Genomic DNA, 237,781 nt, shown 5'->3' on the forward strand with positions numbered 1-237,781 from the left:
TCCAGGAGCCAGCCAGCATGGGAGCCTGTCTCCGGCAATGGAAAGGCAGAGTGAGCAGAGGGAATCCTTCCCTTTCCAGCTTCTGGCAGACAGAGGTTTCCCAGGCTTCTGCCTTTTAAATTAAACAGCCTGGGCACATGCCCAGGCCCTGGAACAAGCTTGCCTGTACCGCTAAACCCAGAGGCTGGCTCCCTGTTGACCTGCATGCTCCTACACCATTTTGGAGGCTAAAAGAATTTATTAGCTTAAATACAAGCTGTTTTGTCCCAGTGGGTCTCAGTGTCCCGACAATGTTACCGGGCACATTTTCTCTATTGTTGTAGAAGTAGTCATGATTTTTAAGACTTTGGTGAATTTTTCTTAATGGAGTGACTGGACAATTTTCCTCAATCTATAAACTGATAGAGGTTGTTACCTAAAACATCCTCTAGCAAGGAGTCCCATGGCTGAGTTGTGCTGAAATATTCTTGTTTTGTTGATTTTAAAAGTTCTGCCAAATATTTTATTTGGGCATAACTATTTCTTATCTCTGGGGGAAAAAAAAGTGAATAATGGCCATTCAGTATGACATTTGAGCAAGATTATATGAATATGACTATTCAGTAAGAAATAATCATGACTATTCTTATTCTCTTCTTCATGCCGGTCATGATTTTACAGATTTTATTGTATAACTCCTCAGCTGTTTCTTTCCTAGCATGCTCGTTGCCATTTTGAACACTCTTGAGCACTGCATGGATGTTTTCAGGGGATTACCCACAATGACTCTTAAGATCTTTTGCCGGATCAGTAACAACTAATTTGCTACCCACTGTTGTACATATGTGGTTGGGATTTTTTTTTTCTTCACACGCACACATTATTTTATATATATCAACTTTGGATGTGTCGTGGTTTAACCCCAGCTGGCAACTAAGCACCACGCAGCCACTCGCTCACTCCCCCCACACCCAGTGGGATGGGGGAGAGAACTGAAAAAAAAGCAAAACTTGTGGGTTGAGATAAAGACAGTTTAACAGGGCAGACAGGAAGAAAATAATAGTAATGATAATAAAATTACATTAATAATAATAAAATTATTGGAATACACAAAACAAGTGAAGCACAATGCAATTGCTTATTACTCACTGACTGATGCCCAGTTAGCTCCCAAGCAGTGATCCATGTCCCCCAGCCAACTCCCCCAGTTTATATACTGGGCATGACGTCACATGGTATGGGATACCCCTTTGGCCAGTTTGAGTCAGCTGTCCTGGCTGTGTCCCCTCCCAACTTCTTATGCCCAGCCAGCAAGAAGGCTGGAGGGGCACGAGAAGCTGGAAAATCCTTGACTTTTAGTCTAAACATGACTTAGCAACAACTGAAAACATCAGTGTGTTATCAACATTCTTCTCACACTGAATGCAAAACATAGTACTATACCAACTACTAGAAAGAAAATTAACTCTATCCCAGTCAAAATCAGGACAGCATGTCATCCATCATTTGATCCCCCAGTCACCCAATACCATGAGCTCTTTGTCACATCTGGCCTAGCTTTGACTATTTTAAATAACTGTGTTTTATAAACACTGTTACTTCACTGCATGCCCCTCATACATGAAACATATGACAAAATGGGACAGCAACTTTCTGGGACATCACTGGAAACCTCCTTTCCACTTACTATTTATTCCCACTGTTTCTTGCCTTTCATTTAGTTTTCAATTCATGAGGGATTTTTTTTTCCTTTATATCATTATACTTTTGTTTCTTTAAAAGCCTTTGGTGAGGTACAGAGTCCAAGAGGTTTTTAAGAATGGATGCACACTGCATCTCAGCTGGATCACTTTTTTCCACGTGCTCATCAGCTCCTCCAATGATCTCTGAGATGCTGGGTCTGTTGCTCTTCATTCTGCCATACTTGCCACCTGTCTATCCATTCTGCTCCTCCACCTACCTGGCTTACTGAAAAATCAGAATTACCTGTCAGTAGTTCCCCTTTCTTCAGGCCCTTCTTTTTTCAAAAAATATGAGGTTCCCAACTGCCATATTTTATTTTAGTTCTAAAGTCAATTTTAAAGTGCATAATACAACACAGTTAGTAGCTCAGCAATTTCATACCTGAGTTCTTTTAGAACCCTTGAGTGAATAACATCTGGCCCTCACTATTTGATCCTATTGGAAAACCTGATTTATTCTAAGCCACTTTAGTTGACACTTCATTCTGAGATGCCTCTTCAGGCTTCTCCTCTATGGAGACTGCAACACAGAAGCTCTCCTAAGTTCCCCTGTAATGAACTCTCATGTGAAGGATTGACACATCTTTTAATTTTCCACTATATCTTTTATTTTCTAGCTATTTATCGGACCCTTGGCAGCCTTCCAGTTTGTCATGCTATTTTTACTCTAGATCTGAATATCTTTTCATACTACCAACATATAACAGGAGTAGTCAAAGAAGCTAAGTCCACAGCAAAGCAGCTAACTGAGCTATGATTGCTGTCAAAGTCAGACACTGCATCATTTGGAGAAATATCACAATACCAGAGAAGTAACTTACTGTATCCAGAGATTCCTTCAAAACACCATTCCTATGATTCTGTGATTGCATAGTACTGCACACAGGGCCTCAGTGAATTTTGGGATATAGAAGAAATCAAATAAATGCTCTATATTGATGGCCTTGCTTTATGTCCATTCTGCACCCACGTTTCTCTGTGAATAGAACTGAGATGAAGGAATCCAGCAGCTGCTGAACACACCACTCTCAGCTGTTCCCAGCCTGCATAAGCCCCTGGAGAAGAGCCATTGTCCCCAAGGAGCACTTTAGCTGACATCAGGAACTAGCCTAATGACAAAAGCCAAGAGGATCCCACAGAGAGGAAAAAGCCGATGCATAATCACATCAACCCCCAAGTTCCATTTGTTTCCTAGACACCACCGAGCCAGAAAGTCAGTGAGCATCCAGACATAGTAAACCATGTGCTGGCATCAAGAAAGAATGGGGAGGTAACATGAGAGAAACCACAGTAGGTTCAGTTCTCAAAGACACATATTTGTGTAGTAGGCAGCCACGATAAGTCAGCCCCCTGGGCATGAGCTGTGGAGAATGGCCTGAACCATGATGCATTTAGGTAGCACTGACAATTCAGTTTCTCCAGCCTTCAGTCTTTCAATGATTTTGTTGCTCTGGAAGAGATGAAACCCCACTATGTGAGTTTGCATCTTCCCTGATGCACTATCTACCACCTGGATAGGAAGCAGTGATAAATTCTGTTTATGATCCAAGGGAAGCTGCACAGACACTGCATGCCTCCCCAGCAAGACATAGCTGACCTCTGGGATGTAGAGCCATTGCAGCCTCCCAAAGTCCCACCGTAAAATGACTCATCAGGTTAAGGGTTGGACATAGTGTTTTCTTTGGATGAGGATCTTTGCAGCCATTTCATACTCCTACTCTCTCTGTTAAAATTTACAGTAAGGATCAGCACAATAACTATACACACACCTGTATTCAGTTTTTAATGTAGCATCAAATTAATTCCACTGCACCAAAACCTCCTTTGGCATTAGCTGAATAAACAAAATATATTTTTTCTTTGTTGGACCATTCAGTGAAAGTTTTGGAGTGATTTGTAGTATCAGGCTAAATTCCTAAGTGCTACCTTAGTGAGGAATATAAAAATAGTATGGCTAAAGATGAAAGACTGACATTTATTGTGTATTATTCCAATTAATCACTTCTAATCCAACAGTCTTTTCTGGAGTACATAAAAATTTGAACACACCCACAGATTCACAGATTGATGTGCTGATATTAGTTGCAACAAAACACCTTGAGCTTAAAGAAAGGTGTGTTAAAGCCTGTAAAATTATTGAATGCTCTATATTGATGGCCTTGCTTCATAACACTTTTTAGATAACATTTTACTTCACTGTCCTTTTCATCATAAACTTAGAGGGAAAAAGTGATGCTTGTCTTTCCACTTTCATTGATATCTCTGCAAAAAGCCCAGCAACAGGCATCAAATACGTTAATAGAAACTATGCATCTAAAAGGACCAATGATTTCTAGAAAGGAATAAGACTGGAAAGAAAAGCATTACACAATGAACAGAAGATTACTGCTGTCTCGGGGAAGAAGCAGCAGTAGGTCCACTGAGCTTACACCAGACAGGAGGTAATATAGCAACTACAAAGCAGAGGCAGAAATGTTAAAGGGAAAGCGGTGGGGGAGTGGGAAGAGGAAACCTTAGTAGAACAGCCTGTGGAGATAACCACCTACCTGACATTTAAAACCTGCCCTGGGTTTTTTTCCAGTATAGGTAATCCTGATTTCACTGAATTTTCCTGCATAATAGATTTACTTATACTGTTCTGTTTGTTTTGTTTTTCCCACTCACTTCTAAATTGTATTTTATTGTTGATGTATGTTTATTCAGGGCCTGTGAGATTTGCTGAAAGTTTTGATGTGGTGACCTAAAATCTACTGCTACTAGTGACCTCTATTATTACATTTAAACCACAACTACTCTGAGGATCTCTTCAGATGGTGTTTTGCTCATCCCTTACAGGCAAATTCACCAATCCAGAGATTTGAAGGCCAAAACCAAATGCTATAACCTACTGTTCAGACTTTCTACAAAACCATTCTGCTAGCCTGTTACCAAGTCCAAACGATCCCACAGCATGATGTAACATGTTGTTTTAAGAAGAGTGGGAAGGGAGGGTATTCTTGATTCAATGAGTTTAAAGGACAGAAATACCATTATATACTCATGATATTTCTGTCCAAAATATGTATCTGGTACATATATTTTACACAGGGGAGTATAAAATATAAAAAATATTTTGCCTGAATTGGCCATTGCTTCACTTCCTACCTATTGCAATGCCTTTTCTGAGAGTTTAAGGACTCCCTGCTATTAGAAGCCATTTTGAGTTTGTATGAGATGCTTCTTAGAAGGATAACTTTGATCTAGTGAATTTATTCTCCCAACTTTCCCTTGAGTAAATTCAAGGCAGAGAGGCATGCTCTTCCAGGGCAGTTCAGAGCATTTATCACTGGGATACTCATCTGAACTGGGATGAGGGTCAGCCTCTTTAGGAATAAACAGACCATTGCAAACTCTTTCTACTTCTCCGAATACATTAAATGAAACTTTGCACTTCTTAATTTTCTTCCCATAAGGCAAGGTTTCCAAATTTCCATTCGTTGTGTATCACTTACTGCCAACTAGCCTGCTAATACTGGTGTCCGTGTTGGTGTGGAAATGAGAACAGTACCCATAGTTTCAGACACATGCATGACATTTCAGAAATACATTCATATACTAGCCACTGTCCTTCCTGAAAAACATATTGGGGGGGGGGGGCAGGGACAGACACATATTCATCCAGAGGTTATATTCTCCAAGGACTTTATTCACTTTATGAGCATCATACCAGTAGCTACTACTCATTTAATCGTTTGCTTTTATCTACAAATGTGTCATAGTTACTTTATTTCAGCAATTTTTTTGTTCCCAGATCCATGATTTTGTATCTGCCTGTATTAAGACATACAAGGTTCAAATGAGTCTCCCTTACCAAGCTCAATCATCAAAAGCCAAAATAATAAGGAGCAAACATAAGTTTGAACATGACACTGAAGCAAACTCTTCAATCTCCTAAAAACTAACTTGAGAAAATGAAATGGGGATAAAATAAATAAATGGTTTTTTAAAAAATTCTATTAGCTATCCACATACAAATTTAAAACTTCTAGCTGCTGAAGGGTCTGGAGCACAAGTCTATGAGGAGCGGCTGAGGGAACTGGGGTTGTTTATCCTGGAGAAAAGGAGGCTGAGGGGAGACCTTATCGCTCTCTACAACTACCTGAAAGGAGGTTGTAGTGAGGTGGGGGTCAGTCTCTTCTCCCAGGAAAGCAAGAACAAGAGGAAATGGCCTCAAGTTGCACCAGGGGAGGTTTAAATTGGATATTAGGAAAAATTTCTTCACTGAAAGGATTGTCAAGCATTAGAACAGGCTGCCCAGGGAAGTGGTTGAGTCACCTAGACGTGGCACTTAGGGACATAGTTTAGTGGTGGACTTGGCAGTGTTAGGTTTATGGTTGGACTTGATGATCTTAAAGGTCTATTCCAACTTAAATGATTCTATTATTCTATGATTCCACTTCAGCGCAGGCAATAGAAACACAGGTGGTGTGACTGTGAATGTGTAATTCTGCTGCTACTTCTGTTTTTATACAATTAACAGGGAGTTTCTCTGCCACCTCTAATGCATGGCTTTCTTAGGAGAGAAGAAAAGCTTTCTTAAAATTATCCCATGTTCGAATTCCAAATGACAGAGATAATGATGGCAATATAAAAAGGCAACACAAATGCTTTATCAAATACTTTTAAAAAATTAGTCTTGTGTTGCTCTGTTATGAACTGCATTAAGCCAGAGACCATGAGCACAGAGGGAGGTTATAGTTATTAGCAACACCAATGGGAGGCCTCCTGTTCAGAGCTCATCTAGTGATGATACTCATCTTCTTCATTACCAAGAATTAATGTCAATGCATGAAATTCTGATCCATCATAAGCTGATGCTTAGATTTGGTCTGATCCTCTCTTGAAAAAAAAAAAAAATCCCTTAAACATTTTATAATATCCTTTGTGTTAGTCAGTGTTATGATGCCACCATTCTCTGCTCTTATCTAATTGCATTTTGATACACAGAAGCAATCTTGATTTGTAAATCTTTCAGAGCAAGAGGGTTTGACTGCCCTCATCATGAGACCCCTAACACATTTGGATCCATCAGGGTGTATTTATCCCTCTGAGTTAACATGCAGGGAACTGGGAAGAATGCTTTCTTCTGATGCTGCATACTAACAGCATTACAAGAGAAAAATAAAATAGATGTTTACAGAAAGAGGCTGTGACAGTAAACGGATGTGCAGAAACACCCAAGTGATGCATCACTTACATGTGAACGGTGCATGCCTTGAGCCCTCCCATTCCCTGTTCGTCTTCTGATTCTCTGGAACATCAGATACAAGGAAATAGTCCAATGAATACAAAAAAGTAATTAAATTTGAACAGCCTGTATCATCTCTGCACTATTGATTAAACTAAGCAAACATTCAATAAAAGAGATTGAATATGTACATTCACAGACCTGTTAAGCAATAAGAGAGAATTTGGATTATCCTGAACTAAGTTGCACCTTATTCACAAATATATTGCTGTTTCCAGAAATTCAGAAGAAAACACTAGTTGTTAGAAATCTCAGGGTGGGGGGAAAGAATAAAAATACGATCCTGTGCCTGGTAACAATTCAGACAAAATTTATATGAAAGTACAAGTAATTTTGCCTTCATTTTATTTGCTAAAGTGTAATACGTGGAAGCACTAATCAGGAGAAAATTTTAAAAAGTTCAAGAGAAACATCAGATGGTCAAATTAGAAACTGTATACCAGTGGAAAGTAAAGTGTTGATCTTAACGCCTGGTTTGGCGACTTCAATATTGACAATCCTTATATGATGTATTTTCGAATCAGTTATGAGTCCGGCCACAAGAGTAATGAATTTGATCCTGTATGATGCAGATAAAAGTTTGATACAAAGCAAAAATTTAAAGGAGGCCTTTCAGTTTGTTTGTAGGAAAAGGCTTCCAAGAGAACTCAGCATAATCTTAAAAAACATAGTTCTGAGAAAATTAAATAACTCAGAAGTAAGTCACTGCAAAAATTATTGAATGGTCTTTGGAAAATCATAGCTAATCTTTTTTGGTGTTAATTTGCCAAAACACTGACCCTATATTGAAACCTTTTTTTGTCAAAAAAACCTAGTGAATAATAAGTAGCAAGAAGGACAGGGACACCCCCAAAGGACCGTGGCTGCAGGCAACCCACGCTGGGGCAGGGGCCCACCTGAGGCCACCAAAGTAGTATTTTGACCACTGCAGTTGGCACATTTTAGTTGATTTCCAGAGTTTTTCCTCAGTACCTGAAGCCTTATGAAAAGTTTGTGTTAATTGGCAAGAACTATTCAAGACTGTTTTGCTCATGACACGATCTGCCATCAGTGCCCTATTTCTTTCTGTTAATTTGGAGAGGGGAAGGGCCTGATGTGGATTTCTAAAGTAATCCCCCATTATTCAAAATGAGAGTCAGATGCCTGTAGCACAGGTAAGCCTCCTTATGCTGCCTTGACTTAAATAACGATAAAGCCAAAAAGACAGGGAGCTGAGCTGTTGAGCCCCACTCCACAGGGTGCCAGCTGAGCCCACCCCTCCCTTCATTAGCTGAGTGAACCGGCACAAGCCAGCTCAGGTGTGTATTTCTTCTGCAAAGGCATCTGCAATTGCACACAGACATATTCTGGCTTCAGGAGAGACAGTCACACAAGGAGAATTGTGCTCACAGGGTCTAACTCTGCAGTGGACAATGTCAACTCCAGGAGGCATCACCTCTTGTCAGAGGGGACACTTAAGCAGGAAATCTCTTCAACTTTCCTCTTCCCTTACGCAGAGCCTCCTGAAAGTACATAGGGAATTGGCTGACGTAGTTGCCAAGCCACTCTCCATGATATTTGAAAAGTCATGGCAGTCAGGTGAAGTCCCTGGTGACTGGAAAAAAGGGAAACATTGCACCCATTTTTAAAAAGGGTAGAAAGCAGGACCCTGGGAACTACTGACCTGTCAGCCTCACCTCTGTGCCTGGGAAGACTGTGGAACAGATCCTCCTGTAAGCTATGCTAAGGCACAGGGAGGACAGGGAGGTTATTTGAGACAGCCAGCATGGCTTCACCAAGGGCAAGTCCTGCCTGACCAACTTAGTGGCCTTCTACGATGGAGTGACTACATCAATGGACATAGGAAGAGCTATGGATGTTGTCTATCTGAACTTCTGTAAGGCCTTTGACACAGTCCCCCACAACATCCTTCTCTCTAAATTGAAGAGATATGGATTTGATGGGTGGACTGTTCAGTGGATGAGGAGTTGGTCAGATGGTTGCATCCGGAGGGTAGTGGTCAATGGCTCAATGTCCAGAGGGAGATCAGTGACAAGTGGTGTCCCTCAGGGGTCCATATTGGGACCAGTACTGTTTAAAAACTTCACCAATGACATAATGGGATTGAGTGCACTCTCAGCAAGTTTGCAGATGACACCAAGCTGAGTGGTGCAGTTGACATGCCTGACAGATGGGATACCAACCATCCAGAGGGACCTGGACAAGCTCAAGAAGTGGACCCATGTAAACCTCATGATGTTCAACAAGGCCAAGTGCAAGATTCTGCACATGGGTTGGGGCAACCCCAGGTATCAATACAGGCTGAGGGGTGAAGTGATTGAGAGCAGCCCTGCCAAGAAGGACTTGGGGTACCGGTGGATGAAAAGCTGGACATGAGCCAGCAATGTGCGCTCACAGCCCAGAAAGCCAACCATATCCTGGGCTGCATCAAAAGAAATGTGGCCAGCAGGTTGAGGGAGGTGATTCTCCACCTCTACTCCACTCTGGTGAGACCCCACCTGGAGTACTGCATCCAGCTCTGGGGCCCCCAACTTAAGAAGGACATGGACCTGTTGAAGCAAGTCCAGAGGAGGACCACAAAAATGATCAGAGGGATGGAACACCTCTCCTATGAAGAAAGGCTGGAAGAGCTGGGGTTGTTCAGTCTGGAGAAGAGAAGGCTCCAAGGAGACCTTATTGCAGCCGTTCGGTACTTAAAAGGGGCCTATGAGAAAGATGCAGACAAACTTTTTAGCAGGGCCTGTTGCGACAGGACAAGGGCTAATGGTTTTAAACTAAAAGAGGCTAGATTTAGACTAGATATAAGGAAGAAATTTTTTACAATGAGGGTGGTGAAACAGTGGACAGATTGCCCAGAAAGGTGGTAGATGTCCCATCCCTGGAAACATTCAAGGTCAGGCTGGACCAGGCTCTGAGCAACCTGATCTAGTTGAAGATGTCCCTGCTCATTGCAGGGAGGTTGGACTAGATGACCTTTAAACACCCCTTCCAACCCAAACTACTCTACAATTCTATGATTCTGTATTGCCAGCAGCAACCCACATATGAATCATCAGTCCTCAAGATCTGAAAGATTTATCATGTTACTGTTGATTGGCACAGCCTGTATTGGCAAGTCCATGTCATCCTCTATTTAATCAGTGGAGTAGCACTGCTGGATTTACAGCCCTCTGCAGTAGACACTTCTCATCACCAAGTTACAACCAGGGGACTGAGTGACTGGGTAGGAGTGACTTAATCAAAATCACATGTGTTATTTGTGACTGGAGATTGAACTTTGGTCCTTCAAATCTACATCCAACATTGCACACCTTAAATTATGTTTTCCATCCACATGCATTTCCTCTGCACAACAAAATTACAAACAGAAAATTTATTATTATTCAGAGTTTACCAGACTCATTCGTCTGGGGTGAAATCAACACATTATGTTACACTGCTACTTCTAACTTGCCTGACCACCCGCTGCCATGTCATACATCACTTCTTTTCATGCAGTGTTACCTTTGCTGCCCAAAGAAACACCCAGCATCACTTAGAGAGCAGGGCAGGAGGGCCAAACTCAGAGCATGGAATGGCTATGGAACATAAATAGCAAAAGGGCTGCACTGTTGTTTCCTTTTGTAGTTCTAAATTATCCAAATATATATATTTTTTTTTTTGCTTATTTTCCACAGCCAAATTTTTCTACAGGAGCATTCCTAACAGGAAGGTGGAAGTCCAAGGGTAGCCCTTTCATGGCAGTCCCACCTATGAACTACCTCCCAGTGGCTCCATGTGCTTGAGCATCTCCTGGGCTTCTCTGTCTCTCTGCCTGCACCAGACCCAACCCAGTCCCAGCTTCTAGCTCAGTGCATTTAAGAAAAGATCCACCAGAAACTCTAAAATTCATTCTGACAATGTGAATGTATCAAATATAGCAGTTCTCAGTACATCCACATCTACAGGTGAAGCTTTGTCCTCAGAAAGCAGTCAAAGTCCCTTTATTTAGCAGGAAGTAGCTAAGGTCACCTGAAGACACCCAAGCCAGACACCACTCTCCAAGGCTGTACAAGTTTGGTTTCACTTGAGCCAGTATCTGCGTTCTTTTTGCCAGTCCCCATGTACATTAAAAAGAACAATTACGCAACCTTTTTTCTTACACAGTCAAACTGTGACTTCCTCTGTCAGAGCTGATCCAGGATTTCTGCCCTCTGCCTCCATCTTTGCTGAGGCACAAAACTGCCCTCTAGAATAGAGATAAAAGTTTAGGGGAATGTTTATGGTCTTTGAAGCAGTGTTCAGTCTCTGTCTACTTAGGGATAACACTCATGTAATCAAGGACTGATGAGTGTGCAGTAGTGCTGGGTCTAGAAGGAGACACCAAGTTACTTAAGGATATTACAGACAAAACTGACAATTAGGGCACAGGTAGAACAGGTCTAGGGTGGGCAGAGACTAATGGCCTAACCCTAGCCCAAATGTTAGTTATCACCCTAATCTGAGAATGCCACCCAACCCCAAATCAAAATTAAAAGAAAGGCAACAGCCTTTGCTAACTCTAAAATATCCTCTGAGCTTTTTCTTCTACCTGGAAAATAATCTGTACCTTCAGATCTCACTATGCCAAACTGAATATAACTCTAGAGACAAGCTTCTGTCTACCCCTGGATCTCCTGTCTTAAATTGATCCCATTTGTTCATGAAGGACCTAGTAACAGAGATCTTAAATTACTTCTGTACCTTGTATTACCTGTACCTAAATTACTTCTGAACCCTGACACAGTCTAAGCCTAAATTCAATCATGAGCATCCCCTCAGCACACACCAGGGCAACAGGTAGAAGCAAAGCAAAGACAGGTGCATGATGTGGTCGGTGTTCACTTACCTCTGTGACCTCTCCTACACCCAATATTAACTCACACTTTCTCTGAAACAAATGCTAATCTTAACTTCAGTCTAATCTTTATCAGCAAGAGCAATTGGACCAACACTGAAATATGAACAAGAAACCCTGGCCAGCCTTAGACACAACTGCAGTCTGAGGGCTTTCACAGGAAGAGGCCAACAAACCAGGCACTTCAGCCACTGCCATCCTGCACCCTACTGCAGATGTTCTCAGGCAGAAATAAAAATGCAGAACTACACCAGGTGATCTAAGCTGGGCCCAGATCCACAAATCAGCATTATGTCACCGAACAGCTGGCATGGGTGCTAACGTCAGGAGTAAAGGCCTGGCCATGTTGTCTCTCATTCCTCTGGCCCAGCACCCGCACCTGCCTGGGGTACAGCCTGACCAGGTTGCCCTGCGATCACTCGGAGCAGCCGTGCTCCCAAACCAGCCAACACCTTCCTGCACCTGGGCTTTGTTCCCAAGGGTTACTTGGCACTCGGATTTTTGTATGAACGGTGCTGTCACACAAACTCTGCCTTCATCATTCCTCTGATTCCTCATGGGACTGGTTTCCTTCCTTTGTTTAATGAGTGAAGTTCCCACATCCCCTTTTCAAGATGTATACATCATTTGTGCCACTGTCTCCAAAGTGCTGAGCTGTTTGCTGCCTCAGTGCTGGGACTCTCACCTTGGAAGGTTGCTTCTTCCAACCAGTATCGGCACCATAATTCATCCTTTTTTGTGTTAGAAAACACAGTCCAGGAACAGCACATAAGATGCAGCCACCCAAATTGCCTCAACTTGTCATCAGCAAGATGAGCAGAATAAATTATTTCACAGAAAACAAATGATGCTCATGATGAAATATCACATGAAGCTGCAAAGGTGATGTATGTGTTTTACAGCAGTGTGAAATCTTATTTGGAGATCCTCCTGGAATTTGTAGAGTGAAATTTTCAAATTACACAGGAAAGGTCACCACCACCTGGGTCATCTTCATTGCTGCTGTAATTTATGAACTTAAGTGCTAGCCAAGGTGAACTGAATTTACTGTCTGTAATAAAAATAAGATTGAAGAAAACACACTTTAGAAACACACCTTCTACTTCAACAACAGAACCACGAGAGCAAAGATAGGCCCATAGATTACCAGGACATGGCTGCTATTGCAAGGGCTAAGGACACTGGAGATGCCTCTGAATTTTCAGCTGTTTTCCTGTGCCACACCATGACAATGGCTTTTGGGTTTTACCAGACTTGCACAGACATTTCATGAGGGACAGAAACATGCCACGGTCCTTACCGCCAGCATGAGAGAATTTTTCACAAAACAACCTCCCACCTCTCAACCCTCATCTCTTAGGGTGGTCTGCAAAACAGCTTTAACAAGTCACTGGCTGAGATTCATGGATGTTAAATAACCAGATACTAAAAATCATCACCTCTGAGACATCAGTTGCATGGCAGGTTGTGGGCTTCCACTGATCTCATGCCTCTCATTTTCCCGCAGGCAATAATTATCCCTTTCCCCCCCCTCCCCAGATTTACTACCTCTCCTTTCCTAGCACCTGCCTTGGCCCCTCAGGCGTTATCTTGCTTTTCCTCACAGAAATCTTTATCCTCAGACTGTATATGGTTTCAGTTTGCTGCTTCTGTTTCAGGTCTGGAGAGGGCCAGTGTGCCAGACAGCGTCTCCATTTTTCCACCTGCAGCAAATGCTGTCACCTCACTGTAAAACTTGCTCAGATGTAGACTGAGACCGTCGCGCCTGCAGCAGTAACGCTATTACTTCCCCTCTGACATAAACCTCCAATTTTCTCTTTCGCTTGCTATCTTCCTAACAGCCAGCAGGCTGTGCTAAGGGATCAGTTTTCTCCATCAGAAAACTTGCTGAGACCCGTTTTCAAGAAGCTGTGTTTTCCCACCGGCAATACAAGGAGAACTTCTGTGTCTGCCTGAGACCGACACCGCTCTGCCCAGACGTGGAAAGATACACGTTTCCCCATCAAAGTAACAGGGCAGTTTGTCACCACGCACAGTATCCCATGTACCAAAGCTTCTGTCAGACTATTTTAAATATCCCCTAGTGACAAGTAGGTCATTTCTTGAGCACAAGAAGAGAGTACAGGAGCTTTCCTCTTGACAGTAGGTACTCTCTCCCAGCAATAAGAAACAGCCCATGATAATGCCAGAAGAATGATGCCTGAGCCTTTCCAAAATGTGAGGTGATGAAGTAGGGTTAGATGCCAGGAATGGCACCTTTGCCCTCTGTTGCCAGTTGAACATACTGACAAGCCCAAATTCACAGGGGCTGTCTGGAAGCCCGGTGAAGCCCAGCAGTTTTTTTTAAGCAGACAAAAGATAAATGTCCAAATCATAATGCTCAACTCATTTCTATCCTTATAAAACTTCAGAACAGGTTATATTTTGTACTACCACAGGAGAGTGTAAATCAAAAGCCAGAGGAAAACAAGAGGCGGTCCAAGCCAGCAAGGTATGGTTTCATAGCTAGCATAAATGGGTGCATGTATGGTGCTCCAGCTCCAGCCACTGCCTCTCTCATGCCTGCACCAGCATCCCTGCAGCAAACATCTCAGGAAGGATCCTAAGGAAACATATAATTGTTTTTTTTGTAGAGTTTAGCTTTCAGGCCCAGAAACAAAACATTTGGCCATGCATGAGGCACGGAAAGCAAGAGTACAGGCTGAGATCACAGTAAACCCTGCATGAAAACTGTTTCCTCAGGTTGTCTTTACAATCATCTGTTGCAGGGGGGAAAAACAGAAATCATCACTTGGTGAAAGTGAAGCTGTAGCTTTGTGGGCAGCTGAGTCAAGCTAATGCTCTGTTCCTAAAAGGAAGAGGACCCCCTTTTCCCTCCTGCTTACACAGCTCTTCTTCCTTCTGCTTCTGCCTACACAATCCCGCTGCCTCCCTTGTGAGGGCTCTGGCAGGGACTGAACCTCTTCGTAAGCCAATTTTATTCACCATCACAGTAGACGACTATCCAGCTTGCCGTGTCTGTTCCTTGCTGCCTGACTCGGTTGAGCAGACAGAGGTGCCAAATGATGAGCAGACTAGCCTGAAGAAACAGTGGGAGCATATAGGAGATTAGGGGAACAGGGACATTTTTCCATCAGGGCAGCCGAGCCCTTAGACAAGCTCATTTCTTAGGAAACACACCTTCACTGTGCTGCTATCTGGCTGGCCAGTCCAGCTAAACTGAAACTCTTTTGGCAAAGATCCCAGTCCTCTTTTATTTGAAACAGCCTGCTCTGTGAGCTAAAAAAAAGATCCAGCAATGTCCCACGCCTGTCAGAAGAGACCATCCTTCCTTAAGGGTGGCTACAGCAACCGATTAAAGAGAATTAGCCAATTGAACAGCAGTTTCAAAAATTACATTGCCAACTAGTGGAAGGCATTCCTCAGCCAAACCAGTCATTGACTCTTCCTGGTTCCAGATTATTCAACTTAACAGTAATATTAGTCCCAAGGGGAAATTGCTTGTTTAAAGAACCAGCAAACCCTTATTTTATTATATAGCAGTAAGCTGAAAAATCCGCAGTGAAAAGTAAAAAAAAGGCTGAGCAAAATATTCTCTCATTTCAGTGTTTAATTGACAAGTGCAAACATAAGGCTCTCATTCTGCAAGATGTGTGCATCATTCCATTAAAATCAAGTCACGTGTGTGGGCAACAAGCAGTAAAAAGGCAGTGCTGAGTGCAAACATTGTGCTTTGAGTTTGAAACCAGTGGAAAAAAAAAAAAAATAGACTTAGCAGATAAAATACCAAACTGGGATTCCATATACCTCCATGGTGCTGCAGACCCTGTCCCTGCCTAACAGATACCCTTACAAATATTTCTTTATGCATGGCTTTCCCTGTCTACACAGAGGGTAATGGAACAGACACCCCCATTCCTCCTTTTTGGCCAGTCCTCAGCACTGAAAGCTTTGCACAAGAGCTCTGCTATTAGTATGCACATATGGCATTTCACCAGGTGAGTTATTTTGCTAAACCTTCATAGACTTACCTGAATTTTTGCTAGACTAGTGCTAGTTTCTCTTCTCATGAGAGTGGGAGACATGTTTTCATATCCTCTTTTCTTCATTTTTAGGTGGGAGAAGGTAAAACTGCCATAAGCATCTTCAAGAATCAGAATAATTTGGGTAGGTCCTAAGGCATCTAGGACACAGGGAGTGTTAGAATTCACATGGTTCCTATGCTATGGTGTGATGATGTAAACTATTTGCCCTGTAGAAATGCCATACACTTACATCCTCAAAATGGACCTCATGTGGGTCAGATGGGGTACAAAAGCCTCAGGCACTGTGGCTGCTACAATGGTTTCCCAAAGAAATGGATTTTCTGTGTTAAAGGCTGAGTCATCTAAAGTCAATCATTTCAAGGTAATACATCAAGGGTGATGAGCTATCAATGAATTACATGCCTATTTCATTTTTAACTTTCTGCCAGCTTATAAACCACTCCCTTTGGATTTTTACCAGGAGGAAATAAATCAGAAAAATATTCATTATTCCAGAGCAGACAGGTCTTGGAACTTTTCCCATAGCAAATTTCAAGGAATGTAATACTCTCCTCAACACCTGACAAACTTTTTTCAGTGTTGAAATGCCTAGCTTTTGGCAAGCTTAGCTCCCATTACCCTTACGCACAGAGACAAGAATTTCGGCCTGATCTTAGCTCAGAGCTTTTCTGTTCTGTTTCTCCTTTTCCTTTTTTCACCTCAATTTTTGTTTTAGTTAATAATAAAGACAGTTTTCAAAAATGCAAGAATGTGGCAGCAGACCAAAATGGGATAAATCTTCAAGCCATCAAGGAAATTCTGACTGACGTTTTAAATGTCTGCTGCTTCAAAATGCCCCACATAAAACAGGAAATATGTCTCTGGCTCTACTACTACAAGAAAACCACTTTGGCTTCCTGTTAACAGAAAGACACATCTCATAAATGAAGTAAGCCCAGGCCCACATTGCAATTGGTCACTTCTGCATCACCAAAAAAGCAAAACAACAAAAAAGTCCAAACCCCAAACTTCAACCACATTATATGAAGTTCCTCATATAGAAGTATGCTTACATGGACTCCCTTGCTACTTTAAGAGTTAAAAAATACAAGTTTTTATATTAAATCTGTAATAGACATGTAAGCTTACAGGCTCACACAACAGATGCAGCATGGCCATAATTTTTCCTAGTTAGAAGTAATTTAAAATTCTGAAATTCTACATAGTTTTAAATCAAATGCCACCTCTTTTCTTCCCCTTCCTCCTTGGCTGTCCCAAAGCAGCCTTTTCTCTCAATATGAAGGTTTCCTCCAAAAAGAAAAGTATTGGGGGGGGAGGAGGGGGAGGTTGTAGCACATTATTTATTCCTGTTTATTCCTGTTGCAGGTGAAACCCAGTTTTGAGTAAATCATCAGAACTAGATGCAGAAACAATTCACAGTCTCCACATGAAACCTCTCTCATCTTAGGAAAGGAAATGTGATCCCACCTCATTCTAGTAGCTCGTGACATCTACACCACCAAAGCAGAGAGATTTGGTTTCCAGAAAAGCCACCAGAGACAGACTACAGAAACAGCTGAAATTAGATATTGTCATCAGTTACTCCAAAATCTGCATAACTGGACTTACTGCACCAATACCAAAAGGCTTACTGATGAAGGAATAATTGTCCATGCACACACAGTTTCTCCTGAAAAAGTACATAAAACAAGTCCCATGAGGCAGATGGTTAAAGACTTTTGGAGATTCACTAGGGATGTGCAGTTTCCCTACGCTATGAGTCAATAGTGCAGGCCTTCCAAATTCAGACCAACAGATACCATTTACCCCAAGTATCACTGAGCAGAGAGCTGTCCAGGTTTCTCCTGCCGAGGTGGCTCCCCACTGCATCCACCAGTTGTAGCTGTCAGCTTGTGCACACTTCTTCCTCCAACTGTGGCTTCCACATTGCTGCACAGCCCATGTGATGAACTCAGCACCAGGTGAAAACTGTCACATTAATTAGCAATGCTGGAAAATGAAACCTGGTTTACTCCAATTTTTCACTTCACATTTCCCACACTTTCCATTTGTTTCGGGTCTAAATAGGAGCTGAAGAGAATGGAGATAGACTCCCAGCACTGCACTTGCATAAAACCCATACATTTGTTTTCTTGAACACACAGAAATTTGTTAAAATAATAATTGCATTAAAATAACCTCATTCAAGAATTTTCTGTTCTTTTCTAAGAGGGTGACACAGCCCATCCTCAGCAGGTTTCCAAAACCTCAATAGTTCAACAATAAGTATCTACTGACCATCTGAAAGAGTAGTTTAAAAGCTATTTTAGGCTACATAATCTGTCAAAACCAATAGTAGAGTTTAGGCAGTCCGAAGACAGTTCTCTTTCTCTATATTTGGGGAACCTGTTTTGTATATGCTTATACAAGCACAGTGTGAAAAGAGCCAACGCAGCATGTGCAGGCCACATAGTGCTTTCCTTTGTGTAGTGCAAATCTACTTCAGCAAACGGAGTTGACTAGGACTTTGCTCAAAATTGCAAGGCACTAACTCATCTGGCCCAGTTCAACAGGCCACTTAAGCGTGTGCTTGTTTTTAAGATCTAAGTGAAGATGCTTTTGAAGAAAAATGGTGTTTACATGCTGTGTTTCATGAGAAACTCTTACTTGCAAGAGAAAATATGCATGCAATTTAACCTCCATTTTTTTATCAATTATTTAGTGCCAGGTAGTTAAAATTGAGATGGACCAAGCAAATTAATCCCTCCACTCCTAATTTTCAGTGTGCTCTCAGCGGTTAATTGACATCATGTCAAATTCAGGGCCTATCCCTCTCCCATGTACACATCTGCTTTGAGGAATTTCAGTTAGGAGCAGGACACTCACAGGTGTCGCCTGTTCAAGGGTCTTCTGGGAATGGTGAAAAGTGAAAAAAAAAAAACCAAAAAAACAAAAAAACCCAAAAAAACCCAAACTTTAAATGGGCTCCATTTTTAAGACACAATTACTCTAAACCAAGTTGCACCAGCTATTGATCTTTCTTAATTTCTAGCAACTTCTACTTAGAATTAGTACTGCTCATATGATGATTTTCCTGTTTTATAGCTTACCGTCTGCTCCTCAGTTCTCACACTCAACACAGCCTTAACTGCCATTTTTGGATACATTGGGACATAATTTCATGTCTCTATTTTAAAAGGAAAGCTGCTGAGTGCTAAAAATGCAAAATCAACAGTCAGACTTATCACTACATAGGTGGAAAAGATTTCACATGTTCTTACTAACACTATTAACTTTTGTTTTCTCAGTCAAGCTATGATAAAACATATCATGTATAAAGACAGGTGAATATGGCTGCATCTGTATAGTGTATTTTGCTTTAAAAGATAAAACTGTGTTGAAAACTAATGACAAAGAATATCTTTACAAAATAGCCAACAGAAGTGTAGATTGCCACAGTTCCTGTAGTGGCATTAATTTGAGAACAATGGGCTAGTTCTTGCTTTTCAAAATTCAGCACTCTGCAAAGTTCCTTATATTTATACACATGCAGAAGATGGGAAGGCAAAAACTCCAAACCTTGTACTGAGCATAATGAAGCCAAAAAGTCACGATCCTGCAGCAAAACCTCTTAACATACTTATTTTTGTTTGCCCAAAGGGAAGTCCTGAAACTTCCCAGAAAACTTATTTTCCTGCCCTAAGTTGTATAGATTTTCTTCATCTAAAACTCAAAGCTAGAAAGACAGAATAAAAAGTTATAGCAGATGTCCCAGGGTAGTCTCTGTTGTAGAGCCATCACTGTGATTCATAATGGAACAAATAACAAAGAGGCATTTCAAGTCAACCTGTAAGCACTCTCAGCTAGGTGGGTCTGGTCCATGTGTGCCTGTCTACATTAGGAAATTCAGCATATATAAATATATAAATAAAACATATACACAGTACATAGTCACATTCATATAAGCCATAAAATGACATATATTTACAAAAATATTTGCAGCTATGTTTTACACTTTCTGGTCCACATCAGGAATTTAATTATTTAGCTTCTGCCTTGTGAACTTGATCATCTTCCTACGTAGGAATCTGGGATGAACTTGTACCTTATATATTTACAATCGTCAAAAATAAGAAGAAAATAATCTTCCAAGGAATTCTGCCAAGTCCATAAGAAAAGTTGAAACTTGTTGAAGCATTAGCTGCCTCACAGAAGAGTAAATTACATGCTAGCAAACACTGAGACCTTTGCTTCTTCATGTAGAAAGACAGTACCTTGGTCTGGCCCATAAATAAATTTGAAACTCATAAAACGTCAGGCAGAGCACAAACAGGGTGCCTGACAGCTGTCTGTAGTATAAACTCATGCATAATTACTATTCTAATTGACTCAGTTGAAACTGGTAGAGTGATGGAAGTGAATGAATGTAGAGACGAAAATGCATACATCAGGTTACCTTACAGGGTAAAAAGGTAAAGAGTAGACTACATCCTGTTGGCATTGTTTTAGCTTCCTTTAACAGTAAGTTACATGGTTAAAACAACCCCAAGGATCCCACATTTATACAGTACATATACAGTTCTGTGACTTCCAGGAGTTGGACATATTTAATTTACTTCTCCAAAGATGGAAAAACATTTCTTTGCTGCTTCATAAAATACTCTTCTTAGGTATGCAGCCCAGGTTCAGGCATGCTTTTTTAATTTGAGGGGTTTGCCTTTTTGACATGAGTTTTGCAAGAGGAATTAAAGCTTTGGAGAAGGGGTTGTTTTCCTTTCGCAGAACACTTGGAAAAAACAAACCTCAAAATGCAGCAGTTTAAAGTGCCTGTACGTGAAGACCCATGGAGAAAAATCTTGCTATGAACCATTGAACCATGGCCTCAGATAGCACTTTCAGCAATAGGCTGTGGAGTCATCTCTTGCTCCTCGCTATTCTCTGTGGACATGTCCTGGACCTCCTGCTGCTGATAAATATCTTGGACCAGCATGATGTTTGTGTTCCTCCATTCTCTGTACTTCATTGCCGTCAACTTTGGGTCATCTAGCAACTGGTTAATCGTGGCCAGGTCATGTTCCTTACACTAGGAAGAGAACAAGTGGTTATTTCCCATAGAAACTGTCAAGCTCATTGTCCGTAACAAAAACACTGTCTATGTCACAAGGAGATGGCGAATTATCCATCCTTCTGCCAACTTGTTCCTATTTTTAGAATGTAGATCATCAAAGTTAAGTCCACAGCAGAAATTCATCCCAGTTGAAGGCAAAATTATGATTTCATGTAGATTTTTTATTTTATAGGATTCATAGCAAAACTTCATGAGAGAAGATTCATGCGAAAATTAGACATTGTTATGCTGTCTCACAAGTTAGTACTTGCATTAAACTAGACACAACAGCATTTATTTCTGCAATTCACACCAGTTCCAACTTTCATCAAAAAATACTTATTCTGTGGTCACGTTATAAATGTTTCTTCTCTGGGAGCTAGACAGAAAATAATTTTGGATATAATCTGTGCACTAGCAGTAGACTTGCTAGAGCACACATGGCTGCTAATACATCTACCGCCAGCTACTAGCTACTACTACTAAATCTGATCTCTACTTTTAGACAAGAGCAGCTCAGACCGTATATTGCAGGCACCCTGGTTCAAAGGCAAGACGTGAACAGTCACTGATATAGGGACACTGAGGCCCTTTATGTCACAGAATCACATTATGGTTGAGGTTGGAAGGGACCTCTGGAGGTCATCCAGTCCAACCCCCTTTCACAAGCAGAGCCACCTAGAGCAGGCTGCCTAGGACCATGTCCAGATGGGTTTTGAATACCTCCAAGGATGGAGACTCCACAGCCTCTCTGGGCAACTCGTGCCAGTGTTTGGTCACCCCAACATTAAAAAAGTGTTTCTTGATGTTCAGAGGGAACCTCCTGTGTTTCAGTTTGTGCCCATTGCCTCTGGTCGTGACACCAGGCACCACTGAAAGGAGCATGGCTCTGTCTTCTTTACACCCTCCCTTCAGGTATTTATACTCACCGATGCCCTCACACTTTCTGACACAACAAACCATTTTGCTTTTCCAGCCCTTATTGCCTATCCATGCAGTGGACCACAAGATAGAGAAGCCCTAGTTAGCAGCTACAATTTCTTAATGGAGGCACTAACAAACCTTTACTGCTTTTACCTGTCTCCATCCCCCTTCGGTCTGTGTGTGAAAGCAGTGGAATAGTTCTAACTATCCTCTCCTGCTGCCACCAGTTTCATCAAGCCCAAGGACACTCCATGCCAGTGGCTGCCTTGAAAATACCTTGAAAATACTCCCGCACACTCATGACACTTCCTGATAGTAGCAATCAGCTGCTGGGATATCCATATCCCACTACTACTCTAATGAACTATCACCTACTCTAATTCCTGTGATGCCTGAGCCGCTTTTTAAACACAAAAGCTTGTTCAAGTGTTGGTTTACACAAGTCCTGCCCTCAAGACCTAGTGCCAGCCCTTGTAAGAAGGCTTCTGGCATTGATGCAGAGGTGTGTGCAGTTAACCTAAGAGAAGAAGAGGAGATAGGGAGGTAGAAGGGAGAGAAGAGTATTTCCAGCAGACAAATTTGGTGGCAAAAAGCCATGCCATGGAATTTTTCCTGTACCATTAAATCTATTTCCCGCATTCATTAAGCCTGTGATGCGTTTGCACACAGCTTCCCTCTCTTCCAAGCTATCCAAAGCATGATTCAAATTGCACTGAATCTTGCATAAATCACTTCTCAAACTAATAGGGTTTTAATTAAAGCAGAGTAAATATGAATCAGATGCAAAACTCTCCTGATTTTTAAATTTCCAATAGATCATTTCCAATAACCTCACATCTCATGTTATACGTTAAGAAAATTGACTTTAAAACCACATAATCCCACTGATGCAAAGAATATGCCACTTTCCTACTGCAGGCATTTGCCTTTCAGACAGGCTAACTTAAACACTGCTGTGTATAGAACTCTGTTTGTGTCTGTGAGAAAATGTCTGTGCTATATTTGTCTTGTCAATACTCCAATTTCTTAGTTTGAAGAAAGCAAAAAAAGATCAACACGTTTTATACATTATGAACACTCCAAAAATGATTTTTCCATATTAAATACAAGTGTTAGACAAGCCTAAGGTTTTAAACACCGCTCGTCACAACTTATACAATACTCTCGTGCTAAATCAATGCAAAGCTGTCCTCCTTGCTCATGTCTGGCAGTAAGGCTCCCATTCAGCTCCATACTAATGAAATTGATTGTCCCACAAGATAGAACTCCATTTTGTCCTAACTGGTTCTTAGATTTACTAGGGAGGCTTCTACCAGGGAAAACTTTGCAGTATGTTTCTATATTTAGCTTCCTGTCCCGTAAAATAGACATACTTTTTAAACAAACTTTCTGCTTTATGTTGGGCTTACTTTATTGCTGATGCAGGTGAATACTGCTATAGTCAGTACCATGTCACTGAAGACTCTGATACTGAGGAGATACTGCACCAGGTCTCATATGGAGCCAGTCAGAATGCCTATATTCCCACTTGCCTTTTCAACTGTATCTTCAGGAATTTTAACACAGGCCAGGGTGCCAAAGCCAAGCCTCCCATTGCAACTAATAGTCAAATCAATGATTGTGCTGATAGAATTTTTTACAGGCATTTCTCCAGCTTACAGTGCCTGAAGCCAAATATACACACTTGAAACAAGATACTCAATTCCTGCTTCTAATGCATATAAAAAGAAACAAGTGAAGCCCCAGGTTTGCACTTATTCTTTCTTCTCCTTACAATTTAAATTGTATGGTTAAGCTTTCTGTTTCCCTTGGTACCATTCAGAAGCAGGCTTTGAAATCCTGTGACACTTGATGCTGGCGAGTAAACAACCTCATAAATCCCCATATTCCAGACAGATTTACTGGCCCTTTCATGGAACGTCCCCTGAACCCCTCCACCCCTCCAGTTCATGGTACATTTCCAACATAAAAGCAGGATGCTTTTGTTATTAAAAATATTTTAGTTACAGGAGGTCTTTACAATAGCTTTGGCACATCCTGTACATTCTCCAATAATCACATAAGGAAAACTTTTTTTGGCTCAGGGTCATTTTCATGTCCTTTATCATCAACATACTTTGTCTGCTCTTCCTTTTTTAAGGCTCCCCTGTTTAGTGCATTCAGCTGAGCTTGCAAGTTTTCCAGCTAACGAAGAGAAGCTTTCTTTATTAAATTTTCCAAATGGGCTGGAACTTCTGCAAGAAGAGTCCCTTCTGAACTATTGCCTTTGCTTCCAGTTCAAATTGAACAACAAAACACAGATCAGTATTCAGAATGAAGTAAAAAAACAATTTCAAAAACTTAACCAAATTCTCTGGGGCTTTAAGTTAATATGTAATTAGAGTTTGGCTGAAGTCTAGGCTTCCTTCTTTTTTCAGCCAAACTGTTTCTTTCTCTCGGGCTTTTCCTTGGCTAGCTCTGCGACCTCACCTTTAACGTGCTGTTCAGCATTCGAATTTTGTGGAGTTTCTCATTAATGGAGGGGTTTTTGCTGCGTTTGATAAATGACTTCCTAAGCTCCTTCTTTGTTGACAGCCGACGATCACCAATGGGAGACAGGCTTGCTTGTTCCAATGACTTGTAAAGTCGCTCCATCTCATCATCATCACATTTTTCCTGATCTGCAAAGAAAAGAATAAATTGGGTATGAGAATGTGCAAGTGGAAGCAGATAGCAGAAATGTTAAGTTCAGCTATCAGGAAGGCTCTTAGCCAAATTAAAAAGTAATGGTATTAGCGTTAAAATCAAGGGCAATTTTTAGGGTAATTTATAGGGTAATAACACATATGAGAAAGACATACTACCAAACTCAAATGTTTTTAAGAATCAGGTCGTGATCCAAACAGATACGAGCATGTATTTCCACTGATTGAGTGGTGCTTTAATGCTCTGAATATATCACAGACTTTGAAAGTGTCAGTAATGCTACATTTGAATGAAAACAACTTTGATAGCATCTACACCCATTCACCCTTCCCTACATGCTGCACACAGTGAATTACATTTCTACCTGGCAACTCACAGGTCAAATTGTATTTGGCATACTGATTCATTGCCAGGTTTTGGTAATTATTGAAACCAGAGTTTAAAAAAACTGAGCAATAAAATGAAACATAGGAACATTTCAGGGGCCCCAAGAGAAGATCCCTAGAAAACAGATTAAAGCAGGAGCCCTTCAGGCACCTGATGCCTAACCCCTAAGTTTCATAGATTGCAGCACAGAATTTACTTGTGATGCCTCTCAACAAACCCTTGATTATCTCCACCTTAATTATTCTGATGGCTCCCAAGCTGCAGCACCATTTTCCATGATAGAAAGGAAAAGCTAGTAAACAGCTGAGAATGAAATAGCATAAAATAAGACAAAAATTGAAGCAAAAGCATTTTTCAGAATAAAACAACTTAAAAATGAGCAGTCAGAAACTAAAAATGTACCAGGCATATATAGGGGCATTTTGGCAGAAGGCCATTTTCAGCAACAGACTGCACAACTTGCTGCTTGTCCCTCAGTCCACACTGCAAGCTTTTCTACTTCAGTGGTTGCTAAAGGAAAATCTTAAGTTATTGGTGTTTTCAGGGTGCTAATAAGTCCCTCAAGATCCACTGGGATAACATTTGTTTTTATTTCACTGGGGATAGTGGTGGTGGTTTCTCTCAGCTGCAGTTCTCCATGTGCCAGTCAAACTGGCTGGACACTTCTTCAAATGAAAAGTTAAACATTGACTTTTCTAAATCATCTTCAGCCAGCAAACATTTTCTGAACAAAAGGAATAAGTCCTTTTGCTCACTCATGCCGCAAAAAGACTTCTCCAACATGTCAGCACGTTTAGGAGGCTACTCCTTATCTTTTCCATGTTTTAACAACTACAGCATCCTCCTACACCCTTGTTCTTTCTAAATATTTAGGTTACAACAAAGGTTTGTGATATGCTACAAATATTTGCCTTCACTGTGTTGCTGGCCTTTTTTTCACTACTTTGTGATTATAAAAAGCCTGTTGTAACTTGACAAGAACTAAATATAGCTTCCAACATTGGTACAGTGTTGGGGGAGGAAAAGCAGAACTGTTGTATATTTACCAAGCTGCAGGAAATAGGAAAAAAATGCAAGTGTAAGGCGAAATACACGGCAGTAGTATGCCATGAGGCTCGTAATTATAACTAGCTTCCTGCCTACTTTCTTGGGATGAAGCAGCTGTTTGTTTCATTAGCCAGCTCCTGCACAGAACTGGCTCAGCTCTACTGTAGTCATCACCCATCAGGATCGTACACAGTATCACTTTGAGAGATAAATTGACCTTTATCAGATATCCAGGAAAGAGTATATAAGAAGCAAAAAAAATTTGCATTGATCCTGTCCAGCAACTTTAAAAAATAGTCAAGCCACGGGCAACATAAGGTCCCTGCTCCAGATATTTTTTGATGCTAACTCATGATGCTCCTCAGTGTCCTAAAAGGGTTAAAAAGCAGCTAGCATGAGAAAATACCTTCACTGAACATTCCTCTTCCATGCTTCTGTGCACTTGTGGGTGAAGGTAAGGACAGTAATACTCAGCACAGAAAACGATGGAAGCAAAGTCAGAAAAGCCCAGCAAAAGGCTCCCAGAAGATGCACTTGACCAGCAGCGTGCACTCAGCTCCCGCATTCTTTCAAGACTGGAACCATAAACTCCTCTCTCATTTCTTATTCTTCCACCACTCCCATGCCCAAAAGATTGATCAGGGTCAGGTAATTCCAGGGGGAAGGGAATGTGCCAGATTCTTCAGGTCGGGTGGATAAAGGGAGTGACAGCAAAGCAGCTAAACGGGATTTCAGGAAACAGTTGGAAAACAAGGGTGAGTGAAAACTACAGGCTGTGTAGAGCCGGATATGAGTTATACAGTACTTTTGCCTCTATCTTTGTTTACATTGATGAGCAGTGAACTTCTCCCACAACAGTTAAAAAATAACAAAACAGTATCTTAATATTGTGCTTTTGTATAGAAGCAGATACTGTTGCTATTGACAAAGAGTATGCCTGCCAATAAACCTCTATAAATTGAGGCCAGACTGTCTGATACCTATCTGGACTTTCACCTTCAATGTCCTGAGTTCCCCTGAGCCAAGCTCAGAAAGCAAAAGCCCACATTTTGCGTGCAGGCTTGAAGCTGCCACTGAACACACTAGATTGATGCTGTACATCTGAAAGGGGTAGAGGTAATGGAGGAAGAGGAGAGGTATTATGTCTAGCAATAAATTAACAAGCCCAGTAAGATGATTTGAGATAAGAAAATATATCTCTCCTCACTCACACAATGGTGCATTACAGTATTTCACAAACCTTTTAGTGCCACAAAAGTAAACAAAGCAAGCACTACGCTTCCCCCACAAAACACCTGAGAGAAAATTAAGGTTGAATGATAGAGAGAAAGCAAAGTGACTCAAGGCTTAACCACAGACTGGACTTTTTCTCCAGATTCAAACATTCACAGCGCATTTTCCCAGAACTTGGTATTGCTTAATTCCCTTGCACCTGGAGTCAGATCACTGACCTGCAGATGAGCAAGTCTCTAACAGAAGCACAGGCATTTACCAGTTCTGTATTCTTAAGCTTCAGTGATTTGGATTCCTCCTATAAAACCTCAGCTGTCTAGACTATACTACTGAATTGTTACAAAATATTTGCTTTCCATCACAAAGTAAAAATTTATGCAAAACCACATAGTATGCAAGCAGAGGCCCGGGTGTAAAAATGAACAGATTGTCTGTGTCAGCCTCCTAAAGATAAATATACCACCCCTACTCTGAGCTTTGTTAACCTCTGAAGGTTTATAATCATGGATATATTCCGCTGGCAAAAATTCTTAATAACATGGACAGGTTGGGCCCCACTAGCACTGCTCTGGAGTGAGTCTTTCCAGCTGGGTCACACAGCTAACATCAGGCACATTCCAAGTCACTTCAAAATATAATATTGCAAGTTATCTCTTCCACCAGTACTCTTGAAGCTAAGCACTTTCTGTTTCAGGCATGCAAACTGAAATGCTACTACAGCACTTCTTTATCTCATCCTATTTTAAAGATAAAATACACTTATTTTTCTCTCAGGACCTACTGAGGGATTAGTAGTAAGGAACAAACAGCAACAGTGGAAGGATATTACATATTGTGTGCATTTATGAGCGCATACATGCACACAGCAGAACATGTGCATTGTGCACTTTTCCCTTCCCTTGGCAGTATAAACGATAAGGCCTTCTGTTGAGTCATGCCACTGGAAGGATCAGTCTTCCTGGGATCCTGCACCATGCCCTTCACTCACAAGCCTTACAGCCTGCTAAAGCTTTATAGTGCTCCTGGAAAAATTCTGTAGTATTGCATAGCTCTTTTAACTTTGTCAGACTCTGCAGTGGGGAAAGTGGAAGAGAGCCAGCAGTGACCTGAGAAAAAGGGAACTTCTGCCCTGAGATATTTTAACATTCAAGAGAAAGAGACCTTCTAAGTCGGGGTGAGGAAAATAAAGTAATATTTCAGGCAAGTCAGAGCTTCTGATAAATTCTGTTTCACGAGAAGTAAAACACAATTTTGTGGCTTGATGCCACTTATCTGGAATTTCCCTCTAAACAGAGATATCACAGACCAGAGCAAGCTGCCAGAGGTTCAACACGCCAGCTCTTCACCTCTTCAATTTTCAGCTTCCACCTTCCTGTTGGCCAACTTGCCACAGGTGGGAGACACTAAAGTATTGAGACCCCCCACCTTGGAGCAGCAATACAGGAGCCTGCCTCAAATCTCAACTTTAATGCTCGTTAAGCCTGCAAAAGTGAAATTATCCAGAACTTTTCAAAAAGCAGCTGTGAAAAATCAAGCTGATTGTTTCCCTGAGGTAAAGATATAGAAAATGGCAATGTTTGGCAGAAAGAGCATTTTGCATTGAAAACCACCTCCAACAGAACATACCTCACTAAATCTAAGCTGAAATGTAAATACTTGTTCTATTCTCTGAGATCTCACAGCTCTCCAACTGTGTATTAATCTCAGGAAAAAAAAAAAAATCTACATCTTCCTCCTGCCTTTCCTACTCTTACGAGCTTCTTGTAGCTGTGCCAGCACGTCTGATTCTGCCAAAACTATTGATGCCAATGGGACAACATATACAGCCAGGCTGGGGAGAACACAGGAAAAAAAAAATCATAAACCGCTTTTGTCCTTACCTACCTACCCACCCCCCCATCCATTCTCCATAGAGGTAGTAGACTTTTCAATGGGAATATGATGACACCTTGGGGAAATCCCATTTTCCACATAACTACAGAACAGAAAATACAGGAAATATTTGAATTAGGAGGGCATAGCTTAGGCAAACTCCTCACTGGCAAATGCAGAACTAAAGGTAGGAGAGAGTGGGAGAAAATAACAGGAAAATTACATTATCACCAGCGATTAGATGCTCTTGACTCTATAGTGGACTCAGCAGTAAGAGATGGCATTCTAACAAACTGTGACTGAACTGGAAACAATACAAATAAGTATCTCTTTTTCAGAGAGTGCGGAAAATCTTAACACCCTAGTTTTCTGTGATTTCTAAAGCCTTTTTGATGAGAAACAAAATAATAATTCAAACAGTTGTTTCTTTACACAGTTGTTCTCACCATAGGCATACTTCTTGGCTAGTCTCAGCCACGATCTAGCTATTTTCTGTAACTTTTGCAGAAGGAACAAAGGGGCCAGAGCACACCAGAGGATCTGTTCTGACTATTACTGGCACAGGCAGACTCCAGAGGGGAAGAGGATGTCAGTTCTGAGAAAAGAAGGAATCGAATGCATCCAGCTCCTACTTAACCAACTCCTTCCCACAAAACCAACCCTGATAAAATTCAAGTGGTATTTGAAAATCTTTCCAGGTTTTTCAAAATATCAGCATACACCAGATCTTCTACTGGCTACTGTGAGCTAAGGTAAAGTAAATAAACCAGAAGTGGTACCATAAGAATTCCTTGCCAAGACACGTTAACTTCACATGATCATAAAAGCCTCAGAAAATGTAAGGAAGAAGGATGTTATTGCTATAGTAGAAGATCCCGAAATAAATACAAAAACACATTCCTGTTCTCTCATAGTAATCTCTCAGTTTCTGTGGCTTCCTTTTATTATCATAGTTTTTGATGATGATGGTGGTGTGTCATGGTCAGATACTTTTTGTTCCAGTGGTTGCCAGAAGAAATACAAAGGATGGAGTTTGGCTGCAGAGCGTGTCTAGCCATCCCGGACAGGGCAAGGCCAGCTTCTGGATACAGAGCACGTAGCCAGATTGTTGTTTGTATTCTCAACCCTTTCTTGTTTACCTTTCAGTTTCTTTGTGTCTCAGGCAGCTTTGAATCCTTTGTCACTGTGCATGTAGCAAACTGCAACACAGAAGTATTGAATATTCCCACAAAGTAAATGGAAACATAATGCTGATCTCCTTTCAAAGAGAAAACTGTTAAACTCTCCCTTTTTGTACCTTTGTATTACTCTCTGGTATGTAACCTCTTCCCAGTAATCAGCGCTGAAAGTTAAGGCTGAGAATGGTCATAACACCACTAAGAGTGGCTGGAAAGGTCATTAAAAATACCATATGGTAGAGCTCCTTGCACCAGACACTTACAGTTGCTTAGCAGGTTTAATTACATAAATTTTCACTGAAAGAATAATCTGTGATCATTTAGTTGAATCTGTAGTTTCTCTTGCAGAGATTCATCCATTTATCTCTGAAAAACTTTTCTTTCATTGTTTAGCTCATCGCTGAGGTTTCTTCACTATTTTTGTATTTTCATGATAAGTTCCTCCCACAAAGTCACAGCTACTATTTTTTCCTTCTAGGTACCAACTTTTCTCACATTGGCCTCTATTTCTGACTTTTGCTAAGAAAAGTACCCTTCAGTTCTTCAAAATTTTCACCTCAGCTCAAGGCTGCTATCAGCTACAACCAAAAATTACTCACAGTTTTACAAAGCAGAATGTGCCATAAAGCAGAGTGTGCAACAGGTTTTTTTCTATCCTCACAAGGAGAAGAAGAAAGCATGGACACACATGAAGGCACTGGGGGGAGTGGGTTCAAAGACCACACAGTTGGTCTGATAACAACAGGGCCGGTTTTACACACATGGGACATGGACTTCCAGGACAGATGCCAATGCAAGATGGACCTGTCTCCTCCTGGACGCAGTATCATCACTCTGAAACATGAGGAGCTGTCAGAAATGCACTATTCAGAAGCATTGTAAAGCAAATAATATGGATTGTATTGAGGTATGCATTCTCGTTTCGCATCAGATAACAAGGGTGTTCTCACTCGTTATTGTAAATCATGAGGGTTTGCAGCTAGCTTTTACCCCACAATTTGAATTAATCTCACAGTATTTGTGCACATCCTTATCAACTAGTTGGAGGGGGAAATTCTTGGGGGATAAGCCACAGAATCAGAATTGCATCCTTTTTGGTAACTTCCATTTGGAACTGAATTGCTATTTTACGTTAATCCTTTTTTTCTACCTCATTCTCAAATTGAAGTAGCTTAACTAATCTCCTTGCAAATTATTTCATTTATTTTTTCAATGGCCATTGTGGGGGAGGGCCCCACATGCCAACACTCTCCATCCCCTCCCCATAATATGCAGACTGATAAAGGAAAGAAAAATGTGTGTATGGTGTACATCTTACTTGCTCAACAATGGGTTATGATGCAGACAGTAACTAGTGAGGTTATACAGTTTCCATAGTGACTGTTTCATTGAAATGATCTATTTCTGGAGTTCCATCAGAGATCATTGGTGTGGTTAGGATGGAAGTGTTCTGCAATCAGGGTTGGCCATCAGCTAAGCAGTGAGCAACGGAAGAATTAATTTCCCCGGGAATATTTTGGGGAAAATTAAACTGCCTTGCAAATAGCAGAAATATACCAAAATGTACCTTGATTTACATTTTAATCCCATTTTTATTGGCTAGTATTATTAGGCCTATTGAACTATGATTTAATGGATTATGAATGTGTCATGCTAATTCTATGACCATCCATAAAAGTACTTGTCACCCTTACAGTTATGATGGAAAGCATTAACCTATGCATTATTGCAGGATTGCTGACAATACCAGAGTAACATATTCTAAGCAAGAGTTTGGATTTCTGAAGAGCAACCACTGAATCTTGCTCAACAGGATCTATAAGACACCATGCCATATATGACCTATACTCCAACAATTCACATGGAAGTACCTAATAATGTTTCCCAAAGGCATTACTTAGTCAAATTTAACCCAGAAGGTAAAATTACAGAAAGCAATGCATTTACTACATCTTTGTGACATTCTCATTAGGGACGCCATTTCTGCCAGCCTCAGCCTTTTCATTACTTGCAGAGCCAGAGCTTATGGGAATTAGATTCCACAGTAACTCTCTCAAGACATCCACTCTTTTCCGCCACATAGAATTACTACATATGCTTGCTCTCGGTTTTAATTCTTACTAATCTTCATTGCTACAGAAGTCTCTAGCAGAGCAGCCTAGAAGATGGATAATGAAGTGGAGTGCAAAAGACGCTGAATTAATTTTCACTTTTGCTAAAATCTGGACTTCGCTCAATTTCCTTTTTTTTTTTTTTTTGTAAAATTAGAAAAACATCACAAACTAAAGGGGTGCTAACTGTTGATATTTGTAAAACAATTGGGAGACTGACAATGTAACTAATGTGCCTTATACTAGCATTTTTCCATCAGTGCCAAGTTCACCTACAGAGAAATACCCTAAGTTCCCAATGAGTCCAGTGCTGTTTCTTTCCATCTTTGCATTACCTTCAGCCTAAGCTTTTGGATGCACCTTTGTTTTGCATTGTACTGAGGCAACACTGATCTTTCAGCAACAAAGTACTCACTTCAAATCTTTATAAGGATTTGGAATCATGGGCAGAGCTGATGCACAAGAACATTGTTGCTTCCTTATGTATTAGCTCTTTAGGCAGAATGCTGAGTATCTTCTCATTTCAGTATATTCAGAGGCCAGAAATGCCTCACGCTTCTCAGCTGCTTTTGATGCAGGAAGAAGCAGCTTTGCTCAAAAGGCAAGACACATTGCCTCGCTATGGCAGGAGAGTTATTAACAGTAACAATGACCACATTCTGGAACTATGCCACCTTTTTAATTTAGCAGTACATTTCAGTAGGAGGATACCTATGCAGATTCACATTTGCTCAAACAAAATCCAGTCTTAATGGACTTTCTGATTCAGGATTGCAGTTTTCTCTTGATTACAATGAAGCTCAATGAAACAAATAGGGAATATGTACTGGAACTAAATGCAACTGCTTTTATTTTTAAAATTGGATTGACCTAACTCTACCCCATGTTAACTACTTCCTACATAAGCCATTTTGCTTAAGGTGCCAGTTCTGTGACACACTTTTTTAAAATTTGCATTCAATCCTAACTAATAAAAGACAGCTGCATTGAAATAAAGCAAGCTAATAAAAATATGTCTATATTAGGATTTTATACAGAGGCTATGATCTTAACATATAGGTAAAATTTGAGAAAAGCTGTAAAGATACTTACCAATTAGATACTAGGTTATCTATTTAATGTGCAATAAGCCAAACGTTTGTTATAAATGGTGTGCCACTGGAAAACTCTTCAGTGGAGAACATAAAGGAGGGAAGGGGAAAGGAAGTTGAGGAAAACCCCTGAAGTTCCACATTGTATGGCTCTGCAGACAAAAATCTCCTCTCATTAGCTCACCTTTGGCTAGTGATCTCTGTCCTGTTGCATCTGGCACAGCTAGACAATGTGTATCCGGACCTAAAAAAGAGTTTTGGGATCCACCACTGGGTCTGGAAAGCTGGCCCTCTTGGTTTTCTGCTGCATCTCCACAGTCTGCTTCTGGTGGCTCATCAGACTGAATCTGTACGCAGAAAGTTAAAGGCTGATCACCCTCTTCTGTGGCAGAGCTGTTAACTAGGTCAAGCCAGGACTGCCTCTCGGAATAAACCACTTTGGATGTCAAGGAAGAAGATGACTCTTGGGAGTTGAAAGTGCTTTCAGGAGAGGAGAGAGAACAAGATGCTTCACTTGACAGAGTCGAGGTGAAAGAAGATTTCTGCTGATCCTGCTTTGCAGAAAACAAATTGGGGGGGGGGGGGGGGGGAGAAAAAACATTTCCAATTTATTCCTGTTCCTAGGTTCTACATGTTATAGATATGCAGCTGAAACGCTAACTGACCAAAAATTGATGTAATCTGATTACTTATCCATCCAAACAAGCCTGAGGTATGGCAGCCAATCTCCTACAGAGCAGCAACTTCAGAAACTAAGCCACAAGGAAGCCAGAGCTAAAACATAAAAACCTGACAATGCCTAGAAATGAAAGACCAAGGAAAAATATTGTGTTGAATGTAGCCTTCCATGCTAGGTCTCACACTCATGTTCACTTTTTATTTTGTCTTCGCTTTATTGGTCTAACCAAGAGTGCAGAAGAGAAACTCTGAATTAGCCATTGAACATGAAGTTGTCTTGAAGCATTCAATAAATACACCAATGCCATAACCACGGATAGACAGAAATGGGCCCAAGCACTGATGTACCTTGACCTTAGCACACAAAAGCATTTTACCTGGTCCATTCAAGGGACTACTCATTCACCAAGGCAAGAAGGCTGATAGGTAATACGATGGCAAGTTAATGGTGGAATAAAAAAACAGTCATGGGGCAGAGGGCAGGAAAAGGGGAATGGTATAAGATTTGTGCTGCTCGTTCACCTGCTAAGATTCATCCTTCAGCCCATGAATCTAGAAAGGGACCCAAACTTCACTAGAAACACATCAGAAATCATTAAGACATCCTAGAGGCCCTCCATACTGTACTTGTCACCCTGCCTCGACAAGAGCGCATACAACCAGAGAGGTCTCAGAGACATCTAACAGTCATCATTAGGAGCTAGGAGTTGAATGAGAGAGGGTATGATAGATGCACAATTCCTTGGAAAGAAAGGTTGAGAGAAAGAACAGTTTTGAAAAGTATTTAGCTTCCCAGACAAGCAAATAGGTGCCCAGGTCTTTGTCTACAGTAGGTGTTTACATTGATTGAGTTGTACTATTATCTGGTCACCAAAAGCAACTCACACAAGAAGATTTAGCACTAGTCTGCTTCTTAACCACCAAATACCACTGAAAAAATGAGCCAAGAGAGTCAAATACACAAGTAATACATACACAAATATACATACAAATACCCAGAGGAGGATTAATTGACAGTAATAAAGTAATGGAAGACAAGGGGAGACAAAGCCTTATAGTGAAGTTCTTAGAAACTATTAGAAACTGTGATGAGATCATCATGATACGAACGCCAGATTTCTTGTATCTGCTACTGCAGAAATTTACTCCTCCTACAAATCATCTGCTATTGGCCAATGCCAGAATCAGAATACCAAACTTGATGGACCACAATTCTGGCAAGTTTTTGTTCTCAATACATATGTAGAATAGATCTGTGTAAGGATTAAAACAGATGATAAATAGACTGGAAGTATTGAAAATTGCTGAGAAAGTGTTGCTAGGGAAACCCAGACAAGCTGCAAACACAATAAAGAGACTAGCCTGGAATACTTATTTATAACCTGGTAAACTAGAAATAAGATGTATTTATATAAACCAAACCAAGAGTGACAATATTTTGGATTATGATACATGAACCTCTGCAATTCAGTGTTGCTGTAATGTATACTACTTCCTTTTTACATTTAAAAAAGCAAAGTAATTTGCCTTCCTGTGCTTCTAATCTAGCTGTATAATGTAGCTACAAATAAATTCAGAAGATGAGGAGGACCAATATCACATTGTGGGGCACCATTTGTTTGTAGCACTTTCTTCACTTTTGTAAATTTTCAAAGCCATTCCTCCAAGACTGTCCCAAACACTGTGGGACAAGACTTCATTTATATTCCTATTACACAAAGTACAACATTGTGTTTCAGGTGGATTTTTGTTTTTAAAAAGGAAACCTTCACAAATGCATCCTAAAGCAAAGGACAAGATATTGTCATAAACTACATGTACGAGTGATAAAACCACCCTTGGGAATACAGGTGACCTGAAGCATTTCACCTAAGAGTTCCTATTGCAAAGACAAATTGTTGAAGCATTTGTACAGCCAAGCAGAACAACTGAACAGTAAAAGCTCTCGCTCACATGGTGTGGATGGTCTAATTTCAGTTGTTCTAAGACAGGAAAGAAAGATGTTAGATCTCACCTCTATTTCTCTGGCACGCGTCCATGCAAAAGAAAGTGCCACTGAAATAAAAACTGTGCCTCACTGAGTGGAATATATCTTTATTTTCATTTTAATTGTGCGTTAAATAAAAAATTGTGGGTGAGAATAAAGATGACTGCCAGAATATGTTTCTTTTTCTCTACGTATGTGTTATGGTGGTTTTTTTCTTTGGCATGACAAATGTTTACCTAACTTCCTCGAGTCGTTCCTTTGGAAGTTTTGCAATCATCCATATAATTATAAGTCTCCATTTGGGGACATTTTAAAAAGCAGATGCTCGAGCCAGCAGATCATAAGGATTCCACTGGAGATCAATGAGTCTCTAGGCATTTTTTTAGAGAAAAATTATCACCATGAAACACCTCAACTGCTCTTTTGGGACTGCTGCAATGTATATTCTCAACATAGCTGCTGGTTTTTGAACTATAAATCCATTCACATGTGGAGAAATTAATGCAGATGGTCAGTTCAACTTTTGTCCTACAGATGTTAAAATTTACTTGTTCTTCACTTGCTTTTTTTCTTCCACAGTACCCAAAGCATGCATAAACATAGAAAGCTCATGATCACTACTTTTTTTTTTGTCAAGTTTCAAAATGGTTTGGGTCAGCAGAGAACAGAACAGCAAGTGAAAACTTTGTGCTAGAAGTACAGCAAAATATTTGCTGCTCTGACACGTAACAGAGCCTGCACCTGGCTGGCTATTAGTTTCCAGACTAATAGTTTTCAGTTTGGAGTTGATCTCAAGAAATTTGGAGACCTTTCTGCTTAAGACAACATTGGTTTGATTTTCCAAAATGTCCATAGCTCCTAATTCCTATTTTGCAAAATCTCTTTGGCACTCGGGAGGAAGAAGTACAACTTTAAAAAAAAGATAAAAATAATAAAAAGAAATGAACCCTAGTCAATGCCTGCGGCATTCTTAATGCTGGGCTGGGTTTCCAGGTTGAGTGTCTCTTCCAGTAGCAATCTGAAAAGATTCAAGCAGGCCTTCCAAAAGTGGTGTATCCACAGAGTATCAACCCAAATTCATCACATGTTTGGGACCTCATGGCTTGGTTCAAAAACTCCACATCAAATAAACAGGCACCAAGCAATGTTTAACGAGCCTTCCCTGAGACAACCAAGAGCTCCACTCCTAGAATTGACCTTCCAGTAGAAGCTGGCTTTCCCAATCCTTCCAGTGGTTTTCTTGCTCCAGTACTTGTCCAGAAGGGAAAAGGGCATTAAGTCAGGTGTTTAAAAGAAGGCTCTGACTTGCAGTCAATCACAGCTGCATTGGTACCTAACTGTTCCTATCTACCACATAAGCAAGCTGAGCACAGGGCAGACCCGTGGTAGCTGGAGCTTATTCCAGTGTCCAATTCTGGAGTGAAAAGATGACAAATTTGCTCAGGAGACACTAATCTTTGTCCATGGGGGAAGGGATTTTAAGCTGGGGATGAGGAGAAAGGAAATCAGCTGAGAGGTAAAGTCTGGAGGAAAGATAACCTTTAAGGGAAAGGCTGAGGAAGCAGGACACCTCGGCACCTGCACCATTGCCTGCCTCCCACGTGTCCCCTGCTAAAACGTGGAAACCAGCACTTCAAGAAGAGCATATGGGAAGGAGACAACCGGAGATCGCCTCTGCAGTAACAGATTGACAAGCAGCAGGAAGCCAGAAAAACAGAAAGCTAAAAAACAGCACCTGTTTAAAACTCATCATCTGGAAAAATGCAGGCATTCACTCAGAGGTGAGCAGACGGAAAAGACATCTACAGCTTCTTAAAGGCAAGCCACTGAGATATAAAATTCAAGATGCTTCATTATCAGCCCTCGGCCCAGAATAACTCTTGGAGATGTATTGTCAAGGTTCCTATTTTCTCTGATATTTATAGCCACTCAGCCACATTTAACTTACAGTTAATACAGGCAATAAGGACTCACATTTTACACAGCGGTGAACACCACACCCCCCCGAGTGCCAGGTGGATTGTTTTATGGTGATTAACGTTACACAACTGTTTCAGGAGAGTAAATGAAGACTGACTTATCTGACTGAAACAGAAAGGGGCAAGTGGGTGACAGTGTGGCATACGCTCCCAGCTTTATGTGAACTAATTAGAGATTGCCACACAGGCAACCCTGTGCATGACATCTCCTTTTATTATTGCCTGTGACCACACAAGCTTCTCCAGCTCATCCGTATATTTCAAATTTGTCCCTGCTTCACTGCCTCTGTGCCCACCCTAGCTACTGGATGTCATTTCGACGTGCCATACAGGAACCTGTACCACACCAAGGAGGCAGCAGACACTTCCCTTCCATGAGGTGCAATGAGATGATTTAGTACCAAGCATATTACTGCATACCCCTCGATGTTAACTTTCAGATGGGACAGGCTTGAACTCAGGATTCCTTATTTCAGCTGCATTGCCATCCCAAACCAGATTACTCATTTCTAACCACAGAATTAAGTAAACTTCATATCTTAAAGCACATGTAAGGGGAGATGAGATCACTGGGAAAAGCAACAATACAGAAACAAGATTAATAGGGAGATAAGTGGCTAATAATTAGGCGAGTCAATTTGATTAGACACATGAGGGTGCATAGTGCTTATTCTAATTTATGAAATGAAGCGAGGCAGCAAGGAATATTCTGGGCAAATATGCTACAGCAAGAGAGAAAAATAGCATAGATTTTGGGAGGATGCCTATTTTCTTTTTTTATAGTCTATTTTTCAGAGGTAGAGGAAAAGAACCAATTTTATCACCATAAGAAGAAGCCTCTTTCCCTTCACTTCACTGCCACAAAAGCCGCTTCAAATTCAGCATTCTTAAGAACAGCTCACTCAAATAAATACAAATCTGTTGGATGATGCTACGCTACCGGGGTCACAGAAAGAAAGAAGATTTGGGACTGATTAAAAAAAAAAAATAGTATGAAAAACTAGGTTATGGCAGTGTGTTAAAAACCTTGTAAAGAAAAGACACAGCGTGTGTATGAGGTAGAGTGACACCTTCCTTTCTCCAGCAAGATAAATATGCCTCCATCTGAAGGAGCTGTTCTTTTACAGTGCGGGGCTCCCAGCAGGGCAGGCTGCAATAACTGTGTGCTCTGCCACGGGGCAGGGCCAGTCAGTGCATCCTCATTTTATGGGCCATGTTTACACAGGGTAAACATTTCTAGCTGCTGTTACAGGTTAGTCCTCAAAGGTCCACCACCTCAAGAAAATTTTGTTCCAACTGGCTAGCAACAAGAAACAAGCTAATTACTGCAACACTTACCGAAGGAGGAGGTGGTGGCTGGACTGTGTAGGGGGGAGGTGGTGTGTCTGTTATTTCTGGATCATCATGTTCACTTTCGCTGTAGCATTCTGAGGCAGACATGGAAAATGAGCAAAAACAAAGTGTTAGAGCAACACTCATTTATTCCTCGCAACATTGTGGTAACGAAAGATCACCAAGCAGGTTGTTCTGTGCTGAGGACCATGCTGTAACAAGTCAGTGTCTCCTACAGTGAAAATTAACCCATTTGTAGTAATGCTACACTATTTCATAGCAACATTTTTTCTTTAATACAAGTAAAAAAATTTGCTAATTTGCTATGGCAGGAAACACCAGGTGGCGCTGCTCCAGATAGCTTCACAACTAGGTTTGGGGTGGGTTTTTTTTCCCTCCCTTTGCAGCCTTAAAAGAAAGGCTGCATCATTTGTCACCTAAGTTAGGGAGACCTGTTGCAAGTAGTAGATGCTGTCCCTTAATCTCTGTAATCAGTAAGTTTTCTTGGAGCTAGCAACAGGGATTGGTGTTTTGGCTGCAATTTTGGAGAAACCAGATTTCTTGCATGGTGCTTTGGAAACCACAAAGCAGCCTCATGGGAGTCTTCCATCACCACACAGTAACTCACATAGGCACGCCACGTGGCATGGCAGTACATGTGCAAGGCTAGTACTAAAAGTAAGCACAGTACTCTAGGACTATACACCCCACTCATCTTTTTTTTTTTTTTTTTTTTTTAAATAAAAAGCAAACTCATAGAGCCTCGGTATCTCTTGACATGTGGCAGAAAGGCAGTCCTGTTCTTATTTCTTTCAACTACATGTGTAGCTGGTGAAACCATTTTCTCAGAAGCTTTTTAAAAGTGGATTAAATGAAGTGATAATCATTGATAAAATAAAACACAGAAAAGAGGAGGCAGTAAGTTGCTGGTTCCTATTCCCAGGGCCTAGCTGTAACCACTGGGCAAGGTCACTTCCCACTGCTAAATCTCCCAGCACGCATCAGCCTTTCACATCCAACCTTTACAGGAGCAAGTGCTTGCGTCCTGCCCTGCACCCATCACGTGTGAAGGGTGACAGCACTCACCCCCACCCAACTGAGCTGGGCACAAGAAAGGTTGCAAAGACATAGTCGGAGCTTCATGAGGACAACATGAGTGAGTGCCAAGGGTCACAAGAGCAGCAGCTGCCCCTGAGGTCTCCACGGGAGCCAGCACTCTGCACTGCTTGTGCTGTCAAGAGCAGCTGGGTCTCTCCAGTGGAAGCAACCCTCCAGCTCTCTCCCCAAGTGGGCAAGGGCTGTTTATATTCAGGGAGCATTTTGTAAGAGCTGGCCTTCAAGAGTTCACACCTCTAGAAAACAGTGTGTCTCTGGGAAATCACCTGTGATTATCTCATCTTTTAACTAAATTAATACCTGCACACTGTCTTTTTGTGCATGTCATTTGGGGGTTTATAATAAACACAGTGTGACGGCAACAAAGTTTTAAGAGAAAAATTTTATACACAATAAAGAGGTTTCTAAGATGTTAACAGAGTGAAACTTAAAGACATTACTTTTTCTCCTCATACTGCTTGCAGAATTATAGGGTTTTTAATAGCATACCTGCTATTCTGTTACTGGAAATATGTGCTGGCACATCTTAGTGTAAAGGACTAAGACTGGCTGCAGTAAGTCCTACATCAAATTCTAAGGCTCTGTTAATGCATTCTTGAATAACTCTTAGTAAAGAGCTTATTGTTTCTACAGGTCCCCTTTTAGACACACAGAAGAATTGAAAAAGAATCGACAGCTGTTTCTGATACTCTAAATAGGCAAATGGGGTTGGGGGGGGGTGAGGTTAAAATGCATAGAAAGTACATCAATACACAAGAACTGCCATAACAAGAACCAAGACCCTCCTGAAGAGTTATGGTGTGTGATAGAGTGGAGAACGAGGTCAGCAGGAACAGAAGTGACTGTGGGTAATGAAAGCATTTTTCTGAAACATAGCAATGCCTCTGCAAGGCCACATCCACTCAGGCATGTCAGTGGGGTGCTGAACCCACACTCACAGCAGCTGCTGGGGCACCTGTGACAAAACACACACGGAAGGATGAGGAGGTGTTTGACACCAGAATCAGAATGCCTTTTTCTGAAGGGAAAATGGGCCACCAGTTTTAAAAGCTGAAGTAATTTTGGCAATGTTATGTTTATTGCAGGGTAATTAGATAACCTGCTGCAGAGGTTATTGAGTGGATTATTTTGTATCTTTCTGTCATTTTTTTTTAATTAAGATTAGTGGGCTGACTCATTTCAAATTGTTTTATAATTCTTGACTCAGCCAACACAACCAATATTACATTTTTTGAGGCTTTAAAAAAAAAAAACTTTTCATATATAGAATTTTGACCATCCTTATCTTCCATCAAACTCCTCCTTTGTGAAAACATGGACAACATTTGGACACTTCCTCCCCAAGTACAACTACCATGCAGTTCTTGCTACACAGCCTAATACTCAATATAACACTTTGTCCTGATTATCTCAGACTGTTTTGATGCAAAATTGGGTTCCAAAAGGACACAGGCATTTTGGAGGAATTTGGAGATATGGGAATTAACAAGTTTCCTGACAAGAAATAAAGAGGAACCATGAACTGAAAGCAAGGAAATCTATGAGACCTGCTGAATCTCCAGAATTTGGTGGTATCTATGTTTACCAGCCCCAAAGCTATTTTTAATGGCAGAGTATAAATGGAGCCAGAGTATAAACAGAGTCAGATCCAACTAATCAATAATGGAATTACATGTCCAAAGCCTGGACATAAACGACAACCTTATTCTGGGAAACAGCAGAAGGGATGCAGAGAGGAGCATTTCAATTAGATTAGACAAAACAGGCTGCGTCACCTAAGTGTTCATACTACTACAAATACCAGTTTCTTCTTCATAATAACAGCTCCTTCACAATCTGAGCAGTTCTGAAAAAGGTACTGGGTACCAATACTCTGAAAATGGAGGGTCAAAAGCCTAGAAGATACTCCTCAGAATCATAGAATCACAGAATCATTTAGGTTGGAAAAGACCTTCAAGATCATCGAGTCCAACCATCAACCATGCCCACTAAACCATGTCCTGAAATACCCTGTCCACTCGCTTTTTGAATACCTCCAGGGATGGCGACTCAACCACTTCCCTGGGCAGCCTGTTCCAATATCTGACAACCCTCGCAGTAAAGAAATTTTTCCTAATGTCTAACCTAAACCTCCCTTGCCTCAACTGGAGGCCATTTCCTCTCATCCTATCTCCAGCCACCTGACAGAAGAGACCAACACCCACCTCACTACAACCTCCTTTCAGGTAGCTGTAGAGAGCTGTAAGGTCTCCCCTCAGCCTCCTCTTCTCCAGACTAAACAGCCCCAGCTCCCTCAGCTGCTCCTCATAAGACTTGTGCTCCAGGCCCCTCACCAGCTTGGTTGCCCTTTTCTGGACACGTTCCAGCACCTCAATGTCTTTCCTGTAGTGAGGGGCCCAAAACTGAACACAGTACTCGAGGTGCGGCCTCACCAGTGCCCAGTACAGGGGAACAATCACCTCCCTGCTCCTGCTGGCCACACGATTTCTGATGCAGGCCAGGATGCCGTTGGCCTTCTTGGCTACCTGGGCACACTGCTGGCTCATATTCAGCCGGCTGTCCACCAGCACACCAGGTCAGAGTCCATCCCCTGCTTTGCTAACATAATACTACCCACAGCACTTCTCATTCTAAAACAGATCCCAGCACATGTGTCCTCACCAGCAGCTTTTCCAAGCACTCTGACAGGTGAGTTGCTTTGTCCCCTGCCCAGATTTGTGATTCAAGTGCAGGTACCCTACCACCAAAATGATCTATTAGGTCAGTGGGGAAATTAAGACAATAAAAAAATTGCTAGGGAACTTTTAAAACTCTTGGGCTTGGCTCTGAAGAAAATTGTAGGCTTCAGTACACCACTACCAAGCCTCCCAACATTGCTGCTGTTGAAATCCACAGGAACAAAAGAGGCAATAGGGATGGATCTATATTGCACAAGATGTTCCCAAGCTAGCAAGCTCCCAGGCCATAGCACAACTCCTGTAATATACCTTACCAGCTCAAAACCCAGACTAGCACAGCTGTTTCACTTGGTAGGCTTAGCAAGCCAGCAAACTGCCAGAAAATAGTTACACACCTCTCACAAGATCACTGAGTGTCTCTCAGTGGCACTGTTTCTCACCACTGTTTTTCTGTGATTACTCTGTGCTGTGTCAGTGTGGTTTCTCTGAGCTCAGTCAGTAGAAGGACCCAAGTTGACAGTTTAAAAGAAAGAAAAGAGCTGACAAAAATTTGGCCAAGCAAAACCTGTGAAGAACCTGATGTAGTTACATGCTGAAACCATCCTTAGGAGCATACCTTCCTCATTCTTCCCATTGGGTGCCTGAGGGTCTACAGCCATCCCCAGCTTACTTAGCCACCTGTGTTTGAAACAGAAGGAATATAGAGTTAGAAATATTTGCATGCTGTTCCGACAGAGTTTTGCCCCTTTCAGATATGTTCTACATTTTCATTAACCTGAAGACTAAATGTCCAAGTTTCTTTCTATTTCTTAGATCATCTTCTAGAAAGGCACCAGTTACCTGAATACTAATACTCCCTGTGGTGAGCAGGACTAGCTGCCTGGAACATCATCTTTCCCTGATCCTGAAAAAAGCGCTACTGATGACTGAGGAGTTGCGTTTGTGGAAGCTAAAGGAAAAGTATGTGTGCTATAACACAATGTCAGTAGCTTAGTCCTGCTGTTGAGGTGTCATCTTTCCCCTGAGGTGAAGCAAAAGGCATAGGAGCCATAGAAGATGATGTCAGCTGCCCTGACCAAAGCTATCGCAACACTGTCTAAGAATCTAAGCCATTTAAAACCAGACTTTCTGACCATTATATACTGCTTTCTTCAATTCCCTATGTACTTATGTTTTTAGTAAGTCTCACTTCCTGTGTTGCTTTAAGCTATTAACAGTTGGGGGGTTTTTTCATTTCTTTTCCTAGGTGGCTGCATTTTTCTAGTCCTAGAAACAATCCCTAGATATGCTTTTTGCATATTGTGTTTGCCTGTAGGTCATTCAGATCTATCCAGGTTTTAAGAAACTAACTACTAAAAAAGCTCAAGCCTTTCAGATTAAAAGTCAACACCTAAATAGGGAATGCATGAAGGGCAGGAATTAAGATTCATAACTCTGAAAAAAACATTGTGTCTGATCTTGATTCTACTGAAGCAATGGGAAATTTGCTAGTAAGATCAGTGTCAAAGTAACTGGATTTTTAGACTGCAGTTTGAACAACAGAGCCACATAATTCAAGAAAACAAAGTATCATTTCTGTAAGAGTGAATTATTGACTTTCTTCTAACAGCTAACCATAAGAGAATGATTTTTTAAATAAAAGAATCTTAACAAAAGAAAAGGTTTGCTAAAAAAAAATCCAGGACTCCATTAGCCACAAGGTCAGACGGACTGCTGGTAACTGCATGCAACTGGCCAGGTAAATGCACACAGCTAGCCAGCACACGTTTACTTTTCATGTGTGCATGACAATAGCAAACACATGCTAAATTAATGAAACAAATGACTGTATTAATAAATCCACTGTTGATTTAATAGATATATATGCATGAATTGTTACAAAAGGTCACGATCCATCAAGCATTTATGCACACCAGTAACTTGACACACGCGAATGCCCTGGTGAGTTCAGTGGAACCACTCACATGCATATGTATTTGCAGGACTGGAGCCAAGAGAGCAGATGTCTTTCAGTCTGTTTTGACATATGCGTGAGTATGCGTGTACTTTATGTATTAAATGCATGTATTTTATACTTTGCCAAGGAAAATATCATCAGTTACAACAGTGAGGAATTAGTATTAGTGCAGTGTAGTGCAAACTGCTCTAAGGCCAGGCTACCTAGCTTTAAGCCAAAATAAAATTTACTCAAGAAGTGGAGTTTGAAGAAAATCATTCTGGGTGCATAAGAGCTGGGACACCTGCATAGATTTCAATCACTTACTCACATGAGACTAAACATTTCAAAAGTGTCATTAGGACACTGAGAATTTCCAGCTGGGCTCCAAACTGGCTGCTAGCACTCACTAACATCCTCCATTAGCTCTAATTTTCCTTTTCCCCACATTCTTCCCTCTCTTCTCTCAACCAGGATTACTCTCTCTACAGAAATATTCCTGTCCAGCAGTCCCTCATTCTCAGTCATCCTCAGCCCATCTGCCTCAAGAACTTCTCACTCCATTCAGGAGCTCTGGAAGGAAACGCAGAGATAAAGGAACGGATGGTTATCTCCCCACCAGTATGCTCTGTTCTGCTCCAAGTTGCAAAGGGCAACACATTCTTTCCATCTATACTTACTTGCCTGTGTCTATACAGTACAGATTTATTAATATATATTTATGTACATACACTACTGTAGTATCATACATTTCTGTATCTATAGCCCTTTCAGAAGGTCACACACATTCTCTCAACCTCTATCTTTTTCGATAGTGGTAAATATGTATGAGGCCTCCTGTTTTTAGGGGGAAAGAACAGTCAATGCCCTGTGAAGAATCTCACAAAGATCACCAGCAGAGCCATGATTAAAATCCTGACCTGACTATCATAGGAGCTCTCTTGTCATTTAAATTGTACAGCTTTGTACCCAGTATTTTGCCATGTAATGCAATAGCATTGTGAACAGACTGCAATCTGAAGTTAAACAGACAAAGAAGATATGAGATGTATCTACATCAGCCAAAACTGGACCTATAGCAAATAATACCTATTTCTGATAGCTCAGTGGTTTCTAAACTGCCAGTATTCATGTCCATTTTTACTTCTTGCATTTAAAATTGCATGAATGAATTGTTGTTCTTATGGACATTTGTAGAAAGAAAACTTCTGATCTGTCATGAGGATCATTTAACTGCAACATATTTTGGTGCTGAAGTAATTGCTTATTTACATTAAAGAAACAGTCTTTTCTATCCCTTTAACCCTCCTTGTTAACTGACATGCTACTCTGAAAGCAGACACTCTTAAATTCTAGTCCTAGATCACTTCTGGGACAAAACTATATTAAGCTTTTCCCTCTCTTTCCTTTCTTCCCTCACTTCTCCCAAGGTGATGAACTTGCTATCAAATCTTTGCACCTCTAACGGAAAGGGATTTATACCAGCAAATGTCAGGAAGATTAGTATCAAAATCAGGCTAATAATGCGATTCTGATTTCAACTGTCATTAGTGAACAAATAGCAGTAGTTTCTTTCTATAAATTGACTAGGAAACAAAACAGACTCAGTAATACCCTGAATAACTTTGTCAACAATCGCTTGACAGTGAGAGAATGAACTTTAAAGGATGTTCTCAGGCATGAGACAGGATGAAACATGGTGTCCTGGTTTCAGCTGGGATAGAGTTAATTGTCTTCCTAGTAGCTGGTACAGTGCTGTGTTTTTGAGTTAGGTATGAGAAGAATGTTGATAACACACTGATGTTTTCAGTTGTTGCTAAGTAGTGTTTAGACTAAAGTCAAGGATTTTTCAGCTTCTCATGCCCAGCCAGCGAGAAAGCTGGAGGGGCACAAGAAGCTGGCACAGGACACAGCCAGGGCAGCTGACCCAGACTGGCCAACAGGGTATTCCATACCATGGGACGTCACATCTAGTATAGGAAATGGGGGGAGTGGGGGCGGGGGATTGCCGCTTAGGGACTAACAGGGCATCAATTGGCAGATGGTGAGCAATTGCATTGTGTGTCACTTGTATATTCCAATCCTTTTATTATTACTATTGTCATTTTATTAGTGTTATCATTATCACTATTAGTTTCTTCTTTTCTGTTCTATTAAACCATTCTTATCTCAACCCACAAGTTTTACTTCTTTTTCCTGATTTTCTCCCCCATCGCACTGGGGAGGGGGCGGGGGAAGCGAGTGAGCGGCTGTGTGGTGCTTAGTTGCCGGCTGGGGTTAAAGCACAACACATGGCCAGTCGCTCCTACTTACGTGTTCATTTCCAGAACATTTTCTGCCGCAAAATAAAATGTCTTGATCTGTGGGTGGCTGATCTTAATAGCACTTTAAGAAAAGAAAAATAGAAGAGATATGAAGAAAACTAGTTTACATAAGAAAGAAAAAATAATACCTGAATTAATTATTTTAAATATTTATTCACTCCACTATATTAATCTGGATCAGCTTATCCATCCTTAGAACTCTAGTCTATTTTTAGCTCATTTCCTAGGCCACACATTATTCAGAAGATATAAACCACAGGAACTAAAAAGGAAGGAATAAAGAATAAAAGAGAGACTTTCACTATTCCATTACATAATTCTGTTGCGTGCCCACATCTTGAATACTGTGTGCGGTTTTGCTTCTCTCAGCTCTGAAAAGCAAAGTAAACCTGAAAAAGGTTTGGAGAAAGCACCAGGGGTGACACAAGGTATGAAACAGCTTCCATGGGTGCTTAATCAGGCTAAGACCCCACAGCGTAGAAAACTGATGGTCGAGGGAAGGGACGTGTGATACCATAAAATCACAACGGCATATGCAGCGGGTGAAGAGGAACTGCCTTTTCACTGTCTTTTCCAAGACAAGTTTTAGGAAGCACCAAAGAGGCAACTAGGTGGCAGGTTTGAAACAAAAAAAAAAGGAGGTAGTCCCCTAACTACCTCCAGGAGTTAATCTGTTAGTCTCAGCCCCAGACTATGCTTTACTTGAATATCCACCAGTAAGACTTTCAGAGTCTTTTTTTCCTAAAACATAGTCTCTGGTCCCGAGACTGTGTGGCTCCCCTCTTGTTCCTCATTAGGTGACTGTCCTATGGAAGCACGCACTGTTTGACTGGGCCCCAGCAGCACTGGTCACTCCTCACAGTTCTCTTAACTCACCTGATCCTAAATAAGTGGTGAGCACATTTCCCTCCCAGTCACTGACAGCCAACGGCTGAAGAAGCGAAAGGCAACATTTTCTCATGGTCCTGTACTATGTGACTCAACCTTTCCTCTGAGAACACAAAATTGAGCTCCCCATATTCAAAATAGCTGTCTCCTTTCTTTGGAGGAGTCAAGCCCACAATTAATCACAAGAACACCTACAGCTAATCTCAGTGTGACACCCAAACAGAAGAACGAAGGCTTTCTCTTGAGGGACAGAATAAAAACCATGCTGAGCTTTATAACTTTGAATAGCAGCAACACCCATCCAAACCTTTGAAGTGTGCTCAGAAGCAGGTGGAAGGCAGTGCTGCATATCGAGTTTGGAGAGAATATTTTGAAAAGTGTATCTTGCTAAACAAAGTTTTTATTCCCTGCACAACCAGATGCTTCAAGTACAGCCCAAGCTCAGATGCACCACAGCAGCCTAAAGAATAGTCCCAACTTTGAGGGAAGAAGCATTACTTGAACCACTGTTGACCTCCCTACCTAAGAGAAGGTATCTGAGATAGACTACAACTTACTCACAATCAGTGAACAAAGAGAAAGGAGGAAAAAAAAAAAAAAAAAGCATTTGGCATACTGATCTGCTTTTTTATTTGTAGTTTTAGCAGAGCACATCTGGCAGAGAATTTTCAAAAATATTTTTGCAATATGGTTTTCTTTCAGTAGCTCAATTAATATCTCATTATTTATACAACACAGAAGAGCTCCCCACAGCTTCGTTGTCAGACAGTATGGAGATTCAATTCCTTGCAACGTTGTAAAAATCATGCAAAACAGGGAGCAAGAGATAAACTTACTGCTTTTTTTTGCATTCAATTGCTCGGTCCACACTGAAGTCTGGAAGTCTGATAAATCCTTCTGCCTTTTCAGCCTGCAATAAAAAAAAAATTAAAAATCACCACATCAACCAATTGGTAAGTTAGCAGACTCCAATGCTCAACAATATTTAACATGCAAGTGCTTGGTTTTGACAGCTTTTTATACTGTGAAAATATATGCTTATCACCATGGGGACAGATTAACACTCGATGTTTTGGCTGATATTTGGGAACAAGAAATATTCCTATACCAGTACTATTTGTGCAAGTCCTGGATGCTAGAAAGCCACCACTCCTGCCTGTGCAAGCGGCAGTGTGAGCATAGTGGTTGTTGTACACTTCCAAATATCAAAGTGCCTGAAAGAGAAAGGATCCTCAACTCCTACAACAGTGCTGAGATAGATTCTCTTTCCTCCTCACCTAGAAGTGGTTGTATCAAAGCACCCTTATCTAAGATTCATGAATAAGTCATAAGTCTAGTCCAGAGTCTCAAATTGTCAAGGGCAAAATTTAGGTTTTGACCAAACCAGGACTAAAAGCAGTGGGAAGGTGGAGGAACCCAATTCCTTTGCAGCTATCAGTGATCACGCAACTTCTTTCGACAAAGACACCAGCCATACTTTGTGCATAAACCACAGAAAATGAAACTACTGAACCTCAGCTCTAAGAACAGAAGCCTCTCAAAAGAGACAGATAACATAAGAGAGGACGAATAAGGGTTATATCATCTGCTCATATCTGGATGTTACATACAATCTCAAAGGAGCGTTTGTTCCATAATACAGCATGCATGCATGCTACACAGATGGGTAACAGCACCACATATAATGGTCTATGTATATTTGAAAAATACATGTCTATAGTGATGGGAATTCAAAAGTGACCCAAAATGATCCTAGGTAGAGATGGAGGAGTTTCTCCCCCAGGTAACTGTAACATGGACTGTTTCGTAGGGTCATCTATAGACGCCTGTATGTGTGCAAGGCAGAGGCAATACAGGCTGCTCCCATGCCAGGAGGTGAAACGGTGCAAGGGGATGGTCCCTCGCGGCTGAGCTCCATTGCTGAACACTGCAAACCAGCCTCAGATGGCTTTGGCCACCCAGGTATCACTCCCCCCAGAAATTTACAGGCATTGTACAGGAGGTAGCAAAAGCTAGGCAGACATTTACAGTACACTGTTTATATGCAGTCACCCCTTTCTGGACAGGAGAGGCTTTACTGAGCATTGGCATCTCGGTTCCAGATCAGCTGGACTCTGTGTCATGGAGTGGCTCCAGCAAAACTGAACTTACCAAGTAGCCTCAAATCCCTGTTTCAGCTGAAAATGACAAGAACATCTTCCTTTACTAAATTTATCTACGCTCACATGACCAGCCACAGTAAGACTAGGACTCCTCCTAAGAGGAGCAATGATGTAGACAAAAGTCTGCAGCACATAATGTCAGAAAAAAACGTACTTTCCAAAATACAGAAAGTGTTCATTCCAGAATTGCTTTTTTGCTGCTCCCAGCCCTTATCCCTGGGCACATTAAAATTCTGAAAATGTAGACTGAATTAAAGCAGGTAAAATATACACAACAATTACAAAGACAGAGGATAAATGAAGATGACTGACAGTATCTCAAGTCACATTATGCATTAATATGAAGAGACTATAAAAAGATGTTCATCGAGACAAGTCTTTGAGCTTTAATGCTTGGAAGAACAAATCTCCAAGAACAGAAATATGGATACAGAATGGATATTTCAGTGGGTGGCTTCCCTGCACCTCTGCATATCTGTTCTTTGGTTTTGCCATGATTTATTGTATACCATCATTCCTGCAGTTTACATGTATTAAATATTCATATGACAGCTTTATATTTTGCATCTTCACCAGTAAATGGTTTTACCTGCTCCACGACAAAAAAAAAAAAAAAAAAAAATTGCAGCAGTGGAAGGGGGGGGTTTGTTGTTCTCTTTCAGTACAGAAGAAACAATGAAGTTTATCAGCATCTGGGCTGAAAAAACTTTGATTTTGCAATGTGGCTTCATTTGTACCAAAAAGTGCTTATTGGCTATTCTGGGTTTTAACTTTCTCTGATTATATTTGTATCTATCAAACTTGTTTAGAGCCTGGCTTGTGGAGCTTTTGTTTCTGTTTCACAGGTTGGAATTTAGTGAGACTAAACTCATTGAGATAAAATAAAATTAACTAAAGAAAAAAAAAGTGACAAATTTTTTTCAAAGTCTTTTTTTTTAAAATGTGTATTTCAATTAATTAGACCTTAAACTAGTATTTCTGTCCCAGATCCATAGCACACCAAGCATATAGGGAGGAGTGAACGAGTAGGGGTGAGTAAACGAGGAGCTCTATTCATGGGCTGCATTGTACTAAAGATAAAGAATGTACTATCCTGCATTTCTGTACCAAAAAGAGCGGTCACTTACCAGACCAGGTGCAGCGAGAACACTGAAATTCCTGTTTGGTTCCCAAGACCAGTCTAAGAGCACCAGAGACCAACTTCAAAAAAGCTGTTCATGAGGTATCAAAGTCATTACTACACACATTGCTGGATGAGAAATGTATACAAAGCCAGTTGTTTCTCTGCAGTATGAATCAACAAACCCAGTTTTAAAAAAAAGAGATCCAGAAGACTCCATGTGAAGGAGTATACCCAGGTACCTTATCCACACACCAATTAATGCATGGCTTAAGCTAGGTAAGCCATCAGGTGGGTGAGTGGGTGACTAGGGTCTGAGGCCAGTTGGCTGTACATGTTACACATGCAATCACAGCTCAGCCAGTTTTATCTACTGGTGCAGTAGCCATTGGTCTAGGATGCATCCTATAAATTGCTTCGGGTGCTGCACAAGCACTCATGAAGAGACTAAGTCCACGCAATGCCATTAGATAAGTCACTGTCTCTACTGTCAATGTATACAAATATTTGAGCATCTGGATTTTGTATTGGACTAGTGAATTATCAGGACCCTGTAAGTCAGTGTGGGGACACTCATCTGAGGTGCACCCACCCATGTGGAGACGGAACTTGGAGTTGAACCACTGACACATCCAATGAGTATCTATGTTAGAGGAGTACTCTCTAAATCACTAACAAAAATAGGTCTGTAGACTTTGATTTCATCAATTTACATTTACCAATTTTACAACAGAGAAATCTCCAGGCTACTTATGCAGTATTTGACATGTTCCAGTTGATAAAAGTTTATGTTCAATGCATTCAGGTTTTATATTAATACTGTCAGTGATTTCACATTTGTTCATTTATAAGAAAAGTTTAATGTTTCATTTTATGTATGAGGAAGGAGGATAATGGTGCAAAAAAATTTATTTTTTTTTAAATGCACTATTGGTACACATTTCAGATGTGTCATCTATATAATGGAAAACAGGGGGTTAATGGGTCTGTAGTTCCATAATTATCGGAAAAAAAGGAAGGGAAAAAAAGGAAACCAAATCATAACAGTAAATCCTTATGAGCATTATTACAGTCAGCAAATATAATTCCAAATAAACACAAGGCACAGAACATGTGGAAGTCTTTTTGGTCATTCTTGGAATAAAAATGATATTTTAAAACATTAAAAGCATATAGAAGTCCTAAATGTTTTCTTTTCTCTGAAATGCTATCTTTAACATGACTTTAAGCATGCTATTATTTAACTCACACATTTCACTCAAACTTCCTTCAGATTTTATTGCAATGCTGTAAAATAGACCTAAAAAAACTCAGATTAAAAGAACCTTGACCTGTTTCCCAATTAATCAGGATGTTTAAAAGAATAAGCTGTTATCTCTTGTGGTTTTTATGCAGGATAGCCTAACGTATAAATCTGCACTTTTTTGCTATGCCCACTTGTAGGAAAATAATTTCAATAATAACAACAGTCTCTGCAAATGCTTGAGGGAAAAAGAAAGTAACCACTTTTTCACAGAAAAAGCTTTTCACTCAAAAAAAATTTCAAACATATTTATGAAACATAATGCACGAATCCAATGAAAGAGGCTAATGTCCTTTTTAGCTTGCCTCAATACATTGTCTAAATGTTGTGGCTTTAGGAGGTTTAGTAAACCATTTAACAGACCTTTTCCAATATTTAAAGTGAATGTAATGGTGCCGAAAGATTTTAAAAAATAGTGCTGTAAAGTGAAAATATCTAGTTATTGTGGAAGAGCTCCAATCTGCAATTCAGGGTACTCCTCATGGCTTCATCACAGTGTTTTAGTGCTGCCCCCAGAAGACCCTGTGGATGTTGGAGGAGCAGTTCAGTCCTCAAGCCTTTTTAGTCTTTTTTCCCTCTGCCAAGTACACCAGTGAGGCAACCTATAGAACTGTGAATAATTTGTGTAAGATATTGGACCAGAGGTCCCCAAAGCCCTCAGCACAATCAGCCGACATCAATGACTTTTTATCATTCACGTAAGCAGCTCCTATAACTCAAAGGTGAAAGGTTTCTGTTTTAAAAGACTGTAATTATACAGCTCCTGGCAAAGCTGTTGGAGTGAGGACCAATTTAAATGCAGCGAACGGGGAAAAAAACAAAGATAAATAGTGACAGTAGATCACAGCCTGCAACTCTTTGATTTTATATTTATATTTCTTTTCAGCTGAATCCCCATGACAACCATCGTTGACACATCCTGCAAAACTGTATTTCAACTTTGCTTGGAAAACCAGCCGAGCTATCCTAAAGGCCCACAAGACAGAGGTGTTTAGTCCTCTGTCCCTTTCCAGCCAACACTATCCAACACAGTCACAACAAGCACAAAGAGCCAGAAGCCTGGGATTACACGTGACAATCATCCCCTGCCACCCCTCTTCCTATGCAGGAGTGACGATTCCCTCCAGGGTTTCGGTATGAGAACTAAAACTGCTAAAGGGGCAGGCAGGATCGCACGCTGTCCTCTTTAAACACTTGTCTTCAAGGCAGCTGCCTACAGAGAGCGATACTTGAAAGAAGGAACCAAATGTTAACAAAGAGCAGTTCTCCAGGGAGCCTTGTGTTTCTGAATGCACCCAGAAAGTCTGACTGCTCAGAACTATTTTCTGACATTTTCTGTGTTTCCATTGCAAAACCAACCCTTGAGTGTTTCTTCCTAGTCCAAACAGCTTCCCCTCCCCTCCCCAGACTGAGGGCACATCCATGCTGCAAACAAAAGTTTACCTGTCTCATGTCGTATCCATGTTTTATAGGAAGAGCAAGCGTATGCAAGAAGAGGTTTCAGGGCACTCTACTCAATCCTGCTGAGACCACCGGGGCCTTAACTTCACCACTCGCAGTACCTCAGCTAGCCAGTCAAAAGCTAATTTGGATTTGGCTGTGTGCTCTGGTTTGCTTTCAGCGAAGGAAAAGCTTGACTCTTGGGGTATCTGATCTGCTATTGCTGACCCTCCTCAGCATTTCATTATGTTTTCTCTTTTGAGCTGTGGCTTTCACAATGAAATTATGTTAAATTGAAGGAAGTACCATCTGCAAATGTCACCGCAAGTGTCCTATATCACCTCCCCCAATCTGCCTCATGTGAAAGACCCAGAACCAGAGTGGCTTGAAGGCAAATTAAATCAGACCGACAGAAACATCCAGAGCTTCGGAGGTGCCTGAAGACAGACTTCACCAAGAACATGATGTGAGCTGAGGCTACCTACCCAAATCCAGGGCAAAGCACATTCCTGTACAAATTCCACCCACTCCCTATTTTCTCCATCTCCACTAGAAAAAAAGGTCCAGCACCCTGTTGCTATGCTACAGTTGCCAGTGTCTGGTTGACTGCGGTTTCCACACAACCACGAAAAAAACACGCTCGTTTCTCACAAGAACAAAACTGGTCAGGCAGAGCTACAGGCAGCCAGTGTATCCCGGTTCCTTCGACCCCAGCCCTGCTCCTCCACCACCACCTTTCACTTCAGTCTCTATAAGAGAGCCCTTCATGGGAAGACTCAGGCACGTGAGGAGTAGGACTCCTCCTGTTTCAACACAACTGTGAACTTAAGATTGTCATCATGGATGTCCCGTTGGGACCGAGGATTAACTCCACTGAAGGCAGTGGAAGAGCAGGCAGTATTAAAGCCAGGCCAGTTAGTAAAAAGAAATATCAAGCAAGCAAGTGAATGTCACTGCTACTTCTGCTTCATCAATCTAGAGCTGAAAATACCTGTGAAAATACAAGGGGTCTTATTCATCTCAGATATGACTCTGAGCATGGCTCTGGTCTCATCAATTTAAGTAAGCAGATCTTAGCAAAGGACACCTCCTCTCCTTCCCACACCCAATAGTTACTGCCACTCTGCAAACATTGCCTGAATCTACAGTTACGCAGAGGCTGCACTTTAAGTTGTCCAAAGAAACCTCGGGTTTTAACGTAAAACGGTGTGCAAGTGTCAGCACAAGTTGAAAGCAAAGAGGTGCTACCAGCTAGCATGTTTACAAGAGGAACTGCGATAGGTGAGAAGTCAGGGCTGACATAAGCCAACAGTATTTTGAAGCCTTATGAGCTCTTTAGAGTATATGGAATAAATTGGAATAAGACTGCCACCCGTTCTTCAGTCTTGTTCATTTTGGGACAGTCAGTGACAGCCAGAAAGCAGGCATGGACTAAAAGGATGAGTTCACCCAAGGGACGAATGCTGTCTAGGAGCACTGGGATCAGAATGACCATGGCTTCTCTGGATCCCGAGAGTGGAATTTAGCCAGGCCACAACAACTAAAGGAAGTAGAGGACTTTGCACCTCTCCCCACCACCTGGAAGGCAAACATTACCTAGTCTTGCCTTGTTTTATTTCCTTCCAGCTTGATTACTCCTCAGACTAATTCCTTTCTGACACTTCCCCTGTCTAAAAGGCACGTCAGTCAGCCAGCCAGCTCACCTTTCTTAACACTTTGGCCAGAAGTACAACTGCAAGCAGTGATTTAGAACAGCCAATACTAATAAGGGTTTGCAGGGTATGAGTATATGATGCTGATGAGTATATCTGCCAGGCCATACCTTTCCAGCAGAGATATTGTAAGCATTGGGAAAAAAAAGCTTCTTTTTTTTTTTCTTCTACTTTTCCTATTTCTTTTCCTTCTCTTTTCTCTTTCTCTCATGCATGTAATTTGACTGTCTTGAAAGGAAGCTAACTCAGACTACTACAACACCACAAAAAACAACAGCCCAAGACCAGCAGAGTTGTTGTCACTTTTCCACCCAAAAAGAATAGCTAATACCATCTTTAAAGGTCAGTCAAAGTTTTTATTCTGTTAAAAAAACCTGAACACTGTACCCACAACTGAAGGGAGAATGTGAAATACTCTTTCCATAAGTAAAGTTTAGGGTTTGAGGATTTTTTTTTTTTAATGGTTTAAACTATTTTATTTGTACCTTGAAACAGTTAGCAAGACTTTTAATGGGGATTACTGCAATAGAAATAAACAAGTGCAAACAATCCAGATTGCATTCAATTTCTTAGAATGTTCTAAGAATTACCAAAAGTTAATAAGGTTTTCTTTACTCTTCCATTCTTGTCTGGGCCTGGGACATGCTGATTTCCAGAGCAGCCCATGTGCATTTAGGAAACCTGATGCCCGTCCACAATTGCATACTGAAGCTGCTGAGTTTCAGCCTATGTTGTTGCTAGCATCCCCTAATCCTCTGCACGCCCCAATTCTGGGTTCTGTCAGTCCATCACTTGAACGTGATAGGAGCTTTCTTAGAGGCAGCAGTGCGAGAGCAAAGTGAAGGGAATAATTATGTCCGAATGTTCCTAGGACAGGCAAGACACCCTCTCTGCCCAATCAAGCCGAGCTGTAGCAAACAGGCTGGAGTAAAGCTAGCTGTTCCCTAGGACTCACTGCCTCTTTACACGCAGCCGTAACCTTTCATTAAAAGGGTTACTCTGGATTTCTCACTATGTCTTCTCCCCCCACCCCACTTTTTCAGTTTTTAATGCCTAGTTCTTTAGTTGATGACAGGAATTCAGGGCCTGCTGTTCTTTGTCTCAGACTATTTCCCACTCACACTGTTTTTGGGCTGGATCGGCTGGAAGAGAAACACTATCTATACTGGTTGTCCTGAGGAAAGCTCATCCTCAGAACAGAAAGCTGGACCTTGAATCCAAAACACTGTGTTCTTCTGCAGATTTGTCTGTTACTACCAACTCGTCAGAGCAGGAAGTTAAAAATCAGCAGAAAGTGAGAACCTTCAATTACAATGCTCTGGATGAGACATCAGCAAGACCAGGAGTAAAAACATCACCAACTCACAGTGCTCACACCTGCAGCCCTACTAGTGCAAACTGGGCGGGGGGGGGACGGGGGGGGCGGACCCAAACGAAAAAGCAAACAAATAAACAGATTAATCTCAGTGTGGAAGGGGATGGAGAGGGAAGCAGGAGAGAGACTTCGGAAAATTAAACTAATTAGAAGTAAAGAAGCATTCCTGTTTGGGGTCTTGATAGCAAGTGTCTGCAAACTGCCCGACCCAGGAAAACCTTTCCCAAATTCAAATGCCACCAGTACCTGTGAAGAGCAGCTCTTTAAAGGGCAGAACAGACAGCAAGTTAACATTTCACAAGTAGTTACTGAACTAGAAAACACATAGTTTTCTGCATGTTTCCCATTCACATAGACACTTCCCAGATTACAAGAAACGTTAGGGCTGGGAAACAAATCCAGTCATTTGTATGTCTCCAGGGCACATTTAAATTGTGACCCCAGCTCCCCTTCTCTCAGTCCCAGCAGATACTGTTTGCCCGACACCCAGAGCTGCATGGACGCTGTACTCACCAGCTGACTGCTGTACCAATACAGTGATGACTCCTTCAGCACACACCAGAACTTTTTCCATTTGTTGCCAATGAAAGCTCCTTTTTCCTTCTTTTTGTAGAGCCATCCTTGGCAATCGGCTTGCCCCAGCTCTTTACACGATATCCTCCGTCGACTCATTATAAAGAACCCTGTGCCATTAAAAATACAGTGTTCTGCTTGTTTAAAAGTGCATTACCAGAAAAGATGTTGCTGCCAATTAAAAGACATCAACCTTACTTAGCAATCTCAGCGAGTCACCCAAGCATATCTTAAAATATACTTAGAAGTCGGTCAGTTTTATAATGGCTGTGACAGTAACACACATTCATTTGAAAGGCATTCTGATGTGCAGAAACAAAACGGTAAGCTATAGATAATGCAGACACTAATTAATGCTAAGATAACCATACATGTGTTTTTGTAAATTAAAAATATATCCTTTGATCCTTTTAAGAGAGGCATGCATATATTTCCCTTTACACAGCTGCACTGAAAAGAATACATCTATTTAAGTCAGCTAGAGAAAACTATTACGCCAAGTACTTGAAAACCGCTAGTGTTTGTGTATGTGCAGGCAGCTGATTCTACCTCGCTGATTTCCAGGTTTGATTCAATTAACATACCACAAGGATTTAGTCCAAAGGAGCAGCCCGTTGTCATTTTTCTCAGAATCGGTGCAAGAATCAGTGGAGTTAAAAAGCAGCCTTCCTCCAGCTGAGTAGCAGTATAAAATCCTCAGCCTCCCAAGAATAAGACATACTAAGAAAATAACAAAAGAGGAACCCAGAAGAGAAAAGAAAAAAGAATCTCTCATTACCTTGACTTTTCTTTTTTGTCTTCTGACGCAAAGGAACCTGTAAGAAATGCAGGAAGGAAAGAAAAGAGGAAATTTCAGATTGTGTTGCAACATTTGTGTAGAAAGGGGAGGGGGAAGCTAGAGAAGGACGTGGTGGTGATGCTGGTGGTATATGCAGGATGGAAACATAACCCACTCACTGCTGAAGGGACATTAGTAACTGAAGCATAAAACGTGTTAATTAAAATTGATGTATATCTAGTTGAGCAAGAGCAAACCTAACTCTGTTAATGTGTCTATCTACTAGTGCTTCCTGTTTCACACCCACAGGCAGCTTCTACTTTGCTACATGTTTGCCTGAATTGTATTCTGTGTTCAGAAGTTAAAAAATAGAAGTTAGAACTCCGATATTTTAATGCTTCTTTACACTCTATGATGGGTATTTACAAACGTGGGGAGATTAAAAATACATGCCAGGTGTCTGAGAGTCCTTTAGCTTATTCTAAGAAATCCTGAAAAAGAAAAAAATTGGATTTTCCACTCCTCTTTATTTAGTGCAGAGAACGTATTTCCCTCTAGGTAAGAGTTTCATAATATTTCTTTAAAAAAAATTAAATTAAAAAAAATAATAATAAAAAAATCACACAAACCTGACAGATTATCCAAATGGTAAAACATAAATATGCCAGAAGTTTGCCATGCCATATATGAGAGTTTTAGTCACTGCAAAAATAACACAATTGAATTATACTTACTCACTTGCAGTCTATATATTTTATCCCACATAAACACATAGAAAATGAAACTAAAACAGAAGACCATGGACCAAAAAAGAGGTCATTAGAAATGTAAGGTCTGGCTTTTGGAGTAAATAAATTCTCCCCACACAGGCTGGTTAGTTGTACGATTGTGGACAAAGCACTTGCCTTCTCTTTGCCTCAACCTTTCCATCTCTAGCATGGGAACAAAAGCATTCACTTTTTTCTATTTTTAGGAAGGTTTTGAAGCCTCCGGATGACAAATGCTGGATAAGGTGACGTATGATTTAATATGCTCAGCCACAACGTTGCTATGCAAAGCTGGTAGCTACCTGATCCGCTGCAGAGCTACGCTATGAACATCCCTAATGCAGCCCCTCTGCCTAGCCAGCTGGCTTTTCAGAAAAACAAAACCCCATTTCATATTATTCTTGAAGGATTTGATGGCTCTTCTCACAGGCGAATTAAAGGTGAGTAAAGCTATACCATCTGGAAACAGCAAGAGAAGAGACCACTGCCACCACTATTTACAAGAGCTAGAACTTTCTCTAACCAGTGATATTTGCAGCATGTATCAGAGTGCAGAACTGCATATCACAGTCGTGTGCTTATCTGGTACCGATTTGAGATGACCTGAACAATACGCTTGTGGAAGGCTTTACCAGGAATGAATAATCCCAGACTCCTGCTTAATCATCACATATTCTTTTTTTCCTTTTTTCTTTTTCCCTTTTTTTTTTTTTTTTTTTAAATTCCACCACTGCCTGCCTCTCTCTCAGACTATTCTCCATGACAACAGACAAAGAAAAGCAATGAGAAAACACATTGGCTCTATTGGAGGCTCCGCTATTTCCCCATCCTATACAGGCCACCCTTCGTGTCTTCATTCCAAAGAAAGTAATGCCCTGTTTAGGACACGTGGAAATAATATATGGCCTCAGTGTATCAATGGGTCACCCAGTCACACTAATTACTTTCCTTTAGAGCTACCCAAAGTGGTATTAAGAAAAACAAGTATGAATCAGCTCTCCTTGCACAAAAACTATGTTGTGGGGCAACATCACATCTTTGCCATGATACTACAGTGGGGTCATTTCATCTTTAACCAACATAAAGTTCTACAACAAGACGAGCAATACTGAGACAGGATGTGGCTCTCTGTAAACAACAGAGGAAGAAGTAGATCTTTCCACTAACCTTACTGAAGATCTAAAGCAAAAAAACACGGTCTATGGCTTTTCTGTCAAGAAAGGGTTAATAACCATATTACATAAATCACCCATTAGGCCCCACTTTATATACAGACTGAGGAAAAAACTGATTACCTAGTAAGAGCTCGGGGTAGCAAAAAGAATTTACAAATGTACATTTATTATTCAGCAGCAATGATGGTATCCTGCTGCAAGTTGACAGGGGTGATGAAGCCCCATCTCTTCATATTTTGTGGGAGGAGTTTGGAAATTAATGGGGGAAGGAAGGACACTTTCTCCAGTCAGCACTATGTTTAGTTCGACTGGAAAAAATCAGTGATAAATCTGTAACAAAATCATTGCTGAGTGAGATTTCATGAATTAAGATGCATTTCTGGTTTTCTTTCCCAGTATTCCTGAAAGCTGAAGTAAATTTTCCACAAATTAATCCTAAACCTGGAATTCAGCCACTTTTAAATGTTTTTAGTGCTGTTTAGAAGCCCAGCATCATCTTATAAAAAATACCTGGTTTGCTCTGTGCAAGAGAAACCTCTAATCCCAGATTGCAGCAATGAAATCTAGTGTTATTCACAAAATTGTCTTCCCAAATTTTGATTTATGAATAAACAAAAGCAACCTCTTTCTCCAAAGCACCAGTATTTGGAGTCAGACAGATACTTTATGAAATAAACAAACAGTTTTCAGTAAAACTGTTTTAGTCTAAAACCAATAGAAAACCTGTATTTAAATGAATCTACCACAAAAATTCATAAAATGCCTCACCAACAGGATTTGGATTCAGTTTTCCGCAAGATTACAACATATTCACAAGTCTCCAGTGGCAAACCTTTCCTCAAGAAATAAATTAAAGTTTCCTCCTCTGAAAACTGGCTTATGAGAGTCAACAATCTCATTTCAGTGAGCCTGGGTGAAAACTGATTAAGTTTCACTCCTAATAGGAGACATTAACACCAGTGCAGAACTAACAGCAGTGCAGAACGAAGCGAAAACTGCAGAAGGCAGAGTTATTACCGGTAAAACCAATGGTACTGACCAGGGGCGTAACAGCAGTTTCAGGTGGGAATGTACTGTAACTATTAGACATGGTCACTGGAACAGTCTGAAACGGTCATGATTTTACTATGTTTCTGACAATGGTGGATGTTTCTCTATAAAGCTCTATTTCCTGATGGCAAATGATTTATTTCATTACCACAGGTTCAACTGAAAACCAAACCAAAAAAAAAAAAAAAATCAGATCTAAATGCAAAATGTTACAGTTATTTGCAACTTTAGGAGGGTTGTCATTTTTGTGCAAGGCTGAGAATACAGGGTAGGTTTTGGTTTACTCATCGGTTTACTGAGACCTGAGGTCTAAACAGGATGGGATAGGGATCCTGCAGGACAATGCAGGCTTCAAGCTTGCTATCCATTACTCCTCCATGTGGCAAATAAACCCAGGAGCCACTTGCAAAGGGAGCCGCACAACTGAGCACTGTTCACAGCCGCTTCTGTGCCAGGCACGCTCCACCAATGAGCAAAAACATACAAGAGAAGTGACAACTTCAGCGAGAGACTTCTGTCAGTTTAGAGATCCTATTTTTCCAGAGAATCACAGTATGGTTGAGCTTGGAAGGGACTTCTGGAAGTCATCCAGTCCAACCCCCCCACTCAAGGAAGGACACCTACAGCTGGTTTTCCAGCACTGTGTCCAGACAGCTCTTGAATATCTCCAACGATGGAGACTTCACAGCCTCTCTGGGCAGCCTGTGCCAGTGCTTGGTCACCCTCACAACAAAAAAGTGTTTCCTGATGTTCAGAGTGTTTCTGAGTGTTCAAAGTGTTCCTCCTGTGTTTCAGTTTGTGCCCATTGCCTCTGGTCCTGTCACTGGGCACCACTGAAAAGAGCCTGGCTCTGTCATCTTTGCACCCTCCCTTCAGGTATTTACATGCATTAATAAGATCCCCATGAGCCTGTTCTCCAAGCTAAACAGTCCCAGCTCACTCAGCCATTCCTCATATATTAGATGCTCCAGTCCCTTAATCATCCTTGTGGCCCTTCATTGGACTCTCTCCAGTATGTTCATGTCTCTCTTGTACTGGGCAGCCCAGAACTGGACACAATGCTCCAGGTGTGGCTTCACCAGCACTGAATAAAGGGGAAGGATCCCCTTCCTTGACATGCTGGCCATATTTTGTCTAATGCAGCCAAGGATACCATTTGCCTTCTTTGCAGCAAGGGCACGTTGCTGGCTCATGTTCAACTTGATGTCCACCAAGACTCCCAGGTCCTTTTCCTCAAAGCTGCTTTCCAGCTTGGCAGCCCCCAGCATATACTGGTTTCCCCCGGCACTATCATTTGTGCTCACATGGAGTAACAGTAGGGGGTAGAAGTCAGAAGGCTGGACAAGCTTTGGCAGTCCCTCCACAACATCCTGGATCTTGGCCCCTGCTAGGCAGCAAACCTCTGCAGATGGTTGGTTGAGTCTACAGATGGGTGCCTCTGTCCCTCCAGAGCAGGGACTCACCCATTGTGATGATTCACCGTTTCTTCCTGGTAGCCTTACATGGTTTACAGCTAGGTAAACCAGGTCCTTTGCTAGCAGGCACATCTGGCTCCTTTTCAGTTTTGAGGACAGTTAACCTATTTTGCAGCTGCAAGGTCTTAGGTTGGGCAGGAGCCTTCCTTTTGGTACTAGAAGTCATCAACTTCCATCCCTCCTCTTCTCCAGAGGTTTTGCTTACTTTGATAGTAGGGGTAGGCAGTGCCTGCTCCTCCATTGCAGGTGGGGACTGAGGCTTTTCAAGCTGTTGTGTCTCAGAGAAGACCCTATCTATCTCCCTTTCATCTTCTCTGATGCTGCGCAGCCTGCTTACTTCCTCCCGTATCTCCTCCAGTTGGCAGCACAGCTCCTCCAAGAGGGCACACCTCCTGCAGGGCAGAGGGCAATCTCTCCCGGCCTCAGGGAGAGGTCCCAGGCACTTTCTGCAGCCGGGCACTTGGATGGCTGCATCCGCCATCTGAAGCTCAGTCTGTGCCAAAGGTTCTGCCCTACCAGGGACAGCTGCTCCCACATCTACTGGGGAAACTGCTCTGTTACCACCATGCCTAAGACTGTTACAGCAGCTCTATTTCAGCCAAGGCCCCCTTACTTCACTCCTCCTTCACACCCTGCTGCACAAACTGCTGGGTCTGTGGGCTGCGCTCTGGGCCTGGCTCTTAGGTCCCTTCCAAGCATCAGTTAAAGGGTGCTTGACCTTCCCTAAACAGAGGGAGCTGCATCAAAGGCTCCAGGCACCCTGGGTCAAGGGCAGCTGATCATGCTCATTAGAAGCTGCTAGAGCTTCCTCGGGCCTACACCCTTGTGTCTCCCCTTACCTTGTCTTTGCCTGACAGCAAGTATTTGCAAATATATATTATGGAGGCTACATGTTTCCAGCCTCCCTTCCAAATGCATGGCCTTGAGCAGTCATCGCTGGGAACCAAACTCAGGTGGGCAGCATCCCCTTGGGGAGCTGCCAGGGGCAGTCGGGGATCGCCCCAGGGGATCCTTCTGCCTTGAGACCGAGGGGCATGCAGCCTGCAAACTCCCCAGGAGAAAACAAATGCAGCAAAATAGGTGTGTGAGCCTATTTCAAGGGAAAGAAAAAGATTGTTCTACAAGCAAAAGCAGGGGCATTGGGCTAATACTGAAGATCAGACTTCATGCCTCATGAAGTTCAACTCACAATGCAAGAGCCTGAGAAGGCACCAAAGACAGCTATGATCAATAGTTCATCTTCTACAGAGCAGTATTTTTCCTTAAGCTTATCAAGAGTTAGACAGATGTGTGGCTAAGAAAATCCTTTGCTAGGCTCCTGTGTCCTAAGTTACTGCTTTCTCATCCGTTGAGGCATAGGACTTGGAAGTGGCATCAGCCCCATACAATAGACTTCATTTCACCCTTGGAGCAGAACTGGGGCAGCCTGTGGCAGCCTCGCCACTCAGCCTGGCCCATAAGCAGCATTTTGTTTAGATATTGATGTTGTCCACGGTCTTCTATGATTACAAGGGCACAACCCCAACATACGACCTCTTCAGCTGATGAGTAACTCTGGCATAACGTCAGTTATACTTACGAGAGCATTGCTGTCAGCTTCCATGAATGGTTTCAAAGCTTAGTGGGAAGGCTGTAAAAAGAGAAAGTTTTGTTTACTTAAGTTCTGTATTATGTTTTCATATAAGAGGTCTTGATAGTAGACTAAAAAAAAATGTGTTTTATACGCTTTGACCTGCCAACTTTACCCTTCCCATCCAGCCACCCCCTCAAAAAAAGACCTTTTCCAAAGATAATACTGTGTTAAGCAACCTGATTTTACCGACTTATAAGTCAACCAGTGCTAAGGAACACTATTTCAAAGCTATCCAAGCTTTTCTATGAAATAAACAGAATAAAACTCATGGATGTGGTTGGGGGGGGTTGCTTTTTGTTTGTTTGGTTTAGAGTTTTGGAGGGGGTGGGCAGTGTTAGCAAATGAATAGAGAATAAATAAGTAAAATGGGGGGGAGGGCAGCGTTTTTTGTTTGGTTTGGGTTTTACTTCGAAAGAAATCTATAAGATTTTGATTTAAATTCGGCTGAGCTACTCCCAGTGTTTTCTGGGAATTCTAGTTAGCTAATCTGCCCACTCTCCCAAGCAGGATGGGCTTTCATACTGGACCACCCATTCTATAATGAGTTGCAGTTTTTCCTTTCAGAGAGCAAAATCTGTGCAGTCCAACAGCAGATGCTAGGGTTTATTTTCCAAAGATACACAAAGTTAGTAGTTATCCATTTAGGTCACAGTTCAGGTGATTTCATTTGGTATACACAACAAATAGTCAACTCCCTACATGATTTTCCTTTGGCTGGATGATGAAGGATTCAGTGCAGTGTACAAGATAAAAGAAAACATACCAACTTTTTAGTGCCAGCAAAGTTCCTATAAAACTCACCCCTCTACGTATGAAAGAATCATTCGGTGAAATGGGAGAGGATACAAGATTGTTGAAGTGAGCAAGAAAGGATTTCCAGAAATAGAGCCACACTTCAGAAGAATTTCTAACAAGAACTTTTTCCTGTTACTAAAACCAGTAATTTAAGATATGTGCCAATCCTTATACATAATATTTGTTTCAGTTTGAGAATAAATTCTTAAAACAGAAAATAAAAACCCACCTACTGGCTTCCAGCAATTTCAAACCAAAAATAGAAAGGCAAACAAATACATATTTTTCTGGCTCCCAACTGTTTCTCTTCAAAAATAGAAAGAAACACTTTCTATAAGCGGCTCAAATTGAAGTAATATCATGATGAGGAGAGATGTTGTGGCAAATAATTTTAAGGATGTTTAGAAATCATAGTTAGTATAAACAAGCAGAGGAAACACCTTTAGTTATACAAGCAAATTAACATCGAGCCTCAAATACCGAGCCAGAAAGCAAGGGAATAACAGACCAAATTATAGTAATTATTGTGACATGTGGCCTTTTGCCTGTCATTTCTTCATTTCATGTGTGCTTTGGGTTTGGGGAGGGTGGAGTATAATTATACAAACTGCACAGATTTGAATCAGCCATGGTACCAGGAGCAAGAGGAGAAGTCTTAGTTAACTGGCAAGGAAATGTTTCCGCCTGTGTGCTTTGTGCCAAAGGAGTTGAAATGGATTTCAGCAGAACCTTCTCAGTGACTTGAACTCAAACTTTTGTTTAGTTTCCAGACACTGGATAAGCAATTTTTGAGCCAGCATTCAATGTTCAAAAGCAGCACTGACTTCTGTCTCATTCTAGTTAAGAGTATAATTTATTATTCCCTGTATAAAGAAAGGTATTAAAAAAAAAAAAATCACACATTCACTGCAAAAATAACTCTCATCCACATAACCTGAGTTTATTTCTCCTAAGTAAACCCAACCTGAGTAAGATTAGTTACACTGTGAAATAGCATTAGGATTTTTATGTCCACTCAAGTGTACTCAACTGTTGCAAAACCAACATTTCAGAAGGGCATAACCTGTTTATCTCTGTACTACAGTAAAATAAGTGTTTCCTTTCAATTTTCTGAAGGTGCATTTTGGGAAAACCATCTATCCTTTCTAAACAGACAGGCAAATTAGGAGAAGGAGCTGGATAAATATGGCCACTCAAGTAGAGCTAGTCTATACCCACCTTACTGGATGGTCCAGCACGAATCTGCAGGGGCTGTCACCAGGAGCTATAACCCCTCCACCCCCCAGTTTTCCCATCCCAGATACTGCAGTTAGCATCCCTGGCTGAACTGTGCCCCTCACGTGCCCTCTGTGTGATGGTAGGTGGTCACATCATGGCAGCCCAGGAGCATGCCCAGGGCTGGCAGTTTTGCTGGCAGAAGAGTTTCTCAGCTCACGAAAACTACACCTGAGCTCAGGAGCTTGGCAAGCCAGCGAGAGGTTAGTAAGAAACAACACCTCGGTTCATACCACCTGGAGGACATCTCGATTCCTAACTGGAACAGCTGCAGCAGGAGGAGACTTGGCCCAAACCACCTCATTTCATACCACTCAGGGCACTGTATTACAGACTAGAGACAGTCATGTGTGTATCCTTGTCCTCATTTCGGTGGACATGGAATTTGAAGCGGGGTCTCACCCGCAAAGATGTGTCCTAAGCACCAAGGTGAGGATGTGGGATTCCAGCCCTCTTCCTGAGCCTCTCCATTTGCAATGAGGTAAGATCTGGAGAGGGAAACCCTCCAGCCTACAGATCAAGGTACCCACATGGAAAATGTGCACCACCATTGCAGTCTGCTGTGACGGATGTTCAATCCACTGAAATGGCAAAGTGGAACAAACCAAAGAGAGAAATAAAACAAGGCACAGTGAAACCTCTCCGACTTCAAATGGCTTTTTAAAGGAGAAAACAGACTTGAAACTCTCACTTCCTGGAGGATAAAACATAATGGATATACTGGTTAAAAGCAAAGGGGATGGATTTACATTATCAGTTTGTAAACCATACCTATATTCCTTTGGCTTTTCTTAGGGGTGCCTGAAACAACTCATTTAATTTCAGTCTGGATTGAATAAAATATGTCAAAAGTGGTTTCAGCTAAAAGATTTCTAATTCAAGTTTCTGAGTTTTTTAAATTTTGATTCAACAACTAAACTATAAATATCAGTTTGCATAGCTTTATTAGCCCCACATCACTCTGGCCCTTTCAAGAAGAGTAACAAACAAGTAGGTACATAAGCAATAGCTGATGCAACAAATGTGGAAACACAGCAAGTGACTTATCAGAAATATCTTGCAATCGTTTCCATTTGACTGCATCATCTCTTCTGAAATAAATAGAAATGTCTCTGTTAAAGATCAAAGGCAATGTTAAGCGTGGGGAAAAGGGGAAAAAAACTCTGAGGTTCCAATTATTCTAATTGCAAAAAGCAATCTTAATTCATTAGTAATATTCCTCTTGTGGAAGTCAAAATCCACAAGGTCTGATGCTCCTACCAGTTACAAGCTACAGTGAGGATGTCGATCTGCAATGATACTGGTGTAAGCCTGCCAGACATGCCTTCCAGGCATCCTTCAGATGACATCCAGAGTGGGCATATGCCTTCCTGCTTCTGAGCAAAATATTTGAGATATGTAACATGACTCAAACTATTTGTGTTGCAGAAGCACCCAAAATGTGCGTTGCTCAGTTCCTGTTCAGATGGCACTGACACAGACTACTGGAAAAAAAAAAATTCTACTTTACCAAGCACAAAGTCAGGGCTGTAAGACAACCTGGAAAATAAGCTTTTTGCCTTCCTTCTGTTTACATTTCTCACACTGGTCACCAGCTTTAACCTCTCTGCTTGCTTTCTGTTTATTTGGCTGCCTGCAACAACCTGCACTTCAACGGGCAATGAATTGACAGCGATATGAAACTAGTGACAGTGCTACAAAAATTTCCCCCAAAAAAATCAATGATTACTTAATCACATACCTCACTTACCAGGCATTAGGAATAGCATTGCCTCAAATTATAGCAGCGCTTGATGCACTGTCCTGTGGCAAGGGGACAGCCTTACATAATAGTCCTAAATTATTACATTACCTCTAACTGGGGTTCTTGCAACAATTCAGGGGAAAAATAATCACAGTGATTGTAAGCTCATAATTGTCCTTTGGGTTACTAGAGATCCATTTAATCTGCCAGAACCTTACCATTAACTACTAATTAATCAGATCTAGACAGTTACTTAACTGGTTAATCAGCTATCTAAATCGACTATCTTACTTGTACAAGGAGTTTCTTGATCTGCAGATTTTCTCTCATTTACTGGGTCACCAGGAAAGTTGGATATTAAGCTGGTGCTTTGCCACGGGGCAATGACAAACAGACATTAAGGCACTTTTCATGAAAGTTCATGGACCATCCCACCCTGGTTAAGTTGTGTCCCACCCACCTTGGTCCCCATGACTTTGTGTTTCCAATTGCAGATGAAACTACAGATTCACCATTAGCATCGGAAACAACCAGTCCATTTAAATATAATCATAACTCATAATTGTCAGCGTATACCTTCAGCTTTGGCCACAATGGATAAATTTAAGCTTGTTAAATAAAAATTACCCTTTGAAAAGCCAAAAGTGTTCTTATCACAGGCCTAGCAGCAGGAAACAGCATTTGTCACATTATAATACCATTGGTTATAAACTTATTTTCAAATGCATTTGAAATTATTCAATCCCCTCACCTGCAAGCAATTCAAAAAGACAACTTCTGACTCCATTTGTGAGAGGGCCAGGAAAAACTGGAACAAGGTTCATTGCTCCCGTCCTGGAGACAGAAAGGGACTGGAGACATCGCCCTGCTTGGATCACGGCCAGGTCCTGTCAGTCCAGCCAGGAAGCCCAAGAGCAGCAGGTTACAGGCGTTGACAGCTCTGAACAAGCAGTTGCAGGAGCCCACGCTCACCGCCTTTGGGAGGAGAGGGGCTGGAAAGAAAGAAGAGGTTCAACAGAAGAGAGATGCTCCAGCTGCGTCTGTGGCCTCACAGACAAAAACGAGAAATCAAAATGGCATGCTTAGTGAAGTGTGTCTGCCCCAAATGTGAGTTTTCATGCAGATTCCTTATAGTGTTGAGCTGATTCCTAATGCTGTTACGTTTGAAGGCCAAGAAAGAGTTTGCAGAAACATTAAGTGCAATACTTCAATTACTGCTGCCTCCTAGCTGGCTCTTTTGCTGTGGCAGGCAATAAAAGCAGGCAAAGTTAAGTTGGCTGCAGAAATGGATGAAGAGTTAGTGCTGTTAAGGGTAAGAAAACACTCCAGGTCTAAAGAAGCACTTCCCTGGTGTTCTGCTCTCTTCCAAAGATGCACAGTTCTTTGCTAGCCCAGAAGATGAAACACAGAGAGGAGGCAGGAAAAAAAGCCCGAAAGCCTGTAGCCCTTCCTGAGACAACAATCTAAGGGGTTTCTTTTGAAGTAAGTCCTCTGCAAAAAGATACAGATGAGAGGGGAGGGAGCATCGTTCCCTCCTCTATTTTTTCAGATCAGCCTTTCAGGAAACACAGTGTTGAGGGAACACTGCAACACCCAGCACCTAAAGAGAGAACGAGGGGGATGTTTCCCCTCAGCACAAAGGCACAAAACTGCTGCAATAACCATAAACGTGGATCATCGCAGTGACAGGAACCTGAGACATCCTCACTGGAAGGCAGTTCAGACAAACATTTGCTGTCAAGGCAGTGCAGAAGGTTTTATGCATCCAAAGGAAAGTAAAAATTGAAAAAATTAATCACAGCAATAAGCCACTGCAAAACATTTTGTGAATTTGCTGGATGAGGTTCAGAGGAAAAAAAAAGAAAAAGAAAAGGTATTGTCATCAAAATTAACCACGTTTCCTAAAATAAGACTAATAAAAAAAAATTCTGCCAGATAGAGCTGACATGGGGAGGCTGCCTGGCACACCCTGGCTTCCAGCTCTGTCCCACACCATTTCAAGAACAAACTGACTTTGGGGGCCATTTGCCCAGCACAACACAGTGGCATTTTCCTTCTGGAGAATTTTTACTATTTCCCCTCCAGTGGCCATTGGGATGAAAACCCACCTTGGAGTCAGGAGTCCCCCAGGCGGGGAATGGCCTCCCTGCAGCCCCACAGTGCTGCCAGGCTGCCCGGAGGGGCTCAGCCCCCACCCACACATTGCCAGAGGCATCCCATGGACAGTGATAATTTGATTTAAGGCAGCAAAGCCAAGGCTAGAGCAGGAACCGACAAGTCCTTCTTATGTTTACAGTTGCTCTCCAGAGCACTGTGGAAGGAGTTTTCTCCTATGTCCAAAAAAGCAAAGTTACCTGAGCAATATTTCCCGAGCTGCCACCCTGACTAGAGATGTAAGAAGGAAATTCAGTCCCATTACAGTTGCCACAACTGCAATGTAATACATCAGGATAACAGGAGCACACATTTGGCTCCTGCATTTGAGAACAAAAGGCCACGAAAAATTGCTACTATTTGCACTTTCTGAAGGTTAGACGTGAATCCTCTTCTCCTTTCTTCCACTCAGGCAATGTTCATTACATCAACAGCACTATACAAAAGGCCAGCGTTCACACTTCCAGAGAAATGTCAAGAGAACAGGTTTTGAAAAGTAAAGCAAGATCATTATGCTGATGATCGTGAGGATGAAGAAAGAAGTAGCTGGGACACTTGCTGCTTCTTCCACCAAAGACTGCCACTCCACGTTCACAAAGTTTACAAGAAACAGAAGTCTTGAGAGTCCTGTTTGATTCTTCATTAAAAGATCAGGAGCATCAAAGAGTTTATCTTCCTTCCACCCTTCACAGTACACAAAGTACAGGCACTGTACTCAGACGTCACCTCTGCAATAGAGCGATCTCAGTGGGGCGAGGTGTAGCGATGGCAAACTGCCCTGGCAGGTTGCACCAGAGGAGGGTGGAACTGCTCCCGCACTACAATGTAGTCTGGTCAGCCACAAAGATTTGCATGTGGTCTTCTTTTCCCCATGGGTGAAAGGCATTTCCCCAGGAACAACAGAATGGAGAAAACTGGACTGCTCACATCAGAGCTTCTCCAGAGAAATTTAACCAGCACTCATTCCTCAATTCAACACCCAGGTCCACATGCTAGTGTATAACGTGGAGTTTCTCCAAGGTCCAGGACAGGCAGGCTGGCAAGCTGGGCAGGCAACTCGGAGCCAAGTGCTGTTCCCAGTACATCTGAGTTAGACCAGATATGGACTGCTGAGAGGCAAAAAAATCACCTCTAGGATAAAAGCTCAAAGATATGATGAGAAGGTGCTCTTAGAAATACTTTTCCCTGGGAATCCAGTTTAATCATCAGTGGCTTCCCTGCTTCTAGACTATTTCAGCAGTAGATTTGGTTTTCTTTTAATCACATTGATTCTCATTATCTATTCAAATTGCTACCAGCCATCTTTACTTTGACTTATGTTTGCAATGAGCAAAAGAAGAAAGCCTGCTTCACAACACAAAGAGAGCATAGTAAGAAATAACTGCTAGAAGATAGCTTCCCACCAGTATGAAAAGGGAGGTCTTGTCCAAGGTGGTTAGCATAACAAGCTGGTTGGCCCTGAGAGCTGAAATAAAACTCAGAAAAAAACCTATTACTGGTTGCAAAAGATTGCTGCAATACATCTCTGCAGCCATCACCACCTCCAGGCATTCAGGATTTACTGTGATTCTTGCTTCTTAAACACTATAGCCTTTGCCAGAACATCTGTACACTGAAATAAATCATTAAACATGACTATTTGCTACTCCTGCAAATGCAGATCTGACTACATCTGACACTTGTATCTTGAATCTTACAGAAATGAACACTTTTCCTTACTCATTTTCTGTGGGGTTGCCCTCACTGTGGTAAAATGTGAAAGAAAAGCAGTGAGCAGTTTTCTAAAGGAGAAGGTAATATAGTGAAACTATTCACATAAAACTAAAAACTGAACTTGTTCTTTCACAGGAACAATTTCCAGGTTTTCTCAGATGATCTGGGGGATTTTGATGTCATAAGCTGTATCTCACCAAAGATTTTCCCTTAAATTCTGCCATGTTATGGTGCTCTCAACATTTTATAAAGAGTGAAATCTGTGTCTCCCTGTCTCCTTTTTCTTCTAAGGAGAGAGTCTCTCTCTCCTCTGTTTTTCTTCTAAACCAGTCCCAAGCTGTTTATGTCCTTTTATATTTAGATACTCCAGTATGGAGTACCTCCATTTTTTAACCTAATTCTTATACAAATATCTTTCAAGTTTTACATAAGAAAAGCAAATAGGCAAAATAACTTTTAGACTTCACAGTGATAAAAAAATATTAATAAAGACAAAATAAAATTAGTATTATCAAATATTTAACAGCAATGTATAGCTCATAGTAACTGCAGCCTCAATAGTTATTCTTACTTTTATGATCCTCTTTAAATAAATTATTTTAAATTGCTGCTTCAGTTTTCCCTCTTGTGCCATGTGCCATTTTGGCAACAAAAAAATTTGGCAACAAAACCCCCATGGTAGTACAAATAATTAACGAGAAGTAAAAGCTTGGAGAAAAGCAACCCCACTCTTGGTATTTCCCATTGCAGCAGAGTTATAATTTATACCAGTTAAGAGTCTGAGGCTAACATAAGGATTTGAAACACCCATAATTTAAATTGTATCAGTTTTAAATCAGCTCACTTGATGACACAACTTTCAACATGCACTTTTTCTGACATGGGAAGGAATGGTGTATTTGTCTTCCTAGCTGGTCTCTCGGGCTTTACTCAAGTAAGTGCCACGACGTATCCTGTTTCTGTTGGCAGCTAGATAGCTTCTCATGCCTTCTGACCAGATATTATAAATTAGCACACCTGTTTTGCAAGCATTGTCAAGCACAACAAGGTTGTAATACTCCTGTCTTGTTAAAGTCATGGAAAAGATTAGAAAGATTTAAAGATCATTAAAAAATTTGGATACAACTCCTCTACGCACATCACTGGCAGAACACAACTGAATTACTACCTCATGACAGGTGATGGTGCTTTTTAGACATGCGGGCATGACCAGAAACACCTCAGTGAGTACACAGAGCTCTGAAGTGAACATCTGAATGCAAAAATCCTACTCAATACCAGTAAGCACTTCGTCTTTCAGGGCAATAGCTGCTACCATCCATTCCACCCCTCATTTTTTCAGAGATAAAGAAATATCTTGAAGAAAGTCTAAATGTGAACAAGATAAACATCACGCTTAAATGACTGTAACACGCCAATATGACAATCTTAAATCCCACCAACTAATGTGAGTTTTATTAGGCTAAGAAGTTAACATCATAATCATGACCACAGAAGATTTCTCATCTTCAAGCTATCATTAGCTCTACTTTGTACTTCTCTTCCACAGAGAATCTCAGAGAAAACAATGTCTTCATTTAAAAAAAAAAAAAAAAAAATTGTTCTCCCCAGAGATTTTAAAACAGAAAATAGAACAATCTTGGTTGAAAAATATACAGCTTTGAAGAAAAAGTCTTGCTTTCTTTACTGTAAAAAAAAAAAAAAAAAAAAAGTAATTGTTTTTATCTAAAAACACAAATTAGATAAACAGTCTAACAACTAAATGACTATTTAGACAAAAATAAAATTTTTTAAGTTGTATTTTTTCACAATATTAATTTCTTTTTTTCATTAATCTTTCCTTTTGTTGAAACCTATAGGATGACAAAAATAAAGTGGAATCAAGCCACAACAGCATGTCTAAAGTTAATTATGTCCTGATTTTAAAGTATTTACTTTTCAAATTCTATACAGTCCTTAAATTTCAATTTTGTAACTTACTTACAATTGAGCAATAATATAAAATGTACCCAAATGCATAAGAAGGTTGGCACAAGAAACCCACTTCTCATGAAGTGGACAGACTTTTGACCATCAGTCTGTGATTTGTTGAGATCAATGAGGAAGAAGAAAATCCAAGCTACTCCAGGCAAGAAAATCAAACTACTTCAGAGGACTCACTCTCAAAATGTTTGTGTACATTGTTTTTGTTTTTGTTTTAAATGTCTGCCACTCCAGAGTTTAAGCCCCAATTCTTAGCAGAAGAAAGTGAGCTGACCACAAATATTAGGATAAAAGAATGCTGAAATGTTGAATTCAAGGTAGCCAAGGCTGAAACTCCACAGAACTCTGTAAGTCAGGTCAGAAGGTTGAACAGCTGTTCAAACTGGACATCAGTCGAGTTTTCAGCACATTTCATAATGTGTTGCATGTGCAATGAATATGTTCCTACTGTGTCACTTCATTAAAAGTGAAAGAAGGGAAAGCAGCAGTGGAGAAAAGATATGAACTTTAACTGAGCACCCAATGTCTCTGCACATCTGCAGGCAGCAATATAAGACCCAAATATAATATCATGTGATATAGTATAAAGCAATACTATGGCCCAAAAGTAGGAGCAAAATAGTTAAGCATGCTGAGTAGCTGTCTCTAAAGCTGTCCAAAGGTATCCATCAGGAAATAAACAGGCTCGAACACAACCACCACATGAAAGTATATCTCATCCGAAATCATCAAAGTGGAAGAACTGGAGAAAGCCCTACAGACTCAGCAATTAACCAATGCAAGACCAAGACGTCTCTTCTGTGGTTGCAGGAACCCAAGACTGGGGTTAAGTTGCTGTGATTCACTGTGTTTCTAGGATTGTACCTCCACAACACATCTTTACTGGAAAGGCAATTTATGCCAGGCACAGACAATGCATCCAGAAGACAGAAAACTGCTGGAGGATCTTGCTTACCCCTGCAATGGCACGTACTATGTGGTACTTCAGAGTACAGCTTCAATCTTCATCTCAGCAGGAGGAAAAGTGCTTTAAATGTACTGGTAGTGCACTCAGGTGCAACCCACAAGACTCCAGATAGAGACATAAGACAAAAATCACACCTCAAAAGAACCCCTCCAGTGCACTAAATTGCTAGTATATCATCATAATCATAATAGTAATAAATAATAATTATTGTTATTTCTGTTTCCTCATTCTACCTCCCTTCCCTCCCAATTCCCTATTTTGCTCTTAACTGAAGAGATGTTCAACAACAAATTTGGGAAGTGTTGCTTCCTACTTACTACAAACATCTTCACACTGTTGCTTTCTGAGAAAATCTGATTATTTGACATCATCTCCATTCTCCTTGCACTTTGTGAGATCCACACAAATCATTTAAGGCTGTATTAGGGAGCTACAGAAAGTTCAGACACATAAGCAAGTTACTACGTGTCAGCTGAGACATATTAACTACAAAAGAGATTTACGCTAAACTGAATTACCTAGCAGTTGCATTTGGTTTAGATTAAGAGAAAATAAGCACAATTAATATGACTCAGCTGGTACACTATTTTGATGGTGCTTGTACCCAGAAGGTCTTCCGGGAAGAACCTTACAGACTTGGATGCACCAAAGAACAGGAGCATTTCTCCTAAGACCTTGCAAGAAAGAACAAGGATAACAAAGCATCTTCACAATGTAACAAAGCAGGAAACTATGTAAAATTATTTACAGCATTACCACCCAAAATATTGTTGAAGAAGCTTTTCTGAAGTATTAGCAATAGGGATTTCAATATGTTTATTTCCACGATAATGGACCATGTGCGAGGTACGGTAGGAACATTGAAGAAAAGAGAAGGTAACTCTGCTCCTGGCAGCTTCCAGTTTAAGACGGGATACAACAGGAAGATGTAGACAGCAATCAGACAGAGCCCGAGACACAGTGAGACAACAGCCATCAGGAGTGAGACAGCAGCCATCAGGATCATATGTTGGGTCTCAGTATGCCTGAGGACTGACATTGTCAAGGTTTGCCTTAGTACTGTAGCAAGTGGCTTTGAAAAATAATGAGATCTGGTGCTTTCAAATGTTTGTAAAACTAAGGGAGGGATCCCAGGGAATTCAAAATGAGAGTTAAGGCTCAGTATGTTTGATGCTGCCCAGAAGTGTAAATAAATAGGCTGGGAGATTCAACAAAGGAGCAGAGCAAGAAAATTATCCTTGCAGTGGGTTTCTGAACTGGTATGAGATGGTGAAATTACCTTTGTCAAGGCCAGAGAATAGGAGATTTCAGTAAATGTGACATGAGAGAAAGACAACTTGGATGACAGCTTATTTCTGTGTATGGAGAGTAAAGACATTTGAAGTGTGTGCAAAATGTAAACATAGCTTGGAAATGAGGATATAGAGAAGTGAAAAAGGCACTTAGACCGTAATGTCATTGTCAGTAATGAGCAAGGATGATTTTGGAAAGGCAGAAGTTGATCATGCTGGATCCAGCTAAGGGCTGAGCCATGACATATCAGAGACAGAGGCCAAACTCTACATTTGGTCAAAAAAAAAAGAGAACTCTCTTATAAGAGTAGATCTGTCCTTCATAGGAGGAGAAGCCATGCTGATGTGTGTGAATAAAATTACTCGGGCATAAGGTACAGAGGAAAAATGGATAAAAAGAGGATAGGATCTTTTAGCAGACCATAGACAGTATTTTGGGGTATACCAGAACCTTCTCAAAGGCAGTTTGTAAGTGTGTCTGAGAAAACAGGTAGAGAACCAGTGGCAGACAGAATCACGGACAGTGAAGTTTTAAGAAGAGATTTTGAGATAAAAATCAAAGGTAAGTGTGAAGATAACATGATGGCAGAGAACAGAGGTTGTTGCTGGTTGACTGTATTTAATAGAAGAAATAAAAACATACTAGTTGAGAAAAGGGAGAAAGACCAGAGGAGGTTCTGGGGAAAAGCAAGGTAAGGAAGTCAAAGGAAGATAAGCTCTACCCAGATAAGGAAGCCATATCTGCAGGAGAAGCAGCAGTTAAATAAGTAGTAGGTAGGCAAGGCCATGCCATTATGTTGATTCCTCCCCCCCGCCTTGGAAGCAATCGGCAAGACCAGTTTGGAGAGGAAAGAGACAAGAACACGGGGACAACTGGAGGTGTATGCACAGAGAAAGCATGACTCAGCTAAGTCAGAGGCAGGGGACAGAGCTAAAGAAGGACAGACACGCTTGTCGTGGCGGAAGAATTCAGTCTATTCACAGGACTTATGCCAGAGAGGCCCCACAGCAAAAGCAAAAGCAGCAGACACTGGAGGGTAGCCAGCCTGTAACTTGATGATAGGAAAGAGAAGTGAGCAATTAAAGGGTAGAGGAGGCTGCAGAAGGGAAATATTTTTAGAAATGTATATCACTAAGGCATAAATACAGTGCACACACATAAGCACTTTGATGAGCTATGCCTTTAACTGCATGTTATTATTTTTCAGAAAAATCCTCACAGAAACATGGCTCTGCTTCAGCTGAGAGGGAAATTGAGATGCAGAAAGGGGTAACAGGTATAGTTTCACATACAACATTACCTCAGTGCCCACCTCCCTGTTTAGTGATTGTGTAACCACACTCAGCATGATTTCATTAGCAATAAGTGGTGCATCAGGCAGGACACTTTCTCCAGGCCCATAAGCAGTACTAGCTATATTCGCCCATAAATAGTACTAGGTGTGTTAGCAGGTGGTTGAGGCATCCCTAGAAGGCAGTTCCATGCACAAAATAGTGAAACTATTCAACATGTCATTTAGCTACGCAGCGCTCTCTCTGGGTTACTGCTCCTACCTCAGGATCCAACACCAACTAAGAATCTGCTAGGACCTCCACATACAAGCTGATTAGCAGCAGGCTGCACATCTGTACCATATAATCAAGTCAGTGCACAATACTGTTGTCTGTAGTGTCCTACTGCTGCATCTTTATCCAAACTAGTCCTTATCCTATTCACCCACAACCAAGTCACTATTAATTTAGCTAGATCATGTGGGAGTGTGGAAGGGATGGATTTGGGGGGCAAGGGGAAACATCTGGAATTAACAAGGACAAAACAGGAGCATCTTAACAACTGTGGAAGCTCTTCAGCCCACGTTGGCTTCATGCCTTCCCCAGCCACCTTGCAGGGACTGTACAGACAATGGTGGAGAGCATGCTGTGCTGAGCATGCAGCACCCGGCTGCTGCACCCACTCAGGGAAACACACTCAAAGTGAGATGCAAATGCTGCTTTCTGGCCACCGGATAGTCCCGCAAGAAATCAGGTCTCCCAGTATGCATGGGGACAAGTAGGAAGCGGCTTGGACAAAAAGTTTATGTGAACATTAGCAGCCTGGCATTAATGGCTCTTGCCATTGACAGAGTGAAACAGCTTTCCATCACCCTGTTTCTTCCTGGATCCGGTACAGATGCTGTCATGAAGCACGCTTTTGCAGACAGTATACATTTTAATGTGCCCCTTCACCTTTCCCACTTACGAAACCAGTAAGAGTTTCCAATGGAAAGCAGGTGTTGGAACGCAGCGTGCAAGGACCCACTCTCTGCTTCAAGGAGCAGACCCCTCTCTCAGGGGCAGCGGTGAGGCACATACCAGGCGAAGGCAAAGCGACGCAGCGTTTGAAAGCAGAGAGCTTCACCTCCCTGGCCCGAGACACGCAGCCTCCGCCATGCCACGGGGCTTCCGCCTGATCACATCGCGTGCAGCTGGGTCGCCAGAGCCAACGCCAAGAGAAGGGCATGGTGGGAGTCTCTCCTTCCCAGAGAGACACTTTTTGCCTCTAGGAAGTGTTAAAAATTTCACCACAGGGGAAGGTACAGAAAGGCCATTTCATGAGAAGTTAGCAAACAATTTCTCTCTTCTTTATGAATTGTCACAAACCATTAAATGTTGGCAGGACTGGCAGACAGGAAAATCCTACTGAACTGCAGCTCCTGAGCAGGGATAATAAACCTTCCAAGAAATCCAATTAATACAATTGGGCCCAGTAAAAAAAAGATATTACCCTACACCCCAAAAAGGACTTGTTGGAAGCAAGTAGGTGAGTGATTAAACTAACTGTTAGCCTCAGCTTTCACCAGAGGCATGTTTTGTTGAGGAACGCTCCAGTCCAGAGATGCAGTCAGGGTTTTGGGTTTTCTGTTTCAGTGCAAAGGACAGGAGATTTTAATTCCAGCTGTCCTTTTGTTCACCGTACGCATAAGCCCATTCACATAGTACTTTTGCTGTGTCTTTACTCACACAATTTCATGTCCGTGAGACAAACATTAAAATTAATGTATTCTAGAATTCTTTTCACATTAAAAACAGAAATCAATCTGCTCAGTGCTGTCACCACAGCACATTACAGTCTACCCCTATATTGCAACTTAAATACTCTTTACATGGTACTAGATTTGCACATTTTTCTCTAGGAACCTAAAATCAATAAAGGAATTGCTTTCATTTCCATATTACACACTTGTCTTCACAAATATTCCATTTAAATGAAACAGTCATGACTAGACTGTCACCCTGTCCCTTGATGGATCTTAAAACATAACTGAATTAAAGCTGTCCAAAATAGGAATCATTCACATACATGCTGTCACTTGTCCTCACTCCAGAAACTCCATTATTTCTAATGATTTCAATACTTTTAAGGAATCCATTTGCATTTTTTTAACCAAAAAGGAGGGGGGGGGGGGGGGGGGGGGGGGGAGGGAGGAAGCATAAGGTCTTTTACACAGCCCTTAAAAAAAAGGGCAATTACTTGCCAGTGTGAACTTCCTTTATGGTACAATGTAAGCCTTGTTTCTCATCAACTAAAACCATATTTAAAAAAAAAAAAAAAAAGAGAAAGAAAGTAGATGTCATTAGACAGAAACAACTATTGTTTGTCACTCAAGAGGAAAGAAGTAAGTCACAACCTTACCAGCAAGGAATTCTGACAAACAGCCACACTTGTCCTGTCAACTCCCACACCTCGCAAAGCAGAGAGGAAACTCTTACAGAAATTGGTTGCAATACTGAAATTGCCCAAGAGGAAACTGGTGTCTCTTTTACAAGTCATGACTATGCAAACCACAAGCCACGCATCAAAGCGAGTGCTAAAAGCCATGCCTGCCAGAACTAATACTAGAACCAAGCTAAGTGGAAATGGGGTAGGGGACAGGACTAAAAAAATTAGAAGTATTCCCAGATAGCTAGCTAGTTTGTTTGTTTCACAAATGGAAATTGGTTTAAAAAACATGCTATCAAATAATTCTGGAAAGAGACTCAGCATGCATTGTGGGAGACAGAAGAAAACATATTATAGGCGCCCCATAACAAATCACACTATCCAAGCCTCAGCACAACCTCTGTTGCTAACCCATTCCCCAGAGCACCCCTTCAGCCTCAGTCTCCCGGGGGCCCTCCAGGGTCCAACTCTGCACCCCGAGGTACAGGAGAGCTCAGGACAGCCCAAGCCCAGCCACGCTGAGGCCAGGGAGCCCTCAGGACAAAAGGAAGGATGGGGCATGAAGTGCTACCGGTTTGGTTTTTCTGGGTCACCTGCAAGGTATGTCCCAGAAAACGCCATCCACACAGGGATGGGGACGACAGTAAGGTTTGCAGAAGAGCACATGGGTCTAATAGTTTCAAATCAGCAATCTTCATTTCCCATTTTTCCTTTTTGACTAGCTGATGCAATGGCAAGCCAAAATTAATAGCCCTATTAAAAATGAGACAGGTGCTTCTGTAAGCTACATTTTTACTAGGCTTGGGGAACAAAAAAATAAAAATCAGGACCTTGTAGTTTTGGGTACTTTTCTGTCTCGTGTATTCAACAGTTTCAGCCACAGGTATGTAGACTTCAAGAATCAATAAACATCTAACTATAGCACAAACATCTAAACATTTTTTTAAATTTTCATTGCTCTCTCTACACAACTCTCTACTTATTTCACATATCACATTAGTCTAGAAAAGACAGAGCACTCACTCTCTTAAATCTCATCCTTCTTCAAAGTGATAGGCATTGCTGAAAATAACGTAGAACATTGCATGCTTTGAAGTGAATTTTTCCTTTTTGACTCACTAGAATATTACAGACCGGTTTCTTCAAAGCTGGATGGAGGGATGCTGCTGCCTAGGGATTATCCTGTGTTTCCTCAGATCTCTCTCTGCTCCAGCGAGGAAATTCCAGGGTCCAAAGGCAGGTAAAGGAGACATCCAGAGATCTGAATGCTTTAACTATTCATGACACTGAAATTACAGTGCCACCTGTAGGACACCTAGAATTTGGGCCTTGCTGATGCCACAAATGCCAGTTGTTATAATTATAGGGCTTTCTAGTAGTCTTGGCAGAAACATAAGGACATAAAAAATGGACGACTCACGTTAGTCTACAGGGAGTAACGTGAAATCCTTGTTCACACTGAGTAACACACATTGTTTTAAGTACCTCAGTGCACCCAGAAGAGGATATTTTGCTACAGACATGAATCTTTTGTGGGAGTGGGACTTGCCAGTACAATGCATTCATAGTCCACCCACCTTAGAGCTTGTGCCACTGTAGGCTAAATAGAACTGCCACATCCTCAACTGCTTCCAAGACAGACATCACCCTCAAAGAGATGAATCTGAGGAAAGTTTCCATTATGGCTGCACACCGTTGTTTTGGGGGGGGGGGGGGGGGGGGGGGGGGGGGTATTGTTTTTTTGTTTTTGTTTTCAGTGTGGTTTGGGCTTTTTTGTGCTTTTTTCTGTTTGTTTTTTAAACTTTTCCACTTTTAATTTACTTTTTAGCTACTATGTAACTCAATGCATCACACTTCAGTGACTGCTATTCACATTGCATACATATGGTACTTTGCATAAGCATTGGGAAGCACTCGTATATCCTTCAGAATATGCTAATAAACTTATTTTCTGTTGCTTTCTCTCTCTCTTTTCTTTTTTTTTTTTCTCTCCCCTTTACCAGAGTAACTTTCCACTTTTCCAACCCATATCTAAGTGATGTCTGTAAAGACTTCTCTCCACTGTATCATTTGAAGATACACAGTAAGACAAAGGTACGTATATGCACCTTTGTTGTTAAATTTCCATTAATAACGTTTGAAGTGGAAAATACTCAACTGATTAACTTAATAGCTCTGTTGCTGAAAAAAAAAAAAACTTAAAAGAGAAGGTGTACAACATGTTCAAAGGCAGCTTCTGCTTAATGTTCAGCTGTGGTCAAAAACAGAACAAAACGTCCAGACAAATGAGGAAGGGAATGATGAATAATATAATGGATTTAAGAATGCTTTTGTTTAAATCAGTGGCAGTTTTGTGTGGAATATTATGTAAAATAACCATCACCAACAAACAATAGAAAAAATTCTCTAAGACTAAATAGTAAAGAGTGAAAACAATGATCAAGAACTGCCAGAGAAAAAAAGCTCTTGTAGGAAAATGGATTTTAATACAAACAATGCTTTGTAGTGTGGCATAACTGATAAGGGATTCAACATAAATATTTAAAATTATGATTAATATAGGGAAAACACAAATCTTTCTCAGTCATATAAAAAAAGGGAAGGAACAAACAATTAAAGGTGATAAACAAAATGGACAGAAGGAAGTGGGTTTGAGCACAGTATTTGGAACTCACTGCTGCAGTAAGCCGAGCGTGGAAGTTGGTGCAGAATTTAAAATATTACTCTGTGAAGCAGGGCATAGTGATTCACTGTGAACAGAGAACAGTAAATGAGGTAATTTCCATGTATTTCAACATTAGGTTGAAAAATACATGGCAAATTTCACTGCATAAAAAAATTTATTCTCAGTTAAACTAGCTTCTTATGACCACAGCAGTGACAAAGAGTAAGAGACCTTCACTAACTTTTGAGGTAGATGCTGCACATCACAGGAATAAAAATTTCAGTAGGATGAGTGATGCAGAAAGTTAAAAAATGAGGCATAAAATCATGCAAATACAGGCTGTAGAAATCACTAGGCTTCCATCCAGGGAAGTGGAGGAGGCTGGAGCAGAAGAGAGATTTCTGAAGGGACTTCCAAGTCCTTGACGGCTTGCTAACATGGCTACAAGGACACAAGAAAACTTGGGGGAGGGGAGGCAGACCACAGAAATTTAGGCATTCTCAATTCCCATTTATCTGGCAAGTTCCCTGTGAGTAAGCAAAGGATAGTGGAAGCAGAATAACCAAAATCGTATGTACCAGCAACATGAGGGCAGCTCACAGAGATGAGAAAAGTAAGGCTTGGTGAAACCAGGCAGGTTAAACTACTTTTCCATTGTCTTCCTACAGCAGATTTCAAAACCATTGGATCTGGGCATTGCGCAGGGGAAAACACATCTGTGGTTAAAAATTCAAGACATAGCACCTGTATTTTCTCCTTGAACTGAGCAGCAGTTGTCACAGGAATCAGAAAAAAGTGACCCAGTTCATACCTTATTTGCAATGGAATCCCATTAGACGCTGTCTTTTTTATTCAAAAATGCTCTGTGTTTGTTTCTTACCAGACAGGGAGGTAAGGTATCATCTGAGCCTTCCTTTACCAACTAAGTAACCGATGAATGTACCAAAGGGTATGGGAAAGCCACCAAAAGCAGATTACATATCACTTACCAACAAATCCTATTGGTTGCATGACTTCTGCCACAGGCTGCAAAGACCACAAGTGGGATGGGATGAGTCTCTATCAACCAATATGATTCATATTTGCCATACCCATCTGTTACATGAAAACCAGTTGCTGCTGGCACTAAACATTCTTGATTGAAAGTTACCAGCTCCCACTACCATAAAGTTTGCCTTCTAAGCAGTAAAGATGTTCCAGCTTCCTCTGTGAGGTTTCTTTTCTATTTTAACTTGTTTCACTTAATGAAGTGAATTTGAAACTGAGAGTGCTAACCAGCCCTTGAACACTCCAGTGTTGAGAGAACGGTGGGGTTTTATACACATCACTTCAGTTTTGTATTTCTCTCTCCCTCAGATCAAGTCAACCTTGTGGGAGCATTATTTGCAAAATCAAAGGAGAGGAAATCAACTGTATATTTACCTCTACCACTTGGCTGAATCCCAGTATGAGACTTTGAGAATAAAATGCTGATGGATGACATGGGACTGGCAGCCTTTGAGCAGCAGAGGCTCCAGCCCCAATTCTGGCACTGAGTTACCACTTGACTTTGAGCCAACCGCTTCCACAGCTTTAGCTCCACACTTTTAAAGGCGGTACACAGTAATTACCTACATTGGAGGAATGTTATGAAAATTTGCTAATTAATACTTCTAAAGTGTTTGAAGTTCCCCAGATTAACTGTTGCACAGGAGGGCAGTATATTAGCTATCTTTATAAGGACAGCATTATCAGAAAAGAAAAACAGAACATCTTTAACATGACCAGAAAATTGCTTAAACATCTTGAAAACAAACGGTTGCCAAAGTTAAGCATTAGGCACTGGTTTTATTGCAGCACTATACTAATCAAGGAGTTTAACATATGTACAGAATCCTAAATCCCATTCTTTGCTTCAAAGTAATTTCTTGCACAACCTTATGCTACTGTTTTTCCTTCATCTGATAAAAAGCCTTCAGCAGTTCCAGTCACACTAACACTACTGCTGCTTGTTGTGGCTGTGTATGTTCAAAATGTATTGACCTGCCATAGAGCCTGCAACAGTTTTCCATTGTAAATATGCACATGGACAATTTCCTCACTAACCGTGCGACATAAACTGGGTGTTCCAGATACACTGGGAGCGTGATGGCAAGAAGGCCAGCAGCATCCTGGTCTATATTAATGGGAGCATAGCCAGGAGATCGAGGGACATAATTATCCCCCTTTGCTTGGTTTGAACCACATCTAAATACTGTATCCAGTTTGGGACCCCTCCAATACAGGAAAGATGGTGACAAACAGCAGGAGACACTAAGATGGTTGGAACTGGAGCACTTGCCCTGTGAGGAGAAGCTGAGGGACTAGGACATTTCCAGCGTGGAGAAAGGACAGCTTCAGGGACCATCTAACAGCAGCCCTCCATCACCTATGAGGGAGTCAGCAAAATGATGGAGATGGGCTTTTCCCAGTGGGGCATGGCAGAAGGATGAGACCTAACAGGCAGAAGTTGAAACAGGAGAGCTTCAGACTAGATGTAAAGAAAACCTCTTTCCCCGTGAGGACAGTAGGACCAGTCACCCAGAGAAGTTGTGTAGTCTCCGTCCTTGGAGGTTTTCAAGACCCAACAGGATAAAGCCCTGACAGGGCTGAGTCTGACTTCACAGCTGAGCCTGCTGTGAGCAGGAGGTTGGACTGAGACCTCCTGAGCTCCCCTCCAGCCTGGGTGGTGCAATGAGCCTGTCATTCCCTGTTAGATCCAAACCTACCTCTGACTAGCAGATCATCCACAAAACATATTAAAAAGTCTTCCCAGAAGTAGAAAGATGCATATATTTTCAAAAAGCAGGATATATATGAATGCAAATAAAAGTTTAGGAGAACCTGTGTACTTGCGCACATTTGTAAAAATCTATGCTAAAATCCAACCACAAAATATCACTGTAATGAACTGAGACTATACACCTTCAAAAATACACTCCTTTAGAAGTTTTCTTTTCTCCTTAAGCCAACGCATCCTTCTCCTTCATTCATACATTCCAGCTGTTCTGCCAAGTCATCCAAACTTAAAGTTTTTAAAGCATTTTTTTTCCACAGGCAGAAAAAGGAATAAGACATTTATACAACTATTTCATGTTTAAAAAAATTATTCACAAAAACAGGGGAGCTGCTGGATGTAGCACTTGAGAAGAAAAAAATTAGTTCAATAGGAAAAATAAACCAATAACACACACACACACACACTTTTTGCATTCTTGCTCAACCATTTCTATTCCAAACACAGGGTCATTTTGCAAAAGCAAAAATTAAAAAAGGAGAAAAAAATAGCATATTTCCTGAAAATTAAAATATTTTAGTGTTTGAAAGTCTTTGGAAAAAAAAAATTATTATTTTCACATATCTTAATTTTTTTTTTTCAAGTAACTCTAGAGTTGTGCTCTAAGCTTCCTAAGGCAAGCCCATCTAATTACTTGTAAAGAAGCCAAAAGAGGGATATCCCATTCCATCTGTAAGATAAATAGATAAAAAGGCAATGCAGCCATTGAATTGTGTCATCAAATTCAACAATTTGTCAACAATTCTTCAATAAACATTAATCACTTTGTATATAAGTCACTGAGAGTACACTGAATTCAATCATACTTTAGAGTCACATGAGCTGCATTTAAAGTCAAATACTGTCATGATACAGCCATCTGAAATGCAGAGCCTTCAGAAACCTTTAATTTGCAAAAGGTCAATTTTTGAAACATTGGTAAGAAAAAGCTGACATATCATGGTCTTTTTGTTTGCACATCTATTTAGCAAATAATGGCTTTTCAAATGGTACTATCGTTAGGTATATGCACATCATCCGTATTCATTTGAATTAACTGAATTTCCCCAAATCAAATTCCCTCCCAGCTTATTTCCTTTCGTACATCCTTGGGCTGAGGGAACCCGACTGCTGAGTTCTCACACCTCCAAGGAGCAAAGGGGGTCATGCCGCAACGTTGACACATTCACCAAGAAAAGCACTGATCTCAGCTACGTGCTTGTTTCTCATCAGTATTTTCTGCTGAGGTTGCAAAGCGTCTGCGATTGCTACTTCCTCTTTCTCCCTGTTCCTCCCTGACAGCATTCGTCCCCAGCACAGCAATGAACCTACCAGGACGAGGAGGGTGAAGGATGCTGTCCGGTCACTCTTTCTGCTCAGCTATGATTTTTACCCTTCCTCCGCTCCCCCAGATTATTTGCATTTTTCATCATCAACAGTCAGTCATAATAAAGTGAGAGAAGGGAATAAAAGCATTTTGCGATACATCTTAGTAAACGTTTGAGTCATTGTGGTCTAGTGGTTAAAATCTCTCTATTTTGAATAGGCTCCTATGCTAGTACCTAAGCGCTAGACTTCAAGAATTGTAATTGGGACTTGCTGTTCCTTTTTTACCAAGTATTTTTTCTTCTAGGTTCACACGCGCCTCAACAGGGCACTTCACCTCATTAAAGGCTTAAGTCTGGAAATCTCCAAACACCTTAAGACAGACACCTCAGTGTTAAGCCCATTATACAGATGAGGAATGTGAAAATGTTAGGACTAGATTGTACCCTGATTAAACAAAACCAAACAAAACCCTAAGAACTTGTGCAACACCTCTACCAACACTTTTACATTGCTAATGGCAGCAATTTTGTGCAAAGGTACTGAAACTTCCCATGCAGACACACTGAGGAAAAACAAAGCAGAAGCCAGTGGGATTAAGGGAGCAATTGCTTAACCAGCTCTCAGAAAAGATTTCCAAATATTCCTTGACTAAAAAGACAATGTTATCTATGGTAACATCAACTCTAATTTTCAAGCTCATCACACCATGAGCAGAAATTTATTCTCCTTTTATACCAGAACTGACCAGTCTTTGGGCAAGCTCCCCTGAAAACAGCAAGGTTCAAGCTGTTGGAAACGAAGCAAACGAAGAGCCCTTCTGCTGCTCTCCACCCCCACGGCCCGCATGACTCAGTGCCACACGCCATTCTCCAACACTTCAAGTAGGGCTCAGAGCTCCTCCACCCCACTGCTACTCCTACAGAGCTGTTCCACTGCTATAAACAGCTGCTGAGACCCAAACAACTTGTCGTGCAAGGCTTTGGGCATAGCATCACTTCAACAAAGACTTCAAGCTCACATATTGTATTTTTAGTTCCAACAGTTACTGTTATATAGGAATTCCTTGTCTATTTAAAAAAGAGATTAAAGGGAACAAAGGTGAATGGTTACAGAAAGACTGAAAAAGGGAAGTGGGAGGGCAAGAGAGAAAATGTGATTAGACAAGCCAGCGATACAGATTCCTGCTTTGCCACACACCTTTTCTCCAGGAGTCTGCACCAGTTCTTAGCTGAAGAATTCAAGTGATATTTGAAACTTAAAAGAGCACCATAACTTCTGAGGAGCTCTCCATAGCCCCTTGGGCAGTTTCTGCTTGCCAGGACACCCACCCACCTGGTCTTCCAATTTCAGCTCTCTAAAGAACTCTACATGTTTTCCCCAGTGTCATCACTTTAAACTAGTTCCCTTCCTGTGGTATAGCGTGCTACAACAGTTGTAACCACAGCTGTAACATCCCTGCTGCTCCCCACAGTTAGAAACTACCAAGGTATCCTTTGGCCGTTCTTGCTCGTCTTAGACCTTGGCAAAGCACTTTTCCGCCTGCCCCGTGCTCCACCAGCCACTTCCCTGCTACCACTGAGCTGCTGCCCAAATGCCCAGCGCAATGTCACTCCAGAGGCTGACACAGAGACAGTATGAGCAAGGCGCTTCCCACAGCTGGATACTACAGCGAGACCCTGCAAGTGAGGTTACAGGTCGTGCGCAAGGCTGAGAGGCCCTGTGTAAGTCTTCACAGCACCGGCAGGATCTCCAGAATTAAAACAAGCTTCCTTGGCCGTTGCAAGGCAATGCAGTGTTGTTCGAGAAGAACACACATGTGCAGATTTCATCGCCAGCACTTTCTAGAGAGCTTGACCCAAGGCTGCTGTATAAAAAGAAGTATGGATAATCTGGGTGTCCCAAGGGGATGCAGAGATGAAGCACCTGTGAAAGCTGAAGAAAACTGATCTAATGGATTATTATTTTTTCTGAATTCCTTACATGCCAGATTTTGAGAGGAAATAAAAGTGGAATATTTATTCAGTGCTGTGAACTGGGTCAAAGTAAAGGTAATCCCAAACCCTACCTCTGACAGTGGCCAACAACAGATACCAAAATAGAGAGCACATGAACAGAGACAATGTCAAGTGAGGCCTCCATGGGAACTTCTGCCATTCCACGGTCTGGACACGTCCTGAAGGAAGATTTACACAGCTTCATTGTATGCAATAGCTCTCAATAGCCTCTCCTTCCATAAACTTTTCTCCTTGCTTTTTGAACCCATTTATACATTCAGCAAAACAAAATCCACACTAACTCCCATGATCTAATTGTGTGGTGTGTGAAAAAGTACTTCCTTTTTACTTAAATTTACCGTCAGGGTTGTTGGGTTTTTGTTTGGTTGAGTTTTGGGGTTTTGTTTGTTTGTTTGTTTTTTAAATAAATGGTGCATATTGGTTTTCTTGTGAAAAAGTGGATATTCAGTGTTACCCTGTAACCATCTCTGTGCTAGTCATAACTGGCAGACCTTTATCACATGACCTCTCAATCCTCTTTTTCAAGCTGAGGAGCCCCAATATACTGAAACTCTAGTTCCCCTTTTCTGTACCTTGTTTCTGACCTTCACATCCCATCTTTTAATTAGCTGTTAACCCACAAAAGACCTGTAGCTGCCTAGATGTCACAAGCTTTTGGCAATAGCCCTGCCAGAAGATTTCTGGAAATCCAAGTCCACTGCACTGATACACACATGGGCACGTAGTACTGTAGGCCAACAGCAGCAAATTTGTAGATCAAAATAGGTGGTGCCAAGGATCTGACATGCACGCACCTAATGCAAATGAGTATCCGTAGTCTAGTCTTGTGGACTGATTAGCAGTGCACTCCTGGAGCACATCTGGTTTAATTTTACTCAAAGGATACTCATTTTGTATAATGCAAGATCAGGCTGCCATGTGAACCACAGCAAGGTAAGTGGGGATAACCAGATTTGCTTCAGAAGTGCACTCCTGATCTGAATTAACCCACCTATGGCACCACATCCTTTATCAACTGGACACAATTTCAGTTCAGGTTGGCTCACAAATCCAAAGAAATCTGGGTTGTGAGGAATGTCGTCTTTACCCCAAAAAAACACAGTTAGCATTAGTCTCCCTTGATATGTGTGAATCCAATTGGTTATTAATTTGCCACTTTCTATTCCTTTGGTACCCTGTAACTAATTCAGCTAATAAATTACATGCCATAGTATATAATTTAGCATTTCCTTTTCCCATTTGCTTTAGAATTCTCCATGAATACTGCCAATTCCTGATGATCTGTCAGCCTTTTTTACTTGTTCTAAAAGATATTCTTGTAGTAGTTCAGTTTGAGACAGTTCCTTAGATTCCTTCCACACAAAAAGGCTCTCCTCTAGAAACATTTAGTACAAGGGCTCATTTAACACTGTTTCTTATGGTCTTGTAAAAGAGGTGGGAAAAGGTGACAACTCAAACAGCATCAAAATCTTTGTCTGGTTTCTGTTCCTAATGATCTGAAAGGATTTTGGTATGTCTCCTTCCCCCATTCATTTTTTACGACTTTAGCAATCAAACCAAAAAGACTAACAACTTTATTTACCAGAACTTACTGTCTTTTCCATTTTACTATATTGAATACTACTTCCATTTTTTGAAAAACATCTTTTTATTTCTAATAGACTCTTGTAATTTGCTGTTTACACATACTATCTTTTTCCATCTTGTTATCAGTATTTTTTAATCTTCCTTGACGGATGATAAACATTTACTCTTGGTTTCTAATAATGGCACGTTTAAACAGTCTTCTTAGTCAGTTTAAACAGATGCCATCTCAAACAGCTTATCCTTTTAGCTGCCCCTCTTCTTTTTCTCTGAAGATATGTTCTCATATCATTTAGGTCCACTTTTTAAAGTTACTTTATTTGGTTTCTTAACTACCAGATTGATGCTGAATTTGAAGTCGCTGTGGTTCCTACGCTTGTTTAACCTAAGGAATATAAGAGATGCGATGATTTCTTTGGCATTCCCCCTAACCACTGACATCTGCCATTAAAATTTTATCTAGGATGTTTTCTTTCTCTTGATAAGCACTTCCTACTAAACAATCTTTATACTTGAGAGCATTTGTCCATCCTCAGAAGGAAAATCCCTATAGATTAAATGCTGATGTTCGTGAAGATTAACAATATTAATAAAAACAACAATTTTGCCCCAAAGCCAGGGCTTGGGGCACTGCTCCCCCCGCAGCACCAGCACAGCCGCAGGGAGCCAGGCTGGCTGCAGTAGGCAGCAGGGTGCTGCTGCTGTGCTCTGGGGCTGGTGACACCTGGCAGGAGAGGACAGGGGCCAGTGACACCTGGCAGGAGAGGACAGGGGCCAGGCTCTGCTGGGAAGCAGCACCATGCCCCAGTCATATGCAGAACAGCTGCTCACCTGTCCTGCTGTGCAAAGCTACTTGTTTAATAAATACTACATATGCGTGCACACATTAAGCATACATTTGTACAGCAGTGTATTTACAAAAGCCTTTCTATCCCATCACCTAGGCTGTCTGCCAGAAACACTCAACTGCAGCAGTTCAAGATTTCTCTATAACCTAACCCCACATAAAAATTTGAACCAGCATATGACCCAGCCTGTACCAGCCATAGAGTGTTTAACTATTAACTACTCATTGAACCATGGAAGATTTATATCAGCAGCACACTTCCTGGTCCAGCCACTGTGTTACAGCTGGATGAAGGGCTGGTGTAAAGAGCAGAACGTGACAGCTGGTGGAGTGACCTCCTCCAGCAGAGAGGTAAGCAGGGACCTATGCTTGCACGCAAGGCTTGCCCTGTGGAGAGCTCAGGTTTCAGTGGGAGGTTCCCTTGGACCTCTTATGCTCCAAGATGAGAGAAGGAGAGTCTAATAAGACATCTAGTTTCTGTGCATGACTCAATCAGCTCTAGCTAACCAAAGTACAGCAGAAGCTGGTTATGCCGGTACAGCATTACAGTTATACAAGGTATTCAAGAAAGCACTAGTTATAAACTATTTTTAATACCATGAATGGTAGTCAGATTAAATATTTAAGTGTCCTTTCCCAATCCTGCTCTATCACATATAGGGAAATCCAAAAGGAGCATTACATACAGCTAAAAAGCTTTGGGGAAAACACAGGAAGATATTTTGAAAGAAGTGCCACATATAAATCCAACTCTACCAAAATCTGGAGAAGTTAACAGCTTTGTTCCAATGATTACAACCCAGAAGAGACTCTCCCTCCTGCAGCTGTCTACTCAGCCTTCTGCTGCAGAAGGTGACAGCAGTATGCATATCTTATCCCCTAAGAGACCACGCTCTATATGCGCACAACAGAGCGGGCAGTGGAAACATCACAAGCCACAAACCTTGAGCCTCTCTTTACACAACTTTTCCACACCACAGCTCAAACCATTTCCTTCCCCCTTCTCCAGTAAGGAGAACTGTGTGCATTCTAATCCAGGAAAATTAAACAGAAATCAGATTTAGACCCTGACCACTTGTGTTACTGCAAAGAGAAAGTGGAATCACTCCAAACAGATCAAAGTGGTGACTAAAAGTCTTAACAGAAAATCAAAATTTGTTCTGGACAGAGAAATATCCAACCAGAGGTTTTTCTCAGTGCTAAGTTTTTCGTGTTCTTCATTAAATACAGTTTAGATGAATTCTGTGCAGACACAGAAACCCCATCAAGCAGAGGTAATTTCAAGAACTGAATAACTGGTAGTGACAACCACCATGCACTACTGAATGATCCACAGCCACTGAATAGTTAAGAGATTGGCAGCAGGGAAGATAGTCAAGCTGTAGAAGAGCACTAGTTTACAATTCAAGGGCCTTCCATTCCCCCATTTTCTTTGCAGTGCTGAGCAAACTTGGCTTACCTCCATCTCAGTTCCCCAAATCACCCAAGGAAAGCGACGGCAGGTCTCTCCTGCAGATGGAACCGTCGTGAAGAGCAGACAAAAGTCCACTAAACGCTATAGGGAACTTTGGCTCCCCAGCTGTGGGGACTGCAGTCCCCACGTACCACCAAAAACAAGTATTTGTTATTAGACGCAAGTCAAGATCAATCTACCTTATTAATAGCAGCAGTTAGCCTTTCAACCAGAGGAACTAAAAAGATGCAAAGACTACTAATTGCTGACCAAACAGTCATGATTTTAAATTAATAAAGCTGGTGACAATACCATAGCTACAATGACATAGAAGTCCGTTCTCAGTGTGAGAACAGGAGGTACCCTCTCACAGAAACACCTCTGGTCCAGGTGCTACCAGCACTCCAGTTCCCAGGAGCTGCCACATAACATTAATGCTGACGCATTCTTGACAGTCATTTTCCTTAGGGTTATATACAGCGTCCGCTTATGATCTCCGACAGCAGAGCCTAAGGACAGAACTGAACTTGCTAAACATACCAATTCTTCTCCTGTAGCAAGAGTTGCCTACACCAAGCCTCCAGCTTGCAGGCACTTACAGGATAAACTCCTATTTCCTTTCCAGAGAAGCCAGGTGATGGAGCTGAACCTGTATGCTCAATTCTAGTTTCACAATGTGGTCTCAAGAAAACGCTTGCTTTTACCCCCCCTATTTAAAAGTTTCAGACATTGCTAGATAATAAGGGATTTTCCCCAACTTACATAATGCTTTCCCTTCTCCTCCTCTTCCCTTACATCCTCCAAGCCAGTGAAGAAGAGGACATGGACAAAGCGCCAAGAAGTCTGCACGAGGAAGAGCAGTGGTCCTTGCTACATTCTCGCCAGTCATGCTACAGACCTCACCAGGAGATGAGGCGAGAACCGGACTTTCTCTACCACGCAGGGATGCTCCACATCAGAGACAATTACACCTCTGCTCAGTGATTCCCTTCAGAGAGACAGAAGGAAAAGACAACTCCAGACAAACATACACAGTTGCTTTGCTTGCTTTCTTCAGACCTAGTGACATCCCCTTTTTCTACTCTTCACTTCAAAGGAATGTATTTTACCTGCTGTCCTTACTCCAGCTCCAGGAACACCTGGGTCCGAGAAGTGACAGATCGTTCCGGGCAGCTACTTTTTCCAAGCCTCCAGCAGCCCAGCTGCAGCCGAGTTTAAGTTGCAAGTGTGACAACCGAGCAGGGAGAGAAGCTCTGAGAGCTTGCTCTGGCGTAGGCCAAGGGTGGGAGGACTGACATACTAATGCCTCTATAAGGCCTTGTGACAACTAGCAGTTATCTCGGTGGTTTTACAAGTATCAGTTGTATTTACTCTAACTGAAGCGCTGCTGTCTGCAAAAGAAATTCAGGTTTCCTATGGCTGCTTCCCAATTCAACATTCATGAAACAGCCAACACCCTTGGTCAGGATCAAGGCCTCATCATGGTAGATATTAGGTAGATAAAGAAGATGACATCACCCTGTCTCAAAGACTTGGCAAAGATAAAGAGGGAGTAAGATGATGGCAACGTTCCTGGAAAGGGAAAAATCAAATCCAACCATGCCCCCTCTTGGCCTCTATCAAAATAATGATTATGTGTAAATGTATGCATACACGTAAATAAAAATCAAGACTCAAACTCAGAGCCGGGAAGTTGTTTAGCTGAAGCCTGCAAACTCCTGCCTGTAATAATCCTCCTGCCTTCTGATTAGAGCCAAAAAAAGGGTTTAAGTGTTTTTCTTCTTCTCTAATCTAATACTACTTGTAAATGCATTTTTCCTCCCTCCTATCTTTCCAGTTGGTTTTATTTATGTAGACATGCCAGTGTGGTAAATTTCAGACCCATAATTTGTGGCTTCCTGACTTGGGGATGGTTCTGAAGTAGTTCTCATGTGGCTGTTCCTCCAGCTAAATATTTACACACGTATACACTGTGCATAGCTTTTACTTATGTGCATGAGCAAGGGCTCTGCATGCTTCACATAATTTTTCAGAGTCTACATGTGTTTCCGATCATGACAACACATTGAAAATATGTGCCTACAAAACACATTTTAAATGTATTTATACAAAACAGTATGTGCTTACCCTTGAGGTGTTTTCTATATATAGAAAAGCTGAAGATTAGACTTCCTGTTCTCATTCTTTCCCTTCAAGTTCTTCTCTTGTTATTCATTGTATCCAGGTTCCCATTACAACTTGGCTACACATTATTTTTCACTGGCATGGAATCAATTAAAACGTGAATTCTGACAATACACATGTACATGACAAAGCATGAGACTATCCCCTAAAAAGACATCTGGGCTTTCACATTTCAGTCAGTTCAACAACAATGATGATGCAATAATGAGCATCATTCTCCTACTCAATGTCTACTGAGAGACCACAGCTTACAAGTCTTCCAATGTATCAAAAAGGAGTATAGTTATAAATGATTACCAATGTTCATTGTCATGATATTTAACATATACATACTTTAAATCTGTCGTCTTCTTCAAAAAAATCTAATAAATTCAATCTTGTCTACCAGAGCAGTTTTAAACAGTCATTTAGCTTCAAAGCCCTTTTTCTTTGGTTGTTTTAGCTTGTGAATGAGGCCAAACAAGTCATTCTCAGTTTTATTCCTGATGGCAAGCCTGAAGGCATTTATAAGAAGTCTCACACACGAACCTTGCAATAAGCTACATGCATTATCAAATGTCAGTCACCCTGTTGACCCCAAATAGGAAATATAAAGAGCCATGGCTAGTTCTTGATTGCCTCACAGTTTTGAAAATATTCACTCTTATAAGACTTTGTAATATGAGAGTTAAGCATTACTTTCTCTACCACGACTTCCCTTTTCCTTTTCCAAGATGCAAGATGGCAGGCAGGCTGTAGCAGCCCTGGGACCTGGGCTCACAACTTGCAAGTTCCCAGTTAACAGCTATTCACCTCTGGGATAGCCTTCCCCTGCCTATGAAATACAAAATACATATGACCACAGCCTGAAGAGGGTAACCCATTAAAATAGATGAGATTTAACAAAAGGACTCTGGGTATTTCATAGCCTTTGGACTAATCTTATAAACTCAAGCAGTCCTCTAAGTCAACAGTGCTACATAAATGTATTCACATGCTGATAAATGCTTGCAGGACCAGGGCCTAAATTAAGTAGATTCTACAGACTATTATCTGGATTTACAGAAGGTGATCCATTCGACTTATGTATGTTCTTTTTTCATCATCATTATCTTGAATGGATTTTTATTTATGTGCATGACTGGACAGTCAGTGCTTTGTACGAATACCCGTATTCATCCACAGAGGACAATAAATCATCTTTCTCCCACTGCAAAAGTTTGTCAGGGAGCAGAGAGAGAACCACACAGCTCAGCCAGGCAGTCAAATGCCACAAATAACAAATAGGAAACCATGGAAGCAAACAGTTTCTGAAGGACTTGTACACCAGGCTGTTATACATGAGCTGCTTGTCACACTGTTACAAACAAGTCAATTTGTAGGATTCAGAATCTTTTCACAAGCTATTTGAGATAAAACAAAAGAGAGGGCTGAGCAGACCAGAAAATCCAACCAGTGCTAGTCACCACTGACAACTCCCCAGTAGCCCAGCTAGCTGGGTATTTACTGTTGTGCTCTCCTACAGCAGAGTCATACAGAAAAAAGCCTCACTGCCCAACCAGTCAGACTGCAAGCGCCATCTGCTCACAGTGATATTCGAAAAAAATGTTAAATAATACAGCAACAAAACATTTTCAGAAATTCCAGATGAGGGCTACCCTTTTGCATGGATCCATTTGAAATAAGTCTGGAGAAAGTGATATGAGAATATGCTGGATAAATAATACACATTTCAATAGTCAGTGTCTGCACATTCACACAGAAGTTCCCATCTTGGCCAAAACCAGCAGAGACTGATGTACGGTCTGCCAGGGTTACCAACACAAGATGCTGCAGTTTGCAGAAAACCACCACATCTCTCCAGCTGTACCTCTAATGTACTCATATGCTCTGGGAAGGGGGCAGCGTGAGGAGGCTCCAGCAGGTGAGCACCAAAGAATATTGCATCCAGGAGAAAGACCTTTCTCAAACAGACCTCCTGACTAAGGCCACAGGCACAAACGCCTCAAGGCACCAATGCTGGGAAGTCACTTGGTGCCAATCTCAGAGGTACCACTGTGCCGGCTTTCACCTTGCACGATGATGGTGCTGTGTGGACAGACTCTGCAAACATCAAACGTGCTTTGGTGCGGGGTATCTTCTTCCTTGCTGTAATCTGTAGTCCTCCTCAGGGGTCTTCAGCAACACCCAGTGCTCCTGGCACAGCAGGATAATCAGACAGACACCCCAGCTCCTCCAGCCATGGTCCAGTCCCTACCACGGCAAAGAGGAGGCACCATTCCTCCTCCACCTCCACCCTCGTGAGCAGGACCCGGCACTGCTGCAGCCGTTTCCTGCACTAGGAGGAGTCCAGTAGAGAACCACAGATATGGGGAGGACAACCAGCTCACTCAGGAGCTTTCTTATAGCCCGTTGGTCCCAAAACAAACTCTGAACTACACCCTCTCTCACCCATCAAGTATCTCTTCCTAAAGAAAATGCTGGGCCCAGGACCTGCTGGTAGAGTGATTGGGAAGAGGAAGGTACTGATGAGGAACCGTTTTGGGCAGCAAGGAGGCAGAAAGGCACACGATGGCATGTTTGGGAGAGAAAGGCTTAAGCATGTCCTGAATGCACAAGTCTTCTTGACAAGTGTCCCTGTGCTGGTTGTGTGTCCCTCCCAGCTGTGCTACAGGCTCCTAGCGCCAGTCAGATATCAAAGAGGTAGAGACTGAAGGTAAAAATAAATAAATAACCCAGTCTCAAGCCAGAAGCCATTTGGGGTAAGTGTTTTGTTCCCTGAAACATTTACCATGTTTGAGTCTTGTTTTAAACTGGGAAGGGAAATTTAGACCACTGTTTTATCCAAATTTTATCCAAATCTGCAAATTCACAGGAAAAATAAGACAGGAATTTTAAGTTAAATTCTCTGCTAATAAAACCAAGCACAACTTTAATCTGGTTTCTCCCATTTTGGCAAACCCACAGTTTGGCGCAGTCTCTGGTATTACGAATTTAATCCAGAAAATCCACTTTTTCTGTTCATTCTGATGGGGGTTTCTCGAGAAAATAAATGCATCTTTAAAACAAAAGGAATTGAAATAAAACATTTTTTTAAAAAGGTTAAGTGGCGCCTGATAGTCTACAACCTGTCAAGTTAAGCAAACAAGGAGCGGGGGGAACCTTACCTTGTAAATAAGGCAATTACAAATCTAGTTTCTACAATCTGGAATGAAGCCAGGATCTAAGTGTGAGGGATTGAAAGGAAAATCTGTTGTAAATTCCTTCAAGTGAAATTCCCTATTTAAAAGGCAGAGAACACCAGTTTTAGAAAGGTCATGAAGTCACAGCAGTTTTTTCAAAGCACAACTCTAAATGTCAGTTTGACCTCTTTTTAAAGGCAGACAGACACAGCTGCACTTAGAGTATAACCCTGATACTAGAAAGAGCAATGATTAGCAAGATGTTTTGCACTGAACTTTGTGTAGACAACCATAAAAAAATTTAAATAACTACTCAGTAGGCATCACAACCTCAATGATTGTGAAAATTTATTGTATATTCTCAGTTTAAAGAAAAAAAAAAAAAACAAAAGCAAGAGAAATATACCTCTCGTACAGGCATAAAGTTGCAAGTTACACATGAACTGCATCATTAAAGCTTTCACTTGAGCCTGGTTTTTCTAGGTAAGGGGACTTGCTGCAGGGACAGTGAAATGTGGCAACTGGCAGACCCCTGTGCCTTGACTGTAGTTTGTAAGTCTAGGCTTTTTGGAAAGGATTGCAGCAAAGGTGAAAGAGTGACTCTGAAAGACAGAGCTGACAAGTCCTGCCATTCCACCTCTGATAAATATTATATAAGAGTAGTTTAAATTCAGGCAGGATTCAAAATTACATGGGTATATATACATGTACCCACAGACATAGACACATGAAAAAGCACTCATAAAGCTCAGGCAAATTACACTGAAACTAGGAAGCCAGACTGGAAGATTCACTTTACATTAAGCCTTTGCTTTTTATTCATAAATTAAATAGACTGCGGGTGTTGTGACTAACTGGCAGACGGTAAATTGAGGCACTACATGGTGTTTACCATGAGGTAAACTGTTGCTTCTCCTGATTTTTAATTGGAGGTTAATTGAACTCTGGCTCACTCCACTATAAAGTCCTGACACTAAAAACAAAAAGACAAGGAATAGTTTCATGAATGTATTCCCATAGTCCATCAAACATTCATCACTTACACTGCCCAGATATACTGTCAAAGGTGATAAACACACACATATCAATAACAATAGTCTGATATTCTGCACCATTCCTCATCACAGAGGTACCTGATCCTGCTTTCCAAGGGAAGCAAAAGCGTAGGGTGCAACCACATTCAAGAATGTGAAAGATCTGACTCTAACCCTCCAAAGCCTTCCTGAACATGTATAGCATAACACAATACCTCGATCCTGGCCCTCCATTTCTATTCACCTTACATGTAATTGTACACACATGCAAAAGCCACTATGAAGTAGATATAAAATGACCTAGCAACATTTGATGCACATCTCCTATATAATACCAGAAAGCCTCATGGCAGATGCTCCAGCCACTTGCTGTTACTCCCAGTCAGGATGCTAGCAGATCACCCCAAAAAATACTTTGCAAGAAAGAAGGGTCCTGGCCAAAAAGTGATGGTAAATCCTAGAACAAAACTGCTATAGCACCATAGGGCATGTAGGTAGACTCAAACAGCAACCAGCTGGCAAAGCTGCCACATTTTAGGCAGTACCTATCCAAGCATCCCCAACCTACTGGGAGTTGCACTGTGGCTCAAGCAGAGATGGAGACACAAATATCTCATTTGTAGCTTTCTGCATACTTTGAAAAACAGAGGTTATTAGTTATTGGTTTTTAGCTTATCAGATTGTTATTCTTTTGCATTGCTACTTTGCTATGTATATTATTCCCCCCTCCCAAAAAAACACAACACTTACAGGTTGTTCCCACTAATAAATTACCTATTTGATATGTTTATATAGGCTCTTTTCCATAGTACGAGTCATGTTGAAATTGCCCTAATTAAAATATTTCCATTTATTTGCATGACTAATCAGTATTTATCAGTAACATGACACTTTATATCTTCAAAGCACTTTAATTGCATATAAATGGATTATCTGAAAACTTGCCCAAGAATATATCTTGGAATCTGATGCACAGACTCAGCTATTGCTTCCTAAAATAATTACTGGCTTTACATGTGCATTGAATCACAGTGAGGGTAATAGTGACAGGCCTGAAGAAGCATACGTGTTACTTATGGAAAGAATGAATAGTCCATAGAATAGGTAAGACAGCAGACCAGACAGTGTTCAGTGATGACATGGAAAAGCAGATGGCTCAGTCCTTTGAGTGGTACAAAAGACACAGTCTATCTCACTTCCCACCGTGCTTTTTGCTGAAGAGAGCTGTCATACTTGTGTGCAAATGAAGTCCCACATCTCTAAAATTTCTTGCAAGAGAATTGCCACCATTCTTTCACTTCCTCCTCTTTGGAGCTTTCTACAGACTTACATGCCAAAATATTCAGGACATCTGGTGCTGCTTTCTGGAGACTCTGGCCACTGACGACTTGCACTGTGTGGGAAATTAATTTCTCAGTGTAATGTCATCACTGTGTCTCCCCACAAAGCTCTTATCCCTGGGCCACCCATTGGTTGAAAGAAGATGAGGGTAGGTACTTTTTTGCTTCACAGCTTGTTTTAACAAGGAACTTATATACAGAAACAAGCTACTTCCATAAGCACTAAGCTCCCCTGCCTGCCCGCAATTTGTTTTCTTTTTTAAAAATTAAGGATTACAATAGGAACAGGGTGGGGAGGTCTTTCAACTCTATTATATCAAAGGAAGCAATATAAAAGAGTAGATTTTGTAGATCTGTTGGTTTGGTTTTCAAAGACTAAAATATCTTTTAGAGCTATCAATATGCTTTCCTTTGAGGACTCAGAAGTATAGTGCCATCCCTAACACTTTCCTTTTGTTAAGGGGGGAAAAAAATGCATAGTTCTTCAAAATAAATAACTACGTTTTTCCAATGTTCTGCAAGTGCCTTGACTGAAGGAATGACAATGATAATTGCAGAACATGATGACTTCATTTTAGATAACTACAAAACTGCAAAAGTACTGATTTTGTATGTTACTGCTCCCTGTCCTTTTTTCCGGTATGGTGCCACTGAACTGAATCTTCTCATGCATTCATTCAATTGCTTCAGGCTCCTTTAAACCTCAAAACTTCACTATGGTTATAGTGATTTAAAATGCATATGGTGGCTGTTATCCAGAATGACCTGAAAGCACTTGATGAACTCTACCAGGATGCAATTATATACAGCCTACTCGCATCTCTGCAGATTCATAAGGTTGGAAAGAGACATCAGGAGATCATTAAGTCTGTCCCTCCCAGCAGGATCAATTATACTTGGGCTATTCCTGACAGAGGCTGCCTAACCTGTTCTTAAAGACATCAAATAATGGAGGTCCCACAGCTTCCTTCAGCAGCCTAAACCAGTGCTTAACTCTCCTTGACATTAGGTTTTTCTACCAACTTCAAGCTCCATGCTGTAATTTAAGCCTATTGCCTCTTGTCCCATAAAAATCTGTCCTATAAATTTCTTGCATAAATCTTTATCACATTTGTTCTTACGACACCAATTCAGTCACCTCTTCTTAAGACTATGCAACATCATTTTATTTAATATTTCCTCAAAGGCCAATGTTTTCTAAACAAAGAGCCCTATAAGGGGGCTGTTGCCCCCCATTAGAACTACCTGCTGTGCTGAGTACTTCAGGTTGTGTGACAGGCACTGCCAGCCCTAAAATGACAGTCACCAAAAGGAATGGACATACCCCTCTAGCACAGTCAGTGAGAGACTCTCTCAAAGACCCTGCTGAGAACAAGAGCCCCAACCCTTTTTTCTGTTCTGTGTTGGTTAGAAATACAAGCAATTTACCATCATTTCCCAGGCAGGTTATTATTCATACTGACACAGTCACAGAGTTTGATATAGACTCAGAAGAGGATTTGAATGCCTGCTGGTTGTGTCCCTCTTCAGCTTTGGGGGGGGGGGGGATCAAGCCAACAAGAATCTCTCTGAGCAAAGTTTCTTTGTGTTGTTTTTTTCCATGCTGCTGCTCTTCAAGCCTTTTGAACTGTATTATTACTATTTAGTACAGAAGTGCCTAGAGCCCAATTAAATCACTGACCCAGCACACTCAGGAGGTTACAACTGTAAGAAATGGCTTGCTACAAAAAAGCCCTACAATCTAAATAGATAAGACAGACTGTAATAAAGGGATAGAGCATAAAAACCAGTTAACTTGTTTGCCAGTGTCAATGTAAACAAAATACCCCACAGAAAACTAGATACATCCTATATGTGGAAAACTAAATATGTAGCTGCAGGGAGTGCATGGGGGGGTGTCTGCAAAACTACTGCTGCCCCCCAACCCTGTCACCTGTGTGTCCCACTCCTTAGCTGGGAGATTTTCTAGCGTTAAACAGCCCTTAATTACCATTGAGCTTAGGTAGGTAGACAGGTAAATTAAGTTTTAAGTTTACAACATGGGCAGCACAAGAGGTAAGTCGAGTTACCATTTTCTGGCTGGTGGCTGAGAAGCACCAAATCTCAGTTCACCTCCGGATTTCAAGAGAGGAGCAGGAGACACAGAAGCCACCCGGTCAAGAATCCTCAGCCCTAGCACAACTCCCATGTCCTCCCCATGAAGCACTGCTTGAAACATAACTTATACTAAGCAAATCATGCCTGAAAAGTGTATAAAGCATTATTACTTTAAAATAAAAACACTTCATAACCTAGTTGTAATATAGATATTGCCTCTTCAATCTTCTGAATATAGTTTTAACTTACCACAAATCTAGAGATCTCTCAGGAAAATCATAAAGTTTGCACATATGAACCAAGAGGGCTCCCCCCCCACGGAGACTCCTTCCTGTCTTCCTTTTCTTCCCCCGCCCCGAATACAGGAAGAGAGATCACCAGCTGCCTGCTGAAGAAAACAACCACCGAATAGTGTGCATCATTCAGATGGCTTGGATGATTCAGCTTTTCCACGTGAACTTTACTGAAATTGCACACAAATGGTGCTTTGTGCATTTCTGAATCAAACGCATAATTAATAGTCCAAGTGCATATCAACACAATTTCTATTTGAAGAACAACTTTTCCTCGAAAATGCAGCAGTGTATCTGTTACCTTGCAAGAGCTCCAGTTCTCAAACCTATTAATAATTACATCTACCTGTGCTTATATACTGCAGTATCTCCAGCCTTTAAAAATCCATTTTATATTGTTCTCAAAAGTTGCACCAGTGAAAAGAGGATCTAGTGACGAGCTCATCATTTTGAAAGCCACCTGATGTGATGTGCATTGGGTTTAGAGTGGGAGGGATGGGAAGGAACAGAAAAGCCAGATGTTGCAAACAGTCTGCTCTCCCAGATAGAGCAGTACAATAAGCAGCAGCTTGATCTTAAATGTGCCAAAAAGTTACCTGCAGCTACATTTTGAAAGTTCAAGATACTCTCATTGTCTAGAAACTTGTAGAAGAAAAATACTAAAAGTTTCCAGACAGTAGGCTGAGAGAAAAAAAAACACACAAATGCAAAACTCACACACGTTTACTTGGTGTCTTTTCGGCTTAGCACTGCTCAAAGATGAAGGAATAGTGCCTGGTTTTACTTCTCTAATTTCCTTGGCCTTTTCTCATTTGTTCAAAAGTTCTCTTGAATCCTCTTCATCAACAGGATCCTATTTTCATTTCACCCCTGAAGCCATAAATCGGAAACAGCTCTAATAAACCAAATAGATTTGACACAAAAAGTAAAAAGAAGAATCAGACCTAGTGCTGCCTTGGCCAGAACCTCTTGCCAGACAAGCCCCGTTTACTTAGCGGGAGAAACGCTTATTTATCCTAGAGTAGCAGCACAGGCATGTCAAACACAACTCTGCCTTCTGCAGGCGCACAAGTGTGGCAATGCGGAAACTGCCCAAGGTGCTCAGCAAGGGCAGCCAAACTGGAGCCATCTAGAGGAACACACAACTGTTGCCTAAGCGCACGTGCAGCACCCGTGCCACCACAGGACACCTTGCTTAAGCAAAGGGAAAAGGTGGCAACAGATTGAATGGACTGGTCATCACTGGAAGTCGCTCAAGACCTAGAGAAAACTAACAGAAACGTTGCTTGGCCTGGTGCTTTGATCAACAGAAGGAAGCGTTTGGGGTCACCTAGTGTGCCCCTTTCCATTAAGGCACCACCTGGGATTTTGTCTTACGGGTGTAAGTTAGGTGAGAGTACTGGAAAGCAACCAGAGAACCACGCTTTGGCAGCATCTCTTCTTCCACTAATGGCTTTTGTTTGTTTCTGTGTTTTTATAGTTGACTTCCACTTCATTTTAAGATGTAGACGTGTTATGTATGTCCAACCAGAAGAGCTTGTATCAAACTAGTCAGGCTGGTGCAGATCTCACCTTGCAGCTCCTGCCCTGAGTCAACACTGCCAGACTCACCCACCCTCGCCAAGATGTCTCCAATCACACCCAGCTACATGAGCAGCAAGCACTGTGAGAGACCAGAGGGTACCTGAAATCTTCTGCGTTTTGAAAACATGTCAAATACTTCATTAGAAACTAGACAAAAAATCTACATTTGCAGGAGTGAGCTATGGGAGATGTCATGGTTTTTGGTTACCAGGGGTGGTTCAGGTTTTCTGAACTTCAAATTTCTGGTGATGGCTTTTTCATTCCTTGTCATTTCTTGATAGCAACGGGAATACTTCTCCTCACAGCTTACCATCACACTCCCCCCTCTTTCATCAAACACTGGGAAAACGAGTCATGATACTGAAAGCTGAGCCTCTTCCATCTCCTCCTAGAGGCTTTATTCCCCACACACAGACCATATCCATTCCAAGCACAACAGCAGACTCCAGTCAGTAGCAAGTCAAATGGATTTCTTGTGGCCAGGGTCACCCATGCATGCACACCCCTGGGTGTCTGCCTCAGTACCTCACTTCACAGTCTCTCCCAGACAACCCCAGCTTACTTGCCCACTTTGCTTTAATAAAGGCCTTTCTGTGCAGCACTCGGTGAATCATGCCCATGCCATACAAGGAGCTCATACACTGCCAAACCTTTTTTGTTTTTTAAATAATGGCTCCTTCACATTATCTGTGCATTAACACCGTGCTGCAGGACACATCATCCCCTGTTCCCACACTTCCACAGGAAAACAAGCTTCGCAAATGAAAGAATAACTCATGTATCTCATCACATTAGCCTTTTATCCTGGTTTTTAGTTTTCTAGTCCCACATTCATTTGCTATACAAGTATACTCATAAGCTAGTTCTGACCTAGAGCTCATTGGGACCACAGTCACAGCAATCAAGTACAGGTTATTCACCGCAGGACACCACACAGCCAATGTGGACCAGGTTTATGACCCAGCATACCACACCAGCCTCTCCCTCTCTCCCTGATAATAGGGAGTGAGTCTTGCCTGGCTCCCAGCTCACAAAAAAGACACAGTGGGGGAGGAAGGAAATCCCCTACTTGACTACAGGGCAGCAGGAAGATGTCAGTGCGGATGCCTTTGGTAAAAATCCAGCCCATCCCTGAAAAAAAGCCACAGAGCAGCCCCCGAGTGACAGCAGGAGACGGGGCCACAGAGCTCACCAGTGGCCTGCTGCTTCAAGGGTTAATGCCCAGCCACACTGGTACCATCCCAGGCAAGCCTTCCCACTGGGAAACAGGTGCACTCGATCCTAAACATTTGTACTTCCTGCCTTTGAGTTTATTACTTCTAAAAAAAAAAAAAAAAAAAAAAAAAAAAAAAAAAAAAAAAAAAAAAAAAAACAAACAAACCCCCAAAACCCCCCCCAAAAAACAAAAAACCAAAACCCACAAACAAACAAACTAAACCATCTGAACAATTACTCATGTCTTCTGCAACCAAAAACTTTCTAAATTTGTATTTTGAGAGCTGAACCAGAGGCCTGTCATTCAGCTCCTGAGCAGGAGGAAGAGAAGAGAGGGACTGCTGGTTTAGCTGCTGGGCTCCCCCTTGTCGTCTTGTCCCTCCATCCTCCCGAGCGAATGCACAGACAGCAGGAGAGGGTCATGCAGGAAAGGGCAGGAGGCCTGTGTGGTAGGTCCACACCCATCTCTCCAACAGGACCTGTGAATCTAGTTACAAAACTCAGAGCAAGGAGAAAAAAAACCAGACCTTTCTTCCTCTCCAGTGATAAGAAGCTGATGCAGTCAGAGCTAAAGGGCCAAGGACTGCTTGGGGTGGTCTAAGCAGCTTCAACACAGAGTCCAAGCCAACAGTTTACTAAGCAAAGAGGAATTCTTATGTGAATCCAGAGCTTGGAAATAGTGTCTTGCCGGCAGTGCTATTTTTACTGGAAAACGCTGGCCAAAACTATCTCGGACAACAAAACAAACTAGATTATGCTATAAATATTAAAAGCTCTATAGCTGTTTGTTTGTGCAATAAATTCCTGGAAAGTCCCTTGGCCTTAATGTAGGGAGGAGAAGGTCAGAGGGGAAGAAGGAAGTAGGGAAAGGGAAATAATTCTTTTTGGGGATCATTTATTTTTTTCTCATCCTACTTACTTATAGCAACTTACACCAACTTCCCACCAGAAATAAACAGTCAAGAGCTGTGCCAGAAGATATTAAGACTTCTGCATGTTCAATGGGACGTTCAGTGGGCTTGGGGAAGACTGTCTCAGCTAGAGTTGCATTATGCTTAAGAAAGCCTTTGTTCAAGTTCTATGGAGAGAAATGTAAACGCCATAGTTGCTCTACAAGAATCTACAATACCTGAACTATAGCCCTCACTTCCTACTATCATGTAATAAAATCAAATAAATCACCTGAGATGCAGCCACTACAGTTTGGCTGATCATTTCACCTGGGTGAAAGTCCTTAGTTTCATTATTATTTATCATCATTCATGAAGTTCTCTTTCGTAAGGTAGAAAGAGGGTTTCTTGTGTTTTATTTGTTTTGGTTTTTTTGCTTGTTTCTTTACAGTTTAGAGACAAAAATTCACAGCCCATTTGTGACTACTTGGCATTACTAACATTTTCACCGGAAATGTGAGGATTTCACTAGAAGCATTTGCACTAGAAATAGCTAATGGGGGATAGAAGAGGGAAACAGGTTAGTAAGTAGCACTGAGAAGCATGCAATTACTTGGAAAAACCATTAAATACATATATCGGTTTAGACTGTGGCATTTGCTATGGCTCTTAGTAAATATTTTCCAAACAAAAGAAGCCTCTAAGCGAAGGTCACAAGGGTCTGAGGCTCATTACCTGCAAAGGCACTCCCAGAGTACATCAAAATGCACAGCGGCTGAGCACCAGCAGCAAGCACAGCCCACTGCTTCATGAGGATCTCATCAGGTTTGTTACACAGGTACGTTTCAACAGCTCCTACTCTGGCCCATCCATACTGAGGGAGGACTACAGTTACAGGGGAAAAAAAACCAACCCCACACAACCAACCAAAAAAAAAAAAGAAACCCAAACCAAACAAGCAGCTAAGCCACTTTGCTGAAAGTGGCACTGAGAATTAGACTTGGCTGTCCTCTGATTCTTTGGCTGCTGCCTAGCTGCCAAACTGCCACAATGCGGGGTGAACATTCATCCTCACCACAGCCCCGGGACCAAACAGAAACTGCAATCACAAACTGACCCCAAGGATTCTCCCTGGAAATCAGCACTGTCCAGCATTTGTTTGATGGTTAATTCCTCTGTCTCCATACCCAGTTAACAAATCACGTAATCTCCTAAGAAAAGATATCATTGGCCCCTCCCAAACCAATATAGCAGGTTAACTCCATAACCACTTACGGGGGAAAGTCAGTGGCTTACATCATCCTGAGCAACTGAGGTGGCCACACAGAGAGGTTTAAAAAGAAATGTTTATATCTATTCTATGTCATGCTAAAACAAACACATTTCTCCTAGTGGCAGGAACTGGAGGACACCCAAAGGTCTGGGTTTTTTTCCTCCACCAGATATGTAATCCTCATTTTTCTTCCTCCTGGTAAACTATGTGCAAGAGACAACTCCTGCCTGTTTCATAGTTAGTATGTATAAAAAAATCCCAACTCTAAGTGATATCAGCCCAGCAATATTGTTTTTAAATTTGACTTTCCACTTCTGGACTGAGTCCAGAGTAACACAAACTAACTAAGCTTTTGGACCACTGCGTGAGGCCCTGTAGGAATGACACAATCTCACCAGCAGTTACTGACTATCACAAAAGAAGGCAAAACTGATGGTTATGCACTTGCCAGAAAGCTGGGTTCGCATTGTGCAGGCAACAGGATAAAGAGGGGTTACTATTTTAAACTGATGCAGCAGCAGCGTAGGCAGTAGAATTTGGTGAAATTATATATTGACAGCAGCTCCTAAATGCTTTTGTCATGCATCTTACAGCTCAAGTGCCATGCGTGGAACTATATATAACTACTTTGAGTGACTGCCCTTGTTTCATATTCCAGCACCACACAAATGTAGCAGTAGAAACAAATGGGCATGTAGCACTTGCGTGGGTTGTTTTCTCTGTGGAGTTACTGCTACACAGCTGAAATGGTGTTCAGCTCAACACAACACAGACCCATACATTCAGCTTAGCCCAGCCCCTCTTTCTTCATTCTCCAAACTGAATCTTTTGAGTGCTCTTACTACATTTTAGTTTAAGTCGATGGCTTTCTCGAGAGCTCTTGTCCGCTATAAAACCTGGCAGCCTGCAAAATGACAAAAGCATTTCTGTGTGATAGCCATGAAGACTGTGTGCTCCATAACCACAGCACGTGCAAGGGAAAACTCAGACTAAAGAGAGAAAAGAAGCCGCAGTTGTACATCAGGACAAAGTCAGTTTACTCCAAAGGACCCAACATTTCTTTCCAATTGGACACAAGCATTTATAACACATGCTCTGAGATGGTGCACTAGGATGTACAGTGGAAGTCGGGGGAAGGACTACTTAGATAAGTGCAGAAACCACAAGCACAAGCCAGCACCCACCCTCCTCCAAGATACCAATCCTGCTGGCAAAGGCATTTCTGAGAATGCACGCACACAAGAGTCTTGCTGCCCAGATCATGCGTAAGAGACTCCAAAAATTGACTGATGAATGCAGAAAAGATCCTGAGGAAGTAAAGTCTCCGAAAAAGGTTTGAGGTGAATTTATCATCAAGGTCCAAGTTAAAGCCTGATGAGGGGTTTAACTTGGTCTATGCAGGATGTGGCTGCAGGTACACAGCAGTTTATGAAGACTGCCTGTTGGCAATGTAATAAACAGGACATAAGATTTGGACAAAAAAATTATTTTTACAAAAAGAAAATTCTTTATCCTCTCCAACTATAAAGCCAGTCTTCACCATCTGTTTCCTGGTTTGGCTAAGTTTTAGATTCCCCTCCCCCCCCCCCCCCTTTCTATTCAATGAGCACCCAGCTTATGGAATATGTTGTTTTTAAAACAAGCCCTACTTAAAAGAAAGAAAAGGTTATCAGTTCATTGATTACTATAAAATTAGTATAATACTCACAGTACTCTGTCCACCTCTGTTGGTCATCTAGAATTCAAACACTGATTAATTTCATTATCCATAATATTAGAGGAAACATTGCTTGAAGAATGGCCCTGAACTCTGTCTCTACAAGCCATTAGTATTCATTTATATATCTTATTTCCTCTTGCACATTACCATCTACAATAGTATTTTCTCGCAATGGTTATGTAAGGGAACACCCAAGGTATTAGCTTACAAATACTCTACACACTAAAATAGAAGCCTGCTCAATATTTCTGAAGTGCACATTCCTGAAACCTCACTATACATATATGCAAGAGTACCAAATAGTCTTTTTTATTTTTGTGGGGTTTACAGCCTTTTCCAATTAACTGTGTTGTTTTGCCACTGTGATAGAGTATTCAGAGTATTGTGGAGTACTGTGCCATGGCAGGATATCCGGATACGCATGTTGTACTCATTAGGGAAGTCAACCTAGGCATAGTTTTTGTTATAACAGATACATGTACCTTCAATACCAAGAGATGAGCCAAGTTTCTGTGTAATAGCAGTTTCTAACTTGTTACCTACATTTTTCTCAGGTTAAGCCAGAAAGATATTGCCTGTGATTTATTCCTAGATCTGTGGGCCTTTTTTTTTAACCCTTAAGCTATAGAACACCCTCTATATTCACTATACACAGTAAGAAGTTAAGCTATCAACATCTTTCAAATTTAACCTCTTGGACAAAGAAAGTGCGCTAGTTTTTGGGAGTTCAGACTTTTCAGATGTTTCCCCTCGCTTTTCAATTAATATGGTACAAAGAGAAATAGCAGAAGACATGGATAGGAGAAATTATTCCACAAACACAGGACAGATTTCACCCTCTCCGAATGAGATTAAAATGCAAAAGGAACGATCTGAAAAAGTTGAATTTTTAACTCTTCTCCATACACTAGAACTTCTAACAGGAGCTGTTACTGTAAAGAAGAAAAATAACCACAGCTGGCAACATTGTGACATGCACCACTAAGGTCTTTCCTGCATTTTAAACCATTCTCCCAAACCACCAGCAGCATTTCTGCCAAATGGTAACGACAGTGGTAAATGATTTGTGCCATGTTGCTATTTGCTAAACATCAGCTGGTTAATATTGCACATTGTGCACAGAGAAACCTGGGGGTTTTAATGTCTATTCTTTGCTAGGGAAGACATCATGTAGGGAAGACATCATGTAGGGAAGCAAACCATCTAAAGTCCAAGTGCTTTTCATAGAACAGTGTAAAAGCTGCCTTTAAAGATCTGTTTTCTACCAGTTCCTTGCAACTTTATTTCTCTTCCTACACCGGTACTTGCATTTTCCCTCTCATTTGTTCATACAGTAAAAGACTTCAGTGTTTCTTTGAAAGAAAATATAGGATTTTATTAGCTGCCGCTACACCTGCAGCAGCTTATTCAACCGATTGCATTATCATCCAGTGGCAATAGTAAACTTGGTCTCTAAACAACACCAAGCCCCTCTGCAGATCAGGGCCTGACTCTCCCATTTAATCCATCAGTTCTCTTGGAAAAACCTTTCTAGTACTATTAACATTTTGTAACAAATATAAAGGAAAAGCAAGAAGAACGACACACTTCCTTCTTTAGTAAAAAAAAAAAAAAAAAAATCATTTGGACATTATTTCTGCATACCTCACCCAAGAAACACCTTTGCTTAGTGGTCACCTCTCAGAGCCACATACAACCACTCCACATAGCAAGAGGCTCCACAGGATGGAGGACAGAAGCTTTGGTGTGACACATATAGGCAAAGCAGCTGCCAGAAAGTCCTTGAAGATATAAGTGAGGCTCCTGCTGCTAGGGTTACCCATACTGCTTAAGATTAATCTTGATCAGAGGAGGGCTATGGAGCAGCTGTCCTCCCTCAAAATACCTGGGCTGCAGGTGGCTATAGAATTACAGCCTTCCCCAAGTTCTCTAGACCTCCTCCATGCAAGAGAAGGGAAGTAACAGTCCCCTTGAACTTGACATAATTTATGAGCATATGTCTCCCATAGATACTCCCTTCTTCTTCCTTTCTCTCAGGAAAAGGGACAAAATGGGTCAGTTAAAACTCATTTTCACTTTGAATCAAGATTTCTAGAGTGAATGATGACTGCATAACCATAAAGCCCAACAACAGTTGATAAAAATTTATATTAGAGGAGAATCTTGCAGCCAATACCTTAACAGCTACCCCTGTGTAGCAAGATCAGATCAGATCTTTAAAAACATGCAGACATTTGGAGGAAGGTCAAGTTACATATGTTAGAGAGCTATACAGCCAAAGGAAAAAGGCGTCTGGTGTTTAATTCACCTTATCAAGTGCTTGAAGTTACAGCTATCTATTTTATTGTTCTTTTAAGTTTTCTTGATGCATTTGCTTTTCAGTAATCAATGTCACTAGCATAGGAAGCAAAAAACTCTAGATTATAGATATTAAAAAGAGTAGTCTGCTCCTAAGTCTGCTCCCAAGCGTTTCAACTGCACTTATCTCCTCGTGTTTCAAAAAAAAAAACAGAGATATGGCCACATTTTAGGTCACTGTTAAACTGCTTGTTCTCATAAGTGAATTCACTGCATTAAAGAGTTGTGAGAGGTAGAGGGGCAGGGGAAGCGCACATACCTCCAATATCTACAATTCATATTGCAACCCAAAATAGCCTATCTATTACAATTGAGAACAGCTATTGGAGCTTTTCCATCTGATAATCAAAGAGGGGAAAAAAACCCTCTGCCAAGGCCAATAAAACGCCAGCTTCCCAGAGAAAGACTCCTACATACCATACATTACATAAAAAGATTTGCAGCACAGTGAGCAGTAAGCAGTATTTGCAGACAAGAGTATCAAGAAGTCAAGGTAGCTTACCTGAGCACACAATAAGTTCACAGTAGTAAGGTTGTGGCTTTTGCAACAAAAAAGGTATATTGTGTTCTGCTATATTTATACTGCATGCATACACTCCAATGGCCAAAAGTCCATCAATAATCACAGAATCATTTAAATTGGAAAAGACCTTTGTGATAGAGTCCAACTGTAAACCTAACACTGCCAAGTCCACCACTAAACCATGTCCCTAAGTACCATGTCTACAGATTGTCATGGTTTAAGTCCAGCCGGCAACAAACCACCACGAGGCCACTTGCTCACTCCTCAGGACTCCTCACTCTTCCCCTGCTCCAGCTTGGGGTCCCTCCCACAGAAGACAGTCCTCCACAAACTTCTCCAACATAAGTCCTTCTGACAGGCTGCAGTCCTTCACGAACTGCTCCAGCATGGGTCCTTTCCAAGGGCCACAGTCCTTCAGGCACAGACTGCTCCAGCACAGGCTTTCCCATGGAGTCACGGCCATCTTCGGGGGCATCGCCCTGCTCCGGTGTGGGCTCCTCCCCGGGCTGCAGGAGGGCATCTGCTCCCCCGCTCCCCTCCATGGGCTGCAGGGGGACAGCCTGCCGTCTCACCACGGGCTGCAGGGGCATCCTTTCCTCCGGCGCACCTCCTCCCCTCCTTCACTGACCTTTGTATCTGCATAGGGGTTACTTTCACATTCCAATCCCTTCTTCATTGCAGGTTTTTCCTTTCTTAACTATGTTCTCCCAGAGGCACTACCACTGTCGCTGATGGGCTCAGCCTTGGCCAGAGGTGGGTCCGACTTGGAGCCAGGGAAGCTTCTAGCTGCTTCTCACAGGAGCCACCCCTGCAGCCCCTCCCCCACTGCCAAAACCCCGCCACACAAACCCAATACACACATCTTTTAAATACCTCCAGGGATGGTGACTCAAACACTTCCCTGGGCAGCCTGTTCCAATGCTTGACAACCTTTTCAGTGAAGAAATTTTTCCTAATACCCAATCTAAACCTCCCCTGGCACAATTGGAGGCTGTTTCCTCTTGTTCTATCGCTTGTTACTTGGGAGAAGAGACCAGTACCCACCTCACTACAACCTCCTTTCAGGTAGTTGTAGAGAGCGATAAGGTCTCTCCTCAGCCTCCTCTTCTCCAGGCTAAACAACCCCAGTTCCCTCAGCTGCTCCTCATAAGACATGTGCTCTGGACTCTTCACCAGCTTTGTTGCTCTTCTTTGGATGTGCTCAAGGACCTCAGTATCTTTCCTGTAGTGAGGGGCCCAAAACTGAACACAGTACTCGAGGTGCGGCCTCACCAGTGCCCAGTACAGGGGAACAATCACTTCCCTGCTCCTGCTGGCCACACGATTTCTGACACAAGCCAGGATGCTGTTGGCCTTCTTGGCCACCTGGGCACACTGCTGGCTCATATTCAGCTGGCTATCGACCAACACCCCCAAGTACTTTTCTGCCGGGCAGCTTTCCAGCCACTCTTCCCCAAGCCTGTAGCACTGCATGGCGTTGCTGTGACCCAAGAGCAGGACATGGCATTTGGCCTTGTTGAACCTCATACAACTGCCCTCAGCCCATCGATCCAGCCTGTCCAGATCCCTCTGTAAGGCCTTCCTATCCTCGAGCACATCAACACTTCTGCCCAACTCAGTGTCATCTACAAATGGTGGATAAAGCTCAAGAGGGGCAAAAAAACCCCAACATTGTTTGCCTTTTTTGATTGAGAAACCATGCGTGAATGCGTTTTCAATTATCTTGGCTAAATTACAGTGGAAACTCAGCTGCATTAGACAAAGTTTTGCCAGTAGGTTGAGAGAGGTGATCCTTTCCCTCTACTCAGCATTTGTGGGGCCACACCTGGGGTACTGGGTCCAGTTCTGGGCCCCCCAGTACAAGAGAGACATGGATATACTGGAAAGAGTCCAAAAAAGGGACACCAAGATGAGGTGCTGAGAGGCCTGGGCCTGTTCATCCTGGAGGGAGGGTGCAAAGAAGATGGAGCCAGGTCTTTTCAGTGGTGCCCAGTGTCAGGACCAGAGACAATGGGCACAAACTGAAACACAGGAGGAACACTCTGAACGACAGGAAATACTTTTTTATTGTGAGGGTGACTGGGCACTGGCACAGGTTGTCCAGGGAGGCTGTGCAGTTTCCATCCTTGGAGGTACTAAAAAACTGTCTAGACATGGTCCTGGGCAACTGACTCTGCTTGAGCAGTGGGGTTGGACCAGACGACCTCCAGAGGTCCCTTCCAAGCTCAACCATTCTGTGATTCTGAAAAACTGCAATACCACTCCTGGTAATTTCCAGAAAACCACCTCTGTTTCCCCTGTTCATAAGAGTCAGGCAATTCTTTCCCCTGACAATCAACTACTGGATATCCTCATGACTGACTAACAAAAAGCCAAATTCAGTACCTTAACTCAGCATGGTTAGGAAATTGGGGCATGGAGAGGATGAACATGGAGAGGACATTTCTTGGTTGGGTGGTTGTTTGGGTGTTTGGGGTTTTTTTGTCAGGGCTGGGGGGGCAGGAGGATTAGCTTGTATTTACGCAACAAGGCGGATTTCCAAAGTTTCCTTCTCCCTAAATGCTTACAAATTTCCTCGTAGCTGCAGTGATTTAAAGCTACCTGTTAAATTAGGGCAAGCTTATTTCACTACTCTTAGATGAAACTTCAAGAGAACTTAACTGAAAAAAGGAAGCAAACTTTTCAGTGTCTGAAATATGTGCCCAGGTGCACCCCAAAGAAACCAAGTACATCCATAGTTTTTTCCACATCAGTATGCATGATACTTCCCCTTTCATTTTTAAACCATGGAAAACAGGTCATTAAAGATGAACAAAAGTTCCATTTTAAAGTCTCGTTTAGACAACATCCTCTGAATTTAGTCTAGTTCAGTAACTGTGATTTAATTTAAACAGTTCAGTCAATTTGGGGCTGGGCTATACTACACCACAGTGCCTATGACATGGCAGTTTCAGCCGCCTTCTCACAGGCAGGACCAAACTGGTCTAGGGTTCAACTGCACTGCAGCTGTGTTTGGCCACATCTCTAGTACAGACTGCCATCTCAGGGAGGGGAGAAGAGTGGCACAAGACACACATAATATAATCTGCTTTCTGATCAGAATGGTCCAAACTAGCCCGCTCCTAAATCATCAGTGGGTCACAATCAAACATAATTAATTGAGAACTGAATTTAGCACCCCATCTCTGCAGGGCTGTAGCACAACTCCATAAGCTTGTTGCAGCAGAATGGTCACATTTTCACAGACAGAATTATGGTGTGTTTTTAACACTTGTTATGACATATGATTCCTGCCCCAGTCCAAAGTGCAAACTAGCATTTAACCTCCCTCTTTCCCCACCAATTATTAATACAAATTCTTCTTCTTTTCAGCAGGACCAAAGGAGTAAAGGCTGTTAGCAATGTATCATCTATGAAAATAGTTAGTCTTATAATTAGCAGGGAATACAGAAGACTTTCTTTTTCTTTTCATTTGGCTAATCTGTGCCTAGCAGCACAGACAGGAAGGTACAAACAGTATCTGTTTAAGTGTAAAAAATATATACAACTATATTTAACATTTAAATTACTTTAAACACAACTGTTTGCATACTAACAATCTTATGTACATTCAATTTTAAACAATACCTCTTTAATATCCTCTTCTTTTGTTAAACAAGTTTTATTTTCCTCCCAAAATACCCAAGGCTACTTTAGAATTCTGGAGGGGGGAAAATTTGAGCTATATAGAAAACAGCAAGGTGTCTTACAACTATAATGTATCATAGCACATATTTTTCCATAAAAACAACACATTATTCAAAAACTGAACCACTGTAAATGTTCTTGTAAGTCCAAGAGGACTGTCTTTAAAAGCTTACTTTGGTTAACAGCAAATCATTCTTAAACAATTAAGGAAAAAAAAAATATTCTTTCACCACCTCTACAGATGCATTTCCTTGGCATGTTGTAGCAATCCCTATATCTTTACGGATGAGTACTGCAGTTGTTCAGCGTTATTTGTACTGTGATTTCAATAAAATGGATTATATATCAGCTTGGATTGATTTATAATTAAATTAGTCCAACTTCCTAAGATCTCTAAATAAGAGAACTCTCTTCCTAAGACTTCCGAAGATCTCTGGATATCAGAGAAAGAATGACAACACTACTACTTCTTCCTCACAAGGTTGATCTCATGCAGTACTTGAACAGCATCACTAAGTTGCATGAAACTGCTACTTCCCTGCTTATCTTTCCTGGTCAGGAGAGTAACAACTTTTGCTGAGCTCTACATACTCTGACACCCAGCCAATCACACCAGCCTCTGATCATTCAGACAACTGAAGTGCCACTGGACTTTATGGTAACACAATGATTTCCTCTGAGCCATTATGCATATTTCAGGTCATGTGTGGCCTCTCTATCACTGAAATTTTAATCATTTCCAGGGGAATAAATGCCCTCAGCTTTTGGCCAGGAAGAGGAACTTGATCTTTATCTTTCTTCCCTCCTTGCACTATGAAACCCTCTGATCCATCAAAAATCACAAACAAAAAGGCAAATATGTAAGATTCTCCAGGAAAAGAACACCGCATTAGTCACTGTGCATCAGTGAAGCTGAAAAGTTGAGAAGTCCGACCGATGAGGAAAGGCACTTGGTAACAGTCCTGTGAACAATAGTCAATGAGTCAACAATTTCAGTCTCGTGATCCAACTGACCAGCAGTGAGGGCTCTGCGGAGGAAGATTTTGTGGATGATGTAACAGAGGATTTTTTAGCACCTTCCTCTTGAAAAGGAATTGTTGCACTGTTGCGGAGGTCTGTATTCATAAAACACCTGCTGCCTCGAATATAATCCATTCCCCTCACTAAATGCTTGTCAGACACAGGCCTTGAGAGGGGGTGTTGTGAGGCGGGGCTTTCTTCAATGATTGGGGGTATCCTTTCATTACTGAAGTACCTGCAGAGGGCATCTTCACCTGTACGAACAGGAGGAGGATAACCAATTATTGCTGAACCCTCCATGAATATTTTCTGGTTTTATAAAAAGATTCTGGTTATATTTCAAATCACCTAGATTTTGGTTACCTTTCATAACACACCTAGACATAAGCAGCTGTCAATAGATTTATGGCTTTTTGCATCTTAAATATTTTTAAGCAACACAAAGAACAACAAAATAAATTCACACACAGAGAGGACACCTTTTGACTGTTAAATTCCAGATTCACACACACCAAAACTGCTAGTACAGACTACTTTCAGGCAAATCATTATCATGAGCGAGACGTAACAAACCTTCTCGTAACATGTCATTCAAGATGCTGATAGAGCAGAGTTGAATCCATGTTTATCTGAATGTAACTCATGACTAACTTAAAAGCTACAAATATTACTCTGGACAACAGAAATTAATTTTGCAGATAAAGATATAAGCACTTCCCTGGGTTTGACCATTGATTTGTGATTCTTTCTCTGTTTTTACTCTTCCCTAGACACCTGACCATGGCAGCTGCTGCTAGAAACATCCCCCTGGGCTAGACAGGCCTCTGTTCTGACCCAATACAGCTTACATACAAGCCTGCTGCACTTAAGTACATTTCAAGTGTTAAAAAGAGCCAAGACAAAACCAAAAGCAAAACCAAACAAAAAACCATACACACAAAAACCAGCCCTGCCACCTGGTGATCATTCTGTTAGACTTGTTACTTAGCTTGTTTCTAATATCCCTCCAGGTTAATGCTTCTTGTTATCAGCTTCTATTTTTGCATTAAAATAATAGAATCCAGCTTCTATTTTCCCCAGAATTCCACATTAGCTTTCATAACTGATTTCAAGAATAAACTAAATAGTCAACCTTTCTTATTTCCCATTCTAACAGGACTCACTCTTTCAGAAGCAAAAAGGGCGGGAGGGAGAGAAGGGCAGCAGGGGAAGGAAAAAAAGTCACCCAACCTAACACCCAATGTTACAAGCTTCTGTCTCTCTCCCATTCTGTGATATCTGCAGAATATGTTGTTTTCTAACAGCAGTCACAGCAAAAAGCAACTCCTAAAAGGCCCTACATTTTACTTTTGGGAACAAGCTTTCTTCTACAACAGCCTCCACAGTGAGCTAAACAGACTTATCAAAAAAGTAGGTTTATGATCAATATTATATGCAGAAGAAAGGGAAGGAGGGTAAGAGCAAAATCGTAAACCTGTGCTATAAAGAGACAAGTACAGATCTGCCCTAGTCATTCTAGCCTACTTTTAACACTCACAAGAATTCTAAGACAGGACAACAAAAGTTTGAGCCCCAACACTGAATAGCCTCACAAATTTCACAACTACGTCTAGCATTCCTGCTAAAACCAACAATTGTCATCTTTGATCAGTTCAGCAATATGCAAAGACTAATCCTCCATTCCTAATTTAAACACTTCCATCCAGTTTGCCCAAAGGAAATTTTGGAGAGGAAGGGAAGAGAAAGAGGGACAAGACCTAAAACCTTGCCTTTTCTCCCTGGTGCTCGTGGTCTAGAGAAGGGTTCTGCAGCTCCTATCCAGCTCCCATCAGCAGGCATTGACAAAGGACGAGGTTTTCCTAAAGGCAACATAGAAGGTTATGAGGAATTACATTAAGTTTAGGAAAACAATTTTTAAATTGATACTTTTTACAATTAAACAAAGGGAGAGGCACAGAAATAAAGAGTTAAAATTGCAGGAAAAAAAAATTTCAAGATACTTTCACTGGTGGAATATAAGAAAGCAACGTGCTGAGATTGAACAGCCACATTCTTGCTCATTTACAGCAGCAGTGGACATAATGACCAAAAGTAATAACCAAAACACACATGGAAATGGCCAACCATAGAAGCAGAGCCCAGCTGAATGATATTCATTAAAGAAATAACAGCATTTAAGTTAAATTATTTCAGATGCGGAATTTTATTCACAATTTGCACAAACTGCCCTTAATATCCATCAAGTCTAATGAAGTTTTCTAACACAAATTATTCCAAATTCACCAAAGCATTTATCCTAACAGCAATAACAAAAGAGGAATGAACTTACCATAGGACTGTGTTTTTTCCCTCATCTTGGCTGGTAGGACATTTGCTTCTATGGGATACCCAGGCAACTGATCTGAATCAGCAATAGTGAACCTTCGCCGTCGACTCTCCTGATCCAGAAAAGAATTGGGAGACTCGGCACCCTTGGACCCAGGTGGTGGCTGACTGGGTTTGTTGCCTCCTCCATATACAAAACTCCCCTTTTCATCTCTGAAAGAACATTTCGCTTCAGTTAGCTTAAGAGTTTCACGCTACAGACATGAGTAGGTTTGAAAGACACTTCTAGCACCCAGTCATGCTCCTGACAGCTGGCATTGTGCTGCAAACAAGCTGAATAAAAAACAAGTCAGGTGATGGAAGGCTTAGTTATAAATATATTTACCAAGGAGAAAATAAAGGTACCCCCCCATGCTAATTCACTTTTAATGAGCCAGTAATTTAACACACAGAGAAGTTTAGAGGTATCACCCCTGAAAGAGCTTTTGAGAAATGCGACCTTCCTGCCCTGAGGATGTCAAAGCTCCTGATTCACTGCCTGTTCAGTGCAGTTGTGACAGAAGAGTGCATACATAGATTCATCCATCTTTGTGTAATGGCAACACCTATCGCCTCCATCCGAGGGACTGTGCTTCTCAGTCATTTTAAGAGCCCAATAACTGCCACTGAATATTCATCACCTCTCTCTCCATCCAAAAGTGAGACCCCCTTGAGAGTTTCAGTAATAAATTCATAGTGTATATACACATGATTGAGCAATTTCTGCAGAACTCCCTTCCCAGAGCAGTCCCTCATTCCAAAGGCCAGGAACAGCCATTTTTAGAACTAGTCCTTGTGAGTACTACTGGGAGAAAAGCTACCCTCCAAGTTAAGATTTGCCTGTTTTTTTTTTCCCCTTCCTTGTACATGCTACAATCATACTGCTTGAGGCAACCATCAGCCAAGTCAGGCATAAAAGTACACAGCTGACTGTCTAAGCACATACACGGTATTCACAACAGCCCCCTGGCCAGCGCATACCATTTTCTTCTTCCAACTCTCCATCAAGAACAATGCTAGAGCTCAGTGAATGGGAAGGAGCTATTTATGGAGATTCAGGGACCTAAAATTGCACAAAAGTGTTACACCACAACCGTATGTATGCAGAGGACTCTCCTACAACACCACCATGTGGAGACTGTGCCGTGGGGAGGGAAACCAGCCACTGCTCTCTGCCTCCCCAGTGCGGACCAGGGAAGATCCATGCCAGGAAAGGAAGAGAACAGGATGATGGGGGGGGGAGGGGGGGGGGGCGGTGGGGCCGCAGGAACAACCACACAAATGCCTCACAGTTTAAAGAGAAGAGCAAAACATGCAGGGGTGAAATTAAATAGTCAAACAGAAGGCAAAAGAACTGCCCTTCTCCTCTTCCTGGCTGCCACAGCTTCCCACATTTGCTTTCTTTAAAAGTCAAAGTCAAGAAGCTTTCCCCTTTCTACGCATCATCCAAGACAAGTTTTACAGCTTGCGTTACTACTTCCTTCCTTATCAACAGGGATTCAGGTCTAAAGGCATCTGAAGCTAGATATAATTTTATGACTCTAGGAAAGATAAACAAACTGAGCACATGCACATAGTTCACCTTGTGCTTGAAATGTAACATTTTAAAGAAAAGACCACAGCATTCTAAACTCAGCTGCTAAATCTATATGCTTGGTTTTATGCCAAGATATTTGATTTTTTTTAATTTTTTTTTTTTTTTAAAGAACTGAGCACACAAACATGAAAACCAGGGAGACAGTAGATCAAGGTGGATCCAACTTCAGTAAAGAGACCCTACCTTGGAGAAACCCTCTCCCCCCACCCCAGTACTGCCCTAAAGACTGCACTAATACAACCTCTGTCTCTGTATCAGACCTTACATGACAGTAGGCAAGCTCTCCTCCCATATGAGTCCTGCAGCAAAAGGTCAGAGTTTCTGTGCTGGGCTATCTACATGTAACCTAAAGTGTCAGGCCAGGCCAGGCCAGGAAGCGTGCCTTGCCTGAAAACTCTTTTGTCCATCATCTTCCCAGGTCAGCTGGCAGGGTTCTGGCATGAGTCAACACGGACTTGAGAACAAACAAAAGCTAGCTATACCATACACCCACCCTCACCCCCCCGTCCTGCCTTTTGTGTACATAGGTCTGCATTTTTGTAGCTTACACCACAGGATAAAAGAAGTGGAATGAGTTGACTCTCCCTTCCCTTCAGTGGGAACATTGCTGGTTTATACAACTTGCAAGTTTGACAATTTAAAACAAGTTCTTTTCTATCCCAACTCCCACAAGAGTTACTTAACTTGCTTAAAAAAGAAAGTGGGAAAAGTTACAGACAAAAATGACTTCTTTCTATGTGCAGTCAGATTTAAACAAAATCAAAAACATAACCGCACAACAAAACCAGGGATGACATCTGTACATGTTTCGGGAACAACTCTGATCAATGTGCCACATAATAATCTTCTAATAGTAAAATCTATTATGATCCTGGTAGTTCATGCATTTTAGCATAAGCTTAAGCAATCCTATACATCTAATCAATTAGAAGAAAGTCTGCGAGATCTGCAATTTCCTCAAGCTAATCTGCACAGAGCTCTAATAGCAAGCCAGCTCAGAAACAAGTGTAATAAAGGAGGTTTTTGTTCAATAGTGCATGTTTATTTGCATACCGAGGAGAATACGGAACAGCTGGTGGAGGTGGTATGTACAGATCCAAAATGGCTGGCTTCTCTTTTTTCAGTGAGGTATCCATGATGCTTTCTGGTGACTGGGTTGAAGTTGGCGGAGGACTGGTCTGAAATGTTAGACAGCTATCAAACATCTGAGCATTGATCTATCATTCACAGAAAGATAATTCAATAATCAATAGTACCATTTCATCCCCTAGTGAACTACTATTTCTATGCTTAATAAACACATTAAAAAGTCTTAACATTTGTATTTTTCTCCACCTCCAGTTTTGGCTAGCTTTGCACTCCCTCCTACAGAAATCCTATCATGGGTAATGCATTGCTCAAGAATATTTTGCTCTTTCCAGTTCCATTTTTCCTGCAAATTCCATAGACAGAAAAAGCAACAAACACCCGTCTTCTATTTTTAGATCCATTAAAAGAATGCAATTTGTTAAATACCGATACGACCTGTAACACTTACAAAGCCAGCTCACACTACCCTTATTCCATACAGACCAATGCCCGAGGCATGGGCAGAAAATATGGTAAAGTTCACTACAATTTGCATCCAGGGGTATAACTAGAGTAACAGAAGCAAAGGAAAAATATATTTGGTATTGCTCATCTGATCAAGTTTGCCATTTTGCTCTTTGTGGCTCACTTCTATGTCCCCAGCATCTTGCCAGGTTCCTGTCTGCCTCTAGGAGAGAAAAGGCTTTAAGGACCCTTTCACCTTTGTCAGGCAAGAGGACTGCACTCTCCCCTTTTTGTCAAGGACCTGCCCAGGCTTTCACTCTGGCCACTCAGTTAATGGCACCCCTGCACAAGCATCTGCCTTTTCCTGGTCAGTACGTTGGCGCCCGGAACTGTCAACAGGCTTCTCCAGTCACTCATTCCCCCAAGGAAACACTGCTTGGCACAGCCTATATCCCAGCCCACCTCAGCTATTCATACTGGTAACACAGTCCTTGCCTTGGGTAATCCTGGAAAACTCACGACGTGGCAGCTTTTCTTCCTTAGGCTCTGATTAAACGACAGGCACAATGCCACAAAAAAAAAAAAACAACCACACACACAGGCATTGGTGAAAGGAAGGATGAAAAAGGAGTCAAGTGTGCATCTTCTACCCAGTTTGAGAGAAATCTGCCTGCATCAAGACTTGCAGTAGCCACTGGCATTTCACAGGTTGATAAGTTATCCTCACATCTGTAGGGAGACCTGTGTCAGAACAGGAATGGGAATGGGAACTCTCCTTGGTCGTCTTTATTTCAGGTAATCAGTTTAGATTCAGTTAGGTTATTTCCTCCTGTAAGCATTAAACCCTAAGCTTCCTAATACAACAAGCCATTCCTCAACATGGTTATTTAAGAGTTATTAGCATCACTTTCTCTGTCTGCTCATTACCCAATCTGTGAATTGCCCAACAACCAAATCTTACTTAAACAAGTAGTTTAAATACCTTCTTGAAAAACACTCCCTCTTTCCAACCCTTCACCAGACTAAAAAGAGGGCAAATATATGGAATAATCTAACTTATTTCAGCAAAAACTTATTACTCTGCGAAGCAGAGGAAGCATTTATTACTCCATGCGGATGAATTCCATGCACATCAGTGGTTTCAGCAGTTTTGCCTCAGGTAAGTTCTCCCAGTGGCACACAGACTGATTAAAATGTTCAATACACCTAGTCCCTTTGTGTATCAAGAGGGCATTATCTGGGTTTTAAAAAAAAAAAAGAAAAAAAGGGAAAAAAAAGGAAAAAGCAAGAACATTTTCTCTTATCTAGGAACCAGAAGAGGACAGCCATTTCACCTAAACTTCCTTGACCTACACTTAAACATGAGTGCACCTGGGAGCACTTCTGGTATTCCTTTTTTTCAGGTTGCAACCAAGGCATTCCCAGCCTGACATGACAGTTGAGCCAGCAGACTCTCACCTGCACCAAGGGTGGTTTCCAGCGCAGGTTCTTTAGTGGAGCAGGAGTGAAATGGAAAGAGCCAGTAGGACGTTTCTTAAGCAGCAGCCTGACTCCAGCAGGATTCTCTCGCAACTTTGCCACCAGATTTTTTAGTTGCCATCCAACCTAGAAGAGAATAAATACATCTTTATTTAGCATTCCTCTTGTGAAAGCAAACAAACAAGAAAAACCCAAATCCCCCATGTCAAACTGTCTGTTTTAACATGAACCTAAAGAGAAAAGAGATCAAAAAAAAGCCAGAATGAAGAAAAAAAATTGGAAAGCTCCTTTTTTGGAAGGTTCTTCTTTGTTTTGTTTCAAAGAAAAATCTCTACTTAAGCTGTAAATTAAAACACAGAGATATCAAGCAATGCTCTTTATACCTCAGCTCCAGTCCTAGAAGGATGCATGGATGTGTTCAAATTGAGTAATACAGGGATTCACAGTGAACTACTTTTGTCATGTTTCTTTCTCACATTGAAAGGCATTGCTTACCTGTGCTAAGCAAAAACGTAATCATTTTATCTAAGTTCCCATATGCAAACGAATTGACAAATACTTGGGGTTTTTTTTAAAGCTATTTTTATCTGCATTTCAGTAGATTGTAACAATGCATTTTAAAACAGGCCTTAAATACAACATGAAGTATTTTAATATGATGCATACAGCATTTAAACATTAAATATTGCATATTTATTTTATCAAAATATTGTGAAGAATAATATTTGTCTTGAAAACAAAATCTTAAAAAGCCTCGAAGATTTCAACAGGAAAACACCAGAACTGCCTCCTGACCCCTTCCATTCAGACATTCAGAACCTGTGGGGAGTGAGCTTTGCAGAGCAAGCATAAGGGAAGGTTGGTAAGGCTATTTGTTACTGACCACAGTTTGCCGATTAACCTGGATCACTTCATCACCAGCATGAATCTTCTGAGATCGATCAGCAGGGGACTGCAAAGAGGAAAACAGGAGGCATGTGCTTCAGCAGGTTTTCTTCCCTCCCATTACAACCCTCACCAACCTATGTCAAAGGTTGTATCTATAATGAAGACCATTGCTGAAAAATTTCGCACAGCTAGATCACACATTATGTCTGTTGATGACTTGTGAAATGCAAACGAATTCAACTTATCATTATTTTTAATACTGGGAAACTACAGGGAAAGGGAGAAGGCATAGCCTACATCTGTCACAGGCCAAATTGTACTTAAGTCATGGGACAGTGTCCACTGTCCTTTTACCTCCAGTTTGTACTGTAGTTTCAGACAGCAGTGGGAGAGGAATGAAGAAAAGACTTCTGTCCTAACACAGCAACTATCTTAAACTTCGCTTCCAAATAAATGTATACTGATTTAAAAAAAAAAAAATACACTAAGATTTTGAAGGTACAGAACAAAGGACCGAAAACCCTCCAACTCGCAAAATAGGGCCATCGCACTTTCCCTTTTTGTTTCCTAATGTAAATAAGAGCTACCAACTTCACATTGAAGTTACCTGCCTGCATCATCAAGGTCAACAGATAAAAATATATGCTTGCACAGCTACTTGTGTGCATAGACAGGTATTTTTCAAATACCTATCTAATAATAATACACCTTAAAATACAATTTTCTTGGAACAAAAACCAAGCTCTGGGGAACCATTAGCAAGGAACAGCTAAACGTGTCAATATTTATTTAGATTTTTCTACGGCTGGTGCCATGCACCAACTATCACTGTAGTTATTAAAAATGCTCTCGCTGTTATAACACACCAACTCTCACCAACCTTGACAACAGCCAAAGCACACAGGCATACTGCCTTGGTATATTGCACCCCGGTCATGGGACAACTTCTCCTCCCATTCCCCCCACCCCATGAGTGGCAGCAGGCCAGCTCTTCCTAGTGACTCCAGAGATAAGCACTTGGATTAAGAACTCCCTTCTTGTCATAACACCTTCAGAGCTCAAGTAACTTTTTTATAAACAGTGCAACAAGGGAAGAAAACATGGGGGAATTTGTGGGAGGCTCCAGCTATCATGAGTAACCCCATTTCTTCATTGTCTTCTCACTTCCTCTGAGAGGAAATGCCTCCGTGGAAGGCTGCATATATGAGTCAACCAAGGTCATGAAAAAATGCTGGGCCAAAGTCAAGTTTGTGAAAAACAAAGCTTATTTCAAGCTGTCCTTTGGGTGATCAACAGCCCATCTGGGGGAGGGTAGGGGACCCTTGCACAGAGGACTCCTACAGTAAGTGCCAGCTAGCACAGCAGACACTGCAATTGTGTTGTGAGAACAAAGGAAAGAGCAAAGTTTAGATCTAGGCCAACGTGACACGGGAAGTCACAAGTAGGACAGCACAACTCAGGAATCCTCTTGGCTGACTAGTATCAAATGCATGGACTTCCCCAGTCCTTCCAATGTACAGTACTGTTAATTTTGGGGTGCAATTCCACTGCATTCCAACACACTGACTTCTGGGGATAGCTGCTACAATACTATTCCAAACCTAGCAAGAAAATTTAGCTAAGACCCAGCCTGGGTCATCTAAATGATCCCACACCACCAGAAAAACATCAGTTGTTTGCAAATCTCTCAGTCACTTGTTAAGATTTGTTGCTCCAAAGCAAAGAGCTTCCCCAAAGAAAGAACCAGTGTTGACGAAAAAGCAGACATTCAGGTCAACACTCAAAGCTATAGAACCAGCACAGCCCCACTCCTGGCCTCCAAAATGGGATCTATATGCACAGGTAGCTTATCAGCAGTCAACATTACATTCTTTCACATTTATTGGATGTTGAAATTGCTGTCAAAGTGAACTTAGTTTCTATTCCAGATCCTATACAGTTCTGCCAGGGCAATAGCATAAAAGCTATAAAAGCTTTCAGTTTTCACTCTGAACTGCAAGCACAGATTTCCACCCACTCTCCCTGGCCCCTGGACTTGGCAGGGGTACAACTAGAACCACTGATTCTTTCCTATTCACACACACACACAAAAAAAAATCCAAGCTCCTCCGCTCTTTTTTCTTTCAGTCACTGCTCCTGTAGAGCAGCATGTCTGACAACACCACAGCATCACCCACCAGCCTCAGCTGCAGGCCAGAGGTCCACTGCAATGACTGCCCAGAAGTCTTTAATAAAGTCTCAGCTACAAAGAACTCACAGTGTAAGAATAAAACAAGCAACCATCTGCAGCGAAAAATACAGTTGCCTATCGTGCCAACCATTTCCTTCCAGCAGACCACTCAAAGTCTTACTTTTTTGCAGTCTTTTTACTCTGCGAGGTAATTTTGTCACTGGACAGCTCATTGATTTCATTACTCATTACTGACTTTAGCACACTACCACCTAAACGTTCCCATTAGGGGAGATTGCCTTTGCCAGTGGAGAGCAAGTATGTTCAAGACTTTAAGCAAGATACCATAAGCACTCAGAACAGCAGATACAATAACTTATTAAAGCAACTATTTTAACGCCAAGCATTTCAACTAATTCATGTACTTGCAGAAACTGGTTTAATTAGACTAACAGTGAAACATGCAGACAAAATATTTACAAATTGTGGATAAACAAATGATGCATCACACAGTATTTAAAGCAGTAATATCATGAAAGTCATATGTAAAACAGGAAGAAGTAGTAAAAAAGTCAAACTAACTCAATCAAAGCTACTGTCAGATAGCCTGAAATAATTTACATTTACTTCACTTACGTTTTCTGTAGTTCCAGTAATTACATGTAATCCATCATAAGTTGATTTGATGTACATTCCCTAAATGTAAGTACAAAATGAAAAACAAGTTTAAAGGCAAAAAACCGCATAACTTATCTGATTAAACAACTGTTGGCAACAGACACAAAACATTAGTAAGAACACTTAACAATTCACATATTTTCCCTAGAAAAGTGTGTGGTCTAATATTACAACATTCTAAACCTCTTCACAGATCACTTTTACTGTAATTAATTATAATATTTATAATTACTTAAACCACCTAAAATATGGAATGCAATTTAGAAACACTCTCTGGTTGGTAACACCAAACACTGCTGGTTTCACTGCCTTGTTGGTCTTTGGTCTTGAACAAAACTTTATTTCCTTACTGCTGGTCTGCACTAGAAAATTACAGGTTTTACTAGACGGCCACCAGTTCTCTCCATACAAAGCACACTTACACAGGTGGGCTACAAATACTGCCTACGTGTTCTTTTACAATTTCTCTTGGCAAGCCAATATACAGACTGGCTTGTAACCATGGTGCTGACACAAGCAATAAAAGCTCTGGCAGAACTAAGCATTTGTGGCTGTGTATTTTAATGCTGAGTGTAAATGCAAGGACAAACTCGAAGTGGGTGTTGACCATATGAACACCAAATTAAAAATCACCAACTGGCTATTAACTAATAATTGCATGATTTCCCCACAAGAGGTGACCAGTACATTGGTTTCATCATTTATGAATAAATACATCTCAACTTTTCCCACCTACGTCTGTTGTTAGAAGGACTCACACTGAGCTGTACAGAACTGGATGTTATTCAGGAGTCATAGGCACCTCATCTGCCTGAAGTTACGACACTTGCTTAGAAGTACAAGGAAAAACACCAGATTTTTTTGCCCCTTCCTCTCCAGCCAAATCCCTTGCCCATTTGCCTGCCCGTATCCAATTCTGTGCACCTACCTCCTCGTTTTTTACTTAGTCCAGGCTAGGCTGACTCTGCTTTGTTGTAGCTTGTGCATTAACAAAGAGGTTCCCATAATTTCAAGAATGCATGACTGATTCAGTCAAATCCAGTGGCCTAAGTAAAACTATATAGCACAGTAAGACTGTAAAGCTTCCTCTAAAAGTGTTCACCTCTTCTGCTTTCAGATCCAGGGCGGGAGGGGGGCGTGAATACACGTGGCACTTAAGAGTTTAAATTCCCTACAATTCATTCTAACAAGTCTATTCCCCAGCCAGAAAATCCACCAAGATTTCAAACTCAGTTTCTCATAACCAGCACTCAGCTAAGCAGCATCAACTGAATGAATTAGATCCAGTAATGTTACACAGCCACCAAACATTTAAAAGGATTTCTCATATTCCTGCTAACAGCAAACCTCAAAAATCCTCATATTCTTCTCAGTCTTGCTATAAACACACATAAAAATGTGTCTTTCAAAACACAAACATTTCTTATCACCTTCTCCGTCCCACAGGCCCCCCTAGAAAAACAGCTGGTTAAAGTAACCTGCAAAAATAAAACGACTGATTTCACAAACATCTGTAAATTCTCCAATATCCTGGTTAAGACACAAATCTGCAACAATTTATTATCAAAAATTATATTTAGGATTATCATGGTTTAAGCCCAACCAAGCACCACACAGCTGTTCACTCACTCCCCACACGGTGGGATGAGGGAGAGAATCAGAAGGGTAAAAGTGAGAAAACTTGTGGGTTGAGATAAAGACAGTTTAAAGACAGGTAAACCAAAAGCTGCGCACGCAAGCAAAGCAAAACCAGGAATTCATTCACCACTTCCCATCGGTAGGCAGGTGTTCAGCCATCTCCAGGAAAGCTGGGCTCCATCACGCATAATGAGTACTTGGGAAGATAAATGCCATAACTCTGAACATCCCCCTGCCCTCTCCTCCTCCTTCCCCCAGCTTTATATACTGAGCATGACGTCGTGTGGTCTGGAATATCCCTTGGGTCTGTTGGGGTCAGCTGTCCCAGCTATGTCCCGTCCCAGCTTCTTGTGCCTCCCCAGCCTGCTCGCTGGTGGGGTGGGGTGAGGAGCAGCAAAGGCCTTGGCTCTGTGTAAGCACTGCTCAGCAGTAATGAAAACATACTGAGTTATCAACACTGTTTTCAGCACAAATCCAAAACATAGCCTCATACCAGCTGCTATGAAGAAAATTAACTCTAGCCTAGCCAAAAACAGGACAATATCCACTCCTTATTCTATACCATTTATATCATGCCCAGGTCCCACACTTTCCAGTACATCCCAGTTAATCACCTTTCCTGTCTCTTCATATATATACACAGATATCATTCCCTTAGTCTATGGGCCATCCCACCAAAATGTCCATTGAGTTCATTTAGTCCATGACTTTGGGCTCCATCTGTCATAACAGTCTTTCAGGGCAGGAAAGATGGTGTGTGGTATCAGACTGCTGTGTGCTGAAGCCAGTTCTGGTTCCATCACCACTGTGCTTGTCCAGTGCCATCATCGCTGCACTTTGCTCGGTTTCATCAAAGTTCATTCTTCATTAACCTGGGTGATTTTTACTGTAATACCCTTGATATGGCATACCACAGAAGTGATGATATACATTGTTATATACCAATTAACATCATACAATTTAATTCACTAGCTATTCTCACACAAAATCAAATCCCCTTGGGGTATACATCAGACTTCCTCATCCTCCCTCATTACCCACCAATTGTACCCAGATCCTTGAGCAAAAGCAGTCCTGCGAATGGGTTTGCCTTTGCCTGAGGCAGGAATAACCCAGACTGTCTTTCCTAGCATAATTTTTATGTGCACTACAGGGGCTTTATCCCCTTCTACAGTACGTAAAAGTTCTGATTGGGCAGGGCCAGCCCAATTGGCAGATCCTTTAGTGCTGACTAACCAGGTGGCTTTTGCTAAACGTGTATCCCAGCATTTGAAGATCCCACCACCCATTGCTCTCAATGTAGCCTTTAACAGTCCATTGCATTGCTTGATTTTTCCTGAGGCTGGTGCATGACGGGATGTGATATACCCATTCAGTGCCAAGCTTTTTGGCCCAGGTGTCTATGAGGTTGTTTCAGAAATGAGTCCCGTTGCCTGACTCAATTCTTTCTGGGGCGCTGTGTCACCACAAGACTTGCTTTTCAAAGCCCAGGACAGTGTTCTGGGCAGTGGCATGGGGCACGAGATGTTTCCAGTCATCCGGTGGTTGCTTCCACCATTGTAAGCACATGGTGCTTGCCTTGGGGAGTATGTGGGAGCATGATATAGTCAATCTGCCACGCCTCCATATTTGTATTTCAGCCATTGTCCTCTATACCACAGGGGCTTTAACCACTCGGCTTGCTTAATTGCAACATGTTTCACATTCATGGATAACCTGCAAGTCCACCCCTCAGTCACAAGCCCATCTATATGTTGCATCTCTTCCCTGATGGCCTGAGGTATCATGGGCCCACTGAGCTATAAATAATTCACTCACATTGCCAATCCAGATCCACCTGAGCCACTTCAGTCTTAGCAGCCTGATCCACCTGCTGGTTGTTTTGATGTTCTTCAGTGGCCTGACTCTTGGCTACATGAGCCTCTACATGACATACTTTCACAGCCAGGTTCTCTAGCCGGGATGCAATATCTTGCCACAGTGCAGCGGCCCAGATGGGCTTACCTCTGCATAGCCTCGGTGCAGCTTCCAAGCTCTGCTTCTGTTGCTGCAACCACACCCACAGGGCATTTGCCACCATCCATGAGGCAGTATAGAGATAAGGTATTGGCCATTTTTCTCATTCAGCAATGTCTAAAGCCAGCTGGATGTCTTTCACCTCTGCAAACTGACTTGATTCACCTTCCCTTTCAGCAGTTTCTGCAACTTGTCGTAAGGGAATCCGTACTGCCGCCTTCCACCTCCGATGCTTTCCTACAATATGGGCAGGACCCATCAGTAAACAGGGCATATTACTTCTCATTTTCTGGTAATTTATTATACAGTGAGGCCTCTTCAGCATGCATGACCTCCTCTGGTGACTTTCCAAAATCTTTGCCTTCTGGCCAGTCCATGATCACTTCCAAGATTCCTGGACAACTGGGGTTTTCTATTTGAGCTCGTTATGTGATCAGTGTGACCCACTTAGTCCACATAGCATCAGCTGTACAATGTGTAGAGGAGACCCTCCATTTGAACATCCAGCCCAGCACCAGCAACTGGGGTGCTAATAGGAGCTGTGCTTCAGTACCAACCACTTCTGAGGCAGCTCGAACCCCTTCATATGCTGCCAGTATCTTTTTCAGTTGGAGTATAGCTGGCCTCGGGTCCTCCGTATCCCTAACTCCAGAACCACAGGGGTGAACCTCAGTTCTCCCCAGGTGCTTTCTGCCAGAGACTCCAGGTAGGGCCATTCTCCCCAGCTGCAGTATAGAGCACATTTTTAACATCTTGCCCTGCCCAGACTGGCCCAAGGGCTACTGCATGAACTATCTCCTGTTTAATTTGTTCAAAGGCTTGTCATTGCTCAGGGCCCCATTTGAAATCATTCTTCTTCTGGGTAACTTGATAGAAAGGGCTTACAATCAGACTGTAATTTGGAACGTGCATTCTCCAAAAACCCACAATGCCTAAGAAAGCCTGTGTTTCCTTTTTATTGGTTGGTGGAGACATAGCTGCTATTTTGTTGATCACACCTACTGGGATCTGATGACATCCATCTTGCCATTTTATTTCTAAAAACTGGATCTCCCATGCAGGTCCCTTGACCTTACTTTTTTTTTTTTTAATGGCAAAACCAGCCTTCAGAAGGATTTGAACTATTTTCTTCCCTTTCTCAAAAACTTCTCCTGCTGTGTTGCCCCATATGATGATGTCATCAATGTATTGCAGGTGTTCTGGAGCTTCACCCTGTTCCATTGCAGTCTGGATCAGTCCATAGCAATCACTGGGACTGTGTTTCTACCCCTGGGGCAGTTGATTCCAGGTGTATTGGAAACCCCTCCAAGTGAAAGCGAACAGTGGCTGGCACTCTGCTGCCAAAGGGATTGAGAAAAACACATTAGCAATATCAGTTGTGGCGTACCACTTGGCTGCCTTTGACTCCAGTTCATATTGAAGTTCTAGCATGTCTGGCACGGCAGCACTCAGCCACAGCGTGACTTTATTCAGGCCATGATAGTCTACTAGTTGGCCTTCATTCTCCATTAGACTTTTGCGCTGTCCATATGGGGCTGTTGAAGGGTGAGCGAGTCTTGCTGATCACTCCTTGGCTCTCCAGTTGGTGAATCAGCTTATGGATGGGAATCGGGGAGACTCGGTTGGTGTGATATCGCTGTCGGTGCACCGCTGTGGTAGCAATTGGCACCTGTTGTTCTTCAACCCTCAGCAACGCCACAACGGAAGGGTCCTCCGAAAGACCAAGCAAGGTAGACAGCTGCTTAGTTTCCCCCGTTTCCACAGCAGCTATACCAAAAGCCCACCATACCCCTTTGGGTCCTTGAAATACCCTCTCCTGAGACAATCTATGCCAGGATGCACAGAGCCTCTGGACCAGTCACAATGGGGTGTTTTTGCCACTCTTTCCCAGCTAGGCTTACTTCAGCCTCCAACACAGTTAGCTGTTGGGATCCCCCTGCCACACCAGAAATACAAATGGTTTCTGCCCCTTTACAGCTTGATGGCATTAGGGTACACTGTGCACCAGTGTCCACTAGAGCCTTATACTCCTGAGCATCTGACGTGCCAGGCCATCAGATCCACACAGTCCAGTAAACCTGGTTGTCCCTCTCCTCCACCTGGCTGGAGGCAGGGCCCCTCTAGTACTGGTCATAGGATTCTCTACTCACTCCTTGTAAAAACAGATTAGAATTCCTTTCCATAGGATAACAAGTAAGATCAGCCCTTCCACTCTGCCGGGGGAACTGCCAACTGGAGACTGGAGCAGCAATTTTCCTGGAAGTACCCCCATTTGTGATTGTTTTTCCTTGCAATTCATGTACCTGTGCCTCTAGGGTCAAGGTAGATTTTCCACCCCACTTCATGTCCTCTCTGTGGTCCTACAGGTAAAACCACAGGGTACTCTGTGGTGTGTACCCTCTATATCCTCTCTCTTGAGCAGAAGAATGCTTACTCGTAATAGCTGACATACCGGTCTGTAGAAGTGGGGAGTAGGACCTATCTTCTTCGAGTTGCTGGAGCTCCTAGAACTGTATTTCCAATTAGGTTTTTGGACTTTTGGGGCAGTTTTTCCACAACTGAGATGCAGGCCCATAGGGAGGAAGAGAGATTTTCTTCACATTGCTAGAGTTGGAGAGCCATTTTGTCCACTGTCAGTGTCTCTTCATCTTTTCAGGCCAGTACTGCCAATGAGTTGGCATACAATGATGGTGCGCTCCATACAAATTTCCACCACACGAGTTTGCGCATTGGACTTCACCTTGATCTGTGGGTAACTGCGCATTGTCTGGGTTATAATAAATCATCTGTAGCATGGCTAATTCCCTCAGGTACTGGATACCTTTCTCCATGGTGGGCCACTTGCCTAGGTGACATGTAACATTTTCCTTGAAGGGATATCTTTCCTTCACACTTGACAGGAATCACCTCCAGAGGCTGAGGATTTGTGTCCCTTTTCCAATTGCTTTGTCAATGCCCCCTTCCCTAGAAAGTGATCCCAGCTGCTTGGCTTCCCTACCCTTTAATTCCAGGCTACTAGCCACATTATCCCAGCATTGGAGCAGCCAGGTGATAATGTGCTCACCTGGACAACTGCTGAAATTTTTTCGCATATCCCGTAGCTCACTCAGGGATAGGGATCGAATGGTTACCTCCTGCTCTGCCTCTTCCTCCTGTTCTTGTGATGGCCCTGCTTCATCCTCCTTTACTAAACAAGCTGACTTTCGTGTCCATTTCTTCTTGTGTATAGGGGCGACTGATACTGGCACTGGTTGATTCTCTGGTTCAGCTGCATCACCCATCACCAGGGTTTGAGTAGTCAGAGTGCTTGTCAAAACCAGGACAGGGATCAAACCTATTAACGTGCACACCCATCTCTGGCAGCCGCTCCAGCACACTGCCTGACAATTAACTTTCAGAGTTCCTCTCCATGCCTCTTTCTGCTCCCCGTAGGATATTACTGGTTTTGAAATATCTTGCTATACTCACACATGCAGTGGCTCACAAGACTACCTATTAAACACTGGGGACATCAGGACACTCCAGAATCAGTTCTTACCAGGCCCTCCCCAGGTTTAATGTTGGTTAAATGAACCTCCTCCAGACACGCACACTGGCTCATCAATGGATCTGTAGTTGATCGGATGGCTTTATCGCAAATGCCATTTAAAGTCTTGGCCTACAATGAGAACATACAAAAAACAGCTACAAAACTTCTCTCCAGGCTTCTTCCTCTTTCAGTTTTCAAAAACAGAAAGGAAATGAGTTCTAAAACTTGGTCCACTAATAAAGCATAGTTAAGAATCACCGAAATAGAAGATTCATTTGTGCAGATTTATTCTACAGCCCATTTATTTTCTTACTGTAACCTAGTACAAACAACCTGTTTCCATTAGTGTCACCTCATCATTGCTAACAGATGTCAACGCATCCTCTGTTTAAAAAAATAAACACAAAGTATAGCAAAAAAATTGGGTTTGGGGTTTGTTTACTTTAATGAAAATATAACCCATTAAAGTATTGAAACATTTTGATAATCAATTGACAGTTTTTCATACTGTTCTTTATTTCTGCTATGAGAATAAAATTGGCCAAGTGTCAGAAAAAGTGAGGTGCTAGCCACTGACTTATCTGCACAAAGCTTTACAGTATAAGGTATGACATCTAGCACTTAAGTGTTTCAGCATTACTTCTCTCCACTGTGCCTCTGAACTGACCTCTTCTGGAATGCTTACACAGGCAAGGTTCATATTTCCTTTTGACCAAAACATACTGATCCTAAGCCAATGTTATAACTAAAGGCAAATTCTGACTTTGCGTGCGCATCAGTGAAGTCAGAGGCAGAATGGCTTTGTCTTGTAGAACTTTTAACTAGCAGAATGGCTAATTAATCAGAAAAAAAAAAAAATCTGTGCCCTCCCTACACTCACAAATTTCATTAATGCCCCACAGTGTGTTTTGGGTCTTGACATTAACTGAAACAACACTGAAACTCAAAGGAGGTTACAAAAGCTTAAAGGAGAGGCAAGGGAGGATTAGTAGACAGCACAGTAGTTAGTTATACACAATTTGGGAAGGAGCAAGGTAAGCCACCTTTCCACAATGGGTTTGAATCCTTCAGTCAAAGTAGACATAGGTAATTACAGGATGGGGGGAGCTGTCTCGTAGGAATATATTTGGATTACAATGGTCCCTGGAAACAATAGTTCCAACATTTTTGTTTTGTTTTACATCAGATTTATAGAGCAGCAATAAAATAAATCAAAACAATGCCTAAGTGTGAATGTGAGGAACTGCTCAAACAAGGGAGCTCCAAACAACAATACCTACTTCCAGAGTGGGTGTGCACAAATGGAAAAAGAAAGATGCAAAAAACTCCCTTTTACGTGGTCTCATTATTTATGGACAAAATTATTTTTAGTTATTGTGCTACTAAATTCCTAAGCATCTATGAGCTAGCGGAAGGCCTTATCAAAGAGCACAGCCTGGTTCATGTCAAAAGCAGGAAGCAATGATTAACTGTTACAAAATATAAAAAGCATTCCATTACGCTCCTCATTTGGTCACAGGGCTGCTTCAAACAACCCTGAAAACTCAAGCTCAAGTACAAAGACAGAACTTCAGTTCTGTGGCAGGGCAGTTCTTTTATATGAAGAAGCTTAATTAGCCTTATTAAGGCACTAAAGGCACATCACAGGCATAATTGGTTTATTTAACCTACGATCATTCTACAGTACTCCCCTGCCTTGAACATTTGAGGTCTAAGTTCTCTTGAAAAAATAGCTGTGCAATGAAACTTTAAGGAATACTTGACTCCATGCTATTACACACACTACCCATCTGTTCAAATTTCATTGATTTCCTCTACAGTAAAGAATATTCACAAAATGGCCCATAACAATGTTTACTTGCATGATATGCTTGTATGTGTGGGATTGGAAAGCTGTTGTGAGTACAGTCAGCATAGAAGCCACCGAAATAAATGTGAATGCAGGCAGCTGAGTTTCAACAGAAATGTGTACTTACTACAGCCTGAACTTTATCTTCCATGTCAGCAACAGTGCAGTCCTAAAAACAAAACAAGAACAAAAGCCCTACATTAACCAATAAACATGTAAACACATCATCTCTGAAAACTCTGCAAAACTGCCACTTTAACCTCAAACCGAAATAGTTATTCGTGCTGCAGGGATTAATCAGATTAGTTTCACCCAGTAGGGCTCAAATGTACTGTTAAACAACTATTTTCTGGCCCTGGTAGAAAGCAATAATAAACCTTGATAACTAAGAGAACATGGGATTCAATTACAGCAGCAGACTCCTCCAGAGAAGCAGAACCCTGCACAATAAAACTAGACTCTCAGAAGGCCAGGCACACGAGCTTGCCTTACACCGATAAATCCTGACTCAGGTGCTCCTCTGTCCCAGGCATCAAAACAAATCTAAAACATACTGTTAAAAATAGAATGAAAAGTTATTTTTTTAAAAATATGCTATCAATTCCTGACATTCCTGAGGGCCAGAGGACTACACACAAAGCATTATTTACACAGCCCAGGTACCAAAATTCTTTGGACTGAAACAAGTTCATGTAACAAACTGCAGAAGTCGTCATTGTTTTCTGCAAGAAGAGCTGAACTACAGAATAGTATTAGATTCTCAAATTAAAAAGTTAAAACAGCAAGTAAATAATGAAACAAGATTTGCAATATCTATAGGGAGAAAACCCCCAAACCCTAAGCATTTAAACAAGCTCAAATTCCAAGATATTTGCCCTTGACATCTCAACCTGCATAACTACCATACAATGCCCAAGAGATGCATCCAGGAGCTGTGAATTTAAGCTGTTCTGTATTTCTGATCATCCTCAACAGTGCTTCTGTTCCCTCCTACCTCTATTCTGTGCTTTTAAATACAGAAGTCCAAAAAAACCATACAGTCCTCCAGATAGGACCACACCAGGGATATATAAAACAACTCAGCTATGTTCTCTGTTGTAATGACCGCCAAGAACTGAGGTCACACTTTTTTACATTCCGTCAAAAGCTTCAAGACACTACTACAAAGTTTAGACTCCATCACAGTGCATCAGCATAACTTTTCTCTGCTAAATACATCTGCATGAATCAATAGTGACTGTCACCTATCATCATGCAGCCCAGTTGCTCAGTATTGCAAAGTCCTTCTGCTCCTCTTCATTTCTACTTACACTAATTATTATTTTAAGCTTAAAGTTTGCCATAAAACTTTAAGAAACAGTGGAGTAAACTCTGTTCTTTGTATCTATATAGCTGTCATTAAAGTCAACTGGAATCTTACTGCATTCCTACCTTGCTTTATTATTCACCCACTTTTACACATCGTTTATGATTATGCAGAGCAGCATTGGTTCCACAAGAGCCACTCTGGTCTCTTCTCCACTATGACAACTGACCATTTATTCCTACACTCTATTGCCTAATAAGAAATACTTCTGAAGTCTAAAAACTCACCTAAAGATTCTTCAATTGTATTTCTCTTTTCCACGCCAGTGGACTCCTTTGGACCATTCTAATGTATCTGCAGTGTCCCAGTACAAAATAGTGCTGATTCTTCCCCCATTAATGCTCGCTCTCTTATGCGCTAATCCCATGTTTTATTATAGCTCATATCAAATTGGCAGAGAAGTACTCTGATGCTTTTTAGTAGGCTAGGGTTGTATTTGCCAATTTCCATTCCCCTGCCATCAAAGGCCAATTTAACTGACAGATTAGACACCATTTTTAGTAGTTTTATTAATATAGTTCAGCAATCTCATAACTCAGTTCCTGTAGCACTCTTGGGTGAACACCATCTGCTACTAGAAATGCTTACTGTTCTACTTCACAGTCTGTAAATCTGTAGCTGTAAACCACTGACTTTCTGCAATTGCACACACAGTGCCCAAACAAGGGCATTCAGCAGCAAGCCAAACTGGTGTACCTTTGAACTTATAATATCCAGACACTATCCTTTCACAATGATCCAACTGATATAATTGTATATCATCATAGCGTGACAACTCGCAGGATGTTGCTGTCCTTTGACATCATCCCCTCAAAACAGGGAGAGAATCACCCACGTCACAGGACATGGTCCTTCAGAGTTCAAACAACATATGGCCACGGACTAATGGCTACGAGCAAGTTCAGCAGGAACTGAAGCGTGCACACAATGCTTCACACAGCCAAAGCAGTGGCATGCTGTCAGAACAGTTTCAAAGACAGGCAGTATTATTCAGAGAGCGAAATGACGTCATTTGCCAAGATTGCCACAGCTACTACATGTCCATTTAGCTATTACCGATACAAGCACTCATCACACAGCTGATAAATGGTAAGTTTTGAACAAAACAGTGTGGTCTCACACTACTGGCAGAAAAAGCCTGGCTAGCGGGATTTGTGTTGTAAAGGTGGCAGCTCCTTCAATTACATGCCGCATTTCCCATCTGATGGCTAAAACACTCTCTATGGGACAAGACCTAAGGAGTCTGCAAGCATAGGTATAATAACCAATGGAGTCATATTTTTGTTTAGAGTTAGCACTGATAACTGTTTTTCAACATGTTGTTTGGAACTTGAAAATCTTCAGATGCAGACCAACTATTTCAAAAACTAACCCTCTTTCCATTAAAGCTCAAGAAAATATGAATAGCCTTTAAACCACAGTCACTTAAAATACAGCTAGCAATCACAAAATTGGAAATTAAGGGGCAGGGAACAGAGGCACAGACACAACAACTCGGAAAAATGGACAACTGAAACTGACTTTCATGGACCTTCAAAGTTTCAAGTCCAAGTTTCAAGTCCTTCCGATTAGCACTCTGTGCACAGCGAGCACATTAATTTCCCAAACACCCCCTTTCCTTCCCTTTTGGAAAGCAAAGAGGAAAAGAAATCAGCTGACCTTCTGAACAGTAGTAGTGAGATCCAAGCAGAGCTGAATGATTCTGTTCTTCATTGAAGAAAAGTCAGCAATACCTGTAAACGGGGTCCTGCAACAAGAGAAAATTCCCTTTAGATCAAAGGGACCAGTCTTCTCCCATCCTACCTTATCAGTGACAAATAGCACACAAGAGCAAGAGCTGAAACTCTGACATCCACACAAGCATAAGGATACAGTATTACAATATAAATATTCCTGACTGCATAATCCTGCTCTGTCCTTGCACCAAAACTGGTGAACGTCTAGCCCTGTGGTAAGCAAGTTTGGAGGGCAAAACCAGAAGAAACGGTCAATTTTCCAAACTACAGTTCTCTCAGCTGCATGCTCAAATCAGATCATACTGACTGTGTTGTAAAAATCACACCCTTGGGTTTGCCCGTGAGTGGATTTCTAACTTCCAAGTCTTTGATTAAGAGAGATTCTCTAAAAGAAGAAAAATGGATTTTCACATTTTACACAGAGCTGCAGTGAGTCTCAGTCTTAGAGAAGGATCATTATAGGTAGTGCTGCTTTAGAGCCTATAGTGCCTCACCTCAGACCCTCCAGACAGCTGAAAGAGCTAGAAGGTGAGGGGGTGGAGGGTGGAAATAACCCCAGCAGGTTTGGAAATGGACAAGCCATCTTACTGACAGTGAGTTGCAGAAGAAATTTCAGGTGAGCTGCCAGCAACAGGGTGAGAAGAAAGGACCAGGTGAGAGGCACAAGCTGTTAACAGCACTGCCTGGACACAGAACCAACTCCTTGCTGGAGAACAGGGATATTAAAGGATAAAAGTGCTCCTTGCTGCTGGTCCCCATGCAGCTCTCCTCCTAACCTTCCTTCTCAGCAAAGCTGGCAAGGGGCTTGAGAATTTATGTTCATCTGTCATCATGGACAGCATCCCTGCCAGCACCCGACCAGCTCTGTTGCCTGTTTGCTTCCGCTGCAGCTGTCACAAAACAACTCTGGGTCTTGCCGGAGCACGGCGGGGGGGGGAGTCTCTCCCACTGCTCAGTTTCCAAATCACAGAGCTAAGGCCACAATTTCAGCAGAACATTAAAAATGCTTTTAGAAAAGGACCTGCCAAAGACAAGCAATTTAGAAGGTAGAAAAGGGGGAGGAGGAAGTCACATGTATGAGAAACTGACCTGAACAGGAAGACTCCTGCTTTTATAAATACCAGTTTGGATACAACAGTAACAGTTTCACTGGTTTTAGCAAGAGCAGAAGCACAAGAGCAGATACCCTAGACCAAGTTTTTTCACTAGAGGCCTTCTGGCACCACCAAAAAAGGGGTGATCAAGATCAAGATGATCTTTACACCCAAGCATCTAGAAATTGCCCTACAAGGAGAAGCAATTCATTACAGCAGTAAATTAGAATACAAAGATTTTATTCTTACCTGTCCAACCACGCAAGCAAGGCTTTAGCAGCACCAATAAGCTCTACCACAGAAGTAAGGAATTCATTGGGGGGCTTGCGAGAGGTATTTCCATCATAATTTGAACTTTTCCTACGGCTGCTGATGTAATTTTGCAGATTGTTGGATGATGCTCGCAGCTTGAGAACCAGGTTCTTCATATTGTCTGTTTCAAGGCCATAGTTCTGCAAAGAATGTTATTAAGCTTCATAAATCTCCCTATTGAGTCATCCTATTTATTATACCACAAGTTACAAACTCATATGGGGATGAAAGGTCTGAGGATTTGCCCAATTTTTTTTTTCCTGTTTTTTGCAAAAATGCCTTCTAAGATTTGTTCTACACTACAGCCACTAAAGAATACTTTTGTGGGTGCCAAACCCCCCTAGTTTCTGACATCAATGAGATCTGAGGACACTTTTCAATCCGAATGAAGTCCCAATGTCCTATCGGATGTCATTTACCTTTAAAATGTAGTTGGAGTAACAGGATTGTGTTGGTTTTCTTTTTGTTAAAGGAAAGCAAATGTTTTTTCTTCAAATGTTTTCTATACTGTGGTACATAAACACTGAAGTAACATTTCATTCACAACTAAAGATAAGTTTAATCTGGCAAGAGATAAAAACATCAACAGGAAGCAAATGTAATTTCACAGTCAAAAGCTGGAATAAATTTTTGGATCACAAGTTTTCAGTAACTGTGCTCCTTGATTACAGCAGGGCAATTATTTACAAGTTTGAGAAGTGCATTAACACTATACATAGATAATTAAAATCATTCTTAGACATCGTATTTTTTATTCAACAGCATCTTTATAAAAATTTTTTAAACCTTAAAAATCTAAGTCCTGCCTGTAACTTCAACTTCATACATTCAATACAACCCACATTCCTTAAGATTAAAATCCTGTTGTTTTAAGCAACACGTTGACCATCTCATTCCAAACACATCAGAAATGCTATACTGTATCTGTTCTGAAGGCAACTCAATCTTGTAATCAAGATTTTCTTCTTTTTGCTGTCATTTTTGCAAATGTGTGAATTATGTAGCAATATGTTGCTGAGTATCTTTGCTTTTGAGTTATCCCACCTTGCAAAACCTGTGGGTATCTTCTGAAATTTAAGTCCCAGGCAATGCTTTTAGGGTGAAAATTCCTACTTTTAAAAACAAACAAAAAACCACAACTACACCAAAGCAAAACAAAAAAAACCCACCACCAAAACAAAAAACAAAACAAAAAACCACTACCCACAAATACAAAAAACCCTGCCTTTCTCTATTCTTTTGCTGCTGCAGATTCTGCTACCAACCTCCAAGTTCCATAGTTTAGTCAGCTATACTATCTACTCTTTCTCCTTTCCCCCTGAAAGAACTAAAGCAACTAGAGCAAATCTTAATTCCCTTCAATTCCACATTTCCAGGTGTTCCCAGTACCTCAACTCAGGATCACAGCCAGCTCACCCAGGCTGCAGGGGAGCTCAGAAGGTCTCAGTCCAAACTCCTGTTCACAGCAGGCTCAGCTGTGAGCCCAGACCACCTTGTTCAGGGCTTTATCCAGGCAGGTCTTGAAAACCTCTAAGGACAGACTGCACAACCCTTCTGGGCAACCTGATCCACCGTCTGACTGTCCTCAGAGTAAGAAAGTGTCTCCTTATACCCAGCCTGAACCTCTCATTTCAACTTCTGCCCAAAATCCCTCATCCTTCTGCCATGCACCACCACGAACAGCCCAGCTCTGTCATCCTGCCAACCATGTTGCCCCCCACTGTAGGTGCTAGGGATCTGCTGTTAGGCCTCCCTGAAGCTGTCTCTTTCCCAGGCTGAAGAAGTCCTAGTCCCTCAGCCTCTCCTCACGGGTGAGTACTCCAGCCCTGACCAACCTGGTAGCCCTCCACTGAGCTTGCTCTGGTTTGTCTTTCCTGTACTTGGGCACAGGGGCACACATAGACTAATGAGTGCTGAGTAAAGGGCAATAATCACTTCCCCCCCTCTCCTGGCCATGCTCCCATTAATGCAGCCCAGGATGCTGCAGACTTGTTTGCTACCAGGGCTTGTGGGTCTATTCCCTCCACAGTCGAGCATCCATAAAACAGGCTGGAATATCTTAGATTAAGTCATTTACAAAAGAAGAAACAGAACCTTCACCCCAAAGAAACACAGCAGTGTAAGGAGAGGTTTCAGCTACTCAGCTACCTTTAAAATACCTACCACTTCCTATGGATAAGATCCCAGTGGGTGTAAGTTACACAAGGGCCTCCCTCCTCCCCCTGAGGGCTCTTGGCAAGGAAGTACCCTTAAAGTCCAGCCAGGAGTAGGGGTTGAGAGGATATATCCAATTAAAAAAATGCCACTGTTGCAACAGCAAAGGTTATCCTTAAATTTTCCAGGATGACAGAGAGGGAAAGATTTGGATTACTAAACAATGTTAAAGTACTCACACACCGTCATGTGTGAACTTATCACCTTTTAATTTTAGGGAAAAAAAAAAACAAAAAAAACCCCCCAAAAAAACCCAAAAAACTACCACAAACCAAGAGCATCATTCAGATGCATTTCTTGCAGTAGTTTTCTCCTCCTCACAGGACATTGCATATTAGTCTATTTTTGGAGGAATACTTTTTCACCAACAGGTCTGGATGTGGGGTAAGTTCCTGTGACCACAAGAATTTGAAAGTAGCCATGTGCCAGAAATCTCCTCCTTTAAAAGTAGAATTCGAGGACACTGACACCCCTTCTTCCATAAAGGCGCAGAAAATACAAAAGATTTTTTTCTGTACAGTGGTATAACCACCTAATCACTCTGGTCAGAACTTCAGGAAGCCTTCATATATTTAAGTATCTCCAGGTTTTTCTTCCTGTCATTCAGTTGCAAAAATTGTGCCCACCACCTGTCGGTGTCTGTGATTAGAGATGGCCCCAGCATTTAAGAGGACACATGTTGATATACCAGGTCAGGTTTTGGCTTTGGCCCTAAAACATTCACACACTCCTTATCACACCTCTTTCACCTTATTTATACAGCAGGTCAGTCCAGACTGACTTTTCCAGTTCAGCTAGTTTTTAAATAATTTTGTTAAGTAGTTCTCAGTTTTGAGGTGGACTTCAGCAACACAGGTGTTGCCTCTGGAGATATAGGGGCTCCAGCTTATGACTGCAACTGGTTTCCCCAACAGCCTATCAAGAGCACATCACAGGCAAGCTCTCCAGTCACTGCATTAAGCTTTCCTACACCTTCCCCCAGACACTCTACAGAGTGCACCTGAGGTATCTAAACCAGAAGTTTGGGCTCTAGGAAAAGTCCTGGCTAAGCACTGTGCCCATCCAGCACAACAGGGAGCACGCAACTCTTCAGTACAGGCAACCGAATTCTCCAACTACCCATAAGCCCGGAGGGAGGAACTTCCCCAGAACACAGGGTCATCACAACACATCACCCCAGGGTCAGGTGAATGCAAGCACAAAAGATCACTAATCAGAGGACAAGAGAGAAGGGAGGCAGCAGCTGACTTGGATTAATTTAACTTGTCATGGAGCTATAGCCCCAGTTCAGGACAGATAAGAATGTTGATAGCATGGCAGCAGAAGAGCCTTCACAGCAACACACAGTTGAAGTGCAAAGCTTAGCAGGCTTTTTTAAAAATATTTCTACAGGACTCAGGCTACAATATTTAACAGCATTATTTACGCAACCAAAAGGTTTTAGATGTTGCTCATGAACCAAAAAACGTTACATTTTCCTATCGCTCCTGATTTAAAACATCAAAGTTGCTTTCATCAAAACACAGGCTGAAGCCAGCAGTCAAGAGCACCCCATGTCAAACATTCCCAGGTTGTTACTCATTAACCTGGGGAGCCACACGCAGGGCTGGAGCAAGAGACAGCACACACACGTGCACAAGAGCGCGCACACACACAAGAACGCACTCTTTCCAAACTCCATTACATTTAATGAGAAAAATTACACTGACCAAATAATTGCTCACGGTCAGGCAGCCAATGTAAAATTAAAAAAAAAAAGTGTGGCTAACTGAAGTCAAAAGAGCACAGCAGTTGTGTCAGAGCTGACTTGGGCTGATTCAGAGCTCTGCTACTGCCCAGGGGCAGCATTACCGTCCCCTTCACAGCCCTGTTCACATGCCACAGTGTAATGAGCTGGATCTACTGGCTCATCCAACTGAAAACCAGCTCTGGGAAAAAAAAGAAAAAAAAAAAATGAAGAAAACCAGACTGAATGCCTTCTCAAAAGCTGATCCAACTCACTGCATGACTATATAAACACTAGAGTTAACACAAGGTACTGTCACAGTCACCCATTCTTGCTCTCTCCCTTTTACCAGAAATGCATCCTGAAGAATCATTTGGAGTCCCAAATTTCCTAATAAACAGCACTAAATCTGAAGTTGAGACCTCTAGAAAACTGAAATCTTATGAGGTGGTGCATAAACATGGCGCTTTTGACGAAGATTAGCCACAAAGGATAAGTCTTCATGTATGTATGTTCTATTTTATGTTATGATGTTACATTTTGTTGCACTGCAAATATGCTGGCAGAACATTACTACCAGTGAAATTATCAAAGGCACAATGCTAAAAACTATGTTCTTTTTGTTTTGTGGTTTGGGTTTTTTTCAGATTGCTTAAAACTAGTATCTCTTCATTCTAACCTCAAGAAAAATCAGCTGCTTTTTTGCTTTCAAACTCTCCCATCATACAACATAGGTAAAGATTCAGAAAACTAATCCAAAGAACACATTAAAAGTCAAAATATTTGCATATAGTTTCCTGTTAATACTTGCATTGTTTTATATTTATTAAGTCCAAACAGGCTAGTCTACTCATCAGGGAATGGTGAGTAAGTATTCAGTTTTCACCACCACTCTAGATGCTTTTTGTCCCAATTACTTGGCTGAGAAAGCTTATTTTCTGGATCCCTGCCCCTGCTTTTGTTGTCTTGCACAAGTTTAAAAAGCATATTTATTTATGTTTGTTCCCCCCTCCCCCAAATACTTCAGTCAACTAAGAAATGTCTTCCTCCCTTCCCTTTTCTCCCCCAAGTAAATATTGTCATCGACAAAAAGATAGATGCACTCAAGTTGATGGGTTTTTTCCCCCTCTGGGGAATTCAGTTTCTTTGCTATGTCCTCTAAATTTCTTAAATAAGTCTTCAACACCTGTTCAAAGAGTCTATTAGACCAGCTCAAGAGCAACAGAAACGTGTGCCCACAGGAAACCTTCACTTTTTATCCCTGTCCACACTCTTTCCCACTGCCTCTTCAGCTGCAGCTTTGTCCCTGCAGCCACTGCTAGAAGGAGATCAGGGAACACTGCCTCATCACCACAGCAGCAGAGAAAGATGCATTAATTTCTCTTTCAGCTATACTGGTTCTAGAGTTCACTTACTGCTTCAGCAAACACCATAACTTGCAGACATATTTTCAGCTTGGCAATGTAGCTGCCAAAGAGGGCTCTACCCCTATAAAATCTTTAAAAAAAAAAAAAAAAAAAAAAAAAGGTGTATTTGGTGTGCTTTCTCAAGGAAAGGTCTACCTTCACACTGTATTTTTACAACTGATCTGCTGAAGCTGGAAAAAAGGTTTGTATGGTCAATACTTGAAAAGAGTTACTGCAGAAAAAAGATGTTCCAAAGACAACTGTTTCACTGCCTGTAGAGCCGCAAGTGTTCTTGCAGTGTGAGGGAACCAAAGCACCGATCTGAGAGAAGCTCAGCTGGAAAACTGCTAAGGCAAAACTAGATAAAAAAGGAAATTCTTCTTGAGAACTCCAGGACTGGGGAACCACCAAAACCCCCTCTCAGCCCTTCCCTCCACCCCCCACCCCAAGAATAACAACTTTCAAAGCCTGACCTCAGTCTGGCCCAGCCAATGCCACATTTCCACAGCGTAAGCTAAAGTGTAAGCTAAAAACATGGGGGGGAAGAGGAAAAAAAAAAAAAATCCCAAAACAGTTCCATTACTTTTTAATTCAAGGCCCCAAAAGTTAGGGAAGTGTCACTATATATACACACACGAAAAAAAACCATCCACTAAATTATATCAATACACAGACCCACTTTCAAAGAACTCATACAAGTGGAATAGGAAAACCTTTATTCTTCCACACAAAAAGAAGACACAGCAAAATAAAAAATTGGCTGTCACTAGAACTTAAAACACACCATTCCCTCGGGGGGGGGGGGGGGGGGGGGGGGAATCAACAGTGGTTTTATACAACACACCTAAAAACTCAAGGCAAGAGGCATCAAGGTGACAAAGGGTATACCTAAAACACAGGAATTCTTCCTCCACCTCTTAAAAGGGAACAAGGACATTTCAGCTGCAATATGTGAACTCTAATGCATAATGCTCTAACTTGAGCTGCATTTCACAATGGATTTCCAGAAATGAGTGTGAGGTCAAAACTTTTGTCTACAAAGGAAATTAGAAGGAAATTGTAGGAGATAGAACACAGCTTTAGGTTCTGGCGGTCATCCAGCTTTGTTCATTTTATTCTAATATTTTAAAAAGTAAGAAGAAAAAAAGTGCCTTTGGGGGCTGCCACATGCATTACTTTAGTCCAGACTGGATACAGCACATGTACATTTACTAACTCACCAGACACCTTCACTTGCCTGACAGATTATCCCTTCCTGCAACATGAACTGCATTTCAGGCTAATTATGGTCTTCTAATAGATTTTCAAGTTAAATGTTAAAAATTTTTGATGGGTCAAATACTGAAGAGGAAATAAAACATTTTTCAAATATAAGAGCAACTCTTTGGGAAAGATTTCAGATTGTATGAAGTCATTTCATTAAATACACTTCTTTCAGTACAGGCTATCCAATTTGCTCCTGGTTAAGGAGAACAAATGATCCCTGTAGCACCTTTCTGCAGCAAATAAAACACACACATCATACAGGCAATAAAGACTCTCCATTTTAAGAAGAGTATACTCAGTGCTGCAAGTCTTGCCTAATGAAGGGAAAGCGGGCCAGTGCTGGCCGAGGGATCATTGGGCAGCCTTTCCCAGCCTTCTCCCTGATGTAATCATATATACCTCTGGCACCCATATGCTGCATTACATCAAACATGTCTTCAAGACTGTGTCCAAACTACAGCTTTTAAATAAAGCCTGCACTAGCAAAACAATCCAAAATATATTTATTCTTTTCAGAGTGTGTTTGTTTTAAAAGTATCTGTACAGTTATATATCAGGACTAAAGACAGAGGAACAGCTTAAGTTCTGAATCCAATGAGAGTTGAACTCGACTGTAACTGAGTTAGCAAAACATTCCTCATTTCAAGAACATTTTCTTCACTTTGTACGTAGACTACAGAATTGTCCTAAACCCATTTCAACTGATGTGAGGAACCATTAGCAGCAGTTGTCATTTCAACAGTATGTCTTCTATCTTCTATGACAAATTCACTCTAAGCCATTTTAATCACCCTGTTCACTAACAAAAGCCACAAGATCTAACAATTCTACTCAGACAACTTCTTTCTTTAGAAGTGCAACCAAACGATTTATCCTTGCCTCTTATCAGGAAAAAGTTAAAGTGCTAGTAACACAAAACTTGCGAGAATTAAACAAATTCTTGCTGTTTTCTTTTACAGCGATGTGTAAATGTGTAACAGAAAGCAAGAGACATGGGTATTCTGTTTTATCAGACTCGCCTTAGTTATTCACCCAAAAGAGCACTTTAAGAAATTCTTTGTGCGTCTGTTCACCACTTAACTAACCAGTGCACACAGGAGATCCACAGCCTCTAGAACCAGCTCCTGGTGTCCAATCCGTGAGACACCCAAGTCTTCAAGGTCCTGGTGAGAAATCTGTAACAGCTGTTCACCATTTATCTTCTCCCGTTCAAATTTATGGACGTACTGCTGCAGGCAATCATCCAGGCCTACCAAAACACAAAAGAGAGAGAAAGGGATGTGATTATAAATTTCTATCTTTTCTTCCCCTTCCTCCTGATTAAAAACAAAAAAAACCCCACACAAACCAAACCACACACAAAAAAACCCCACACACACAACAAAAAACAAACCCTGCAAAAGGCATAAATTGCAAGTTCATACAATATATGATGCCAAATTATGAAAGAAACTTGCAGCACAGCTGAAGTTGTACCACGGGGGCACAGAAACAGAGCACACAGGCTATGTGGGTCTTTGGGTCACCTAAGAGAATGCACAACCCTCCTGCTCCTTGTGGATCAAGCTCAGCAGTTAAGAACGTCCCTTTGGTGTCTGCATAGGCAAAGATATCAGGGAACAGGCATAGACTCAGCTATCAGGGTAACCCAAAACCCTGAAGGGCAACCAAAGCAACAACAACAAAAAATAACAACTGACCAAAAAAAAGAAATACAACAAGACAAGGCGAGAACAAAGATCTTCCCCAAGGCCTAGTTAAACAAACAAACAAAAGCACAAAAAACCACAGTTCCCCATCCACTTTTATATAAAAGGACTGAATGAATGATGAGAGGAAAATGGAACAATCAAAGGCAAGGCAATCAAAATGAAGTTTGGCTCAAGTCTCATTATTCCCTTGATTTATGAGACCCTGCAGCTTCCTGAATCAGCCATTCCTTCCCCTTGCTAAGGATTAATGGCACACACGAATAAGAAATCTATTTCGCTTTTGTATCTATCAGGTATTTTTAAAATAGAGTATTTTGCCCCAGCAACATCCTCAAAATCTTCACTTTAAATTGTGATTCTATGATGCTGTTCTCTACAGTATCTTTTCCCCAGTGGTTACAGAAAGGATTTCTGGTTTTCATTTTGTTTTATTTAACTAAACTTCATGTGTTAATCCTGTTTTCTTGTGTATTCTGCTCATTTCCTCTGTTCTTAAAGATCCTGTGAGCAGCAACAATCTGGGGAAAAAATTTGGATGGATGTGTTATTTTAAAGATGATGCAGTGCTCTTGATGCCCTGTTCCAGTTCAACACATTAACTAGAGCAAAAGAAACAGATCCAATTAGATACATTTTGTAGAAATACACCACCTTCACTGAAAATAGTGGACAAGCAAAAATTCAGATTACACATTTGACATCTACTTTGTAGCATCCACAACAGCTACATTGTTTGACCCTTCCGTTTTAAAAACATTGAACCTTTAGCTGTATAAAGGATGTTTATCCACTATGCTGGCTCAAAAGGAAGCCATTGAGATGGACAGGATGTCGAATGCTGCAGATGAGAAACACGAACAGCATCCTGAACTACAAGGAAACAAGAGCCAGAAGACCAGCACTCAGTTCCACTCATGGAACCACAGTAGCAGCCTGGAAAACAAGCACTCCTGGCACATCCTACTGCCAAGAAAACATTTGAGACAAATCACAAGGGGGGTTCTAGGAGTCACGTAAAACATACTCATTTCATAACAGCAGCATGAGCAGTCACTGCTGCCTTGTAGTGTCTGGTCACAGCACATCTGTTGATGATGGACTCTCAAAAGTACAACCTTACTTAACACACGTCACTTGCCTTTATAATGCTCACTCAGGAATTAGGAAGGACAAGCACCCTGGCACTTAACAGTGACCCCTTTCCATGACTCGGGAAGCTTAATTATTGTAGTACATCAAAATCTGGCTGAACAAGCTTGACTCCTCCACATACAGAGCTACCAGTGTGCGCAGCTTGATTTTTAAAGCATAATTATGAATGGGAAAACCTGCATGCAAGATGAGCAGAGTCTCCCAGGGCTACAGTTGTTTGGGGGGACACTCTTGTTTCTTCCCATCTGTCTTGGCAAGGCCGCATAAATTTTGAAAATTGAGCCCAGTGTTCTCTTTCCCACAGGCACCAAATTCTCCCTTAGGCTATACAAACTCTTTTCCCAGGAAAAATAATAAAAAGATCTGGCCTTCATTGTTTAACAATTTATTTTTTCAAAACAAATTCTCAACCAAGGCTGACATACAGCACACATATTTGGCATTCCCAATTTTTAATGCTGTCTTGCAGACCACTGTTTCCCACCATTTGCCATTGTAAGCCCATAGTTTCCATTACAAATTACACAAACACCTAAAATAAAACACTATTCAGCATGCAATGAAGTTTTTATTTAAGGGTTTGGGATGCAGTGTTGCTTTTGCCCACTATCCTTTCGGTGTGGTGACTTAACTTTCTAGATCCTCATTCTATGCTAAAACATGAGACTCACAAATGTATATATCTCCCCCAAGAAATACAACTATGGCTTTCGGCTTGTCTGTGCTTGCTTTTTTTTAATTCATGCTTGTCTGTTCTTGAAGGTCTATCACAACTTTTAACAGCTACCTCCAAAATATTTTTTTAATAAGAGTCCTTAAAAACAATACTTCTACAATCACACCATAAGACTATATTTTATAAAACAAAATATTACAAAATCACACAATGATAATTCAAAACAGTCAACACAGAGGTACAGCTGCTCAGCTAAAAAGGTATTTAAGATTAAGTGACCAAAACTATGCAAAGCAGGAAGTGAAGACAGACCCACACACTCATGGCAAGCATTCACTAATGGTTTAAGATGAGCTTACTAACATTAGTGTTGTTATTTTTACTAAGAAACATATGGAAAAATCTTAAATATTTTAATTGAGATTGCAACCACATTTACAGCCTATTGTTTAATTTTCCATTATATGAATGAAATGTTTAAACATCACATGCAAACCAAAAAATTCCTATTTCTCCAAAAGGGAAAGGAAAAGGGAGGAAAACAGGACTCAGAGCTGTTCAATAAAATAAACAAAATAATATTTAAGTAAAGTTTAAAAAGTCAGCATTCAAATGCCACTGATAATCTAAATGAATTGCTCATTTTTTCCTTCTTTCGAACATCTCAGTTCCTTCTATGTATTTTCTCTGTGAACTTCAGAGCCTCACATAGACTTTGTATTGACCATTAGCAAAGTCTGGATATTTTTGAGAAACTTACACAACTTAAAAACTATAAAAAGCAGTCTACATTACTCAGAAAGATGCTTTCTTACATGCCAGGTAATTTTCAACAGTGCAATATTAGCAGGTTCAAGCAAGAAAATTGTTTTCTCTATTTTCAAAAAAATACAATTAACACTCTGACATTGGAAAAGATATGTGTTTATTTCCTTTACCCACTGAAAAGCCCCTCTGAAGTCTAATCTATTTATTTTTATGCTCAAAGTGTATTTAAAACGCATTTGTCTCAAATGCCTGTGAGAAATCTTTATATTATTCCTTGCACATATATAAAAACCATGCACAAAAAGAGAACATCCTTCCTACATACATCATGAGGGAAGATGGAAACAGAAATAGCAATTACAGAATGTTACCCAAATTTTACAACAAAAGTAGCAGTGATGGGGGGGTGGGGCAGAACAGGATAGGAGGACACACACGACTAGTCTAATTAGCATTACTCATATCATGAAATCCCTTCTGAGGAACTGCAGGGTAACTGCAACAAAACTCCCTCCCAAATTTTGGCAGGTGTAGAGATGTGCAACAGATCCTAAGAACTGTCTAGACTTTTCTGTCTAAAATAACCTTTCATCACCATGCAAAGCACCCCAGAAGACATTCAATACCTTGCATTCATGCAAAAACATTAGGACAGGACTTAGACTTACAGATTTGCACTGATACCAATCTCAGTCTGTTTCCAAGATTAAGAAAGTTATTTTGAATAAGAATTGAGGGAAAAAAACAACTTTGAGAGGGTTAAGGGGGAGGCTTGGGTCTAAGCCATAACTATCAGTTTACTATTCAGAGAGAATTACCATTTCTACAGTTGATGGATGTCAGCCATTCAGCAATGGCATATCTGACTCTCAAAGTACTAGAGACGTGTGCTTTATAAGTAGAGTTGTTAAATAGTTTCATGCTTTTTGCTCAACTTCTGTGCTGCACATTACCAAACAATTTACCTACCATAAAGCAATAAAAACAGTTAACAGGTCCAAAAGCCAGCTGACTTGCCGTGTCTTCTTTCCTCCCACCATCCCACTCTTCCTCACCCTCTTCTTGTGAGAGACCACAGAGTCTATATACTCCAACGGGGAGGGGGTTGGGAGGGGACCGAGGAAGGGGAAGAGGAGATAGAGCATGGAACTGAGGAAGGAACAGGGAGGGGGAACTGGAAGGTGACAGGGATCATTTACCATTAGTTCAGGAACTTGAAAAGATTCTCAGGATACCTTGTAAAATGCTGAAGCTGACACAAGAAAGCAGGAGGAGCACAAGCCACTTGAACAGAGGAAGAACTCATAAGTACCAGACCTTCTCCTTCACATAGCACCACCATGGGGGTCTTTGCTCACTGTCTCAAGGAAGTACAGCCTTCTTATGAACATGTACTCACCTTTTCTCTGTTGGGCGACTCTAACAGACTGGCAGCACCTGGTGTCTCAGGGTAGCACCAAGGTTGAACTACAACCCCCAACCTGTTGAGGGGCTCACTTAGACAGCTGGCTAGGTTGGACTGCCAAAGTCTTTTTTGCTTCATCACCTTAAGAAACACCCATTTAAATGTTGTAAGAATCTGACCTTCCCACCTAAGTCACTCTTACTCTGGTCTCCCCTTTAGGGTCTATTCAGTTGCCACTTTTAGTCTGTAAAGACTCCTTGCACACACCAACTTCAATCCATCCTCCCAAGCTTTAAAAGATCATCAGTTCTAGGAGAATCTTTGACAAACCCCATGGTATGTGCCATTAGACGATCATTTATATTCCATATCATTTTACAACTGTTATTGTGATAGCTTCCTCCCTTCATTTCCTCCATCTGTTTCCAGGACTGGAAGAAATTAATAAAAGAAAAAGCAGGAGGGAATCAAGGCAGCAAACGAACTCTAGAAAGAGAAAAGAGCTACTTCATAAGTGGGTGAACAAGCACCTGAGAAGGCAAACGAAAATAAGGACAAAGGTCTGCAAGACAGCTGTGAGAAGATAAAGCAGCTCAGTAGGACAGGTACAGGGTGAAAAATAACAAATTGAAAAGTTCAAGGAGAAAGAAAACAAACACACAGGTTTTTTTAAATATAGAACACAGTGCGAAGGTTGTTCCACTGTAACACCAGGGATGCCATTCTCCTCCTGCAGTGTTACAGAAAAACAGAGCCAGGGATGACTTTAACAAAGCAATTCAAGGTCCTTTAAAAGGATGATAAAAAAAATAAATCTAGAGCAGTCAGTGGAAACTTAATTCAGTAATAATTTGAGCTTAGGTAAGAACTGACTTTCTAGCACCCACTTGCCCGATTGTTTCTTAGCTATCATGATCATTTTAGCATTTATCTTTCCATAAGTTTTCAAACAAAAGTTTAGTTGTCAGTTGGTGAAAGCCACTTATAGGGGCCAGAAAAGAGCTCAAAGGCCTTAGTTTGCCACAAAAAAAATAAAAGCCTTCAAGAGATCTTTGAATTACTATCTAGTGTACAAAGGTTAAAAAACTTCCTCATTCAATTTTTTTAATCCGAGTAGTTTCACAATCACTCATAACACTGCCACCATCTGAAGTATCATTCACTTTAAAAACAAACAAACAAAAAAAACCCAAACACAGAACTGAAGAGCAAGAGCTGCTTATTATCAGCATCACAAAATGTCTCCTGGGTAAACCAGCTTATTTATAAAATAAGTTCTCCTCAGGTAGTCAATTGGAAGCAACTCCTCCACATTTCTGTTTAATCACCTGCATCCTAACCAAGCAGGGACAGCCTGGTGCCTCAGCAGGCACTAGGTCTAGCTTTGCTGAGGACAGGCATTGCCTAGGACAGCCCGAACCATACAGAAGTTTCTTGTCTGTCCCCCGCTTCATATAGGGATAGAACCAGACAAATTGCTGGCCTCTGCCTGCCAGCAGGGATGCAAAGGGCAGCTCTCTCATGAAGGTCACAGCAGGACAGAGGGAAAGGGTGAAGCCTTCAACTTTGATAATGAGTGCTTTACTGTCCCCTCTGTAATCCCCTCTGACTGACAGTTGCACAGAGAGCCTTTTGCAACATGTTCCTATTTTCAGTATTTCCAACTAACATATTTAGCCTGGAAAAACAGGCTACATACACTTGCATTCACACTACCTCAAAATAAATCCATTCATTCCATTCAAATCCATCCATAAATCCCTTAGCTTCTTTTGAATGCAAAACTGAAAGCTTTGCCTTGTAATAAAAGAACTGCTGGGTAAATTTGGGTTGTAAACCATGCTGACCACAAGGGCTATGAAGACTGTGTTTAACCTTTAGCTGCTCCATATAGATGCAATCTCAGATTGACAGGCCTTCTGCTGTGCTATACTTTTTACCAGTCCTCCCCACAAGGCCACTGATTGAGACCATTCCAGCAGTACCCATTATCATATTCCAGACTGTAAATTTGAGGACAACTATAAGCTTCAACACTTTACAGGGTAAATCATGAAGTTTGTTAAGGAAGAGTCAAAACAGCTTTTGTCCACACGCTTGCTGAACCCTTCCTAGAGCTCCAGCAGGTTTGCAAAGCAAGACCTCTCTCTACGGAGGCCAGAAAAACCCACTCAGATCTCCCTCACAAAATATTTTCAGGAAACTAAGCAGACATGGAGTAAGAGTGGAGTCTTCACAGAAGAAAAGACTGTAGGGAAGAGGACACAATAAAGGCCTATAAAGCCAGAAGTGGCACAGAAAAACAGAAAGAGCACTGATTATACATCATTTCTTCCAATAGAGGAATTTGGGAGAGCCAATGAAGCTAGCATGTAACAGGTCCGAACAAGCAATAAAAGAGTGATTCTTTACACAGCAGTATGCAATGAATGTTCAACATCCATACGGGTTCAGGGGAAGGTGAAGAGGTTCATGAAAAAAAACGCCACAGAAGTCATGTCTGACTGAAAGACTCAAACAGAAATGGTTAAAGGCTTTAGGAAGCCTACAGAAGGAAACACACGATATGCCATCTTTCCTACAGTCCTCGTTAACGTATCCCTTTTTGGCAAACATTCAGGATGAGACACTGAGCTAGACGGCACAGGACACAGGACTTCCACAGTTGTGCCCCACACAGCACTAAAATGTAGATGGCAGCTTCCTTCTAATTACTTTTATCCTAAGACTTAAGAAAGTTGTTCTATCTTCACCAGTGAAAGCTACTATTGGTGTTAGTATTTACTGTAGTAGTGACAAGAGATTTTCCCAAAAATACAAAAACTCTATGTAGAGATACAGAAGGCAGGGAGGGAGGGTAATGAAGGAAAAGGCTAAACACCAATACTGAATTGCGAAATCAATTTGTACCAAAGATATAAATCAAAGCTTTTACAGACTGGTAAAAAAAACCACAGCAAAAATAGACCCTAGTAATACTAGGAAATAGATCACAGTGAATCACACAGCTGCTTTTGTGGGTTGTAATCCAGTTTGAGATATTAACAGTGAGTGGGAAATTGCAAGAGTGAATTAATTTAGAAATTGTACCTTCAGTTGACAATGAGTGAACTTACATCAGGACTGCAAAAATATATTTCACATGAGTGAGTGGTAGCATACAAAAAAATGAGATAAAAGCAATTCTATAATAAATGAAAAGTTAATGGTATTTAACTCCAAAAGCATTTCAGCTAAAACTCAGAAGTTGAGTTTTCTTTCTTTTTTATAGCTCTTTTTCAGGGAAGTCATAGAAAAAATTGGGGTGGGGGAAGAGAAACCTATTTCTACTATTTTCCATAAGGGGTTTCCTAGTATGACGATGACATAGCTTTAAGGCTTCAAATTAAAGGCAAAATTAAAATGTAATGCTATAGAAATTGAAAAGTGAATTGTGCTGAAATGCCACATTTCTAAGAAAAAAAAAAAAAACAAAAAACAGGACACAGGATAGTGACATACAGGTTTAACCAGAAAGATATCTCTTTTATAAAGAGATACAAGCATGAAGACATAGACCAATCACACTTTACTACACTGAAAAATAGATCACTGCCACAATGACAGAGACAGAAATTAAAGCCTTTTTCAATTTGACAGGGCATTCCCTCTAGACATGAAAAAGTAGAGTATACCATGAAACAAACAAACAAAAAAAAACCACCAAAAAAAACCCCCAAAAAATCTATTGCATTACATTCCCACCGATTTGAAGGCAGGTGGGTCAGAATACACATGTAGTGATGTTTTTCACCCACAGAGCTGGACTGGACAGCTGTACACAGCTGTGGGCCCTTACTGCACGTACTCGGCCATAACCTAGTGGGGCTTTGCTGACATCACACTCTCTAATGCCATCCACTTCCCTGAGAGAACGTGGATTCCACCTCTGAACATTGGGCCATTAAGTATCATTTGGCTTCTAGGGTTGATATTTTGACTCACCTGGAAGGAAGAGGGAAGAGATAAGAGACATCCTTGTTCAGGGCTTACCACACAGCCCCAGGCAGCCAGACTCTGCAATGTCACCCCATACACCCATCTTGGGAAAATGGGTTTCCAAGAGGGAATAATAGGAACCACAAACAAGGGCTTATATTCAAGACCTCAAACACCTGGCAGCACAGTGTCTTGCTGGCAGCATTTCAGCTGTAACTCTTCACTAATCCCAGCCACTACCACAACAGGACTGCCGACCAGAGAAAGATGAAAAAAAGAAGAAAACTAATGCACAACATTTTTTTTCCTGCTGACTTTGGTGTATATTCTCTGTCTGCATCAGGGATTAACTTCCATGTGATAAAGTAGCTTCACACAATACAACAGTCATGCTTTGGTTTTCTCTTTTAAGAATCATCTACATCACTCACTGACCAGCTACGCTTGGCAAAAGCAATCTTTCCATGCTTTAACAGATTTTGTTTGGCAAACTAAATAAATGAGATGGAAGCAGAGCATATCCATATGTTCTTTGCGGATAGACCTGGCACTCTAAGTTTCAACAGAACACACGATGAAAGCCAACATTCAGCAAATGCATGCAAAACTCATTAAAATAGAGAACACACCTGCCCTAGGCAGACAAGCCCAAATAGCTTCCTAGCCAATACCACAAGATGTCTTCAGGGACACTGCTGACAACATCCTCCCCGAGTTCACAGTAAAAACAATATCCTACTTGTGGCAAGATGCAAGTCACATTCATCCCCTGGGAATACTGCAGCATGAGCAAGGCAACATGAACCAAATAAACCTGTAACAAGGCACTTTTATTTAATCAACATTTATTGCTCAAGTAGCGCCTAAGAACTACTATAAACTCCAAAGTGAAACAAGAAAACATCTCTTTGCCCAATATATTAACACATGCAAAAGCTGTGCCTATTTTTCTGTTGGTTGCATTTAAAATAGGTGTAATTAAATGGGTTTAGAATGGCTCTCCACTGACACAGAAGCACTTCCAGCAAGTATGACCCAGATTTTGTTATTCTTTTCACCCTAAGCTTTCACCATTGTATCTAGCAATCAACTTATCCCCCACAGAAAAATTATTTTAAACCAACAGAGCTCGGCTCTGCATACTGTAATAGACTACTGCAATGGCAGAAAAATTCACATCTAATTGTTACTAAAAAAGATTGTTCTTGAACTAATTCATTCAAACTCTTTTGACAGCCATCATGTCCAGTGAACATACCCTAGTGTTTGCTACAACCTAATAAAAACATTTTGCTGGTGAAGACATAACTGACAGTGTCAGCAAATATGGAGCTTTTAGCATGGTAAAAGAATAATCACTCAATATGACTTTAAAGTCACATGCATGCATTAGGGGAGGCAAGAAAAATGACTAAATGGCTGTGGTGAAAAAGATGGAATAGGATTTAAAAGGTCTAAAACCACTGCCAGCTCTTTCCTACACCCTAGAAAATTCTCTTCTTTTTTTGTTGCTTGCAACTGATATCCGTAACTATTAAAAGGTGTTGCTTAAACAGGTCATCAAGAGACAGTAGCTACTTTGTTACACTAGTGTAGAGTGGCTTCAATAATTCTACTCCAGCAATGAGTGTAGAACTGTTCCACACACATCAGGACAAATTTATGTGTCCTACAAGCGATTAAGGACATAAAGCATCTTCCTCACGTACTGTGTCAAAATTCTGACAATGAAACTTTCACAAAAGTTTAAATATGGGGACTCTGTTCTACCCTGGGCTTGAAAATCTCACTCCTCTTGGATGCTCAGAAGTTGGTTTCCCAATGCACATGGGCTCAAAGAACCACCAAGTCTCTCCAGCAGGAAATAAAAGCAAGTAGTTAAGTCAAAAGTAAAAAGCGGAGAAAACCAGATGATTCCAGTATTCCTTTTTCTCACCCCACTAAGCCTTTTTCTTCATACTAAATACACTTTAAGATATGCTGGCCAATATGTTTTAATTATACTCAAACAGAAATTTGCAGCTTCTGTAGTCAAGGTAGGTCTGTTTTTCCCTCTCACTGAAAAGTTAACTGTTTGTTCCATTGATGTAAATAACACCTTTGCCTAGGCACAGCCAGGTTTTGGCAGGAATGAAAGCAGAGTGGTATCTGGCCACTGAAAACTGCAGCTGAGAAGCATCTACAGACAAGATCTTTGTCCCTGCCTCCATACAGTGCTAGGATTTGTAGGGAATCAATCCACTTCACCACATGCCCTCTCCTGTACAGAGCATATGGGATGACTACCTCAGAAACGAACCACCCATGGGCATACCACAGCATTTGTCTCTTCTGCAGCTAGGTGGCAACAAGAACTGAGGTAGGAGACCAATTGCCATTTCATCTTCAGGCTGGTCCAACACCCTGACTCACTCTCTCAGTAAGGCGGCCACACACAGGGGGACAACATGACCTCAGAATTCACTTCATTGCATCCCAGGCAGCACACAGAGACACATAGCTGGTTACTGCCAACTCACTTTGGATAAAAGTGAGGAAAAGCTCCCCCGTACCACCAGAGACAGGTTTGTCCCAGCCACTTAACATCAACATCTTGACAGGAGAAGGCAAGCTGCACAGAGACCTGTGCCTCAACCTCTGCAATAGCACCTTTATAAGCTCAACATCAGCAGCAGCTTCAGCTAGTACAATGGGCTGTAAATCGGGAAAATATGTAGGAGGACACATCCTCGTCTGCCATCTTTGCTGCAGAATTACTGCAGAGAACAAGGGCAGAAAGTTGCAGGGGGATGGTGATAAACAGCAGAATGTGGCACAACTATGCCCAGCAGAGCTCATCTGTCGGAGACCTGACTTGTACGTCCTCAGACCCCCCACACTGCTCCTCACTGGACCAGCTGCGGACCCCACTTAAAGAGGTGTATTTCCTCACACCCATTAACAGCTCCAAAGAGAAGCCCAAAAGAAATCTTATTTCTGCTGCTAACAGATACAGATGTTTTCACTAAATCAATGCAGCCACAGAGAAATACATTTCCCAGAGTTTTCCAACTCACACAACCATGCTGAATTTGTTGGGTGGTTTCTTTTTTATACCACTATTCTAACACACACTTTTTACAGGAGAACTTTTACTCACAGCAAGCCTTTAAAACACTTTACCATTTCACTTACAGAAGTACAATAGCACTGAACCTAAAATAGTCTCCATGCTAGCTGTGGAGTCATCCACAAGATTACAGAAACCAGATTTTTTTTTTTTTTAAATGGAAAAAAAATTAATTTTGTTTTATTGTTCTAGGGAAATACATATTGCAGCTTAATCCATAGCAAGAATATGGAATCATTTAAATCCCCAGAGGCAAAGACTCTGGAAGCTGTGGAAATTACAGAATTAGGATACAGTCTGTAAATCATGTTGTATGGCTGAAAACCACCTCTCTAGTCTCGTTCTTCCCATTGCCCATCCCACTCCAACATCCCTGATCCCCTTCTTTCCCACCTGCACCATACTACCACCCCCTTGCCAGAAAACATTAAAGGCCCTATCCATAGCAAAAGTGACAGCGCCAAAGTAGAGGTGATGAGGGGCCCCATCAGGTGCTCTGCCTGTGTCTGAGCATCCTCTGGGAGGCACACAAGTGCACCAGAGAAATGCTGCACATAGCAGGCTGGACAAGCTCTGTGTTGTGGACCAACATACACCACCCCTGACACACTATTGTACCGCCTGGCAGCAAATGACACCATGTGAGGCACAGGTTTGGGAAATATACTGTGTAGGTGCCATATAGGAGGAACCAGAGAGATCTCGCAGGACAGTACTTGGCTTAATGAATGGGATGGATGTTGGACAAGAGGCAGTGAATGCCACAAAACATAGAAGACGACAGTGAGGAATACAGTGCAGTGTGGGGTTGAGGATTGCACAGCTAGCACATTAATACATGGTCCTACAAGGCATAGCTGACAATCCTATTTGCCCCTCTAAGTATTTGCTGGGGTCGGGGAGGCGGGCAGGGAAAAGATGGTACATAGATGGAGGTAGTCTCTGTACTGTCAGTACTTGACATAACAATAAAGTCCCTCCTGCACGACGCTGCTCTCTTGAATATTTTGTATCTGGGGGTATCACGACACACCAAGTGCATTTACTGCCTAGGTGTTCAAAACTGGCTATGCTGTGTCACATCAGTGTCCCAGGGTGCTGGTCCAACTGGCCTTCTGGGATCCAGATGTTATTACCATCAGTCATTTTGTATAGTATTGCTTAAAGCAAAGCAACATTTCACTTCTTACCAAGGGGTATGTTGTTTGGCAGGTTTCACCCCATCCCTCACATCTCCTTGCTCCAGTTTTCCAAGAAGCAGACATATGAAGTTAAACTTACCAAGAGACAGCTCCGTATCACTGTACTTTTCTAACTCACCTAACTTTGTTATTACTATACTTTAAAGTAATTCACAACCAAATTTAAAAACAATTTTCACAACAGCACCAGACACGGGAGCACTCCTGGACAATTTAATGAGCTATTCCCCTTATAACATCTTGTAATTTCAATTGTAATGTTAATGCATTCACAGTAACACACAGTTTACATCAGCGCCATCACAAGATGAAACTTCAAGGTGTCAAAAATTCAAAACTGTCTGAATGAGGAAATGTTTCTGCTTCACAAAGAGTTAACCGCAGTAAAATACAGCCACATGTATTTCCACCTGAATTATTTTTTGTCTACTGACACTTCAAAGCAATGCTTCTTCAGTTCATTATTCTCATGCATTTAACAACTCTTTGTCTACCTGGCATCGCTGATTTCTTATGTATAGTCAATTTTTCCTCATACTGAGTTTTTGCTATGCCACTATCCACTTTTTAAAAAAAAAAAAAAACGTTACTATCAAAGCTTGTTTTAGCAAAATATCTTTTTCTTTGTATGTTAACTTTTTTCATTAGGGTTGGCTTTCATACAAAACAAATTAATCAATAATCAATTTAAAAAAAAAAAATCACCATTCCCATGCTCATCTCAGTTAAGCACAAATTCAACAGCTGAAAGGACAGGAACTTGTAGAGAAAGGTAACCCTTATACACAGCAAAAACAGGCAGATACCTGCTAAAGACTGACAAGCCACTCATGAAGAAAATAGCTGTTAACCCAGTGGCTGATCCACCTTGTAAGGACCATAGTTCTCCCTCATCCCAAATACTACTACTTTCAATTTCAGTTATATCAAACTTCACATCAGCCACATCTACAGCTGTACAGTAACCAAGGGGGAAAATTGTCTAAATCAGATTTTAAATAAGACTAAATAGTTAACATTTCTGAAAGTGATAAACTAATCGCTTAACAGCCCTACTTCTAAGAGAGTATTAAGTGGACAATCTCCGCTTAAGGCTTTGAGTTCTGTGTTTGCAAAACTGATGCACGAAGGGATGAAAATCCCACAAATGGTTTGCATTCTTAATGTCTGACACAACTCAGTCCTTGGGGAGCACACTACGTGTGTACATGTGGGTATGTGGGAGATTGCATGCAATCTTTTACAATGAGGCCCTGATCCTGAACCTGTAACATTACTTTAAGCACCAAAAATAACACAGCAGCAGAACTGTAGGTTAAGGGCAGTGATCACAATGTCACCTACTAAATTTTGCATCACTATGATAGGTTTGTGATCCTGCTTCCCAGCAAATCCAGTTGTTCTTCCCCACTTTTCTTCATTGTTCTTTTTATAAATAAACAAACCAACCCCACAGGTACTTCTTGTACACTGATGTTGATGATTCAGAGCATAATGCAGTTTCCTGAATGTAGATCCTGCTTTAGCTACCCCAAGTACACAGTCACAAGGATACAGCTATTTAGTTTGACACTAACAGCAGGAGATACCTGTTAACAATAAAATCACACAGACAAAAACCTCTTCAATGTAATGTACCTAGCCTGGGTTACAAAGACACATGAGAGAAACTGCAAGAGCAGGGGAGGGATGACTGCACTTATTCTTAACACAGTAGTTAATCACAAAGAATGAAATCAATCCCCAAGTCTCTGAAACAGGTGAAAAACAGGCTAGAAACAAACAGATGCAAATACTGTCCTAAAAACAGCGGGTGCAAAAATGATTGCACCTGTTTTTTAAATCCAATATGCTCCCCTCCCCAAATTTTATTTCTAGAGTCACCTAGACATTAATTTCTTATTTTTCTTCTGCTCCTCTATTTACCTTTCAAGTAGCATTAAGTTTTTAAAAAAAAAAAAAATCAACCATCCAGTGGGTGCTCAGAAGTTTTATGCTGTCTACTACCAGCTGTTACAAACTTCAGTGTTTTTTGCAAATCTGTAGAAAGAGTAGAAATAATGAGAAGTAATAGATGCAAAGTTTCACGTGAAACTGAGTGCTTTATGTAGCTCCGTGACTAACATACTTGAAGAGAAGAATAGGGTAGAAAGAAGAACTAAGCTATATTTTATGAGCACTGTAAAATTCTCAAAGCTTTGCTGGTCCTTGAAATACAGATTTGGAAGAAGCGTAGCCACTTTATTCTACCAAATACTTATCTTGTCTTCAACATAGCTTCCCAGAGCAACACTGAAATATGGTATGCTCTCCCATTCTGCTGATCTGTCAAAGGAATTATAATTACCTTAATCACAGAACAGACTTACTAGAGCCATGAATTCAAAACACATAAGAGGTTACAAAATTCCTTTAAAAGTTTACAATTTATTTTTTCTCCCCCTCTCCCTTTCCCATCTTTAATTTGAAAGTTGCATCATTTTTTTTAAAGTGCCATCTGATGGGTATAAAGACTGTGTGAAACTGAAAGGCATGGAAACTTGGAAGCATGGAAACTTAGAAGCAGTTTGCCCACTAATAAAAGAAACACTTGATCCAGAAAAGATACATTAAATAGATAATAAATAATAGTAAATGGATAATAGATAACAAATAGATAAAAAGATACATTTGATCCAGAAATATCATAAGTTTTATTCAAATACAGTTATTTGTTTTAACCAACTTAAAGCTGCCTGAGCAGCCTCTCTCCTGGGTGCATACTTTATCTCAAGTATTACAGAGCCTTATTTCCAAGCTACCTAAAGAGATCAAATACCCTCTTCAAGCTAGAGCTTATTTCCACAGCTTGGACTTCTGCAAGTTGATCTGCCTCATGGTTAGTACTGTGTAGTAATCTCCAGCTAGTGATCAAGTTTTCAAACTTCCAGATCATAAGTAATTCCTCACTGTGCCCAAGGATGTATTTGGAAATGTAAATTCAGAATTAATACTTCAGTGTGCTACTTCGTAAGGAGAGAGAGAACATACAACCAGGCTGATCCTCTTCGGACTCCTGAGAGTACTCCTATTTGTTAACTATGTGGCAATGAACTTTTAAGACGGTGATTTATGGAAGCCTGTTTGATCACTGTTCATCTTTGTTCTTCACTTACAGGCACTGTAGTGACCTTATTTACACCCAAGTTAATCATTAGGTCTTACAGAGTGTGGGGAACAGTGGGGGAAGGTAAGGGGTGGGGAGGGGTGAGGCAAAGGAGGGTTTCTTTTCTGAATTAAAGGCATTAGTGATTTTTAGAAGTTTTTGAAATGGCAGCAAAGAAACAGTGTCTCATACAGATACTCTCTCTTTATGCAGACTTGGCTTCACATCCCCAAACCGAGACTGCTACTGAGACCATAGCACCATCCCTGTGTGTACTCTCTACCAAAACTTCCAGAAAACCCACCAGCTTCAGCAGTGCCCTCTGCACAAGTAATGGAGACCCTTAAGCAGAAAACTGTGAAGTACCAACTTATTTCCAAACCGTCACCACAGAGGCTACCACATACTCTTGTCTTCTGCTTACCATTAGCTGGAAAAGAATGAGGGCTCCCCACCCAAGGGGTAAAGCAATTCATCAAAACATTTGCTGCTCTTTGTCACTTCTATAAGCATCTTCTTACTGAGGAAAAAAGTCCCAAACCCTCTGAAAACTGTTATAAAACAGCCAGGAGACAGTGAGGATGTGACAAAATACCACCTGGGAAAGATCACATAACAGGAAAATTCTGGGAATAAAGGGGAATACAGCCACAAGAGAAAAGATAGGGAGAAATTACTACTGAAAATTTCCATGAGAAATTCACCAAACAGAGACCATTTAACTGACCTTTAAACAGTCACACTGCTTCAACTACAGTAAGCACACAAATTTTTTGCATTATTTTCCCATCTTAGGGTTTATTTCAAATTGACAGAAGTGGCAGTATCTCAAAAGCAAGCAATCCACAGGAGAGCATTATCGGCATATAATAACAGGGCAACATAGAAGTCTTCTTATCCCCAAGTTACTCACTCTAGACATCCCCCCCCGGCTCACGTGAAATAAGACAGACATTTCTTTTACTCCCAAGGTTTTCAATTCCAATAGATATAAAACTGTCATCAACCTCTTGGTCTGCAGACACTAAACTTCAACTACTGTTTCCCGCTCTCATGCACACACACACTAATCCTGCTGAAAGATGCTGGAATGAGAGCCACAGAAACCAAAAACATGCATTTACTTGCAGACCACAGCTGAGAGCAGCAGCTCACACCCTCTTCCTAGAGGGGGAGCTGGCCAAGCCTGGGGAGTTTTGAGACGGAGGGGACAGGCCAGACCCCCGCTCAGCCACACTCTCCATCTCCATGCTGAAACCTCCAGCAAAGGAAGCCTTTAGAGAAAACTGCGCAGCAAAGCTCCCTGGCAAAGCAACAACCCAACTTAAAAAACAACTAACCAATTCCACTCAGAGACAAAAATCAAAACTTCAGCCCACTTTATCCAGAGTTGGACTTCCATCAGCCCATACATCCCATCACCAAGACTCTGCCCATCTCCTTTACTGTTGCCAACAACTTCTTCACAACAGCATAGATAAATACTCTTCCAAAGAAATAAAATGGAAGCAAGTATGAGCACAAAATTCAATCACATGCAATATTAATATTAATCACAGTGACTACAGGCAACACAAAAGCACTGTCCCCTTTGAAACGTACTTCCTATGTCATGACTCCACGACTTGTCAACTTTAATAGGTTAGGCCTCTTCCGTGGGGAAAATAGGTCAACATCTTTGCAGTAAGAGTAATTTTTACACTCCTTATCAAGTTAAAAAAAAAAAAAAAAAAGCCTTTGCTGCTGACCCTAAAAATAAATACTGTCCTTCAACACATCAAGCACAAAGTAATTTCATTTTCTAAAAGCAGTAACAGTACACTCTACATAACTTGTTTGTGTCTCTAGCACATGAAGCCTCTGTGCTTGACAACTTTATGTGGTTAATATGGCCCAACAACCCCCTGCCCTAGGGCCTTCATCTCAAGCATGCAATTAAGAGCTTGCCTTTTAAAAGTTTCAAGGTATTTGTGGTTGAAGGAGTAGTTCATTAGTCACAAGAGTTCCTTTTCTTGAACTCTGGTAATTAACACTCTGATGCCTGTTCCCACAGTGGAAACAAGAGGGAACATTGCAAAACTGCCTGCCTCTTGGCTCCCAAGAAGAAATGGTGTGATCCCTTTAATTTGGTTTGGCTGCCTTCTCACACCACCATGTGGAACTGTTTTGGCTGATTGCAGCAAGGTCCATTACTCACATCTGCCTCTCCTTTGTGTATGCACCCTTGCAAACACTGTGATTACTGTTACACCCATGAGCTAGTCAGGGAGCAGTTTTCTGTAAGGCAACAGCTGATGTAGTTGCCAGATAGCCAGCCTTTTAGATAACAACTTCCTACACTGTTACAAAACATTTATGACTAGCACCCTACAGTCTCATGGTCACCAGGGAGGCACAAGTACAGGCACATGAGAATAGCAGGTGCTGATGGCTGGTCAATCACATTAATATGTCATAGCAAGCTGAATGACATTAACAGAAAAATGCTGATGGTACATACCTCTTCCCATCAAGGACAGATCCCCAGGAGTCGCTACTGGATTATCCTAGGAGACACTGTCATTACTTGGATGCATACATTACTTCATGTTAAAAATTCCCACAACATTTACATCAGGAATTCTAGCTTCTTAAAAGTTATTGTTTGCATTATTTTATATAGCACATCAGAGCCCCTTCCATGAGCCAGGACACGCAAGGAGCCTCAAGACCAAAGAACAGAAATCCCAACTCCTGTTCAAAGGGAGCTTGAAACAGAGAGAGGAACAGAAGATGAGGAATGACACTCCACGCCGCTGGACAGGCGATCATTTCACTGCACTAGCCATTGTCCTTCACTTGCAAAGGGCTGGGAAGGTTGATGCCATCACAGCTGACAGCTTTGAGTAGAGCTTTGCAGCAACGTGAAAAGGATCAGAAACCTTAAAGGTGTGCAGGTAAAGTAACCACTCAGTTCCCAAGAACAGATGAGGGAAGATCTTTTCCAACCTAAATGATTCTATGATTCTGTGATTCTAAGATGTGCAGAGCAAGGCTGGAAGGCCTGTCCACAAAGTTCTCAGAGTGAAAGCATCCAGCATACATTTGAAGCAATAAAGGCAACAGCAGAGAGGGGAGAAGAAAAGACCAAAACAGTTAACACTCCTAGCTAGACAAAAAAAAAAAAAAAAAAAACCCACCAAAATTTTGCAGCATCAAAACATGCCAATAAACCTTGTCCCAGCAACAGGGGAGACCTGCCTTGAGGCACCCAATACAATAGGTGTTTTAAAGCATATCACTGAAGCATCTCAGCTTCCTTTGAACAGACTGTGTCAAAAAACAAGGTTTATCAACTGCGCAGTCAATCACCAAATCTCTCAGCTTCCCCATATTTTTATAATTGCTTTAAACACCTAAAGCAATTGCTTCAAACAATTAGCTGCCTGACACATTTTCATTATTCTATGTCATCTTACAGCCCCAGTTATGTGTGCAGTGATGACACTACTTCCTAAAATAGCAGAGACCTCACCAGAGTTCAAGTGCAACACCCCAGCTGTAAGAAAGACAAAGCCATCCAAGATCAACAGAGGCAAAGCTGACCGAGGGCTCTGTCCGAATCATACACAAGTTCAAAATACTGTCAACCTGACCAGGAGCCCTACCTTCTTCCTAGATGTAAAGTAGAGCAGAGGAGGGCAGTAAAGAGCCCAATATCTATCTCAGCCACTCCATCTGACATCCCCATAAAGTCTTTTTTGTGATTATGAAGAGGCAAGAGCACGAGCAGATATTCCACTCTCTTAGTAGGGTAGCGACAAGATATTTCTGACCCTCTGCTGAAGCTCCAAACAAGTCTTTCTGATACTTTTAAGGCACATCAAAGCACCATCAGATATTTGTAGGGAAGTCAGTCAATTCAATTGATGGCTACTTGCTTCTTTCTCACAGCATCTCAAGCTAAATTGGGTTTTGTTTGGTTTAGGTTTTTCTGGAAAGTTGTTACAGAATACAACTTTATTGGTGCAGCTTCCAGGGAGTGCATAATTCCTAGGTGCCAGAAGCATCTCTAGGCAGGGCCCTCACATATATGGCTAACAAAACTGCTAGGGGGATGCTGCAGACAGAATGAAAATACTTTAGATATTAATAGAAAACTAGTTTTCAAAAGTTAACAGATTTTTGAGAACACCCAGTGACAGAGAGGAATATTAAAGAGCAAAATATATTTCAGTAAAGCCACAAGAGGTAATTAACTAAGTTTCCAACTATCATTTCAAAACACTCTTAATCCTTGGAAAACTGAGGATGACACTGGACAATAAAATTACATGTATTATGCTCAGTTATACATGGGTTAGAAACCACACAGTCCATTCAGTATTCTGCAGCAACCAAGCCATGTTAATTTGAGCAAAACTTGTAAGCATACATACAAGCTGACAATCTGGGAAATGAGTACTTCTGTGACTGACAGCTCAACAAAAGTCTCCAGGCATGCCTAGCATGAGACAGACGCTACTGGGAGCTCGAACTCCTCTCCAAATGCACTGCCCTGAGAAAGCCAGTACTAATCTTACTACACTAAAAGCTGACATACAGTGTTGCTAGTGGTACTATGGCCACATTCCAGTGTCCAGCTGTCAATTGCCCTGTTTCAAGAGACAATTTTATACACCAGAGATGCTCACTAGTTTAGAACCTAGGCACTGTGATGTGGTCTACACAGACAAAATATTAAACAGCTGCTCAAAATATTCAGGACTAGCTACTTCAAAGGTTTGGTTCCAGCAACATCAATGGGAAAAAAAATCATTTTCCAACTGGTTTCCCATGAGGGATAGCACCATAAGATAGGAGGGTTTCTGCTGTAAAAAGAAACTAAAGTAGCCCCAGAAGGTTGCTCCAAGTGTTTCTAATTACACCACAGCAATCTGAAAAGTATCAGCTACCCCAATACAATTACAATTGTTAGATGCTGCCTTTTTGTGCAATAGCATGTGGTGCTGCTCATCTTTCTACATAGCTTTACAAGGTAATCCACCAATCAAAGGCACTGCACTGGAGACAGACAAAGTAGAAAGGACAGAAGAGGTCAGTTATTATCACACTTGCATCTGCTATGACTCTAACATGCAGTATTTTAAGAACTCTGTGTTAAAATATACCAAATTTTTCATCAGATGCTGAATAGCACAAGATATAATTACAGCTGTCCCACATACAGATCACACTGATTACATTCAACAACTCTTTTGTATGTCAGATGCCTATTGACTAGCAGTATTCCAACAACTCTAAATGCAGCCATGGTCTATTTTCTTAAGCAAGCATACACATAATTTTTAAATGAGGATGCTTCCTCATTTCTTGTCATGAGCAGTTCTCAGGTGACTGATGGAGAAAGGAGGATCCGCTAGATACAGCATTGAACCAGGGCCTGCAAGTTTTCTTCCCCTGCTGCAGACATCATGGGGTTAACCTGGTTGGAGACTGACATGCTTGAACTCCCAGGATACTCAATGGAGACCTACTCAGTAATCGATGAAGCCCAGAGCATGATTCAACTCGCCCCAAAACAGACACCGCAAGATCTGCTGAGCCACTCTTTAGGCTCCGGTGACTAGAACAGGAATATAGACATCTAAATTAATCATGTCTTAATCCTGAGAGCCCCCACTGCCAGCGAGTACCTGCTATGGAACCTCAGCATCCACCTCAATCCATTTTAATGCTTCAGCTTCAGCACTGCTGCAAACCCACACCTACCCTCCCAAATAAGCAATGAATTTCATTCTTGGTCAAATGCCAATATTACATGTTCCTCCAAGTTTACCATTAAATCCTAATCATAACTGAGGGCAAACTGTGTTCCTAACTTTTTTTTTAATGAAGTGATGTCCAACACATGTTATTGTGAGATACAACCAAAACCAGCAAGAAATAAAAGTGTTATTGGCAGGTTTGATTTCCAAGTTCTTGTTTTGATCACATATGGATTTCTTTATCTAGTGTTATTGTCTGAAATAGTGTGAATGATGTATAGTTAGAGAAAAGATGAAAGATTGTTTTTAAATACAAGGAAATAACTACGATGCTATTACGTTTACACAGAGACTACAATTTTAAAGAAAAAAAATTTAAGCACACAGAATTTATAGCATATTTATCTTTTGTCTCCTCTTTCTTCTGAAGTTTCCATTACAGCTTGCATTAGAAATGCCAACAATTACTAGGTTTTCTGTTTTGCCATAGTCCTTTTAAAATTGTTTGCTGAAGCTAACACAATACAAAGGGCAAGAATCCTACACCTTGCAAAGAATGGGCGAGTGAAGCAATGAATATGCATCACCATTAGAACTACTCAGAAAAGAAAAACAAAAACCAAAAACACTCATGTCAGAGAAGGCATCTGCATTTCACTAGGTTCCCACTTTTCCTCTACAATACTCTCCCCAGCACAGCTCCATCCTCTGGTCCCTGCACACGTTTTTCAGTCCACATTCTTCAAGCATGTCTGAACTTGTTCTTATAGCCCTCCTTCCTCAGGGGAAGTCCTACATAGGAGGAGAAAAAAAAAAAAAAAAAAAAAAGTCTTCATCCCTTACTGTTCCCTTCTCCCTCCCCACCCCCACAGCCAAGCACACATCATCTCAGCAATGCAGGGCTAACATACCTGCTCCAGGTACAGCCTTCTGCCTGCTGCAGCAGTGGGATAGCAGCCAACTCAAAATTAAATTTTCAAGGCACTGAAGTTATGATATTGCTGTCCCAATGAAACAGACAGGTAGATTTTCATTCTTCTATTTACATGTCCACCTGTCACCAAAGGGTTGTCTTTTGGCCAACACTGCAAGGACACAGCTCTTTCACAATGCTAGTTCAGGAGGAAGAAAAAAGTACTGCCAAGACCTGAAGCTCAGAACAAAGCATCTTTGGAACAGGCAATAGCAGTAATATCACAACAGAAGGCAGAAATACTCTCTTATTAGATAAGAGTCTTTTACAAGCTATGAAAGCTAGAAAGCCCAACAGAAGCCCTTAACCAGCCTGCCTCACTGTCCCGCTACACTCGTAATATACCCAAAGGAGGGAATACCTTGAGCCCTTACCTTCTGTTCTGGCTAGGAAAGCATCTGTACCAGACAAGATATCTTTTATTAATGACAAAATGGGCATATTGCAAAGCTTTTCATAATGCATTCACCCAGCAAACTTCATTCCAGTAATACAAGACTCTGTGGGATAACGAAAGATATTAATGATAAAAGGATGGCAACCTAAGCAACATACATTTTGCACACACAAGAGACATAAGGATCATTAGCCTAGAAGCATGTACCAACACTTGCTTTAGCAAAAGCCTTAGCCCTTGATGAGCACCAATTAAATTTCAAATGGAGTTCTTTCCTTTGATCAAGGAGCAAGATAAGATCACATTTTTGCCACAGAGCTTTGATTGCAACAGCACACCAGACACTTTGCTTACCTACACCTAACTACTAGTATAAGAAACAGTCCAAAAAAATAAAGAGGTTTTGTCACTACAGTGACAAAGAACTGTCCTCACGTAAAAGGGTATCAGAGAAGCACATACAAGAAACTACATGAACTCAGCACTGATGCAATATTATAACATAATTTGGCCAGATACCGAAGGCATGCCTGTAGACCAATGTTACAGAGGTCAGTGATTTGATCTCAACAAATGAAACACAGATGCTTGGTTTCGTCCAGGATGTATGATGTTTGATGAAAATTAGCTGCATTTTGTAATATCATAAATATCTATTTTAATAGGTAATGAATGTTTAAAGCCAGTGAAACAGATGAGGCGGAATCAGTGTACCTCCCGCAGATCCTCCAAGCTGTGAAATGTTATTGCTTGTGCTCTGAAAAGATGGGGGCGGGCATATGCAAACCTGCAGGCAATTTCCTCATGCAAAGGAAGCGTGGCCCAGGGATCTGAATGATAGCCTTAGACTCCAAAGTCATCTCACTCTGGTAATGAGAGCCCAAATGACAAAAGGACTGTATACCCTGCCTAACATCAGACAGAGATCCACAGTCAAACAGCATTTTTATTTGTATTTCCTATCTCTTACTGCAGCCCTGTGGACAAACACACTATAATCTGCGAGCAATCCCACAACCACAAGAACCTGGGTCCTGAAGAACTACTGTAAATATGCGAGAGGTTGCTATAGAGGCTCCAGCTCCATTAACTCCTGTCCACCCTTCCTTTCCTCCCCCCAAGTTAGCCTTGAAAACGTCAGTACCCCACCACCTCCTTTTGACAGGACTGATATATTTGGGATATGTGGAAGACCAAACAAGGAGACACTGCAGAAACACCATCCCTCTAGGTAGGTGAGGCCTGACTGCGCAATGTTGTTGGGAAAATGCAAGGTACAAATTAAGGCCAATATCGTCGCTTTTATGGAAAAAAACACAGTGGTAATCAGCTTTTCCCACTTAATTCGCAGAGCCACTGTTTGGACTTATTCATTAACATACCTTCTGTGTGAAGCTTCCCTCCATTAACATACCTTCTGTGTGCAGCTTCCCTGTAAGTGAAAATCTTGTCCTAAGACGATGTAGCAAACCAAAAACTGAGCAGTCTTGCCACTTGTTCTGCAATCCCTAACTGTCACTAGTCATCATCTGTTTGATGTACCTGGAAGAAGCTCATCTGTTAGACCATGACTTAAACCAGGCAATCTAGAAGTTTAGATTTAAGAAATCAAAAGGACAGAACAAACAGCACCCAAAAAACCCCACATACTTTTGAATACTTGCTGACAGGCTGTATGCACACATCACTCGTAACTGCAATTCACCTAGTAGCATGTGTTGGATAAGCACCTTTGTCATGGTCTTTCATTTAAGAAAATAAAACATCATGACAAATTTCAACATGCATTTTATCCAGTGGCCTGTACTTTGTCTTCCCTTAGCTCTTGCAGCATGCTAGACAGTGTACAGACAGAGAGGGGCATGATCCTTGGCCAAGAGGATTTACGTGCTGAAAACATGGGGTCCCAGACGGAAGTGCAAGGAATGAACACATAACAAGAGTTAGGAAAATCTGACACACAAACACAACTTTTCATCAAAAATGAGGCTTTTCCTACAGAAGTCTCCAACAACAGATACAAATGACTTCCTGTCACTCAAGGAAAATCTTTAAAGGAACAAGGAAAAAAGCAACTGACCCACTGGCCAATCTCTGCATCTTCTACTGAGCAGTTAGAAGAAATTTCTCTTAGTAAGTATACCGCCTTACCTCTCTAGTTGGTTAATACTGAGCAAGCATCTTTGCTCTTAACACGACTACCTATGTTCAGGTACTACCTAAATATACCTTGTATACCTAAAGTCCATTGTCAGAGTTTCACTACATTCCTCTACAAAGTTTACAATCAACTTTCCACTAATGCCTATTGTGATTTTAGCACTTTAAATGTCACTTTTCCAGACATAATGCTGACAGCATTCAACTTTCAGACTTTCTGATGTTTGCTTAAAATAGTTTGAACAGCAACTTAATGGCAAATAAACAGAGCTGGCTGTGAACATGAAAAGCTCAGGGTGGGGCAAATTAAAAAAATCACAGAACCCACAAGCAGCTCAAGAAAGTGCAACAGCAAAAAAACACGAAAACACGATCTAGTCACATGAACACAGAGGCTAACTTTGGTTTCTTTTTTTCATACACATTCACTGATCTTAGCAACAATGAATGAATAATTTTAAGACTGCAGTAGTACAAACTCATTGTGCAACATTTTATTCTGTTTCAACTCACAAATAAACAGAGGTATTTAGTATATTCACCTTTTGCTAGTAAAACATTATGGGCCAGCTATAGTCAGAATTTCAGCTGAGATCTGCAAAGAGTGGTTATTCAATGTCATTTTCTGACCTATTTAACAAATACTCTATAGAACTATTTTTTAAGTAACCAGGTAAACAGAGGAAAGAGATTCTTCTGCAGCCCCAGTTATGGGCAACTCTGTTCTTCTTCACTGAAGGCAAAATACTCTGTCTCAAAAAATAACCAGGGTTGTCTTAGTGTTAGATTTTTGCAAATAATTTGAACACAACAGCATTCACCTGAGAGTAGCTAAAAGGAAAGGAAGGCTAAAAAAAATAACTCCAGTGCCATGTATTACCCATAACTGTTTCTAAAAGGCAGCTATAGTTTGCAGCTCCCAGAGCACACAGTTAACTTGACTGACCTTGTTGAAATCTCCCTGGGTAAGCAAGATAGCTCTAAAAAAAGAACATCAGGCCCTCACGATTAATTGCTAACTATTAATAAATTAGGATATTTCTCCCTCTTCTCCCAGGCATACCTATAAATAAATGTAGTTGCCCAAAATTACCAGGAATGGAAATCAGAGTATTTCATGATATAACAGGCACAGGAATAAGTGATATCCATGAACTACTGAGGAAGGGAATAACAGAACCTGGAGCGTAATAAAGAGACCAAAGCAAACGCGTGATCCCCAGCTAGCCAAGTCTACAGCTACAGGGACAAAGGCCAAATTGTAATGGAGCCTCACAACAACGGAGGCTTCTAACCACAAGCGCGTCAAACTGTCTTTACCGTAAAATTTGGCTTGAAGTCACAACTCACATAAGTATGTGAGGCCTGGGGGCAGGGGGAAAAGAAGATCAGGCTACAGCAAACAAAGAGAAGGCACATCAATGTTCTCTAATAAGACAGTGACATTTCTCACACAGGAGGCTCTATCCCATATGCAGCTTTCTTCCCCCCTCGCATCTTTTGAGGAATGACCTTAGCTGTGGGGTTTTCAGTAGCCAGGGGCTTCTGAGACCATAGAAAATTTCTCCACATCATCAGATCACTCAATTTCCTTCAAATTGTTGCTACATCAGTAAAATTAAGACACTTTTGGGCTGGATATTTCTCCATATGAACAGCCCTATGGAACTAAACAGGTTATTGCTGGTTTCTGCACCCAGGATAGCCCAGAAAACTGCAAGCCCACAATCAAATACCAGCAGCATACTGCAGATGTGCTACAACTTCCATGACCATACACCTGTCCCACAATAACCTGAATAACTGCAGGGATCCCTATTGAGGGGCTCTGGGGGAATTCAGTCTCGCATGCACACAAGGGAGTGCCAAGAGATACAGGTGAGGACTTTGAGCCCATAAGCATCTTAGCCTGCACAGGAGCAAGCCTGCAGGTCAACCACAACACCGTCCAGATGTTAGTTTATCCCCAAGGATCAACTCACTAAAAAAAAAAACAAAAAAAAAAAACCTCCAAACAAACGAAAAGAAAAAAACCAAACATGTCTTCTCAGTATAGTCAGGAAAACAGTACAGGCTATATATCTCAAAGAGCATAAACTCCATGTCAACCCTGCCACAAGTCAAATCAACACAGCATCCTAGCCAAAGAAGTACCTTTTCAAGGATGAATATGGCCCCTAAATATTATCTGAATTTGTATCGTGGTGCAAGAGAAACATATAACTACACCATCACTTCTTCTAGACAGAAATTGAGGAGGTGCTTATAAAAATATCAGATATAGTTTTCAAACACTGATGCTGTGGCTAAAAAGTCATCACATCCTTGGTCGAAGCTTGAGAAACGTCTCACCTACACAGAAAATTGCTAGCAAGTAAAAGCGCAACTTCCTCAGCAGCTTTGGCTTAACTAGACCAACTCTTATTAGCTACATAGCCCACTACTGTCAGTACAGCACCCTCTGCCAGAAAAAACACCCTTGTTCGCAAAAAATAGCAGCATTCTAGTCTGAATTAGCAGGAGAACACAAGCAACTGCGTTTTGTATCAGCTGTTGTTGGTAACAATGAACAGAGCACTTTTTATTTAAAACCCAACTACAAAAATCTAAAAATACTTATGTTCAGCTTACTAATTCTTGATAGGTTCTATTTTAAATTCTAGATAAATGCTATTTACAGTATTTACCTAGGAGTGAACAGCTCAAAATGACAGAACAAAACCCTTCAGGATAACGACTGTTAAAAAAAATTTAGTTCAAAAGCCACTTCACAAAAAAAAAAAGGCATGTTCACCAAGAGCAAATAAGCTAACTGTCCAGCAGTGGTCACACAGCTTACTTCTGGACTTTGTTTTTGGGGGTTTGTTTCATGGAACACGGGGAAGTTTCCATGCTTCTTTTGGTTTGGAAAAGTTATTTAAAAATTTTTAAAAAATCAATTTATAGGTGTTTGACTGTAAAAAGATTTGGAAGGGAAAAAAAGGTTCCTGGAAAAATATTCTCATTTTTACATTGAATATTAAAATGGATTAAATCAGACCACTTATCTCTGCTACTCTCTACATTTTTTCACAATATTTTTATCGTTGTACAATAAGCATGCATCATTATCTGCAAAACAATCTCCCCACTGAGAGCTGGCATCTCCCATCACAGTTATTTATGTCATTCTAGAATGCATCTCCATGGCACCACAGCACTAACTAGAGGCAGCAGATATCACCAGCTTGACCAGTTCAGTGAAGATCATGCTATCACCCTCCCTAGATGGCACGTGTAAGAAAACAAATGGCATAAGCTCCCCTCCAATCACTTGTTTTATAAAACTAACCTTGAGAATTAAATATAATATTCATAAGGTAAAATACAGATATTGGTTTTTGGTCAAACATAAAATCCAGTGGTTGTGAACGACACAGTAAATAACCATTTCAGATTAAAAAAAAAAACTATGAAATATTGTGCTAATAAGGCTGTTAGCTAGCTATTACAGTGTCAATTTTAATGTGCGGAGATGAAAGCGTAACCATAAAGAAAAATTTTCCGCATCTCATTTCTTTATTACAGTCTTGTCATGCAGGGAGTGACATAAAATGACGCTGTGCACCAAAGAGGTCAAAAGCTTACCTAGAAACTGAAAAACAACAGCAGAAACAAAAGTCACCAGCAGTCTTTAATTTATTCCTTTGCATTTCAAAGGACACGTGTTTGCATTAGTCAGAAGATCCACCTCCCAACTACAGCCAGTCCTCAAATTATTCTGCATAACACTAATTGAGGGTCCAGCTAAAGAGTTCCCTGTTCAAGGAACCTGCGAGTAAAATAAATTATGCAAGAAAGCAAGCCAAGCATGCCTAAGTATAATAAAGCCTTTTAAAATGATTAGCAGGTTTACTCTTTAATCTGGCAAGGTAACAAACTTTCAGCGCCCAAGAGAAAAAACACAATGAGGGAAAAGCATTATATAAATATTCCACATGCCAAAGCAAAAAGCTTATTTCATTGGAACAATGCACTCCTGTTTAAACCAATACCAATCTGAAAAAAAAAGAGCTCTTTCTCTGGAAGTTATTTGTATGTTAACGCATAACTTCACAGCACGTTTGCCTGGAATCCTCTTCTCACAAAGGCTGCTTGGACGGTCCCTCACTGGCACCGGCCCCTCCATGCACATGTTCACGCTCAGGAGGGCTGGGAGTATCCATCCCGCACTGTATGAAAACATGAGCCTGCTTTCCAAATTTGCCTCAGTCTTGGGCCGAACTACTGCCAAGCGCTGACCGCAGGCACGCAGTCTAATCGGCATTACGGTCCTGAGACAGAGGGGTAATGGCTGCTGCAAGTAAACGCTGCTCCTAATCCAGGGAAACTTTCTCCTCTGAAAACATTCCTAACTTCGCATCAACTTCAACTCCAGCAAAGCCTGCGAAAATACTTTATGTAACGAAAGACAATCACGCTAAAACGCACTCCTACGAGAAGACAGAAGTACATTTCTTAAGTCCGTCACCTAACTCCTAGCTATCTTCCTTTTGATTTATTCCCTGCAGAGCGGCAACTGCGAGAGCAATACCCCAATCGGCATTCAGAAACCACGCAGAGGGTCCGACCAGAGTTGACAAAACCGAGCTTTAATCTGCCTTCAAGGAAAAACCCGAAGACACCCAACACTGCAGAGGTCCCCCGGGGCAGGAACGGGGCACCTCACGGGCACCACCCACCACCCGCTCCGTCCCCACCGTCTCCCTCTGTCTCCCACCACAGAGCTTCCCGGAGCCGGACGGAGCTTCCCTTCACCCGCCAGTCCCGCTGAGGCTTTCCGCAGCTCTGCCGACATCGCGAACAAACCTCGAAGCAGAGTAGGAAGTTTTGATAGGCGGGAGGGGGCGAGAAACAAGCGCGCACACACGGGAGATGAGGGCTGGGAGGGATGGACGGACGGACAGACGGGCGGAGGGGCTGCTATTCAGCTCTCCGAGCGGGAGCCCGGCGTTTTAATCCCATCACCGTCAAGCAGGATTAAGAGTTCTTGCTTACTTGAGCTAGTTTATAAAGTTTTTGCTTAACTTACAAAACTGGAGTTTTTTCGACCAGCGAGTGGCTTTTGCTTGGAAAGCTGGAAGTTAACTTCCACCGATCAACTACCTGCCCGAAGGAGAACAGTCACTACTACCTCTGCGCAGGCACACCGGCCAGCACGACCCCAGAAGAAGGGGACCGAGCCCTGAGGAGATGCCACTGCACATATCTGCACCCCGAGCCAGCCCGGTGCAAAACTCACCTTCCCCCTTCCCCGCGTCCAAAAAAACAAACAAACCAAAAAAACAAAACCCACAACGCGACGTACGCCCAAGCGCACTACCACGTACGGAGATAAGTCGGGAGGGAAGGTAACAAGCAACCCCCAAGCAGCACACGCCGGGGGTGTCCCGGGGCTCAGCCGGCGGGGCGGCCACGGAGCCGGGGTTGAGGCGCTGGCAAAGGCCCCGCTCGCCCCACCGGGGAGCCCGGCTTCGGGAAGAGAAGCCGCGGCGGGTCACCCCCGAGCCCGACGCCGGAAAGTTCCCGCGGCGCAAGCCCGGTCGGACCGGCTCCCTCTCTCACCCTTCGTCCAGTCCACCACTTGCTTCGGGCTCCACCTGGTTACCGGCTCCATGGCGAGCACAACCCCCCGCGGGAGACCGCAACCGGGCTCCTCCGACGCGAACTCGCTCCCCTCTCAAGTTCCCATCCCGGCAGCGCCGCTCCGGGGCCGCCCCCCTCTCCACAGCCTGGCTCCTCCCACCGGCCGCGGACCGGCCCCGCCCCGCTGTCGCTCCGCCCCCAGGTGCCGTACCCCGGGCGGGGGCCGGGCCGGGCGCAGCCGCCAACGGCCGGTTCCGCCCCACAGCGGCCGCTCCGGGGCGGAACCGGCCGTTAACGGCTGCGCCCGGACCGGCCCGGCCCGGCCCGGCCCGGGTCCCACTTCGCTTAACGCTTTCATTTCATCACTGTGAGCCACATCCAGCTTCGACTTCCTTGGGTATAAGTCTGCCCTGGGAGGTAGCCGAGCCCACCCGAGGAGACCCCTCAGGCGTGTGATGTCTGAGAGCCACCGCTCTTGGGACCCCGTGGGGACGCGAACCTCGCTTTTCTTTAAAGCGAGGTGCAGTTTTAACTCTCCTAGGTGTGAAGACCAGCCTGGGAAATTTAGAGAATCCAGGCAGAGAGCAAGCGAACAGAAGTTATTACTAGAAGCAGGAATTGCTACTAGTCACATCACCCCTACTGTCATGTTAACGTTGCTTAATTTGCACTCGGTGATTAATGCGATTTTTTTTTTTTTTTTAAACCAACATATTTTGGAGGCCCAGGGTTTCCATGTACACCAGGGAGGAAGGGCGCACCGCTGAGGTGGCTCTGTGTCCAGTGACACCACGGTGAGGAAAGGGAAGGACCGATGGACGAGGAAAGGGAAGGAGCGATGGACATACGGGACGTTTCCCTTTGCACGGGGGTGGCCCGGCAGGCAGATGGGCGGCAATTCGGGAGCCACCCGGCATCCTGCCCTGGGAAGTGGCGACCTGCCCGTGGGGTGGAGCGGCAGCCGGGTTCTTTATCCCGCTTCGGTGGCAGCTCTGTGTGAGTCACGGCCCCGTGGCAATTTTAGCAGCAACTGCAGACTGCCTTCAACCGCACTTGTCCCAGTATTGGCATTTGGGTTTTTTGTTTCTGAATCCTGCACTTAAAAGAGTCCTTGGGTGTGGAGGCTGTTTCACCATAATAGATTACTTCTGTTTTGCTGTTCTCAATTGGGAGCTACATTAAGCCATCAGCTATACCTCAGGCTCGTGTTCCTTGGAGGCAATGTGTCACTTGTGTCCTGGCCACCTCCTGAAGCCCATGTAAGCCCCTAGTGAGCATCTACTCAGAGGTTTAAGTGCTGACCTCCAAAACTGTGTGCCCAGCATACCAACTTCCACCATTCCTTGCTACTGAACACGTAACTCAGCCTACAACCACATTTCGAATAACAAAGCAGCAAGGAGACGTGGAGAAACCAGGCATTTTTACTGTGTGCATCACTTAGGCAACCTGATTCAGCAGCAAATTCCAGCCCAAAGCCCTTTTGTAACATGCAGGAAGGTCTCGCTGCTCCTCTTCCTCACTGAGGAAGAGCAGAGTGAACTCTGCTGTGACACAAAGACTGGGAAATTTTAACTTGGCAACATTAGAGAGCGGGTAAGCAGCTGGGATTTCAGACTGTCCGGTATCCCACTGTTTTCATCGGCTCCCATCTCCATCCATCTGTTATCCCTAGCCATGTATTTGAAATGGAGGCTCTCTGGGACAGGGACTGTCAGTTCTGTGCATGACTGTGCTGTGCCCAGCTGTGCAGTGCCCAGCTTTCCCACCACAGCACGAACAGCTGCCTTCTTGCACATGCTGCAGCAGACCCCTGCCGCAGAGTCAAGAAGCGATACTTCACAAGTTCTAGTCTGGGGAATAAGTAGTTTAAAAAATGGCCTTTTTGCATGTATACCTAAAAACTAGTAATTTGTTCCTTCTTTTTGTTACATGGTGGTTGAAGGCTTCTTGATTATGAGGTCAACTCATTCTAGCTATTTATTTATTTGCTTTTTAGTTTGTGAAGTATTAAGCCTGTCGGTTAACCTCTCTGCCTATCTGAAAGATTAAAATTCAGTTCACCACAGCTTTAATATTGGTGCAAAAGTTTCCTGATTCCCCATTGAATCATGTGCCATTCACACTTAAAGAACAACAAACAGCAGCTCTCCCCCCTCGCAGAGGCCTGAGTAAACAGACGGGCCTCGCTATGTGCCCTGCTAATGGTTTCACAAGGGTTAATGTAACAGCGCTTCTGTCTTAAATACACAGATGCTTCCCAAGGTTGCAGGCAGGAAAGCAAATGTCTCTCCCTGTTGGTGTTTGGAGCATTCATCTGCTGTCATCCTTCTCTGTCACACATCTTGGGCCGGTCCCTCTGTCTGATTTGGATAAGATGAGCACCATATTTTGTGACTAAGGCATGCAGAGCTGGTCACTTGCTAGCAGATTGCCAACCTGATAAATCCATTATTCATTCTTGGTATTTTTTGTAATTTTCAAAATGACAAATCTATTTATTTTTTTATTTTTTAAGCAGGATGACATCGCAGTGACACTCTGTTCTTTTATTACATGGTGTCCCCCAACATCAGCTGCTTTACAGCCTGATCTGGACAAATGAAATGGGGCTGACAGGGGAAGGCGGCATGTCTCCAGTTTCTCAAAGGGTTTCATAACTACGTTGCTTACCTGCGCTACTCTTTTCAAGCCCATATTGCAACTGTTCTTTTGAGTTGATTTTTCTCATGATTGCATCATCTCAATCTCGTCTTTTTGTGAGATGAGATTAGCTAGCAGTCAATTGGCATGATGCAATTAGAAGTTCTGTTTGTAGAATAAGGTATTTTTGTTCAAAAAATACTCACTGCCGAAAGAAATTTAAAAACAAAACAAAACAAAAAAAAACAACTCTGTCTGATTTCCAGTAATGCCAAATCAAAAAATAACACTGCCCCTTTGCATGTCTTCAGATGCTCTGTGGGTTAGTTTATGAGCTTTGTGCCAGGATGGAGTATTAGGAAAGATGTCAGTTCCCTTTCCCAGCTTGCAGCCCTGTGTGGAATTCATTGCTGTGGCAAGGACCAGACTATCACCTCTCCAGAAGTGCACATTTTTTCATTTGTTATAATTTTCCAGCATTAAAAGTGATTTGATTCGAGAAGGAGATAGAGAGCAATTGTTTGCTAATTCCCCACTTTCTTTGTTTTCTTTCTTTTTATTTCCCCTTGCAGACCAGGTTTTAAAAGGGACATCAGGTTAGTTTGCATGGGTAGTCTGGAACACCCAGCTCAGTGTGGACCAGGATCATGGTTCCACAGTCATGGACGCAAAACCATGCACTTCTCTATCACCCCACAGCAAAGACTTAAAATATAGTCATAAACCCACAGCCGCACCCCTGTCATGCTGGCAGAAGAAGCTTCAGTGTTTTGTCACCTTCAGGTTTCTACCCTGGCAGCTGGTCAGCAGGAGGGCAGGTAATTCTTTGTAACAGAAAGTCTGCTGGAATAAATTATCCTTTCAAAAAAAAGAGTATTTGAATCATTGGGAAGGCTTAACATCATTTTAGCAACTATGTTGGCTCTAGTCTGGCTTAGCACTGGATTTACCATGTTATCTAAACACAGTCTGATTGACCCTGCCTCTTAGGCCATAGTTTTCAATACCAAATCTGTGTGCTCCCAGCTCACCAGCTTGGATCTGAGTCACACGTGGTAGGTAGATGATCACATTTCTGACAAAGAAGCTGAAGTGTACAACGAGGGTTGTGTTCAAATTTTAAGCTGGCATCAGGGGGGCAGGCAATGGTTGATCTAGCGCAAAGACCTGCTGGTACAGAAAGAACACAACAAATTCATTGAACAGTTTAGAGTTTAGAGGGTTTGGACCAGGTTATCACTTTACATCATGTGGCTGCTTGTGTCCCCTGACCGCTGCATCACAGTCTACCCGTTACCAGACTTACTACCAGCTACCAGAGCTATGTAGTAGGTGCCTTCGCATAGTGCAGATTTGCACAGGCAGCAGCAGCTCTGCACAGCTGTGGAGCTCTCTGCCTGTGGGGATGCAGGTTTGAGTCTTAAGCCTCTCTTTGGGTAACTGCTGTTACTCATCTCTAGAGGGATGAATAAACAAGTGTTTAGCCAAAGGTCATACACCAAGTTTAAAAAGTGTGTTTTCTGTTCAGGGCCACAAAAAGTGGCCACAGAAAGTTATTCTTCTTACTGATTTGAATTTTTTAGAGGGGTGAGCATATTACAATTTGTATCTTTCAGTGGAAGGTTGTTTATCCTGTTTGGCAAAGTGTTGTCTAAGAAGGTTTCCACGTATTTCAGCACATGATTAGTGAAAGGCTTACAGATTTATTTATTTAATACTCACAGTTGAAAGCTGTGAAAATTGACAAATTTAAAGTATCATGAACAAAAGCCAGTATATGGGTAGAAAATCCGGTTTGCTTCTATTGACAATCCACAGACGATCATTAGGAAATAGTCATTCCCTGACCTTTTGTCACTCATAATGTTTCAGAGTCCATCACTACTACTGTCACTACAAAAAAATTAGGATTTACCTATGATTTTCTAAGCATTACCTTATTCACACACACGGTCCACAGCAGTCAGTAGGACTTTTTGCACAATAGCAAGAGAATTTTACCCTACCTAGCTAGAATTTAGAGCTTCCCGGTAAGGCCAGTGATCATTTAAAGTTCATTTGGAAATTGCAACAAGTAGATTAACTGAGTCAGAGTGAGTCAGGTTCAGAACTGGGTTTGGTTCTATAAGCATGTAATTAAAAAAATTCACACTAATGGGAAACTTGTTGCACAAGAATCGGCATCCTACTTCTCCCCTTGATACTGGAATTGTTAGTGATGGATCTCTTCTCTACATGACAGTGTGGGAGATCTTGGTGTAGCCTGTTGAGAGAAATAGGTCTGCCTAGTCCTTCTTTGAATACAGTCTATTCAAAGACAGTCTTTTTGAGCTGGATGGGGTAAGAGGATAGCCTGAGGGTCTTCCTGGCTGGAGCACTTACTTTGGAAAACAACGTCCTGACCATGCTTTCCCTGTGCCCTAGAGAGAACCAACTGACCAAGGTGTACTGTCATTTCATGTAATATTCTCATGAATTCAGAACAATTTTGATAAAGCAATTAAATTTTCAGTAAAACAAAAATAGTAATTTCAGATCAGACCAACTATATAAAAAGTCTTCCCTTAAATGAAATACTGGTTGCCAAGAAAAGGAAACATCAGCAAGGTGTGAATTCCAGCCCCAGTGTTCGTGCCAGTTCCCTTGGTGACCTGGATCAAATCATTTAATCTCTGTATGTCCATCTTCTCACCACTCAAAGGTTAATAATCTCACATTGATGAGAATACCCTGTTTTTCTTTATCCAGTATATTCTTTCCTTTCTAAATAACTGAAATATCTATAGAAATAAAAATAATTTGCTAACTCCAGTTAATGGAAAGATTTCTAAGCTTTGAAATATTTCTCTGTACAAAGGAGTGAGAAATAAATAGTTGATAAAGAGATGGATGCAAAGTGCTTCTAATGATTTTACTTAATTAATTTTATGTGTATCTATAGTTGGCCATAGTACAACACATATTGAATAACAAGGGCTATGGTTATGACTAGTTTATCAGTAACCAAAGTTAAGTTAGGCAGACCTACATAAATCAATGGCTCTATCAAACTTCTTGTAGATTTATAATTTTTTTCCCATTATAAGGTTCCTGCACTACTTATTTCCTAAGGATAGAGATGTACTGGATCCTGTACTTGGATTGTCCCTATTTTCTTCCATTCAGCTTTAAAACAACCTACACAAAGTTCCTAGTTAGGTGAAAGTTGCCACTGCCTGCTGCTATAGGTATATATATATGTCTACATATAAATATATGTGTGTATATATGTACACTGATGACACTGTGCTAAACTGAGCTAAGCATAAGAAGGTCTTCTCGTGAAGTTTTTACTCAAAGCAAAATCCTCTAAACTCTATTGACTATTATTTTTCCTTCAAGAGTGCAGAAATAGGACCTGAATTGACCTATATTTACATTTTTAATCCACTAGGCGATTTTATTAAGTGAGTCTCAGATCACTGCACAGAAATCTTTTCCTACACTGCACCTTGTGCTGAGGTAGCATGTTTCAGAAGAGGATCACAAACCTGTTTTGCAAAATATAAATTTGTTATAAATATACAGTTAACAGAAAGTGGATTATAAATTTATTTTGGCCTACTTCAGGTCCCTTTACCTGGCTATGAAACTATCTGACTCTCAGGTAAACGGAGCGGAAAAGTGATTTGTGTAAAATTACAAAACTCACCAATATCATTGCTTAAAGAGAAACCTAAAGTCAAATGGCAGTCTCTTTGTATATAGAAACAGGGAGATGATTTTACCTGGTCCTTGTTTCCCTGCCCAAATGGCACACAAGAAGAAAGATTTGTCCTGAATGCACCCCGTCAGTCAGTTTGATCAGATACAGAACTACGTTCCCAAATGGAAAACAACTGCTGGGAGTTTAACACTAGCAAAGAGAAGGTGGTGCTGGTAGAGCGGGGAAAGCACTTTGCAAAATTAGCAAGAGCAGCATCTGCCCCATCTGCTGCGGATGTTTGTCCAGCAGGCATTTACCAAAGACACACGGAGGTGGACTCGGACCCAGTCCTGCCTGACCCCTGGAGGGGCAGAGAGGGTGAGATGTGGCGTGGTGCTGTACCCCCGGCAGGTGAAGCAGACAGGGCACAGCCGAGCCCCCAGTGCGAGAGCAGCGGAGGAGGCAGAGGTACCCTTCGGCTCCCTTCAGGCACCACCCTGCTCCGGGCTGAGAAAGCGTGGGGAGCAAGGCTGTGATGGCAGGCGTTGCGGAGGAGAAGGGTCACCAGAACAGATGGGATGTCCCCACCACCCCTGAAGACACACACAGGTAGTGGAAACCTCCTCCTCCTGCTGGAGGGGGACATGTGGGCCAAAGCAGGGAGAACTGTCTCTCGTGTATCAGAGATGGCGCCAGCACAACCAGTCCCACGTTTGTCTGGAAACTTGCTCAAAGTAAGGTGTAAGAGATACAAATTTACTGATGGAAAACCAGAGCGATTCCTGCACGGAGCATGCTGATAGTCCTTTGTATATTGTATTTACAGACCCTGATTCAAGAAGCCTATGTTCTGCCTAAATCCCTCTAACTCCTCCTCCCCCTCTTACTTAAGTCTTCAGACATCAGGAAACAACAGCCAAAGGGATTTAAAGCCAGGCTGGCTGAATGTGCACAAGCAGCAGTGGAACCATGAGCTAGAAACAGGTTTTTGAAAAGCTGTATGGCCTTAAACAGAAGACAGAATTTCTTGCTCTCTTTTGCAGTCTTCCTCTTGCTTCATCCTTTTAAAGGAAGTTAGATATGCAAGTATTTTAATTCAGCCATTTTTTTTGACAGCAGACTCTGAAGCATAGGAAAGGTACATTAACTCTACCTGTTAGAGCTTTACTTGCAAATAGAATTTATTTTTTGGAAGGGGAAAAGAGTAACAGGAAATAAACAAATTATTTGAATATTTGCTTAGCTTTAAAAATAATACCTAAAATCTAAGCAGAAGGCTTGGTTGGTTTTTTTTGTTTTGTACTAGTTGTCATGTATTTAAACGTTTTAAGTAGAATTGGCTGCAGTATCACAACTGGTCACTGCAGCCAAGAAAATCAACCCAATCAGGAATTAAAAGACCCCATTACCTTTAGCAACAGTTTCTCTAGAAAGCTGGAAAGCAAGCTACTGTTACAGTATCTTTTATAGCATTCTCAAATCTTCAGATCTTAAAACATGCTGCAAACATTAATAAGCAGTCTCACAAAATACCTGTGGTCTTGTGGTTAAGACAGCCCAACTCAATTTCAAAAGAAAGAGGTTCAAAGCCTTGCTCTGTCACAGCCAGCTCATGCAAGACTAAGAAAGACTCTGATCCTGAAGTGCTTTAAATTTAAGCATGAGCGTAATTTGGTTAAATCCAGTGGGAAGAACGTGCTTAAATGTTTTCAGATTAAGGGGACTTAAGGGTACCTTTGGGTCAAAGTCCAAACAACCCTCCTGCAGCTGCTAACAGCCTCACCTCCGACTGTCCATTGGAGCACTTGAGGAGCTTCCAAAAAATAATTCCACGTACTCCCCTGCAGAGGGAGGATCTGTGGCAGAGGGTCTGCTGGAAGAAGCAGAGCAGGGGTAGGAGGGACAGCAATAATATCTTAAAACATGACTGTTTAACTACTGCTGCAGCTGCCTTGGCACATGTCCGCCCAGGCCCTCGGTCCAGGCTTGGCCGAGCTCTAGAGAGCAACGACTATCTATCTTTTGACCGAGGCCTTTTCTGGGTTCAGGTGCTAACTTTGTTCCCTTCCCTGTGGCACGTGAGGATCCTGAACTAAGAGACATATTCAGAGTAGGTCTGATCAAACCAGTTGGGTGAAAACGCTGGGGCTCCATCTACCCTGTGGGTGAGCCACAGCCTCACCCAGGCTGTGGGGCATCTCAGTTCAGCTCCCCCCTCTGCCCCACAGGATTTCAGTTTGCTTCCTGGGGCCATTTCTAGCTATAGGTTTCACATCCCCAGTCTAGCCCTAGCAATGTTTCTTAGTGGACTGGCTCAGCTAGTTCTTTCAAAGCTTTTTAGATTTTGCAGCTTATACTCTTTACGTGGCCAGCTCTCCTCATGTGTTGCCTGTGTAATCTGAGGAGAAAGCAAATGCCTTGGCTCTGTGGCACTTGCCCTTGCGGCAAGTGCTGTTGGTACTGGCAAAGTACCACTATTATAAAACACTGCTTGAAAATGAAATGGTAAATCACACTTAACAGAATGCTTTGTATATTACAGCTTTTTTATCATCATTGCTGAGAAGTTTATACCTGTCATTCCTTCATCAAGGAGCAGCATTGAAATATTTCTTGTACATTCATCACAAGCTTTTTCCTTTAATAAATTACTACATTAAGCGTAACACTTCCTTAGACTGTATATTACTCTTGCTTCTGCAGAGAGTTGACTCATTGGCTGTGTTGAGCCCAGGATGCAAAGTGAAGCCCCAGGCGAGAGGAGCTCGGAGGAATGGAGAGGAAAAAGGGGTCATTTAATCCTCTGAAAATACAGCTTTGCAAAGACCAAAGAGTAGGTCTGTCATTTGAATCAGGGACTGCTCTGGGAGCAATAAAAGTCACAAACAAATGTTGGTACCACAAGTGTTGGAAGACCTTATAAATCATGTGAGAAAGGTTAAAGCAATTATCTGAAGTACAATAGTCCTTCTTGAAACATACTAATCTTCAAAAATAGGTTTACAGCCTCCCTTCTGCACAATAATTTTCATAGCAGAAGTCTGGCAAAAAAACTTTGGAAACCACATTCAATAAGTATTCTTTGTCTCCACTGCAAGGTTAGTTATGTTTCCTTTCCTCTGCTTTCAGGACTTTTTCCCCAAAATTTGATAATTTAATTTGAAAGTGTAGCAACAGGCAAGAGTTCACCAGACTGGAACTGCAAGTTTCTGCAAGAATCGTGTCTACAGTGGTCTTTCAGTGTAAAAGAGCACTTTGGTCACCTCTTTCTCAGTAACAGCATCCTAAACATGAAACTGGTAGACTTGAGAAACTACAAAAAAAGATTGCAGGGCATATAAAGACTTGAACATAACAAAAAAAAAAAAAGCATGGAAACAGCTTTAAAATGGCAGATTCGGTGGACAGAAATTAGGCCAACACATCAAATATACATTGTTTATTGTTGATGCCTGAGGCCACAAAATTATTTGGAGTCTTTGGCTTTCTGTGTATACAAGATGACGGCAGAAGCCAGACAATGGACTGATGTTTATTCTTTCAAACCCAGCCACCAGATGAGTGGGGTTGTTGTTTTTAAATATTTAGTGTTTTGTTGGAAGGCTGGCATCTCTCACATGCTCCTTGAAAGAGAAACAGCACCACAAAGATCCGGCGCGAGTTCAAAATCCTCATTCGACCGTCAATTATCCATCCCTCCCACACAGACAGAGCTGTATTTGCAACTTATTAGTTTGGGGCCTACTTTTTTTATTGTGGTTTTGGTTTAGTTTATGGCACTATATATTTTTGGCATTTGTTCTTCGATTTTAAAGTGATTTTCATGGTCATGGGAGGATGTAGAGACCAAAAGCTCTAACGGAGCAAGGCACAGAAAGTTATAGTGTGCTGAGCACATCGGCAGCAGTGGCCTTCGGATCAGGCACACGGCAAACCTGTTTTCCCTAGGCAGCCTTGCCGAAGCGCTGCAGCCCTGCTATATAAGGACAATTACTTGTAAGGACTTCTGCTTGTGTTTTCCCAGAATGACTTACCTTTTCAAGAAAGCAGAGGGGAATTGGCCCGGCCACCAGGAGATGCTTGTTTTAATACCAAGTCCTGTGTGAGCATCTGAGCATCAGTATTCAAAACAAGTCCAAGAGAACGACTGCTCTCACCTATGGTCAGCCTTGTTTAGTGGCTCCCCTCCCTTTCTGTAGTCACAGGGGGAGATCACCAGAGGGCAAATGTGTTCGGCTGGGAAGGGGGTGGGATGAATTCCTCCTCCACCAATTTGTATGCAAAATGCCTGTCAACCATTAGCAAGATTTGATCACTTAAGTCCTTCCAGCGATCTTGAAATACTTCCCTTTAATGCACAGCTTGATTTGGGACATTTTCTGATGGTTTCAAGGGAGGACTAAGGAGGCTTTGCTCAAATTTGTTCAAGAAAGAGAAACCGGGGTTCCTCTAAGCTCTTGTGTTGTTTATTTTGCTCCCCATGGCTGCAGATGGAAAGAGTGGGCAGATATCTCAAAGCTGAACACCTTCAGGTCCCCTGGGACCAAATCGGGCGTAATTTGAACCATGACCGGAAAAAGATGCTACAAGATTTTAACAGCAGAAGTGGAAAGGGCAGACTTTCATGCAGGACTCCCAGTGGATTTCTGGGGTGAATTCTGGCTCTGGATGCCAGGAGCAGCTTCTCCACTCAATGACCCTTAGCATGATCAGCATTTGCCCTGTAAAGGCCTAATCAACACAAACATGAATGAGATTCTTCGTTTACTGCCTACAGAAGGTTTGTATGAAGCCTGCCTCCTTTGGATCCCTGGCAACTTCTTCTGCGGTGGTTGTGTTAAAACACAAACCCTTTCTTAATGAAAAAGGTGAACGTGTATACTGCACGTGAAAGCGATCAACAGAAACCTTTTTTCCTGAGAGTAGGGGAGAGCCAGGCAGCACTGTGCACGCTTTGTTTATGTTCTGAAAGGAGCAAAATTCAATGGAAAATAAAATATATATCCCAAAGGCTTCATGAGTCCCTTTTCATTCAGTGTTACTGTACTGGAAAATTCTTTTATATAGCAGTATTTTACTATCTTTTGACAAAATTCTAGCTTTATTATGATCAGTCGCAGGGGTTTTATTGCAGTACTATATGTTTGGTAACTCAAGCTGTAGTTGAGGCCGCTGGTATACATTTGAACAAAATGGGTTTAAAAATGGACTACTTGCCTGGTGAGGCTTGAGTCTTTTTTCTATCTTTGTGTGTAATTATCTACTAAAAGGCACAGTTTTACAGTACTGTATATTTGGCTGTTATCACTATGTCCTCTGTTTACTGTCAGTTGAATCATGGATTTTTCCCACTGTTTTTCTTGTTTGGAAGACCTATGCTTTAAAAAAAAGAAAAAGGCAACTAAGTGTGATCCAGAGCAATGCAAGTTTGCCAGTTTTGCTGAAGCTGCTGATTCAATAAGGTCTTTCAACATTTGTAAATTTAGGGGTGTGACCAATGGGGCTATTTTTGAAACAGTACCACTAGTCATATGTTTAAAGTTACACTTGTGTTTAAGTACTTTGTGGAATCAAACCTTAATGCTGTGGGCTAAGCTGAGATGACTCATTTAAGGGAAAAAAATCATATATGTGAAAAAATATTCCCACTTCCTGATAAGTCATCAAATAGCTGCTTTTATTAAAATTCCAAAGATGAGCTTCTCTTAGTTGACTATACGATTGTAAGTCAGGAAGCACAAACCTCAGTAATATCATTAATATGTGATTTAAGAGGATTCAACCCCATAAGTGGCAATAAAAAATAGTCATGTAAATAGGAGATACTTTGTTAGCTTCTTAAGGAAAATCCCTCTAATGCAAAACAGAGCTGATGAATGCATTTAGCTAACTTCAAGTAAAGAAACAATTCTGAAAATGCAGGTTCATGGTTTTAAGTAACGCAGAAGGCCAAGCAGAGAGTACTGGTGCCAGATAGTTTGCCCCTAAGTCCATTAATTTTGTGAGCATAGTGTAGTGTTGGGTGTTAAGTGTTAAACATCCTGAAACCTTCATCAGCAGTTTGTCCATCGGCAGGCAAATTTTCCAGATGGTCTTTGGATGATCAATTATGTTGCTCCTAATTGCAAGTTCCTCCTCTATGCCTCTCCTTCCCTGCTGCTTCAATGTGAAGAAAGGTAAAGTCTTTAACCATTAAGCAGCTGGCACAACTTGTGTAAACAATTCTTAGAACTGTATTTGAGAATGTTTACAAAATTGGTAAGGCTCAAGTGGGCATTTTACTTTTCATATTTGTTTTTCTACACAAAATATGTCAGAAACAAAAACAAGTAGTGCATCCTCAGCTCCTTCTGATTCCATATGTTTTTTTCATGAATGCCATTTACAACAGGTAGCTCTTCCAAACTTCGTAGCTGCAGGAACAAAAAGTGCAGATGAACAACAGCAACAACACCAACAAAAAAAAACAAAACCAAAAACAACAACAAAAAAAATTCCATGTTTAAGTAATACTGTCTTCCTCTGCCAAGTAAACCAAAGTCTCTAATGGTTGCAATTTGGAGCTATTTTTCACAGATCTCTGTAAAAAAAAGTACAGAAATGCATTCATGGAGCTAGTGAGATTTTGCATTTCATTTATCAATTTTTCTTATGGCAGCAGAACAATAAGACTTTATTTCTTTTTTGCCATCATGAGTTCTTTATACTTTTTTTACCTTTTAAAATCATGCTTCAGAAGATTTGCTTATAAATGAAGGAATGAGGTCTTTAGGATATTTGGAACCTTTCAATGACTTCTTGTTGCCATATTTAACTGTTCAATCCAACAGAAATAAGATTAGGCCTCAGATGAGTCTTCCCCTGGATACATACCACTACATTCAATTTTCCCATAGTCTCTTAAAACATGCAGTGCTCTTGGGCTTATACAGACAGTTTTGAGATATCACATGTGTGGTTTATGGCAACTTCTGTGTAGACTCTTCGGGGTATACAGACCCCTGTTAAGACTCTGCTGGGTATACAGACCCTTGTTAAAATACTAAGCAATTACTATTTCTAAAGATCAATGGTCTTATTTGGATCTTTTAAAATTAACTAAGCCACATTTGGTGCTAATCTCAGATATCCCATGTTGGTCTTATTCTTTTCCAAAGTCTGTTGAAACTTAGTCAAAGTTGTAAGTACTGACTGTGACATTTGCTGTCACAATTTGTGACATTGTGTACATCTCCGTTCTTCAAATGCTGAAGCAAGGATATTTCATAGTAGTCTCTGTTGACACAGAAGAATGTTTTGTACAGGAAATCGGTGAAAGATCTCTCACTGACTTCAGTACAAATAAAATTAGATTCAGCATTTTGCACTTCAAAAGGTAGTTATAGATAAATAACCAAGTTATTAAGAGTTTATCATTTGAACTAAATGGAGTGTCTGAATCTTTTGGGAAACATCCCTCTTCAGCTGTTATTGGTTAATTATCCTTACGGATTTCCCACTTATTTATGTTCCCCATTTAACTTCTTAGTCTTCTGATAACTGGCTAATAGCTGACATTAAAGGTTTCCAAATCTATTGAGATTTTGGTTTCATTTTGCAAGTGATGTATTGCTTTTGTGGTTTAACTGTGCTACAGAGTTTGCTTAAAACAGGAGGTGGCAATAATTACCTGAAGTCTTATTGGTGGCTTCAGCAGTGACTTGGCAGATCTTTTTTAGGAGGTTTATGTAAGTGACTGCATCTCTAACCAGGCAGTTCTTGTGCAGTCCTGATACATTCAGCTTGTCCAGAAGTCTGCAAAAGGATTGATCTGGTTTTATTTGTCCGAATATCTGCCTTTTTACACACTCGTGGGAAGGAAAAAGAAAGAACTTGAGGCAGCCAAAATGTTCCAATGAGTCAGTCAGGGCAAGCAATACATATTCGATCTGTACTCAGCTTTGAGGAGCCAGATGAACTTATTTTAATTTTTAAAATATTTTCTCCATACACGTTAATAACCCATTAAACTTGACTTCTTCCTCTTCCTTCAGTATGACTCACAATTCCTTAAGCATTTTACTTTTGAAACCTGCAGCTTGGAAAGATTTTAACAGCATAACCATTCCTGATTTTTGTGGGCTGGTGTTACACTTATTACTCTGAGCTATGTGCCAGCGGTGTACTCAGGCTGATACAGACAATAGCCTAAGGTTAACCTGTGCCTCAAGGAGCTCATCTTCTAGCCAGACCGAGGTAACCACCAAACTGCAAGCACCTGCCTAGCACTGTGGCAGAGAAATCAAGTTTTCCTGCGAGTGGAGGTGTCCAGAGAAGAAGGCAGGATTGTTTAGTTTTAGTTAGCAGTACACTGGAGCTGGTACTGGCCTTGCAACACTCGTGTTTTAGAGAAGGAACTGAAGGCTGAAGGGAGCGGCCCTCGCTGTAGGAGGGTATTCTGACTGCCAGGGACAGCGTGGTAGAGGAATGGAGAAACTCGAGGGAAAGGAGCTGGCAGGCCCAACATGTCAAAGAGTAGAAAAGCAAAGAGCATAAATAAAACCACAGATACTGCATAGGAAAGTAATAATACGCAACAGGGTACCCAGGCAGTTAGCCTGCAATGCCTACTTTTTGGCAACTTAAACTTCCATGTCTCCCAATAGCCACCCTTTGTCCCTCAAATCCCAAGGAACGAGATAATGTAAAAGTTAGTCCCCAGAAAGACTCAACTCGTACATAAGACTCATGTATATAAGGAGTGAGCAAGATAGCCATTTGGATTACATCCCATATTTCTGGAAATGTGTGGAAAAAATTCTACAGAGAAAGAAAGGAGAAGAAGCAAAAGAAGAGTTTGCTTTTTGATAAAGTAGATAATACAAATTAGATATTTGTCATGATCTTTGGCTATTTGTCTATATTCAGCTCTTTCTCAAAGGTCATTTTGTCATACTGGGCTCAGCAATCCTGTGAAATATAATTAACTCTGTCATTTGATGTAAGACAGAATGTGGTCCAAGTTCAAATGGAAAGATAATGGCTTTTATCCATTTTTTTCTCCCAAAATGCTTCAGCAGTGTTGTCATAGATCAAAATCTGTGCTGCCAAATAAATACATGGAATTCCTCATGTTAGTGGAAACTGAGCGGCCAAATTCTCATGCAACAAGTTGAGATGGACATCTGTATCACATGTATATTAGCAGAGAAGAAAGAAGACTCATGTATATCACAATGTCACGTGTGTTTTAGCGGAGAAGAAAGAGGACTCTTGTTCATCTGTTTTATCATGACGTTACAAACATGAAGACCATCTGCTGAAACCAATCCTTTTAGCTGAACAGCAACTTTATTTTTGTTACTAAAAGATTTTTCAAATGCATTATTGCAAAAGACACTTTGAGGTCTCACTGACATTAATGGAAGTCTGGTTTCACAAGGAAAGTTAAAAATATAATGTTGACCTTATCAGGAAAAGCTAAGCAGGAGGAATATTTTCCTTTCACTGAATTACATCATGATACTGTATTTTGATTTGTCTTTGCATAGACTTTCATCTGAGGAGCTCAAGGAAGGAAGTTCACAAATAACTAAGCGAGTCTCAGAGAGTAGAAAAAGTGATAAACATTGACTGATTTGCACACAGTCATTCAAAAATCCATAGCAGAGAAAGGCCCAGAGCTCACATCTTCTGGCTGCAGCAACAGCCATGCTGCTGATTCAGTAGCACACTTAAGATCATGCCTGGCTTAAGCATGCAGATTCATTTTGAGCATCTGAGCACTACTCAGGTGCTCAAAGCAGAGAACATACCTAGGCACATTTCTGAGTCATGATCTAACTTTGTTTGCTAGGCAGCTTGGTGAAGCTTGCCCTACATCTGACTTCTGTACCCATTCACTCAGCAAACAAAAAAGCGTCAGGCTCCGGCTTGCCACATCCAAACACAGCAATCACTGCAAGAGATCGAAGAAGAGAAATAATCTTTATTTCACGAGAGTGGCCACCATCTGCAGATGAATATAGGTAAAATGGTTTAAATTAGGATGTTGAACTGCATCTTAGCCCCAGCTCAAGCCTTATTTGTTTGTGTGCACTGGAGCAGCCCAGGCACAAGCACTCAGGCTGCATGGCAGCTCGGCAGCAGAGAAGATAAGCTCCAATAGAAAGGTGCAGTGCACAGCGGGTGGGGGGACAAGGTGGGGAAACAGACTGATTCGGTGCAAGGCACGTGTCAGAGCCTCAAGTGATGACTGGAAGCTTGGAAACTAGTGATAGTGTCAATACCAGAAGTGCCCAGCCCAAGCTCTATAGGTCTCATACAATTAAAAAAATCAATATTAGATGGAATAAATAGTGTTATAGATTTCTAGCATCCTATAAAACTGTCTTGTTTTAAACTTCAGTCTAAACCTTCTACTTTTGTTTTGTTTTTATCAAAATAATATTTCAACAGTGATATATGCCACCCAGTTCATTTAAATCAAAGAGACTAGTTGGCAGTGGAACCTGTGGAGATCAGTTTCTTATGTCTCTGTATGACATGTGATTTATTTCCTTCTGTAACAAAGTGCAGTGCCTGATCAGAGTGTTTCCGAATTGCCATCGTCTGTCTCCCATGTGGCATTTTCTAGTGACTGGTATTACAATCGAGCTCATTTATAGAAACTGCCCTCAATAGGGGCACAAATTTTCCTCTACTGCACCAAATAACTTCAATAAGCTGTTGCACCTTGATGAGAAGTTTATAACATAGAGTTGCATTTTCAAAAGTTCTTAGTTGTCTTGGTCTATATTTTATTTTCAAACATCTGCCAAAAATAGGTTTGGTTTTTTCTAAGCAACATCTGGAGTAAATTCAAGCAACTCTCTGCTCCTATGACCTTACAACACTGCACTATAATACTAATAAAACACATTTTAAAAAAAATTCTCTGTGTTCTATTAAGCACTGCCTATTTACAAGAACAAGCTAATTTCGTGAGGACAAAGCAGGGCTTTGCATGTCATAGAAGACTTACTTTAAAACTTATTCGATTACATGGATCAGTTTGCACCCTTTTCCATCAACAAATAATTGAAAAATTTCATCAGCCAATTTGTTCTGGATTTGCAAGCCCTAGGGAACTAGATTTCAAGGGGAAAAAAGAGATAATGAAAGTAATATTACAGATTACACTGAGCCAGGTCTGTTTCCACTCTGCTTCTAGATCTGCAAGTTGAGGGGAAAGTAAAAGGATCCTTTATTTAATAATTAGTTAAGTCCTAATTAGTTTCAGAAGCCTAGCAAGGGAGTAAACTAAAATCCTAGCTACGGATGAATTACGTGGACATTTTCTCTAAGGTTACTAACAAACAGGAGTAAGCATTGCAGAAAATGTTTCATTTGTGTGATGTAGGTAGAAGACACAGGAAAGCTTCCAAGTGCTCAGGAAAGTACCCACTCATATCTGCAATCATCATAGCTATAGTAATGTTATTGCTACTACTCCTGTACTAACAGTGTTGGCAATACATTCTATTATGCCTTGAAAAGACAGTTATTATGCTTACCTGGAAAAGACCTGACTGCACCCTATAGCACGGAAGTCAGAACATACCCCAACATACCCTATAAAGCATCAAGACACAGGAATAGAAGACAAGGTAAATGCATCCATCTTTGAACTAACCTGAAGACAGCGACAACAAAATATATACTGATCTACCTTCGGGTCTGCTATGTTCATACGAAGGGCACATCGACCAGGCTGGCATAAGGAATTAGGAGAAGAGTAGTTCTCTCTTCACAACAGCTGGAAAGGGAGAGCCACACTGACATAGTAGCTTAGTGAATTAAAAGCTTTAGCCCATTAGACCCTGATGGTACAGCCAGGTCAGCACTGTTTTTACTGTCAAGTCAAATCATGCCCACATAACTTCTGTTTCTGGGAAGGAAGAAATATTTGCATTTATTTATCTTTGCACTAAGAGGCAAAAATTCCCATGAAAGCCATGAATGACTTGCTGACTGACTTTAGCAGCCAGAAAGCCTAACTGCGAAGCCAAATGTGTTCCACAAATATGTTTATTCTTCCAGGACCATCCTGATTCCATTTTGCATTATTCCCTGAGGTGGACAAAACTCTAAAGCTTGAAAGCAAAATTAGGGTCAGAGTAGTATTCAGTTATTCCCATATCGATCCAAGTTTCACAGCATGGAAATCCCAGCTGGTTTGAAAGCAAGCTGGAAATATTATGAGAACAGATTCTTTTCTGATCGTTGAGTGTGTTTGTTTTATCTCCCTGGGGAGAATGTGGGTTCCCTAAGCCACACTCTGCATTTAGACTCTCTACCAGGAAACCCTAGAGAGGAAATTCTAAATCATAGCTTTCTACACGCTGTATTTGACAGCTGGGTCTTGGAAACTTGCAGTGTCTCTGCTGCTCTCCCAGCTGAAGCTGACAGGATTTCTACAAAGGATTCAATGGATTTCTAACTGTGGCCAATGAAGATGTTGCTAATACCAGTTATGATGGAGATTTCTTATCCAAAGCATTCTCCTTTGTTTCTCTTTTACAAACACAAAAAAACCCACCTAGCTTATTTCAGGAAGAAAGAGCATAATGGCATTCATACAGGTTCATGTATACCTGACCAGACCAGGTGTAGAGATGAAAGGCTTTAGATAGATACTATTATTTCCCTCAGTGATTTTGCATCCTTTCTTTATGTTCTTCACTAAATACAATAAAACTTGGCAATATTTTAGCTTAGCACCTTCCCTTTAGCAGTTTTAAAGAAACAAAGTTTTTTTTTCTTTTTTTTCTGTTTTTAAAGGGACTTTGGCTAAATCAAACACAAAATTCCAATTAACTTAGAAGTGGTATGACATGTCATCTCAGCTTTCAGCATGTTGAGAGAGAAGACTCGATGTTCACTGGCCACCTCAACAAACTACTGCCCTGTAGTCTGTTTTGTCACATGATTTGATCTCTGAAAACTCACATTTTTAGGCAGCATATTTACCTGCTCTTCTTCATAAGATGTGTATGCCAAGAGGCCCTGCTTCTCCTCTAGGATTGTGTAATTTTCTGAACTACTTACAAGAAAACAGGAGCATGACCTACTGCATCTGCTGGAGAATACTGAACGATAATTACATACATCAGTATAATCATCAAGCAACATCACCTATTTTAAAGGTAAGGCAAGCTTAGTCACAGCTGGAGATGAGAGATGGGAAAGGTAAAAGTTGGAGGTAAGAAAGAAGATTTCAGGGCATAAATTTGCTTCACCTGAGGTCATTTCTCCCCTTGAGCAAGCTGAAGGTTGGCATTTGGAGTGGGGCTGCCGCTCTGGACATCTTTGGTGTTCTTCTGAAAAACCTGGACCTCCGCAGCACGACCTGCCGCAGCCAAGCGTCCTTTGGAGCCACAGGAGCTTTCCCATGGATCACCATGCAGCACACGCATCCCCAGTGAGATGTAGGCTGGGGTTTTACCTGACAGCTGTTGCTGTGTGATGATCTGTATTTCTTCTTGTGGGAAAGAAAGGTCTGTGTGTCCTATTTGTGGCAGAATTCTCATTTATTTGAGCACAGATGAAAAGCTGAATGAAGCTAAGCTGTGTTTAGGAACATTAATGTAACATGAAAATCAATCAATGAAAACATACAGGAGTCAACTTTTACTTAGGCTAGCTTGAAGTTAGTGAATAGATCAAAGCAGTTAAAACAAAAATAATGACTTACAAAGACTAATGATAGAGAATAAGAACCTGTACAAAAACAAACAAAACACCTGCCTGAACTTGAGGGTGGCAAGGGAATTATCCACAATGAAACATATTTCCTGAAACATGTTTACATGAAAATTGCTTGGCGGTTGGGAGCACAAAGTAATTAGCTGAAAAATTACTAGATGGGTGAGGTTAGATGATCTGTTTGTCTACTCAGCGTTTTAGGGCCAACGCAATGGAAGCAGAGAAAGGGAAAGAAGGGCACTGTAGGTAAAAAAAAAAAGGAGCAAAGGACACATTTGTTTATTTGCCAGTCAATAATAGTACCCCATAGAGCTACAGTGCTGAAATTATTAGAGCTGATCAAGGTTCTCTCACTGTTATGCCTTACCTACAGAAAATGCAGTTCCCATAAAGCTGTTGGTTTCCAGAGGAAATTTATATTTAAATATCATTTTCTGGGAAAAACAGTATTTTGAGTTGTTGAATTGACTTGAGATGTTTCATTTTAAGTCAGCTAAATTGTTTTTCCTTCCTATGGCCAATTGCCTCATATGAGCTCTAGACAAAGCACCTTGCTGTCTTAGGGATGGGCTGGGCATTGTGGTTTTACAACATACCCAGTGATGCAAAATAGCCATCACCTGACTCTGTGACACGGTGCATCATAGGAATCACTTGAACAGAGTTTGTAATGAGAGGTATAACTTAACCAGAAAGCTTGGCCTTTAAAATAGAATGAATGTTGACTACCATGAGGCAAACACAAGGTTCAGCTGCACCAGACAGTGTTGGTTACGTACTGTACTGAGTGTTTGTGGGCTGGGGTATTACAGGCACTATGATCGGAGCACCTGCAACACTCAGAAAAAAAGCCACATAAAGTTTGAGATTCAAAAGCAGGATGTCACATATGACAGTAATGCTCACATAAGTCTTCCCTTTCAAGGCTGGGTTGAAGCTTATCTCTTGCAAGTTTTTCTAGTAATCAACTTTACACGAGAAAGTGTAATCCTAAAAAGATACCTAGAAGCAGCTAACTACTAATCTGTGGCCCTGATAAAAGCATTGATGGCATTTTAATGAACATCAGTTGTAGCCTTTTGCATCCCAGGCAACTGCCACACCACGTTCTGGGCAATGCTGGATCCCAGAAGCGCTGCTGTATGCACCCTAGTCTCCTGGAGTGTCATAAGCTTACAAACACTGGAGCAATTTCAGGCAATGTCACAACAGGATAAATAACACACATGGAGTGTGTGATACAGATGGCATTTCCTCTCTTCCAGATACTGCTTTTAAGGCCCAGCTGTGTGATATTTACTGACATGGAAAGAGACTTTCCTTTGCATATCATGCCCTGCCTACAACTAGTCTAGTCCTTATTATAGGAACATATTCATTATTCTTACATTCTTTACCATACGGTTCCTCTGCTCTTACATCGAAGTGTGTGTTTGGCAAAACATCACAAGATGACAGCAAGTCGTCTTCATCCATTGGTGACCACACTGTCTGCACTTTTTCCAGCAACCACCCTGGAAAGAAGATCCTTTCCCCATGTCCTGATTTCAGCTGGGATAGAGTTAATTTCCTTTCTAGTAGCTGGTATAGTGCTGTGTTTTGGATTCAGTATGAGAAGAATGTTGATAACACACTGATGTTTTCAGTTGTTGCTAAGTCGCGTTTAGACTTAATCAAGGATTTTCCAGCTTCTCATGCCCAGCCAGCAAGAAGGCTGGAGGGGCACAAGATGTTGGGAGGGGACACAGCCAGGACAGCTGACCCAGACTGGCCAAACGGTTATTCCATACCATGTGATGTCATGCCCAGTATATAAACTGGGGGGAGTTGGCCTGGGCGGGCGAGCTCAGGAACTAAGTGGGCACTGGTCGGCAGGTGGCAAGAAATTGCAGTGTGCATCACTTGTTTTGTATATTCCAATCCTTTTATTATTACTGTCATTTTATTATTGTTGTTATTATCTTTATTAGTTTCTTCCTTTCTGTTCTACTAAACTGTTCTTATCTCAACCCATGAGTTTTACCTTTTTTTTTTCCCAACTCTCTCCCCCATCCCACTGGGTGGGGGGGAGTGAGTGAGAGGCTGCATGGTGCTTAGTTGCTGGCTGGGGTTAAACTGCGACACCCTCTTATTTTTGGCCATTTCCAAATGCAGTTGCAGTCTGCTTGGAAACCCAGTGGCTCTGGCTGCAAGAGGTAATCTCAGTGAAAATACATTTTCCGGTTGCATTTTCTTTCTGAAGAACAGTCAGCATTGCTGCAGCTTAGCTAGAAAGAATGAAACTTAGCAAAGTCCTGCTTCAGGAAACAAGTATGTGCTTAAATTCCACTGACTTAAACTTAAAGCCTTCATATTACCCTTGAAGGGAAAATTTTCCTGAGCAGGGGTTTGATACTTTAACCAACTTACATTGTTGAACTGGGTTAATAGGCTGCATGGAGTCCATGCAGATGACTGTAGGCTGTGAGTTTAACACCCTTTCACCATAAAGGAGATCTTAGAAGGTGATCTCCTTCATCACTATTCATGGGTATTTGCCCCATTATCATAATGCCATGTGTAGGCAGAGTGCATAGTTAAAGAAAAATAAACAAATGAAATTGCCAACCGCTGGCAAATGCCCAAAGCCATGCCAACATCTGCCTACCCCACCCACTGATAAAATAAATTCCTGGCATTCTGCCTAGACTCAGGAATGCTAAATTAAATAAGTATTCCTGGTTGTGCACACTGAAAATCAGAAAATCTGGACCCTAATGGGAAAAAAAGAGGAAATGAGTCAACATCCCAGGGACTTTCCACTAAGAACCTTCTGTTGCTGGCACCTGGAAATTCAAATCTGGGGAGTAAGCCTAAAATCATCCCAGGAAATATTACTGGCTAGCCCAGGTCGTATGAAAAGGAGAGCCCTGAGTCCCTGAGACTGACCCCCAAAAAAGGTTGGAACACCTTTCCTGGAGGAAATCAGTTAGACACAGGGGCACTCAGTAGTTTATGTCAGTAAGAGCACCTGAGGATTAAGGCAGATTAAAGGCCCACTGCAGGAATTTGTGATGGACAAGGTCATCCACTTCTTTCACCTTTGGGGTAGAGTCTGTCCACAGACAGAGCACTGATGCCAAGTCCGTCTCAACCTGCAGGGGCAACAGCTGTGTCAAAGGCGACATGGGACCTGTAACTCCACTGTGACAGTCTGCAGGGGCAATGATAGCACCCCTTCCAGCAAGTCTTACATCCCCCTCTAGGTCAAGGCAAACCCCATTAGTGCAATGTGCTGCAGGGCCAGCTCTGGCTCCTTCAGGAGGGGAAAGCTGTGAATGACCTTGTGCATTGCTGTTCTTTCCAAACAGACTTTCCAAGAGCAGCGACAGGGATCATTCAGAGCCCAAAAAGGCACAAGCAGTCCCTGTTTCTGCATCACTTTCTTCTTTTGATAGCTAAGCATCAAATATGAATGGATCCTCAGAACCATTTTCCTATCCATCTTTCACCCCATCTCTGCTGGTTTACACCACTGTAAGTAAAAGGACAATCAGACCTCACATTTCTATTTCATGTACAATAATCATCATCTAAACAGAAAATGTATTTGATACATAAAGTGCTCAGCTATCAGCTTTAATTTTGTGCTAAGAGCCACTTTTAAATGTTACCAGGAATGTATGTCAAAGGGGAAGGAACCAAAAATAGCTCTGGATGGGAAAAAAAAAAAAAAAAAAAAAAAGAAAAAGAAAAAGAAAAGCAGCAGAATAGCTGCTATTCTAACAGCACATGTATGTCTGTTAACCTTAAGGATTTGCCAGTAGTAAGGGTGCATGTTTTAACTCGCTATAAAATGAATGTGCCTATGGGCCAGATTTGTATCTTAGTTATAACTATGTAAAGCAGAAATAAATTTCTTTGAAGTTGTTAGACTTATTTTGGTTTTATAGTACTTTGAGATCAAAATCGGAACTGCGTTTTAAATTGAGATGAGCAGAACAATGAAAGAGGCAAAAGATTCAGATGGCAGTGAATACAACAAGATCTCTAACATAAAGCTCAAATTTTCTGTGCACAGTGTAATGAAGCAGGGGAACATTGCTGGCTAGATGGTTCGTATTACTATGTAATGAAGTTAGTATATAAATTATTGCATGCAGACACAGATGCTCTCACACGCTATTTCTTTGGCTTGTATTTTCAAGAGCTTCATTGCCTTCTTTGTTCTAGGAAGCAAGTAATAAAATACAAAAGTGTATAATATGTATCCAAATAAATACATATTAAATATGTTTGGAAGCATAATGATTATTCTTTAAATCTGTTTTCCTTATTACATGCTGCCTAGAATAAAGAAGACAAAAAAATATGTCTTTCACTTCTTCTGAAAAAAAAAAACCAACAACATTTCCAAAGCTTCTCTGTTCTAGGCAGAACCCAAAGAAATATGTAAAGTTCTGATATATGTAAGGGAATGCCTTCAGCTAGCATTTTAGAGCATTTTAGAACATCATAGTACTAACATGATGTATGCCTTCTCCTCTTTCCCATAATAATAAATAATGAATAACAGAAAAATACTGATGGTCAGTGAAGCATCCCATGTAATATACTGACTTTGTTAATCTTTTGTGATAAATACAGAAACTAAGACAAACACATAAACAAATGCTGTAATTAATGATGGGTGAAATGGATTTTAAAGAACTTTTCTGTAATAATAATACATTTATGTATGTAAAAACACCCAAACACAAATTGTTTGTTAACAAAATATACCTCCTAAACTGAAATTATCACTTCTGATTGTTTTGCTTTTTTAGAAAGATTAGCTGAGATGCTGAACAAGAATATTTCTAGTTGATTTAATGGGATCTGAATATGTGCAGTCCTCTGAAAGTCAGGCTTCCTCTGCTAAGGAAGTATGGACTCAGAAAAGCATCTTTCCCTCCTGATAAATGTGCCTGACTCCTAGACAAGTAACTTTTCACACAGCTTCCCAAACAAGAAGCCTGTCATACAGAATTAACTACACCACAAATGCAGTGATGTCCCATACCTAGCGCATACGAAGGATCCTTCTCTGCATGTCACTTTGTGAATTCCCAGTGCAAATTTGGGTGGGTTTAAAAAAAAAATCTATTAAGGATATACAAAACCACCCCAGCAACAGGGTGGTTGTACAAACAGCTGCTGAAACCTTATGTTCTGCCAGGAAACTGCTTTTGGTGGGGACACTCACTAGTTTGGAGAAACTTGACCACAAAATGTGTATTGTTTTGAAAAGTTCATATTTCTGCTGTTCACATGCAACCAGCCATGGCACACACTGTTCATTAGGAAACATCTGTCTATGGGTTTTCACAGTTGCAAGCATTTTAAAGCATAATAATGATTCTGACAGTAGATAACTTTGAAACAGTTATATGCAGGCAGGTTTTAAAAACTAAATAAAAGTCACACGGAAAATTCATGTCACTGATGAAAGGTCAACATGCTGATGTACAGGAAGACAGAGAGGAACATCTAGTCCAGTAATTACTATGCAATGTTTCTTTGACTTTGAAGGCCAGAAAGGTAATTCTGTGCAGCAAAGTTCCACCTCTATTTTACAGAAAAAAAAAAAAAAAAAAAGAAATAATAAGCTCTTAGAAAAGGCCAATAATTTGCAGCAAGATGTTTTCTCTATCATTGGCCTAGACAGTTTTGATCTAGAAAGGATATAGAAAGAATGGTAATTATACAGTCCAATTCTTTTTGCATCAGTTGTACAGCATTTACACATCCTGTGTGAATTTGAGTCAGTGAAAACTCACTTTGGGGTAACAGCGTTTCGGTTGTATTAAACATCTGAGTTCCCAAGACTGTATTTGAAGGGAGAACACTTACTCCAGAGTCTAATACAAAGAAACTAGGTTTTGGAACAAATGTTTCTTGGGCTCTAGGCACAGAGATGCTAAACCCAAAAAGTGAATGGAAAAGGAATTCTTCTGTTTCAGTGTGTGACACACACAGCAGAGCAAAAATTCAGCTTCATCTGGTAGTCAGACAATGAAATTAGAAAACCGATCAGCAGAGTCCCCAGTTTTTAACTGCGCACAGGGTGTGTGAGACTTGTAACACTATCACCTACTCCTCAGCCCACAATCCCATTAATGGAAACAGAGTTCAGTTCTAAAAAGTGCTGAATATTTATTTCAGATGCTCAGATTTTTTCTGGAGTCAGTGGTGGTCCAAGGCATATAGCGCTTCATGGGCCTGAATCTTTAAATAAAAGCTTCCTCCAGCCTAACAAGTAGAAGTTATGCATCTGATATTACTATCATGAATGATACTTCCACCTGGAAGAAGTCATCATGGAAGAGCTGCATAATATTTAATAGGAATAATATCTCTTATTAAAAAAAAATTTATTTTATGCACCAAGAAAATCCAGTGCAACCCATCTGTGTGACTTACGTTAGATATATACAATAGACATACATGCTAATCAAATATGGCAAAGAAAATATTAATTCTTTCTTCATTCTCAAAGGTTATATTTCTGTCAGAGAATCAAATTGAGCTACAGCATTCTACTGCCTTCATCCCTATTATTCCTTTATACGTTCTTGAAGATTTTCAATCGTCTCCAGAAGAAATATCAAAGCAGAGATCATTTAGCAAAGATAATTTGATGATGCAGTATTTTTTCTGCAAGGAGGACCAGCTAATCTGTTTACAATAGGAGTGATACAGCTGCACAGCAGCAACTGCACAGGACAGGCACAAGCAGAGTCAGAGGAGGGATTATACCCCTCTGGAGCCACCTGATACAGAGAGGTCTGACTGTGTAGAGTGAGAATATAAAATTTACTACAGTGGCCTATTTCATACTTACAACTGAACTTTGTCTGTAGTAATAATCTCCATGGTATTAATGCCAAAACAGAGTGATGGACAATTGGGACAGTCAAAAAAACAGGATGTTGGGGTGCCATGAATGCATCTCTCTCACAGTCTAGGCATGATCTTGATCATTTGGAAAAGCTTTGAATCTCAGAAGCAAATTGTCAAAGTGCAAGAATCTTGTTAAAGTAGTTCACTGTTGACAGTCAAAGGGAGAGAGCAACAGTTCTTCAATACCCAAAACCACCACACTGGCAAACCAATCACTGCCAAGCTTTTACCTCCTGCTACCCCTTTCCCAAGTAAAATGTAGCAGGAGAACCATGAGAACCCCAGGACAGTGACAGGGCAGGTTTGGGGATACATACGGTTTTCAAAAATATCCATGAATGTTGTAATGTCTGCTCTGCCAACATATGGTTCTTACAGTAGCTGCTAACTGTGGAATATCTGCTTCCATGTTTTACTGATGCTGTCACAACCACACAAGGACATACAGAAGATTCAGTCCTATTCTTTACACTAGTGTTGTCAAAGATTTTGTCCCCAAAGAGGCTGTAGAGTTGCATTAAAATCTTCAGAAATCAGATAAGCTGAAACAGCAACATACTTACCTGAGAAGCTCATCAGCTTGAGATATTTCAGTCTGAATTCTTTCCCTATCATGTCAGAATGCTTGCAGGCAATCTCCCAGATGAAACACTGTGGGTAAGTGTTGCACATCTAGAGGGGGTTGCGGCCTCTAAGCCATATAACACTGCCATGGAGGAGGACTTCTGCTGTAGACACACTGACAGTCTGTGCACAGCCAGAAGTTTCCACAACTAGATTTCATTGTTCTTTCTCTCCTGGCTGCTGAGTAATTTCTTAACATATCAGATTTTCTTGAAATACAAGTACTGGATGACAATAAAATACAGATCAGGTAGATGCAATATTTAGACAGATGCTAAAACATCTTATTGTGCATTGGAAGACCATAGCAAGTACTGGCATTCTTTCTCATTTACTAGGACACATATTACCATTTGAGGGGAATATATCTTTTCATCCCCAAAGGGTTCCAAAACAAACAAAACACTGTTGAAATGTAGTTGCCCTGAGGTTGTAAGGCAGCATCAGCACATACCAAACAAAACAAGAGAAAAGGTGGGAAGGAACGTAAGACATTATTATAGTGTTTTCTCCCTAAAACTATTTATTTGAATCCTTACATATAAACCAAACTGGATTTTAAACCTGAACCTTACCTGGAAGTTTCCCAGCCATCACACCATTCTCAAAAACTAAAAGGCCAGGTCAACCATACTGGAGGAAATACAGAGCAAATACATTATAGCCTAAAATTCAAGCCCCAAAAGTTTAGCTAGATTAAAAAATTGTTCTTACATCTAGGGACCTTCATCAATGTAGACATCTGATGTAGACATACAGTAGCACATACTGGTGTTTGCTCAATGCAGTTGACCTCTTCGTAAGCCCTGTAAAACTTTGACACCTGTTTGGTCCTGAGTGAATCCAGTTCAATGAGGACAATACAATATCCTGCCCCCCTCAAATACACACATCTTACTTCCCTGGTATTTGTTAAGAGTTCATGAGAAAAGAAGACTCTTAGGCATACAATGAATTAGAATAAGACAAGATCATAAAGGGAACTTTCTAACAAGATTATTTTAAAGATAATCCACCATCTGGTTTTAAGTTTACACCGCTGCAACTCAGGAAAAATGCATTTTCATTGTTTTTACATGGAATAGCTCAAACTGGTAAGCATCCAAAATTCAGCAGGAATTTAGTTGTTGTAGGTAGAATGCCTATGAGTAGAATGGCCAATGAGTGAGGGTAATTATTTCCACTTATAATATACTTCTAATTCATTAACTCAAAAGAGAATATAAACTATATTTGAAATAAAAATAAAAGTATAACCTTAGTTTGTACTCTTTACTTTAAACATATGGCAATGCAATAACCTAGTGAACAAAAGAAAGTAAAAATAATGGAATCTAATTCTGCTTTTATACCTTTTCCTAACCTTAATGACTATATTCTTATTCAGTGTCTCTGCTATGAGCTGTGATATTCCTCCAAGCCAAAACCAAACTCCTCCTGTCCTTTTGCTGGAATTTAATGTTTAGAAATAAATTTTCTTAATCCTTAAGGATTTGTAGAACTAGCTGTCATTTTAATCCACTGTGATGCAACTTGCCTAGTATCTGAATAAATTTCACCCCTTTCTTTCTAGGTGAAACAAAATCTAGTGACTGTCACATGGGAATGGAATCACTGCTTACTTCTGCTGCAAGAAAATTCAGGCATGGATGAACCAACCACCTCTTGCTATCTTTTCCTACATACAGCAAAAAGGACACTGCCAGTGCAAGCAGGTTTGTCAGTAGCCAAACCCTGAACACAGACTTCTTTTTAAGACTTTTCTAGCAATTGTAAGGATCAAGCAATAGTTAGACTACTGCACCCTGCACAGATAAGCACTGGCTTTCACCAGAAGATCAACACAGGATGCAGAAACAGAAGCCCAGTGTCTCTAAGTCCCCGCTTACAAAGGGGTACTGCACTGACACATCACCCATTGTATCTGCTGTGGCTTCTCTGAAGCATTCTTATACAATTCCCATCGAAAAAAAAAGTTATCTGTGTCACCACACAGATTAAAATTGATTTTTATATTCTTCATCATTACATTAATCTGTTTTGTTAGTGAAATTAAATGGACTGGGAAGCTGCCACTTTTTATATATTTGTGGCACAGGGAGCTGGATGCTGTTCTCAGCTCTGTCACTTGATTTTGAGCAACTCACAAAGTCACTGTCCCAGTTCTTGCAGGCATCAAATCATGACAATAAGAGTTACCTGTCTGACAAGAAAGTTGTGAAATGCTTTTCATTAATGTTTGTAAGAAGGTTTTAGAATTTCATACAGAAATTCTATAGACCAATTTTCCAGGTCAATATTATTACATCATCAGAGTAATTCTCCTTTGCAGAACCTGTCTAATCAGTAGGCAGGCAAAAGTGACATCCAGATGTTTACAGTCATGTTGGAGGCGTGAGAGGATGATACAAACAGGAAGGTTTTTGCCCTTGCCCTTTCAAATTATGATGCTACAGCATTGTTCCTTGTCTCGCTCACTGAGGGGAAAGCTTGCCTGTGGAAGCAACGGAAGCAATAAGAAACAGTAAATTCCTCCCTTGGCTCTATGTGTGAGAATAATTGAGTGTCCTCTCATTATACAGTGAAACTCTTCAGCCCAAGGACTCAGGAAGAACCCAGAAAATTTAGGTTAAAAAAGTAACAGTTGTCTGCGATATAAGTTTCTTTTCCCACTTCCAAACACTGGCTGAATTATATATCCCTTCATGGGAGGAGCAGAGAAGCTCTAGTTATTCCCAGTACAACTTTCTTGTGTTGCTACTCGAGTTTGTTGCACAACAAAGGTTTTCCGTGTTGAGAAGGTCACAGGTTCTTCACACACTTGATCCATGGCCAAGCCAAGTCTTCGGGTTCAGTGACTGCAGAGGACTATAACCCTTTCAAAGCAATGAGACACTTCCAAGTAAAAAAGGAGAGCAGCTTAACTTGGGAGTGCCATGCTTGAGCCCAAGGTCTCTGCACACCCTGCAGAGTTAGCTGTCCCATTCCCTGTGTTCTGCTTCAGGAACAGGTGAGAAAAAATGGGTCCATTCACAACCTCGCAGTTGAGGCCTATTTCCTCAGCCCTAGCCAAAATCCTGAGCTGAATGTAAATACTAGGATTTGTCTCTTTCTATATTAATTAATTTTCCTTGTCTTTTAAACCTGCAAGTGTCAGAGCACAATTAGAAGGATAAGCCCAGAAAAAGCTATTATGGTCTTGTTCTTAAATGCAATTTTCATCTGTGCCTCTCTTTTTTAAAGGGATTTGTAAATCATGTCATCTGTCAATGATAATGGGCCAATGGAAGAAGCCAGGAACTGAGATTTGGATGATCATAGTTTTCCTCATCAGAACTGCCAATCATGGGGTGTGTCTGACTCAGCAGTGCCCTTCAGCTCCTTGCGTTTCTGTTTGATTTGGTTATTCAGATGGCAAGTTTGTTGGAGATATTGTAAGTATGAACACCATTGAACACAATACAGTCTTCACTAGCATCTTCAGGAAGTACTGTATAATACATAGTAATTCTTTTGATAGCAGTTCCCAAATCCCACCTAAAGAAACAGACAGAAGACCCTCTATTGGATATGAGTATATCGCTTCAGTTAGGATGATCTGAGTGAATATGCTTTTTGCATTCCTTTTCTGGGGGTCCAGCAGGCAAAAAAAGAGAATTATTAGATAGCTGGAGGGTGGGAATAAAAGAAAATCCTTTTCTTCCTAATGGAAACATAATATCAAGAATAACACCCTTGAATCCTGTCTTCCACCTTCTGTCACTCAAAGAGGTATCTAGAGCGGCACAGGCCACTTCCACTATACAGGAAGTAAAATGGAGCCTCCCACAACTAACTCAATGTTATGAAAATAGGAAGAGGCTACCTCAGCTTGTTCCTGTTCTGCCCCTCTAAGCTGCATTAAGAAAATCAGAGTCAATAAAACTAACTAGATTCTCAAAGGTGAACAAATAATAAACTGGTAACTTCATTGCACTCAATCCCCTTCTCATCTGTCAGTGAAAGCACAGGACATCGCTAGTTCCTATAACTAACACGACTACTTGTGCAAGTGCAGGCTTTATGGACTGTGCAAATAGAAACAAAGAACCTGCAATAGCCAAGATAAAAACGAGTCATAGGATGAATCAGATTGGTGGCTGTGGGAATGGATTTCAGGGCTTTTATGAAGCTATGTGACCTGGCAGGAGCCCAGGTGGGGAGGAACTGAGATAGAGAAGATTTGATTGAGGAAGACATCAATGACACGTCTAGTATTATATATGAAAGTGGGAGAGGTTGGAAGTAGATTTTTAGAGTCATCGTCACAAAGGTGGCAGCTAAATCTATGGGAATAACTGAAGTAATCTCACTTATTCATTTATCTACCCACACACATACACACCCTTGCTGACTTCCTAATTGACGTTGTGGCCAGAGAAGAAACACTGAATTCAAAGAGAGGCTATTTGTATTTTATTTCTGATCCAGCTGGACCCAAGAGGTGCCAGGAATCTTGTGAGAAAGGCTCCTTTCAAAAAGAAATTGAGCTGTATTTCAGGCAGTGTGAATTATGGTTGTCTGAAACCTCCAGTAATTCGAAAAATACTTTTTTGGTCACTAAGGCAGCATAGTGACTTAGCATGATAATGTGCTATACTATCAGAGAGAGAATTTTTTAATAATTCCCATACTGTGATGTTTTAAAATACCAAAAAAAGGTGAATTATTGCATGAAGAGAAAACTGCCAAATAATTTTTTTCCTTTTGAATTTGCATTTTTTCCCAGGCATCTTTTTACACCTTACCCTTTCCACCAACACTTAACTTCCCCCACCTTGAAAAGACCCCTGGTTCCACGCTGTGCTCTCTCTAATAAATGTGGAGGGGCAGGAGGTACCACGGCTGGCTCTGAGCTGGCTCTGTGCTGGCTAGCCAGCCGCTACTCACGTTGCCATTAGTCAATGGACACCCTTATGCTGCAGCCTTTTCCTCAGTGGGGACACCCCTCTGGCTCTTATTCCACTCTCCAAGCACTGATTTTCCTGAAATATGCAGGAGCTTCATATCTCTAAGATCTTTATGTCTTTTTCCAAAGAAACTGAAATGGTTCAAAAGTTTTAGAAGGCCATTGACAAATAGAGGAAAAAAAAAAAAAAAAAAAAAAGGAAATAGTTGTATTGAATTTGGAAGCCTTGAGTTTAAATTTCCCACCCAGTCCATGACCTTAGTTTAAAAAATATATTAACATGTAGTTCTTAAGAAAAACAAAATTTAGTTACATCACTTTTTTACTGAAATGTAGTTCATGCTCTTCACAAGTCCCAGGTAGCTACACCATAACACAATGCCTATGCCATGCCTTCAGGACACATAACCAAGCAGTAGTGCTGTTTGATTTCAATGTTAGTTTAACTGATATAGTCTATTTTTTTCTGTGAGGTAGGTATGCACATTAAATGAAAAAAATGGGCCATGCTGTTGTGGGTGAAGTCACTCGTCCTTCTTGCCTAATAATTTACATTTGTCAATCTCTAGTGTGATCTGCTTTAGATGAAGTCAAGTCCTTTTCTACCCTGCTAGTGCCAGAAGTGCAGTGATGTGTGTAAGCAAGGGAGTACTCATTCCCTGTCCATCACCGATGACTGATTTGACATCCAAAAGGGTCAGCTCGAGCATTTCATTCTCTCAAGACTTGATAAAGTAATTGAATAAAATGCTTGGGTTTATTTTCATACCTTCTCAAGGACTATATTTTATTTAAAAGATTTCCACATTTAGCACTAGAGGATAACTGGAAGCATCTGATACTGCGTCGTCGTTATTGCCACTGGAGCAGGGAATGGCTGTTAGGCTACAAATAATGGAGGTGGCTGTCTAGCTGGCATGGGTCTGGGAACGCACCAGGTTTTTATCTCTCCTGAACACTTCTGGTACCTTGTGCTAGGTTATTGTATTTGTTCTTTTCTTACAGAGTGAATGTAGTACTACTCCAGCACCAGCAGGTTTCCCAGAAGCTGGGTGTCCAGGACTGTAGGGGCTCCCCATGGGGGAAGCCAGGCAGGGCCTGGCAGCCAGGACCCATCCCATTGCCCCAGCCAGGAGCAAGCACCCAGGGGCACCAGGGCAGCCCCAGCTCTGGGCATCGGGCACCTCCACAGGAATGGGGATGGCCTGAGACCGGACAGGACAGCAGGTTCTGTGAGCAATTTGGTAGAATTCAACTGCAATATTGGTAACTCTGCCAAATGGCTTAAGGTATGAACTGTTTTCTATATTATTATTATTATTATTATTATTATTATTAATCATTATAATAATTATTAATATTATTTGTTGTTATTATTATTATCTTACACCTTGCAAATAGTGGATGAAGATGCACAGAAATACATTTTTCTGCTTTTACAAGTTCACCATATTTGTCCATTTACAAATGCAGTCTCCTGTAGCATTCACTGCATAAAACCTCCAGCTTCTTACCACAGAGTCAGTTTTCATAACAGGTTTCTTCTCAAGAAGTTCTCCATGCTTGATTAGCTGGAGTCCTTACCAAGTTTACAACACCCAGTTTGTTGCCATTATTCTCTCCAGAAGATTCTCCCAAATTTGCTCCTTTTGGAGGAATAGAGGATCTAATTAAATACAAGCTTTGCCAAATTATTCAGCCGGGCATTTTGACCCACAACAGTTACTATGTAATTTGTATCCATCTTAAGCTATCAAAATGTAGAGGGAATTACACATAGAAAAAAAAGTCTAAAATATTTCTGCCTTGTTAATGTCTGTTACTGAGTATAGAACCAGAAAAAGTAAATTACTTGTTCCTAACTTGCAGGGTTAACATAGCCTGTGTCAATATATTCTGATCCAAAGATCCTTGCTCTTAGATCTCCTGCAGCTGCTTTCATTAAAAATCTCAATATTTATGCTCTGGGAGGTGGTGAAGTGAAGTCTTGCTTAAGAGCAGCAATGTAAACAGCATTATACCTCCCTTCAGCAGGAACTATTCGCACACCTGTCTTTTTTGGAAGAGTTTCAGTTTGCTATTTTTATTTCCCTATGCTTGTGAACTCAGTAGGTTAAGGACTCTTTTTTTTTTTTCCTTTTTGATACATGTGCCAGCTACACCTTTCGTATAATCCTTACTTTATCTGAGGGTGGGCATATCTAATCACAGGAGTGTATGAGGACCTCAGGGTATAGTGAATATTTTGCATGCCCAACCTACTTCCACTGTGTTAGCTGCTGTTATCTTACGCGAAACTCTTACCTCAGACTTGCCAAGTATTAGGTATGTGACATGACACATATTTCCCACAATGTCTTGCTCTTCCTCACTGAACTTAATATCTCACTCAACCGTGGGAAATATTTCTTTGTGCACTGGTACATATTTCTTTGTGCACTGGTACATGGAGGACAGCAGTGAATATCATAAAATTGGCAATTCCCATTGCCTGGAGTCTCCACATTTCACTATAGCACAAGTACGTTTGACTCACTGCAGTTTGCATTGTCCCTCTAGGATTTGCAGGTGTCTGTACGTGCTCCCCAATACGTCCTTGTAGATGAAGGTGCAGCACAAATTGTGGGGTGAGGCTGTTGGCCCATTCTACCATCCCTGAATCTCCATGGTAAACCAGGGAGTCACAAATTACAATAGATTTTATTAAAAAATTCTTTCAGCAACCAAGTTTCTCCTGGCAGCACAGTTAAGTCCTACCATCAGTGCAAAGGCAGGGTCCCTCCTTCTGGGGGACAGCTTGGAGCCACCCAATAGCTGAAAGCTCTCTGAGTCTTCTCAGGCTCTTGGCACTTCCCACCGTCACTAATGTTGGTACAGTTCAAGTACAGGCAGGGACAGGGACAGTGCTAGTGCAATAATAATACACTTGAGTATTTCGTAAAGGTTGTGACATGTCTTTTGCAATATATTTTCAAGCTTCCATAAAGACAGCAGGGCACAACCATGCTTCGCCATTAATATTGAACCCTAGAAACAAAACATTTATAGAGCAAACAGTCCTGTAGCACATGGCTAAATCCCACCAATGTCACATCTGTTGACAGAAAGAATGGGGCATGTCAGGTCCCTGGAAATGGAATTCTTTCCTCTGTGGTGTGATAGATGCTTGAAGACTAGGAGAACCTCTGTGCCTTACAGCTGGAGTTGTAGGAAGGCACTTTCATTAGAGCCTCCCAGAGACAGCCCAACCACTCTCCCTGCCCTGCAGATGCTTTCCTACATCTTTGTTAGTTACCTAATCTTATGGTAAAGGATTATTGCAGTTAATATGCAGTAATCTCATTAATCTATATTTAAAAACACTACAGGATCAGCAATAGGTTTAATATATTGCAATATTTGTAGTATGTCCTGAATTTTTCCCATACTGGTCAAAATCCCTACATTAGCGAGTGACATAAATGGGGCTTTGGAGATCATCCTTATGGCAGATGCACAGTCCAGGCACAAACTGAAGGTGCAAAATCTCACTGCAGGGGACTGTTTTCTAACCAGGTTGGATTCACATCTAAAATGCTCTAGATTCTGTCACTGAAAATGTCATAGTGAAGCATAACCAGACTTAGATCATTACAACGTGGATATACTTACAACATACAATTCTGTTACTTAGCAGGCATGAAAGAAGAACTGTGTTCAAGTGGTGACCTGCCCATCTAGACAACGTATTGGCAATATTTTAAGCCAAGCACTGGAAACCATCTGAACTTGGTCTATGTTACTGATTCCAGTGCTAACACAACTGGAATATTAGCTGGCATTATGGTGGGGAGCTTCCAGGGGGAAAAAAAGCTATTGCTGGCATAATCCTTAGTCTAGGAGTGAATTTAATTTGCTAGAAAAATACTATTTCTCATAACCCTTGTGAGACAATGAACAGCAGCTCTTATATGCCAGTTCTGACATACCGTTGTGGTAAGACCAGTAAACTTAATCAGTTTTCTGGGAACTTTCTCACATAGAATAACTAATTCCTGAAGATTTATCTTCTGATTACTAGTGTACCTTATAAATAATAATAAAAAATTAAAATTGGTTTACCTCCAAAGTGACAAGGAAAAAAATTAAATATATATATATTTGCTTTAAATTATATTCCTGCAACCCAGATTTTGCTGTATTTTTTTCTGTACAGAGAAATGAAATAAATAAATAAATACCAAAAAATGAAATGTCACTGAGATGGTTGTCCCAGTGGTATCTCATAGAAAGAGAATTTGAAATTGGCAAACAGAAAACTTTCATTAGAAGCATCTGCTCAGATTAACTGTTAAGTCTACTATTGCATACATATTGTTTTGTTTACATTTTATTTCAGAAATGGTTTTTAAAATGGTTGACAGAGAAGTTTCCTGACACAAGGAGGGAAGGAAGCCTTTTAAAAACTGTTACTGTCTGCCATAAAATTAATATTAAATAATTAAGTCTGTCATGTAGCTATCAGGCCATAACCACAACAAATTTAATCTACTGCAGTCTGTAAAGGACATCTACAAAGAATGGGAGAATGGTATCTTCCTCCAATTACCAATAATGGTTTCAGAGCATCAATAAATTTTGAAAGAAAAATTCTGTACTGCACTGATTTGGGACTATACATTATAAATTGTAAAGTGAGAAACATTTAATATATAAATAATATCTAATGCATAAATACATACAAACACGTGAACATACATGCACATTCACATGCACACATACCGAGTACCTCTCATCACTAGTAACTGGGAAGAATATTTGAAAAGAGCTTGATTCACCACTGCATGTCTCCAGTCTTACGCCACATGAGATTCTCTTATATAAGCATGAGACCCCTGTATTAGAGTGGAATTGCATAGAAGTGACTCGTCCAAAGTGCTTAAATCACTACAGCTTTGCTACAGGATGGTAGATAATGTTTGGGCAATCAGGAAGCCAAAATGATTGTGCAGTTGCTCAGAAGCAGGGAAGCAAAAAATGGAGATCAGGATATCTCAGCTCTTCAAGAAATGTACTCCTTATTTTACTTTTAGGTGCTTTTAAAAAATAGCAAGTCTGTTAACTTACCTGAATCTTAAATACATGCTCAGCATAATACATAAGCTGTATGCTGACCTGCACAGGGAAGCTGTCCTGACATGAAACATGTACGCATCACAAGATACTGAGGAAGGGCGTCTTCTTTCTCTGTTGGAAAGATAAACTGAATTTTGATCATTTGAAGATAAATTGTTAGTTGATAGCATTTTAAAAAATCTCTGTTCTGTCCTTTTTTTTTTTTCTGAGGGGGGATCCTTTAAGAATCAGCCTTTCCCGATCACCATATAGAGTAGCTTTCAATTCCATGTTCAGTTTCTAGAAAAGCTATTTCTTAGAAATGATAATATAAATAATGTTGTTATTTGTTATTTCTGTCATTATTTTCTTCTTTTTTTTTTAATCAACATGAAAATGATGTCCATACATAATAATTATGGTTCTCTAGGACCAGCACTTTCCCTGTCACTTTTCTGGTAAGAATTATTTTCTCCTCAGACAAATTACATCACCTTATAAAAGATTTGAAATGCCAGCAGATTCCTGAGCAACAGCAAAAAAAAGTAGTATTAGAAGGTATTTCTTTAGAACCAGAGGGCAACCAAGAGCTAATATTCAACAGTGTTACCTTAGGGTACAAATTTTAGTTACATTTTAGTAGGAAAGCAAGCTGTAAAAAATAGATTAAAACATCATATTCCAACACCTACAAATTTCAGTTTGAAGAAGCTGATTACTTAAAGCCTTCCTTCAGAAACTGAACCTGAAATAAGCCCATGGTCCTGCAACGCCCTCCATTCCCCCATGCCCAAACACTGCTCTGAGGTTCCAATCAATCAGGCACATTAACTTTGGCATAGAGCAATTGTTGTCTGCAAGTCAATGTATGCAATTATCTCTCTCAGCCAAAAATTGTTATTCTGATGGTTTTTTCTTCTTAAACTTATTTGTTCTTAGAGTGTTACTATGTACCCAGTGGGCCTTAATTGCCACTGGGGCTCAAGGAGATTCTGAGCATCTCCTAACACCTCAATAAAGTAGGCGTTTTCAGACTTTCAGAGGTCCAGGGATGGAAGTATGACAATAAAAATCATGTTTCAAGCATTCCCAGTGTCACAACTTGAGGAGAGTAGTGGCTGTGAGTGTCACAAAACCCAACTGTTTTTTAATAGCATGCATACAGAATTAACAACTATATAAGGAACACTAAAATGCCTGAGAATCTCAAATAACAGTTTTCATATACTCTGTGCCCAAAACTGAACAATGAAAAAAATAATAATGAAAAGGAAGTAAATATATTGCATTCATTTACTACTGGAATATAAAAAGAATATTTGTTTTCATAACCTGGCACTAACACTTGAAAACCAAAAGCTTAAGCAATGAAAATACACCAAGAACAATAAAAAAATAAAAAGAATGAAAAGGCAAATGTTGAAAAAAATGAATCCTGCTTTTCCTTTTAATAACTGAAGTAAGCTTTTTAGTATGGGTGAAGCATTCCCTCCACAAATTTATGAGCCAAATATCCAAGGAAACTATGTAAGAGAAGGACAAAGAAAACAGATCCTTAATCATCTGTTAAACATAAAACTAGTCATGGCACCTCAAATGTAGTATCTCACTAGTAATATGCTATAGACCCATAGTGTTTCTCAGTGACATAAAGTATCTTGGTTTAGCTGTGGACTGTCTGTTTCTACTTCCTTCACACATCATGTTTGGTTATCATACAGAATAAACAGGGCAGAAAATACAAGTCTTACTGTTTCCTTTTATAAATTCAGAAACGTTTCTAAACTTTGTTCCTCCAGATTTCTGTCCCAAAGCTTCACAGGACTAGGTAGGCATTGCAAGAAAAAATTAATGAACCTTCCTTTTCTTCAGTTCAGGCCTGTTTATTTTAAGCCACAGCCTCTGACCTGTTTGCTTCGCAATGTGTGGAAGTTACAATCATCAAAGCAGTTTCAGCAATACCTGCATGAGTTTCCAGACCTAATTTCTTCATGTGGAGGAAATGGTATGTTTTCTTTTAGCAAGTGCATTTTTTGTACTACAATTAGGTTTATTTGTGCAGTGATTAGGGATGGCACCCTATCTTCCTAATCAAAGAGGGGATGTTTCTTTTCAGTTCCTGTGCTTACCAGTGATGGGCAAAAGTGTGGCAGTCAAATACCCAGAATTAGAGGCTACGCCTATCACTAATGTAAATGTCTTTTAGAGAAACCTTAAATACAGAAGGCTGATTTTTATCTTGTAAACACCTGTGAGTAATTCCATGCTCCTTGGTGACTCTGATTCAGTACTGCTCTTCTTGCTGTGGTCCTACTGGTGTCGGTGCTGTGTGAGTGGAAATGCTACTCACTAAGGATTTCCCAGGCACAGCTGCGGTAGCAAACTTGCACAGACCTTTCACAGACCTAAAGGACTGTACAAAGACAGAGTTCAACTGGATCTGTTGCATTTAAGTGGATGTAAGTGGAAAGAGACTCAGTTTCAGGAAGTTTTGGTGTTTACATGGTGGTTTTTACACTAAGATAAGCTTTTCCACCTACTCTTAAAAGTAAGAGAAGCTTCCTCTTTTTTCTTACATAGCTGGGTTGAATAAGAAAAATGTATACTGTTTTGCGTGTATCGTGTAGGTCTCATTTTGTCTGAGATATCTTATTCTTGATGAGCACCAGAAGCTAAAATGCAGTGAAACTGTTAATAGAAAGTAAGTAAGAAAGAAGGGGCAATGTGAGTGCCTCTGAAGAAAAGAGGTCTCCTCCAGGCTTGCTACTCTCAGGAAGACAGCGCTGGTGCTTCTTCAGGCCAAGACCCGAGGTCAAGGTGGATTTTACACATTAAAGATGCTGGCTTGGCAAGGAGGAGGAATGAGCTGCCACTAATGGTGAGCAGAGAGGAGCTCTGGGCAATCAGGCAGCGTAGCAGGTAGCAGGCTTCCCCACCAAGCTGGGGCAGAGCCAGACCTACAAGCAGGTCAAGCTAAGCTATGGCTCTTTGCCGTTTAGGCCGCTTCTTCGGATGGTCCTTTGGCAAGTAAAAATGACTTTGTTTTGGAGAAGCTATTTTCTGAGTCACTTTAATTAACTGCTGTCACAACAGAGATAAAGGGTGTGTATGTGCCAAATCCAGTTAGGCCTGTCGAGTTAACCCTGCTGGTAAACAAGCAAGCTGAAGCCTTGAGATGTAATCTGAAAGTGGGAGCATGCATGATATCCCCGAGAGGGACAAGGTAGCCAGACTCACCTGTCTCCCAAAGGGTGCTGTAATGGGAGACAAAAACAGTCACCTTTCTGGATGACCACAACTGCACTAGGGAAAAGAGGAGAGACCTCTTGCTATATCTTTAGGCAGGAGAGGAAAAAAAAATGTTTCCTCTTCCTAAAAGGTGGGAAGATGAAGAGAAGTCTATGTCTTTTCCTATCAGCTAGAAAAGGAAGTCATGAAGAGGTGTTCATCTGGCACTTGGTTATTAAAATGACAATCCATTGTGATTACATCATGGATTATTGTCCTAGAAAAGAAGCTTTTGCAGCTGTCAGTGACACAGGGACCGTGAGGAGGAATCAGCATGGTGCGAACCAACACACTACACAATGGGCAGGGCCAGGTGGCACAAGAAGGCAGAAAGCCTCTGGCTGGCTCCACTGCTACCACCTTTTAGAATTTGCTGGGTTTGCCTTGAAATAAAAAAAAAATGTCTTGCAAAGATGAAGTCAAGACTGACTACTCCAGAGAGCACATTTTGTTGTATGTGGTCCACAGGGACAAGTCACATTATTTCTCTCTTCGTCTTATCCTGGTACCTTTTTCCGTCCCATTCGTGACACATACTTGGGTTTTCCCAGGACCTGAGAACTCTGTACAGGATGGTTGGACCATTGGAGCCCTTCGAAGTATATGCAGATTAATTCTTCCAAGCAGTGGTACAAGGAGTGCCAAGACCTTTGCCATCTCCATGGAGATCAGTGACATGCATGAATGCTTGACATCTCTCCCAAGGAGGCTGATGCCCCCACTTCAACATCTTCATTTACAGAAAGGATGCTGGTGGTTTTCAGCCAGCTCTGCGCCTCCTAAATTCTGAGGGCCTCACTGCTCAATCCCATGGAAAAATTTAGTCCCCTCATCTGGGACAGAAACTGCATGAAGCTTTTCAGTTGTGTAGGCAAAATTCAATTTGGCAACCCCAAGTGGGAGAGACCAAAGCTACTTCTGTGGGAAGAGAAGAGGGGTGGGGAAAGACACAGAAAACATAGGGAAACTAGAGAGTAACTAGGGAAAGGAAACTAGGGGAGAACCTCAGAAAGCCAGGATTGCTGCCCCTGCTGTCACAGAAGTTTTGGAGGGGCTGGAATGGGGTTAGCCCTTTTGGCATTATTGCTTCACTAGACCCCCCGATATTTTGCCTGGACAGTGGCAGTGCCAGCCTGGCTTTCAGGACTCTGTGCCAGGCACAGTACCCCAGCAGTGCGCAAATGCAGCTGCCTCATTTGCCTTTGCCTCAAACCAGTCCGACCCCCTTTTACCACAGCACCTGCCAGCATGTTCCTTGCTGCTGATTTTCCTTTTTTTTAAGGAAAATGTGATTCTCCCATAATAACTAGATTTCAGAAGCTGGGCCTTTTAGAAGATGATAGCATGACATTTACAACAAAGCCTAGTATGTTGGCAATTTCACTTAGACCATAGACTTAATCCTATGCAGATGGTTCCTAGTGGGCCCAACAAGAGATTTTCTTTGATCCGGCTTTTGGGAAGGGTTAAAACTTTTTGTTTGCAAAATGACATTAATTATAAATGTTGATTAGTGCTGCTAATTGTCACTGAACTGCCATATGTAACTATATCCAAACATCAGTCTCTAATTGTCCAAACCTATGCTTCTGCAAATTTGCGTTGTTTTGCTAATTGAGCTTTGTCTTTACTTGGCTGAAACTTGTTGTGACTGGAACTGTTACTCTGTGGTTGTACAGAAGCCAAAATATGGAGGCTTGATTCCAGCTGGGAACTATAATTGATATTATTATCTACAATGCAAATAATTATAACTCAGTGTACTTCCTCTTCAGTAGGTTTTTCTTGGCAGGAGGATTTGACCCTTACTGTTGAATTATTCATTGTCTCCCCACTTAAAATATATGGCCCACTTCTTTATTCCACTAACATGGCAGTCTATTCAAGAGCTTAGCCAAATAAGGCCCAGTTCATATACATTTTGAGCCTGTATAAAGCTCCCCTCCTCTTCATCAAGACCTGTATAATGTCAAAAAAATGCCTCTCTTGTCAAATTTTGTAAACAGATAGCAAACGAGGTATTAACAAATCAGTTAATTATATGAAGATTGCAAATTGGGTGTAATTTGCCAGTGAACGTACTGTAATCTGGATGCAAACAGACTGTAAGCGAAGTACAAACAAGTAATAAACCTACTTGCTAGGTATAAACAAACTTGAGGTGAACAGACTACAAATTAGGCAAAAAAGAGAAGCACACACTGGTTACAGGCTGAGTATCAGCTGTAAGATGATGTGCTCGCCTACGCGTTCATCGGAGCATTTGTCTCAGCAGTTCTCTTCCACCACCAGCAGAGTTCAGAAACTGGGTTGCAGACTGCTCCTTCAGGGTGAGCTTCATTCTTCCTAGTACAGAGAGACAGCATTGCAGCTTTTGTACAGAGATGGGCTCTCAGTCTTTGGGAAAGGAAATGTTCTCAAGAAAAATGGCAATTGACAGTGCTACAAAACTTTCTTCTCTAAGCAACACTGGCTTCATCAAAACCAGTAAAATTTGCTGAAAACTAACCAGGTTTTCTATTAACTGACATTATCTTCTCAGGTAGCGCCACTGGGTAGTAGCTGGTCTCTCCACAGGGGAGGAGGTGACCTCAATACAGTGTTGCAAATGCCTGTAAAATGGACTTTCTGCTTTCAGGGGCTGAGTTTTATCTGTAGGAATCTGTCTAATGCATTACTGAAGGGCATTTGCCTGCAATTTTATTTCCAGTGAAACAGAGATTAAGCTCTGTAATTTTCTTACATTGCCTATAGACAGACTGGGGAAGGAGAAGAAGGGCTCCTGTTCCACTACGTGAGGGATATTTTGCTGGCTCTTTTTGTTTCCAGTTGCTAAATCATATAGCTAAACTACGTTTATGTTATAGCACATACTATATTACATCATATTATATTATATTACTTTCATATATTAAGAACTAAAATCTATCTCTAACTCTTTACAGGGAAGCCACCACTCTATTAGCCATAGGGATGTTACATGATTGAAAATGAGTTGGGCTGCCACACTAATGAAGGTAGGAAACACTCAGGGGGACAGTGTCCTGCAGCTGAGAAAGCATGTGGAGAGCAGTTCAGTGGATATCCCTACCATCAGCCCACAGCAGAAGCTGAGGGAAAATTTGGCAGGGTAACCTTAGTCTTCTCCTGACTGCAAGCCCCTCACATTCCAGAGAGCCTGGTCCCAATTCTCCTGTCTCACAGACTCTGCCTCCAGCTTCTTGTGTCCCAGAGTGCCCAAGAGAACAAATATCCCCATTGCTCTTTCTTCAGAACCTCCCAGTATTTCCCAAGCTGAATATCCCACCTCCCACACCTTTTTCTCAATGTTCCTCCCATACACAACCTTGCCATTATCAAAACTCTTTGCTCTTCCTAACTCCCTTCTCGAACCCACCCCACTCTAAGCTCACTATGGACCCCATACATTTTATTTCAGGCCCCTATTCTCCTTGCTGCTCTAATGCCCTCCCACTTTTCAGCTCCCCAACTCCTGCTTCAGTTCTGCTTTTTCTCTGACCTGCTGTCCTCGATCCTGCCTCAAAGCACCTCTCATCTGCAACCCCTTCTCCCCCCACAACCTGAGGCATTCCTATTTCTCTCAATCCCTAGGTCTTTCTGTCTTGTTGTAAGGCTCCCAGCTGGAGCATCTACATCTGCTGTACATGGATGAGGTGTTCATCTTCAACCTGTTATATTACCCCTAGCCATCGGCACCTGCGTCCTACCTCCTATCTCTCTGAGAACAGCCTGGTACTCCCAAACTTGCTTTGCCTGGGTCAGGCTGGCAAGATATAATAAATTAATAGCAGGCAGGGACTCAAACATTAATTATTTACCCCAATGGGACATAAAGGATAGAAAAGGAGGATCTGTCTGAGAAAAAAAAACATTTAATGGTAGCCACAGGAATGTGGGGATAATGGCTCACTTCATCACATATAGTCTGCATGTTGAAGCGAAGTAGGGCCCCCTGAGGTATATGCTTCAGGGAAAGAAGACAGTTGAGAAAAATAGCTTCTGGTTATATACTAGTATGTACTAACTTCTAGTATGCTAGCAAGTCAGAAGCTACACTCAGCCTTGTTCGGGCAATACCAGCTCTGAAAGGAGCAGTGTCCGGGCAAGGGTTTGCTTCTGCATTTCTTTTCTGTTACACTAAGACATCCTTGCCCTCAAAAGCCTTCTCCTGTGATGGTCAACAGGAGATAAATGTAAGGCAAGAAAGGGAAAAGCTCTGGGGACTTTCTTCCCTCTGCCATTCCAGTCATTAGGGCAGTGCCTTCCTTGAGGCCTTTTACTTTCACAGGAGAGCCCAAAGAAGTAATGCTCCTGTTACCCTTTTGTGGCTGACCTTGAGGCTTCCGTTTGCAGGTTTCCCTCTTTTCTTGGCCAGGACAGTTTTCCTCATTCCTTTTTCTTCAATAACTGCCCTGCCCTGCCCTGCCAAGTGCTGGACATTTGTGGGCAAAGAAAGCTGAGGTCCCTAACAACAGCACACCCAGAATGTCTTCCCAAGAGCTTTGCTGAGACAAAGGTTTTGCTGACATTACTGAGCTGGTGGTAAATATCACCTATGCGTACTGCAAATTTCTCATCAAGCTAGAGCTTTTACGCTTATAACTACAAAGAAAGAGTGGCAATTAGCTTTGCAGAGTGCTTTTAGTGCCATGTGCTAAGCCAAACATATGCACACCCAGTTAGGTTTTAAGTCTTATTGGATCATTAAGCCCAGCTATTAGAGCATCTAATACCACTGGTTATGCAACAGAAAATAATTGTTATTGTTGTTAGAATATTTCTCCTGCAAAGACACTAGCTGGATCTCTTCTGCAGCAGTGTGAGTGCTGATCAGGCCTGCAGCAGCGGCAGAAAGCAATAGGCAAGCATTTCAGCAGTTTGCAGGCAAGATCAAGGTTCAGAAGGTCTTCATGGGACACATCGAGAAAGTGAATAAATGAAAATCCTCAATTTCCATGTCTAAATTCAGTCACATGAAATCCCGTAGTTCTCCCACGGATCCACCGTCATTGCTGTCAATCTTTAGTTAATGAATCTTTAAAATTAACCTTCTGTAACTAATCATTTCAATGAATAATGAGGTAATTGTGCTACTGAAAAATACCAAGGCACCTGGAACTGGCAGAATGTTTTGAAGCAGAATTTTAAACTTTACTAGAGCCTGTTGAACAGGAAGAAACAATCCAAAGACAAAGCAACTTAGAGAAACACAACACGTACATCCATTGGGAATGTTATGCTCCATCCCAGTCTCATTTCATCTTACTCCTGAATAAATGTTTTGAGAGTGGGGAAAAGGCATTAGAAGTTTAGGGGTGGTTTGAGATACCACAACACTAACAGACACAGGGACTGAACAGCGCTCTGGAATACAAGTGCCATGTTTCCTTCATAATAATCTCACTCAGTCTGTGTTTGAGTACCATTAGACCATGATGATTTCATACCCCTCATGCCCACAGCAATCTGCATTAACAACTTAAGAACACATTTCATCCCAGTTGTACACAGACACTAAATAAAAATGCATAAGGGAAGCACTTAAAGCAAATTGACAAATAGCTTGGGGTGAGAACAGCCTAACCCCCAGGAATGAGAGCCAGGAACAAGAAGCACTTTCGCTTACAAGGGTTTTAGCTGGAAAGGCAGAAGCAGAGAGTGTTCTTCCTCTAGTAATCATTTCAGCTCTAGTCTTTCAACCTTGACCGCAGAAGAAAGGGCAATGAGTGAAAAATCAAGCCAATCTATTTCTCCATTGGTAAATGACTTATTAATGTTATAGTGGAAATATCTGAGATTGTTTACAAAGCTCCAGCACTACAGATTAGAGTTTTTAAAAAAAGAGGTTCCATTTTCTAAAAGCAGCACAGTTTTTTGGCATTTGGCCAACATTTTGAAGATTAGGTGCCTGATGGTAAACCCTTAATACCAGGGACCTGGTTTTCGGAGCTGCGGATTGTCACACAAACCTCACCTCTGTCTGTAGTTTGCTATGCCTCCTGCCATTCCTGGAAATCAGACTGCTTATCTGTATACATCAACATTGAATGTGGGTCTCTGACCCGAGGCATGTGAGTCTGAAGGGGTTTTTCTCATGACTTCATGCCTGAAAAATCCAAGGATGGGAACCAGGTGTACCTTTCTCCTCCACAGGTATGTTCATTCCCTGACCTTGCTAGTTTGCTCCCCAAGCTTATTGAAAATGGACCTGCAGTTCCGTAGTTAGTGAAATGTAAAGAAGGTGCCACAAACCTACCAAGGGCTCCAACCATCCAAAACACATGCCACATGAGTGCTTGAATATTCAGAGCTGCTTTACAAAAGCAAACAGTAATACAATGTAATTAACAATGGAAGGTATTAGCTACCACTCTCAGACTTTGAGAGTAGCTGGCCCCCAGAGCTCCTGAACTTCATTAGCCATTTAAATAAGCACAGAAACATTTCCTTTACAGCTACTATATATAGAAGAATGCCAGGCTTTCAGTGTATGCATGCATCACAACTGTGATCTCCTGCATCCATAGTATCATCTCTGTCACAGACTACGTTTGTGCAACTGCTTACAAAGTCTTCATTCTGTTCAAAGGTTTTCCTTTGTGACTGAATACTGTTTTTCAGGATCTTTGTAGCACATATTTATGATAACATACATCTCTTTCTGCATCTTTTCAGCCCCTTGAACTATTGCATTTTGTTCACCATAATATCAATAATCAGCATTACTTTGGGTTGTTTTCTTCCTCCCTTTCATATGTTCTTCACAGCCTATCTTACCAGAGTGGGTCAAGGGAGCCAGTGTCTCCCAGGGAACACAGCCAGGCCATGCAGACAAGTGGGTTTGGGGGAATCACCCTGCACAAACTCTGAAATTGACTGGAGCTAGTAGTTTCATACTGTAATGATGATTAACACCTGGCTTCTTGTCTGGAAACAAGCACAGCAATGCCTGCAGGCAGTACAATCTACTAGCACCTACTTTCACTCTATTCTCATACAGAAAAGCAGGGCTTGGATTCTCAGAAACATCTGTTGCAAAATATTCTTGGGACTTCATGCCACAGAAGATGTCACTAAGTTAATATGTATTAAAATGACAGAGACTTAAAAAACATAAATTATATTTCTCAGTCAAATAAATATTTCCTTAACTGAGCAGTTAACAAATGCAGTCATAAGAAAGCCTTCATGAGACAGCTATCCCATAAAGACTTCCCCTCTTCCTTGGGATTCCAATCTTTTTCAACACTGAATACCTATGAGATGATATTAAGACTTTTATAACTGGTTGGCACTTGTGTGGAGCATTGTGTGTTATTTATATACATGTGAATTTTTTGTGAAGAAACAGATACAGTTGAGGAAAGTTCAGTGCTGTTACAGTGGTGTAAGAGATTAGCTTAAAATTAAAAAACACTTTGAAAAGATAAAATTATGCAAGTACAAAGCACTCTGTAAACATCTTTTAATCCTCAGATATTCCTGTGCCAGTTTCCCCTCCCCGTTTTATAAACCAGGCTGTCCAAGGCCACACAACAAGTCAATAACTGAGCCAAGATAGACTTTCAATGCTTGAATTCCAGTCCTGAAGCCCAAATGTTTCTCTCCTTTTTTATACCTCACCTCTCTTTCCACACTGTGACTACTACTCAAATCCCTCCTTTTGCTGATGAACATGAAAGAAAATGTTACTGAAGCCCTTTGATACCTCTGCCTTGCAAGTCCAGTCCCGGTCTGCCAAGGAGCTTTGCAGAACCCAGAGCTTTAGAGTTTTGCAGTCACTATAGTTCAAAGTAACTTTAATCCCAGCAGACATCAGATGTTAGTTTCTATTGCCATATCCCATACTGGTATTTAGATTCATACAAATTCTATCCCCTTAGCAACAATTTTATTTTGTCTGTAGACTTGTTGGGAGACAAGCAATGGTAGGAAGAACAGACTCTCAAGAACACAAGTACGCAGTAAAACTAATAAAACTGCCAGAGGGACAACTACAGCATTTCCTAGGTTGGAGATATGTCTAGGTTCACAGTTGTGCTGTTATCTTCAAAGACGAAGAAACTTGATTGTTTGTATTCCTTCATCGTAGCAACAGCTTGCTTTCCTTGCAGCCTGGCAATGGCATCTCGCATCCTCCCTGTCTGTAAAACACATCCCTGCCCCTAGCATTCTGCTGGGGAAGAATTCTGCTTTTGTGATTGATTGCCAGCCAAGACTGCTCAGATGCAAGCGAGGGTGATTCAAGCTTTTGGATAAACAGTCTTAAGTTCCTGCATACCTGAATCCAAGCCAGATTCTTGCAGTAGCATTGCTCACTAGAGCTAGCTACCATCTCTAGATCCCAAAGAGCATTTGAACTAAGCTCTCTTGAAGGAATATCAGTGTTGAGATACATCATTCGTCCAAATAGTGGTGAACAATCTCCAACTTTGAATCTTTGGTAACAGATAATAAGGCTGCACACTTCTTGTCTGTATTTATAATATAGACTTGTTTTTAATATACTTTGTCCTGCTCCATGTATCAATGGCACATATTTTGATAAATGAAAAGCATTAACATACTGCCTTTTGATGAAGTACCTGGCTTTTTTACTAAATCATCTGTCTAGTTTCAGTTTAGCCTGTATATCAAAGACTCCTTTAATTCTAACCACAGAAGCACAGAAATAAAGAGGATGATTGCTTTTGTTATACTTGGAAGGGATCACAAGCTCTATCAGGTCCCTAGGATATTTGCTGCATTTCCTTCCTCCACTGTTCTTTTCCCCTTTTTCCTCAAAGACTCTATTTGAAGTACACTTATTGCATACCTCAGACAGCCAGGGGGAAATTTGTTTGCACTCCTTCTACAGTCCCAAGCTAGAAAAAACTTTTCAAGGTGTGCCTATGCCATAGGTATGAGTAGGACATTTTTTTCAAGAGGAAACTCTTTTACAGGGCAGAGAACCCACCATGCTTGGTGTGATCTTTGTTGTACAAGCACAACACAAGAAAACCCTGCAGAGCCTGGGAAAGTGGCGTGGCAAATGCAGGAGGCTGGAAGCGGGCATTCAGCTAGATCTGGGTTTTTCCAAAGCTTTCTGAAAGACTTACAAGTGAAAGGCAATGCAAGGCAAGGACAAGTATGCTGACAGGAGCTTCTTAGATGGTGTTTGCATTAGACAGTTAAGATTTTGGTTTATGTTTCAAAACAGGCTGTTCAGAGCTGGGAATTTCAAAGGCCATCAGGGCTGGCTGTCAAAAGTCAGTAAAATGAAGACTCAGTGTTATCATCAGACTTGTAGGATCTTCTGCCATTCTCCTGAAGATTTTGTAACCTCACTTTAAAAATTCACCACCTTTGTGGCACTGTACTGTGGCAGTTGACAGAGCGGGGTATGAGAATGGTGTCTATGAGTCTGCTCAACTCTCAACAGATTGTGAGGTTTTTCCAAAATAGTTTGTGCTTCTTTTCCCCTTGTTTCCATTTGCCTGTGAGTAACATACTTGAAGGATAGTAACTTCAGAATACATTTACCTGAAGGGGGAGACAGGTTTTCAAACATACTGTGGTGATCCTCCCTACAGGTGCACAAACTGCACTTACACTCGTGTATCTATCTCATACGGAAAACTTATGCACCTACATCACTGCTGTAGTTTTATCAGGTCCTGGAGCCAAAGCAAGTCTTTTGGACAGCATGAGATTTAAATTTTTTTTAAAAGAAATGTATTTATTCTCAAATGACGTTGTTTATTATGTATGGTAGATAATTTATTTAAAATGAGAAAATATTCAAGAGTAGCATGAGAGGGGAGTCAGAGGGGAGTCACTTCCAGTGTTAATGCTGAAGGAGGACTGGCAACCAGAAGGCCATTTAATAAAAAATGGAAACGTCACAGGGTTTGAGATATCATCTTCTCTTTTGCTGCTGAATGACCAACAAAAACAAGGGAAGTGACTCACTATCACTGAAACTAAACAGAAGATTCATACATGTGTTAATACTTTGTTCAGCTATGAGAAGTGTTTAGTTATAAATTATTCAGGAAAAGTTGTTTCCTGACAAAGAAATTGGCCTTTTGTGTTCATAATGTCCTAACAATCCTAACAGATACCACCTGTATGCAGAAGAAGGAATTGAGATACATAGCTGAAAATTTCATCTGTTGCTATCAATCTACTGAAGAAGGTTGTTCAAAATTATAGTTCTGAAGGTGAAAGAAAATGTCATAAAATCCCAGCAGTTTTGGTGCCTGGGCTGTGCATAAGTACAATTCTTCAAAAAAAATCATATCCAAACCTTGTAGCACACAGAAACGTTACACACTTTCTCAGGTGACTGTGAGGACTTAAAAAACATCATCAGCAAATCTTCAGCATTCCTTGCAGCAGGTACATCTCAGGCTATGTCAAAATAATTCAAACTCTTCTTAAAATAATCCAGGACAGAACATCTAAATTTTATTTCAACTTCAACATAGTCTTTAACTGCACTTGCTAAAAGGCCAGATTTGCATTGAAGTCAGCAGAAATGCAAGATGTGATGAGCATATTCAGCAGTGCAGCATAGGCACCTGAGCAGCATGAAAGGCACTGGTAGCCAAAACAAGCAGGAGACACAGTTGGTAAAGCACCACAAGTACTCAGGTGTCCAGGGCCCTGCCTGCCCTAGAGAAACCACGTCAGTGTTCTACCAGCCCATCTCAAGGCCACCTTGGGCCCACGCATGAAAGAGCTTCCATTGGTTGTTGGGGAAGCAGGATTCACCACAATTCACCATAGGGTCTTAAAGGGGTAGAAAGTGATTAACGTTATAATGGGATTAATCTTAGCATAAGCATACTCAGACACTGGCTGGATGCAGCCTTCTGCATGCAGGCTGGCAACAGCTGCTCCCACAGCCTGGTCTGTCAGAGCATGCAGAGGACCTTGTGCAAATCTTGAGCATACGCTGAAGTGCTTCTTTCCTTTGCTATTTCTCCACAGGACCTTGGAAGGGAAAGAGGGATGCCAAATACCTCACACTCTCAGCCCCTCAGCCTCCATGAGCCTTTTTTTAAAAAAAAAAAAAAAGAAAACCAAAGAAAAAGCAGGGGTACTATATAGAACAGCTTGAGTTGTAACAGAGGAAGGAACGAATTTGAGATCCCATGGGCAACTCCTGAAAAGACTTATGTTGGCCCACATCCATCTCCCAAACAACTCAGATTACTGACCACGAGCTGAAGGACCTTTTTTGTTGTTGTCTGTCAAATTTATTCTTTAAGTCACCATCCTGAAAATCACATATAACAGGATGTAATAAGGTTTCTGGATACCTCTTCAGGATCTCAGTCATTGTCCCCTCTCTCTGAGGAAATCACAACCTCTGATTTTGTTTTTGGTTTCTAAGAGGATGAATTTAAATGTATCACTGAACACAGAGTCTTGTAGCCCTAACTTCATATCCATCCAAGTACCTCAACAAGCTCCATGGACTTTGGCCTTGATAGTATATTTATCTAATATGGGTGAGAGTGAGTTTTATTGCTTGTCTCCAGTAAGAGCCATCCGATTCTTCAACAATATGTCAAAAAACTCACACTCTAGTCATGTTCTTTGACCTCACACATTTAACTAACACAGTAATATTACCCATGTAAATAAGTTACATTTTCAAGTACATGGTATAAATATTCCAATGAGAACAGGTTAATAAGTTTTTCAAATAAACTTCCCCCTTTTGTTGAGGCTACAAAACCTTCCTGTGTTTTTACGGATTTAAAATAAAAAAGGTTGTCATCTCCTCCATCATCTTGTCTCTCTGCAGATAAAGACTACTGGCACATACTTGTGCATCAGGTGCATGTTTGCTATGAGAAGAAGTGAGAGGAAAGTAAGGAACTTCTACAACAAGAAAGGTGTTGGAGGTCTGGCACAGGCACCCAGAGCAGCTGTGCAATCTCCATGCAGGAGGTGTCCAAGACTCTGCCAGAAGTAGCCTCAGCTGTTGTGGTATAATGTTATGACCTAGTCTTTGCATGAAAGGTTGAACTAGGGAGTATCAGAGACCCCTTCCAAGTCTTTAAGATTTACTGTTTTCACAGTATTAATTTCAGCTGTCCCTGAGGTATGCCCATTACAACTATGACAGGTGCCCATCACAATGAAAGCCTCATGCAACAATAATGCTTAGAGATGGGGAAAAACTCATTCTTGCAGTCTAAAGAGAGCAAGATAAGACATGACATTGAATGAACTCCTCCCTTCTTTCCAACTTCTGCTTTTAAAATGGATTTGTTTCCCTGAAGGAGAAGAAAAATCTGGAAGCGAGACATAGCCAAATTCTTCCTAGCCTCCTTCTGTCCTAACTTCCCGAGGAACTTTGAGAGGACAAACAGTGAAATGCTTTCTCACTTGGCAAGTTCTTCTCATCATTTTCCCTAAGCAGTGCTCCTGCATGTACCCACAATGCCTCTTCCTCTCCTTTCAGGTGGAGATCTCAAATATTCTAGGTTATTATGTGACAGAAGATAAGGCAGCAAATCACGATTCTGACAAGTGAGCAGGAGTATTCGTCTTCAAACGTTTTTCTGTCCTTGTTCACAAGTGATGTGGCTGAGCAGACCCCACATGGCAAGCACCCCCAGGCACTGCAAGGAGACTTGTCTGCTCTCAAACAAGAAGGATCATCTGTTTTAAACAGCACTTATGTTTGTTAATTCTCCTCTGCAGTTTTTTAAATCAAGCTATTTTCAAAAGGCTTCTTTTACTTTCTTTGACCATCATGTTAAACAAAGTTCTTCACATGAGCAAACTGTCTTACAGAGACAATGTTTTTCAAATGGTAAACCCAAATTAAGCATTTAATTCGCAGTGAGACATTGAAGCAAATCACCCTGTTTTCTGAAGAGCAGGCAGGAGTTTAAACCATATAGGACAAAAGACATCCATGGAACAGAGCTTTTTATTTAAGTGCTCCATTTTCAGAATTTGGGCTCTGAAGTTTGGGTTTGTATTTTTCCTGAAATTAAAAGATATCTGAAATGCCAAGAGATGTTGCACACTGGCTGATGGAAAGTGGTCCAGAACAATTTGTCCTGCTCTACCATACTATGACACATTTTAGCAGTCCTGTGGTTTTTCTTTGTTAAAAGCTATCTATAATTAGATCTAAAATACCAATATTAATCCACAAAGCTCTTTGCAGGTATTTAAAAAATACCACAAATCATTATCCTGTATTAGTATGAGCCCAGTTTTGCTGCCCATAGTACAAGTTCTGGGTTGCGTAAAAACCTGCTGCTCCCGTGAATGCTACACGTGCAGCTGACCTAGTGGGAAGTTGCAGTGGTTAGAAATGGTGAGCCCTGCATGTGCTCCGACCACTGCATTGTCTCACCACCTGACTGTCGGGTAATTTAAGCCCCCTGTTTTATTCCTCTTTTTTTACAGAGGAATCCTTACCTCTAGATTCATCAGGCAGGGAGAAGCTTCACTGATTGCAATGCAACTCTGAAAAGGGGGGTTTCACTCGCCTCCAACTATTAGACTGAGTTCTCTGCTAAAATCAAAGGTAACTGGCTGATGCAAATCTGTTTCCTTGAGGAACACAATTTCATTTGGCCAAATGGCATTTAAAAGCATTGGGGAACCTTGAAGAGGCAGCAGCCTACTTCAGCAAAACACCTAAGCACAGTTCCAGGAGCAGCTTCAGGTTTGGGGAGCACATGCCACGATACACACGCCACCACCCGCTCGGTGGCTGCGGGCCAGTGGCAGAGCTGGCAGGTGGGATTTACATGGTAACACAGCTGCTCCCATTCACATGCCAATAAGTGAGCTCAGAGTCATACTCAGAAGTGATGAAACTTTGACTCCAGCCCTTTCGGACACAGCCATCAGTAGGTATGGAAACACCTTCCCTCCCGACGAGTCTCTGTGGGTGGCAGCCCCCAGCAGAGGGGAGAGCAGACAGCAAAAGGCAGCAAGCATCTGAGCAAGCTTCTCAGCTCTTACGAGAGTCCATCAGCAATGATGCTAACTGTTGGCATTACTAAAACAGGTCTTGTGCCCAACATAAGAGTCTTGATTGCTGAACTATATCAAAATAGTGAAATAGGGGCCCTAAGGAACTAAGTGCTAAAAATCAACATAAGTAACCGATTTACTCTTTTTTGAGGAGATGACAAGAAAACACCATGGCTTATTAATTTTAGAGGTGGATCCGAATTCAAACCTCACATCACAAGAGCAGACCTCGATGAGGACATGCTGTCCAGCCACACAGCCATAGCGTTTAATAAATCCATATGCACAACCGTCTCTGGTTGTTACTTCAGGCTGGGATCTGCCTTTGCAGTTAGGATAGCACCTCTAACTCTTTTCTATCTGGAAATTATTTTGGATTAGAAATATTTGAAAAGTCAGAAATGCAATCAGCAGAATAATAATAAAAAAGCATAAGCAAAAGGAAAGGAATAAAAATAAAGTTCTCCTTCTCTGGTATGAAGGAAGGTATCCGGGAGTATTTTTCTCGCTGAAGAAAGGGGAGGGAGATTAGCAGTAAAGAAGGATGCTGACAGCAAATTTAGTACAGACCAGTGCCACAGCATGTTGCTGTCCTCTTCATCCTCCTCCCTCTAGCCTGACTCAACAAGGGCAGCTGCTAATCCTTCCATTTTTAGCACAATGCAAACCTTTCTCTGTTCACTAATCCATCACCACATCAGCAGCATCAGCTGATGTGTGGCCCCTTTCTCCTACAACTGCAAACCCCAGTAGTCTCTGCCAGCATGCCTGATCCTGTATACATCTCCTGCCCAAAATCCAGTGCCATGAAAGCATTGTGGTATGAACAAAATACTGCCCCTTGAATGGTGCCTCAGGAGAATTTAGGCAGCCTGAGTTTTAATTTGTTTTCTTTAAAAGGCAGTGTAGTCGAATAGAGCTCAGATTTACAGGACAAAGGGGGAGAAAAAACCCTACTAACACTGTCATTAATCTCACTGTAGTGGAGGAAAGAAATTCCATTTGTGTTCCTAGGGAGGGTCTTTGCTTTATGATCCAGCAAAGGCTGCATGCTACAAGACCGTTTGAACTTGTGCCAAATTCAATAGAGACCCACAGCAGTGGAAAACAAAGACATTTAATTCTACAATTAACTAAACTTCTATTATAAATTGTAGGGATATATCCTACAATTAAATCCACAGCTTTGGCACTTAGACTCCATGTGAATTTGAGTCCACTTTAATTTGTTATAATCAGTGGTAACATGCGAAGCAGGAAAAGCTGTACAGTCCAGCAAAAATAGTCTTTCTTTGGCCTTCATTCACTTTAAGGCTCTTTTGCACCATTTTGGTAATGTAGAGGGCTGAATACTGATATAAATTATGCAAGGAAGGACACCTTAATGAAACCAAAGAAGGTACACTTAACGCAAGCTGCATGCAACAGTATAATATAAAAAGGGCAGATCCCGTACTTGTTTAAAAAAAAAAAAAAAGGCAAAACAAAAACCCAAACAACACTCTGCACCTGGTGTAAGGAGATTTATATACAAGGCCTCACATCCATTTGTCTGGTCCTGAGAAATTGTGGGACACCTTGAATTAGCTGTTATATAATACATGGCATAAAGAATAGCACATAATTCACTCACAACTGTTTAAAAGCATTTGAATCTTGAAATCCTATGTGATATCAATAACATGTAAAAGGCATTTAACCTTTACAAAGAATGAAATGTACATTTAAAATTAAATTTACTTTTATTCAGGAATATTAGCCTCTGTCCTACATCTGGAATATGGATTGTTCCTACCTCAGCCATCACGTTTTCCCCTGAGGAGAAGGTAAGCAGCTCTCCAGGCAGAAAATGTCTCCTCTTGTGCTTGCAAACAGCTTGCTCAGAAGCAGCAGGACTAATACTGCTGCTGCATGCATGCAAGGACATGGGCTGTAGACACATCCCTGCACATGCACAAGGTAGTGCAAAGCAATTGGAAGCTGCTTCTGCATCTCCTGCAACCCTTAGAGGAGATGGTCTTAAAAGTGGGACTCGACCTTTGCTACTGGTGGGAATGCATCAAATGGGGCAGATCACTCACCTTCCGGGACAGCATCACAGTGTGTACCAAAGTGGTTTTATTTAAAAAAAAAAAAAACAAAAACCAAACAAACACACAAACCAAAACGTCCACCAAGAAAGCATGCGAAAGTGTCTGAGAGTTGAATTA

General features: G+C 41.3%; 2 protein-coding genes and 2 long non-coding RNA genes across 11 annotated transcripts; 1 reads left to right on the plus strand and 3 right to left on the minus strand.

Annotated features, from left to right (window-relative positions):
- Nucleotides 1-15,476: 15,476 nt before the first annotated feature.
- On the minus strand, nt 15,477-103,795 carry IPCEF1 (interaction protein for cytohesin exchange factors 1). 7 transcript variants are annotated; one of them, XM_030021952.2, is made up of 12 exons: nt 103,401-103,483; nt 69,591-69,831; nt 64,972-65,022; nt 58,926-58,962; nt 58,088-58,257; nt 49,299-49,372; nt 47,564-47,635; nt 43,931-43,992; nt 39,527-39,615; nt 33,729-34,098; nt 24,410-24,600; nt 15,477-20,992 (listed from the first exon to the last, which is right to left on the minus strand). In XM_030021952.2, the coding sequence occupies exons 3-12, from the start codon at nt 64,993-64,995 to the stop codon at nt 20,792-20,794; spliced, it is 1,290 nt and encodes a 429-aa protein (XP_029877812.1). In that variant the 5' UTR covers nt 64,996-65,022; nt 69,591-69,831; nt 103,401-103,483; the 3' UTR covers nt 15,477-20,791. The 7 variants fall into 7 exon arrangements, with proteins under 7 accessions (XP_029877812.1, XP_029877811.1, XP_040981186.1 ...); XM_030021951.1 differs by lacking the exon at nt 103,401-103,483 and adding an exon at nt 80,622-80,696; XM_041125252.1 differs by lacking the exon at nt 103,401-103,483 and adding an exon at nt 73,551-73,646.
- On the plus strand, nt 62,716-71,938 carry LOC115344522. Its single transcript, XR_003924547.1, has 3 exons — nt 62,716-62,828; nt 63,885-63,887; nt 71,928-71,938. It is a non-coding gene; the product is annotated as an uncharacterized LOC115344522 (long non-coding RNA).
- A 12,667-nt stretch (nt 103,796-116,462) lies between the features above and the next one.
- CNKSR3 (CNKSR family member 3) lies at nt 116,463-180,810 on the minus strand. Of its 2 annotated transcripts, none has more exons than XM_030021949.2 (13): nt 180,604-180,810; nt 149,661-149,824; nt 141,901-142,103; nt 140,481-140,568; nt 137,583-137,624; nt 135,616-135,735; nt 128,382-128,441; nt 125,571-125,639; nt 124,667-124,813; nt 122,729-122,853; nt 120,044-120,252; nt 119,484-119,573; nt 116,463-117,968 (listed from the first exon to the last, which is right to left on the minus strand). In XM_030021949.2, exons 1-13 carry the CDS (start codon nt 180,653-180,655, stop codon nt 117,670-117,672), a joined length of 1,668 nt encoding a protein of 555 aa, XP_029877809.1. In that variant the 5' UTR covers nt 180,656-180,810; the 3' UTR covers nt 116,463-117,669. The 2 variants fall into 2 exon arrangements, with proteins under 2 accessions (XP_029877809.1, XP_029877810.1); XM_030021950.2 differs by lacking the exon at nt 180,604-180,810 and adding an exon at nt 179,739-179,756.
- An 11,888-nt stretch (nt 180,811-192,698) lies between these two features.
- Nucleotides 192,699-237,479, minus strand: LOC115344755. The gene is made up of 4 exons (XR_003924642.1): nt 237,367-237,479; nt 218,277-218,396; nt 194,622-194,746; nt 192,699-193,365 (listed from the first exon to the last, which is right to left on the minus strand). It is a non-coding gene; the product is annotated as an uncharacterized LOC115344755 (long non-coding RNA).
- Between the last annotated feature and the right edge of the window lie 302 nt (nt 237,480-237,781).

Source organism: Aquila chrysaetos, chromosome 8 (assembly GCF_900496995.4).
Source record: "Aquila chrysaetos chrysaetos chromosome 8, bAquChr1.4, whole genome shotgun sequence".
Taxonomy (NCBI): Eukaryota; Metazoa; Chordata; class Aves; order Accipitriformes; family Accipitridae; genus Aquila; species Aquila chrysaetos.

What these genes read in the sequence shown, in the direction of transcription:
- IPCEF1 (XM_030021954.2), bottom strand. Translation starts at nt 64,995, where the DNA reads ATGGAAGCTGACAGCAATGCTCTC. An exon ending in GACAAAAAAGAAAAGTCAAG is followed by an intron (nt 58,258 to 58,925) that starts GTAATGAGAGAT and finishes TTAATGGCACAG; the next exon opens with GGTTCTTTATAATGAGTCGA. An exon ending in AATGTTCTGGAAATGAACAC is followed by an intron (nt 43,993 to 47,563) that starts GTAAGTAGGAGC and finishes TTTCAAACACAG; the next exon opens with GTGGCTAAGTAAGCTGGGGA.
- CNKSR3 (XM_030021949.2), bottom strand. Translation starts at nt 180,655, where the DNA reads ATGGAGCCGGTAACCAGGTGGAGCCCGAAGCAAGTGGTGGACTGGACG. An exon ending in TTAAACCTGGGGAGGGCCTG is followed by an intron (nt 128,442 to 135,615) that starts GTAAGAACTGAT and finishes ACTTACATTTAG; the next exon opens with GGAATGTACATCAAATCAAC. An exon ending in GGAAACCACCCTTGGTGCAG is followed by an intron (nt 122,854 to 124,666) that starts GTGAGAGTCTGC and finishes CTAACATTTCAG; the next exon opens with ACCAGTCCTCCGCCAACTTC.